This window comes from Panthera onca, chromosome B4, assembly GCF_046562875.1.
Source record: "Panthera onca isolate mPanOnc1 chromosome B4, mPanOnc1 haplotype 2, whole genome shotgun sequence".
NCBI lineage: Eukaryota > Metazoa > Chordata > Mammalia > Carnivora > Felidae > Panthera > Panthera onca.
The window spans coordinates 27739690-27986163 of record NC_138345.1 but is presented as its reverse complement, the minus strand read 5'-3'; the positions used below and the strand labels follow the sequence as shown (position 1 = coordinate 27986163).

The following is a 246474-nucleotide window of genomic DNA, read 5'->3' as shown; positions in this document are numbered from 1 at the left end:
CAGTGGAGTTTGCTTTAACTATGAAAGTAGCTTGCTTGAGTTACAGGAGGAAGCAGGACACGATTTTTCTGAATTCTTACCTTGTCCTTTTAACGGGGGACATTATCTTTTCTGTTCCCATATATCATTTGCCTTTAAGGATCTCTGGGGAATAACTGCTAAAGCTGGAACTGGGTCCTTCCTGAAGCAATGAGGGAAGTGGGGAGTTTCTCCTTTGGGGTCACTGTTTCCAAGATAGTTGTGTTCAGCAAGATGGAAATTTTCTCCAAAATTATGTATATGCCGGACCTCTGGGAAAATAGGTGTAGGCATGATTTGCTTTTATTCAACCCTAGTGGCCAGCACAATAGATACCCAGCCCTCAGGATAGCTTTTATTTTATAGGTAGGTATTCTGAGCTGGATGAGTAGAAAGTGTTTAATTGCCTTAATTTCAGCATTTGACAGAAACTTCTTTTAGAGTTTGTGTCATGAGCACTGGTTGCCTGTTCAGTGTCTATTCTTGCTTATTACCAGCAACGTGCCCAAAGAAAGATTTCATTTGCCAGACTCTCTTGTAGATGGGGAGGGCAGGGGGCCACTGAGGGGGAGGCCTATGTTGTTGGGTGGAACTTTTTCCATTAGACTGGCTGTCAGCTCCCTTATGGGAGAAGTTTCTCCTTTCATCCTCTCTCAGTGGATTGCTGAGTCCTTAAAACTGGTCTTAGCTCATGTTTGTGCAATTGTGAGGCTTGCCCTTCCAGTGAGTATTTTGATAAAAGTTATTAAGTAATAGAGAAGGAAACATTCTGATCATGTTAATGCAAGCAGGATATAAAACAAAAATGGAAAGACACCGGTGAGGATCTTACCAATTTAGGTCTAATTACAAACACAATGCCTTGGAAAAAATTAGGTATGATAAATCCAAATGGGAAGGTTATATGCATTAACAAGGATAGATTTGTTATTTTAATTAGAAAACATTAAGTACTGGGGCACGTGGGTGGCTCAGTCAGTTGAGCATCAGACTCTTGGTTTTGGCTCAGGTCATGATCCCACGGTCGTGGGATTGAACTGTATCTGGCTTTGTGCTGAGCGTGGAGCCTGCTTAAGATTCTCCCTCTCCTTCTCTCTCTCTCTCTCTCTCTCTCTCTCTCTCTCAAATAAATAAATAAATAAGGGCTCCTGAGTGGCTCAGTTGGTTAAGCATGTGACTCTTGATTTCGGCTCAGGTCATGATCTCACAGTTCATGGGATCAAGCCCTTCATCAAGATGTGCGCTGACAGTGTGGAGCCTGCTTGGGTTTCTCTCTCTTCCTCTTTCTCTCTTCCCCTCTTCTCTCCCCCCTCAAAATAAAGAAAGAAAGAAAAAAGAAAAAAAAAAAAGAAAACTTTAAGTACTAATAGTTACTAGCTGGGGGTGGGGGGGCAGGGAATAAAATCACGAGCAAGAAGACATGGTCCAGGACTTTCCGGAGTTGACAATCTAATGGGGAAGACTTATAGTAAAATAAGCAATCAGGGCAGACACGTACAGCCACACAGAGTGTGCACTGGACAACTTCAGGGGACATTTGTCACATAGAGTACAGTATAAAGGGTGCCCCACTGCAAGGCATGACCTGTCCAACTACAGAGGTGGCAGCCCTCGAGGCGAGTTTTCTAAAGTGTGCTATGTAAACAGTGATAGAGGTCATACTGTGCCAAGGGAGACATAGTACCAGCCCCTGGCCTAGCCTAGGAGGTTGTTTCTTGGAGTAAATGGCGTTATACCTGAGACTTCAAGATCAGCCTGAGTTAGCCAGACCAAGAGGAAGAAGCGTTGCCCAAGTAAGAAGAACAGTGTAGACAGAGGCAGGGACAAGAGGTGGTAGGGCCAAGTTAACCAAGGAGTACATATAAGGAGTGCCATGGCGGCTCAGTCCTGCGTGCCATCTGGAAGTCTTCTTTTTCGAGCTTTCCAAATCCAGATCAGCTGCACTCAAACGTGATGGATTGTGAAAGAGAAGGAGCTCCTCACCTCCCACCTCTGTTTTCTGAAGTTCTCAGCAACATTTCCCCATATAGTACAGTTGGTTCAAAAGCTCCAGGAAGATTCCCTGCCTTCAGACAGATGGGTCCCAATGGTGGGCTCCCGTTCCTGCCACCTGTTCAACTATATCAAATGTCAAGCATTTTGATTCAGAGAAACTAAATCAATCTGATTGTGACATTTCTCTTCCTCAAGTCTTTTAAGGATTTGGGGATTCAAAACAAATGAACAAACAAAATACTTTGGAGGATCAAATTCAAAGTTCTTAGCATGGCTTACACAGTATAGTCATCTCTCACAGGGCAGGGACCATTTCTGTCTCGTCACTTAGCATTTGTCACAATAGCTGGCACAGAGTAGCAATGAATGAATGGCCAGGCAGTTTTTTCCTGCCTGCAGTTTCCCCCTCTAGTCTGCTCCAAAAAGAAGCGGACTGGCTTCCAGGCAGGGCAAGCCCTGGTCCACATTCTGGGTTTCCACAAGCGATAACCGCCCCCTGCCACAGCTCGCTGACTCTTCAGGTTCTGGGTCTGCTCTTCCCTGGCACCTCAGGCACAACCAGTCAGGGTGTATCATTTTAATATCCCTGCTACTTGACGCTTATCAAAATTTTGGTTTATTGCCCTAAAGAGAAAATCATGCAAGTGTAAAAGATGTATGCACAAGAATATTTGCTGCAGCATTGTTTATCACGGTGAAAAATTGGAGTGACCCAAATGTCCATTAATAGAGGGCTGGTCCCATCAATTATGGAATATAACACCCAGCGGAATAGGAAACAAGCTTAAAATGGAAGAAGGAGAGTCTACTGTATTTCATCAAATCTGAGATACCATCATTTTCAAAACGCATCATTATTTTATGATACTAAGAAAAATAAGTGCTGTCAATTAAAAGACAGTGCTCTCCTGTTATCTAGAATTTTTACTTTATACTTATTAGCTCCTTTACATTTTGGCATATTTTTATACATTACTCTTAATGCATTCCTGAAAAAAATATATAAGCATGATAAATTAATATGTTTCTGGAACATCTTCGTATTTAGAGTCCAACTCTTCTGAATGCTTATTAACTCAGACGTGTCAATGTCCAGGTATTTTTTGAAGCCATCAAGAGTGTCTGGATGCTGAGTTTCTTAAGAATGCACAAAAGAGAGAAAGGCATTGGGGTCCTCAGTTGGCTTTGCAGTTACGTAGAATTGGCCAATTTTGGACTTGTGCTTGAGGAATATTGATAAACCACTTCATATTTACCTCCAACAAAACTCCCACACTCCTCCCTCAATGATGTTGCTCCCAACAGTTAAAAGAAAACTCACCTCTTGCTCATGAATTTTCTCCTAATCCATTAACACCCATTCTGAATGTTTTGACGGTTTTGTGAATGTGTCTACAACGGCTGCCTGGTCAGGCATCACGATTTGTTCAGATGCAGCCTCATTCCAGGGGTGCAAATTGTTTTTTAAAAAGAGCGTTTAAGAGGGGTGCCTGGGTGGCTCAGTTGGTTAAGTGTCTGACTTCGGCTCAGGTCATGATCTCACAGTTTGTGAAGTTGAGCCCCTTGTTGGGCTGTGTGCTGACAGCTCAGAACCTGGAGCCTGCTTCAGATTCTATGTCTCCCTCTCTCTCTACCCTTCTCCCACTTGCACTCTGTCTCTCTCTCTGTCTCTCAAAAATAAATAAACATTAAAAAGAATTAATAAAAATAAGGCGTTTTAGAATCAATTAAATATCTTATATGTCCAAAACATGTTGAGGAGTGACAAAATGTCTAGTGATAAATGTATGTAGTATATATACAAGTATACACGTACATGTATTTATATTAATATGAAATTAACTTGAGGGATGTTAAATAATAACATGAGGATGTTTATCCAATATTATCAATAGTCACTTCTATGTAGTGCAATTTAAGATGATTTTACCTTCTTTGTATTTTTCTGTATATTTAACACTTTTATTTACAGTAAAGATGTAGCATGTTTTCAAAAGTGGTAAACTTTATTTGTTAAAAAGAGAGATGATATTTATGGAAAATTGCCTAACACATAGGCATTTCCATTTAAAATTTGATTTTATATCCTATGTATATGTTTTAGGAGGTCTGTAAGGCCCCTAAAATTAGAAATAGTCCTTTAATTTACCTGTCACACTTAGCATAAAATCTGAGCTCCTTCCCAGAAACCCCTGCCTCACCCCTGCCTACAGTGCTGATGTGAGCCTTTCCAACTGTTCTGAGCTCTCTCCAGTAGGCACACACGAACCCGTTCAGTCCTTGAACACCCAACCCCTTGTCCCCCATGACTCCGTCACACAGGCCTCCAACATTTAGCTACATGCTTAATAAATGAGGCCACCCCTGACTGCTTGATCTAAAGTAGTCTTCCCTCATTCTTTTTCATCACCTCGCTCTGTTTTGTTTCCTTCAGAGTATTAATTACCATAGGAAAACCACTTCAGTTACATGTTTGTCCTCTTGTTTATAGACTGCCTTTTGCCACTAGAATGGAAACTCCATGCGAGCAGGATCCCTGGCTATCACAGTAACTCCCCTCTCTGCTGTGCTCAGTCACTGACTGGCATTGGTAGCAGCTCAAGGGATGACAGTCTTGGTGTGAACGTGGTTGTGGGACCAGAAGGGTGGATGCAGCCCTCTTGACAGCTGATAGAGGAAACATCTTCACAACACTCATTGCCTTTTTCACTTTCAAAGGCAGTGGGAGACTTATCACATATTACTCAGGGCCTTCTTTTTGAAGACCCATGGGGAAAAAAATTCCCTCAAGTATCAATCCCGGGAGGAGTTGTGCTTTACTTGGGCAATTGGTTTGTGTATTTAACTAATTAAATAATTAAGAAAATTAATTAAGTAATTAAGTAATTGACAATGTGATCTGAGTTCTCTGTTTTTGTAAATGTGTGCCTGAAACTTGGAACTGGACTTGTAGTCTATTTTTTGGCAAATGCATAGGAACGCCTATAAATATTTATGTATATTACTTGAATACATATTGATTTTGGATCAACGTTACTCATGGGTTAATCTTATTTTTCCTACCTACCCTAATCCTTTTGTCCCATGTTCACAACTTACTCATTTTTACATTCTCTTCTTGTACTGCACACATTTTAATAGATCACATTATATGTTTTGAAATACAGTGTGGGTATAAGTGAATTAGTTGTTGTTTTGTTGTTTAATGCTAAGGCTGGTAACATGGAGCCATGATTTAGCCTCAACCTTCAGCTTTACACCCACCCCACTCTCTTCTGTCACTCTGCCCTGATGCTCACCGCTTTCTTCTTGATCTTCCACTGGAGTCTACCACATTTTATTACCAATATTTGCTTGGGAATCTTGCCTGCCTTAGAGAAGAGTATTTTGATGTAGCCCTATCAATTTAGCCATTGCAAAAAAATAAAATCACTATGAGTTACCAAGTGTCATGCTCAGCCAAACCTTCTCCCTTATTCCCTCTCCCACACCCTCTACTGCTAATGGTGGGAAAACTTCACCATCCACTTCATTCATTTCCATATGGCTTGTAATTTTTATGGGTATGATTTCTTTATCATTGGAGGGAAAAATAATAAAGAGAGATGAAATTCTGTATATGGGTTATCCTCTAAGAAGTTTTAGCTTTTCCCTCTCAACCATCATTATAATGGAGTTTTTGAGTATTAGCTAAGATGTATGCATACAACAGAGAGTACAAAAAAAAAAAGCTAGTAATTTTTTAGTCTAGAGCTGAGAATAGAGGATCATAGTATGGACAAAATATCCCCCTACTCTGATGTTCTATGTACACTAAATCAACAAGGACAACCAAATCAGAAAGAAAACCAAAAAGGCAAGAATGTCCTTATTGAAAGTGGAGTGAGTCCCATTACTAAACAGCAAAATCTGTTAATTATTGGAGAGTAAATGCATTTGACCACTGCAACTTTAAGGGAGAATTAAGAGAATCTGATATGTGGACCACTCAAGATTCATGTGAAATCAAGAGAATGAGCAGACATCTTATTTAGAATGATTGATGGCCCCTGCTGTGATGAGCAAGTGTGAAAAACATATGCTGCCTGGTTTTATGTGTTTTGCCTGCCAGATGGTGCCTAACCCTACCCCACCCCTGAACCTTCCCTTACTCCCACCCATGCCAATCTCTGCCGTATCCCAACCGCTCTCCCTAGTCATCCCCAGTCCCTGTAACCTAATCCCCCCTGCAGAAGTGGGGGTGGGGGAAAGGGCTGCGTGAGGCTCAGGTATGAAGTACAGATGTCTGTTTTGCATATTATTGGACAAAATTAAAAGCTTAAATTAGACTGATTTGTTTCCTAGGCTATATGTCAACAGCATTTAAATGTCACATACCTGTCTGTCTCTCTAGCAGGTAATCGTTCTCTCTTCATTGCCAAGACAGTTCCTAGAACATAGTAGGTATGTAATAAATGTTTACAAATGAATGAATAGCTAAATAAATAAATATAGGATCAACAAAGAAGGGAATGAAGTGAATTTGGCATCATCTGATCTCTATAAATCCAGGCTTCCTCCCAGTGTTGAGTCCTCTGTGTAGTAGGCTGCTGTAGAATTTGCTAGAGAGTCACATCAACCTTCTCGTTTTGTTATTTAGGAATTATATACCATTGTCCCTTCTCAGACAGCTGTGATATCACTGACTTCACTCTAGTCTTCCTGTACTGCTCCTCTTTTTCAAAAGATACCCCAGTGGAATCGGGGTCACATTTGCAATCACTTTCCATTACTCAGATTATAATTCATCTGGTTTTATAGGCCAAGCTCTCTTCAGGCTACGTACTCTTTCACTGGGAATCAAATCCTCTTTTACATATAAATGTATACTTTTACTATGAAAGTAATGTAACTACATTACCAAGAAATCCAGAAAACAGGGATGAAGGGAGAAAAAGAAAATCACTCCTAAGACTAACTCTCTAATACAACCACCGTTAGGATTTTGGTAAATTTCCAATAATGTTCCCTATATGTTTGTTTTTACATAATTTCATATGGTTTCATTCAGTATACATACAACTATATTTCATGACTTTTCTAACCGGTCAGGAAAGTCGAAACAACACTAATGACTTAGCCCAAAGGATTAATATAAGAAACTAGGTAAACAGGTATTGGAGCACTGAAGACACATAAAGGAGACTCTGAAATAAAACAGACATGGTCAGTGCAGGAAGCAGCTACTACCCCTAGGGCTGGAGGAACAAAGAGAAACGGTCAAGGTAATCAGAACCTAGAAGCTTGGGGGAGGGGCAGCAAAATTGGGACACAAACCTCAGGGATGGCACCCCACCAGGGCTCCACTCATAGTTCTGAAAGGAGGGGTGATGGGGCGTGGGCAAACAGAAACTAGAGCCAACTACTGGTGAAATCAACTGCCACTGTCCAGAGTTCAGGGCCACTGGCGGGGTAACTGATGAGACAGGAAGCACTAGGGAAGCCTCCTGCCCTTCTCCCCACTCTTGCCTTCATGCTCCCTCCAGGGCACCCTATTGGGATCCAATAGGGAGCCAGCAGGCATAGCAGAAATGAGTTTGCAAAGTTCCGTCTCCCAGCACCACGGAGCAAAGTGGGTTCCCAGATGGGGGACAGTAGCTTAGTAAGGAACCCATACCTTCAAAGCTTTATTTTGGATGTGACTACACAGCCTATATCTTAAATGGTTGCACCGTCTTTCACACGGTGGTTGTACCTCATTTACTTAATCATTTCCTTATTCCTGAACATTCCAGTTTATGGCCAAGATTTTGCTTTCGAAAGTAAAGATGCAATGGAAATCGTGCATTTGGTTTTCCTTTCTCTTAGGATAAGTTCTCAAAAGACTAATACTCTCTGTGTCAAAGAATAGGATAAAAGCGTTATGACTCTAAGGCACATTGGCAAAATGCTTTTCAAGCTCGTCGTCTCAGTTTGTGCTGCTACGTCCAGAACGTAAAAATACAACTAGCGGTACAAATGGCTATCGCCTACCACATCCACAGACGGTGCCCTCATTCCATTCAAGACATTGCCTTCGCTCCTGATTTTATGAACAAATAAACAAATGCTTTCTCGTGTAGCTTATAGCAATTAAGATCCATGTTAACCCTTTTGCTAACATTCTAAGCTAGAATATATAGTGATTTGATATGCAAACTTTTCGGTATGGCTCAAAGGCTACGTTTTTGGTTTAGGCAACTCGGTTGAAGAAGCTCCTTTCTTCCTTCTCTCTTCACCTTTAATTGTTTTTTTGAGCTCCTGCACCCCAAGAGCTTAGCCCTCTATAAGAGCAGAAACTATTAGGAGGAGTCCTACCCACGTCTTGGCCCCATCTCTCTGAAAGCCGTGGGAGTAAGCAGTGAAAGCCGGGATCCATTCAGTTGGTGAGTCCTGAAGATAAAAAATAAAGAGCTTGATGCAAATACAAAACTCATGACAGACTATACGCAAAAGCCACTTTACCTTTTCCAAAGCATTTTGAGTCTTTACAATAATAGTATACATTGACCACACAATGATGTGTTGTTTGATTCTATACCTTTATAATATTCTTGGAATAAATTAACAAGTCAAAAAAAAATGTTTTTGGGTCTCATTGTTTTGAATCAGAAGACCCAAAACATTTATATACAAATGTAAATACAGACACACGCTGTATATCTACACACATATTGTAGTGTACCTACAACCAAATCTGTACATTCATTTGTAAATTTGTATTCACAAGCTCTTCCTCAGAGAGCTAGATTCTGGTAATAGATGACCATTTCCACTTCCTTTAATTAACTTTAATAAGACAGATTTCATGTAGCAGTTTGTGCTATTAAATCTAAGTCATCTCCTTTCAGCGCCCAAATTTATGACCCCTAATTTCAGCGCACCTCCTACTTATCAAAACCAGGAAAATGATGGCACGTATCTCACAGTGACTTACGGTGTGCGGTAAAGGTATTTTCTTTGTTTCATCCCTTGGCCCTGCAAGGTCCGTGGAAGTCTGTTGGGTGCTTTTCTTTTCTCTCAAAGGTGTGGAAGGGAAGTGGAGAAGACAGGCTGCAGCCTCAATGTGGTCCGTGGACCTTCCTCCGTGTGAGGTGTTGCAGGGTGTGGGGTACAACTGTGACTGCTTTATGGTTCTTCCCAATTTACATGTTAGACAACAGCAGAGCCAGAGAGTGGGGAGAGGAGACCATGTTTGTGGCCAGCATCAGGTTTCAGGGCTGCTGACCTTATCCCTTAAAGATAAATAAATAGGAGGAGCCACATTTGGAGCTAATTTTGAAGGACGGTCCCAATACTGCAAATACGTGGTTGAGAGGAAAAACAGGTAGTGGGGGAAAATAGAAGCTAATTCACAGGCAAGCACCTGGAAAGCCCTGGAAAATGTGACACATGTAAAAGCAGGGTGCCTGAGAGGTGAGTGGGAGGGCGGAGGGGCAAAGCAGGGGTGACAGAAGAACTTGGGAGAGAGGTTAACACCGTTCCTCTGTTGACAAAGGACTCATTCTAGTGACATGCTTTGTTGTCAAAAACATTGTCATCAGAAGTAAGAAATGACATAAGGAACCTAAGAATGCACTTTGGGATGACAGCAAAGAGAGGATTATTAAGGGAAAAAAAAATCTACAACGCTTAGGAAAATAGAATCGAAGGAGTTGAGATGTGTTGAGTGTTTGGATAGTAAATGTAATGGAAGTGTTTGCTGTTATTGTTAGCAGCAGCGTCACATGGGCCAGTTGAGGAAAAGGCCGGAGGAAGGGGAAGGGTTCAGAGGGAGGACAGAGGATGGACAGCGGGAGGAAAAGCGTCCAAGTACGCATCTGTCTTAGGTCTCATGGGGTTCCAGGCCACAGGGTAAGTTGATAAGAAAGTTGGCCAAATATGTGCAAGTTCTGAAAATAGTTTTGGCAGTGGGCCCGGGCAGCCCTGAGCTGGTCCTCTGCCCGGATCTCTGGAAGAAGTGGGTCAGAGCCTACGGATCTTTTCAGATCACCTACTCCAGTCAATGCTAAAAAGATAATCGATTCAACTGGCCTTCTACAGTTCCATCCATTCTATCACCCAGCCCCTCCTTCCTGCCGCCTCCCTCCTTTTAACTTGGGACACAAACTTTTGTTCTACAGTTGAAGATAAAACATCTTCACATGTGAATCCTGAGAGTAGTAGCATCTTGCCTGAAACTTATGTTCACTGGGTGTAATGAATCCATCAGTAGCTGTAATCCATTCCTTTTTTTTTTTTTTTAATGTTTATTTATTTTTGAGAGACAGAGAGAGCACAAGCAGAGGAGAGGCACAGAGAGGGGGACAGAGGATTCAAAGCAGGCTCCCCAACATGGGGCTCAAATTCACAAACCATGAAATCATGAACTGAGCCAAAGTTGGACAGTCAATTGACTGAATCACCCAGGTGCCCTTAGCTGTAATCCATTCTTATTGGAACCTGAGAAGAGTGGTAAAAAGCTTGGGCTTTGGTGTCAGACTTGCAGGAGTGCCTGGGTGGCTCAGTTGGTTAAGCAGCCGACCCTTGATTTTGGCTCAGGTCATGATCTCACAGTTCATGAGATGGAGCCCGAGAGTGGGCTCCGCACGGACAGTGTGGAGCCTGCTTGGGATTCTCTCTCTCTTTCTCTCTCTACCCTCACCTCATTTTCTCTCTCTCTCTCTCAAAATATACAAATAAACTTAAAAAAAAAAACAGACTTGGATTTAATTCCCATAACTGCCAATTGCCTGTTAAGTGACCTTGTGCATGTTGCTTAATCTTCATGAGTCTCAGTTTCCTCATCCATAAGATGGGGACAACAATAACACTTACTCTTGGGATTGCTGCAAGGATTAAATCATCTATTATGTGTAAAGGAGCCAGCACAGGCTACAATTCCATACATACATAGGTGCAGCTGTTGCTATTATTATTCATACGGTGAGTGGTTTGGAAGGCAGGATGGCGCTGGCCACAAGAAGGGGAAAGGGGGAAGGAAAGGAATAAAGGCCCTGGATTGGCATGAGGTTGGCCTGTGCAACTTCAGCTTTGTACAACTGCATTCTTGGATATAAACTCAACTTTGGTCATTCAGCTCTGTGATGCCCACCGATGTTGCTCATGTATCTCCTGAACATAATTTCATTTCATTTATTTTTTTTAAGTTTATTTATTTATGTTGAGAGGGGTGGAGGGGTGGAGAGAAGGAGAGAACCCCAACCAGGCTCCAAGCTGTCAGTGCAGAGCCTGACGCAGGGCTCGAACCCACAGACCGTGATGCCGTGACCTGAGCCGAAACCGAGTTGGACACTTAACCAAATGAGCCACCCAGGTGCTCCGAACATAATTTCACTTTAAAAGAGTTTTGCCCCAGAGGCATCCTCAACTAAGGCATGAGGCCTGGAGAAGGTAAGGTGTCAGAGTTTAACTCCTGGGCCTGCTCACTTCAGTCTCAAACTTCAAAAGGTCTGTGAGGTTTCTGAAGAAATGGAATTTTAGACTATTCATGGCGTAAATACTGCACCTCAGAGGACCTTCAAGTCATTTGCAAACTTTTAAGCTAGCAGGCCCATTCCCACATCACAGGTTGGCACCGATTCCCAAGGCACCCGGCATCTCCTATGTGCTCCCGGACTGCATCCTAAAGGTTCTGCCTCAGTCCATCTTGCTGGCCACTTCCCCTCCCCAGATGGTCCTGATTGTCCCAGGTCACGGCCCTAGACCTGTTTCCTGCTCCTTTGACCTGTGGTCCCATACTGTTTCCATCAGGCTGACCCCTGGCTTCCTTCCTTCGATCCATTTTTCTTTTGTCCCTTTCTCACAGGGCTTCACGGCTGCTCTGAGCCGGGCTTCACCCTCTCTCTGGTAGGTGCTCTCATGCCAGAGTGCCTGGCCCCCAGGGTCACTCTGCCTTCAGCAACAGACCCCAGACCCACATCTCCTCTTATCCTGTGAGAAATTAGTTTTGAGCCACTTGAAAGAACGGGCTGACATGAAGACTTTAGAATTTGGTCATCACTGAAAAGCTAAATGTGCATCATGTAGCTAGAAAGGCCACGTGTGCTTGAGAATTGATTTTCTCTAGGTGTGCACATGGTGAGCACCAGACCTCACTCGTGTAATTAGAGAACAGCAATACATAGTAGAGCTTTGCATGTACGGGAGTCAACCCAATATTCAGAAAGAAAATAATTGTAATTGATTGATTAGAAAAGGGCAACATAAAGATGATTTTAATGACTTTCTATCAGGTGACATGGTGTTCCAGCCAGGCCTTGTAATTACTTTCCAGACACCCTGTCCACATCCCAGCATATGTGGTCTTTTCTGAACCTGTCCGCTTTTACAGATGAGAATGGTGAAGCACAGAGGTTCAATGCTTGCCCAAGGTCATGGTTTGTAAATGTTGGAGTTGGAATTTGAACCTAGATAATCTGGCTCCAGATTTCATGCTTCCAACCCCTACATTATGTTACCTCTCAAAAAAAATTTTTCATTCAAACATTTTGTAATAGTAATTATTTTTATTGATTTGCTTGCTTTATGTGATTCTACAAGGTGGGTGTGAGTTTGCTGGACAGGTGGTGCTGCCTTATTCAAAGCGGTGACTGACTGTTTTCAAATGCTAGAAGAATGAAACATTAAGGAGCCAGAAATGCAAGGGAGTGAATTAAGGCAGGCTGAGTATCTGCAAGCTAAGGACATTATGCCAAATATTTGATGGTTCAGAGTTCTAACCTCTTACCCATGTTTGGGCAGCTAGATATAGAAAAACCTAGAATTATCTGTCCCTGGCTTACCAGAACCTTCAATTACTGGATTTTTTTTTCTTTACCTGGTCTTTTCACAAAGACGTCACTATCAACAAAATACTCTGAGCAGGCTGTTTACTTGTTTGTTTGTTTCCTTATTTATTTTTAGAGCAACTTCTAGTGGCTGCCTTGAGTTTATATAATTTGGCCCCAGTCTCCTCCATCCAAATGATCTTTAGCATGAGGACCATGAGATGCTGCCCCAGCTTCCATTTCCATGGTCCTTTGGACCATGTTTACCAAGTCAATAAAGCAGACATGAAGGCTTGATGGTTCTGAAAAAGCATTGGTTCTGAAAAAGAGTTGATAATGTGTTCCCTGAATTTCTGGTTGAATACAATCTTTAGTATTGGCCACAATTTATTTTATTTTATCAATACAATTGAAGAGAAAAATATTCTGTGTACTTTATATTGAGGGTTATACGGACACAGGTGCATGTGTGTCACCTTTGTGAAGCTGCTTAATAACACAGGTTAGGGGCACTCAGCTAAATGGTGTATAAGGTCAACTGAATTCTAACAGCATCTTGAGTCCCCAGTAGTGTAAGACCTGGCTGAGCTGGATGATATGAGTGAATCAAAACTATGTAAGATGTAACCGTAGACATGATGACAACATAGGTGACCACAACATAAGGCAAATTAATCAATTGCAACACCATGGGGTTCAGAGAAATATTCTCACTCAGAAATGGCAATTCCCTGCCAATGTCCTGCTGCACCCTTTTCCCAGATCCACAGCTGACAACATCAGTCAGTCACAGTACTCTTTCCACTGAGCCCAGAATTAGCCTTAAGAAATAATAATGCCTAGGGGGCACCTGGGTGGCTCGGTTGGTTAAACTTTCACCTCTTGATCTCTGCTCAGGTCATGATCTCATGGTTCATGGGATCAAGCCCCAAGGTCGGCTCTGTGCTGACAGTGCGGAGCCTGCTTGGGATTCTCTCTGTCTCTCTCTCTCTGCCCCTCCCCACCCTCTCTCTCTCTCTCTCTCTTTCAGAATATTTTTTTAAAAAAGAAACAATAATGCCTATAATAATATCTCTCTCCTTTCCTTGTATTTCCTTCTTGAATGGGAAAGAAAGGAGTAGAGTCCAGCTACCAAGTGGGGCACACGCATAGGTCATGCCTGTAAAAACAAACATAAACTGTCACATGTGTCACAGCAATGGAGAAGATTGAGAGTTTTGGTGGGGTGGGGCTGTTTTTAAGTATGCAAGTTTTCATAATATTCACTTAAAAAATTCTCGTGGCTTCCTTTGCATACTTTTGGAACTTTATTAGTAGTAAGAAATTATTGCACCTCTCACAACTCATTCCAACATACCAGGCTGTCGGGGCACCTCCATTGAGAACAGCTGCTGTGGAGGTTTAAACTCCAAAGTCTGCTCCAGACCAAGGTGAAAGAACAAGCGAACCACCTTAACACATTGCAACGTGACTATAACCCAATCCAAGGCAAATTATCCCTTCCCTCCACGTTCCTGAATAGCTGTGCGTGTTCCTCCTACACTTAGATGCTTACAATTCTTGGTTCCCAAGGCGGTTATGACAAGTAAGAGAGAACTCATTGGCTTTTTCCTTTTTGGACACCCTTCCTCCACCCCCCAAAAATATGAGTAAGGCTGGTGTGGCAGTCCTCGCTAGCAGCTTCCCATGGTCTTATGCTGAGCCAGTCTTGGCGACGTCTCAAAGCACTTCCCTACCTCCCCCAGGGGAAAAGTTCTCTCCATAAGGGATCAGTGAAAAGTGAGATACTTCACTGAAGCTTCCCGAGGGTCGGGTCTGCTTCATCTCCACCATGTAGCATAAAGCCTGGCCCACAGCAAGTGCTCGGGAAAGATGTTGGAACAAGTGAATTCACTGATGAATGAAAAATCACTGAAGTTCCCATTGCACGTCTCTGTTCCCCTCCCAGCTCTTCTCTTCAGCCACAGGGGACCTCAGCCTGCTCTCCTTTCTTCCCCTTCAAAGATTGGAGCCAGCCTTTCCTGCTTCTAGGAGTCCCCTCTATTCCCCTCTTCTCCCCACCATCCAACACAGCTCTTTCCTGCTCCTCCACCCCCACACCCAACACTTCGTTCTGCAAAGGGCCCCCTCGAAGGGGCCTCCATCTTTCAAAAGCAGCCAGAAAATTGTAAAGGACAAAACACTCCCCGCGCAACAACTAACATTTTCCTGTTGTGTATTTGTCATGTTTCTGTTCCCCCAGAGGAGTAATCTCTTTACAGGCAAGGGACAGTGCCTTTTACTTGTAATTCTAGTGGTCCATGGGGGGAGGGTGTTAGGGGAGGGTGACGATTACTGTCATACTCTGCACATGGAGGGTTCTTTCATGAGAGCTTTGTGGCTCTCAGAACACCACCACCGCCACCTTAGGGATATTGATACTGTGTAAAAACATGAGCGTGTTGGCAATTAGAGGGAATTAAGTTCCTACCTTATTTTCCAGTACACAGAAGGCCTCTTAAGAGAAGTGGGGTGTTATGGACTTAGTGTAAAGAGAACATGAGTTTCCTTTTCGTAAGACCTTAATCTAATGAGTATAAACACATTAATTTAGGCAGGCTTTGTCAAAGTTCCCCAATTCTGTCCAGTCACATGCAAAGAGGAATACAAAATTCCTATTTTGTTAGCTCTTTTATCCTTTTCTCTGACCTCTTCCCAGCCTCCCCTGCCCCTGTGTCCTCCTTCCCTGCCCCCCCCCCATATACACGCACATGCAGAAACAGAGGAAAGGTGTGTTAAAGTTGTCAGAGAATTTAACGCAGTCAAAATTGTAAGATTTATGGTTGAAAAATCTATTTTCCTGTAACAATTTTCTACTTAAAAAGCCAGTTCCAATAGCTCAGCTTCTTTTCAAATGCACTTTGTGTGGTAATATCGCATATCTCCATTCCATTCCTTGGAACTTAATTTTTATTTGATTTTATTGACGCTGCTCAATTGGAATGTGTATCGCTTGAGCCCCCACGGAGAACTGAGCAGGTGTGAGTAAAGCAAAACATCTTTTGTTAATAGAAGTACACCCTGGGAGTTCATGGAGACGCTGTAATTTCGATTGCTTTTATGAAAATTCTGTAAATTCCCATGTTGTGAATTTCAAACAGAGCTTGGGAGACCAACAGTCTTTAATACGAGCCAAAGATACGGTTATTTCTATGACTGAAATAAATGTTCTGCTTTCTTTTTGCCAAAAAAGAAATTCAGGTATTTAATTAGAATGTTTTAAACTGTAGAAAATCATATTAACTTTTGAGTTTGGCTCTCATAGCTAGAAAATGGAGATTTTGCTGTGATCGCCCTACCGAAAGGTGACTTTGGGTTTCCTGAGTAACTTCTGAAGCATGAAGGATCACTCATCCCACCTTCATTCGAGTCCAGAATGACTTTGCAACAGCATTGCCCATTTCCAGCCTAAGTCGTATCTAATTTAGAGACCGAGGGAATGGGAACCGGTCCCTCAAACCTCTCAGCTTAAGAGGGTGATGTATTAACTCTCTGCATCTAGCCCTCCTGGATCAGCTGCTACAGGGAATCTAAGGGTGAGGCCAAGCCCAACTTTCTTCCTGGTTTAGGGCCAGACACATATGGTGTTGCACTCTCCCAAGCTGGAAGGAAAGACGTAAGCTTGGTATATTACAAAATTGCATGTGTCATTAGAAAAAGATGTCAGAACGCTTTATTTAAAACTTTGTTTTCTCAGGTTGTATTGCCCAAGTGTATCTTGGCATAGACAGCTTAGCTTCAAAAATTCCAAGATGTATAAAGAGTTTCACCTAGCTGAAGCTATTATATTTGGTTATTTGCCACTAACACCTTTTCCCCCCTTCATTCTTGCAGAGGAGTGAAGTGATGACTGAATTTCTACTAAAAATTTTGTTCTCTTCTCCTTGCAGCCATGGGGTCGATTCTTGACAGGATCATTTATCTGCTCCAAAAAGAGGAATGTGGAGTTCACAATGGTGTGGGACTTCTGGGGATTTCTTGGATAAGGCCATTAGAGTCAAAGCTGTCACCATTCCAGGACAACTTTCAGAAGAATTATCTAGCAGCCTGCCCCGGTAAACTTGCCAAATTGCTCGTACTTGGCTAGAAACCACGGGTACTTGAAGGCCTTTCTTTTCCCCTGTAGAGCAATAGAGTATCACTCGACAGGAGCTAAGCATACTCATGTGATGTCTCTGGGAGTTTTTCAGGCTGTGCGTAAACTCCTGCAAAGGACCTGCTTCAAATGACATCTTCACGTCCACTTAGTCCCACTAAAACAAAGGCCACCTACAGAGAAACAGGTGTGCCTTTTGAAAGCATATGCCCTCCTGGTCTCCTATGCTCCTTGACAACTGGGTGGAGAAGTAACAAGGACTTAGATTATTTTTTTTCTCCAAACTTCTCCACCAGGCGTTTAGGGGGCATGGCTCTTCTTAAGTATAAAGATTTTGAGAGATTTGAGGATGCTCCCCTACGGCCTACAGACTTCTCTGAAAAACACGGTCTTTATGGGCAGGGGTGGAGTCTAATGTCCCAGGAAGTTCCCAGGCCTTGCCAATTACCTCAGCGCAAAGAAATTGAACTGGGCTGGATTGAGTGTTGTCACGTCTGTCCCCAGAAACCTGCTTCACTTCCAAGCTACATTACCTCAGCCTTTCAAAGTTACCACAGGCAATGTTGGAATTTAATTTTGCTCCCCTTGGCCACGGTGCATAAGAACATTTGCTAGTTCCTGCCCATATCTTCTCTCATGTACTCCCCGTGATGGCTGCCCCACTACCTTTCCCAGTCCAGACAAGCCACGGAAAGGAAAAATCAGGGCCCTGGGAAGTTCAGTGACGGGTGTTCTGAGCCTCTGGGAAGGAATCAGGGAGCAGGGACGTTAAGGGGACATTCACATGGAACAGGAAAGTCAAGATTGTGACCTGTGCTGCCTTCTATCCAGGAAAGGAAGAGATTAGTTATGACTTCTCATTTCTCTGGTACCTCAACTGTAGGAAAGAGCCCACCTAACCACCCAGATCCCATTCTAGTAGGAGTTGGTGTTCTTCTGCTGTGTAGCACCCTTCCAGCTCATGCCTGTCTCCCACTGACTGCAGAAATGCTGCGCTGAAATGTTTTTAAATTTTTATTTTTTTATTTTTTATTTTTAGAGAAAGAGACCGCAAGTGGGAGAGGGTCAGAGAGGGAGAGAGAGGATCCCAAGCAGGCTCCATGCTCAGCACGAAGCCTGACATGAGGCTCTGTCCCATGAATGGTGAGATCATGACCTGAGCTGAAATCAATAGTTAGATGCTTCACTGACTGAGCCACCCAGGCACTCCTGAGTTGAAATGTTTTAAAGTAACATGGTAAACAGTTTCACATTTATGCCTAATCATCCTGCAGTAAAGTAATGATTATGTATGTTAGGGACATTGCATGTGAGGGTTTTTTTTTTGTTGTTTTGTTTTTTTCAATTACAACACTATGGCCTGTTCATGGAGGCTCAGACTTCATAGTTCTGGAAAACAATTGGATCCTTGTTCTCATTTACCATCCGGGTGCCTGAATTTCTAGATAATAAAACCTAAACCAGTAGTTCTCCAATATTGACATGCAGAAGAATATTAAAGTTTTATAGTGTTTGCTAAAATGCAGATTCCTGGGCCTCACCACCAGAAGCTCAGACTTTCTGGGCACCAATCCTGGGTCACAGCCAAACATCATCCCTGGTGACTCAAGAATCACCTCCAATAAATCTGAGTCCCAGTCTTTCCTGTTACATCCTTTGTCTTTTTCATTTGCCTCATCATTTAACTGTATTGAGCCGAAATTGGCAACCTCCATGTTCCTACTTTGTTACATTATTTGTGTTTTTACACCCTAATATTTCTTCAGGAAAGTGCCCTTCAGCTCTGAGCAAAGGCTCTAGGGGCTCCTTTAGTCTTCCCCCACTTCCTACATGATGGGGACAGGGATCTCTCACTCCTAGTACCTAGTGAGTGGTTCTAGGAGAAGGGACTTCCCAGGGATGGGAATGGGGTTGCTTGTAGGGGCTCAGCTTCCAGATGGCTATTCCCTGGGCTGTTTCTTTGCCTTGGGTCAATTAATTCTTTTTTCCCCAAGAATTCTTGGGTTTGTCCTATGGCTTTGATTTCCACTGTACCCACCTGTTTCTTGGGATCAAGGTTTCCTTCCTCCTCTGGCTCCTAAGCCTTGGGATCAGCCATAAATACCCTCCTACTCTCCAACTCCTGAAGTAAGCCACAATCCTTTAATCCTTTTGAAGTTGGAAACAGCTGGAAACAGGCTGAGGGTAAAAAGGGCAAACAGAGACCCACGGATATTAAGTCCAAAGCGTCCCAGGGCACTTTTCTCCATCAGGCTTCTCGGCACGTCACTGGAGCTGAGGCCCTGATGTTAACCTGCACGTTCCTCGTTCACTGGGGGAGGGAGGCCCTCCCCACCCCCTTCGGCTCCAGTCCCAGGGCTGATGGTCCTCAGCACTGCTGGTCTCTCTGTTCAACGGTCCCTCTTCCTATTCCACTTTATTTATTCATTTCATGCCCCGCCCCTGTCCCACCTCTCCAGGAGAGAAGGACATTGGGACAATGCCTATGATAGATTTCAGGATTCCCAAAGAACCTCAGAAAGATCCTTCATGTTTTAGAAAAACTGTCAGACTGTTCTTCCAGGATCTACTAAAAAAATAAAAATAAAATAATAATAATAATAAGGCTATACTCTCTTCCTCTCAGGAGCCAAGGCTGGTATGAAAGCAGGAAAAACACAGGAGTTTTGGGGCTGGCATCTGTAAGGGGCAAGAAGTGGCCGGAATGACAGCGTTTGAGTGTAGGGGGCTGGGAAGCTTTGGTGTTTGTCCAGCGTGCTCCTCCTTCCTTCATACTTCACGTAACAAAAACTTCCTCACAGCTGCTCCTGCTAGATTCGTGCCCACGCCTGAGAGAGTTCGGCCTGCCTGATTCAGGGTTCACCACAAGCCCTCAGGCAGAAGCCCCAGCTCCAGAGGTAGCCATAGCAGAAGCAAGGGCAGCCTTTGGAAAGGCTGTGCAGGTTCCAGAGGGGAAGGCCTGGGTTCAAATCCCAATTTACCACTTACGTGACGGTAGGCAGGTATTTTAACGTTTCTGTGCCTTGGTTTCCTCATCTGTAGAAGTGAGGTAGTAAAAACTGTGGATTAGGTGGCTTAATCCACAAAAAGCGTTTAGCACATGCCAGAATATGTTAGACATTGTCTAAGCAGAAAGCCTTACTATTATCATTTTGCCACTATCTACCTCGCTGCTGTGCTTATGTCTCAGTCCTCCAAAGGATCCCCAACACTTGAATTCAAACTCATCCCCAGGCTCTTTCAGATGGTCAAAAGCAACATATTTCTTAGTAATTGCTTTGTAATTTTTCTAAAACTGAATACAATTTCTTTTTTTACTTAAGTTTATTTATTTATTTTGAGGGAGAGACAAAGACAGAGAGGCAGAAGGAGAGGGAGAGAGAGAGAGAGAGAAAGAGAGAGAGAGAATCCCAAGCAGGTTCTGCACTGTGAGCACAGAGCCTGATGTGGGGCTCAAACTCATGGAAATGTGGGTTCATGTCCTGAGCCGAAATCAAGAGTCAGGCGTTTAACCAACTGAGCCACCCAGGAGTCTGGAAATGCATAAAATTTCCTTCTTTCTTTTTTTTTTTTTTAATGTTTATTTTTGAGAGAGAGAGAGGGAGAGAGACAGAGAGTGTGAGTGGGGGAGGGGCAGAGTGAGAGGGGGACACAAATCCGAAGCAGGCTCCAGGCTCTGAGCTGTCAGCACAGAGCCCCACGCGGGGCTCGAACTCACAGACTGCAAGATCATGACCTGAGCCGAAGCCGGACGGTCAACCGACTGAGCCACCCAGGCGCCCTGCCCTCCATGCTTTTTAAAGTATTTTTTATTTTTTTTAAGTTTATTTATTTTGGGGAGGGAGAGAGAGGGAGAGAGAGAGAGAGAGAGACAGAGTGCAAGCAGGGTAGGGGTAGAGACAGAGGGAGACACAGAATCCAAAGCAGGCTCCAGGCTCCGAGCTGTCAGCACAGAGCCTGATGCGGGGCTCGAACCCACGGACTACGGCAAGATCATGACCTGAGCTGAAGTTGGACGCTTAACCGTCTGAGCCACCCAGGTGCCCCGCGTAAGATTTCTTAACACCATTTTGGTCACATTGGATAAGCTACCACGCAAATTGACTTCCGTGCAACTGACCAATAGGAAATAGCAGGACCAGGAAATTGCGTTGGTTCATGATCTTTGTCTGGGCAAGGGGTACTGCCCAGACAACGGCAGCAACAGAATGATAACCTTCACCAGAAGAGGAAAAACAAAACAGCTTGATTGCCACACCAGCACTAGGAACCTGTAAACTGTATTTTTAGGAAGATAAACATGGCTGGTCTCCGGGGCACCCTTCCCAGAGAAGTGAAGACCCACCCGTGTGGCTATCACTTTGGGGGAGGTAGAAGTGCCTTGCATACCCCTTTTGGCGGCCCACAACCCCGCCCACCTGCTCTGTGGCTGCCCAGCCAGCTCTGTTCTAATGGAAATGTTCCCAGCACTGGCTCTCTTGCTCCATGTGGCATTTTCTAGACTCCCCCAGAGCTGCCCAACTGGGCTCCAGGGGCTATTGTTCCAAGTACCAATTTTTGTTTTTATTCTGCTCTGGTTACAAAATTGCATAGTTTGGAGTGGCCTGCTCCAGCCTGATTTCTTCAGGAACTCAGTTACTTCAGTACACCATTTTGCACAGCATAGTTTTGTAAGGAAACACATAACACATTAGAGCAGAAACCACTGTATTGTTATCATTACCTTGAAGACACATTTCAACACTGACTTTCAATGTGTCTATATTATCTTTGTAAATGGATTGCAAGTTCTTACTTTATTTCTTGAAATTATCAAAAGGAAAACTTAGATGGTCATTTGCCTGGAAATGAGATGGTGTTCTAAAATACCTTTTATCCGAGGCAGCACTGATTCTATGTTGACTCGTTTCTAAGTTCAATTGGCATACCATCTAGACTTCAGTGTCTGAGCTACATAGTGATCATATTTTTATGAAATTGTTTTTATTTTATTTTTATGTCCTATTTGTTCGCTGTCATTCTTTCTCTCTCTCTCCTTTCTTTCCTTGTTGTTCTTGGAGAGGAGGGCTCACTTTACTAAAGCCTGTTTCTTAGTGACTATTTTGTTTTTGGTGTTGTCAGTGTGATCCATCATGCTAAGGGGTTATTTTATATTCCTTGAAAAAGAAATGATATGAACTTAGATGGACATCTGTCTGTCAATATTTCACATATAAGGCCTTAGTTACCTTGTCATGTGATGTGAGTCATTTGCCCTTAATGATGATATCAAATCAGAAAAGTTTAGCTGGTGTTCATGTAGAATATACCTCTTGCTACAAAACATATTCAGATTAAATCCCTTCTATCACATTTACTGAACACTTATTTTCTTTATACACATTAATTTAAAGATCATGATAATATTGAACAAATGAGTAGCCAGTGTTGGTTTAATGCTACGTGCCAAGTATTCTTCTAAGCATTTCAGTGATATTAACTCGTTCGACCCTCAATTCACCCCCTTAAAAATGAATACCTTTATCATGCTTATTCTGCAGGAAAAGAAACTGAGGCACAGAAAGGCCAATGTGAAGTGGTATGTGGTGAATGAAGGTCATTGTGAGGCGGTTACGTGGTGAAGCCAACATTGAAAGCTAGGCAATGAGACCCAAGAGCCTGCAGGATAAGTGTGCCTGGCCCTCACCACCACGATCCTGTCCCAGCAAGGAAAGAACTATCATCCCCATTATACAGTCAAAGAAACCAATGCTTGGAGGGACAAAATACCCCATCCAAAGTCACAGATGTTCAGTGGTAGAACAGAGATTTGAACTAAACACATAAGTACTTGGCCACTTCAGTCCTTCCTTAATTCCCATGCTTCTCTGTTATCTCAGACTCCAATACTGCATTAGATCCCTTATCTCTTGAATATTTTTGAGACTTCAGGTGGAAAGGCCTCAGTGCCTTTCATTTATGACTTTCGAATTTGCATATATACCATTTATTTCTAAAATGTAGGCAGAAATAAGAATATCTGGTTTAAACAGGAAGTCTTTAGCAAAAAGGCATCAATTCAAAAGAACTCTCCAAAAAGTTCTCAAATGTGCAAATAACTTTTTTTTCCCCTTTAAAAAGCCTTCTGAATTAACTTGGCAGAAGACTGCACGAACCTGATAGCGTTGAGATTCCTCCCAATTTCTCTTTAGAATTCCCTCAAAGATAAACATGAAGATTAGAAGTGGGAACTAAGTCTAAGAAGACCATATGCAAAAGACAAGCCTGATTCTCCACTACCACTCCAAGGGTTGTATTGAGGAGCACATTTTTGGATAGAAAGTCACACGCCCCACAGCCAGAGCCAGAATAGGACAGATGTTCCCCAAGGAGACTGGACAAGCTTCTGGCTCACCATTCTGTTGTTGTGATACACCAGCTTGGCATTAGCAAGCAAAACAGACACACTCTCCAAATTTTGAACTGGGAAAAGCCACACTTCTGCCTTCCACCTACCAGTGTCTCCTTTTTATTTTCATCAATTTTTTCGGCTGTTCATCTATGACCAGAGTGGTGGTAAAAGGTGGGGTGGAGAGAAGGGACCAAGGGGCAGGACGTATTGGAGATACAGTTTCAGCTCCCACTGGAAGAAGCCATTTTCAGATAAAGGGGCCTGGTTTTCTGAGAAGAAAAGGGAATAGGGTTAGGCTGCTAAAACCTTACTGGAGTCCGGGAGACGTACCTTAGATGAGTACTAGACTTTATAAACTGAGCTGGGTTCTACACATTAATTATATTCTCCGACCTGGGCCAGTGTCCAGGCCCCTGTTCCCGGGCCAGTACATCCTTCTCCGGGCACTGTGAGCTGAACCCTTCTCCAGAGTTGACAGGAACTGCCTCATGCCCAAGTGCAGGGGAAGATAAGCCCTTACCCCAGAGATGATGTTCAGCCAGTGACTGGCAGTACGCAAAAGGCTAGAGCCTTGTTCTAGGTGGGACAATGCTGTGTGGCAATGCTGCCCATGGGTTCAAGTTGAGACTAGACTTCAGTTGAACCCATGGATTCACCTTGCTTCTTCCTCAGCGTCGGCGTGGGTCCCTTCCCACCTTGTAGGCCATGTGTCTCCTGCAGGAGTTGTCACTAAATCACTGCACAACTGTCCCCATCTCAGTCTCTGTTTCTAAGGGACACAAAACCTCAATCTACTAAACTAATTAATAGTAGTTCTAGGTACACTGAATATCTTGTAAGTAAAGGTGATACAAAAACCCTTATATGGGTAGTTTTTTCTTGTTTTATAGAATTCAATTCAAAAAAAAAAAGTGCAGAGCCAGTATATTTTGTGGCTCTTGAAACGCATTGCCAAATTATTTTTGATGAGGTTTGTCCCAATTGTACTACCTCCAGCAATGTTTCAGAGTGGAATTAACAACAAAAGCAGCCAGCCCTGGAAACCAGGATTATTTCAAACTATAAAGGTTATCTTACTGCTGCTGTTATTTGTGTATCTCAGATTGCCAATGGGGTTGAATATCTCCCCGTATTTGTTTACTAATGGTTGATCTTCCTTAGGGGAATTTCGAATCTAAGAAGAAAATTCCATGCCAGCTTTCCACAAGTTTTGACGCTACGAGATTAATGTCATTGTGTGTGAGGGCTTTTCAGTTCCGTGTAAGACAATTCCAAGTTTAGAAACTGGGCAAAATCATCAGGACTGTTTTTCCTGTGTAGAAAGGTTAAAGTAAAGCAGATGTGAAACTGGCCTCAAATCCTTTTTCTCATGCGGTATTATTTGTCAGGGATGTTAACTCTTGAAACTACACACAAAAGAATACTGGAGAAATAATTTGATCGTCATTAAAATTACCTTTCATGTTATTTTATTAATAAAACAAACATACCTAATAGCATAAGCATAATTATAGTGAATGACCTCGTTGGCCTTACTCTCTAAGCTTCCATGGCAAACCTCCTTGTTTTCCTTGTCCTGTGTCACCCCTTTTCTTCTTTTCCAGTGCCCTGAATGTGGGTGTTCCCACACATTTCTGTTTTGGGGACTTTTGTTGTCCCCGCTTTACATTTTCCCTTGGCGGTTTATTTACAGTGCGAAACTAAACTACCTGAGGTGATTTTTTCCAGACCTTTCCATGCCACTCATGAGTGTGAAATGCCTGAGGGTTCCCCACAAATTCAGCAGTGCTCCCACACAGACAGATAACCTCACAATAAGGACACACTCTCATCAGAAAGTGCTGCTCGCTAGGAAATGCCACAGAGATGAAATGAATGTTTCTACACAATTCCCACACCACCACCTGACCACTGACCTGGTGCGTAAAGACAGCTTGTTCTGTATGGGTCCCATGCTTGTTATGGGCATAAGATGAAAGTTGTTGGACAAATTAAGCCCAAGACTGTATGTTTCTAGCCTGTGTCAGAACTGTAAATTACTACTTACCAATATCTAAAACTTGGGACATTTTATATCCAATTTCTAGCATATCTTTTTAAAAAGGCTGATTCGAAGGGGCACATGTACCCCAATGTTTATAGGAGCACTATCATCAATAGCCAAATTATGGAAAGAGCCCAAATGTCCGTTGACTGATGAATGAATAAAGAAGATGTGGTGTATATATATATATATATATATATATATATATATACACACACACACAATGGAATATTACTCGGGGATGAAAAAGAATGAAATCTTGCCATTTGCAACAACGTGGATGGAAATGGAGAGTATTATGCTAAGCAAAATCAGTCAGTCAGAGAAAGACAGATATCATATGATTTCACTCATATGTTGAATTTGAGAAATTCAACAGATGAACATAGAGGAAGGGAAGGAAAAATAAGATAAAAACAGAGAGGGAGGTGAATCATAAGAGACTCTTAAATACAGAGAACAAATGAGGGTTGATGGGGGGTGGGTTAAACGGGTGACGGGCATTATGGAGGGCACTTTTCGGGATGAGCCTTGGGTGTTACATGTAAGAGATGACTCACTGGGTTCTGCTTCTGAAGCCAAGACTACACTGTATGTTAACTAACTTGAAAAAAATAAACCAGATATAACAATATTGGCTCAAAATTCCTACATGAGAAGAGTCTATAAAAGCCTGGTAATGGTTCCCCCGCTTTAAAATTTTTTTTTATGTTTATTTATTTGAGAGAGAGAGAGAGAGAGCGCGCGCATGAGTGGGGAAGGGGCAGAGAAAGAGGGAGACACAGAATCCGAAGCAGGCTCCAGGCTCTGAGCTGTCAGCACAGAGCCCAATGTGGGGCTTGGACCCATGATCTGTGAGATCATGACCTGAGCTGAAGTCGGATGCACAACCGACTGAGCCACCCAGGCATCCCATGACTCCCCCGCTCTAAATGAAGCATGGACTTCCAGTTTACCACAGTCCCCTTGGCACCCCATTGCCTTAAACCTCTTCTTATTTCTTTGCCTCTTTTCTTGATACCCTTTTCTCCCTCCCTCCACTTCTATATATGCTCTTTCCTCGCCCGAGATTCTCTCTGCACATGCACCTATCAACTTACTCCTCTGTGTGGCACATCCTATTCGGTTTTAGAACTCTATTTGATGTCACCTCTTCTGTATACCTTTTCCTGACTGTCCACTAGCACCACTACCTAGTTAATCATTAGCTCCTGTCCATTTATTCTGTGACATGTAAAAACCCAAATGTATTTATCTATAAATACAGGGCAAGCAAGTCATATTGAGAAACCAGCATGCAACAGACACTCTGCGAGGGGCTGCATGTATACAATAAAATAAAATATATATATATATATATATATTCCCATCCCGGGAAGCATGGAGTGCAGTTTGCAGAAACTGCTTGGGTAAAGCATTGAGCAGGGTATTGTACAGAATAGAGGCAAGGCTACTCCATTTTGAAGCAAGCTTTCTAGAGTAAGTAAGTGGCTTACTTGATCTGACATTTGAAGGACAAGGAGGAATTAGCTTAGCTAATAAGTTGAGGAAAAGTGAATTTTAGGAAAGGAAGGCATAATCTGAGAAGACACAGAAGCATAAAATACACAGTGTAGACAGGGAATTGCAACCAGCTTTCTATTGCCAGAGATAAAAAAAAAAAAAAGTGCATTCCCTGACGTAGCAAAATATGAGGCAAGAATCGTTTTAACCTACTCCCTTTATTTGAGCCACAGTTTCCTTTCACTCCATTTAAAAAAAATTTTTTTTAACATTTATTTATTTTTGAGACAGAGAGAGACAGAGCATGAACGGGGGAGGGTCAGAGAGAGAGGGAGACACAGAATCTGAAACAGGCTCCAGGCTCTGAGCAGTCAGCACAGAGCCCGATGGGGGGCTCGAACCCACGGACAGTGAGATCATGACCTGAGCCGAAGTCAGAGGCTTAACCGACTGAGCCACCCAGGTGCCCCTTCACTCCATTTTAAATGGTAGAATTAATTAAATATCACAACTAAAATAAATAAAAGCAGCTGTATTTTAGGAGAAAATGTTAATTTTAACTTGAGGCCTACATTTTTATTCTTAGTTGTGTGATTTTATGTGCATATCGGGCCTGCACTTGAGCTTTCTTTGGAAACAAGAGTTTGGAAGCAAGAACGCAACATAGGCCATTTTTAACATCAAGGCTATCATGCTACTTTGTTTTCATAGCCAGAAATATAAAAATTAAAGAAATATGTTTCACAAATAGAATCAATGAAAATTGGGTAAGCATGCAAGGCCTGCTCACTTATTTTGGGTAAAATAAGAATATTTTATCTAAAAGTTTTCCAAATTATTTTCTGGAAGTTAGAGCTAGATCAAATTTGATTCCCCAAATCTCCTCCTGGGGATCGTTTGGCAAAGACAATATGTTAGTGAGTAAAAATTTCCTTTTAAACTTCCAAATGGAATTTTCTGCCACAATATCAGGAAAATATTACCTGAATTTATCTTGTAGGCAGACTAAATGACATTTTACATTTTTTTCTTTGAAATCACTTTGAAGAATTAAGTCAGAAAAGAGGAGAACATTCTTTTGACAATTTACTCTCCCTATAGCTGGATTTTGGTTATAACTGCCTAAAGTATACTTAAAACACATTAATATTGGTGTTTACCTCTTAAAATGTCAGGTTCTATATACAAAATTCCAAATATATCTGCCAAATATGCCAAGCACCAATGAAAGTTATTACTTTTGAATGTTTTAAGTAATTGGTAGTTTCCTTGATGTTCTAAAAATAAGGCCCCTACATCCTTCAGCCAAATATATTTCCTTTTGATAACTAATAAACTTCAGGATGGAACATAAGAACTTTGCCATGAGCATTCAAATAATCATAAAGTAAAACATACACTCTAGTACTTTTCATGGGGTTGACCACCTTGATAGCGATATGAATAATTCTCATAGATTGCTGGGCATAGTTTTAGGTGCTTAGCAGTGAGTAATTCTGATTTTTCCCCCCTAAGGAATTCCTCACTGTGAGTCCTGCGTTACTGGAGTAAGATCAATGCGCATTCCTATCAATTTTTTTAAAGCTCACTTGTTCAGAAGAATTTTGACAGGTCTTCAAAGATATTATTAGGTTTAGTTGTATCCCAAAAGGTTTGAGAAACAGTTTTTTCTTCCATACCACCTTGAACCATAAGTCATGCATCCACACATGGTACAGCCCAAAGTTCTTAGGGGCAGTCATAAGATCCATGAACTAATGGTAAGAAAAGGCAATGATTTGATCTTTGGCAAAGTTCAATGTGTGATATTATCAGGAAAGACATTCTAAGGCCTGACTATAGAAAGGAACATTCTGGAAAAGTTTCAAAATATCCTCTCAGATAAACATTTGGCAGCATTCAGAAGGCATAATTCTCAGAGAATTTCTCCAGCATTGTGTAGTTTGGTCCTTGAGTGATTAAAAGGGGTGATTTAGGGACACTGCATGGCTTAGTTGGTTAAGTGTCTGACTCTTGATTTTAGCTCAGGTCATGATCTCATGGTTTGTGAGATTGAGTCCTGTGTTGGGCTCTGTGCTGACAGTGTGGAGCCTGCTTGGGATTCTCTCTCTCCCTCTCTCTCTCTTTCTGCCCCTCCCCTGCTCATGCTATCTTTCTCGTTCTCAAAATAAATAAATAAATATTTTTTTTTAATAAAAGGGCTAATTTATATAAAGTCTTCATGGTTATTACAATTTGTTCTTAAAATGTTCTAGTATTACTTAATATTACATGCTGCAGAGAATTGCGCTCTAAAAAAAAAAAAAAGGCACCCATATAGAAATACGGTTTGTATGAATTTGATTTAAATGTCATTAAAGCTGAGACAGGTGCAATATGGTTCCTTTGAGTTGTGTTGTTAGACATAAAACACACTGAGGAAGTTACACGTTTATTTGCAATAAACCTAGATTTAGCCTTGATATATAAGTGAGCCTCATCAGATCTGTGTTTTGGTGGACATCTTCAGCTCCCTTATAGAAAAAATTTTTTTTTAATGAAGAGTGTTTTCAAGACTGCCAAACTGATTCAGAAAAGTAAAGTGTTGCTGATAGCAGAAGATGACTGCCTAGTCTCCCTTCATACCTGAGCCCAATAAACAAAATATTTGTTCATTCTGTGCATACATTTATGTCAACGACCTAAAACATGCCATCTTTTAATGGAGACTGAGGTAAGATTTAAAATATTTTCAGGGCACCTGGGTGGCTCAGTCGGTTAAGCGTCCGACTTTGGCTCAGGTCACGATCTCGCGCCCCGTGAGTTCGAGCCCCGCGTCAGGCTCTGGGCTGATGGCTCAGAGCCTGGAGCCTGCTTCCGATTCTGTGTCTCCTTCTCTCTCTGCCCCTCCCCCGTTCATGCTCTGTCTCAAAAATAAATAAATGTTAAAAAAAATTTTTTTAAATAAAATAAAATAAAATATTTTCATGATTCTCTGATTTCTTCTTTGCTGTTGGAATAAACTCCATTGTCAAACAATACAGAGATACATAAAGAGAAGAGTCATTCCCATAGTGTCCTTACAAACCCATCTCTCTGATGTAAATCAAGCTATATATCCACCCTATTCTTCATGCTCCCACAAACATATATATTCATATTTATATTAACACACAAACATGTAGGGTTTTTATTTTATAATAGTATTCTTTGCACATTTTCTTGCAACTTACTTTATCACTTAATGGCTGGTCCAGCCACAGACATATAATTCATTTTAAGGAACACCGAAAACAGATTCTGATTTGATTTGCATCAAGATGTATTAAAGTGGAGAAAGAATTTTTAATTATATTATGTTTTTATTTAGTAACATGGCATAAGTTTTCATTTATTGAGATTTTATGTCTTTCAAGAGAAAAAGTTCTTCATATAGTTACAATTTTTATAATTTTCATTATGATATTTGTTAACTTCATTTTTGTTTTTGTTTTTGCTATCGTGAAAAGGTGGGTTTTATTTTTCATTTGTATTTAACTGGTTATCACTAGTATGGTGAATTGTATTAATGATCATTATCTACTCCCTCTATGGTAAGAGGATTATACATCCATGCTTGTTGAATATAATTTGCAATACCTTCTTAGAGAGGAAGCATACTTCCTTTCCCAATTGGGCTGGCCATATGACTTCCTTTGGCCAATGAATATGAGTGAATATGACATAAACACACCCAAACAGGAGCTCTAAATTCAATTGTGAGATTTCACTTAGCCTTTTGAGTTTCTGCTTTTTGACATAAAAATGAGCAGGTAGGAGCTGCTCCTTCAGCCTAGCTCCTGGAATGAGAATACTTGTGAAGCAGACCTGCAACCAACCCATAGCTTAGAGAAGAATAGCAGCCAACTGTCAAGAACTTGAAAGGTCTCATATTTTACCCCACTTTGAAGCTAAGGACTTAACTTGCCAGTTTCATGGATACTGAAGGAAGAACTTACTCCTGGGTCACAGACAAAAAGTATCACAACAAAAGCAGCATCCAGAATGTCAACATGATTGTGTGGCTTTCCTGAGTTTCTGTTCCCACACTGGTGATGTGAAGGGGCTCAGATGGATACCTGAACAAAGAGTAGGTTGCATTACAGGAGAGGAACATGGAACTTGAAACCCCATCGTTTCATAGCAAGCAGTGATCAAGCTTGCTCTTTGTCCTAGAGGTAGAAATTATGTTCTCCCTCAAGGTTGCTCATTGCAAACACACCTGAGAAATGGCTGGGTAAAAAAATGATTAGGGTCTTAAAGGCTTAGCAGACCCAACAGGACATGTAGAAACATGAGACTCATGAAGCAGTGTCTACCAACACCAACCCTCAGCCCCCAGGTAATGAAATTGAGAAATAAATGTTTGCTATTGAGACATAAATGAAATTGAGAAATAAAACTGCCATATTAGGGTTGTTTTGTTACACAGCAAAGTTAACCAACACAAAAAGTACAGAGACAAGGCACTGATGTTTGTATATTTGTCTTATATCCTGCCACCTTACCTAATTCTCTTACTTAAAAAATAATTTACTAAAGTTTCTTGGATTTTCTAGGTATAATATCTTCTGCAAGTAAAGTGATTTCTCCCTTTTTTCATCCGGTGTTTATACTGATTATTATTGATTATTTTGTTTTCTTACCTTCCATATTACCCTAAATCTCCAAAATAGTTTTGAATAACAATAATAGTAAATATGCCATTTATTAAGATATTGTCTCTTAGTTCCAGACCTACCCTTTGATATTTCACTTCTGATGCCAGAACCAGAACTCTGCAAACCATGTTTTTGCTTCTCATGGTGCTCCATGGTAAATTGCTGACAGGGATACTGCTGGGAGATCCCAGGCTGCAGAAGGAAGACTTGTTCTTTCCCATTTTTTTTTCTGGGGGATTCTTATTTGTTCCCAGTTCTTATGAGTGTCATCTCACCAATGCCTCTTCATCTTGGCAGCAGCATTTCCATCAAATAGCAGTAGGAGAATTCCATAAATGGTTTTCCAATATGTACAGAAGCCATCCCATTGCACTCCCCTTCCCTTACTCAGAGATGCCAGGGGTCTGAGTTTCATTTTCACAAGGGCCCTTCTCTAAACTTCTAAGTTTTAATAAATCCAATCTCTCTTCTTGATCCCACACAATCATAGGATGGTGGCTACTTTCTGCAATTACTACCTCTGTGATTCCAAGTTCTCTCTCTTTTTTTAAACTTGTTTTACTTTGTGAATAATTTGCCACTTAGGGAATAATTCCTTATGTTAAATTCTCTCTGCTAGAATAACTGGTGTGATTTCTTCCTTCTGATTGACCCCTGATTGTTAAGTAGGTAGGTATTCCTATTTATTTTCTGATTTTAATGATGATAACTTTAACCATTCACTTTTTAGTATGTGGTTGCTGGGTTTTGGTTAACTGCTGTTGAAGTTTGTCAAATGTGTTTATTATATATTGACAAATACATTTTTTCTTTGTTGATGTACTAAGCTAGGCATTTTTCATAATGTTGAATCACCTTTACATTTATGGAATAAATAGCTAATAGTTAACACTTTTGTAGCACTACATATGCTCTAAGAACTTCATATATATTAATTCACTTAATAAACCTACTTGATTATGGCTTATAATGACATTGCCAAATCTGATTGCCAAATGTTTATTTAGAACTTATATTCATAGCTGAAATTGAGTAATAGAATTTTATATCATGTATTGCTTTACTTGTTTCCTACTATCTTATTGTCTCTATTAAACTGAAAGATCCTTGAATATCAGTGCTTTACCAATATTTTTCTCCTACTCAGTCAATATCACAGTACCTTGTAAGACCATATGATTGATAATTATTGACATAAGATATGGGCACCTGGTTTGCTCAGTCAAGCGTCCAACTTCAGGTCAGGTTGTGATCTCATGGTTTGTGGGTTTGGGTCCCACTTTGGGTTCTGTTCTGGCAGCTCAAAGCCTGGAGTCAGCTTTGGATTCTGTGTCTCCCTCTCTCTCTGCTCCTTCCCCATTCACACTCTGTCTTTCTCTCTCACAAAAATAAATAAACATTAAGAAAAATGTAATAGATCTTAAAGTAAGTCTACTTTTTGAAAAATTAGCATTTATTCTGTAATAAGTTTTAATTTTACATCTTCAATATAAGAAATTAAAATATATAACAATAGATACATTTAATATTATTTCAACTAGATCTCTCAGGGCCTATGTGTTCATTTCAGAACCCTGAAATTTTGTGAATTGTTGCTGATGCTCTCTCCTTAAACATGCTTTCATAGAGTTTTTAAATTTTCCAACACTTAATTAGTAGCAATAATTACTTTTGCATATTTTTGGGGTACTGTGTTATGTTTTGTAAGGTAGATTGTCTCAGCATTATTTCTTTTCTCAGAAGATTAAAGACAAATTAGTAAAATATATGCATCAAGGATTCTTAAAGTATGAAACCATTTTCTTTTTTTTTTTTTTTTTAACGTTTATTTATTTTTGAGACAGAGAGAGACAGAGCATGAACGGGGGAGGGTCAGAGAGAGAGGGAGACACAGAATCGGAAGCAGGCTCCAGGCTCTGAGCCATCAGCCCAGAGCCTGACGCGGGGCTCGAACTCATGGACCGCGAGATCGTGACCCGGGCTGAAGTCGGACACTTAACCGACTGAGCCACCCAGGCGCCCTTGTATGAAACCATTTTCAACAAAATACTTTTTGTTTAGGTTAAAATTGGATTTCCATGGTTTGAGGCTTCAGGGCTTCTCCCACTTTGCTCCCATTGAAGACTTGAACTAGTCATCAAAGTTTATCATGTTGCCCTTTTAAGGTACTAGCTAAAGGATTTGGCAACTATTTTCTATGATTTAGCTTTACTTGATTTTTTTCCTTCAAAGCATCTGTTAATATGTCTTTGTGATTAAGTTAAAAGACAAGCCATGCTATTTTTTTTTTAATTTTTTTTAACGTTTTATTTATTTTTGAGACAGGGAGAGACAGAGCATGAACAGGGGTGGGTCAGAGAGAGGGAGACACAGAATCTGAAACAGGCTCCAGGCTCCGAGCTGTCAGCACAGAGCCTGACACGGGGCTCGAACTCACGGACCGCGAGATCATGACCTGAGCCGAAGTCGGCTGCTTAACCGACTGAGCCACCCAGGCGCCCCGAGCCATGCTATTTTTTATTTGTGTCTTTTTTTTTACATTAAAATTTTTTTTAATGTTTATTTTTGAGAGAGAGAGAGCATGAGTGGGGGAGGAGCAGAGAGAGAGAGGGAGACATAGAATCTGAAACAGGTACCACGCTCTGAACTGTCAGCACAGAGCCCCATGTGGGGCCTGAACTCGGGAACAACGAGATCATGACCTAGGCTGAAGTCAGATGCTTAACCAACTGAGCCACCCAGGTACCCCAATTTGTGCCTTTTTTAAATTACATTTTAAGGATCTTCTATGTGCACAACACAATACTGGGAGATAGATAAGTAAAAATGTATTCTGTACCACCAAGGATCTTGAAATTTAAGGGAGTGACCAAATGCTGGCTCAAATTTTATATTCAAATAATAGTGTAGGGCAAACGTTTTTCAATCCCAATAGCAATAGGAAAAAAAACATCAAAATTAGACAAGCATGTTGCTGAGGTGGCACTCTGAGAGTCTTTTCCCTATCTGTTTTTGTTTTAATTCTAGGTTCTAATTTTATGTGATTTGGTAGGTAATGATTGGGGATTTATAATCACAGTCATAAAGGATCTTTTTCTCACGTTGTCATGTCATGTTTGGGAGCAGTAATGTAAATGATTGTAATCAGAATTTCTGCTACTACTATTTCCTTTTTCTACCTTCCCTACTATTCTAAATTTTGCGTTCTAATTTTGATTATAAGGAATGATTATTATGTATCCTTTTATTAAAATGCAGTTTTCTAAAGCTTGAGCTGGACTTATTTGAGAAAATACTCTATTTTAATGTGTTATGTAGCCTGAAAATGGCCTCAAATACTTCTTGTCAGTTTAATTCAGTTTAATTTGTTCAATTCAGTTTAATTGTTTACCTCAGCTTCTTTGGTATGTGTGTGTGTATGTGTTTATGTGGATCATATCCCTGATGATGGCAAAAACCTACACACAGTTTTGAAAACCACAGATACAGGGAACTATTTTTAATAGTTAAAATCATCTAATTTTAAAAGTAAATTATGGCAGAGAACTATAGTTTGATCATATTAAGTATAGTCTACATTACTATCCTATATTTTTATCTCAGCTTTTCATTTACTTCTAAATATGAGATCCTTCTTTTCAAAGGTTTTCTGGGATTATGATTTAAAGACAAGGAAATAAGAAATACATATAGTTTATAGGGTGTTAAGTGACAGACATAGGAATCTACTTCAGGAAATTAAAATGGCAACTTGGGGGAATTAGTTTTTCTTTTAAATTAGGTTTATTAAGATATATAAATTGTCTCATTCACATCAATTACGTGATATTTAAAAATATTAGAAAGCTTATAGTTTAAAATTTCACACTACTGACTCAGAGGTTTGTTCAAAGTTTTTCACCAACTGTCTGGAACGCCAACCAGACGATAAAGCATAAAATATACTAGCTATTTTTAATATGGTGTAGCAGCCCCTTTATTATCTTGCTTATTATACAGTTATTATGTTTTTCTGATGTTTTTGTTTTTTTAATTGATTTTTGTTGTTTGGTTCTTTAAAAAATGTTGATGCTATTTTCATAGAGAAAAAAAAAAAAAAAAGCATAGACCAAAGGAAGAAACTGATGTTGAGCAAATGTTAATGGAAAATTACTTTCTTGGTTTTAAAATTGAAGTTGACACCTCTGAGTTGTCAAGATTTTTTTGGGGGGGTGTGTATTAGTTAATTCAAAATCTCTAAGATTTTAGGAAAATAATTGAAATCAGGAGATGGTCTTGAATGTGAAAAGACAAAAGATGGGGGAAAAAGCGTAAAGAGTAGAAAGGAGAAACTTTGGCAAATGTCTTTGTTCCACAGCAACATCTTTTCTGTTTTGAAAATAAGTCTTTGCAGGTGCATTTCCTATCTTATTTTCCTGCTCAAGGAAGAATGTTGATCATTTTCTGAATTTACCAGCAATTGGTGTGTGCTGAGGGCTCATTTATTTCTTACAAAATGTCGCTAACCCATTCCTGTCCTCTTAAATTTAAAACAGCTGCTACCCACTGGCAGGATCTAAATCTTAACAGAGACAGACAGAATTCCACATTCTCTGTACGCCTGTATTACACTATTGTTAATAATAATCTCTGTCCGTCAAGGTGACAAGGGCACAATGTGCGTCTACGCACATAATTTCTTTGTACGTATATAAAAAGCTAAGGCTTTTATTTTGTTAATAAAAACTCATGATTTAATTAAAAAAGAAACCTCTGACTGTTGCTGCCATTGGAAGCACTATAATTTAGTTTGCTTAAAACACTGCATCATTCAATTGCTGTTTCCTTTCTCTACAGTTATATTTTTTTTAATATTCTCTGTGAACTAGAATAGCTGATTTACTGAGCAAAAATAGCAGAAGGGTCCAAGCTAAATGTTAAAAGGTAAAGCAAATTTGGAAAAAGGGACATATTTTTAATTTTAAATTTATAAATTTATAATTTTATTTTCAGAATACATTTCATCATTTAGAATTTACACTCTTCTCAACATTTATTTTGCACAGAAGACAGTTCCAACGTTTCCAATGAATGCTTCACTGTTTAAAATATGAATTTTGACATAATCATAAATACCTGGATTTTCAAAGATAACACTGCTTTTCCTTGTTCATTTTTTTTACTTGCTTTTACATTGTTACCTTACCAAAAAAGAAATACTTTTGTGTTTTTCTCTTAGATTTTTCCTGCAGCACAACTTCAATTTCCATAAACATAGATTCATCTGTTTTGAAAAATGCTAAAGCTTATTTTCATGCATAATATAAATCACTGAAAGAGACAGTAAAGAATTCAAAAGGTACTTCATGTTCTACCAGAGTGAAATCCAAATCATTCTTCTCCACAGTGGATTCATGGCTTCCTGCAAGATAAGATCTCGTCCTGGTAAGGACTTCATCTGTAAAGAAAAGAGAACATGATTTCTCAAGGGAACTCCAGTATCATAATTCATAAAATCAAATATATCAATAAGCACAGCTCTTCTTTTAAAATAGTCATCCAAGTCTCTGGAAACTAGAGTCTAGTGCATTGATGTTAAATTGTAATATGCTATAACAATGTAAATATGTAAAAGAGAACACATAGTTAATTATTAAAAAGTTTTCATTCTCATGAATAAAATTAAAATGCCCAGTAATCCTTAATTAATACATTTAGAATCCCTTCCTTAGTGATGAGAATTAACTTTGCAATTTAATTTGACACTTTGCAGTGTGAAAAAGAAAGATAAAAAATAAGCCTCTTGGGAAAGGGAGGAAAATTTCCAGTCTCTAACTAACCAATCCAATTTAATCAGGTCTCTCTCCCCACCTCTTTCTTTCTCTGTCTTTTTTTTCCCCTGAAATAATTGATATTTCTACCCCTAGTCTCTCCGTCCTCTCCCTCTCTCTCTCTCTCTCTCTCTCTCTCTCTCTATATATATATATATATATATATATACACAGAACTAACTTTAAAGATCTGAGGTTTGGATTTCATTTCATCTTAAAGTATTTGCCTGGATTTGTTGCCAGTCAACATGGTAGTCCAGAATCTTAAAAAGATTAAAAAAATATATAGACTATGTTAAAGGAGATACATGACACTCTAGATATACGAAACCATGAACCAAATACAGCAAAAGTTTCCAAATGTTGAATACTTTTTACAGTGCCCATCTGATCTTGGTATATATTATTCATGTATTCACCAAAAATGTATTGCAAATCTATAATCCATGATGGCACAGGGCCCAGGATTCAGTCCCTGCCTAGAGAAGTTCATAATTTAGTAAGAGAGTCAAATAGGTAAACAAACAAGTTTCAGTATTAGATGGCAAATTCTTATATAAACAGTTATATGGTACTGTGGGGAGAAACATGAAGACTTCCCAGAGGAGGTGACATCTGACCCAGGGCAGAACAGAAGGATAAGCAGAAGGTGGGAAATTTATCCTTGGCAGAGAGAAGCTCCATATGCAAAGAAGTGGGTAATGGGGAATGAGGGGATATAAATGAATAAAGTTATCTGAAGGACAGAGTCCATGGTGACAGAGGAAGTTGGGGAGAGAGAAATGAATTAGAGCCAACCTATGAAAGCCTTTGTATGCCTCACTGAGGAGATACTACTTTAGATTGTAGGCAAAGGACTGTAAGCAGAGAAATGACATAATCAGCTCTAAGATTATCAGAAGTCAGACTCCCTGAGAAATAGTCACAGAAGCCCTGAGATTTGCATGCAGCAACTCATATAGGGAATAGTTTTGGGAACAGTACTTCTAAGAGAGTAAGGAGAAGGAGGACTGGGAAGAGGGGAAGTTGGGCCTTAAAGCAGATGCATCAGAGGCTGTAGCCGATCCCTTGTAGCTCTTGAGCCACAATGGCTGTTCAGAGTTGTCCTACCTTGAAGCCAGGCCACTAGGCCTCTTACCCACACTGAGAATGACTGGATGTGGGCTGTCTCCAGAGATAAGGGGTAGCCTTGGGCATGGCTGATGCCCGCAGATGGGAGAATGCCTGGAGAGGGACACAGCTGTGAACTATCACCAACCAACACGTCCAGAAGCTGGAACAAATGTCTCCATCCAGGGATCTGAAGAGGAGGAGGGATCTGAGCAATGTGTCACAGAAGCCACTGCAGAGGTTTTACGTTTTTGTTGGTGGTGGTGGTGGTGGTGGAGGTTTATTTTTTTAGCCTAAATCTGACCATACTGAGAAGGATGATCTCAAGTGAGGAAAGATTAGTTAGAAAGAGATCAGATGGGATTTTGTGGGGAAAAAAAAAAAAAAAAGATGACAAAGATGATGCCAAAGGTACTACGGTAATTCAGTTGGGGAAAGATAATTGTAACATAAATGGTGCTTGAACAACTGGCTATTTATATGGGAAAAGAAAAAGAAACTCAACTCTTGCTTCACACTATACAACAATCTAATTCTAAATGGATCATATTCTTAAATGTGAAAGCTAAGCTACAAAACTTGTGGAAGAAATCAAAAGAGAAATTCTTTGTGACCTTGGGTGAGTCCAACCTTTCTTAGATAGAACACTAGAAAATAAACAACAAAGGAACTGAAAGATTGACAATGCCAAATGTTGGTGAGAATGTGAAGGAACTAGAACTTTCATACATTACTGATGAGAATGTAAATTTGTACAGCCACCTTGCACAGCAGTTTAAGATTTTCTTGCCAAGTTAAGGACATACTAACCACAAAATCCAGTCCCACTACAAGGTATTTGTCCAAGACAGAAGAAAACATAAGAGTTGTATTCCAAAGCTTATAGGTGTTTAATCTATAATAGACAAAACTGGAAACAACTCAAATGTGTGTCAATGGGTGAATGGATAACATAGATTATAATATATCCGGAATATTGTATACTATACAGCAATAAAAAAGGGTTTGAACTACTGATACAACAATGTGGGTAAATCTCATAGACATTTCGCTAGGTAAAAGATGCCAGACACAAAACACTATATTATTCTATTTATATGAATCTATTTATATAAAGGCAAAAGAAACACTGGTACTAGGGACCAGAGGAGGGGAAGGGACTGACCACAAAGTAGCAAAAGGGAACTTTCTGGGTGATGAGAATATTCCATAATATATGTATTTTAAAATTGTTTGGTGGGAACATGGCTTTATTTATTGGTTAAAATTCATTGAATTATGTATTTGTTATTTGTGAAATTTTTTAAGTTTATTTATTTATTTTTATTTTGAGAGAGAGTATGTGTGCGCACATACAAGTGGGGGAGGGGCAGAGAGAGAGAGAGAGAGAGAGAGAGAGAGAGAGAGAGAGAATCTCAAGAAGCTCTGCACTGTCAGCAGTGTGGAGTCCAATTCAGGGTTCGAACCCACAAACTGCAAGGTCATGAACTGAGTCAAAATCCAGAGTCAGACACTTAACTGACTGAACCGCCAGGTGCCCCCATCCTGTTTCTCCTGACATCACCTCTCTGCTTTGTATTCACTCTAAAGCATAGCTTTGTAGTTCTAATCAGATAATAATTAGAGCACGAGAACTTACATATGACAATAAACTATTGTTTAAATATAAGGTATTTTCCTGCACATATATCAGCTTTTGTCAATCCACAATTTTGTTCCCTGATATCTGAGTCAAAAGAGCTATCACATTTCTTTAATTTTTCTAAATTAAATCCAACCTTAGTTTCCACACTAGAGAGGTCAAAAATGCTATCTATCTATCTATCTATCTATCTATCTATCTATCTATCATCTATCTATCTTTCCTGGCTCCTATTCCTTCTCTTAGGGTTGTACATAAACCCAGAAATAATGGGGAAGAGCCTCAGCCCTTCAGTGCCTGGTAACTTCCAGTCCTGGTCATCCTGGCCCAAGGGTTTTCGTCATCCATTCACAGATATGAAGCCTCGTGCCTCTGGATCACATTCGGCCTCAGGACCATCTGTATAGAATCCTAGGCTGGCATCTAGTTTCCCTGGCACACATACTCCCTAGGGCCCTGTGTACACGTGAGCCTCGGACAGAACCTACAACTGGTGTGAACCCCCTCTCAACAGCCCCCTTCCCCGGCCCCCAGCTGACAGTCTTCTCTCACCTTTGCAGTTGTTCTCCAAGTATGGATCCTGGACCAGCAGCAGCACCTGAGCACTGCTTTTTCATTTCAAAGTTTGTCAGGCCACTCTAATGTGCAGCCAAGGTTGAGAATCATTGTTCTACATTTAAGAACAATGGCAATGACAGAGATATTGAGACTATGCATAATATAAATACATCTTAAGTATTTAAATGATTGAAATCTAGGAAAAGTCGGTTTTAAGTGAATTTAGAAATCAACACTTCGGTCTCTTAATTAGCTGAGAAAAGCTTCTTGGAAAAAGTGGGATTTGAGAAGTACAGGCTGCAGAATATTCTGGAGCTTCTCCTTCTTGCATGCTGGGGGATTACTGGAGCTAGGGTGCCATCTTGGACTGTGAGATGACTTTGGGAATGTAGGTCATGTATGACTGAGCAACAAGATGGAAAGAGCCTGAGTCCCTGATAGGTGACATGGGCAAACTGGACCTGAATCACCTATGTCCAGACATTTTTATACAGGAGAGAAATAAACCAATCTAGTTCAAGCCTGTTATTTTGTGGGTTTTTTTTTTTTTTTGTTTTTTGTTTTGTGATTTGCAACCAATGTCAATAGCAGTACCCACCACATGTCTAGACAAGAGAATCTCACCAAAATAACAGACTAATGAAATGCTCACATTCTATATAGCCTCAGAGTTTACTTTAAAGTGTAACGTAAAAGTGACCCTGACTACCATTTGTGGTATAGAACAACACACGAACCTGATAATTAACACTCACTTCCCTCCTCCCATGTGTCACAAGAGAACTGAGAAGCCAAGGAAAGCAAGTTGCAGGCTAAGTGCGTGTTCTGCGAATCAGTCAGTACAACAGTCGCATATGCCTGGCCGTACTGTGAACTCTATTGTCTATTTGCCCTCTATTTCTCTTAAGTATTTTTCTCTTTTGTTTAAATACCAAAAAGCAGTATCCTAATGCACAAAATACCAAAAAGCAATATCCCTAATGCACAAAAATACTTCTTCTCTAGAAGACATATATAAACATTGTGAAAAATCTATTTCTAAAGGAAAATGTGACTATTGACAATCATTTAGAGCATTACTGAATTTCTGGGCAAAGCTGTTCATTTTGCAGGTTTTATGATCTTTCTTAAGCTAGAGACTTAAATGATCAAGCCCTTCACTTTCAAGGTTCGTCATAAACTCAAGTGCCTTCAGGGGTAGGTTAAATAGTCCCCAAGGTGGGGTTATGGGAAAATGGGGAACATCTGCACCTCTGAACCAGGCAGCTTCACTCCAGTGATGAATGCCCTGGGGTAGTGGGCAGCCGACATCATCGGAGCTTCTGACTTTTTGGAAGAAGTCAAATGCCTGCTTTTAAAATATGTTATCTCCTGGGGTGCCTGGGTGGCTCAGTCGGTTGAGCGTCCGACTTTGCCTCAGGTCATGATCTCCCAGGTCGTGAGTTCGAGTCCCGTGTCCAGCTCTGTGTTGACAGCTCAGAACCTGGAGCCTGCCTTGGATTCCGTGTCTCTCTCTCTCTCTGCCCCTCCCCCACTCACACTCTGTCTCTCTCAAAAATAAATGAACGTTAAAAAAATTTTTTTAAAAAATAAAATGTGTTATCTTCTTTCTGATAGTCCACTCAAAAATGTAAAAACACAAATCAAACACCTCTGTGAGCTGAGTACCATCTCCAGTTTAATTGGATCTGAGTTTTCAAAATCAGATTTTAAAATATTACTCTGATTTGGCCTTAGTATAATTGCTTTAATTGGTTAAAAACTGCGTGACCCCAACATAAAGGGCAAATAATAAATGACAATTTGTCAAGTGGAGAAGAGACATGTTGAGTTAATTGCCCAGGGGCACTATCACGTACCTTACAGCCAGATAGGACTTAACCAGGATAAAACTCAGAGATGGTGGTGGCTTTGTTTTCCCAGGCCAATGAGGTCTTGGGGATAACCACAAATTTTGGTGTCAACAGTGATGACTTTTGTCTCCTAGGTTGCTCCTACCTGTCACTCTGCCCTGGAGACGAAATACCTTCTCCAACTGAGTTCAAGAAGTCTGTCAAATGTTTTTTTATTGTGCCAGGAACTGCATGGGGCGCTAAGGACACAAAGTGGAGTAAATCATGCTCTGTCTTCAAAGAATTCACAGCTTTGTGGGGGAGAAAGAAGCATAAAGAGTTTTAATACAACACACTATTTGTTATTAAATTGAAGATGCCATCAATTACAGGAGGCACCATTAGCTTTTGCACCTCTAAGAAAAAAATGAATTGTTGTAAAGATTAAAGGTTTTACAGAGAGTGCTGAGCCTTAGATCTAAGCAAGTGCTCAGTGAAGGTTGGCTATTATTACTAGCAGAGATAGTTAATGGTAGAACTTGAATTTGAAGAAAGAGTAGGTCTTTTCTAAGAGATAAGGGAGAAAATAGATTCCAGGGAGGAAGAACAGTATATACAAAGACCCAGAGGTCTGTTTCTGGAATATTCTGCCTGTTGTGCTGTAGTAGGTGAGGTTTTTTTTTCCCTTGAGGAATTGTAAATATTTTTGACACCCTCTCCTTTCTCCTGCATCTTTCACCCTTGCCCTCCGATCCCAACACACTCACAAAAAAAAGGCAGTTTGCTTCTTTCAACTTCATACTCAAAAGCATGCACCTGGCCCTGTACTCAATCATGAACTTGGCTCCTGGGAGCAATGACACTAGTTACTTGTCTTCCATTTCCCTCCATACTCCCCCATCCCACCCTCTTGTGGTTGGGGGAAGCCTTTGTCCAACATCTTTTGTTTAAAAGGATTAATTGCCAGCTCCCAGTGCCTGTCAGTTTCTTTTAGGGAACTTTATGCAAATAAGGCTCCAGGTGGCCTGCCCTGATTTCCCAGAGTTCCCCTGGGGCAACACTCTATTAGGACCTTCACTACAAATAACATTTATTTATTTATTTCCCCCCCCCCCCCCCACAAATAACATTTATTGAGCCCACTGAAGTCTCTTAAGAAGTTACTGGACTTGAACAAAAGTACTCAGTTAATAACAGAGTTGCTCCTGTTCAGTGTTCTGCTGTGATACGCTGCATCGTTGTTCAAAATGTTTTTCCTTTTAAAGGATTTTTCTTCTCAGTATTATTTCTATTAACACAGTGTCCCCTTTTCAATATTTATTTATTTATTTATTATTTATTATTTATTTTTTTTTGAGAAAGAGCGTGAGCGGGGGTGGGGCAGAGAGAGGGAGACACAGAATCTGAACCAGGCTCCAGGTTCTGAGCTATTAGCACAGAGCCTGACGTGGGGCTTGAACTCACGAACTGTGAGATCATGACCTGAGCTGAAGTCGGACACTTAACTGACTGAGCCACCCAGGCACTCTGACACAGTCCCCCCTTTTAAGAAAACAACTAGCATCTTGAATAAGAAAACCAGCCAGTCTTTAAATTTGAGTTCATCAATGCATTCATTCCTCCTTCCTCACATAGTTCTTGAGTGCCTACTTAGGGTGTTCAGCTACAAGTTTAGAGGATTTGAGGTTGAACAAGACCAACATTGTCCCTCCTCTCACAGAGCTTACAGTCTAGCAGAGAAGGAAAATTAAAATCATTTTCAAGGCCAAGAGCAGAGACAGCTTAGGGAAAGCCTCTCAGGGGGAGTTCCTGAGAAGAAGAGACCAAAAGGTGGGGGGAATTAGCTAAATAAAGGGATGGGGGAAGACAGCTGATAAAATGAGACACGAAATACTTTGCAAACTGTGTGACAGCAGACGTGTGAAAGACTGTGTGGTTATTAATCACACGCTCCTCCATAGCTCTCCAATCTTTGTCTCAGGTCTCCATTCCACTAAGCTCCTTATCTCTGCTCCTTGCTCTGAACAATCTCTCTTTTATTCTGTGTAACTCTTGGTTTGTGGATGTTTATTCTATTGTTAAGTTATTAGGACCCTTTTGGGCTTGCACTGGAGACAGGAGCATTTCTGGATACAAGAGTGACCTGATTATTATCTTGGCTGCCTGGAAAGAGACATCTCAGACCAGATCTTGGAGCTGAGACAGATGCAAGGGGGTGGCAGAATGAGATTTGGTGTCTCTTGATCTTAATTCTGAAGGATGAAATATGCATGGAAGTCAGGCAAGAGGTGGCTTGTAATAGTGTTTTTCAAACTTCTTTTGATTGAGACCCATAGTAGGAAATACATTGGCACAGCAACTCAGGATACACACGCATTACTGAAACAAGAGTTTCCCAAAGTTTATGCTTCGGGAAAAATTACCCTCATTATGTGTGATACAATCTGATATTTTATATTTTGGATTCTGATTAGGGTTTTGCAGGGTGGCAATCTATTAATGGTTATAAAATCAACTTACTGGGTTATGATGGGCACCTTAAACAATGAAATAGAAGCATCCATGCAAAGACAGGCTGGGGAATAATGAAGAAGATACCTATGGAATCAGTCTTTAGGAGCTAGAATTTACATTTTTGGACTTTGTGAGTCTCTGTTCCCTTTTTTTTTTTTTTTTTTAAGTTCATTTATTTATTTTTGAGAGAGAGAGTGCAAGCTGGAGAGGGGCAGAGAGAGAGAAGAAGATACAGAATCTGAAGCAGGCTCCAGGCTCCAAGCTGTCAACGTAAAGCCTGACATGGGGCTTGAAACCATGAACCATGGATGAGCCCAAGTCGGATGCTCAACCAACTGAGCCACCCAGGCACCACCCCCTGAGTTTCTGTTTCTTGTATTGTTACATGAAACTTCATACGGATCAATGGTTATGGCTGTGGATTCTGGCGAATGGATTCAAATCTTGACTTTGCTACTTAGGGGCTGTGTGATGTAAGATATTTGACATAGTATCCTGTACCCTGTTTGCCTTGTGTGTAAAATGGGAATAATAACAGCATTTATCTTATCCATTTGTAAGGATTAAGTGAGATAATGCAGTGCCGGGTATATATAAACACTCAAATAGTAGCTATTATATTTCGACCTTTTATTTTCCCCTAGTATTAAAGTCCAGCTTTTCTCAGTCTGTAGTGTAGGACCAAGGGAAGTGTTATGAAGTAGAGTGTTCTGGGAGCTAGCTTGCTAGGAGCAGCAGATATCAAAGAGAAAGAGCCATCAGGGGAAATTGAAACCCCAAGGGCCAGAGCAGAGGCCCTTAGTCCCTCTGGTGCTAACCCTTGAATGTCCAGGGCTTTATTTTCTTGAAGAAATAAGTTCTTCTTACAGTTCCTCTCTCTAATATCAACACACTTTTGACCCTAGCTCCTGGCTTCTTATTTAGGTCAGATTCCAGTTTGTCACAGAAACTTGACTAAATCTGGATGTGTATTTCCTCACAAATTTTTACTTGATGTTCCCTGAGGTTCCTCTTTGTTTGGGTGCCCTTTCTGCTTGTCAGTCTTTTCTTAGCCACATTACTTCTTTCCTGCATCTAGAAATATCGGAAGTTTTTGTGTTTGCTTTTGCTTTAAATCTTGAGGTAGCAAGAGAAAAAACAAAAACAAAAACGAATAAGATGGGGAAAAAAAAGAATGCATCCTGTTAAACCATCTTACAGAAGCAAAAGTATTCTATGTTAAAAACACGGAATGAATTTGATGTACACTTCTTATCCATTTCCACTCCAAAAAATGAGAGATGACATTTACTTGTGAAACACTCCCATGGGTACATCTGGAATCTCAAAAGAGAATTCCAGCTTTTGGCATGATATACATAAAACATTTTATAAGTATGTTAACAATGAAATTTACAATTTCTTAAAATTGTTGTTTTGCAAAGAAAAATATCAGTATAATTATTTTGAAAATATGTAGCATTTTTCAAAACTGCTTATTTTTCTATAACTCTGCTCCCTGGGGGGGGGGGGTGGGGGCGGAATTTAGTGTTGTAATGATCATGTACAGACTTTACAAACTTCTTACGTTATTTGATAATACTTAAAACCCTGCATAAAAATATAGTAAGAGGTACAAATATTATCCACATCAGAAACTTTTCAAAAATTTCGATTTCTCCTGAATACACATTTTTTTTAACCAGCTCAGATATCAAGAGTTAAAGGCTAATAATATTCTCCTGTAATCTCTCCTTTCTGTGAAAATACTACAGTATTTTCAATGAGAGTGTAAACAAACCATTGTTTCAAGTTTTATTTACACTGGAGCTGCCTGGCAAAATCCCATGCCTGATCTAGCCATTTGTCTTGATTCCAAGTAAGTATTTAAGAGATCCTTGCTATCTACAATATTTCCACCTTTGGGTTTACTTCCAAGGCCTGTTTTTCCCATCCTTTATTTTTCTCCCAGGACAAATGTGTCTGAGCCACTTTTAACCATAACGTTTATTGTTTTTCCCGCTTATGAGAGCAATGCAAGAATCCTACAAGCCAGAGATAATCTGTTAATACACTGTTGTTAGTTCCTCGGGCATTTAGTTTTCCTTCTACTGAGTCCTCTTTTAAGCATAACTAGTCCTTTCTAAGAGCAGAAATAAAAGCATTGACCCGGGGCGCTGGAAGGTATGGTCACATGAGTGGGAGGCTGTGGAAAGTTTACACCCGCCAAGAAGTGTACATATTTGTTTACACGGAACCACCGTTTGTTACATTTAATAACGGTGAACGGTAATCCGTAAGTAGTTACACAGAGGCCAAACGGGTTATTCAGTAAGAAAGACAGACTAAAACCTCTAAGACCGCGCCGGGACAAGGCGGGGTAGGCGCGCGCGCGCGCGCTGGAACCGGGAGCCGGGGCCGGCGCCGGAAGGGTGGACTTGGAGGGGCGGGTCTAGCCATCGCGGGCGGGGCCTACCCAAGGCAGGTCCGGTTGGGGCGGAGCCGGGGGCGGGCCCGGGGGCGGAGCCGGGTGGGAGCAGGGCACGGCGGGAGAGCTGACTCCTCCCTCTCGAGGAGTCGCAGGCACCTGGTGAGGAGCTAACGGCTGTTTCCACACGTGGAGAACTTTTAATGAACACGTGAGGGAAGGAGGCAATGTCTGCGGAAAGTCTACCTCACAACTCTGGCGTCCGACTCCAACCCCCAGGGCGACAGCTAGTTCGATGTGTTCCTGGGGTGGGGGTGGGGTGGTCTACGCCCCTTTCCATTAGTGTCCCCGGCCCTCGGCCACAGGTTTTCTGAGAAGCTTTCTCAAGCAGTCCCCGCCCCAGGAGGCGGCCACACAGGCCACTTGCGCCTGCGCCTGCTCCGGGCGCCACACCGCGGGGGCGGAGCCGCCGAGGAAAGGGGCGTCTCTCCCGCCGTCGCGCGCAGGGCGGAGCCGTGGGGGCGGTGCGGCCGGGCGCCCAGAGACCTGACCTTCCCGAACGCCGGGTCCCGTGACGTCACCTCGCCGTGACGCGCACGCTGTAGGAAAACTGTAAGTTTCTAAGGATTCCTGCAGCTCCCTGGGCCTGCGGGGCTCGCTCTGTTGCTCGCATTCCCGGTGTCGGTGGTGGCTGTGGGCGTTTGATCATTGGGCGATCGGGGAGCCGCCGAACGTGGCGAAGGGACAGGTGCCCGCCCAGAGCGGGAGTGCACCTTCTGCGACGGGCGGGACCGAGAGTGCGGGGAGGCGAGGCCGCGCCCCGCAGGACAGGCCCTCACTTCTCCCCTGGGGCCGAGAGGGCTCAAGGAGCCTGCGACCGAGGACAGGGAAGGAGGAGGGTCCACATGGTAGCGACCCCCTTCTTTTCCTTCTCTGATGAAGGGACTTAGATTCCCCTCAGCCCTGGAGTTTGACATGTGAAGTATGGTATGGAGGGTTTCTTCAGAGACTCCACATCTGGGCTTCTTTGGGGATTCTGCAAGTGACCAAATCGCTGAGGACCGGTTATAAAGATAACCACCTGCTGCCTCAGTTTCCTTTTTGTGTAAAATGGAGGTAAAGCAGCCCCTGGCCTAATTGGCATTCGTACAGAACCGGGGACGTTGTGAGAGCACGTGAGGTAACACAAGCATGTAAACTTGGTAGGTGAAAGCTTAGAAAGGCAGTCCTTATTCTGAGAACGTGGTGGCCAATGGCCATTTAACAAAGGTCTGGTAGGTAGGGATCTTTCACAGTTTTGCCTCCTTAACCCCCTGGTGCCCACTGATCATGGGCAACACTTGAGTCTGATGGGCGATCTGAACTGTTGTCACTGAACTTAGTGGAACAGGGATCAAGAAATGACTGGTAGCCTTATCACAATGTTCTTGACAATGAACAAATGAGATCCCCTTGTCTGGGTTTTTCAGAGAAAGCTTTCAGCTTGCTTGAACTAGTGCATTATAGTCGACACAGGTATACTCAGTTTTAGAGTTTTTGTGTCCACTTGGAATATCTGATGGTCGTATTTGAATTTGAAAGTTTTGGCTTGCCAAGGGTTAGCGCGTTACTGATGAGTTAGTACTGTAATACTTCTCAAATTCAGGGGTAAGTATTTGTTAGGACCTTTGAAGGGAATACTATTGTACACATCACAGGGTGTATTTATTCCAGAGATGGAGAGATCACATTTCTGTAAATTCAGTTTAACCTCCTTTGAGAAGCCTTAGAATTAGAGAGCAGGGGTTTTAGTCTTTGTTCTACCACTTAATAACTTTGTGTCCAAGGACAGACAGCTCACCCAAACTTGGGATTTTCTTTTCCTGTCTCAAATGGGAGATGATGGTGTATTTACTGTTGCTTTCTCAAGGAACCAATGAGAGGGTAAGTGTAAGGATGACAGGGTTCCTAAGTGTGGTTATTGTTATTAAGAAACCTCTGTAGGTCCCCTAGCCTGGGTAAGAGGTGTGTTCGTTGAGAAGTCAGGTTCTGAGTCAGAACTAGAAATATAGCAGCAAGCAACTATCCTGCGAGCTGGTGGAGCTCATTTTCCAGTGGGGGAATGGGCTACAAAGAATAAGAACACAGTATTATGTCAGACAGTGATTAAGTAGAGTGAGGTGAAGGAAGATAAGAGAATGGCAGTGGGGGAACAGAGCAGGTGTAGATAGGGTCTGTCAGGGAAAGGCTTCCGAAAGAGGTGACCGTCGAATCCATGAAACCGAGCGGAAGAGGTAAGAACATTTCAGGCAGGGATCATACGAGCAGTAAACACATGGACTCAGTGTATTTGAGGTAGTCTTGTAAACACTAAATTTTTACAGCGAACTTAACGAGGTAGGTACTATTATCTCCCATTTTTGTGGATGAAGAAACTGACACCCAGAAAGGCGTGCTTGAGGTCGTACAGCTTAAACATACTGAATTTGGGCAGTTTGACGCGGAGTCCATGCTCCACGTGGCAGTCCTGTCGTGCCTCACAGCAGGGGCAGCGGAGGAACGATGCTGGGAGGTGGACGCTAGCCTGAGGTGGCCAAGGCGTGGCAAGATGAGCGTACAGATCACAGCAAGGAAAGGGGGAAAGTGGTGGCAGGCGGTGTTGGAGGACCAGGCTGGATTTTGGGGGCCCTTGTAGGCTATGGTGGTGTTACTCTAGGTGTGGTAGGAAACCACTGGGAGGTTTGTATCAAGGAAGTAGCATCTGATGTTAGTTTTCTTGGCTGGAGGACTAGCCGTAAGGTCATGGAGTGGGGCCACTTGACCATGGGGAGGTAGGAGGCTATCGTTCTGTGCTGGAGGAGAGATGCTGGTGTCTTGGCCTGGGAAAGTGGTTGTGGAGACGATAGTACGTGGTCGAATTCATGGTATGCTTTTGAGGGTAGAGCTGCTGGTGTGGGCTTACATCTGGAGTGTGAGGAAAAGGGCGAAGTCATGACCTCCTCGGTTTTAGGCTGGGAGAACAGTGGTGCTGTTGACGGAGCAGGGAGAAAGGGCTTGGCCGCGAAGGTCATGAATTCGGTCTTGGACAACTTTTAGATGCCTCGTAGACCTAGTAGTACCAGAGCTAGTAGTAACAGGAAGCACTATGTAGCCGTCAACTGTACTGGGCAGGGTTTTAAGCACTTCACGTGTATTAATCAATTTCATCCTTGTAACAGTTATATGTGCTAGAGATCATTATGATCCCCGTTTTACAAGCGAGAGGACAGAGGCACAGGTTAGTTAAAAGTGGCTGGCCTAAAATCACCCAGCCTGCAAGTGACGGAGCCAGGATTCAAAACCAAGCAGTCTCTGGCTTCGGATCCACACAATTAACGTCTGTAACCACCTGTAAGTTGACTGGTTGAGTAGGTAGTTACAGACATTAACTGTACATTTGATTTACGCATTTGGAACTTAGAGGAATGGTCAGAGCTGGATACTCAGCATTTACATTTCTGAAAAGAAAGCCTGCTTTTGTGCCTCATCTAAGCCTTGGTTGGCGATGGAGTAAAGAACGCAGGCAGTTGGGCCATGCTGACTAGACTCTCGTTACTTTGCTCGGTTCACACGGCCAATATCCAGGATCCCCTTTCCATGAGGTTCTATGAGGGTGAGGTCTGTATGTTTTTTACTTCTCTGTCTCTGGTTCCTAATCCAGTGCCTGCCATGTAGTAGCTGTTAGGGATGACTTTATATGTAAGACATTTGATTAAGTTTTGGGAGTTCAGAGATGAATAAATCATAGCACTCTCCTTGGAGGAGCAGAGTGTGAGGAAAAACCTGTGGGAATAAAACCAGAGTAGACTAAATGCATAAATACATGTTGATTATTTCATTCTGGCCTTCTGCAGCCCCCCCATCCCCCACCCCATATACTTGAGGGATGGGGCATGAAGAGGGTCAAAGGAGCAAAAGAATGCCTTAGCAATTGCATGGTGAATTTGAGGCTCCTCTTCCACAAAAGAATTACTCATAATCTTGCATATTTTACTATATTTGCATTAGTTTCATTTGGCAACGGTGTAATTTTTACCAAATGAAATAAATTCTGATATTTTAGTATCATTGTGGAGTGATGAGTTTTTCCAGTTCTATTACCTCAGTGTTGACAGGACTCACTAGTGAAATAAGGGAGTTGGCTTGAGATGTTGCAGCTTGCATAATAGAGGGTGATGCAGGGGCTGTGTGAGGTATTTAGGCAGGTTTCCACTGGTTTCAGTGTATCACGCCAAAGTTCCACATATTGGAGTAAGTTTCAGTTTCTCTGCTGATGATCTCTTTAACACTGAGATATGTACATATATACACATACATACATATATATATATTTTTTTGTCATAGAAAGGGGATCTGGTGGTGTATGTCATAGGTGGAATTATAGATTACATCTCATATCTGGAATGTGGTAGAACCTAGAAACTAGAACAATATGCACAAAAATAAGTGTCTTCTGTAGATCTCTGTAAGGGTATACTATAACTTCAATACATTTGTCACAATTTTATTACTTCCTATCAGGAGTTTTTGAAATTTGAACCATTACAAGATTATATAAAATTGCACCATGGTAGATTTTGGATTCATTTCAGAGTTTTTTTCTTACAGTATATAAAATTATATCTTGTTTAGCTTTTTTAGCTTTCCATGGGAGAGTTGATCTGGATAACCCGGTTCACCATCACTCTAAACATCTAATTTTTTTTTTTTTAATATTTATTTTTGAGAGAGACAGAGACGGAATGTGAGTGTGTTAGGGGCAGAGAGAGAGAGAGAGAGGAAGACACAGAATCCAAAGCAGTCTCCAGGCTCCGAGCTGTCAGCACAGAGCCCGACGCAGGGCTCAAACTCGTGGACCATGAGCCGAAGTCGGACGCTCAACTGCCTGGGCTACCCAGGCGCCCCTTCACTCTAAACATCTAAACAGGAACCCTCCACAAATACAGATGTGCCATCTTGTTTTGCAAATTTTAAATCTGCTATTGTTGCTTCCCTAAATTTAATGGAGTTGAAATGATTAGTATTCCTTTATACCACAATCACAGCTGGCTTCCCCAGGAATATCAGATATGCATAATGGTACAAAGTATTTTGAAGGGCCTGCTGATTGTTCAGCCTTAGTCACTTTTTAAGTTTAGACTTAGCGAGGGCAGGTTGATGGTTATTTAATTGTGCTAGATTGTGGTAAGTCTTCCTGTTTGCAGACAGAAGCCCCTCTTTCTAAATCTGACCATCCTAGATAACTTATACAATCCAGATTCTTAAAAAAAAACAAACTATATTTACATGAGCAAATTTAGAAACTACTACTTTATGTTAAGAGTACACATTTAAATATATGGAAATTGTTTCTTGTAGAAAATTATGTCTAGCCCAGTGATGTTAATGTAGTGGCCATTAAATATAATTTCTAAAATTCTACTTCTTGTAGTTTCTTTTATTCTTGCATATTACCTTCAACTTATATACGTATGTACATATGTGTATATATTTATATTTTCTGTATTTGCAGTAAAAGCTGAATATTAGTTGTGGCCTTTTACTTAGCATTGTAAATGATTGAATATATTTAAATAATATAAATAATTGTCACTTAATTTTTTTAATTTTAGTTTTATTGTTTAAAATTTTTTATTTTAGAGAGCAGGGGAGAGGGACAGAGAGAGAGAGATAGAGAGAGAGAGACAGAGACAGAGAGACAGAGAGAGAATCCCAAGTGTGCTCCATGCTGCTGCAGGGCTTGATTCCACAATTTTGGGATCATGACCTGAGCCAAAATCAAGAGTCAGAGGCTCGACCGACTCAGTCACCCAGGCACCCCAAGTGTCACTTAATTTTGATTCATTTGACACGTGGTTACTTACAGATTAATTGAGGCTTGATTTTTTTCACATAAACAATAATTATTATTAGTAAGTCTTGGTGGAGACTAAGCTTTAGTGATGGGTTAACCAAATTGCTTTTGCAAAAGAACATGCAAGGAGAAAATTTTAGAGGGGATTAAGCAAACACAGAATGTTAGTGGAAGGGATAATTTAACCATAACAACCTGCCATACCTAGAATTCTTAAGATGTTACTATCCTATAGATAGCATTTTTTTATTTGGTTCTATATTGCAAAAGTGTTAGTTTTAAGCTGCATTCTTGGCCACCAATCTATAGTGAGATAAATACTGGAATATATGCAACTATGAATTTAGCTCAGTGGATCTCAACTGGGGATGATTTTGTTCCTTCCCCCAACCTCACTCTTGGGACATTTGGCAATGTCTAGAGACATTTTTGGTTGTCACAACTGTGTGTGAGGGCATGGCACCTGTCATATAGTAATGGAGGCCAGGGATGCTCTTAAATATCCTACAAGGCACAGGACAACCCCAACAGTAAAGAATTATCCATTTCAAAATGTCAATACTGCTGCTGAGAAATCCTGCAAGATAGAACTTTTTTCTTTCTTTCTTTTTTTTTTTTTTTTTTTTTTTTTTTTGGTGTTTTAGAGATTGAGGTAATTGCAAGTGGCAAGCACCTTACTTGAACAAAAGATTGTGTTCAACTGCTTTTAGTTTGTTGGAGAACTGAGCTAATTTGGTTCATTTATTGCAAGAAAAAGAATTTTTGTAGCTGATGGCTTTGAATTTTTTTTTTTTTTTTGATTGCTAGTATGTCTAATGTTTTTGGTTTGTTTTCAGCCATGATTTTTTTCTTGATAAAATTAATTTTGGCATTATATAATCCTGGGTTGTATCAGATTTGCTAGTATGAATCTCCTTCATATTTTGAATTAACTATCTCAGTTACATGGTTGTTTATTCACTTCAAAAATCCTTTCACATTCATTTTGATTCGTGATTTTCATGAACACCCCATGAAATGTGCAGAGCATGCATTACGCTTACTATTTGCCAGATGAGGAAACAGATCAAATGATTTGCTGTATACATTACAGCAAGTTAGGGATGAAAGCAAATTTAGGACTCTCAGAGGTTTTGATGCTTAGGACATTTTTAAAGTTACTAGTTGTTGTTGTCTCATTTGATTTTCCTGGCTGTCCTTTGAAAACTGGTAACTTACTTAAGGTCACCCAACTCATAATGTAGTTTTGACTATTTCCAGTGACCTATGCTGCTTCTCCAGGTATTCTCTAATAAGTATATTTGACAGTTTCTGGATAAATTCACCAAATCCATGCTTAACCTAACTAGGTTTCTTCACACTATAAGGGAGGAAAATTTCTCCATCCTCTTTGGTTCTCATTCTGGGCCTAAGTATTAAACTGATATGACAGATTGATAGTCGAAAAACATACAAACTTTATTAAACTTACTTGTACATGGGAACCTTAGATGAAGACCTACAGTAGTAGCCGGAACAGGAAGCTTTTATACATTTTAGACAAAGAAACAATAAATTTGTGAAGAATTGACAAGACCAGAGGAGTTTGGGCCAGGGGTAGTAAATGGTGAAGAAGTAACTAGGAAGATAAGGATTAGTTTAATAGGATTTCTTTGTATAGGTTTCTCCACCTCTAGTTCTCCCCCAACCCTCCCACCACCATCTCTGCTGATAAGAATACTTTTCACATGGGAGTTTTATCTTTTGCTTTCAGGAGGGAAAAACGGAGAGTCATAACGTCCTTGCACCTGCTGTTTCTTAAATATCTTTGATTCAAAATAATCAGAATATCAAAATGGCGTATGGGGGGGGGGCATTCTGGTGTCCTGCAACACCTGTCAGATGTTCATGTTGTCACTTGAATGAATAGGTAATTCAGTGTTTGTAATCCTGTGATTGGACCTGAGTGGAAACTTCGCTGAATTTTGATAAACCATAAGGTAGTGCTACTTGCTATTTAGAATTTATTGTTCGAGCAGTCTAAGTCCAAAAGCAGACTGAAGGGATGGCTCTCAGCTGTATTTGAGTATATTTGGGTGAGGCAACCTACTTGGCATGATTCATTTTGCCTTTCTGATGAGGGATGTATATTTGGGATAGTACCTCCATTGGTTCTGATTTTTAAATTAGAAACCTATTATTCTCTTCAGCCAGTGCCATCTTCTATGTCACATTTGAGGCTGTTTCTCTTAACTTTTTCAAAAAGACTATATACTCAAATATTTGATGAGTTTTCATGTTTGAAGATTATTTGATGATATTCAATTCTTGATGTAAGTTTCAGTAATCAGAAAAAATTTTTTTTTAATATTCAGAAGTGGAATTGGTGGGGCATACGGTAGTTTTATTTTTATGTTTTCTTGAGGAATCTCCATACTGTTTTCTATAGTGGCTGCACAAATTTACAGTCCCAGCAACAATGCACAAGAGTTCCCTTTTCTTCACAGCTTTGCCAATATTTATTATCTCTTGTCTTTTTGATGATAGCCATTCTAACAGGTGTGAGGTGATATCTCATTGTGGTTTTGCTTTGCATTTCTCTAACAATTAGTGAGACTGAGCACCTTTTCATGTATCTGTATGTCTTCTGTGGAAAAATGTTTGTTCAGTTACTCTGCCCATTTTTAAAATCAGATTGTGTTAATGAAGGGCAGTTGGCACACAGTGTTTAATTAGCTTCAGGTGTAACAGCATAGTGCTTCCTCAACCCTATACATCGTGCTGTGCTTACCACAGTTGTCACTATACAAAGCTACTACAATACCTTGACTATATTCCTCATGCTGTACCTTTTATCCATGGGACTTACTCATTCTATAACCAGAAGCCTGTACCTCCCATTCCTTTCCCCCAATCTCCCATCCTTCTGGCAACCACCAGTTTGTTCTCTGTATTTATGTGTCTATAATTGGAAATTTTAATGTTTCGTATAATACATCCACTGGCTGAATGTGGACAATTCATAGTGTGAAATTGTGGGTCTTGGATTAAGAAGGAAAGGAAAAAGACCTTCGTCCGTGCAATTGTGTATTGGGCAACAAGGACTATAATTATATTGAAAAGGTGAAGATTTTCAATTTTCCATAAAACTGAATTATCCTGACAAAATATTTTACTTATCTCCATGAAGAAAAATGCCATATCCAAGTGGACATAATATTGTATTACTGAGGGGAGAGACCACCACTGACGTGTAACTGAAGCCGGGCTGGATTCCATACTTGCTAAGCAAGGGAGAGCTCTATGTGCAGAATATAATCCTCCAAACAGGCAGAGATGTACTTAGATAGGGTTTTGAGGAAGCATGGAGTTGTAGGATTGGCATATTTTCAGTGAGACAGTTTAAGGATTGGCCAACTTGAAACTTGGGGTTTAGGGTCTGGCTGGTGCTGAGGAGCAAGTGTCCTGAAGCAAGGCAGTTGCCGCTCGGCTGACTTCCTCAGCTGAGTACTTAAGTGGAAATGTTGAGTAGAGTTGAAGGGTTGATACATTGGGGCATATTTACAACCGGTTCTGTGATTACTTGTTCCCAGCTTGGGACAAGAGCCAAAGAATAATCTTTTCCTTTCTCGAAGCTGGAGAATAGGTACTTTTTATTTTCCACATTTGTGTCAAACATTTGTTAGCAATCGCGCTAATATACACTTTGATTTTGCTTTCCTTCTGAAACTTGTAAAAAAAGAAATGAGTGCAGTGAATGTAATTTGTTTCCTATCTACCAGTCTCAGGATTATATGTTATTTGGGACCCAGGCTGCTTCAAGGATTATTTTGATATATAGTTAAAAAGGTAATATGTTATTTATGGAAATACTTGACTATTTTAAATACTGTGGTGATAGCTGTTACTTTTATGTCTGTTTTTCTCTCTTGTGGGAATGTGTCGTATCATATGCCTGCCACAGTAGTCTTGATGGACGCTGAATTATAGATCTACAAGTTTGTTGTTTTGCTGTTGTTAGAGATACATGTAGATGTGATTACTTTTTGAAAGTTAACTGGCAAATTCTTATCAACATTTAGGAGATTTAATGGTTATATCATGTGTCTTATATAAGGTAGGCTGAATGATTTTAGTGTCTGTGAATCATTTTACCACAATTATATCATAGTATCATTTTTATGAAGTATTTCGGTTTAATTTTTATTTAGAATATTTTAATTTTTGGAATGAAATAAAGAGCTGTTTATGACAATTGGCTGGAACTGTGATATTTTTCTAAACTGATGTTTCACAGTAGTATTTTAGCTTTAAAAATGTTTTCCTTTGAGGTTCTAAAATAAACTCAGAGGGCATTCTTTATCCTAGAAGTTAGAAAAAGCAAAAGGAGTTTTTGATATACTTTCTATTTTGTGTTGAAGTTTTATTTAAAAGAGCCTGTGTACTGTATTTACATGGAAAAACGTCATATTTTAAAAAAAAGAATGGGTACTGCCACGTTTATATGCAGCCCTTATTTCCTTTCTTAACCTGCAGCTGTATCATACCTCACTGCCTTCCAGATGAGTATTATCCAGTGATAAAGCTACATTTATGATTTAGATAAAGCATTTTTGTGTGAAAGCTCTTTGAAAATGTGAAGCCTGATTCTTGTTTTTACCGATAGCGCAAGTTTCTGACTTGCTATGATAGTTAACCTTAAGAGCTTAATCTCAACCCATTATTAAACTTAACATCATGTTGTTTATGAAGAGCTATTGTTTAATTGGTAAATGATACTCAAACATTTTTAGCCTCAGCATTTAAATTTTCTAAATCTATACTAAATAGGTAGTTAAATTTCCTAGGAAAAAAGGTGTCTTTGATGCCTAAGCATGGTTACACTTTTGTTTATATGTATGAAATAATGGATTTGAAATGTGGTTTTTCTCTGTGCATATAAGCCCACCTCTGGGAATAGGTGGGCTTATATTGCCTAGTGATATGATCAAAAATAGAGTCCTAGGTAGGTGATAGTAAAATGGAAAAAACTGATAATATAAATGGATATAAAATGGTATTTCGTAGTTTTAATTTGCATTTCTTTGATTACTGCTGAGGCTGAGCTTCTCTTCATTTACTTGTTAGCCATATAAATTTCACCTACAGTTTTCAGATTTAGCAAATAAAAATACAGGAAACCCTGTTAGATTTGAGTATTAGATTAACAACAAATACATTTTTAGTGTAAGTATATACCCTTGCATTAGTGGGGATATACCTATACCAATTTTTTTATTGCTTATCTTTAATTCAAATATGATGGGGCATTCTGTATTTTATCTGACAACTTTACTTCTCAAAATTGTCTGTTTCTGTCTCTTACAAAATTCTTAATTGCATTTCCTGTCTTTGTTGTTATCTTCAAGAGTTCTTGGCATACACTGGATATTAATCCCTTGTTGTTGTTTTTTTTTTTTTGTTAGAAGTTGCAAACATATTCTCCCATACTTTTGCCTGTTAGTTTTGTAGTGTTTTTTTTGTTGAATAACAAGTCCTTCATTTTGATGGAGTCAATTCTGTCAGTTCCATCTGAATTTTCCCATATTGTTTATATTTTTGAGATCTTAAGAAATCTTTCATCACTCCAAGGTCACAAATGTATTACCCTACTTTTCATTTCAACAGCTTCCTAGTTTTACCTTTCATATTTAGATCTTTAATACATTTGGTGTTTATTTTAAGGGAAGAGTATCAGGAGATGAAGTGAGAGAGGTAGTGGAAGGAGCAGATTGCATAAGGATGGTAGGCCATTGTGAGGACTTTGGTTTTTATACTCAGTGAAATAGGAAGCCAGTGGAGGTTTTGAACAGAGGGTGCCACTCTCTGAAATCTGAAATACGCTTCAACAAAAATTCTCTGATGACAATTGAGATTACATTGTATGAGGTATGGCAGAGACTATTGATTCTTCCTCAGTATCTAGGATAGCCTTTTCTCTGTTAGTATTGGAACCCGTCTTAGAGACTGTATCTTCCTACTTCTTCTGACTATAGGAGATATCTGTGTGTTTAGGTTGGGGCCAGTTAAATGTGAGCAAAAGTGGTATGTGCAACTTCTTCAAGGTGAGGTGCTTGTCCTGTTCATCTCCCTACGCCGCCTCCACCTTCCTGTTGACTGGAAAGCTGCATCAACTAGAATGGTAACAACCACCTTGAACCCAGAGACAGGCAGCCTGTGATGAGGATGGCAGAGCCATCCCTCATCAGCCTAGGTCCCCAGATGACCTTGTGGAACAGAACCAACTACTACTCATCCTCCCCTAAGCACTTGCCTATCTCTTTACTGTTTCCAGGAAGAGAATAAACTTTCTTGTTTCAGTTACTGTATTTGTTGTCATTTTATCACAACAGCTTTCTTCATACCCAATTTAATGCCAAAATTGGTACCTGAAGCGAGGTGTTGCCATAATAAATAGCTAAAGTACATGGCACTGGCTGAGTGGTTGGTCAGCAGATGGTTAGGCACCATGTCCTAGGCTGGAAAACTGGTGACCCTTGTTACGCAATGGCAAAAGCTTGGTGAAACTGTCACCTCTGATAACTTGGAAGGCAGTCAGTGTGTCTACCATTTTGTACCCCCAGGGAAGTGATTGGAAAGACTCCTAATGTGAGGCTGCTAACATAGGTTGACCAGCTGCTTTAGCAAGGAACTGCAAGAGGGTGTCAAGTAAGAGAACAATTAGCTAGTTTGCAATTAGAGCTGGGAGGGGGTATGATTTCACTAAAGGAAGTTCTGAATGCCCATGGCCTATGCTTTGAATTAACTGAAAGGACAGTAATATGGGGGTTGCAGGGTTGGAAAGATGGTTTCTTCTTCCCAAACAGCAAGAGGTTAGATTTGTTCTTAGGAGACTTCATTAGATTTTCTTGGCCAGAGAAAGGTGGAAGCCAGTCTAGGCAAGGATCAAATAAAGGATTTATCTTCCCACCTGAACCAGTCAATCAAGCTAGGTAAAGCTCCAGTTACAAATACAGAGTTTCAGTTCCCTAGAGCAACAAAAGTTTATTTCTTACTCATAACATGTCTGTGGCTCTGTTCCACCATCCTCTGTCACTCCAAGCCAAAGGAATAGGTTTTTGGGGACATTGCTGTTCTGTTTCCGAGGGAGAGGAGACTTGCAAAACCGCTGCTTGGAAGTAACAGGTGTTTCTTTTGTTCATATTTTATTGGCCAAAGCTAATCGGGTGGCTGAGCCTGAAATCAGTCAGGCAGGAAGAACATTTTAAGTCACATGGCTTGCACTGATGTGAATGGGGTGTGGTGGTGTAATCATCCTGTCCTGTGGATCAGATGACCTCAAATTAGCTAACCTTAAATTGAGGGACAGAGGGATGGATCTGCCTCAGAGATCAGCTAATCAAAAAGGCAGAATTGACAAACTTAGCATCTACCACCAGATTAAATCTTTACTTGTCCTTACTTTCACGTGGCACTGACTGAAGACAAGAAGACATGGGGGATTTTGAGACGATTATGTTGCCACAAGTTTAGCTTGCCAAAACTTGTGATGGTTTCACATTGTTTGACAACTAAAGCCATCTTTGACCCCCAAATATGTACCCCCTGGGAAATAGGCTATTAGCTCTTTCCTGCCTCTTTGGAGCACATACTCTCCTGTGTTCACTTCACAGATTGCCAGAAGGGATAATGGAAAAAGATATCTTCCAGAGACAAAGCCAGGCTTCAACAGACAAATGAACAAATGAGTCTCTCTCCCCACCAGGCACACAGAACCTGAGTTAAACCAAGGAACTTGGTTCCCTGGTAGAGTCGGGAGATTCGTTGCCATTCCTGTCCAGTAGTGTTTTGTCATTGGTAAGAATACCTATTTGCCATTCTTTTCAAAATGACTTAATTGCATTAATCTTACTTGTATTCCATTGTATATTGGGTGTGATGGTGGTGGTAGAGAACAAAGTTATTTCTCTATTAGTTTGTGGGTCACTGGATTGGGACAGAGACACATTGATATCTGTTGAAGAGGTTGCGTATCACCCAGAGGTCTTAGGCTTTGAGCTGAATCCAGTAACTGGTTGGGACTTCAGGTTATCCCTTTAGAAAAGGAGAGGAATGTTTCAGAGTGGGAAGAAGGATGCACTCCGACCAGCAGTATTTTGCTGGCACATAGTTCCTACACAGAAACTGTATTCCTTAGGCTTCTTGTAGCCAGATGAGACCACGTATCTAAGTTTGGGCCAGTGGATGGGAGTGGAAGTGATGTGTGCAACTTCTAAACCACATTTATATTAAACATCTGCTGTATGTCGTAGTCTTTTTTCCCCTGTCCCCATGGGTGAGGTGTAGGTGAGCCAGCTTCCATCATACAGACAAGGGCAGTGCCCCAGAGGAGTGACAGGACAGAAGAGAAGGACCCTTAGGAGGAACCCTCAGGGAGGAACCTGCCCACCTTGCTGGGACCACTTGTCTGTCTCAGGCCTACTGCACAAGACAGAAGTAAACTCTGGCTTGAGCCACTACATTCTTGGTTTTATTGTAGTAGTGTAGCCTATATCTTGGTTAATACAGATGGCAGTGATGGAAACAGGAAACAGGAAAATTAGAATCATTTTTAGTGATTTTTTTTCAGGTGAGGCTTTTCATTTATATATTCTTTCTGTGGAAGTTTATCTTTCAAACTGTCTAACAACGAGTTTAGAAATAAACTCCTTTGAACATTGTGATTTCCTTTATATTTCAGAGGTGTATTTACATATTCATGTAAAAATCCTGACATTTTCACATGATACCAATTTTCTTCGTTGCTGTAGAGTTCTTACACTTGCAAAGTTATTATTACATAACATTTGGTTTCACCATCCTATACTTTTATTACTGTTTGATGGGCAGCAGCAAGCAAGGACCTGCTGAGATGGGAGACTGCATTTGCAGCATCTCTGGTCCACTTGGGTGGGACTTTTATAGCAGCAATCTCCAGTGTGGTTGTGGGAGGGAAGAAGTAGGTTCTTAGATTGGTTTAGGAGAAGGACAAGCCAGCAAGAAAGTTAAGTTTAGGCAAGGGAGTGGGCAAAGCTGGATGATCAGATCCTAGATTTATGGTGGATACGAAGTGAAGCCTGGAGCATGGCTAATGGATCGGGGAAAAAAATAGGGCATGAGGAAAAACTGGAATCTTCAACATATTAAGATCAAGTGAGATTTATTTATTCATTGATTCAATAAATATTGAGTATTTATCTTCCAGACACTGTTCTCTGTGGCATGGCTACTAAGATCAAAGCAGTGATCAAAACGAAGCGCCTGCCCTACTAGAGCTTACTTCTACAGGGGAGATAGATAATACACATGAATATATGAAAATGTTAAAAAGAAAAATGAGGAAGGGTAAGGGGGTAGAGAGTGATTTAGATGCTATTTTAGATGATGTGAACAAGAAAAGGCTCTTGGAAGAGATGATCTCTGAGCAGAGACTGGAATGTAGTTAGGATACAGCAATGTGAAGAGCATCCCAGGGTATGCAAATAGTATGGCAGACAGAGCCCTGGCCCAGAGCTTGCCTGAGGAGTGGCCAGGTAACTGGGGAGCGTGAGTGAGGAGGAGTTATAATTACTGAGGGCCATGATACTTTAGGGCTGCGGTACGATTTGGGATTTTATTCAAGTGTCATGGGAAACCCATTAGAAAGTTGGAATCAGAGAAGTGACGTGATCTATTTTACTTTCCTGAAGGCTCATATTGGCTGCTTTGTGGAGGATTGATTGGCAATGGCGGGTAAAGAATCTAGAGAGCTGGACGGGCAAGCGACTGTAGCCTATAAGTAGCATATTGGAGTTTAAGATGTCAGCAGTCGAATGCTTCTGGGTGAAGGATCCCCTTGCCGCTCTTATAAGCAGACACACCCACTCCACAATAGGCATTATTTTCAGTGGATACAGGTCTGACCCCGACCCTTGGCTTATGCCGCACCCTTTCCTGTTTTTGACTCTGCCCCTCACCAGCTTCATTATTCATTCTTCCGTTGGGTCCTCACTTGTCTTTCAGATGTGATGCACAGTGTTATGTTGTCTGCCTAGCCAAGACTTCCTCTACATTTAGGTTCTCAGACCTTTTTTTTGGAGTCTGATTTTAGTCTTCAGAGAACTTACCTGGAAGCCTGCTGTGTAAGACAGGTGAAAGCAGTGGAAACGGAAGTTGGCGGTGTTGTGTTCTGTCCACTTAGCAGCTATTCTCTGACTCCCTGAAGCAACACTGAGCCACCTCCAGGAAACCCCAGCCTCTCAGTTCACATGGAAAGAGCCCTGCCTTGATCTGTGCTTTTGCCTGTCTTGCAGCAGGCCATCTCTGGGATCACCTCCAGTCATACTCTCCAGGCTCAGCCTGTGCCTTCTGAATCTTTAGGCACCTAGCTAACCAAACGACAGTATGCATGCCCTCCATTTAAAGTGGCGTGTTGAGGACTCTCAAAACTATGAGGTAGGCATGGTACATCGTCCCGAGTATTAGTTTTACTTGCGGTTATTTAATTTACTAAATTTGCACAGCAAAAATTAATGTAGTTCTAATCATAAACTATCTTTCTCAACAAATTCTTTTATTGACTCTAATTAAGAATGTAAACTTTTTGGGGCACCTGAGTGGCTCAGTCAGTTAAGTATCCGACTTTGGCTTAGGTCAGGATCTCAGCGTTCTTGGGTTCGAGCCCCATGTCGGCCTCTGCACTGAGCTTGGAGCCTGCTGCAGATTCTGCGTCTCCCTCTCTGTGCCCTCCCCACCCCTGCTTGCTCTCTCTCTCTCTCTCTCTCTCTCTTTTTAAAAAATAAATAAACATTAAAGAAAAAGACTGGTACTGAGGACAAACTGAGGGTTGAAGGGGGGTGGGAGGGTGGGGAGGGTTGGTGATGGGTACCGAGGAGGGGATCTTTTGGGATGAGCACTGGGTGTTGTATGGAAACCAATTTGACAATAAATTTCATATAAAAAATAAATAAATAAAAATAAAGAATTAAAAGAAAAAAAAAGAATGGTAACTTTGTAAAATAAGAAAATAGACGTATTGGGGCACCTGGGTGGCTCAGTCGGCTGAGCATCTGACTCTTGATTTCAGCTCAGGTCACCATCTCAGGGTTGTGGGATTGAGCCCTACATTGGGTTCTGTGCTGAGTTGGAACCTGCTTGGGATTCTGTCTGTCTGTCTGTCTCTCCTTCTGCCCCTTTGCCCCACTCGCTCTCTCTCTTTCTCTAAAATAAAAATGGAAAAAATAAAATAGATATATTATAGTTTAGAGTGTAACATCTGTGTGAACTCTTTAAGGGGCAAAACACAAAGCCAAGAAGTGTAAAGTTCGTGTGGGCCATTTAGTGCCATGCCTTCAGCCTCTTGAGGGCTATTTGGTCCCTCTGCTTTGCATTGAGGATACTTTGATAGGCAAGGTTAGAACTACCTTTTTAGCTGGTTGGATTTGTAATTCTATATTACTGTTTTTATGTTTAATGGAGCTATATAACATTTTTTTTCAGCACGAGTTAGGAACTGGCTATGGTATAGACTCTGAATCTTTAGGCTTTTCTTGTTAAAGGTAAAAATATGAGTATTTTCTTCCTTTACTCAGGTTTCATTTTGACAGATGTCATTAAAGTAAGCACTGCTGCATTATAAAAAGGTCATCCTGGGCCACAAAATAAGTTTGACACTTTGGATTAAAAAAAAAAAAATAGGGTATCCCTTGCATTAAAATCTGTAATGTTTCTTGAGTTGAGGGGGATTTTTAAGCAATAAGATAAATTTCTTTGTTTGGACTGTTTGCCATTAGGACATTGATTTAGCACTAGGGATTTTGTCTAACACTGCCAATTTGTAAGGTTAATGAAGGACTTGGTCATGTTCGCTGATGCATCCTGAGCATAGCACCTGCCATGTAACAGTAACTATTTTTTTAATGAATGAATGAATCATCTTTGAGATACCTGTGGAAATAATATTGTCTGGTTATTGATATGGGACAGCATCACAGTTGGATGAAGTCTCCTTCCTTGATGTGCTGTCACAATGTTGCTATGGCTCCTTCAAATTAATGAAAATAGGACATAGCTGTAAGTTGTTTTTATTTATTTATGTTTTTTGAGTCTGCCAGTTGTCAAGTCTATTTAATCATATAAAATACGAATTCTCTCAGTAAAATAGGGGTGGTAGCACAGAATTGGTTTATTGAGTGCGAGTAGCTGCATTAAGATTAGATGAGGTACATAGAGTGGGACAAAATACATACAGGCAGATGAGATATCTGACAATGGACTTATATCCAGAATTTATAAAGAACTCTTACAACTCAGTGGTAAAAAGGACACCACAGTGAAAAAATGGTCAGAGGACCTGAATAGACATCTCTCCAGAGAGGACTTATAAATTGTAAATAAGCACATGAAAAGATGCTCAGCATCATTAGTCGTAGGCTTATACACATCAAAACTACAAAAGAAAGCACTTTGTACCAACTATTTGCTTATAATCAAAGACAGATAATAACAAGTGTTGGTAAGATTGGAGTGAACATGCATACAGTGCTGGTGGGAGAAAAAGAGGCAGCCACTTTGGTAAATGGCTTGGCAGTTCTTTATAAGGTAAAAACATCGGGGCCTGGGTGGCTCAGTGGGTTAAGCGTCAGACTTCGGCTCAGGTCATGATCTTGCAGTTTGTGAGTTCGAGCTCTGCATCAGGCTCTGTGCTGGAAGCTTGGAGCCTGGAGCCTGCTTCGGATTCTGTGTCTCCATCCCTCTCTGCCCCTCCCCCGCTCATGCTCTGTCTCTCTCTCTCTCTCTCTCTCTCTCTCTCTCTGTCTCTCTCTCTCTCTCAAAAATAAATAAACATTAAAAAAAATGTAAAAGGTAAAAACAGAGTTACCATATGTTACCCAGCAATTCCATTCCTGGTCTCTACCCAGGAGAAATGAAAACACACATCCGCATAAACATTTATACACTAGTGTTCATAACTGCATTATTCCTGATAGTTAAAAAGTAGAAACAAGCCAAATAAATGTCCATCAGCTGCTGAACGGATAAGCAGAATGTGGTGTATCATTCACACGATCCAGTGGAATATCATTCAGCATGAAAAAGGAATGAAGTACTGACCATGCTACGACATGGATGAATCTCAAAACATGCCACGTGAAAGAAGCCAGACACAAAAATGCTCTATATTGTATGATTCCATTTATATGAAATGCCGAGAAGAGGCATGGGGACAGAAAGTCAGTTAGTGGCCGGGGAGGGTTGGGGAAGGGAGTTGGAGAGTGACTGGTAATGCCTAGAGAGTTTCTTTTTAGAATGAGGAAAATGGTCTAAAAAATTGTTTGTGGTGATAGTTTTACAACTCTGAATATACCAAACCAATGAATCGTCTACTGTGAAAGGGTTAATTGCATGGTATGTGAATTATATCTCTTTAGCTATTAAAAAACGAATAAGTGAGGTAATGTGTGGGAATATACTTTGAGCTACTTGAGAAGATATTATTGTAGTTTGACTGTAAGGCCTTTAAATAGTAGCAGGATGACTTAGATATTTTTCCTTGCTTGCAGGTCTGTGATTTTTATGCCATGACTCAACTTTATAAGGCTGTAACTCAGCAATATGAAATATTGAAAATGTTGAAACATTAAATGAAAACTGCTTGGCTTACTATTTTTATTTAATAGGATTTTCTGAATCTGTTAATTAGCAATAAGTAGAATGTCATTAAGGAATTAGGTTTTGAACCATAAAATTTTAGAGCTGGAAGAAACTTTAGAAGTCATGTATTCTAGGCCCCCTCATTTTGCTTTGCAAGTGAGAGAAATGAGTCTAAAGTTAACTAAGATGTCTTAGGTCAGAGAGTAAGTTCTAGAACCGAGTCAGTGCTCTTTCGCTGGACTACCATTGTTTTTGGTGCTGTAATAGTAGTAGCACTATTAATATCTTTAGCAGCTATTTGAATACTTCTATATCCTAGGCATTCTGTTAGGTACTTTATGTATATTTTCTTGGTTACACAGTTTATGAAGTGGATTCATTTTACCTGTGTATTAGTTTCCTGTTGTTCTGTAACAAATTAACAAAAACTTAATGGCTTAAAACAATGCAAATTTATTACCCTATGGAAGCCCAGAGTGGGTGTTACTGTCAGCAGGGTGGCATTCCTTTCTGGAGATTTTAGGGGGCATCAGTTTTCTTGTCTTTTCCAGCTTCTAGAGGCTGCCCACATACCGTGGCTTGTGGTCTCTTTCCGTGTACAATGCCAGCGGTGGTGGGTCAAGTCTCACATGCAGTCTTTCTGGTTCTGACTCTTTGGCTTCTCTCTTTTCCCTTTAACACCCTTGTGGTTACTGTGGGTCCACTTAGATATTCCAGGATGCTCTCCTTATTTTAAGGTCAGTTGCTTAGCAGCCTTAATTCCCGTTTCCATGTAACATAACGTATCCACACATTCCAGGGATTAGGATGGCAGATATCCTTGAAGGGGCATGGTATGCCTACTGTGCCTACCACAGTTTGTTAAGAGGTATTAGATCAGAGAGGTTAAGTCATTCAAAGTTGCAACATTAGCAAATGAAAAAGCCGGTATTTTATAAACTGTGACTGTTACTTAGCATATTTTTTATGACTGCATGGTCTTTTCCACAAATGCTGTTTGACCTGACAAAGTAAATTGGATGGTGAGCGGTGTCCAAATAGTAAATACCTCTTTCTTATTAAAGTAAATGTGATTTTACTTTAATAGTATCAAGGTATAGGCTATATTATTATGGAACAGTTACAAGCATGGTAGAGGAGTATATTTATTGATATGGAAATGTGTATGACTCATCAAGGCTTTTCAGTTCATTAACACCCTCCCCCATTTTTCTCTATTCATTAGTTCCCTTCTGTCATCAAGTTTTTCCTTATCTAGCCTAGCGGCCCCAATTCAAGCTACACTCCGGAAGATTCCCTCAATTCCTTTGCATCTCTTTGATCTCTCCTATCTGGCAAAGCCTTAGGACTGGATGAGCCCAACTACCTGCTTGTTGATTTCACGTCAGGGATATACTCAGCAGTCTCAAAACTGCTGAGCAGTCTTCCCACGTGGCTCTGTTATCTTACTCCCACAGCATACCTCCTCCATTCTTTCAAACAGCCTACCCCCTCCCAGTGCCACTTGCCATCTTAGCTGTTTTCCATGGAGTGGACTGCTGTTGAGCATCGGTCCTTTTAGGAACACTCTTCTTTTGGCCTTTGTCACACCACCTTTTCCTGGGTTTCCTTTTCCCGTTCTGGCTAACCCTTTTTAGTCTTCTGTGTTGGTTCTTTCACTTTTACCTGACCACTGAAAAAGAAGTTCCTCAAGGTTCTTTTTTTTTTTTCCTCACTTTGCACTTTTGGTTTTAAAAATGATTTATATGTCTCCCATATTTATTTCTCAGGCCCAGGTTTTATCAGCCTCAGCACTAGTGACATTTAAGGTGGGGTAAATTTTTGTTAGGGGGCTGTCTTATGCACTGCAGCATGTTTAGCAACATCTCTGGCCTCTACCCACTAGATGCCAGTAGAACCGCCTCTATCCCAGAAGTGACAACTAAAAATGTGTCACACATTGCAGAGTGTCTCCCGGGGGGTAGAATCACCCCCAGTTGAGAACCATTTGGCTAGACTAAAGTTGTCTTGAGGATCTAAGGATAACACAATATTGGCAGCTCCTTTTGAACGTCTCCTAGGCATCTCCTACTTAACATGATCAAAATGGACTCTTGTTATTTCCCCCGATATACTCTTCCCCCAGCTTTCCTCATTTCATTTATGGCCTTACAGGCCATTGGAGATACTTTGACTTTTATTCTAAGTGGACTTGGGAACTATCAGAGGGTGTGGGGCTAGGAAATGATAGGATCTCACTTAGTGCAGATCATTGTTGAGAAGAGACTATGAGTTAGAAGGGTTAATATCTGTAATACCTGAAGAGTTCTCTTAAACTTAATGAGGAAAAAAATATCAAGACTTAGTACATAAGTGGACAGAGAATTCTAACAGATGAGTAATACTGTTGTAAAAATGTAGGAATATGTTCATCATCACAGGTAATCAAAGAAATGCATTTTAAATCTGCCTTGAGTCACCCCTTCTATTCTCTTGAAAGTACTAGAAATTAAATAATGCCCAATTCTGGTGAGCTTTTAATGAAGTGGGGCCATTCACGCTTACTTGTTTCTTATAGATACTCTCGGCCACTGCCGTTCCCTGAACATGTGTGATTTCAGATTCTTATGCCTTGTCTATATTGCATTTCCCCTTCTTCCTCCTGACCTCCTATTGACTCCTCATCTTTTGAGAGCAGCAGTCAGATGGGAGAGGCATCCCACCCCACTTAACACTGCTGGTGAGCCAGCCTTGATTTGCTGCCTTCAGCACTGCACTGTATTCCTGGGTATATGTGTCAACCCTTGCCTCTTGAGTGGGGGTTCTTGTGATTAGGGGGTGGTCAGTTGTCTCCGGGACTGGCACACAGTGGTTGTTCAGTAAATGTTGAACTAAATTACTGAAATGTGATGGATGTTTTAATGAACTACAAGTATGTCAAGGTGATGTGGTCACTGAAAGTGTAATTATGAGTGTATTCTATGGCAGAATTTTATAACAATACTAAGGTATGTTTACTGTAATTTAACCACATTTGAAAAGTAATATGTAAAACATGAAATTTTAAAGATTTTAAATTATAGGTAATAAATAATTTTCTTTATTACGTAAAGATAACTTTGTAATCTTCATGCTAAAATGTATAATTTTTAAAGTCAGCGGGCAGACTTCTCTCACCCTCTCCTCATCAAAGGCTACACTCTTTGTCTTGTTGAGTTATCTGGTTTAACTATCAGGAAACAGGGTAGACCTCCCCAGACTGTGGGCTCACAGGGGTAGCTGCATTTATGTGAATGAATTAAGTCTCCAAGCATACTTGAACTTTTACTATGATTGAATGTATATAGGTTGAGAAGTATTTTCCTTTTTCGTGTTTTTTTTCCCAAATGATTCCATCTCCTAGGTATATGGTGCTTAGTATTTTGGAGTTTATAAATGCATTCACATTATCAATGATAACGTTATACAGCTTTCGATGATGTCAGATATAAATGGTAATTGACTTCTTTTACATTTTTCGAGTATCTACCATCTGTCGGTGACTGAGATACAGAATGCCTTCAGGGGAGTCCTTGTCTGGCAGGAAAGATGGGCAGCCATGATCACGTGATGAACATATGGTGGGGTGCAGGAGGAGGGAGAAGCAGTTATTTACCAAGAAAATCGGCAAGATAAGATGACTTTTTTCCCAGTAAGATGACTCTTGAGCAGGACTTCAGAAGATGAACTAGATTTTTGCCAAAAGGCGGAAAAAGGAAAGTATAAACAGAAAGGTGGAGGTGTGGAAGTATATGATGTGTTCACAAGCCACTGAAAAGCTTTAGAGAGGGAGATGACATGATTGTTTTTGTATTTTGGAAAGAAAACTGAGGTCCATATGCAGAATGATTGTTTCGAGGAGACACGTGAAGAGTGGTTCTCAGTCTTCTTCACTTTGATTTTTGCATGCTTTCCCATATGATGTTTTTGTAATCATCCCTAGATTTCGATTGCAACATAGATAAGACAAGTTATATATTATGCACAGTTCTGGCCAGCCAACCATATGGCCTTTCTCAAATTAATAGCTGTATAACAGAGTGTCTCTTAGGAAATTCTGGATGAGAACCAGTGGATTAGAGGAATGAGATCAACTAAGAGGCCACTGCAATGTTCCAGACAAGAGGTGATGGCTTAAATCAGGGCAGTGACAGAAATGGATGGGAGGGAATATATATGAGACGTTTTCCTGTATAGACTTGGTGGACTTGAAGTGTGGGGGTAGGGAGAAAAAGGAATTACAGATCAGTGTTTCTCAGATTTTAATGTGCACTTGAATTGCCTGGGGATTTTGTTAAAAGGTAGATCCTAATTCAGCATGTCTGGGGTGGGGCAGTCTTATGTTTCTAAAAAGATTCCAGGTCATGAACAACAAGCACTGTTGGTCCATGGACCAACCTTTAAATAACAACGGTGAGAGAACTTGAGTGTCAGGCTCTAGTTTCCAGCTGGTAATGTCATTATCTGAAATGGGGAACACAGGAGAAAAGAAAGGTTGGAGTGGAGTCCTTTTGGGACATTAGGTATAAAATTGTAGGCACCTGGAAATTTGTATTTTTAACTCAAGAGAGAAATCAGCCCTAGAGATACAAATTTGGGAATCAGGATTTCATCGATTGTAGTAAAAGCTGTAAGAATGAATGACATTACCTACAAGAAAGAGGTAAGGGTAATACTAGAGTATATACTTACTCCCGTTTGCCAGAATTTTAATGCTCCATTTAAGTTACTTTATAAACTAGCAATGGGGAAGAAATTGGATAGACGGCCTCCTTTCTATGAACAGTGTGTACGTACAAATTTCAGGAGTGGAGAAGTCTTTGGAAAGGTTAAATATTCCCTGGTCAGGTTAAAAATGAATTGAAGTACCTTCTGTTAGGTAAATTCATTTATACAAACAAATAGGTATTAAACAGCTTCAAAATGCCAGCTACTTATCTATGCTCTAGGGCTAAAATAGTAGCAGATAGGATGTGTCACCCAAATGTCGGATTACGGGGGAGATAAGCAAAGTGATTACAGTAGAGTGTGAGAGATACTGAGGTGGGGGAGTACAGCAAGGACACCTGTGATTCAGTGTGGGGATGAAGAACTATCTCTTGAGGAAGTATCATTTAAGCTGAGAAGAGAAGCCTGAGCCAGATGACCTAGAAAATGTGGGGGAGGGCATGACAGCAAAGGCTGGGAAGGGAAAAGGCCCTGCAGGTTGAAGAAGGGCAGTGGGGCCGACCCACAGAGCATGTGGTGTGGAGAGTAGTGAAAGATGAGGTTGGAGAGGTGAACAGAGTCCATGGCTAGGCCCTTTCTCCTGGGACTAGGTAGAGGGTGGAGGGAGAAAATGATGTATTTTCTAAAGGAAAAAGTATTATTCTGCCTGGGTGTAGTTCAAACAATAGTCTTATGCGTATGGTTTTATAAGGGTTTTATGGACTGGCCCAGGACCGGAATGACTCATAGTAACATTGTTTCTATAGGAAAAATGTTTTGGGCTTCAAAAACTGTCTTACAATTTAACTTTCAATTTTATTTTTCACCATTTGGGGACTGCTTGGATACACATACAGTTCTAGGGCTTTTTGTTATTTGTGTTCAAATTGCACTTTCTTTAGTGTTTATCTACATGGCCACAGTGTTGATTTTCCACAGATGTAGTTGAAATGTTTTCTTTTCTTGAACAGATTTAGAAAAGGTATGGAAATAAAAATAGAAACCTTTTAATACACTGTTTGCTTTTCAAAGTGTTTGTTCTTTCAAGTTAAAGGTTTCCTCTGTAAACTATATTGTGGTATGATGTTATATACCAAGAAAGTTGGAAAATTGTTACAAACAGAAAGTAAAAGACATTGGTATGATTTCACTGCTGAAGTCAAAGGGAATGCAGAAGGTAAACAAAACAAGGCTTAAATACCTAGCTTTTAAAAATACGTTAATAATCATGAGGTTATCACCATCATCTTCTTCGTGGCTAACTATTGTTATTGTGAGAAATACTAGATATTTTAAAGCAGAATAGAGCTGTTAAGGCCTGTCCCTTTATAAAATAGATCTATATGAGCTTCATTTTGTTTAATAAATGAAACTTCAGTCTGGAAGTCCCTCAAATTCCCATGTCTCCAATAGGCAAAGTTAATTTTATTCACATCCATCTGAGTGAAAATGTCTTTCAGTATCAGAATGCTTTCAGCTGGCAAGTGACAGAAGACCCAATTGAAACTGAAAATATTAAGTTAATTTTATGATCTCATATAACTAGAAATTTGGAAGAAAGATGGTGTTATAGTTGGTTCATGTAGCAGCTAACTGCTGTCATGAGGCTCTCAGGATCTTTCTGTCTTTCCTTTCTAACATCTTAGATGAGTTAGCCTTTGTCCTCAGGCTTGTCCCCTTCTGGTCTGAAGATGACAGGCAGCTTTAGTTCCAAGCTTTATGCCCTCGTATAAAAGAACCCAAGATTGTAAGAAAGGAAGGTGTCTCTTGTCTTAGTTTAGGCTGTTGTAGAAAATACCAAAGACTGGGTGGCTCAAACCACAAACATTTATTTTGCTTTGTTCTGGAGTCTGGGAAGTCCAAGATCAAGTTGCCTGAACATTCTTGGTGAGGGCCCCTTTCTGGCTTGAAGACCACCACCTTTATGCTGTTTCCTCACATGGCAGAGGGAGAGTGCTCTCTAGTCTCTTTCTCATTTTATAAGAACACTATAATACCATTAGTGTTCTTATAAACTAAGAACATCCTCATATGAGGGCTCCACCCTCATAACCTGATGTAACCCTGATTACCTCCCAAATACCATCACAGTGGGGATTAGGGCTTTAATCTGTGAATTTTGTCAGGGTGGAGGGAGGCACAAAAATTCATGCCATAGCATCTTTTTTATGTCTTTTTTAAGAGTGAAAAAACACTTTTCCAGAAACCTCTCAGCAGACTTCACTAGTTGAATTTACATCATATAGCCCATTTCTAAACTGGTACGTGGCAAGAGATATAGAAGTCCTGTGATTGGCTTAGACCAGTCAGGATTCGTGGCCCTCCTGACTTCCCAGAGAAGAACTAAATTAAGATTCTGTTGTCCAGGAAGGAGAATGGACCTGGAAGACACCCACTGGTGCCTGCCATACCTTCCAAGGCCAGTTCCTCTGCCTGGGCTCTGAATCTTTTTCTACCTTTTAGAGGACTTTATTCTGTTAATCCTTTTTTTTTTTTTTTTTTTAACATTTATTTATTTTTGAGAGAGAGAGCACGCACAAGCAGGGGAGGGGCCGAGAGAGAGGGATACACGGAATCAGAAGCAGGCTCCAGGTTCCACGATGTCAGCACAGAGCCCGATGTGGGCTCAAACCCACAGACCGTGAGATCATGACCTGGGCCGAAGTCGAAGTTGGTGGCTTAACTGATTGAGCCACCCAGGCACCCTACTGTTCATCCTTTTTTAAATCACCTGTGTCTCTTCTCATTCTTTTAAAGCTATATTGAAAGAATCTACATGTGCTGTCTCCATTTCTCTTCCTACAGTGTAGTCCTTAAATTTACTGTAACTGGATTCTGCTTAACCTTTCCTTTCCCTTCTGTCATCATCAGTGCCCACCTGATTGCCTGATTCTTCACCCGTATTACCGGTAGTGTTTGGCAAGACCATTGGTTCTGTAGGGTTAGCACACACCAGAATCATGTAGAGGGTGATTAAAAACATAGTTGACTGGGCTCCATCTCTAGAGTTTCTAATTCAGTAAGTCTGAGCTGGGGCTTGTACATTTGAGCTTACTTTTGATATTATTGATTTTACTAACTACTACCTTTTTCCCGAGTTTCAAAACTCAAAATTACCTCTCAAACCTGCCCTTCTTGTTCTTCCTGTATTCTCTGTTTTATTGATGAATACCAGCGTCTTTTTTTGTCAAGTAAGAAATCTGGAACTCATCCTGGTTTTTTATTCTTCCTTACCCCCATATATAGTCAATTCATGTGTCCTACTCTAAATGTCCTTCAAGTACATCATTTTTGTCTCCATCCCTGTTGTCTCTGCATTAGTTTGAACACTCATTTCTTTTCACTTATGCCACTGGAATGATCTCTAAAGTGCTTGTCATATATCCAATCGCATATTTTCTCTTATTTATACTTCATACTGTTGCAGAGTGGTTTTTTTTTTTTTTTAATGCAAGTCTGATCATATTATTCCTGAGCTCAGAATTCTTTGGGCTGTTAAACCTTCCAGATAAAATCCAGACTCCGCACCATGCAAGCAAAGAGCTTCAGGATTATGTCTGCCCACCTGTCTAGTGTTTGCTTTTTCTCCCCTCTTCTTTACTGTACTTCAGTATTGAGCTTGACTTAATTCTTCTCTTGGGCTTTTGAGCCTTTGCATGTTTTCTCTTTGCCTGAAACATTTCTCCTTCCCCCTTCGCTGCTTTGGTAGGTCTTGCTTATCTTCCAAGACTTAGCCCAAGGATGCCTCTGCTATTGCCTCACTTCCCTGGTCCCTTTCCTTTTCTATTCCTGGAGATTAGGCGTTCCTTTCTGTACAACCATAGAGGTATATAAATGGTACTCATTTAGTACTGAAACACTATTCAGTTCTGCAGGTTTATTGGGTACTTGCTCCCTCTAGGCTATAATTTCTATGAGGACAAAGATTGTACTTTTCATCTGTTTCCTAATATAGCACCTAACATAATAAGAAATGTTTGTCAAATGAATATTAAGGATCATTTTTACTGATAGAAACTGGTCATAAAATCAAATCTGAAAAACTTAGGACTCAGAAACAAACAGGAGGGTGACAGAAACACCTTAGACTTTATATATAGTTGGATTTGTTCAGGATGCTGGGTGGAATTTATGGTTCTTAGAGAATTTATAGGGGTTGGTGATAGGTTGTAGACACCACATGAGTGATGTTCAAATTAGGTTACCTTTTTTATTTCCTGGAGAGTTAGGGTGAAATCTGGAAATAGGACTGCTGTTAAGTTTTTGGGCTTATTAAGAACTCTGCCAAGTAGGATAAGCACAACTGATTGCAAAATTTTCTGATATATATATCTACACATATATGCATGTGTATATATGTGATATATATATATTATATATGTGTGTATGTGTGAAGGAGGGTGTGTGTGTGTGTGTGTGTATATATATATATATATATATATATATATATATACTCCCTATTTCATTGCTTGTTTAGAATTCTATGCAGATTTTAAAAAGTGATGGTTATTATAAAGCTGCCATCTCTGTTATATATAGATTTTATTTTCAATGTTTTAAAGGTTAGCTTATTTATCCACTATTTTTGAAAATATATATCTGCCAGAAATTTCATAGTAGTTGTATGCTCTAAGCTTGCATTGTCCATGTGGTAGCCATCAGCCACATATGATTATTTATATTTGAATTTAAACTAGTTAGAATTAAATTAACAATTCAATTCCTTAATCATGCTAGCCACATTTCAGGTGCTCAATAATTGGACAGTATAGACATAGCATAGAAACAGTGACTTTGAGTGGCATATTAGACCAGATGAACTTAACATATATATCCAGAACATCCCATCCCAAAATGCCAGGATACACATTCAAGTGTACACGGAACATTCTCCGGGATAGATCATTTGTTAGGCCACAGAATAAGTCTCAAGTTTAAGAAGACTGAAAGCATATCAAGCATATTTTTTTCAATCACAGCAGTGTAGAACTAGAAATTGATTACAAGAAGGAAACTGGAAAATCACACAAACACATGGAGGCTAAACAGCATGCTACTACACAACAGTGGGTCAACGAAGAATCAAAGACAAAATGAAATAATACATATGGACAAATGAAGATGGAAGCATAGCAGTTCAAAATCTTTGGGATGCACTAAAAGCAGTTCTGAGAGGAAAGTTTGTAGTGATACAGTTATAGATCAAGAAATAAGAAAAATCTCAAATAAGCAATCTAACCTTACACCTAAGGGCTTTGAAAAAAGAACAAACAAACCCAAAGTTAGTAGAAGAGGGCGATAATAAGGATCAGAACAGAAATAAATGAAATAGAGGCTAAAAAAATAGAAAAGACCCATGAAACCAAGAGTGGTTCTTTGAAAAGATAAATAAAATTGATAAACCTTTAGCCAAACTTGTCAAGAAAAAAAGAGAGGACTCAAATAAGAAATGCAGGAGGAAAAATAACAACTGACACTGTATGAAGGTCATGACATCATGGAATATAAAGGATTATAATAGACTACTATGAAGAATTTTATGCCAACAAGTTGGATAACAGAAGAAACGGGTGACTTCCTAGAAGCATATGATCTTCCAAAACTGAATCAGGAAAAAAATAGAAAAATTGAACAGACTGATTACTAGTTATTAAATTGAATTGGTAGTAAAAAATCTACCAACAAACAAGAGTCCAGGACCAGGTAGATTCACAGTTGAGTTCTACCAAACATTTAACAAGAGTTAATACTGATTCTTCCCAAGCTATTTCAAGAATAGAAGAAGGAAAACTTCCAAATTAATTTTATGAGGACAGCATTACCCTGGTACCAAAACCAGACAAAGATTCTACAAAAAAAGAAAACTATAGGCCAGTAATACCTGATGAACATAGTTGCAAAAATCCTCAACAAAATATTAGCAAACTAAGTTCAACAATATATTAAAAGAATCATTCACAGCGATCACATGGAATTTATTCTAGGGGTACAAGGAGAGTTCATTATCTGCAAGTCAGTCAACATGGTTCATCACATTAACAAGAGGAAGGGTAAAAACCACATGACCATCTCAATAGATATAGAAAAAGCATTTGACAACATTCAACATCCATTCATGATAAAAGTCTTCACAAAGTGGGTTTAGAGGAAACATACTTCACCATGATAAAGATCATATATGACAAACCCGCACCCACAGCTAACATTATCTCAGTTGCAAAAACTAAAAGCTTTTCCTGTAAGATCAGGAATAAGACAAGGATGTCTTCTGTTACCACTTTTATTCAACATATACTGGAAGTCGTAGCTGCAGCAGTCAGACAAGAAAAAAAAATAAAAGGCATCCAGATTGGTAAGGAAGAAATAAAACTTCACTACGTAAGAGTGACATGATACTCATATATAGAAAACCCCAAAAAACTATTAGAACTGATAAATGAATTCAGTAAAGTTGCATGATACAAATTAATATATAGAAATCTGTTGCATTTCTATACACTAATACCAAACTAGCAGAAAAAGATATTAAGAAAATCCCATTTACAGTTGTGCCAAAAAAATACGTAGGAATAAATTTAACATAAGAGGTGAAAGACCTATATTCTGAAAACTATAAGATGTTGAAAAAAGAAATTGAAGATGACTCAAACAAATGGAAAGATATACCATACTCATGGGTAGAATTGATATTGTTAAAATGTCCATAGTACCCAAAACAATCTACAGACTCAATGCACTTCCTTTCAAAATACCAACTATATTTTTCACAGAACTAGAACAATTATAAAATTTCCAGCTCATATAATTACAATTTTTTTCTTAGTTATGTACTACTGATATTTTTAATGATTCTTTGAGATTTTGTAAGTGCTAAGGAATACATTAGTGTGGTGGTGGGGGTATATAATAGTGATTAAAACAGATTTACTTCTTGCCTTCAGGGAAATTATACCATAATGGATGAGGTAAGACAGTGAACACATCAATAAACTATATAATTACCAAAAAAAAAAATCCCAAAATTTGTATAGAACTGCAAAAGACCTTAAATAGCCAAAAAAAATCTTGAGAAAGCACAAAGCTAGAGATACCAAGATCCTAGATTTCAAGATATACTACAAAGCTGTAGTAACCAAAACAGTATCTCTCTCACTCACACACACACACACACACACACAATGGAACAGGATAGAAAGCCTAGAAAGAAACCAAGCTTATATGGTCAATTAATCTATGACAAAAGAGGCAAGAATATGCAATGGGGAAAAAACAATCTCTTCAACAAATGGTATTGGTAAAACTGGATAGCTACATGTAAAAGAATGAAACAGGACCACTCTTAAACAATACACAAAGATAAACTCAAAATGATTAATGATTTAAATGTGAGAACTGAAACCATAAAAGTCCTAAAGGAAAGCATAGGAAGCATAGGCAGTAATCTCTTGGACTTCATGGCCTTCACAACATATTTATGGGTGTGTTGCCTGAGGCAAGGGAAACAAAAGCAAAAAAAAAAAAAAAAAGACTAAATGAGATTACACCAAAAAAGCTTTTGTACAGCAAAGAAAACTATCAAGAAAATGAAAAGGCAGCCTACTGAATGGGAGAAGATATTTGCAAACGATATTTCTAAGAGGTTAATATCCAAAATATATAAAGAACTTAGATAATTCAATGCAGAAATCACCCAAATAATCTGATTAAAAATGGGCAGAGGACCTGAATAGACATTTTCCCAGAGAAGACATACAGATGGTCAACAGACACATGAAAAGATGTTCAGCATCAGTAATCATTAGGAAAATGCAAATCAGAACCACAATGAAGTATCGCCTCACACCCGTCAGAATGGCTAGTATCAAAAAGACAAGAAATAATAAGAGTTGGCGAGGATGTGGAGAAAGGGGAGCTCTTGTGCACTTTTGGTGGGAATGTAGATTGGTACAACCACTGTGGAAAACATTATGGAGGTTCCTAAAAAAACTAAAAATAGAAATACTATCCAGTAATTCCACTACTAGGTATTTACCCAAAGACAACGAAAACACTAATTTGAAAAGATATGTGCACCCCTATGTTTATTGCAACATTATTTATAATAGCCAAGATATGGAAAACCAGTATATGAATGGTTAAAGAAGAGGTAGTGTATACACAATGGAATATTACTGATCCATAAAAATGAATGATAGATCTTGCCACTTGTAACAATATGGATAGACTTAGAGGTAGTACTATGTTAAGTGAAATAAGTCAAAGACCAATACCCTATCATTTCACTTACATGTGGAATCTAAAAAACAAAACAGACAAGCAGAAACCCAGAAACAGACTCGTAAATACAGGGAACAAAACTGGTGGTTGCCAGAGGGGAATGGATAAAATAGGCTAAAGGGATTAAAAAGTATAAAATTACATTTATAAAATAAATGTCGTAAAGATGAAAAGCACAGCATAGAGAATGTAGTCACTAACATTGTAATAATGTACAGTGACAGATGATAACTACACTTAGGCATGGGGAACACTGTATAATGCATACATTTGACAATCACTATTGTATGCCTGAAACTAATATAACATGTATGTCAATTATACTTCAATAAAAACTTTTTTTTTAATTCAGTTCCTCAGTCATGCTAGCCACATTTCAAATGCTCAATAAATGTATACAGATAGAGGATATTTTCATTATTGTCTTAGCAAATAGTTTAGTCAGATGATTAGGATATAATCTCAAATTCCTATTTTTTAAAAATCCGCAATGAGAAAAAAATGAAATCCTGCAGCAATGTGGATGGAACTGGAAAGTATTATGCTAAGTGAAACAAGTCAGAGAAAGACAGATATCATATGTTTTCACTCATATGTGGATCTTGAGAAACTTAAGGCCATGGGGGAGGGAAGGGGGAAAAAATAGTTACAAACAGAAAGGGAGGGAGGCAAACCATAAAAGACTCTTAAATACAGAGAACAAACTGGGTTGATGGGGGGTAGGGAAGAGGGGGAAATGGGTGATGGGCATTGAGGTGGGCACTTGTTGGGATGAGCAGTGGGTGTTGTATGGAAGCCAATTTGACAATAAATTATATTTTAAAAAATCCAAATATGACCCTTAAAAATGTGTTTTTATTATAAAATAAAATATATGCTATAAGAAACATATTATAAAATACATGGTTTACTGAATTATTGCAATGCTGATAACACCCAGGTCAGGAAATAGAACTTTGTCCATCATCCTTAAAACTCTTCCATGTGTCCTGTGTCAATCACAATCCTCTCTTCTCTCTTAAGTGATCATTATCTGAATATTCATAATAATCACTTAAGTTTTTAAAAAATTATTTGTGGAGTTAATTAGCTTCCTTAGACACTATAGTTTGGTTTCAACTAAAATAAGAACATTTTAATTGCGATACAATTTCCATGTCATTAAATTAACCCATTTAAAGTATACAATTAGGTGGTTTTAGTGTAGTCACAGTATTGTACAACCATTGCTACAATCTAGGTTTAAGGCATTTCCATCACCCCCTAAAAGAAGACTATACCTGTTGGCAGTCACTGCCTATCCCTATTCTTCTAATCAACCCAGCCTGACAACCATAATCTACTTTCAGTCTATACATTTGCTTATTCTGGTTTTTCATGTAAGTTGAATCTTACTGTATGTGGTCTTTCACTTAGTATAGTGTGTTGAGGTTCATTCATGATGTAACATATATTAATATTTTAATTAATATTAAATTATTATTAATAATTTAATTTTTATTGTTGGATACTATTCCATTGAATGGATATGCCACATTTTGTTTAGCCATTCATCAGTTGATAGACATTTGGGTTGTTTCCACTTGTTGGCTATTATGATTAATGCTGCTATGATATTTATGTTCAAGTTTTTGTGTGGGTGTACATTTTCATTTCCCTTGAGTACTTACTTAGTAGTGGGAATTGCAGGGTCAAATGGTACTCTATCTTTTAGACTTTTGAGGAACTGCCAAAATGTTTTCCTAATTGACTGTACCATTTTTCATTTCCACCAGCAATGGAGAGGATTCTAATTTCTCCACATCTTCATCAGTACTTGTTATTTCTATTGTTGATTATAGGCATGAAGTCGTGTCTCATTGAATATCAAATTGATTAAAAATGTATTGTGATTTTCACTTGCATTTCCCCAGTGGTTAATGATGTTGAGCATCTTCTCATATGTTTATTAGATGTTTGTAAATCTTCTTGGGAGAAATGTCTATGCCAGTACCATGCTGTGTTGATTACTGTAACTATATAGTAAGTTTTGAAATCGGGTTATGTGAGTCTTCCAACTTTCTTTTTCTTTTTTAAGATTGTTTGGCTCTTCTAGGTCCCTTGCATATCCATATGAGTTTTAGTAAAAGTTTGTCAATTTTTGGAGAAAAGACATCTTGGATTGTAATGGGAATTATGCCAAATATGTAGACCAATATGGGAGTATTGACATCCTAACAATATTGAGTCTTAACAGTTCATCAACATGGCATGTTTTTCCATTTAAGTTGTCTTTAATTTCTTTTAACAGTATTTTGTAGTTTCCACTGTGCAAGTCGTATACTATTTTCATTAAATACATTCTAAAGTGTTTTAATCTTCTCAATTAAAATTTTCTCTATTTTAATCTTCCTTCTCAATGGAATTGCTTTCTTAAGTTTATCATTTCAATTTTGGATTGGTTATTGTGGTTGTATAGAAAAAAAAGAATTTTTTGGTATATTCTTATATCCTGCAACCTTGCTGAGCATGGTTATTCTAAAAACTTTTTTTAAAGTAGATTCCTTAGGATTTTCTTCACACAAAACTCTGTCATCTACGAATAGAGATAGTTATACTTCTTTCCAATCTGGATCTTTTTTTGTTTGTTTGTTTTTGTTTTTTTCTTGCTTAATCGTATTGGTTAGAACTTGCAGTGACCTGTTAGGTAGAAATGGTAAGAAATAGGACACAATTCTCTTGTTTCTAATTTTAGGAGGGACACATTCAGTCTTTCATTATTAAGTATGATGTTGGCTGTGAGTTTTTGTAGATGTCTTTTGTCTGGTTGAGGAAGTTCCTTTCTATTCCTGGTTGTTGAATGCTTTTTGTGATAAGAGAGTGTTGGATTTTAGCAAATACTCTTTTTGTATTTATTGATATTATCATGTATTTTTTAAAAAATTCATTAATGTAGTATTAGTTAATTTAGTTAATATATTATTGATTGGGTTTCTTGGTCAGTGGGTATTGAACCAACCTAGCATTCCTAGGGTAAATCTTACTTGATTGTGGTTTTAATCATTTTTACATATTGCTGGATTTGCTTTGCTAGTATTTTGTTGAGGATTTTGCATCTATATTCATAAAGAATGTTGGTCTATAGTTTTCTTATGTCTTTGTCTAGTTTTGGTATCAAGTAATACTGGCCTTGTGGAAGTGTTCTCTCTTCATGTATGTTTGGTTGGTTTGCTTTGGAAGACTTCTTTAAAGATTGGTATTCTCATTTAAAGGTTTGGTAGAATTACCAGTGAAGCCCTCTGGTTCTGTACTTACATTTGTTGGAAGTATTTTAATTACTAACTCAATCTGTATTTGTTACAGGCCTATTCAGAGTTTGTATGTTTTCTCTGTCAGTTGTAGTTGTTTTTTTAAGAATTTGTTCTTTTTGGGGCACCTGGGTGGCTCAGTCGGTTAGGCGTCCAACTTCTGCTCAGGTCATGATCTCACGGCTCATGAGTTCAAGCCCCGCGTCGGGCTCTGTGCTGAGAGAGGTGCTGACACCTCAGAGCCTGGAACCTGCTTCAGATTCTGTGTCTCTGTCTCTCTCTCTGCCCCTCCCCTGCTCATGCTCTGTCTCTCCTGTCTGTCAAAAATAAACATTAAAAAAAAAAAAAAAAAAAGAATTTGTTCTTTTCATCCAAGTACTCAATTGGTTGATGTACAGTTGTTCATAATATTCCTTTATAATAACTTTTATTTCTGGAAGGCAATAGTAATGTTCTTTTGTTCATTCCTGATTCTGGTAATTTGTGTGTACCTTTATTTTTTCTCAGTCACTCTAGCTAAAGGTTTGTCAATTTTGTTGATCTTTTCAAAGAAACAACTTTTGTTTGCATTGATTTTCTTTTTTGTTTTTCTATTCTTTATTGCATTTTTTTTTTTTTGCACTTGAATCTTTATTATTCCCTTACTTCTGCTTGCTTTTCTGTGTACTCTTCTTTTTCTCAGTTCTTAAGATGGAAATTTAGGTTATTCATTTGAGATCTTCTTTTTTAACATAAGTATTTACAATGATAAATTTTACTTTAAGCACTGCTTTCTTTAGCTGTATCCCATAGGTTTTGGCATGTTGTGTTTTGTTTTCATTCATGTCAGGGAGTTTTCTAATTCCTTTATGATTTTTTTGACTTACTGGTTATTTAGCAGTGTATTGTTTTATTTCCACGTATTTGTCTAGAATTTCCTTCTGTTACTGATTTCTAATTGCATACTATTGTGGTCATGGAACAGTCTGCATTATTTTAATCACTTTAAATTATTGAGGCTGGTACATGGCCTTGAATACAGTCTACCTTAGAGAATGTTTCATGTGCACTTGAGGAAAATGTGTATTGTATTCTTGGGTGGAGTATCATATAGATGTCTTTTAGGTCTAGTTGACCTATAGTTTTTTTTCAAATCTTTTATTTCCTTGTGTATTTTCTTCTTGGTTGTTCCATCTAATATTGAAAGGGGATATGACATCTTCCAATTTCATTTTTGAATTGTTTATTCCTTCAGTTCTTTTGTTGTTGTTTTAAAGTTTATTTTTTCTGATTCTCATGGTTCTTCTTTGCATAGTGTGTCTTTTTTCTTCCATTTACTTTCAACCTATTTGTATCATTGAACATAAAATGTGTCTCCTGTAGACAGCATATTGTATATGCAGTTTTACCCTTGAATGACACAGGGGTTGTGGTGCTGACTCTCTGCACAGTTGATAATTCACATAAAACTTTTTAAAATAATTTTTTATTATTTATTTTGAGAGAGAGAGAGAGAGAGAGAGAGAGAGAGAGAGAGAAACCCAGGCAGACTCCATGCTGTCAGCACAGAGCCCTATGCGGGACTCGATCCTGTGGACGGTGAGGCCATGACCTGAGCTAAAATCAAGAGTCGGACCTGTAACCAACTGAGCCACCCAGGCATCCAGCACATAAAACTTTTGACTCCGAAGAACTTAACCTATTGTTGACCAAAAAGCTTTACCAGTAACATAACAGACATATTTTGTATATGTTGTGTATTATTTGGTATATATTCCAATAAAGTAAGCTAGAGAAAAGAAAATGTTGGTTGTTAAGAAAATCATAAGGAAGATTTTTACAGTACTATAGTGTATTTATTGAAAAAAAATCCACATGTTAAGTGGACTTGTTCAGTTCAAACCATGTTGTTCAAGGGTCAACTGTCATTGGATGTTTAAAAATACAATCTGATAATTTCTGCTTTTTGACTAGGTTGTTTAATCCATTCACAATTAATATTATTGATATGGTTGGATTTACATCTGCTATTTTGCTTTTTGTTTTCTGTAGGTCTCATGCCTTTGTTCTCTTGAATTCTTTCAAATTAAGTGAATTCTTTTGAAATAAGTGAATATCTTCCAGTGTGGTATTTTGAGTCTTTTAATCATTTTTAAATTATACATCTGGAGTTATTCTCTTAGTGTTTGCTCTAGGTTTTACAATATACATTTCAACTTAGAAGAATCTACTTCTCATTTTTACTTATACTCAGTAAAATAAACATTTCTCCTGTATAGCTCCATTTTTCTCTCTCTCCACTTTTTCCTACTATTATTATACATCTTCTATGTATATACTATAGAAACCCAACAATATATTGTTGTAATTTTTACTTTATATAATCCTATGTCTCTTTTAAAGAAGCTGAGAGAAGAAAGGAGAACAAATATGTATTTATAGAGTTAGCTATATCAGCCTATTTTTCATTCTCTTATATTTCTGTGGATTTGAGTTCCCATCTGGTGTTATATCCTTACTCTAATACAACTTTCTTCTCACTTGCTTCCTTTATGCTGTTATTGCAAATATATAAAATTTCTGTATGTTATTAGCCTAACAGTACATTTGTATGCATATTGTTTTATTGAATTACTCTCTAAATCAGTAAGAAAAAAAAGGGGGAATTAACTGAGTTTTCTATTTGATGTATCTCCTGACACTGATAGAAAGCTGACATCATTTAAGTGTGAATTTCTTCTGCTAATAGAGCCATCAAAATAACAGCTGTCACTTAACTTTGTGTAAAGAAGATAAATTGTAATTAGAATTGAGAGGGAGAAGTTTAAAGAGCATTCGTTTGATCTAAATGAAAAGTCATTCTTTATAGAGTAATATGTAAAACATCTCCATCTGCTTTTCTTAATATGGTCTTCGAACTAGTCATAAGCAGGGGCAGCAGTATTGAATATTTCTTCCACCTCCATTCAAGGCTGAAGGAGTTGTCTCGAGCTATTCCTGCCTGAGTGTGCTTTTTTTTTTTTTCCCCCTGAAACTGGCTTAGGTATTGTTTTTGAGAATGAGGTATGAGTTATAGCCCATCCAGAAATGCCTTTATGCTTAAAGTCTTTCAGATTTAACCACATGTTAATTGGCAGCTGGGTTCTCTGCACATGCATCTCATACTGCTCCACAAGATAATGGCAGAACCTAAAAGTGAAAACCCAGGCTTATTATACTGCTACCATTAAAAAAAAAAAAAGCACTAAAAAAATCTAAGATAAATAATACATTGAGTGGGACACTGTGAACAACAGGCATAAATTGGGACCATCTCAGGCAAACTGACACACACGGACACTTTACCAGACATGTATTTTTTCAGAAACCTCCTAACTCCAAACTCTGGATTACCATTTTCCCATCAAAAGTCTGTGTCCTCGATATGATTCACTTGTTTGTGACTGTTTAGTAATTTGCACGGCATTATGTACATGGAAAAGAATGCGAAGCATTCTTCCTAGTCAGTTTTATTCATTTGGCATTTCTTTTTTTTTTTCTGGTACATTTTCTGTTTGTCTTAAAACTTTTATTAAATTTTGCATGCTTTCATTTTTAAACTAAAGAGGTGTAATAAATTTAGTGAATTATATTCTCCCTTAAGTTAGTTATTGTGATATCTTAATAAAAATATACAGTAATTAAAAATTAAATTTGAGAATGAAAGGAAGGCAGTTTCTACATATGTTTGATAAAAATGGATTATTTGAATATGCTTATAATAATACTTTATATTCTATTACAGGATTAATTAAAAGGATTTACTGTATATCTTATGACTCTTTACTGGAGCCTTAGGAGATAGGTAAGAGACAAGCATTTTTTGAAAAGATATTTATGAAACATTAAATAATTTGATCTCATAGGTTCCTGACAAAGTGATTTATCTCTTTTTCTCCTCAGTAAAATGTTAGTAGAAATATTATGTTTACATGAATCATAGTATAACATTTCTCTTATACCCAATAAGTCATATTTTCCAGGGAGCCTGTACGTTTATTTTCTGTAGTATTTATAGTGAAGACATTTAATAAGACACATAAGCTTGGCACCTTAAAGCACTAGAAAATACTTAAAGCGCTGAAAATATAAATATTATAAAATAAAATAAATATATAATAAAATATATATGATACATATAAACATAAATATAAATATAAAATATATAAATATATAATATAAATATATATGTAACTATAAAATATTTACTATATAAATAATATAATATATAAATATAAATATATAGAAGTATAATAGAGATAAATAAAATATATATTATATAATAAAATAAGATATGTAATATATAAAAATATAATAATTATTATTAGATTAGATCTTAGAACTGGAAAAAAAAGGTATTAGTGAAAAAACAGGTGAAATCCAAATAAAACCTATAGCTTAATTAATAGCAATATATCCACACTAATTCCTTAGTCTTGACAAAACCGTGGTTATGTAAGATGTCAGCTTTAGGGGAAATTGAGTGAGGGAGATACAGGAAATCTGTTGTATCTTTGTAACTTTCCTGTAAATCTAAAATTATTCCAAAATAAAAATTCATTTAAAGCAGAAAAAAATCAAGGTTTATTTATTTGAAAATTATAGTTTAGAAGTAACTTTTCTCTGCAATAGTTTGAGGAATCAAAATTATTAGTTATCTTTTAAAAATCCAGATTCTGTGAATAGAGATATAAGGAAATATGTGACCATCGGTTTCACTTTTCAGTTTATAGGAGGTGTGGGATTTCAGTTTTTGGATATTGGCATGGTGTTTGTGACTTCCTTATACCTGATTACACACTTGCTCTTTGATTCTTTTAAGGTGCTTCTGTGGTCTTTGGTAGTTTAGTATAGCACTTTGTATTAACAGAGGTAAGACCTGCAAATGGTTCCCAGTGCACTGTCTTTTCTTTTTCTTCTCTTTTCTTTAATGTACTATTGGAGGCAAAAAGACCAGTGATGGGACTCAGTTTGGAGTTGAGACCCTTCAGTTACATCTATGTAAGCTTCTAGGTCAAGTACTAGACACAGTTGACCTATTGTTAAGGAATATGAATAAAGATGAACAGAACTCTTAAATAGCCATTTCTGTAATTGAGCTAAAATAATTGATTGCTGTCAGATAATAGAAATTCTCAGTTTCAAAAATGAACTCTAGCAGTATAGCTCTTTTAGATTTCTATAAATATTAAAAGACTACAAGAATGGAACTCTGTAGTTTGCTGAAACTATTACATAACTTTTCATTAATAAAGATAAAATAGCCATGCTGGTCTTATAAATGGTTTCCTGCTTCTGTTGCCAACTTTAATGATTTTAGTTAAACTTAAATTTAATAAAGGGAAATAGAAATATATTATACTTGAAGGATGTAGACATTTAAAACAACAAACCCAGGCCTGAGTGATCATTGCAGAATAATTATTAGGCTTGAAGATTTCTGTTTTGCTTGATGGTATTTATTTAGAATTGGTGTTATCAATCTTGTATTATTAGAATGACATCTTTACTTGTTTTTTGTGTAACATCCTTTTGCTAAATCTTGGCTAGGAAGTTCAGAAAAATGGAAGAGAGCTTTTTTGGGACAAGTTTAAATTCCATTGGTCATATGATAGTTCATACATAAAAAACAAACAAAAAAACCCTTTTATTATTCTTTTGTGCTAAAGAAGAGCATTAAAAGTAGTTTTTAGAGACCTACTTTACCATTCAGCTGCCTGACTGTTATTTTGTGGTCATCTAAAGTATAAATGTGAGTAGCTATTATGTATTGAGCACTTTCTATGTACCAGACACTTTATTTATGATCTCATTTAATCTTCCCAAACACAAAAATAGTTTGAAATTCCTTTTCTAGATGTGGTGGGGAAAGTAACAATATCTCTAGGCTGCACCTGAGAGTTTGGTGCAGAACGAAGGGGCGCTGAAGTGTGGTGTAAAGTACCTCCTGTTTGGTTCATAATGTTATCGGCTTCCAGGAAACTCTTAGTCCATGGATACATGGTAAACTTTAGAGTGCTCAACTCTTCTGGGTTAAACGATGTCTGATCACACTGGGTGACCTAGAGCAGATTCCCCTGGGGTGACTAGCCTGGAGTACAATCTCTCGGTCCCTGTTCCAGCCTTGATCTGGCTCGTTCTACAGTTCCCTAACATGTCAGTTGTTCTCTGTCACTTGATTAACTGCTGAACACTCACTCATTGTGTGCTTCATTGATCATAAGCCAAGAACTTCTGGCAGCTCTGGGAAACATGATCTCAACCTGCCTCCTGGTCAGTGCTGGGCAACTAGAAGTTGTTAGTTGGGGGTGAAAATTTGGATCCAGAAGCTAGGACAAATGCCAGAGGCCAGAGATGGGGTAATTGAGCAGCTGACATGTTGAAATGCAGCTATCCAGGTTCAGTCAATAGGTCGGGACTCAGAAAAAGAGTAGGCATGTGACTTTGAAAGGTGGTTTTTGAAGATAATGATGACTAGGTGTGGACTTGGTGGATATAAAATACAGTCAGCCCTCGAACAATGTGGGCTTTGGGGGTCCTGCCCCACCCCAAAGTCAAAAATCCACATACAGCTTTTGACTCCCTCAAAACTTAACTACTAATAGCCTCTTGTTGACAGGCAGACATGCCAGTAACTAAATAGTCGATTAACACATACACATATTTTGTATGTTATATGTGTGATATATTGTGTTCTTACAATAAAGCAAGCTGGAGAAAAGAAAATGTTATTAAGAGAATTGTAAGGAAAATACATTTACAGTATGATACTGTATGGAAAAAAAATCCACATGTAAGTGGACCCCCACAGTTCAAACCCGTGTTATTCAAGGGTTAACTGTAATTCCAGCTGCTTTATGAAGAAGAATAAGAGTTACTTAACAACTTATTCATCGTAGTGCCCATTACACTGTGCAGAAATCTATCTCTCTATAACTTCCCCCCATCAGTTTTAGCTATGTCTTTCTGTAGTTCTAAGTCTCCAGTCTTACACTGGAAAGCATAAAATACACACAAAATTACAAAGTCTCTTTTGTTATCTTCTCTTCTGTATGGTCTCCAAAAGTTGGCATTCTCTAGGGCTTAGTCCTCGGCTGCCTTCTACATTTATTCTCTGTGCAGTCTCATGTGACCCCTTGTTTTAAATGCTTTCTGTTCTCCCAGCTTTATTTTTTTACCTTGATCTCTCCTGTGAGCTCTAGGCTCATTTCTATGCCTGCCTCTTCAACATCTATTTGAAAGTCTAATAAACATTTCCAACCTAACATGTGTGAAGTAGAACTCTTGAATTCTCCTCCCCAAACCTGTTCCTGTCTCCTCCTTCTTTATCTCAGTAAATGGTACACACAGTTGCTCAGGCCAAAAACCAGAAGCCATCTTGAGTTTTCTCTTTCCTTCTTAACCCATGTCCAGCCCATCAGTAAGGTTTATACGTCCTGTCTTCTACATATATCCCAAATACCCCTGTATTGCCACCACCCCCCTACTACTACCCTAATATAATACAACCTGTCATCATCCCAAGTTACCTGGATGATAGCAACAGTCTTCTAACTGGTCTTCCTTATCTCCTCCTTGTACCACTCTGGTCAGTTCTCCATATAAGAGCAAAGGTGGGGTTTTCTTTTTAATGTTTATTTATTTTTGAGAGAGACAGAGACAGAGACAGAACGCAAGCAGGGGAGGAACAGAAAGAGAGGGAGACACAGAATCCGAAGCAGGCTCTAGGCTCTGAGCTGTCAGCACAGAGCCTGACACTGGGCTCGAAGCCACAGACTGTGAGGTCCTGACCTGACCCAAAGTCGGATGCTTAACCGACTGAGCCACCCAGGCACCCAATAAGTGGTTTTTAAAAATGTTCAACAGTCCCTGTCTGTTTCTCTGTTCAGAACCCTTGGTTGACTACCCATCACACTCAGGATGAAACCCCAAGTCTCACCATGTTCTACCAGGCCCTGTGTGTTCTGCCGGCTGACTGTATCTCCTACCATTCTCTGCCTAGCTCACTTTGCTCTAGTAAATTGCCTTTTTGCAGTTCCTTAAGTTCTCCAAGTTCATTGGACTCCACTAAATCCTTGTTACTCCCTGCCCTACACCCTCATCTCAACCGGTTCAGCCTCTAGCCTGATACCAGTGGAGGGAGATCTAGAGAAAACAAAATTACAGCGCACATAGTAAGTGAGGTTACACTAGAAGTTTTGCAGCTTTATTATTCCAAGTTTCTGTATTTGGAATTCCTTTCGAGTAGAAGAGGAACTAGAGCTTTAGAGCTATGGAAAGACCTGGCTAGAAGCAATGGGAGAAGTTACAGAGAGATTTCTGCTTAGTGTAATGAATGCTATATTGCATAAGTTGGCAACAAGTACACTTGCTTAAAAGTAACACTGAGCTGCTCCACTGGACAGTGAGTTCTCCAGCACTGGCAGTGTACAAGTTGAGGCTGATCAGACTGAGACTCTACAAGTTGTGGAGGGAAAATGGAGATGAGAATTGATTTGTAGATCTTCCCAACTCTGAGAGTATATGTGTTTTTAGAATCTTTTATTTTTTTCAGAACACTTACTCTCAGAGTATTCCTCAGATTCCTCTGCCTGCGTTTATATTGGAAGCTTTTACCAATAAAGGGTAAGCACTTCTAATGAAGTTTCCAATATTTAAGAAAAAGAGGAACTACTATCAAGGTTGATTCCACTCGGATTGGCCAGGTCTCCATCTAAGGAAATTACTTTGAGTAATAATTTAAAATTTATTTTTTATTAGTTTTTGGTCTAAAGTAAACAATAAACACAACAAATTCCCCGATAGATTTTAGTTATTAAACAAAAGTTCACTGAGTCGCAGAAGTAAAGAGCATGATACTTGGAAATAGCTTTTTTTTTTAATAGCCTTTGATCAGAGTTTGCTAGAAATGGAAAAGTCACCTCATTCTTTCCCTTACCTCAGAAACTCTGAGAATTAGTGATCGTGTGTGAATGTTTCATTGAGAGGGATATAGCCATTCCCTTACCTTCTCTTAGACAAAAATATGATTTAAGTAATAGAGAGCTTTGTTATAAGTGCTTTTAGTTAGACCTGAATAATGCTATTCATGCAAATTCCAGTTTCTTTATAACCCTTGAACCTTGGAACTTGGAATTAATGACATAAGAAAGAGTAATTTTCAGAGTCTCTGGATACTAAAGTGCTTCATGTTTGATTGCTTCTGGTAGCTAGGACCTAAATAATAGGATGGCACATCTAAAAGTTGCCTCCAGCGTGACAGTGCTTCTGGCAGCACCAGGGCCTGTCCCACCCAGCATGTGCTCGGCAGACCAGTATGAAATCAGCGCTATGATGAATACCCTGTTGTGACCAGGAAAGCCTGAACTCCTTCACATGCTTTCACCTTGAATCGCATTTTGTTTCTCTGTCTTCTCTGGGTTTCTGACTTTGCTGCCTCCTTTCCCATTTTACCTATCTCTGTCCTTTAGATGTGACTTCTTCCTCGTTACTGTATTGACCTTACCCAGACAAAACTTCTGCTCTGACTCAAAACCTACAATTTGGATTATGTCCTGTATTGAGATTCCTGCCTTGCCCTGAGCCAGGAATTCTCCTAGGAGGAGAGATAAACAGTAGTGCCGACTTGATTGTATAGGTAGTGTGACCATTGCCTATGCATCATGGTTCTTGACCTCCTGCATCTAGGCAATCAAGATTAAGTATTGCACCTGGCCTTAGCAGAAGATGCATATATCCACATTCCTTCTAAAACCAATAATGATGTAATAAAGAAAGGGAAGGAGCATTTCTTAAATGTAATACACTTTTCTCTGTCAATCTCGTCTACTTAGAACAGATCCAAGGATCAGGGATGAGAGGAAAGAGGCTTTTTATATGCTACATTTGGCTGATATTTGAAAATTCAGACCCTAAAATGGTATATCAGGTGCACTTAGAGCCTCTTTATTTGCTAGTTTTCCTCTTAATTGCAAACATATAAATAACACAATGTTTTAAGTGCTTTATCTGTTTTAACTAACTTAATCGTCATGGCAATCCTGTGAGGTATATACTGTTATAGTCCCCATTTAACAGATGAGGAAACTGTCTTGGACAGGTTACATCATCACCCATAGTTAACACGGCTGGTTTTGTCAGAGCTGGGATTCAAGTTCAAGTGCATAACCACTTTTTACATTGATCTGTGAATTCTCTGACTCCTAACTCCAACAAGCCTGGTTAACTGGTTTCTCAGACCACAGCAGGTTAGAAGTTTCGAATTTGAAAGAACACATAATAACCTAGAATTTCCCACTTAAAAAAAAATTTTTTTAACATTTATTTATTTTTGAGAGAGTGCATGAACACGAGTCAGAGAGGGTTGGAGAGAGAGAGAGGAAGACAGGATCCAAAAGCAGGCTCTGTGCTGTGAGCACAGAGCCCAGTGTGGGGTTTGAACCCACGAACCTCGAGATCATGACCTGAGCTGAAATCAAGAGTCAGCCACTTAAGCAGCTGAGCCACCCAGGTGCCACCCCTAGAATTCTCACTTTAATGTGTTCCTTCTGGTAAGATAATTACTCAAGAACACAAAGATATGTGCAGGAGAGTTCTATATAATGTTATAGAAAAATAGTTAAAGCAAAATAATTGAAAATAATATGGAAGTTCAATAATAGAAGAAATGGATAAACTAGGGTCCTGCTTTTCAAACTTTAATATATATATGAATCACCTGGATATCTTATTAAAATGAGGTTTTGATTAAATCTGTGGTGGGGCCCAAGATTCTACACTTCTAACAAGTTCCCAGGTAATGTTGATGCCGATGCATGGATCCCACTCTGAGTAGCAAGGAATTTCAGTACTCTCATGTTATGTGCTTGTTAAGAACAGATCTGGGACCATGGAGAAGTGAATGGACACCTTAGATGCCTCACTCATCTCTCCCTAGTCCCATCCCTGGGTAAGAATCTTTATTTTAAAAGACCATTCAGTGACTCTTGGTTATGCTTATAACATAATTCAAAGAAAACTCGAAAGTGATATTTGCATTATTATTTTCACTTGAATTAAAAAAAGATACCAACTTGGCTTATGACAGTCTAGCCTTAGAGGAAACATTTGCTTCCTGCTACCCACATACATGTCTTCAACCTCCCCAAAAACATCTGCTCATTTTTTTCCCCCAGTAGATATATAGGCTATTTAATGGTTTAGTGAGGGCTTCAGTTCGGGCATCTACCAACACAAGTAGTAAAGGGCTAATATTTTTAAGAACAAAGGTAATGAAATAAATACTTTTTTTGTGCATAATTATGGTTTGGATGTAGATAATCCTACTTTTTAATATTTATCAATATTATTACCTATTCAGCATAAGCTTCTTAAGAAGCAAAATCTATGTTTTTTTTGTATTAAATTCCTGGTGTGTGTGTGTGTGTGTGTGTGTGTGTGTGTGTGTATGTGTATGTATATATGTACATACATACATATATACACACACACACGTGTGTGTGTGTGTGTGTGTGTGTGTGTGTGTGTGTGTGTAAATAAAGCACCTTTTACATCACCTCCTCCTTTTTTAGTAAGGTATGCTAAGCAAGTTTTTAAAGGGAAGTCAGTTTTTAAAGGGAGTTTTTTAAAGGGAGGCCAGTTTTCCTTTCAACCTTTACAGTTCAGTAACCTGAATCTAGAAGTGAAATATCTTTCACTGTGGAGCAGGGAAGGAAGTAGTAAGGAGGCAGGATAGGGAAGTCTGATTCACTTAAAATCTCATTCTCCTGGAGAGGAGTGTGTTGGGCACAGAAAGCATTCCTGAAACCTGCATAGGGGTATTCTTGAGGATCTGGCTGAGCACCAAACTGTGCATGCAATTTGAAACCCCTAGAAGCTGGCAAGGGCAGCCTGTAAGAAATGAAAACTTACCAGCTCTTCATAAGAATGAACCCTAGAATAAAGGTTTCTCTACACAAGTCCTGAAAGAGCTTACAACCAACCCTCAAAAGAATCAGGTAACTTAACTGTCTGGCAGAAGTTTAACACTCTATAAATTAATACAACAAAATCTAGCACTCAGCAACATAAAATTAGCAGTAAATTGCATCTAGTCAATTAATAAAAAAGCAAGAGAAAATTTTCATAACCAGGAGACAATAGAAATAGACTCTGAAATAACAGAGATGGTGCAATTAGCAGACAAGTACATTAAAGCAGCTTTTATAAATATGGTCCATGGTCATAAGCATAATGAGGGGTGAAATACAAAATATAAAAAAGAAAAAATCAGAACATCCAGAGATTTAAAAATACAGTAACTAGGTGTGATTAAGTGCAGATTAGAGTTTTTGGGAGACAAGGTCAGTGAACTTGAAAACATACTGAGAATTCAACCATAGGATAGAGAGAACAAAGATTGAAAAAGATGAACAGCAACTTGGGGCCCTATAGAAGTACCATGAGTCTAACCTAAGTATAATGGATTCTCAGATTTGGGGGGAGGGCGAGAGAGGAAAAAATTTAAATAAATAATGGTTGAAAATTTCCCCAGTTTGAAGTAAACTATAAACCCACAGATCCAAAAAATTAAAAAGACCCCAGACAAGATAACACACACACACACACCAAGGCACATCATAAGAAAATTGCTGAATATCAATGATAAAGAGAAAAATCTTAAAAATGGTCAGAGGGGAGAAAATATATTGCATACAAAGGAATAAAGTCAAGAATTTTAGGCAGCAGGCTTTTCAGAAACTGTTCAAACTAGAATGCAGTTTAATAGCATGTTTTTCAGTGCTAAAAAATTGTCAACATAGTATTATATAGCTAACAAACATTTTTAGGAAATTAAGAAGGAAACAAAATAAGGGAGAAATAGCTTTTTTTTGGTCTCAAAACTTGAGACAACTTATGACCAGCAGACTTACAAGAAATATTAAAGAAATTTCTTTAAGCAAAAGGAAAATGATACCAGATGGAAATTTGGAGTATACAAAGGAATAAAGAATCCCTGAACCTGAAATGGTTCATATGTGGATAAACATAATTTTTTTTTTGCATTTTAGTTTTTTAAAAAGGTAACTGTTTGAAGCAAAAAATAAAACAGTGTCTATCTAATGGGATTTTAACCTGTAAAAATAAAATGTATGACAATAGCTCAAAGAATTGGATGGGAGAAAGGAAGCATGTTGTGGCAAGAGTTTTATATATGAACGTGTAATATTTTTTGAAGGTAGATTATAAGTTAAAGAGAGCATCCACTTAAAAGGATTAGCAAAAACAGTTTTAATTAATAAGAAACCAATGGTGGATATGAAATGAACTCCTAAAAAATAATCCAAAAGAAGATAGGGAAAAAGGGGAAAAGGAACAAAGAACAGAAGGGACAGATAGAAAACCTACAACAACATGATAGAACTACATATAACTGTATCAATAATCACATTAAATGATGTAGTCTAAATAAAAGGCAAAAGTTGTCAGATTGAATAAAAAAGAGTAAACGCTGTGTTGTTCTCAAGAAAGTCTTAAAATAGGTTAGAAAAAGGGTGGAAAAATATATACAATGTAGGTTCTAATATAAGAACACTGGAGTGGCTATGTTAATATCAAAGTGGACTTCAGAACAAGTGATGTTAATAAGATGAAAAAGGGACACTTCATAATGATAAATGGACTGATTCATCAAGAAGAAATAATAACTTTAAGTTGAAATGCAACTAATATTACGTTGTCAAAATACGTGAAGCAGAAACTGATAAGCTGAAAGAATACATTGAGAAATCTTCTATTATAGTTGGACATTTCAGCATTCGTGTAAAATTGATGGGATAAGTACAAAGAATATCAGGAAGGCTATAGATGTGTATAACAACACTGTAAATTATCGTAATTTCATTGACATTTATAAAACATTCCATTCAAGAATAGCAGAATATACATTCTTTTTAAGTGCACATGGAACATTCATCAACATAACCCAGCATATACTAATACATAAAACAAGTCTCATTAAGTTTAAAATGACGGAAATTATGCAGAGTATGTCCTTTGGTCCCAACAATTAGGTTAGAAATCAATATCAGAGAGATATCTGAAAAATCCTCATTATTTGGAATTATATCGTATGCTTCTAACGCATTGGTTAAAAAAAAAAGGAAATTAAAAGTTGTTTTGAAGTGAATCAGAATTAAAACACGTGAGAATATGTGGGGTATAGCTGAAGCAGTGTTTAGACAAATGTTTAGCTTTAAATGCATGTATTAGAAAGAAGAAAGGTGTAAAATAAATGATCTAAATGTCCACTTTAAGAAGCTAGGAAAAGAAGAACAAATTAAAACTAAAGTAAGTAGAAGGAAGAAAATGATCAAAAAGAACAGGAATCGATGAAATAGAAAGCAGTTAATCAACAGATAATCAAGGAAACCAAAAGTAAGCTCCTTGAAAAGATGAATAAACCTCTAGCTAGTCTAATCAAGAAAAATAAAGAAGGAAGAAAACACGCTAGTAAGTATAATATCAGGATTGAAAGGGGGAGGCATCATTACATATTCTATAGAAATTACAAACATATAGGGGTGCCTGGGTGGCTCAGGCAGTTGAGCGTCTAACTCTTGATTTTGACTCAGGTCATGATCCAACGTTTGTGGGATCGAGCCCCACGTCGGGGTCCACTAAGCATGGAGCCCACTTAAGATTCTCTCTCTTCCTCTGCCCTTCTTCCTCACTCATGCGCTCTTTCAAAAAAAAAAAAAACAAACATATAGAAGAAATATTCCAAACCTCTAGAAAGAAGTTTGATAACTTTGATGAAACAGATAAATTACTTGGAAGACAAACATTACTGAAATTGACTCAGGAAGAAATATAAAATTAGAATAGTACTGTATCTTTTAAAGAAGTGATATTTTAGTTAAAATCCTTTCCATGCAAACAAAGCAAACCAACACCCCAAACCAAAATAACTCTACGCCCATACATGTTTTAACTGATGAATTCTATCGAACATTTAAAAGAGGAATAATTCAGAAAATAGAGGAAGAAAGAACACTTCCTAACTCATTTTAGGACACCAACATTACATTAATACCAAATCAAGATAAAGACATTACAAGAAAACTATGAACAGATATTTCATGAATGTAGATGAAAAATTTTTAAAAATTAGCAAATCAAATCCAGCAGTGTATAAAAACAGGTTTATTGTTGGGGTTCAAGTTTGGTTTAATATTGGAAAATCCACTAGTATAAGTCATCACTTTATTTTTTTAATATATGAAATTTATTGTCAAATTGGTTTCCATACAACACCCAGTGCTCATCCCAAAAGATGCTCTCTTCAATACCCATCACCTACCCTACCCTCCCTCCCACCCCCCATCAACCCTCAGTTCTCAGTTTTTAAGAGTCTCCTATGCTTTGGCTCTCTTCCACTCTAAGTCATCACTTTAACAGGAAAAATGGGAAAAAAGCTATGTGATCCTCTCAATCCTTGCAGAGAAAGCATTGGACTAAATTCAACAGCCATTCGGACTAAATTCAACAGCCATTCAGAGAACGAACCTCTTGGGAAACTAGAAGCAGAAGGGAGCTTTCTCAACTTGACAAAAGACATCTACATATAACTTCTAACTAAAATCTATTAAAGTCACAAGTTCCAATGCTTTCCCCCTAAGATAGGAAGCAAGCCAAGGATCCCCACTCCCCTCCTTATGCCTGTCAAACACTATAATGGAAGCCCCAGTCAGTGTAATAAACGATAAAAAGAAAGAAATGGCATACAGATTGGCAAAGTAGAAATGAAACCTCTTTATTTGACAAAACATGATCATGTGTAGAGAAAATGCTGAGAAACCTCCTGAATGCCACTAGAATTTGTAATTGAATTTAACAAGATTGCAGGACACAAGGTAGATTTACAAAATCAGTTTTATGTGTATATACTAGCAGTGAAAAATTAGAAATTGGATTTTGAATTTATATGGAAATTTAAAGGACCTAGAAAAGTAAAAAAAATTAAAAAAAAAAAAAGAATTGACAAAGAAGAACTGTATTGGAAAGTTTTCACTACCTAATTTCAAGACTTCCTCTACATTTTAAAGCTTTCTCTTTAAAACTACAGTGATCAAGGCAGTGTTGGCCTAAAGTAGACATATATTCATGGAATAGACTAGAGAATCCAGAAATAGACCCACACACATATGTCGATTGATTTTTGATATTGATGCTAAGGTATTTAAATGGAGACAGAATAGTCTTTCAATATAACATGTTAGAACACCTGGATATCCAAATGTGAAAAAATTAACCTTAACCCATACCTCTTCATGTACAAAAATATCTTGAAAAGAATCATGGATCTAAATTCAAAAGACTAAAACTAGAAAAAAAAAATTCACAGGAGAAAATATTTGTGAACTTGGGATATGCAAAGAGATCTTAGGACACAAAAACCATGACCCATAGAAGAATGATTGACAAATGGGACTCTATCAAAATTTAAAACTTCTATTCTTCTAAAGACATCATTAAGAAAATGAAAAGGTAATCTTTAAACAGAACATATTCACAGTACGTATACCTGACAAATGACTTGTGCTCAGAATATATAAAGGGCTTTTACAACTCATTAATAATAAGACAACCCAGTTAAAAAATATATGCACAAGAAAATAATGAATGGCCAGTGCAGCACAGGAAAAGAGGTTCAACATCATTAGACCTCAGAAAACAGCAAATCAATACAATGAGATACCACTGTATATTCATCAGAATAGTTAAAATTTAAAAAGAGCAAGTGTTAGCTGGGGTGTCGACCAATTCCACTTTCATATATTTTGCCACAGGGAAAGTTAAATGATAAAACCATTTTTTTAAATGATAAGACCATTTTAGAAAATAGTTTGGCAGTGTTATAAAGGTAAGCATATTATTACCATAAAATGCAACAATTTTACTTGTAAATATTTACCCCAAAGAAATAAAAATGAGTTTACACACACACTTGTACATGAATTTTCATAGCAGCTTTATTAATGATAGCCTCAAGCTAGGACCAAATGTCCTTCAACTAGTGACGAGATAAACACATTGTGCTGTATCCATGCAACGGAATACTACTTGGCAATAAAAAGGGATAAAGTACTGATAGACATAACATGAATGAATCTCAGAAACATTTTGCTGAGTAATATAAGCCAGACACAAAAGAACACAAATTCCATGATTCAATTTACTGCCTTGGATTACTACATTAGAAATGTTAGAAAAGGCATATTTAATCTTTGGTGACAATAAGCAGACAAGTTATTGCCTGTAGCTGAGTTCAGTGTAATTGACCTGGATTGAGTATGAGAGAACTTTTTGGCATGATGAGTGTGTTCTGGATCCTAAGTGGTGGTGATTATATGGATATATATGTTTATAAAATACATTGAAATGTACACTAAGATATATTTTGTATATAAAATTTTGTATTTGTATTTGTATATAAACTATACTTCAGTAATGTTGTTTTAAAAAAACATTCCACAAATTTTGAAAGTTATTTAACTAGTGAAAGATTAACTTCTGTCTAACAGTAGAAGACTTCTGTGTAAGACTGAAACTGAGTCAGCCTGACAAATCCATTTAGGTAAATCAGTATACACAATATAAGCAGTAATACATGAATTGAATATCCTTAAACCAGAAAGGAAAGTAAATGAATTCTCAGTACACTTTCTAGCGTATGATTTGATGTATTGGGATGGGACCCTAGCATCCTTAGAATTCACTGATATACTTTTCTAAATTCTTAAATTGTATGTGTACAGCATGGTTTTAAGTGTATTGGTTGTTTCCCTTCGTGATCACATAGCTGACTAGGAGCTGCAGCCCTGCCCAGCATCATGAGAGTTCAGTATTATAGTTGTTCAATGTTATGACATACTATTAACCTGGGAAAAGTCAAAATTCAAAATTTGAAGTACGGTTTCTACTAGAATTATTTATTATGTTGTCAACTCTTCTATAATTATTTTTTGGTTTAGTCAGTCAAAGGTTTAAAGATGTAGATCAGTAATTTATTTTGTTAATTTTTCGTTATATCAGTTTTTATTTTTGAATGTGTGTTGATGTATTATTTGCTGTCAGTATCTCAATTAAGAGTTATACCTTGTGTCAGAATAATGAGTCTCTTCCTAATTTTTGCCATGTGCTTTGTGTTTTAGCCGACATGAATATTGCTACCTTAGTTTATATTTTCCTATATGTCTTTATACTTATTTATATTTTTTCTTTATTTTCATGTGTTTTAGATATTTACTAAAAGTAGAGCATAGATTTCATTTTTTAACCTGGTGAGAACCTTTGTCTTTTAAGGATATTTTAACTCATTTATATTTATTGCTAAAATTAATCTAATTGGCTTTACTTCATTGATCTTGTTTAAAGCTTTCTGTTTTAAATTATTTTTTGTTTCCATTGTGTTTTGGACTTTTTGCTCTGTGGTTTAACATTTATCTTTGTTTAATTTGGTTTTGATTTTTTGAATTTGTGGGAATATTCACAGTTATTTACTAGTCAGCTTGTTTTCTAAGATGTCCCTGTCATTCCTATATCAAGTTACAAAGGGCATGGCACTTAGATTCTCATTAATATTTATTCAGTGACAGAAGCTGTCCTCTTTCTGCTTTGAGTCTCTGATAGGCTATTACCGTACCTTGAATGCTCCTAGTCATGTGGTGACCTCAAGTGGGTGTCAGCTCCATTCCCTTTCTATTAATAAGGGTGCTTGTATGTGGGGCTTTCCCATTTTTTTCCCAATATACTTGAGGACTATTTAGGGGAGTAGGATCTTAGATAATACTTAGATAACACTTACACTTGTCTTAGAAACAGTGTGGAAAGAAGAAGCCTGTAGCGGTTGGTAGGGGTAATATCTTTAAGAAAACAGTGATGTTGAAGCTATTTTTAGAGATGGAAGTCTTGTCTTTCTCATATTTTGTTTTTTAGAAGATAATTATGTGGCTGGACTACCAAGATGTAGGGAGTGAGGTGAAGCTGAGAACGGCCTCTCCAGGATTGTGGGTCATGGTGAAGTTCTTGGCAAGAGTCTCATCTTAGTGTGGTATGTGGAAAGCACATGGGCTGAGGAGGCAGGAAAGCCTTTTTCCAGCTTTGGTTCTCTGTTTTTTTGTGTGACCCTGGCAAACCACTCAACTTTCCTGGGCCTCAGGCTAGGTCTGTTAAATGAGGAAGATGACTCGCTGGGATCCTTTCTAACTTTAAAACTCCATGACTGACCAGGGCACCAAGGATAGCAAAGAAGTTTCTGTTTGACAGCATTTTTATTTTTAATTTCATTAAGCAAAGAAGTCATCTTAATTTCATCTTGCAAAGTCAAGAGGAATAAATCACTTATCTTACTACTTTGAGTAGGAGAGTTAGAAGAAGGGATCCTATGTGACTTGTGTATTTATGCTCTGACCTAATATTAGGTAAGTGACACATGTTGTGGTGGGGAGTCCCAATTATAACACCTGGAAGTAGTTTGGTAATAGAATGACTCAGAGGAATGTTAAATCACTATTTTTCCCTGAGAAAGATATTTATCTAGACTCCCAGAAAGTTATTACCTTTTACATTGCGATGTGTGCTTCGGATTGAGAATGCTGGGAGGTAGGCCCACTGTGTGATAATACTCAGACATCAGGCTAAAGATCACACTGAAGGTCTGTCATTGCTGGGCTCCTGAGTGGTAAAAAGGCTGCTACTGCTGAATTTATGTTTCATGAGATCAGCAATAGGATGCTGCCCGAGCTGGCTTTTTGTCATAAGCTGAACTGGGCATGGTCATAAGCAGGGTGGGCAGATAGAATTTTGAAATAATGAACATGTCACAGCTGTGAAAGAGTGAGGAAACAGTGCTGACTGAATACAATCTATACCGCAGTCAAAGGGTGACTCTTTTTGAAGAAAGGCTTTGTTCTGGCTCAATTCTGGAGGATGAGCCACTGACAAAGGCTTCATCCAGAGCAGCATGGAAAAGATCATGCAGCAGACATTGGTTGCTTCTCTTCTCTGTGGTCATCACTGTGAGGGGTTTTATTTCCCTCTCTACCAAGAGCATCTAGGGAAAAAAAGAGAATTGTTTCATTTCAGAAATTTTGTTTTTTGTTCTAGTAAATAAAGACATGTCATGAATAAATTCAAGTAAAATTCAAAATAAACTAGAAGCTTGGATAAAAAATGCAGGTGATAGGCTTTTATAAAGTGCCATTGAATGGTAGACCCACCTAGGGATGCAGAGATCAACATTCAGTAGCCTCTGTCCTTAAGAACTAAACTTGAGTAGGTAGACAGATAAATGGCTAATACTTTTTTTTTTCTTGGTAGAGGAAGACCTTTATTACTGATAGTAACAACCTGAATTCTAGACTCTTCTGTGGGACACTGGATTCCTCTTCAGCTTGTACATAGAGGGGTACTGTATGTCTTTATCGTGTAAAAGGTTATATACCTTCTGTTTGGTGATTTGAATAAAGAGTTGCAAAACACAGCTCTGCACGAGGAAGTTGATGTCATGGCCAAGGGCTTGTGAGGTTAAATTGCTAAGGGTATGTTTCATTTAAGTTTTTATAGAGCATTTGCTCTCCGAAAGGCTCTCTGCTAGATGTTGAGACTACAAGGTAAGATAGAATCCCTGTTCTCAAGACATTTATAGTCCAGAGGGAGATGAATAAATGGATAACTAGAGCACAGGGTATGCTGAAGCATTTGGAGGGAATAAATCATCAGAATGCACAGGAGAGAATGATGTAGGGAACTTTGAATGTGTTCTAATAGAACTAAACAGTCTCAAAGAACCTATTTCTTCAATGGTTGCAGTGATCTGTGCTTAAATTTGTTTTTTTCCAAGAGCTATACATTTCTGATGGTAAGGATAATAATAACAGCCAAAAATTGTACAGTGTTTTACTCTGTGTCAGGCACCATGCTAGTATTTTATGTATAACAAGTTAAGTGATCCTTACAGTCGTCCTTTAAGGTAAGTATTTACATTAGTCTAGAAACTGAGGCATAGAGCATTCGAGTCACTTGACCAATGACAATTAGTATATAGTAGATCTAGGACTTTTTACCAAAGTTCGAAGTTCTACTGTGCAAAGTTAAGGTGTTAAAAATTAAGAGCATCAACTACTGGAGGAACCATCATATGTTTTTGTAGGTATAGCAGCTTAATATTAATGAGTCATAGCTGAGCATCCAGGAGAAGAATAAACATTGTTGATACATGTGCTTTTCATTTTCTACAAATATAGCTGTATATTATTATAATTATTATTGGAATTACCCTGTACCAGCTACAAATTATAAGTAGAATATTTTATTTGAAATTAGAGGAAGATACCTTTTGATCAAATACTCTATCCCATTAATTTACAGGAAAGGGCTTTCTTGAGTTTTGAATATATCTAAAGAGATTGCACAGCCTCCCACAATCATGGAATCCCACAGCTCTTTGAGGTGGGGATTTCCTATTCAGCCCAGTGTCTCCTGGACAAGGAAGAGGTTACTTTCTCTAACGCTCATCCGTTGAGATGTGGGTCTCTTTTTACAACCCTGGAGGCCTTTAATTTATAAACTGGATTTGTAAATTGAAGGAGCCCAGGCTGGTTGGGTCTGTGGCACATGTGGCTTACCTCCATGCCTGAACCACAGGAGGCCTGCTATTTGCTGCACTGAGGGAGTTAATAAGAGCTCTTGTGACCTGGTTTGCCCACAGTTTATAGGCTCAAATCTAGATGATCTGAAGGAAAAAAGAATGGGATGAAAAAGTCTAAGTTATGGTCATAAACTAGAGGGAAAGGTAGAATTTTGAAGCCAGCATCAGTATAGCACAGACAAGAATTAGAAGTTAGGAAGAGCCTTGGAGGAGAGATTTTTAATTAGAGCAACACTCAGGACATTTGAGATTGTTATGGTGATTTTAAATAGGCAGCCCTTTGGCTTTAAATAGAATCAAGGACTTGACTCTTTGTCTGTGGTTTATTAAATGTAAACACATAGCAAATTTAAGGGGAAAAGGTAGTCTTTTTATGTAGAAGTTCTGATTTATGGCTTCCTGGACTTTGAAAGACTCCTTGCCCCTTTATTAAATACATTGAGTTGTTCTAAAACTTAATAAAATATATTTTTCTTGCACAAGCAGGTATTTTTAATATAGCAATTAGGAATGTCACTAGGAAGATTATAGAAAGCAGTATGTAACAAAGTTTGAATGGTCTTACTAAAGAAAATGGGATTTTAGACATCATTTGAATACATTAACTAAAAATAAAAGTAAACTTTTCATGTACTACTGAAATCAACCATGGGATTGAAGAAACTTACGAAGATATTTTGTGTAAATGTATTTTCTATTTTGCTTTTCAAAAACTGAATTTTATTTACAGATGGAATACATACCCTTGTTTAAAAAGTTCCCTTTGACCACCACCCTCCAATCCTCCCAGAGGTCATCATTTTGCCATTTATTCTTCCAAACTGTTTTTTTTAATATTTATATGCATATATTTATATGCATTGAACAGCTGTTTATGTTTTGCATAAATATTTAAAAAATAATCCACAGAATGTATTGTTTGCATGTTCATTTGAAATATGGCCTTCCATTGTATGTTTTGTTTTTAAATCTTCAATAATGTTACTAATAGCAGCTGACATTTATTGACTTGTTACTATGCGCTGGATAAGATATTTAGCATTTTTCATATAATTTAGTTTAATAATCTTCAAATCTAAGTTATGGTCATAAACTAGAGGGAAACGTAGAATTTTGAAGCCAGCATCAGTGTAGCACAGCCAAGAATTAGAAGTTAGGAAGAGCCTTGGAGGAGAGATTTTTAATTAGAGCTTCAGAGGTAAGTCGAAATAGTTGGTTTTATATGAATAAATTTTCACCTTCATTATACCTCACATTTGCATTAAATTACTAATGCCAGTAGTTTATCATTCTTTTCTTTTTTTAATGTTCACTTATTTTTGAGAGAATGAATGGAGGAGATACAGAGAGAGGGGGGAATAGGATTCGAAGCGGGCTCTGCACTGACGGCAGAGAGCCCAATGTGGGGATCGAACTCACAACTGTGAGACGGTGACCTGAGCCAAAGTTGGACGCTCAACCAACTGGTGCCCCAGTAGTTTATCATTCTTTAATAAGACTTCAAAAATACACATTTAGAATGATTTTTAAAAGTTGCTAAGAGTATAACTTGTAGTTCTGTGAGTTGTGTTATTCTTATTCAGTCAGCCAAGTCCTTGGAACAGCTGTCTCTGCCACAAGGCTGGGAATGTGAGGGTGACTCCTCACCTTTTAGGAATGAAGAGGTAGTGTGTGTCATATTTGACTCATTCTAAATGAAGAACAGACAACCCCAGACGTTTCCTCAGTAGTTAAGGATTTTAAAACCTATGCCTGTGACAGTGTCCTTATTTTGGGGAACAGTTACAGGATACAACACCCAGGTGGAAGGAGGTTTGTTTTTGAAAGTTGCTTTTCACTTTTGCCCTTCATCATTCTGGTATGAGGAAATCGAGGCTGCGGCAGTGGGAGCTCTGAGAATTTTTATGGGAACTGGTAAAGGAAGTGATATTGAGTGGCTTGAGAGGGGAAAAGGGTGGTGCTTATTATGTATACCCTGATTTTGGAATTTGGAGGAAGATCTTTTCAAAATTTCATGACAAAATAAAGAGTTTTTAATGAGTGGGATAGCTTTTTGGAAGAGTTTAAATCTCCGCTCTGCTGCTTAACTAGCTGGATGACCTCAAAAAAGCCACTTTATGCTGTTTCAATCATGTTAATAGTATCCACTTTATAAAGTTGTGGGGTTGAAATTACATAAAACATTTTATACATTGGGAAGTGCTGTATAAATGTGCAAATATTAGGTGATATTCTTACTGTTTTTATGATCATAACTCTTGTCAAGGCTTGTCTATGTTTTGCCTCTTGTGTTATTGCCTCTGTATTGAAGACTTAACCTGCTTGTTGCTTCTATCCTTTATTACTTGAAAGAGAGTACTCTATTAGGGCTCTGTGATTTTTCACGCAGAAAAAGAGACCTTCTTGCTGAGTTATTTAACAAATGTTGAAGGCCTAGTATGTATCAGTCAGCATTTCTTCAGGCCCAGCATAAGAACTGAAAAGATCATGGACAGTATCTCTCAGGAAAGGAGACACGCCGAAGGTCCCAATAATTATCATGTCATTGTCATTATACATTAGTGTTCACAGACATTTTTGATCTCTTTGTCTTCAAGATAAAAGTAAACACATGTAAGTTAACATCTGTCTACCTAAAAAGTATTTGTACTAAATTCTGTCGTAGCAGGGACATTGTTTGAAAAAAAAAAAAAACATCGAATTATCTTGCTGTGGTGTCTTTTTGGTTATAATACTTAAATTATTTTGAGATTCCCAAATAACATTCAATGAGGATATGAGGTTTTTATGTTTATCAGAACTAGACATGAGTAAACAATGGTTAAGCGCTACAAGTAAGCTCTCCTTTCCAGACGGGGAGATAGTTGCACTGAGGTTCCATTTAGTGCACTTCAGGGTCCTCAGTTAATGGGGAGGTGATCTTTACTTAAAAGCCCGCTCAGAAGTCTGGTTTCTTATTCAGAATTTATTATTTTTTGCTCCCTGTCATTCCCCAAATGTTTCAACCAACATAAATGTTATAGCAACTCCAAATCCATGGAAAGGACAAGCAGCTTTAGCTTGTTGCACAGGTGTGGGACTGCCTCTCTGTGAGCCAGAAGTTAGACATCAGATGTTTAAGGGAACTTGGAAGTCTGCAGTTTAAATCTCATTTGCCATCTGACTGATGTTGCCGTTTATTGTCCAAAACCACTACTGGTATAGGCTGTTTCTTGAAGAAGATGTATACTTTGGAGGAGGCACTTTGCTGGGGGGAAAAAATCCTCTGGTTTTATTGTTCCTCTTCTGGATAGTTCTAAAAAGCTATAACCCTTTTGACTTTTGTTGGTGGTTTGCTTTGTCATCTCCGTGTTTACTTCCATTTATTTCTTAACCTACTGTTTGTGGCAAACCATCTCTGTCCTGAAGTTATACCAATGAAAAAAGTTAAATCTTACTCCAAAGTGACCTATGAAATTCCATTCCATATTTTAATCTTAGCCCATTGGAAATATCACTTTTTTCTTTATTTAGTTTGCTGCCCCACCCCAGTACCTTACAGTCTGAGGACCATGGGTGGGTTTGTTTGTTTGTTTGTTTGTTTTTAATTAATCTCTTTTAAACTCACCTGTTTATAGAAACTGAGCATTTCCTCTTTTCTGAAAGGCAGTTGTGGTAAGAGCTGCTTATTTTCTTGAGATCCCAACCCAGAGGTCTCTAGAGGAGTTTAGGATCTGCATAGTCACATTTGCTTTTTCAAATTAGAAGCAAGAAATACTTTAATTTGCCTTGACTCTAAACTGTTTTTTTAAATAGAGTTCACAATTAATTGAATTCTCTGAGCTTCTGGTTTATAATACTGAAGAACTTTTACATAGAGTAGATAAAGGATGGAGTAGGAATTTCTGATTCAGTTGCGCATTATTTATTGTGGAAAGAATGTTTTCCCTACAGACCAACTAGGAACAAGATGTTTAAACATAAGCCAGGGTGGAGACTTATTTGTTTGGTCAGCTTCAGAGGAGCCACGTTTCCCTACTTACGATGCGTCTGCCAACTATTCTGTCCCCCCACTCCTGCCTGATTCTTCATGTTTCTTTGGAATTTTTAGTTAGGACTCTGTTGGATAAGGCAGTGATACAGTGCACACGTGGCATTTAGAAAGGCTAACGGCAGTTTTCTGGAACAGCATACTTTTATCATGTCATGAATTTTTGCTGGTGTGTGTGTGTGCACGCACGCGTGTTTATATAAAATGGCTTCTTTCCTTTTTCCCAGTCCCCCTCTGCTGTTGGTTTGTGTATTCACATAGCTGGCGGCTCCAGGACTCCATTTATCACAGGCAGTGGGAGGGGGTACAGAGATATGAAAGGGTTACTGTTCACATTTCCTGTGTAATTCCCTCTGATCTTACTGAGCTGTAGTTTCTTTCTTGATGTTAAACATTCCCAGGCTCCTATAACCTTCTAGCCTGCTTGCTCTGGCCAAGTTTGTCCCAGGTGATCATGTAGGCGAACCTCCTGTTTTTAAAGCTTAGAAATCTCTCCTTCCTTCGTGAGATGGGCTAAATGCTCATTCCTTTGCAATCCCAGAAGAAATCCCTGTGATTTAACGCAAGAACAGAGCATACCATATTAGTTTGAAAAATCAAATTCAGCAGCCAAGTTTGTTGTCAGATTAACTATGTAGATTTTAAAATCTGATTCCTGATGTAGTATATTTCTAGTTAAATGAAAGCCCATGATCTATTAAAGGTTGCATTTTTCCTTCTAAAAACACACTTGAAAAATGGGTTCTGGTTCTAAAAGAGTAAATTTGACTGTTACCATGTTACTTTTAGCTTGCCCGATTGCTAGATCATTTTAAATTGTCTCCGATATAAAGATGCTTAGCTGAAACTGTACCATTTCTGTCTCAATTCAATTCAGAAGGTTGTAGGGAGGGGTGCTGGTACTTGTTATTTTCTACTTTTTCTCTGGTTTTAAAAGTATATAGCAGCTCATTTTTATTCCACAATTTTTAAAATATACATTTTTGTGGTTGGCAAAAGTTTTTCTATTTTTGCCTTTTCCCTTTAGAAGAAAGTGCCATGCTCCTGTGAAGCATAAGAATATGTCAGCAGCTGCTAAGAAATTGATAGGGGCAGGGTGTACCTGGGCCAGCACTGCCCTCATTGTAGGTAAGGAACATTTCTTTAGACACAGCTTTGGGTAAGTTTGCTTGTATTGCTTATAGCATATCTCTCTTCTTCATTCAACAGCCTGGGAATCTTGGGGCTTGGAGACAGACAGAAATGAAACAGTGTCTCTTTGAAGGAGTTTCTGGGATAATTAAAGCTTGCTGTTGTTTAGGTCAAAGTAAACTATTTGCGTTGCTTAAAACAGTGAGATAAAGTATTTTTTAAGCACCTTAACTATGTGTGATATGGTTTGACATGGAGATAGGTAGATGAAATTTTAGATTGATTCTGTTTGGATCTGCCTTAAAGAGCCAACACAAATGTTTGATATGTTTCACTCACCTTTCATTCCCCAGTGTCTGAAACAGCTCACCATGCAGTAGGCTTGCAGTAATAGTTTGTTGAATGAGAGAAATAGATTGCCAAATTACTTTTGTATATTCTTAAATGTTTTGTATGTGCATGATCACATACATGTCTAATAATGTTTCATTTACCCTTTCTATTAGTCTCTAATGATAGAGCCTGTTCGGAGTCCTTTGTTATTAAGCAGTTAATTCCCTCAAAGCATTTTGTGCCCAAGGCCATAAAAAGTGTACATCTTCTCGTCTAGCCATGACATTCCTATGTCATAGAAAAAAATGAGATTTAGTCATAAGTTACTTAAATTATAGGTAGTTTATGAACATTTCCTAAAACCAATAAGCCCATTCACTATTCTCATAATGGAAAACCGCTTATATTTTCTCCTAAAGAATATCTATTCCTAAGACCATCACAAAGCACTGAACAGTAATATTAATCATCAAGAGATACTGATAGAATGTTAATAGAAACAGCATCGTGGCTGTATTGTGGGTTCTCTAAAGATGTGCACAGCCTTGGTCCTCCTACCTAAAGTCTTTCAGACTTTTCAATGAATAGAACACATACAGTAGTCAAGTTAAACAGCAATTTAAGGTACATTAAATGTAGTTATGTGCTAAGTGAGAGTCTTGAACAAGAAGCATGCAGCTTAGTGGAAGGAGAAATCATTTTGACTTGAATTAGAGAGTGGTGAGAAGTTTCACTGAAGAAGCTTGTGTTGGATATTAGATAAATGATTGGATTTTAGATATAAAAGAAGTGAGGCTAGGGACGCCTGGGTGGCTCAGTCGGTTAAGTGACCGACTTTGGCACAGGTCATGATCTCATGGTTGGTGGGTTCGAGCCCTGTGTCAGGCTTAGTGCTCACAGCTCAGAGCCTGGAGCCTGCTTCAGATTCTGTGTCTCCCTTTCTCTCTGCCCCTTCCCCGCTCATGCTATCTCTCTCTCTGTCTCTCTCAAAAATAAATAAACATTAAAAAAAAAAAAAAAAAAGAAGTGAGGCTACTTTACATTTATAAATATCCATGATAGCTACCACACTTCTTGTCCCAACCGCAGTGAAGAAACAACAACCGAAGAGCTTAAGTATTATGATGGAGACTTTTCTCCATTGACACTTTATTAACTCATTTTTTTAGTGAAGTGAAATTTCAGAATAGCTTCCACTGAGGACATACAACTCTGTTAGTTACCATAAGGATCCCTGTCGGTAGGAAGTCCTCCCAAATTATAATTTCAGTGGTTAGACAGCATACATATTGGAAAGTTATCATTCATGATTATACTTTGGTAATAAAGGCTCCTTCCAGTCTCAATGGCAAGTTTAACAGAGTTCATTGCTGAATTATATCATGATTTGAAGTCTAACATATAAGGAGATAGATCCAAATTCACTGTTTTTTGTTGCACAGACATAGGTGGCTATAGTAACTCATAAAAATCTAACTTCACCACAATTTTTCATTAACCTCTTGAAGATTCTTCTATGATAATGCAGTTACTGTAGTAATATCACAAATGAATCCAATTTTTTGGTTTTGTAAAAGCAAATTAAAGTATGCATAGAATTTACATTGAGACCCTTTGATTAGATTTACTTGTTACTACTTACTATTAAAAGCAAACACTTTAGTGCATTTAATTTTACAGCCAAACTTCTATCTCTAGTTTTATTCTTTTATTGCATAAACAGTCAAAGGAAAAACAACACAACAAAGAAATGAAGCCAGTTTCTCTAACATAGTAAAGATAGAATCTTAAGACAGTCTGCTGACTTTACTTTTTAGTCTTTTGGCCATTAGCATATTTATGTGGTTCTGTGCATATTTCTGCATATCTCGTTTGTTGCTGCCAGTGTGATAAAGAAGGGAATGATGAAGGGAAACTATAACCAGTGCTTATTTCCTACACTATATTTTTGCCTCAATCTAGTGTCTTTCAAGATATCACTAGGTGATCCGTGATTAAAGAGTTTGGTGGTTAGCTAATGTTGTGAAAGGTGGGAGCATCTCAGTGCATATTGATATTTTATTTAACCCACTGTTTCCCAGATGTATTTGACTTTGGAAATGCCCACTGCTTGCCTGACCGCTTGCTTGTCTTTCTTTCCTCCCTCCTCCTTTCCTTTTAGCTTCCTTCATTTCTTTTCTTTTCTTTTTTAAGGATACTTATTAAAAATCTCCTATAGGACAAGTTTCAGGATCATTACTATAAAGTTTATACACACACTGTTTAGGTCTGTTGCTTATGTCCATTTTTTCTCTTCATCTCCACCTTTTCTAAAGCATAGGATGGGAGATAGAAGGAAGAAGAATAATTTTCAAGTCTTGCTAGCTGTACTGATGTCATGTGTAGTGGGGAAGAGGCTGACACTCTTTTTGAAAACAAGATTTGAGATTTGTGTGAGGATTTCAAGAGTTCTTACTGTCTGCATCTTAGGTAGCTCTGAGCAAACAGAATTTGCCCAAGCACAATAGAAGTCTCTGGGGAGAGGAGTAGGGTGGATTCAAGGTAAAATGGGGCTTTCACTTTTTACTATAAGTATTTATGTTTTGTTTGAATTTTGCCATTAATGTAAATTTCTTTTGTAATCTTAAAAACAAAGACTGAATTAAAAGATCTTACTAGTTGAGAAGAACTCTATAAAAGGATTGCTTATTGCAAGCTTTTGTAAGGACTAGCCTCTTTGGTGTTTTCAAGCTCACTTTGTTTAAAAACATACCAGAAATTGTAAGCCATTTTTTTTCAGAAACAAGATTATATGAAGTAAGGTAAATTTGATAGATAAAATTAATATACCTTGTCCTTGCCACCACTGTATCTTGTACATATTTCAATTGTTGCTGTAACTCACTGTGCCATTATTCTCTACTTACGTGTTAAGTGAGGGACTGTGCTTAATTGTTTCAGCGCCTAACTATGCACCATGCCTAGTATTTAGTAAGCATTTGATAAATGTTTGTTGATACGGGTGTGTGTTGGGGAAGACTTAATTTCACAGTTATTTCTGGGAGAATGCATTAGTGATTGTCACTTTCAAGTCTTAAGAGGACTATATTCCTTTGAAAACATTTTTAAAGTTTACTCTAGTTTTGTATTTATATCTGTCCTCTGTCAGAAAGAATTTAAGATAGTATTTATTCATTAGGACACATAATATAAAATAAAGTTTTAAATAAACAAATAAAATAACAAAGTTGGAGGGCTTTGTTACTGCCCATGTGGAAAATTCAATATCAAGTGACAATGACCAAGACAGTATGTCGTTGGCATAATGATAAACATGCAGGTTAATAAAGTGGAATTGAGAGATACTTATATTTTTGGTCCATCAATTGTTTTTTACAAAGGTGCTATTCTGCATTCATTTGCAATTGTTTATAATAGCTTTATTCATAATAGAAATGAGAAACAATCCAAATGTCCATCAACTAGTAAATGGATAAACAAAACACGGTACGTCCATACATTAGGATACTCTTCGGCAATTAAAAAAAATTGAAATGGTGATGTGTGCTATAATATGGATGAACCTCAAAAATACTATGCTAAGTGAAAGATGCCAAATTCCACTCGTATGAAATGTCTGTAATAGAGCCGATCAGAGGAGTTTGGGGGGTTGCGGCAGGGACTGACTTCACATAGACTTAAGGGGATATTGAGAAGTGAAGGAAGAAACGATTTGAAATTAGATTGTAGTGATGATCGCACACATCTGTAATTTGACTAAAACATCATTGAACTGTACACTTTCAACAGGTGAATTTCGTGATATGGCAATTGTACCTCAGTATTGTAAAAATAAGAAAGGTGATAAAATGGGACCAACGTATCTCATAAGATCCCCTATATTTCCTTGAGGTGGATCACAAATTTTGCTCTAAATTTTCTAAAGAGACCATTCTAAGATGAGATGTGTTTACTAGTGTTCACAAGATCAACATTTGTCAGCATTTTAGGAGAAACTACTAATTGTAATTCAAAGAAAACTATATGCTTTCATTCATAGAGTAGCATATTCAACTCTGACCTCAACAACATCCTTGTAGTGAATAACTGAATACTCTCTTTTCTATAATTGTTTCTTAAACCTCCCTTCAGTGTAGTCTAGTGGCTTAACATCAAAGGCGCTTTACTAAGTACAATAATACTGGGTGAATAGGATGGAGAGCGATAAAAGGACAAAGCCAAGAATGCTGCTCTTTGGTGGTATGTCTTAATCCAGACATGCAGTTTTAGAATAATGAATGGGTGAACTAGATAGATATGTAGCAGCCCTGCAGAAGCTTTTTGTAAAAAAACGGAGTAACAGTTAAGTTTAGCATTTTACTCTCAGGCAAGTACCTGGAGTGTAATTATTCTCAGGTATAGGTTAGATATGGGGCCATTTACTTTAATAGCTGGATTGGGAGTATGATTGGCATCCTCTTAGGAATGTTGGGGAGCCTGAGGAGGAAAAGTATCAGATTAGACTGTCCAGCATGTATGAATAGAGGTAGTCTGAAGAAATATGTGCTGATGGGTTATGATTCTCCCTTAGAAGTAATTTTGGCTGTTCTCCAGTGCTTAGACCAAGGGATCATTCAGGCTCTGAAGACAGTATAACATGGCCATAGGTATTAAACTTGGAATAGTGTGGTTTTCATTATAAATTTTCAAAAGTGATACATGTGTGTTATAAAAACATTCTAGCAATTCAATTCAAATATCAAGTATAGAATATGTAGAATAAAAAATTGAAGTCTTTCTTTTCTCTATACCCTTCTTTTTTAAAAAAAATTTTTTTAAGGTTTATTCATCTTTCAGAAAGAGAGAGACAGAGCATGAGGGGTTAAGGGGCAGAGAGACAGGAAGACACAGAATCCAAAGCAAGCTCCAGGCTCTGAGCTGTCAGCACAGAACCTGATGTGGGGCTCGAACCCACGAACCATGAGATCATGACCTGAGCCGAAGTCGGACGCTTAACCGACTGAGCCACCCAGGTGCCCCTTCTCTATACCCTTCTTAAATAATATTCTTATTAATGTATATTTAAATTATTTCCAGTTTTAGCTTTTATAGTGCTGTGGTAAACATGCTGGCACAGGGCACTCCTCCATTTAAATAAATATTTGAATGCACACACACACACACACACACACACACATACATACACACAATTGCGTGTACACACATGTATGTATATGTGTATATGTTCATATATATGTATATATTATCACTTTAGTAACAGCTATCACCTGTTCTATACCTCATATTTTATTTTAATACACCAGTATTTTTTACTTTATACTTTAAAATAATTTCTTTATACTACTACAAGTGTTCAATTTTATATTTGTAATTCTGGTCTTGTTCCAGTCATGTGAAAGTATCTGAACAATCATTTGTTAAATTAACTAAAGGACAGCTTGAGCCTGAGTCTTTTGGCTTTATTATGTAAGTACAATAGTTTATTTAGTAAGAAGAAAATGTTAATTGCAGTAACTTAGTTGAAGTTTCTTATGTTTGGAAAACACTTTTTTTCATTATTTTTTATTTTAGTGTTTATTTAGAGAGAGAGAGAGAGAGTGTAGGCATGTGAGTGGGGGTAGGGCAGAGAGAGAGTCCTAAGCATGTTCTGTACTGTCAGTGCAGAGATACAGGGCTTGATCTCACAAACCCGTGGGATCATGACCTGAGTGGAAATCAAGCTTAACCGAGTTGGCCACCCAGGTGCCCTGAAAAGTGTTTGTTTTATAATATCCCTGAGAATGTTAGCCTTTTTATCTTTAAGAAATAATTTTACCTTATAATTAACTTTGCAAATTACTTCTGAATAATATCTTGATTTAGGCTTTTGCTTCCAGTAGGGTTGTAGAAGGTGGTGGCAGGACATTGTGACCTCTGTAACAACTTAAATAAATTGCAAAAATCATTGTTGCAATGATCTGTTATTACATAATAAATTGCCCCAACACTTAGTGGTTTAAAACAGCAATTGTTTTATATAGCTATGATTCTGTGGATTGGCAATTAAGGCAGATCTCAGCTGGGTGATTTTTCTGTTCTTTGTTGCATTGAATGACATCACTGGATAGTATTTAGCTGGTGGATGAATTGCTTTGTAGGATCCAAGATATTTTTACAGATATATATGGTGCCTGGGCAGAGGTGGAATTCTGGACTTGCTTGACATTTCTAGCATGGTAGTCTTAAAGTAGCCAGACTTCTAATATTTTGGCTGGGCACTTGTACAGAGAATTTTCCAAGAGATAGGAAGTAGAAAGACCAGTATCTTAAGGCCTAAAACTGGACACTGGCACCACATCTCTTCTATATTCTGTTGATCAAAGCAATCCCAGTGTCCTCTCAGTTTCAGTGAGAGGGTTTATAGTCATCACCTCTCAATGGAAGAAGTATCAGAGAATTTGTGACCATTTTAAATTTATCACCATCTACCCTCTACCCACAAATTATTTACATTCCTTCTACTTTGAAAATATATTCAATCCTTTCCAAAAATGCAGAATTGTTACCCTACTGTGGCTGTAGCCTCAAGCTTAAGGTCCAGGATATTGTCATTTAAATCAGGTCCCAGATGTAGCTCCTTAGATGTAGTTCTTTGCAAGAGACAAGTTATTTACTCAACAAATAACGGAGACGCAGACATAGAGTAACTGTGGTAAGCATTCCATTCAAAAATGGGGAAACAGGAGGCATGTAACCTTCACTGGTCCATAGTAATTTTGAAATTCTGATGTTGACAGTTTCTTTAGTAGAGCCATTCTTAATCCTTGAAAATGATTATCCATGACTTCTGGCCTTACCTATAAATTCTGTCATTTTTATTTTTCTATAAGAAATGGTTCATGTTTATAATTGGTGGTCTTTCCTGCCTTGCTTCCTGTTTGTAGAAGCCTGAGAGTCTAAAAGTGTATTTTCATTTTGTATTCTCTCTCCTGCTTTCAATCCAATTTCACATAATTCCTTTAAAATCATTATGAGGCATTGATGTGTCAAATTATAATCCACACCTTTGGAAGCCACACCCACATTTGTTTTTAAGATAAGCTTTTTTTCTACTTGAGACTGAGAGTCCATGTGTTATAAAACAATACCCATAAAATTCTTAGAAGCTTATCTATTTGAAAGAGCCCAAAAGGCATACTTCCAAGATTCCTAGAGGCCTTTTATCTAGAAAAGATAGTCTAAGAAGCACATTCTTAAGAGTTTTAGAACTGAATTAGATACAACTTTAAATTATTTTCCACTTCTACTACAGTATTTTTAGAGTCATACTGTAATTGTTATCCTGAAACCATGCTTTACTAGTAGCAAACCCTAGACTTCATATTTACTCTGAAGCTATTTCTTTTCAGTCTGGAGAGAATGGGGATGATTATTCTTTTGAAAGGGCAAGTCCTGGCTCCTTTATCTTTCCTCTAAATTCTGCTTGAAAATGAAACAATTCTTTTGTTAGCTCATCTTTGTCTATGTATACGTTAGTACACACAGCTAAAAGAAACTAATACTTTGAATCTTCTGCCTAGAAATCTCCTTACCCAAATCTACCACTTTATTGGGTATATTTTCTCTTTTCTATGTTATGCAAGTAAGTGTTGCATACCACTGTGTAAGAGGGGTTGTAATTTCCTTCTGTTAACGTGTTCACTAATGTACTTCAAGCTTTTATTAACAGTCTTCTTGAGGCTCTTCCAGCTTTTGCTTCCCACCTGGTCCCAAAACCAATGCCACATGTTTTAAGATTTTTATTATGGGACCCCACTTCCCTGTACCAGAATCTGTTATGGTTCTCTGTTTCCATACCAAATTATCTAAAAATTTATAATCTTAAAACAATAACCATTTTGTTGTACCTCATGTTTGTGGGTAATGAACAGGGAAGGCTCAGCTGGTGGTTATTCTTCACTGTGTAGCATCAGCTGAGGTTAGTTGGTGGGCATTCAGCTGTAATGTGGGCTGGTTTGGAGGGTCCAAGACAGCTTTATGGTATTTTGACAAGGATCACTCAAAAGTTAGTTTTAGCTAGATCTTTGAACCAGAGTGCCTGCACTTGGATTCTCCAGTATGACAGTCTTACCCTAGTTAGACTATGATGACAATAGCACAAAAGACGGGAAGGAAGAAACAGATATATCCTGCTGTAAAATTCTTATACATGAAGTGGTATGGCATTATTATAAGTTAAATTGTGATATGTTAGGGGCACCTGGGTGGCTCAGTCGGTTGAGTGTCCAACTTCAGCTCAGGTTATGATTTCACAGTTCATGAGTTCGAGCTCTACATCAAGCTCTGTGATAATAGCTCAGAGCCTGCTTAGGATTCTGTGTCTCCTCCTCTCTCTCTACACCTTCCCCACTTGTGCGCTCACTCTCTCTCTCTCTCGCTCTCTCAAAAATAAATAAACATTTTTTAAAAATTGTGATATGTTAAAGGTCTATATTTTAAACACCAGAGCAACCATTATAATTCTAAAAGAAACAGGTATATCCAGTAAGCCAAGAGTGGAGATAAAATGAAATAGTAATGATAAATGAAATGAAATAGTAATTCCAAACAAGACAATAAAAAAATGGGAAAAGGAAACACAGAACAGTTTGGGACAAACAGAAAATAAGATGATTAATTCAAATTCAATCATATAACATAATTACATTAAGTGTAAATGATCTGAATACTGTACAGGCAGAGATCATCAGGCTAGATAAAAAAGCAAGACCTGCTAACTGCATACTTTCTACAAGAAACCCTCTTCAAATATGAACTCACAGATTAAAAGAATTGAAAAAGATATACCATGACAACACTAATATTAAGAAAACTGGACTTCCTGTATTAATATCCAACAAAATAGGCTTCAAATCAAGGAATATTACTAGTGATACTGAGAGATATTTTCTGCTGATAGAACAAACTCATCAAAAGGATATCATAATTCTAAATGTCTTTGAGCCCAATAATGGAGCTTCAAAATATTTGAAGCAAAAACTAACAGAAAAGAAAGGGTAAGTAGACGTGACTACAGTTATAGATAGTTTTGAACACTTCTCAGCAATTGATATAGGCAGAATATCAAATAAAATATATAAATCTGCAACAACACTTAATGAATTGGACTTCATTGACATTTATAGAATACTGCACTCAATAAGAGAATGCACATTCTTTTCAAGTATGTGTGGAATTTTTATCAAGGTAAATCATTTGTCAGGTCATAAAACAAGATTTTAAAGAATTAAAATCATACAGAGTATACTCTCTCACTATTACTGTATTGAATTAGAAATGAGTAAATGAGTAAGTGTGGAATATCTAGAATTCTTCCCCAAAATATTTGGAAATGAAACAACATACCTTTAAATAAACCATGGTTCGACGAGAAATCACAAGGAAAATAAGAAAATATATTTGAACTGAATGAAGATGAAAGCACATCATACCATATTCATGTAGCTTAAAGCGGTGCTTAGAGGAAAATCTATAGCTTTAAAATACTAACGTTAGAAATGAAAGGCCTAAAATTTTCTGAGTTTTCACTTTAAGAAAATGGAAAAATAAAATCCAAAGTAAGTAGAAAGTAGAAAATAAGTAGAAATTGATAAAAGAGAAGTTTACAGACAAATAATAGAGAAAATTAATGAAACCAAAAGCTGTTTTTGCTATTTTTTAACAGATCAGGATAGTTGGCTTTCTTTTGTGGCAGTTCAGTGATTTTAGAATATTCCTAGATATATGGGGTTAAATTCATCAGTGTCTTAAGGTCTAGGTCCAGAAGCTGGTGTCATGTCATAGTCACCATATTTTATTGGTCAAAGAAGTTACAGAAGTGACCCATATTCAAGGTGAGGGAAGGGCATATATGCCTATTTTTCAGTGGGGGAGTTTTAAAATATTTGTGTTACTCTTAACCACAGCCATATTTATTGAAGATCTCAGAGAGTTGTGAAAGCAAAGACGACAAAATGAACTGAGATTTCAGAAATGGAAGAGCCCGTATGAGCTAAGAATACTGACAGTCATTTTTCCTAAGTGTATTTGCCCAAAATGGACACTGGCTAAAGATCAAGCTTGCTATGGAGGTAAGACTTTACTAGGGGAAAGAGAAACCATTGGTGTTTTGATGGTCATATAGTCTGGCATGATGAACTGGAAACCAGAGTCCTCAGACATACAGCTAGCTTCCCCCATGGGTTGTTAACTGAACCTTGGGGCAGGAAGGGAGGCTAGGAAGTTGAGGTGGAAATATACAGAGAAATTTTCTGTAATCTCATAGTGCTTAGGAGAGAGTCTACATGGGATGGTGGTGGGATGCAGTTGCTGTAAACCACACAATTGATTTCATGTTTGAGACATCTTATACCAGAGTAAACTGATCAAATTGAAGAGATCATCTCCTCACCCTACCTGTCTAATATAGGAAAAGATGGGCCCTCACTGGGAAAAAATAATACCTACCACAGTTTTATGTTTCTTACATTCACGGTATTAAGAATACACCAAAAAGTTATATGACATGTGAAAAGTAAAAATCTATCAAACAGCCCAAGGAAGAAGAGAAAATAGAAGCAGATCCACCAATAGCACTGATAATAGGAGTTATCAAACAACAATTTTATCGTCATGTGAATATATTAAAGGAAATAAAAGAAACAGCTAAATAGAGGAAAAGACAAAGAATGGCAACAGAATGGTGGGATCTAGAGCTAAAAAATGTAATCTGAAATTAAGATTTGAGTTTAATAGTAAAGTAAGCACAGTTAAAAAATAAACAACTGGAATTAGTAAACTGAAGGACAGTTCAATGGAAAATGTACAAGGTGAAGCATGGGTGGGGGGAAAGAATGGAAAGAACAAAATAGGTTAAGAGACATATGGATTGAATCATTTCACCTAATCTACATATCATTGGAGTACTGGGAGGAAAGAAGAAGCAAAAACAATATTTGAAAAGATAGTGACCAAAGATTTTCCAAGCTGATGAAAGATAGCCATCCACAGATTCAAGAAATACAAAAAAAACTTAGTGAACTCCAAGCAATATTATATAAAGAAAACCATATGTAAGTATAACATAATGAAACTCAGGAAGAGCAGATATAAAGAGAAAATCTTAAAATAACCCAAGGAAAGAAACCATAGTAACTTGAAAGGAACAATGATAAGATTGATGGCAGATTGTTCTACAGAAATTATTAAAATCAGAGAACAATGGAATAACATCTTTAAAGTTTAAGTGCAGAAAGGAAAAATACTGCTAACCTGAAACTTTATGCCCAGCAAAGTGTTTTTTACAAAGTTTTAGACAAAAGTTTTAGACAAAAGGTGGGAGACTTTACCACAGGTAGAACCATAGTACAATAATACTAAAGGAAGGTATTCAGTCTGAAGAAAAATGATCCCAATTGGAACCATAGAATTTTAGGGAAAAAAATGAAAAGCATAAATATGTGAGTAAATATAAAAGATTTTTGCCTATTTAAAGCCATAATAACAATGTCTTTCAGGCTTAAAACATATGTAGAAATAAATGAAAACAGTAGAACAAATTGCAGATAGGTATAAATGGAGTTAAACCAATTATTGTCTTGTATAGGAAGTGGTAAAAGTCAAGTTTTGTAATTCAAGGAAGTATTTGTAATCTCTATGATAATTTCATGAGAAACTACAAAGATGTTTGAACAAAAAGCTAACAGAAACAATCCTAAAATTTATATGGAATCACAAAGGACCCTGAATAGCCAAAGTAATCTCGAAATAGAAAAAGCGAAGCTGAAGGTATCACAATTCCAGCCTTCAAGTTATATTATACAGCTGTAGTTATCAAAACCGTATGGTAATGGCACAAAAATAAACACATAGATAAATGGAACAGAATAGAGAACCAAGAAATAAACCCATTATCTGGTCAATTAATCTTTGATAAAGCAGGAAAGAATATCCAATGGGAAAAAGACAGTCTCTTCACCAAATTTTCAGAAAACTGGTCAGCTACATGTAAAAGGATTAAAGTGGATCATTTTCTTACACCATACAGAAAAATAAATTTGAAATAGGTTAAAGACCTAAATGTGAGAATTAAAACCATAAAAATTCTAGAAGGGGGCATAGGCAGTTATATCTCCTTTGACCGTAGAACATTTTTCTAGATATGCCTCCTAAAACAAGGGAAAGAAAAGCAAAAATAAACTATTAAGACCATAGCAAAATAAAAAGCTTCTGCACAGCAAAGGAAAGAATCGTTAAAATTAAAAGACAGCCTACAGAAGTGGAGAAGATACTTGCAAATGACATAACCAATAAAGGGTTAATATCCAAAGTCTGTAAAGAACTGATACAACTCAACACCCAGAAAACAAATAATCCAGTTAAAAAATGGGCAGAAGACATGAACAGACACTTCTCCAAAGAAGACATCCAGGTGGCCAAGAGACACATGAAAATATGCTCAATATCACTCGTTATCAGAGAAATGCAAATCAAAAGTACAGCGAGGTATCATCTCAACCCTGTCAGAATGGCTAAAATCAACAATATAGGAAATGGCATGTGTTGGCAAAGTTATGGAGAAAAAGGAACCCTCCTGTACTGTTGGTGGGAATGCAAACTGGTGCAGATTCTGTGCAAAACTATATTGTACACCTGAATCTAATATAACACTGTATGTTAACTATATTGGAATTTTAAAAAATGCTAACAAGAGATAAAATGCAGTAATAAAAATTTATTAATTAAAAGAAGAAAAAAGATTAGATGGGATGAATATAGAACCAATAAGGTATTTTAAATATCAGTATCTGATTACATATACATAGGTTTAGTCCTCCAACTAAAAGCCAAAAAGTTTTGAACTACATTTAAAAAAAAGACCCAACTATATCTAGTTTGCACAAGATATATTATATAGAAGAATATGGGAAGAAAAGGTACACTGTGCAAACACTAAAGGAAATCTGATATATTAATATCAGATAAAGTAGACTTTAAAGCAAGAAGTTTTATGGAAGATAAAGGGAGAATTTTATGATGATAAAAGGGTCAATTCAATAGGAAGACAGAATAGTTCTAAATTTGTATGTTCCTGACAGTTTAACTCCAAAATATGTAAAGCTAAAATTCACAGGACAACAAGGAGAAATCATGATTTCACCATCCTATTTGGAGAATTTAATAACCTTCTTTGAACCACTAGATATAATAAACAGATTTTTAAAAATCATAAAGGTTATAGGATGTTTAACAATACTGTTAACCAACTTGACCTATTGCTGTTATAGAATGTTATTCTCAACTCTTGCAGACTACAATACACTACAAGTATACAAGAAACTTTTTACCAAAATAGAACATATGCTGAGCTAAAAAGCAAATCTCAACAAATGTAAAAGATTGAAATCATATATGTTCTACAGTGGAATTAAACTAGAAATAAAGATTTTTTTTTTAATCCTCAGTTTGTTTGGAAAATAAACAGCATACATTTAAATAATCCAGTACCGGTCAAAGAAATACAACCACAATTAGTATCTAAGCTGTGAGAGAACGTTAAAGTGGTGCTTAGAATCTGTAGCTTTAAATGTTTATGCTTAAAAGGTTGAAAGCCAACCATCTATTTTTCATTTCAAAAACCTAGAAAAAGTTCAATTTCATTCAATAAACTGGAAGGAAGGAAATTACAAAGAAAGAAGCATTCTATAGAGAAGACTGACAAAGATTAATGAAGTCAAAGTTGTTTCTTTGAAAATATTAATAAAATGTATAAGCCCCTACTAAGTAAAAAGGAGAAAGCTCAAATTAACAATATAGATATAAAAAGGAAACATTATTAGAGATCCAAGAAGTATCTAAAGGGTAAAATATTCTGAACATTATGTCAATACATGTGACAACTTACATGAAATGGACAAATTCCTTGAAAAATACAACTCACCAAAATGACACAAAAAAGTAAAAATTGTGAATAGTGCTATATCTTTTAAAGGCATTGACCCCATAATTAGAAATCTGCATCTCTAATAATGTTCTTTAACCTCATTAAGTCTCAGTATTAGGTCTTTGTTGAATGTTTTTAGAAAATTTAAAACTTCACTTTGGCTGACAGGTTCTACACTAAACTCACTTTCCATATAATTAAGGTTGATTTCCATTCAAAGGTTTACATACCTTTTGTTGGAATTTTATACCATATATTCCTTCTTCCAACTTCTAAACCCTTTGAGAAGTAGACATGACGTAACTCAGTTTAGAATAAAAATGTCAACTTTATGTGGGTGGAAACTGGGTAAAAGAGTGTGTTTATATCTGCATGGAATCTTATCCCTATTCCAACTGGATTGACTTAACTTGCCCTGTTGAGTTTACCATGTAGATGACAGGAGAATGTATGTGGGTTTGGGCAGGCAAGTTCTAAGAGAAAGTGAGACTGGTGTCATATGTGGCCAGTCTTTTGCCCTGTCTCACCAAACAGGTAAAGCAGAGAAAAAGAGAGTCAGAATGGTGTTTTGTTACCTGTCATCCTGAGTGAAGCCCTACTCTTATGCTCTTTTTTTCCCAAGGAGTCAAACCTACCTTGTTCTCGTGGAATCGTAGTTCTACTGCCGACCTGCTTCTAGTTCCTTATGTCATCTGGGTCCTGTGCTCTATTTTGAACAAGTTTTTGTAACTTTTGTCTTCCCCAGAACTCTTCTTTCCTATCCTCCCAAGAACTTTAAACCTGCCTTTTGTGGACACTGCCAGTTTTTGCACAGCCATCTCAAAAAAAGTATTGAATTCTTCCAATTCTAGATTTTTTTCCAAATTTTAATTCTAGTACAATTAACATACAGTGTTCTATTAGTTTCTGGTTTGCACTATAATAATGTTTCAACATTTTTATCCATTACTCAGTGCTCATCAAGATAAGTGTACTTTTAATTATAGTACATCTTGTGTATTCATCTATTGATGGATCTAATTCTAGAATTTAAAGGATAGTTGATATGTTCTTTTGCTCTCCACTGTCAATTCAGTGATTAGTGTGCCACCTTTGTGTATCAGTTCTTTCTCTTCTAACTCTTAACACTGCCACCTTTCTAATTCTTGGTATTGGTTCACTTCTGTCCCTCTTGGGGCACTTATTATATCTTTCTTGATATGGAGTTGTTTGTGTTTGTCTCCTCTTGTGGTTTGTGGGTTTTTTGATGACAGAAACTCTCTCTTATGCAATTTCATCTTTCCCTGTTCTCCATGATATTAGTACTGAATAGGGCTTGATTATTGGCTATATTAAAGAATTTGGTGTCAATCAGTCTTGAATATCTAATAATATATTTTTCAGAATTTTGAGGAGATTGACTTAAAAATATATGAAGGAAATGTATTATATCTCCTATTTTAGAAGTCTTTGGGCATAGCTTGAGATTTTTATCTTAGGTTCTTAAATTATACATAGTATAAGTAATGTCAGTTTTATAGGACTTCATATAACTATTGTAGTCTTTAAGGTGTAATCATATAATTGGCTTCTATAAGCTACCTATCAATTCTTTCAATTTCATTACTTCCATCACGTTTTTTTTTTCAGATAAAGATGAATGCCATGTCTCACCCAACACTGAAAATTTGAAGTTTAGAAGACATTTACTAAGTCAAATCACCTCGAGTAAGTCTGATCTTATCCATTTTAACACAGCTTAAGATTGATTTAACATCTAAAGAATTAAGTCCAGTATCTGTGACACTTTGAACTCTCAAATTTCTCAGAATATCTTAGAGTTGCCTTGTATATTGAATTACTGGTCTTGGAAAATAGTGGAAAGATTATTTCTTTGTAAATTTCATATGCTTACTAAAATTGTAATGTTTAAACTCGTGGTATCATTTTAAAAGTGAGATTAACACCTCAAAATGTTCCTTTATTTTTCATTAAGTCTAGTCATTAGGTCTTGACTAAATGTCAAGCGTAATGTTTTTAGAAGTTTTTTTTCCCACTAAAACTATGTTTTTCAGTTTTTTTAAGGTTTTGTATGGCTTTTCTAAATGATTTATATATTCGTGATCATCGAAGGGAGATATTTAGTAATGAACTAGTGCTTAAACCTTAAATGTTTATTTATTCAAAAACTTAGCTTTAAAAGTCATCTTGACCAATGTCAGCTAATATAATTATCTCCTGATGGTCTTCTGTCTTCATTCACTCTTCCTCCATCCTGTATTCCACTGCCAGATAGATCTGCATATAGAACTCCAATACTTTTAAAACACTTTAATGGCTCCCCACTCACTGTTGGATGGAATCCATGTTCCATTGAGTGGCATTCGAAGCCCTCTACCCAGCTCCTAAAAATATCCTTCACCTTAGCCAACTGGACTCTTTTCTGTTCACTGAATTCTCACCATTCTTCATGCCTCTGTGGCTTGATGTGTACTGTGTTCGTTACTTCATGTTTCTTTCTAGGATGTTCTCTCCTTCAATCTTACCGTGTCCTCTGCTTGTTGAAATCTTGTGCAAATCCTCCAGGCTCAGCCCAGGTGCATGCTCCTCCATGAACTTTCCCTGATTGCTCTAGCTAGAAGCACTAGCTTTCACACACTCTGTCTCCGTCTCTCTCTCAGCTGACTTCATCCAATATTTTGTTTTTATCACTGCCCTAGCACATTTTACCAGGCAGCTTTATTACTTGTGTTTATGTCCGTCTTATCTCCCATCATAGGTTGTGAGGGCTATAAATAAAACCAAACTTCTTGTCTAATTTTTGTTTCTCATGGCATTCAGCATAATCTTAATAGTTCTTGGTAAATATTTGCTTAATAAATTAGTAATGTGCCTGGATTTTTCTTTTATCATCTGTCTTTCACCCTTATAGTCACATATGGTCTGTATTCATGGCAACTATTTATTCGTGTTCTGCACTCTTGGCAGACCACCCCCCCCCCACTCTGCCATCTTATCCTAGGAAAATACTGACCATAGTGTAAATAACAAGATACAGTCAGTTCCTAATCTAAGAAAAAAACTGTATTCCAAAAGTTCATATCTAATTCTGTTGTTTGGAATGCGGAAAACATTTTTTTTCCACAAAAACAATGTTATAAATAGTGGTTAGATTCTCAGCCAGGCCTCCCAAGACTATTTAACTCATATGTACCCGGGTACCCGTGTACCCGATGGTGGTGGGATTTCAGTTAGTCTTAGAGGAATGGTAAAGATTTAAATTTAAATAAAGAGCTAAGAGAGGAAATGATATTCCGAGTTGGATTAACAGCATGGTGGAGAAATAGAGGTACAAACAAACAAATCAGCATTACTGGCTGGAACAGAAGCTTTAGTTCATGTTGGGTGAAATAATAGGTGGGAAAATTATACCAGTGCTTCAACCCTGGCAGTGAATAAAAGTCATCCACGGATATTTTTAAAAACACAAGTCCCTAGATCTTTCCCCAGAACTAATAAATAAAATTTCTGGGGCACAAGATGTACGCCTGTTTATCTTTTAAAGCTCCCCGAGTGGTTGAGAACCACTGAATGAGAAGGATGGGCCAAATTTAGGAGAGCCATGAATGCCCTGCCTTGGAGTTGGGCCTTTGTGTCTCAAGCAGTGGGAAGCCCTCAGAAGTTTCTGAGACGGGTGACATGATGGAATTCATGTTTTGCCAAGATAAATGATTCATCAACCGCATGTGAATGGAAGAGAAATAAGAAACAGCTTGAATTAGAGCAGTGGTGGCGGGAAAAAAGAGAAGGTCACATTTTTAAGGGTACTTAGATGTGTGGGAGTTGGCGATGTCAGCCTTGACCTCAGCATGATTTGTTTTATAAACTGATTATACAACTTCACCCTCATTAATTTGCTCTCTTTTCTCTTACAACCTGGCAACTTAAACAGTAATTTCAGCCAGTTTGCATTTAATGGAAGGAGACCATTGTCTACTCATGTACACGTCTAACTCATAATAGTAAGTGAAGTTATGTGTATGAGGAATATAACCTTTAACATAATCATTTTAAAGCATTTAATAACCACCCACATATGCAATAACACAACCCCAGTTCTGCAGGAGTGTGCCAAGAGCTGGAGTCACAAATGTAAGACAGCTATTGGCACGTAATTCCCTAGCATTAAGTTGAAATTGGAAGAAATATTCTAAATCATGTTATGCATTTTAATATTTTTAGCATCGGATTTGCTAATTGCTTAGCTTTTGTGGTAGTAGGCCTGTGAATGCCTCTTGACATTAGCAGCTCTGAGCTTATGCTTCCCTCCTGCCCACATCTGCAGCCCCCTTAACTTCTTGCCTCTCTTTCAGGCCCATCCCCACCTAGTGTCGGTCATGCGTGCCCCTACTTCATTCTCACCCAAGTGAGCCAGAGAGAGGAGGTACAAAGGAGTTAGCATTTAAGTTCTTTTGTGGCATTGACTATCCATGTGGTCCTGAGGAATCTCTTTCCTGGGTGATGTAGGACATGATAGCTATTGGGATAACCTACTTTTAGAGTCTCAAACAGCTCCATTAAGTTGGAAGTATGTCATACCTGTTTGATATGTTTTGAATATTTTGTGTTTGGAGACAATGAGCCATATTTATTACATGGCAGAGAATGAGTTCAAGGCGTGATGTTTTGATGTGACCTGCCCCTTTAAAAACAAGACTCAAGATCATGGATTTTTTTTTTTAAACCACTCTCCTGGCCATTATATAATCATACATGACAACAACTTCTGCTATGGTCTTCTTTGTCTGTGACAATGAGCTTATCATTGTGCTTTCAGTATCTGCGTATCCCCTGAGTTACTTTTCTATAGTTATTTAGGGTTTCACCAATCATACAGATTTTGAACCAGAGAATGGACAATCTACTTAGATTTAAGGGATCTTGTAGAAGAAAGAGAGAGAAGGGAACTGGCATTTGTTCAGTGCCCACCCTGTGCTATGGTCTTCACATGTGTTTTATAATTTTAACTCCCATTTTACAAATGAGAAACTTCAGATTTACAGACATTTGAAAGATTTATCTGACATCAGAAATCAAAGGCAGTTTTGGGGCACCTGGGTGGCTCAGTCAGTTAAGTGTCTGACTTCGGCTCAGGTCATGATCTCATGGTTCTTGGGTTCAAGCCCAGTGGTGGGCTCTGTGCTAACAGCTCAGAGCCTGGAGCCTGCTTCAAGTTCTGTGTCTCCCTTTCTCACTGCCCCTCCCCTGCTCACGCTCTGTCTCTGTCTCTCTCTCTGTCTCTCTCTCTCTCTCTCTCAAAAAAATAAATATATAAATAAACATTAAAAAAAAAAAAAGGAAAAGAAATCAAGGGCAATTTTGATCACAGGTCTGGCTATCCTAATGGCTAAACAGCCTGGTCTTAGAAGTCTGCATGACATATTTGTGGGAAAGGTTACTGAACTCAGAATCAGGAGGTTTGAGTGCAGGCTTTTACCTCTGTCACTAACAACCTTGAACAAGTTATTTAACGCCCTCAGCTTCAGTTTCCTCATCTGTCAAATGTGGATAAAATTGGCTTTCCTGACTGTTTGGGGTTTTGCGAGAAATATCAGCTAGTGAATTTCAGTATGATTTTATCAGTTTGAAGTGGAAGATTGAGATTTTTTTTTTTTTTTTTTTTTTTTAAATTATTTTTCAACGTTTATTTATTTTTGGGACAGAGAGAGACAGAGCATGAACGGGGGAGGGACAGAGAGAGAGGGAGACACAGAATCGGAAACAGGCTCCAGGCTCTGAGCCATCAGCCCAGAGCCTGACGCGGGGCTCGAACTCACGGACCGTGAGATCGTGACCTGGCTGAAGTCGGACGCTTAACCGACTGCGCCACCCAGGCGCCCCGAGATATTTTTAATTCAAGCAAAAATAAACTTTAAAAGCCCAAAACATTAAATGAGATGAACTTGGGCCGATTTTGCAGTATTTCACTTCTTAACTTTGCTCTACAAATTTTCTAAGATAATGTTTGTCAATTTTCCAGGTCTCAAACACTGTATTGTGCCAAACTGCATCACTGAATTTAATATCTCAATGTAGCAGAGAGAGTCCTGGCAACATATCAAGTCCTTCCTTTCACTTACCAGCAGCAATCATTAGTTTCTATACCGTATCAAATAGGTCTGAACTCCTGTAGATACTGAAGCAATGTTTATAGCCAAGGAGGGCTCAGAAGATTTTAAGGCTACTAAATAGTAGTAGACCTATTGGGCTAGAGTTGATGTTAACATAATCAGAACAATTCTTTATATTTTAGAAGTTTTTCTAACAAGGCTGAGTAACAAAGTCACATTTTGTAGAACTGATTTCACAAAACTTGTTTTCAGAAATGTTTCCAGGTTTCAGGACAACTTTCACAGGTTATAGGATGGTGAATACTGAAGGGCAGCTCTGAGCTATTGCAATCCACTTAGGCTTCGTTCAAATACACACATAAGAGATAAGAAATTTAGGAATTATAAGTTATATGCTTATGTTATAAACACAGTGCTATGAATGAAATGGCAGTGAATCTGAGATATACCAAGATCATGTCCTGGACTTACCCAAAACCTTTACCCAGTAAAGCTCTAAGTCCCTTATATATCAGACTGACAAAAAAAAAAAAAAAAAAAGCAAGCCTTAGGAAGGCCAGCTGACAGAATAGAGGAATAGTGTTAGACTCCAGGTACGGATCCAGAGGAGTGCACGTGTTCAGTCTTGGATTCAAAAGTGTGTAGGATTCTTCTGCATCTGCTACACTCTGTATCTCAAAGAGGGTTTCCTAGTCCTACAGCGCTGACTTCCACATGGCTTCTCACATACCCACGCTGTGCCTGCTTCCTAGATCTGGTAGCTGGATGACTCCAGTTAGGGCCTGGTCAAGTGAAAGTGGTCAAGGGGAAGTGGACAAAGTAAAGAAAACAGCAGAGATTGTGGTCAGATTTGGTCCGTAGATGTGTCCTGTTTGCACAGTGTTTGTTTTAAACATGAATTAGTTATTAACTAGTGTTATTTTAACTAGTAACTAATTTAATTTGTTTTTAACTAATGTACAAATCCACTTTCTGGGTTCTTGTGAAAACTGAACTGTTCATGTGACAGTGATCAGCTAGAGCTGAGGGTAGCTTAGCTGCCCCAACTGGATGGGAGGCTGGGTTTTTCATTCTCACAGCCCCACCCCTGGCTGTTGATTTTCTTTACATAGAATTCAGAGGACAGTTAATGTTATTCCTACTGTCATCTATATGAAACTAGGAAATGACAGATTGGTAAGATGGTATATTTCAGTACAAGGGAAAGACAGTATGTTGGTTTCCCAGGGCTGTCATGACAAGGTACCATAAACTGCGTACCTTTAAACAACAGAAATGTATTCTCTCACGGTCCCTGAGGCCAGAAGTCTTAAATCAAGGTGTTGGCAAGGCCATGCTCCCTCAGAGACCTCTGGAGACACTCCTTCCTGCTTGTTGTAGCTTCTGGTAACCCCATGCTATCCTTAGCTTCTGGCAGCATAACCCCAAACTCGGCCCCATCATCTCATGGATGTCTTTCTCTGTGTCCCAGTTTTCCTGTTCTTATAAGGACAGCTATCATATTGCATTAGGACCCACCCTAATCCAGTATAATGTCATCTTAACCTAATTATATTTACAGAGACCCTTCCAAATAAGGTTACATTCACAGGTACCAGGGGTTAGGACTTTAAGTTAAAATTTGTGGGACACAATTCAAACTGTAATAGGATGGCATATTTCTTTGGGGAGTGCAGAGTAATAGTTTAAGAACAGAGATCCTTGAGGCAGAGTGCTTGTATTCATATTTACAACTTATTTTCTATGTGATCTTGCACAGGCTGCTTACCCCCCTCTCAATGTCTCCATGCCCTCATCTATAAAGTGAGGATAATGTTACCTACCTCAAGGAGTTGAAATGAGTGCAAGATCACTTAATACATATAAATGATTTAGAACAGTGAATGGCACATACTAAGTGCTCAATAAACTGAACTATTACTATCAATTATTATTAGCTCCTACTTATACACAGTTTCTTTACATGGAGTATCAGTGCCAAAAACCTATTATTTATAATTCTATGAAACAAATCATGGATGAACAAGGAGCAGTAGATAGGAATGATGCATGAAAAAGAAAAACTCCCAGGACTTGAACCAATAAAAAAAGAGAGTGAGAGAGACTGAATTTTAGTAAGATTTACTCTTTAATGCAAATAAAGTAATTCTAACACATTTAGAATGCTTAGCTTACTCATTTTTTTTAGATTACCCGCATGGCCTCTAAATGTACTCAAAATCACTAAAGACGCAGGCAACATCTTCAAACCTAGAGCCTTAGACAGTGACCATTGGATTGGTGAGCACATGGACTGCAGACAGTAATGGGGAAGTTACACCAGGGAGAACATCCAAGGAACACATGACTTCTAAGCATCCCCACCTGTCTCCTTGGAGGCATGTTATTACCACCATCTTCCTTCCCAAAAATACTTGGGTTGAAATTATCCTTGTTTCCAGTCCCTGGGTCAGAGATTGAGGCTGAATAATTATTTGAATATCTACCAAACTTTTCCTCCTAATGGAACAAATATTTTGAGATATATTATTTTGTTTTTCCACATAGCCTTTATGTAAGATAACCATGCAGCTTGAGTTTTTTTAAAAACTGATGGAGAAGGTTTAAAGAAATGACAAGACTTTTTTAAGTACCTGGAAGAAAATCATTCTGTAGGCTAGTGACTCTGGGGTTTGTAATACTACAGAGTATATATGCCTCCTTCTCAAAGATCCTTCTACTCTGGAAACATGAGAATATTCAGATAGAAGGGACATACATATATGTTACTTATGATTGTGATTTTATTTTAATAAAAGAAGTTAGGCTGTTTAATTTTTGGCGAAGAAGTGGTGTTTTATAGTTCAAGTGTTACTAATTTGGAACATTTTGATTAAATGATGAATTCATCAGGACTCCTTTGGTTGCAAGTGAAAGAAAGCCAGCCCACGCCAGCTTATGAAAATAAAAGGAACTTAATTGTTTACATAGCTATGGTTTCCAGAGGTGCATCTGGCTTCAAGCATGGTTGCAGCCAGGAACTCAAATGATCTCATCTGGACCCTTTTTCAGCTCTGCTGGTTTCTTTATTCGTCATTATTCAGACAGGCATATAACCAGTAAAATGACCACCAGCAGCTTGAGACTGTCATCTTCCTGGTTTAGCAATCTCAACAGGAAGAGAACTTGTTGAGCCGCACATCTAGCGATCGGCCACAGAGAAGATATGGATCAACTCAGTTTGGCTCCACATGTGGTGAATAATCACTGTGGCCCAGGGAACGGAGTATTCTGGTGGGCCAGCCTGGGGCGTGTTCACCAGTGCTGCCACAGACGTGCATCCAGTGACTGAAAACCCCACGGGGTCTCAGGGAGTGAGGGAGTCTTTCTCCAAATGAATTAGAAGAAGAGATTTGGGAATGTGTACTGAGAAGACCAAAACTGTGGTAAATTCAGCCATTACAAATGGTACGTGAAGTAACTCAGAAACTGTAACTTCTGATTTTACAATGACGTGTAAAGAACTTTCCACCTTCTCCTGTTAAAATGTCCATCCAAAACAAAGGAAATAAGAAACAAAAATTCCACCTTTTTTTTTTTTTTGATAAAAAGTGGGTGACATCAGTACTTCTCATAAATATGAATACAGAAAGTGTATGATACCATGACTTAGTGGAGTAGAGGAAGGCGAAACCTAAGCACCTACAGAAGAGGATAGTGTCAGGAAGCAGTTTTACCTTATAGAACCTTAGAAGGTTCTGTAACTAAAGGTTAGGCTGAAGGAGGAGGTGAGGCATGGCACTGGAAACAGATGACCAGCTGAAAGTCTGTAAAAGGACCAGCTGGACACCCAGGTCCTTGTCTAACCCCAGCCAGATGAGTACCTTCCCCCAACCCAGAAGATGGGGACACAGGAACAGTGAGCACCAGGAGCCAGACTTCTAAGTACCAAACACAGTGTTAGAGGATTTTCCAGAGAAACAGAATGATCCCAGAGAAAGTCCCCGTAGGGGTTCCCCCACAGAGAAAGCCAGCTTGCTGCCCTGGTTGCTTTTCAGTGACACTCACCTTCAACAAGCTCCCTCCCCCCCCCCCCCCACCTCCCCGACACAGACAGAGCTGCCAACTTGCTCTACTAATAATTTACACTTAAGTAGGAATAGACAGCCAGGGATCACCAGATATTTAGGTATGACTCCAATATGATAGAGATAAAATAAACCCAAAGGACACAAAGGAAGAGCTCTGATGAGACAGAAACTATAGAGACAGCAGTAAGAAAACTAAAGAAAGAAACTATAGGGGCACCTGAGCAGCTCAGCCCAGGTCATGTCATGGTCATGAGATCAAGCCTTGCTTGAGCCCTGATCAGCTCCGAGCTGTATGGAGCCTGCTTGAGATCCTCTCTCTCTCCCTCTGCCCACTCCGTCCCTGCTGCTCTTGGTTTTGCACACACACACGTGCTCTCTCTCAAAGAAAAAAGAAAGAAAAAGAAAAGAAACAGGTCTTTAAAAATGTGAGAAGGTTTTGCATAGAAAGTAAGTCTTTTTAAAAAAGGAGAATTAAAGGAAAGGAAAATTAAAGAACGGGAAATAACTCCCAAAATTAGAAATCTAAAGGCTAAAAAAAATTCACTGAGCTGTTGAAAGATAAATTTGAGGAAGAAGTCATTAGTGACATAAACCAGCAGGTCCAGTAGCAGCCCACTAATACATGAGAAAATGGGAGAGAATCATCCAAGAAATAACATAAGACAGTTTCCTAGAACAGAAGGAAAGATAAGTCTTCAAGTTTCAAGAGAAGGAAAAAATTGTCATATGTAAAGTGTTTTGAATAAAAGCAAACAAGAGACTTCTCAACATCTGTGCTGGTACGGAAACATCTAAATGTGTGAAGAATTTTCTTAAGGGGTAATTTTATCATAAAGAAAGCATTTCTTCCTTTACCTGAGACTTGTCAAATATATCTAAATAGTCTCCTTAAGTCGTTTTTAAAAAAATATTTCACTTATAAATCTTCCATCATTTAAACTTACTTAAATTTTTGTATATTCTGAGGTACACCTGCAAATTTCTGTCAGATTTGAGGCATTTTCACGGTACTTAATCTCATTTTTCTTCTTTTGCTTCACTAATCCACTCAACAGATTATTAGAATGAACTTTTCCCAAGATACAATGGAGTTGATTAGTCCAACATCTATAGTTTCATAGTTTATAATCAGTGACAATAAATGTGATTAATTTAGAAAGTCACTGATGATACTCGGGTATGTGATAGCAGGACTTGAAAAATGTTTGCCATTTTTTTTCTTTGTCCCAACATACAGTGATTTGAAGTTAACAGAATTTGGGCCTTACTCTCTTAAAATGTTTGGCTTTTATTTTATACATGAATAATATAGAATAATAATATATATAATAATAATAATATACGTGAACTAATAATATACTAATAATATAGAATAATAATATATATAATAATAATATACGTGAACTAATATAGAATATTAGTTTTTATCTTTTTTTTCTCAGTGAAGAAGGCAGAGTCCCAAATGGTATTTTCTTCCAGAAAATTAAAAAGGACCTCACAAGTTGAAATTTAGCAGATATATTTTTCAAATTTTAATTATCTGAAAAAATAATGTTTTTAGGATTCAGTGAATATTCTTGTTGACTGTATGACTGATAAAGTATTTTATTATGGTATCATTAGATTGAAAGTTACTCCAAATTGCATTTGGTTTTTAAAATATTCTCACTTTTAATCTGGAAATACTATAAAAGAATTAAAATGTTTAGGTACAATGCACTTTCTCCTTTCTTTTTGGATTAGTTTCTAAAGCCTAATGAAATGGAAGGCAAGTGTCTTTTCTCAGTTTAAAAAAAAAAGTTCTATTTTATTCCTTAATGTACTATAATGAAACCAAAATAATATAGAAAACTCAAGACATGAAAGAGTGCCAGGATGGTTCTTGCCAATATAACTTTTTAGAATTGTGCTGAGTAGCTTTTGCTATAAAACTAGACCAGCTAGTTTATTATGTATTCTCTAGGTAATGACATTTTATAGAGGATTTTTGTAGTTCTTTTGGGTCAGCAAGGTCAAGAACTTTAAATTAGAATTATTAGAACTGGAAGGCATCCTCTTATTCACTTTCTAATTGAGGGAAATTAAGTCCTGAGGAATCATGATTTACCCAGGGTCACACAGCTCATAGTGAAGGTTGGAAGAGAATCATGGCCTCCTGGCAGTCAGGTCAGTGATCTTTGTAAAAGACTTTTTGGATTTATTCTTACCACCATCATGTTATGTTTCAGCGCCCATAACTTATTGTACTGGGCCCAATTAGCAAATTAGAAGTTTATGTTTAATCTCCTAACGCTGAGGGAACATTTAGAATTAGGAATATTGACAATAACAAAAGCAGGAAATGGCAAGTAACATTTTGAAGAAATTTTTGCGTAGGTTAGAAGATATCCCTTGATTACACTCTGGTCCTGGTCTCTAGAGGGAATTCCATTGTTCATTATTCTCTAGGACCTAATTCTGCCTTCCAGAAGGTTCTTTCTTGTTTGTTTTTTTCCAAGGTCAACTCATGTCGTCATTGGGGAATATGTCCTCCTTGGAGGCTATGTAACCTTTATTTCCTACTTTCTGTCCCTGCAATTTTGGCTGCATGAGCATTGTTTTAAGGGTCAAAGGCTTATAGGCAAGGCTTGTGGGGTTTTTGTCCATGTTATTTCCTCTGAAACTTAGTTGGCTCTGATCTATCTTCTTCCAGTTAATTCCATGTGCTAGTAATAGAGTGACTACATGTCGAAGACTGGCAGAGAGTTTTAGTTTATATTTCTTGTGCATGGTGAGTAATAATGCCCTTTCACTCTGAAAACTATCCCAGTTTGGACAATAAATTAATATGGTCACTCTAACCAAAAAGTGCACCAGAAAATCCTATTTTATTCCTTTTGCTTCCTTAACCCTATTCCTCCCTCTCTCAACTTTCTGGGTGCTGTACTTCACCAGATCTGCGGCAAGGCTGACTTCCCTCTGTTTACCTGAGAAAACCTAATGGACCATTTTTGCTCAAAGCTTTTCAGCCTTCTTTCTTACTGTATGAAATCCAGAAATAGTCAGTGTTTCTAGCCCTTGGACCCCCCAAATTTCTGGATCTTCTGTTCCCTCTCATTTCCACTCTCAAATCTCTTTAGCTATTGCCTGTGCACCTTTCTTTCTTGTAAATTCTCAGTAAGAGCGGAAAGTAATATTGTTATTCTAGTATTCTGTTTTCCATCTCCTTTTCCCCCCAGCTGTACACTTGGTAGATACCACCGTGCCTTTGAAGCTATCTTAGGCATTTAAAATAATTGAGGTATACTTTACATTCAGTAAACACACAGCTCTTAAGCATTCAGTTCAGTGAGTTTTGACAATCGTGTACATCTGTTGTAAACCACTACCCCAAATAAGATCTAAAATACTTCCATTACCCCAGATGTATGTCTCTTTCCAGTTAATTGTCTGCTTTGCTCCCCTGAAGGCAACCACTTTTTTTTACTTCTATCACCATGGGTTCCTTTTGGCAGGCAATATTTTTATTAAGTGTTTTGTGACTACACGACATAACGATCTTCCCATCCTTTACTCAGTTTCTTTATTTGCTGCTGTGTGGCTGCTAAGCAGTGGCCATACATTTTAGTTTTTTTGTTTGGTCTGCTCCCCACTCAAAGATACCAGTTTTCATGTTAGTGAAAACTACTGTAATAAATGGACTCCAAAAAGTATAATAGGTTAAACCTAGTCAAAGTGTACTTATTGCTAATAACCGGTGTATTGAAGGCATTCCTAATCTGAAGGTGACTTTCTGTAACGTGGGCCTCTGAGGCCTCCAGCGGTTGGGGAAAGAGCAGGAGCACACACCTCACATGCTGCAAGGTTCAGGTTGAACCTGAGAACCGACCTTCAGCCACTTGCACTGACATCCCTCTGGGGAAGACTGTTCCTAAGACCACTATCCATAAGTTACCTGGGGTACCTGGGGGAGGGTTTAGAAATGTCGACTCTGGCTGGGCAGCCACTTCTCAGTGACAGCTGCACACTGTGACAGGGGAGAGTAAAGTCGGGACGATGTTGTCTACAGGTTAACATGGTTAATGTCACAGCTTCTGTTTTGTTTCAGTAACATAATACCATTTTGCTTTTCTTTTTTTGTCTTCATGTTACTTCCCTTGCTTTCTTTGTGATGTACTCTTTTATGCCTTTTGAGTGAACATTTTAGCATTTGAAAATAAAAACAATGGTATTGCTATCTCTGTGGTAATGTTCAAAGTAAAAGCAACTGACTTGTTTTTAGATTTTTCTGATGCAATTAAGATTATCTGTGGTCATCAACAGAGACAATGGAGTCTTTTTAAAAAATTCTTTATTTTAATTCCAGTATGGCTATCATACAGTGTTACATTAGTTTCAGGTGTAACACTGAAACAATACAGTAATTCAACAATTTTGCACATGACTCAGTGCTCATCAAGATAAGTGTACTCTTTAATTTTTTTTAACATTTATTTATTTTTGGGGCGCCTGGGTGGCTCAGTCGGCTAAGCGTCCGACTTCAGCTCAGGTAACAATCTCGCAGTTCGTGGGTTCGAGCCCCGCGACGGGCTCTGTGCTGACAGCTTAGAGCCTGGAGCCTGTTTCAGATTCTGTGTCTCCCTCTCTCTCTGACCCTCCCCCGTTCATGCTCTGTCTCTCCCTGTCTCAAAAATAAATAAACGTTAAAAAAAATTAAAAAAAAACATTTATTTATTTTTGAGAGAGAGTGAGTGGGGGAGGGAAAGCACGGGGGGGAGGGCAGTGCTAGAGGAGGGAAGAGGATCTGAAGCAGGCTCTGTGATTACAGCAGAGAGCCCGATGTGGGGCTCGAACTCATGAATGGTGAGATCATGACCTGACCTGAAGTTGGACACTCAATTGACCGAGCCACCCAGGTGCCCCAATAAGTGTACTATTTAATCCCCATCTTCTATTTCACCCATTCCCCCAACCAACCAACTCCCCTCTAGAAACCGTCAGTTTATTTTCTATAGCTAAAAGTCTGTTTCTTGGTTTGTCTCTCTTTTTTCCCCCTTTCTTTGCTTGTTTTATTTCTTAAATTACATATATGAATGAAATTACATGGTATTTGTTTTTCTCTGACTGACTTACTTCACTTAGCATTAGCATTATACTCTCTAGCTCCATCCATGTTGTTGAAGAAAATGGCAAGGGGCGCCTGGGTGGCTCAGGCAGTTAAGCGTCTGACTTTGGCTCAGGTCATGATCTCACAGCTTGGGTGACATTGGGTTCGAGCCCCGTGTCAGGCTCTGTGCTGACAGCTCAGAGCCTGGAACCTGCTTCGGATTCTGTGTCTCCTCTCTCTCTCTGCCCCTCCCCCCACTCACACTCTGTCTCTCTCTCTCTTTCTCAAAAAATAAACATTAAAAAAATTTTTTTTGATAAAAAAAGAAAATGGCAAGAGTTCATTAGTTTTTATGGCTGAATAATATTCCATTGTGTATGTGTGCATGTATATGTATACGTGTGTGTGTGTGTGTGTGTATCACTTCTTTATCCACTCATCTATCAGTGGACACTTGGGTTGCTTCCATAACTTGAGTCTTGTAAATAATGCTGTGATAAACATAGGGGTACATATATCCTTTTGAATTAGTGTTTTTGTATTTTTTTGGTAAATACCCAGTAGTGTGATTACTGGATCTTAGGGTAATTGTATTTTTTATTTCTTGAGGAACTTCCATTCTGTTTTCCACAGTGACTGTACCAGTTTGCATTCCCACCAACAGTGCACAAGAGTTCCTTTTTTTTCCACATCCTCACCAATACTTGTAACTTCTTGTGTTTTTGGTTTTAGCTACTCTGACAGGTGTGAGGCAATATCCTTATACTTCTGATTTGCGTTTCCCAAATGATGAGCGATGCCGATCATCTTTTCATGTGTCTCTTAGCCATCTGGATATCTTCTTTGGAGAGATGTCTCTTCGTGTCTTCTGCCAATTTTTAAATTGGATTATTTGTTTTTTGGATATTCAGTTGTTTAAGGTCTTTATATATTTTGGATACTAACCCTTTAACGGATATGTCATTTGCATGTATCTTCTCGCATTTAGTAGATTGTCTTTTAGTTTTCTGGGTTCTTTCCTTTGCTGTACAGAAGCTTTTAATTTTGATATAGTCTCCATAGTTTATTTTGGCTTTTATTTCCCTTCCCTCAGGAGACGTACCTAGAAAAAATGTTGCTACAGCCAATGTTAGAGGAAATAATTTAAGTCAGTAAAAGATAAGGACCCTGATATTACTTGTATTCAATATAGAATAGAATAGATATCCTACCAGAGATCCTAGCCAGCAGAATAAGGTGGGGGGTGGGGTCATAAAAGAAAAGGTGTAGGAATGGAGATGAAGAAAAACACGCTGTCATTATTGACAAATGATATGTAGAAAATTTCCAGAACTCTATAGCTAAATTCCTAGAGTTAACTAGAGAGTTTAGCAAGGTTTTTGGATGCAAAATTAGTATAGGTAAGCCAATTAAATTTCTGTAGACCAGCAACAACAACAACAACAACAACAAGACAGAGAATATAATTTTAAGAACAATTTATTGTGAAATAATTAACATCCTACATAGCCATGCTCTACTTTCTCAAAACTAAGAAGTTGACACTGGTACAATAATGTTAACTAACCTATGCCTTTATTTGGATTTTCCCAGTTTTTCTACTTACACCCTTTGTCTACTTCAGGATCAAATCCAGGTAGCTGTATCTGTTGAATCCTAATCCAATTTGCAGCTATTCCTTGGCCTTTTCTTTTTAGGGCCCTGTCACTTTTGGAGAGTAATGGTGAGGTCTTTTGGAGACTGGACCTCATGATTTTATCATACAGCATGACATTACTAGTAGTGTTAACCTCGACCAGTTGGTGAAGGTGGTATCTGCTGGATTTCTCCATGGTAGTTACTATAGTAAATGTAATTTTAAAGTTACACAGTTTACAATATAGAATGTAATATACAACACAATGTAAATAACATTTGGATAAATCTTAACAAATAATGTCTATGACCTTTATTGAGAAAACTATAAACTTCTGTTGAACATTAACTATGATCCAATTAAATAGAAACGCCCTATTCATGTATTGGGAGACTAAAGTTTGCAAAGATGTTAATTCTCTTAATGCACTTAGAATCAGATTCCTAACAGATTTGGGGGGTTTTAACATTACTACTACTCACGCTATTATTATTTTTATTGTTGTTGTTATTTTGGTGATACCTAACATTGTAATTCTGGACTTAAAAGATGCTCAACATCACTCATTATCAGGAAAATGCAAATCAAAAGTACAATAAGGTATCACCTCACACCTGTTGGAATGGCTAAAATCAAAAACACAATAAGTAACCAGTGTAAGGAGGTGGAGAAAAAGGAACCCTTGTGCACTTGTTGGTAGGAATGCAAACTAGTGCAGCCACTGTGGAAAACAGTAAGGAAGTTCCTCAAAAAGTTAAAAATAGAATTACCCTCAGATCCAGTAACCGCACTAGTAGTTATTTACCCAAAGAATACAAAAACACTAATTCGAAGGGGTACATGTACTTGTATGTTTATAGCAGCATTATTTTTCAAGAACCAAATTATGGAAGCAGCCCACATGTTCACTGATAGATGAATGGATAAAGAAGTGTGTGTGTGTGTGTGTGTGTGTGTGTGTGTGTGTGTGTGTGTGTAATGGAATATTATTCAGCCATAAAAAGGAATGAAATCTTTCCATTTACAACAACATGGATAGAGCTAGAGAGTACACTGCTAAGCGAAATAAGTCAGAGAAATACAAATACCACATGATTTCACTCATGTACAAAATTTAAGAAACAAAACAAACGAAGAAAGGGAAAAAAGAGAAGAGACAAACCAAGACATAGACTCTTAATTATAGAAAACAAACTGATGGCTACCAGAGGGGAGAGAGATGGGGCATGGGGCAAATAGTGATGGGATTAAGGAGTACCCTTGTCATGATGAGCACCAAGTGATGTATGGAGTTGTTGACTCACTATATTGTACACCCGAAACGAATAGAATACTATGCTAAATATACTGGAATTAAAAACTTAATAAACAAATAAATGAAAAGAAAGAAAAGAAAATGTTATGTGATTATGTTCACAGTTGTAAAAAAGACATTATAATTCTATAGAAAATTATATTTTAAAAGGTCAATCAATAGAATATTGGTGTAACAACTTTTTTAAAGAAGATGATCCAAAAATTACAGAGATACTCCTGAAGAACAAAGTGTTTTTCCTCCTTATTTAATGACAGTATAAAACTAATAATTAAACCAACGTGTTGTATAAGGATATAAAAGTTGGTCATTGGAAAGAATAGAAAATTCAGAAACGGATCCATCTATATATAGAACTCAGATTTCTTTTTTTTTAATTAATTTTTTTTTTACATTTATTTATTTTTGAGAAACAGAGAGACAAAGTGTGAGTGGGGGAGGGGCAGAGAGAGAAGGAGACACAGAATCCAAAGCAGGCTCCAGGCTCTGAGCAAGCAGTCAGCACAGAGCCTGATGCGGGGCTCGAACCCACGAACTGCGAGATCATGACCTGAGCCGAAGTGGGACGCTCAGCCCAGGTGCCCCTAGAACTCAGATTTCTGAGAGAACTGGTATTGTAGATCAGTGGGGAGAGATGGATAGATTTTTAAGTAGATGATGCTGAGGCAAGAGATTGCTCAGATGAAGGAGAATAATACTGGATTCCTATCTCACATCATATACAAGATGGGAAATGGTTAAACTACAACTTTTAAATTAATTATAAGTAAACTTAAAGGTAAAATTTGAAGCAGAACTCAGGAAAGAAGTTGAAGAAAAAAAACAAAACTAGCAGAGAAATGAAAACATAATTGGAAGTAGTGCAAGAAAAAAAGATGGTACGGTAAAATAGTGAGGTCATAGAGATTAGAAATGAGAGAACTGAACCAAGTCAAATACACAGTCAAAGAATGACATAACACCTTGAGATTTAAAATATTCGTGTTTGTAATAGGCCAGAACTGCATCATTTATTAACTTTTCTCATCCTGCTGAGTTATGTACCAGAAATCATAAAGTGATCTATAAATTATTGTAATGATGTATCTACTGATAACTCAATTGCTCAATCACTGGTTGAAAGCAAAGAATGGAAACCACTTGACTTGCAGAGGGATTTATTATCACTTTGTCAGTTCAGGGAAGTTTATCAAGAAAGCTTAACTAAGACTTGCCAAATGATGATTAAAACCTATTACTAGTTTACTTAGAGACACCTTGTTCGACCCAAAATAGTTAGAAAGCGTTGTTGAGAAACACTATTAATTTTAATACATATTCTCCAATATACAGTAAGATTTTAGAGAAATTTTTTGTCTTAACATATGTCTGAAATGTATTTTTAATCAAAACCTTCCAGCTATAAATGTAGATCACTCAATCTAAGTAAAATGATTGTCATTTAATCTAATTGACAAAGCTAGTCTTCAGTTTCAAGTTTATCTTTCAAATCAGACTTCCTCTGTGGGTAAAAGTCCAACTTGACTTTTCAGCTCAAATAAATATGTTAATGTATGTCTCCATGACGACGATCACACAGCTGAATTCTAATTCTAATATAGATAAATAGATAAGGCACAGAGCCTTACTATGCGTTGCCTGGATACAGTAAGATACTGCTGCCTTCAATATTTCTTTGCTTTGTGTTTGCTGAAGTCTTCCAAAGTTGCAATGATTCTTTTACAATAATAAGGATACAGAAGATGTACGGTCCTTAAGTGAAAATGCCCTCACTACTCCTTCATTCTGCTATATATCTGAACTTATAATATACTAGCACAGGCCCACATACTCCATTTCTTAATAAAATATATGTTACTTGTATATATATATATACACGATGAGGGAAGAACAAATCCTTGTTGTACTGCCTCGATTAAAGGGAGGATTTCTATGTTTGACATCCTGGAGAGTTTTTATATTCCAGGGAAATGCACTAGATAGGATTAGTGAGTAGTATGCCTTTCTTTTGTAAAGTGGGAAAAATGACTGTGAAGGAAGGGAAGAGGAAATGAGAAAGAGACTGACCTTAGCTGCAGGTACATTTCCAGAAAGATCAGTAGTAGAAAAGATGGAAGCTGAAGATCTGGAATTTGATTGCCTTAACACTGTCTGTGTGCACATATCTCTTGGGAAGTCTTCATGTAGCCCCAGTGTACCTCAGTTTGTCGACTACTGATACAGAAGACAGGCAGAGAGGATCCATTATATATATAATTGTACACACAATACCCAAGCTAATGAAGCAAAACTAATGCTTAGAGATTAAGCTTTTCTGAAATAAAAGACAACTGGAATCTGAAGATTGAAAGGGCATAGTGTGCGGCTGGGCCTTTTTTAGTAAAGTTGCTTGACTTCAGAAGTCAAGAAAGATTTTGGTGGGGAGCCAGGCAATAGGTCAAGTTATTTATAAGGCAGGAAATTATGTTGGCTTCAGATTTCATCCAGTGCAAGTTTTCATACAATGGAATATACTTAAAAGATTTTCAAGAAAAGAATAGGTAAGAAAGAACTGATCTATTTCTCAAGAAATAGGAAAGAATCGTGACTTTCCAATAGTCTCATCATTGATAGAAAGGATCTGAGACAAGATGTTTGAGAAAATCAACTGCATAAATATACTTGTTTTGCTACTGGTTTGACTTCTTAAACATAAGAATGAAGCCATAAGTTTTCATGATACCAGTCTCCAAAAGTTAGTTCATGATAAGGTAGAATCTTAGACATCAACTTTGCTGATACTATACTACGAGTGGTGTTATCAAAAATCTTCCCCAGAAAGATTTATTTTGCTTTTTTCTAGGCAAAATAAATCAAATCTGTAAAAGACCTTGTATGCTTAAGTTAGGAAAAGTCCAAATATGTTTATGTTGGTGAGGAAATAAAAAATATACCACCACTGTCAGTTTGGAACAAAACTACATAGTTTGTGAGCTGTGGTAAAAAATAAGTATCCTGCATTCCTTTTTGAAAAGCCATCTGAAGAAGTAAAACATATATATTTTTTCAGTTGTAAAGAGGTTTAGTGTCTAAACCAAGTTTTCTACTGCCTATATACTCTGGTATTTCTCTTCATGACTTCTGTGGTTGACAGCAACAGATGACTAAAGTGGAAGTCTGCAATAAGTTTATCTGCAAGAGAGCTGACGGTGCTCTTTGCTCCTGATACTACAGCCAGGGTATTGGACATTTGAGCTGTGAATTGGGTTCTTCAGTTTGATTACCCAGAGGATGGCAACTCACATTCACAGAGCAGATAGACCTGCCAAGTAGATGATGAAGGTTTATTAATTTTACTTCTCTCAGAAGTAAAAAGGATGGTGTAGCAACTTCTTGAGAATAAAGTGCCTATGAAGGAAATAAAAATCAATCCAGAAAAACTTAAGGATATCTAGAGGAAAAAATTAGTAAATAACTAGAGTCATTTTTAGCCTAAGATCAGCAATTAAGAAAGAGCTCAAAGGTATTTTGTTTTCTACCTCATTCATATATGATGAATGATGAAGAATCATTTGATTTGAGTAAGTTACCTTTACCCAAATGTGTTATGTCTTTTGGTCTTGCTGTGAAACCATGAATAAGATTTCTTCAGAAAACATAGAAAGAACTGACCAAAGAATTGCTAATGAGTTAGGGCTCTGTGTCTCACAATTGACTAGGTAGAATTCAGAGCTTATTTCAATGAGAAAATGTCCATTCTTCAGTAAGGTAGAAAGAGACCAGAAGCAAAAGAAGAGTGCAAGCTGGCCAGTGGTATTAATAATGAAGAAAGGGAAGAGGAGGAGAAAGAGTGAAACAGATGAAGGGGAAATTGGAAGAAAAAGTGGTAAAAACAAAAGGCCTCAAACTGAGTCTGCTCCTAATACTGATGAGGCACAGAAAATCAAATCACAGAAACCAAGTAATGATACATTTTAAGTGAATAAGAAAACAGTGTTTACTGATGAAGGGAAGTTGGTTCACCAGTGACCACCAATGTAGAAATGTATTGTGAAAGATACCAAGGAAGAAGATCATACCAATACCAACCTTAATAAAGCAAAAGAAAGGTTTTGGGTTGAGGATAAATTTGACTAAGAAAAGTATATGAAGAAAGCTAAGGCAAAGCATATGGAGAAAAGACTTTAAAAAAGAGAAACCAAGAAGATGGTGGAGAAGAAGGACCCTGAACTCATCCTGACCCACATTTACAACTAGATACCATCCACATCCAAGACAATAAACTGGAGGGTGATCTGAAGACTGATGGAACTGTGTGCACAGATAGGGCAGAGAAATGGGCCCTCATAACAGAGACATAAGGAACACTAATCCCCATAGTATTTGGCTTTAAAAGCCAGAGAGGCTGAATTGCAGGAGTTTGTAAAACCAGTGGGACTTGGAACCTGGAGTTTCAGTAGTCAGTGGACTCAGTAGTGGATGAGCTAAGAGAGTGAGTGGTAGTTGGGTCTCCACCCTTAAAGAGATAGCAGCCTGCATAGAGAGGCAGCATAAAAACAGTTAACACAAAGCCAGGGGCAAAGAGGAGACAGATCTGTTTATACTGATTTTAGAGCATGTTGGGGGACATCTTTGAAAATGAGGGAGCTGGCAGACACCATTTTCCTCCCTGCATAAACACAGCCATCTGTGGGAGGCAGTGCTGCCCAGACAACAGGTACCTAACCTGCTAGCAGCGGGCCACACCCGTGAATTCTCCTGAGGACTCACCCACTCCACGCCTGCTGCCTGGACCCTGGGCTCAGGGCAAATGTTGTTTAAGCCCTGTGAGTACCCTGCCCAGCCACTGATGCACAGCTGCCAGTGTGCATTTGTACCCAGCCACTGCACCATGCCCGGCCTCATCGCCTCACCCCCGCCCTGCCCAGCTGCTCTGGTGCACAGACCCCAGCTGCTACAGCACTTCAGGAGGTTCAGCATTGGACTAGTGGCCCAGTGTAAATTTTGCTAACATCACTGCTCCACTCCCAAGTTCCCTGACAGGTAGAACCCCTCAGAGCTGGCCTGCCTGGGTCCTACTAACACCACAGAGAGCAAGAACAGCCACAACTGGTAGAGAGTCAGTGCAGACGAGTGCACTGAAAGGAAAAGTGACTCAGACACAACAGCAGGGTGTAAACAACATACATAGGATACTCTTCTAAAATGCCAGGTTCTGGTGAACAGGGAACATTGCACTGCAGGGCAATCCAGGACCTCTTCTTCATAAAGTCACTACTTTCAAGAGTAGAAGGCATCGCTGACTTTCTTAACACACAGAAACAGAAGGAGAGGCAGACAGAATGAGACAGAGAAAATTATCCCAAATGAAAGAACAGGACAAGGCCACAGTCAGAGATCTAAGCAAAACAGATATGAGTAACATGTCTGACAGAATTTAAAGCAGTGATCATAAGGATAGCCACTGGACTTGAGAAAAGAGTGGAAGATATGAGTGAAACCCAGAGATAAGGAATAACATAGCAAAAATAAAGAGCTCAATAAACAAAATGAGAAACACGCTTAATGGAATGAACATCAGGATGGAAGAAGCAGAGGAACTTATTAGTGACCTAGAAGACAGAAGACAGAGTAATAGAAATAATCCAGATGAACAAAAGAGAGAAAAAAGAATTATGCAAAATGAGAATGGACTTAGGGAACTTAGTGACTCCATCAGACATAATAACATTTGTATTACAGGAGTCCCAGAAGAAGAGGATAGACAAAAGGAGGCAGAAAATTTAATTGAAGAAATAATAGCTGAAAATTTCCCTAATTTTGGGAAAGAAACAGATATCCAGATCCAGGAGGCACTGAGAATGCCCATCAAAATCAACAAAAGCAGACCCACATCAAGACATAGTGTCATTAAATTGGCAAAATACAATGTACACAAAAATATTAAAAATCAGCAAGACAAAAGAAGTCAGTAACTGGCAAGGGAAAAAGCATAAGGCTAGCAGGAGAGTTTTCAACAGAAACTTGGCAAGCCAGAAGGGAATGGCATGATGTATTCAAAGTGCTGAACGGGGGAAATCTGTAGCCAAGAATACTCCATCCAGCAAGGCTATCATTCAGAATAGAAGGAAAGGTGAAAAGTTTCCCAGACAAACAAAAACTAAAGGAGTTTGTGACCCTTAAACCAGCCCTGCAAGAAATATTAAAGGGACTCTTTGAGTGGAAAGGAAAGGCCAAAAGTGATATAAGGGTGGGATATGCAAAAGTAGTAAAAGCGAATATTTCTGTAAAAAAATGAACCAAGGAACTCACACAGAAGAAAAGGATATAATATATAATAGCATATACCTAAAGCATATACCTAAAACGGGGAAGGGAGGAGAAAAGAACAGTCCAAACTTAAACAGTCATCAACTTAATATAGATTGCTATGTGCGGAAGAGGTTATTATGTACAAACCTGATTGTAATCGTATATCAAAAGCCACTAATAACCATGCAAAGAATAAAAAAAGAAATCCAAATATATCACTAAAGAAAATCTGCAAAACATGAGAGACATGAAAATATCAGAGAAGATCTTCAGAAACAATCATAAAACAAGTAATAAAATGGCAATAAATACATACCTATCAATAATTACTTTGAATAGAAATGGACTAAACACTCCAGTCAGAAGACATAGGGGTGACAGAATGAATTAAAAAAAAAAATCTCATCTATATGTTGTTTATAAGAGACTCATTTTACACCTAAAGACACGTGCAGATTTCAAGTGAGGGGTTCGAGAAACATCTGTCATTCAAATGGATGTTAAATGAAAGCTGGAGTAGCAATACTTATGAGACCAAATAAATTTTAAAAGTAAGACTGTAACAAGAGAAAAAGACACTTATATATATAATAATAAAGGACAATCCAACAAAAAGATAGAACAATTATAAATATTTATGCACCCAACATAGAAGCACACAAATACATAAAAGACTTAATCACAGACATAAATAAATGAATTAATAATGCAATAATAGTCGGGGACTTTAACACCCCACTTACATCAATGGACAGATCATCAAAACAGAAAATCAACTAGGAGACAATGTCTCTGAATGACACACTGGAACAGATGGATTTAACAGATAATTCAGAACATCCAACCCTAAAACAGCAGACACATTCTTTCAAGTGCACATGGAACATTCTCCAGAATAGCTCACATATTAGCCCATAAAACAAGCCTAAACAAATTCAGGAAGACTTAAGTCATACATACTATGCACCTTTTCTGCCCACAATGTTATGAAACTAGAAGTCAACCACAAGAAAAAAGTCTGGAAAGACCACAAATAAATGGAGTTTAAACAACACGCTAATAATCAATGAATGGGTCAGCCAGGAGATAAAAGAAGACAAAAAAGTACATGGAAACAAATGAAAATGACCACATAATGGTCCAAAACCTTTAGGATGCAGCAAAAGCACTTCAAGAGAAAAGTTTATACCAATACAGTCCTACCTCAAGAAGCAAGAAAAATATCAAACAACCTAACCTTACACCTATAGGAGCTAGAAAGAGAACAAACAAAACCTAAAATCATCAGAAGGAAGGAAATTATACTAAATATTAGAGCAGAAATAACTGATATTAAAAACTAAAAAAAAAAAAAAAAAAAAACTAGTAGAATGGATCAATGAAATGAGCTGGTTCTTTAAAAAAATCAATAAAATCGATATACCTCTGGCCAGTCTTACCAAGAACAAAAGAGAAAGGATTCAAATAACACAAATGACAGAGGAGAAATGACCAAGACCACAGAAATACATATAATTATAAGAGAATATTATGAAAAACTACATGCCAAAAAATTGGACAACCTAGAAGAAATGGATAAATTTCTAGAAGCATATAAATTACTAAAACTGAACCAGGAAGAAATAGAAAATTTGAACAGACCAATAATCACCAAAGAAATTGAATCAGTAAATAAAAAACTCCCAACAAACAAAAGTCCAGGTGGCTTCACAGGTGAATTCTACTAAACATTTAAAGAGTTAATACCTAATTCTTCTCAAAGCTATTACAGAAAATAGAAAAGGAAGGGAAACCCACATTCATCTATGAGGCCAGCATTATCCTAATACCAAAAGTGAATAAAGACACCACTAAAAAAGAGCTACAGGCCAATATCCCTGATGAACACGATGTAAAAACCCTCAGTAAAATGCTAGCAAACTGAATCTAAAAATACACTTAAGAAAACTATCACAATCAAATGGGATTTATTTCTGGGTTGTAAGGATGGTTCAATATTCACAAATCAATCAAGGTGATATACCACATCAATAAGAATAAAGATAAAAACCCTATGATCATTTCAGTAGATGCAGAAAAAGCATTTGACAAAGTACAACATCCATTCATGGTAAAAGCCTTCAACAAAGTAGGTTTAGAGGGAACATATTTCAGCATTGTAAAGGCCATATATAAAAAACCATAGCTAACATCATCCTCAATAGGGAAAAACTGAGAGCTTTTCCCCTAAAATCAGGAACAAGATAAGGATGACCACTCTTACCACTTTTATTCAACATAGTACTGGAAGTCCTAGTCCCAGCAAGCAGAGCAAAAAGAATAAAAAGCATCCAAATTGATATGGAAGAAGTAAAACTTTCACTATTTGCAGTTGACATGATAGTATAGTATATAGAGAGAGAAAATTTAAAAGACTCTACCAATTTGTGTAGAACTGATACACAAATTCAGTAAAACTGCAGGATACAGAATCAGCTACAGAAATATGTTGCATTTCTATACACCGATAATGAAGCAGCAGAAAGAGAAATTATGAAAACAATCCTATTTACAGTTGCACTGCAAATAATAAGATACCTAGGAATATATGAATTTTCACCAAAGAGGTGAAGGACCTGTACTTTGAAAACTACAAAACACTGATGAAGGAAATTGAAGATGACACACAAAAAAACAAAAACATTCCATGCTCGTGAATTGGAAGAACAAATGTTGTTAAAATGTCTATACTACCCAAAGCAATCTACACATTTAATGCAACCCCTATCAAAATACCATCAACATTTTTAAGAATTAGAACAAACAATACTAACATTTGTATGGAACCAACCACAAAAGATCCTGAATACCTAAAGCAGTCTTGAAAAAGAAAAGCAAAGCTGAAGGCATCATAATTCCAGACTTGAAGTGGTATTAACAAGCTGTAATGATCAAAACAGTATGATACTGGCACAAAAATAAACACATAGATCAATATAACGGAGTAGAAAACCCAGAAATAAATCCACAGCTATCTGGTAATTAATCTTCAACAAAGCAAGAAAAAATATCCAGTGGGAAAAAGGACAGTCTCTTTAACAAATGGTGTTGGGAAAACTGGACCACTTTCTTATACCATACACAAAAATAAATACAAAATGGATTGAAGATATAAATGTGAGACCTGAAACCATAAAAATCCTGGAAGAGAACACAGGCATTAACTTCTTCGACATTGGCTGAAACAGCTTTTTTCCAGGTATGTCTCCTGAGACAAGGGAAATGAAAGCAAAAATAAACAATTGGACGCACCAAAATAAAAAGCTTCCACATAGTGAAGAAAACAGTCAGCAAAAGTAAAAGGCAACCTACAGAATGGGAGAAGATACTTGCATATGACATATCCAATAAAGGTTTAGTATCTAAAATATAATAAAGAACTGATATAGCTCAACACCCCGAAACCAAAGAATGCAATTAAAAAATAGGCAGAAGATGTGAACTGACATTTCTCCAAAGCAGACATCTAGATGCCCAAAAAATACATGAAAAGCTACTCATCATCACTCATCATCAGGGAAATGCAGATCAAAACTACAATAACATATCTCCTCATACCTGTCAGAATGGCTAAAATCAAAAACACAAGAAACAACAGGTGTTGGCAAGGACGTGTAGAAAAAGGAACCTTTGTGCACTGTTGGTGGGAATGCAAACTAGGGGTAGCCACTCTGGCAAATAGTATGGAAGTTCCTCAAAAAGTTAAAAATAGAACTACCCTATGATCCAGTAATTGCACTAGTATGTATTTACTCAAGAATACAAAAACACTAATTCTAAAGGTACATGCACCTGTCTGTTTATAGCAGCATTATTTACAAGAGCCAAATTATGGAAATAGCCCGCCTGTCCATGGATAGATGAATGGACAAAGAAGATGTGGTGTATATATACAATGGAATATCACTCATCCATAAAAACAAACAATATCTTGCCATTTGCAACAACAGGTATGGAGGTAGAGAGTATAATGCTAAGTGAAATAAGTCAGAGAAAGGTAAATACCACATGATTCACTCATATGTGAAATATTAGAAACAAAACAACAAAGGAAAAAAGATAAACCAAGAAACGACTCTTTTTTTTTTAATTTTAGAGAGCGTGAGTGTGGGAGAGGGGCAGAGGATTTTAGAGAGAGTGTGTGTGAGTGTGGGAGAGGGGCAGAGGAAAGAGAGAGAGAGATTGAGAATCATTAGCAGGTTCCACGCTGAGCGTGGAGCCTGATGCGGGGCTCAATCCTAGGATCACAGGATCATGACCCAAGCCAAAACCAAGAGTCGATGCTCAATCAACGGAGCCACCCAGGCACCCCGAAATAGACTCTTAATTATAGAAAACAAACTGATGGTTACCAGAGGGGAGGTGGGTGGGGAGGTGGGTTAAGTAGGTCATGGGGATTAAAGAGTGCAGTTGTCATGATGAGTACCGGCTGTTGTATGGAATTGTTGAATCATTATGTGGTATATCCGAAACTGATATAACATTATGTTAACTGACTGGGTTTAAAATAAAAACTTAAAAATAAAAGGAAAGCCAAGAGGGATACCTTTAGGGTTGGTGTGATGAGGAGGAAGAATTTGATCCATTCACCTCAAATCCTGATAAATACAAATGCCTGAAGAATCAGATAGTGAAGATACGGAAAATGAAATTATGGATACCAGAAAGAAGCAGAGAATGGGGAAAAGGAATAATTGTGAAGTGGAAGAAGTGAAACAAACAAGTTGCAATAGAAAGAAGGCCAACAGGGAAACCTAAGAGCCTCTGGATACAGGTCTGTCTTCGGCAGAGGACAAAAAACTGTTAAATCTTCTCAAAACTCAAAGCTAAATACTTCTTGCTTTACTCTTCCTGAAATCCTTTGTCATGATTATATGGGTCAGAAGTCAAAAAAGAGTTGGCTTTGGAATAGTTAGGTAACAAAGAGTCTGTGCTTAAAAAGATCTAGACTCTAGGGGCGCCTGGGTGGCGCAGTCGGTTAAGCGTCCGACTTCAGCCAGGTCACGATCTCACGGTCCGTGAGTTCGAGCCCCGCGTCAGGCTCTGGGCTGATGGCTCAGAGCCTGGAGCCTGTTTCCGATTCTGTGTCTCCCTCTCTCTCTGTCCCTCCCCCGTTCATGCTCTGTCTCTCTCTGTCCCAAAAATAAAATAAAACGTTGAAAAAAAAAAAAAATTAAAAAATAAAAAAATAAAAAAAAAAGATCTAGACTCTAGACAACCCTAGACAGAAATGATTATATATCTAACCCCCTTCTTGACCTATCACAGAATATATTCAAAATGAGAGTGGATTAAAGAAATTTCCTTATCCCATTTCCAGCATGTATGCCTTTGGACTCTATCTACTTCTTTATTTTACTGCCAAGTTGTAGAATTCTTGTCACATTTTTAGAAATTCTTATCTTAATATAAAGAATGTACTATGTACTATTAAACAGAATTGCTCAGAATTTTGATTTTTTTAATATTTCCAAATAATGGTGGAGTCCTAATAAATAATGAGTATTTTTGAATTGAGATTATTAATAATAATCCTATTTTCCATTTTTAAAAATATACAATAATTAAGAATACATTAGACAAACGACCTGCAAAATATGTACATTGGAAACAATAAAACATTACTGAAAATTAAGGAAGACTTGAATAAGTGAAGGGAGATGACATGTTCATGGATTGGACTCTCATTTAGAGGACAGTTTTCCCCAAACTGATCTATAGATTGAACATAATACCTACCATGTTCACACAGGCTTTTTAAATAAAATTGGCAAGGTGATTCTAAAAGCTATATGGAGATGTCAAAGATTGAGAATATCCAAAACAATCATAAAATCATAGCTCGAGGCCTTGACTTCATAACATAACTATGCACTACAATAGCCAAAACAGTGTGGTACTGCTATGAGGATCAACAAACAGATAAATGTAGCTGAAGAGAGAGGCCAGAATAGACCCACAGTTATTTTGTCATTTGATTTCAAAGATTTAAAGCAACCCAATGGAGAGGAAGGTTCTTCAAGAAACAGTGCTGGAACAACTGTATATCCATATGGAAATAAAAAATCTTAATTCCTACCTTTCACCATGCACAGAAATTAATTTGAGATGGATTATATTACTAAGTATAAAAGGTGCAACCATAAGGTTTTTAGCAAAAAAAATCAGACACTACCTTATGACTTTGGGGGTCATTAATACTACTTATCAATAAAATGAAACAAAGTACTAATACCTACAACCACATGGATAAATCTCATTATACTAATTGAAGTCTCATACAAAAGAATATATACAGTACAATACTACTCCACTTTTATGAAGTGCTAGAGCAAACAACTTTTATGAAGGAAAAGAATAGATTGGTTGTGTCTGGGGAGTGGGGGAGGAATTGACTGGGAAGGATTATGAAGGAACTTTCTTTGAGGTAATGGTAATGGTTTGGATTACAAGGCATATGCATTTGTAGAAACTTATGGAATGATACACTTAAGATTGGTACATTTTATTTTATGTAAATTTTTACTTCAAAAGAAAGGAAAAAGAGCTTTAAAAACATCACAGGGAGAGAGGCACCTGGGTGGCTCAGTCTGTTAAGCAACCAACTTGATTTCGGCTCAAGTCATGATCTCCCAGTTCCTGAGATGGAGTCCCACATTGGGCTCTGCACTGACAGTGCAGAGCCTGCTTGAGATGCTCTCTTTCTCTTCTCTCTGCCCCTCCCTCATGCGTGCTCTCTATCTTTCGCTCTCTCTTTCTCTCTTAAAATAAATAACCAAACACTAAAATAAAATGATCACAAGGAGATACTATTTTATATCCACCAGATAGGCAAAAGTGTTGGAAAGGAAGTAAAGCATCCTGACCTCTCTCACCCTTGCCAGTGGTAGTGTTAATTGTATCAACCATATAAAGCGGCTTGTCAGTATCTGATAACTCGAGCATATACCAACCAGACAATTCCATTATGAGGCATAGAAACTCTTGTAAATGTATACAGAGAACATATATTACAATATTCCTAGAAAACTGCAAAGAACTCAAGTATCCATTAGCAGAAGGCATAAATTGTCCTATATTCAAACATATCATCATGGATAAATCCCATGAGCATATAAGAATACTCACAATATGATTCCAACCAATATAATTTCACCCAAAATCTTTAAAAATTACATAATATGTTGATTAGGGATACATTTCTTATAGAGGAAAGGAAAGACAACAAATTCAGTATATATATAGGATGAAGACATGGCAAGGAGGATTAGAATAGGAATGAAAAAGGCCATAAAGGCGACTTCAAAGTTACTAGTAATGTGTTATTCCCTAAAGTGGCTAGTGGGAAGAGTGCTTATTTTATTATTTTTCTTTATAACTTACATGTTAACATATTATTTGCTATATATTGAATATTTAATAATTTCATGAGAAACAAAATATACATTTTAAAGTTAAATAATCTAAGAATTTTTCATTAGCAACAATATAACATGCAAGAATTAAGAAGTGAGCCATTTATTCAGATATTTATCAAATGCCTGTACACAGCCTGGTTAGGGATGTGACATTAGTTAAGTCCTCATTTGGAGGCTACCATTTTGATAGCTGTATCTTAAAAATGAATTTAAAAACCACTGAAATCTAAAGTGATTATAATCTTACACAGGACCAGCTTTAACCTCACTCCCCTAATCCTACTCCAGGGGATTTCTGAAGACATGCTTTTATGAATTGTAATGTCAGTTGAATTCATCATTGACCAGTCATAAATATACCTTATATTCAGGTCATGGAGAATCTCTCCCATAATTTATTTTCTTGAAACTTAGCTATGATAAAAGTTGTCAGGATGCTGTGGCTAACACGTAGATCTTACTGTTCTTTTGTTGAATCTTAAACATTTTTGAGGGATTTATAGATTTTTCATTTCAACATTTCCTGCAAAATCTGTGAATATTTTTTATTAAATCAACTTCCAGAAACTAAAGGTTGAACTCTGTAGCTCTAACGTGGTCCTGAGTTTGTAGCTTAAAATTAAAAGGCCTTACCCCCAACCCTTTATTCTTTATAAGTATTCAAACATTCCTTTGGATGCCAAATAATAAATTCATAGTGCTACATATCCAGCAAGATGACAGTCTGGTTGCCTATATGAAGTACTTAAATATACCCAATTGCAATTCCAAAGCCTTATTGCTTCATTTATCACAGGAAGTGCCAGAGTTCTGAAATATTTTGTAAGAAAGCTACTCTACTTGCATGAATTCTCATAGGAATGACCAAGAATATTATGCCAATTCAATCCTAAGTATTGAAGTTAGGATTCTAAGGAACGTTTAATGGTATGATTTATTTTCTTTCTTAAACTTTATAAGGCACAAAACAAGATCCTATCCTTTCATATTGCTTTTTATTTTTAAAGCATCTGAGTGATGATAAAAATCTCAGTTTAAGAACTGTCAGATGATTTATGATATTTCATTTATTTTTCAAAGGATTGGGGTGTCACCAGTAAGCCTATTAGAATTGTAGGTTTAAAGTTCTTCAATTTTGAAAAAGACCAGCTGCATAAACAAGTGTGTTAGCTTTGTAATTTAATTCTGTGTAATTTTTTTTAATACTTCAAAGTACCAAAAGGAAGCAGTTCTTCTTAGGTCATAAATACTTGTTTATGTCATTATGATCTCAAACTTTCAAGTAGATTTCAAGTTCTACTTTTTACAATATTAATATGTTTTTATTGCATTCTTTAAAACCTCAAGACATTTCTCCCTTTGTCAGCCTAAATCTGCCTTTCTTCATGGGCTGACACCAACTGAAGTGGAATGTAGATAAAGTGGACGAAGATTACTTTTAAAAAATTGGAATTCTGTAGTCATGGATAGACAATCTAATAACCGTCTTTGAGAATGCGCATCTTAAAGCTATTTTTATTAAACTTCTAATTTTGGGATAATTGTAAATTCACATTTAGTTATAAGAAATAATAGGTACCCCCATGTAATCTTTACACATTTTCCCAAAATGGTAACATCTAGAATACCATGCAGATGATACTTTTCAAATACATGATACAATTCAAATCTTACTCAGATTTCCCTAGTTTTACTTGAACTTATTTGCATAGTATACATTTAGTTTCTATGAACTTGTTATCACATGGTGTAACTTCTTGTATCTACCACAGTCAAGATATAGTCAAGGTATAGAACAGTTCCATTACAAGGATTCTTCATGTTGCCCTTTTATAACCACAGTCACCTACCCTATTTCCCCATCTCTAAACCCTGGCAACCACTAATTTGTTCTCTATTTCTACAATTTTTTTCATTTCAATGCTATATAAATGGAATATTAGAGTAAATAATCTTTTGGGATTGACTTTTTATTTAGCATCATTCCCTTGATATTCATCCAAGTTATTGCATGTATCAGTAGTTTTCTTCCTTTTTATCGTTGAGTGGTATTTCATCGAAATCATCTTTGATTTTTAGTTTTCACACACATGCACACACATAAAATGATAAGAGGTGATTAAAATAGCAGTTCAAAAGTTTTTTTTTAATGTTACAATTAACCTATTAAAGTTATAGCTAAGTTTTTAGTGTCCTTTTAGTCATTTAGATCGGCTTCATCTCTGTCTTCTCATACCAAGACCAGACGAATTGCTACCTGTATACTGCAGATATATTTCCAGTAGAAAGAAAAAAAGAAAGAGAGATAATTCTGTGTCCTGTGAATAACTTATTTTAATAGAAACTGGCAAGATAGGAGAAAATACACACACGTATACATATATGCATGTCGTATTCCTGTCATTTATGGCAACAAATGGATGGATGGATGGGTCTGGAGAACATTATGCTAAGTGAAATAAGTCAAAGAGAGGAAGACAAATATGGAATCTTTGTCTACTCGTAAACAAAGTAGAAAGTAGAAAAATGGCTGCCAGGGGTTGTAGCGGTATAGTATTGACATTTGCTGAAAGAGTAGAAAACTTAACTGTTTGCATCAGAAAAAAGGGGGTGGGGTTACATATATGAAGTAATAATGTGTTAACTGACTTGATGGGGAGATCCTTTCACAATTACATTGTATACTTTAAATGTCTTGTAATTTTATTTGCCAGTTATACCTCAGAGCTTGAAACATAACATTTGTGATGTCTTAAATGCTTTCATTGAAAGAATCTTCTGGTGGTTCACATATTATCTTACATTTTATTTATCCTAGAAGACCTTTTTTCACCAGCAAGACTTTTCAAATAGCTTTTTTTTTTAATTTTTTTTTAACGTTTATTTACTTTTGAGACAGAGAGAGACACAGCATGAACGGGGGAGGGGCAGAGAGAGAGGGAGACACAGAATCGGAAGCACGCTCCAGGCTCTGAGCCATCAGCCCAGAGCCCGACGTGGGGCTCGAACTCACGGACCGCGAGATCGTGACCTGAGCTGAAGTCGGATGCTTAACCGACTGAGCCACCCAGGTGTCCCTCAAATAGCTTTTTAAGGACAGAACATGTATCTAAGCAAGCTGTTCAGTGTGTTCACTAAATAAAAAGTGGAAAAGTGCTAGATATTGCACCTTTAATGATACTGTGAGACACATTGTATTTGATCAGGGATTTTTAATAAAATTTTATACTTTTTTTTGCAAACCTTTACTAAATAGAGAAATGTTCTTATCTGAAATAATAATGACACCCACCTTTTTGACCTGCCAAGAGAATTACTTTCTCTTACCCAGTTAAACTTTATATTGATTTAATGTAGCTGAGAAGTATGAATCATAATTGACATATTCTATTTATTTCTCAGTTCAGATTTTTTAAATTATGAAAATTCCTATTTGCTGGGGCCATGTTACTACTCTAAGATTTTGATACTTCTTGTAGTGATTCCCTTGTATGTTTTCAATTCTAGAATATATGAAATTTTAGTCTTGATTTTTGATAGGAGAGATACTTTGAATACAATAGCTTAAGTTTTAACTGTTAATTTAGAATTGGCTTAAGAAAAACAGTGTTTACACAAAAAGTCTTTAAAAGATACTTTAAAAATTATATTTTATTAAGAATCCTCTGGGTGAAAGAATAATGTGTTTCCAAAAATCTAAGTATATTTTACAGAAATACAACTGAAGATTCTGTTTAAACCAATGATTTTCAGAGGGGAGTGCTATATTACTACTAAAAGATAAAGTTCCTCTCTGCTCCCTTTGTAAGATATGATTCTCCCTCCAACATATTACCAAACCCATGCTGAGAATATTTCATACTGAATAGATTCTTTTATCAGTCTGATCAGATTTGGAAGTGCCTACCACTGTCTTCTACTGTATCTTTGTCTCTTTTCCCACCTGTGTTTATAGGAGGCTGGAAGGGGAGAAAAGGATGTTTTGATATTACCAGATTCTTCTACACATACTGGAGATACATGTACTGGAGAACTAGAGGAATCTGGGCATTTGCTGAAGCATAGTCCTCTAGTCTCTTCTTAAGCAACCATCAGCTCTTGCTTTCATTAACACTAATGTTCTTCATCTTGCTCTCTAGAGATTCCTTACTGCCTGTTATCTGTGACCACTTTAAATATGATCTTTCCTCTTTCCTGTGCCTATAGCCTCAGTTGAATCTTCTTTTCCACCCTTGTACATTGTAACTGTGCTCTAGGAAAGCCTTAAGTCTTTCTGTATCCAGTGTGTTCGCATGGGTAGACTACAGAGAGCTCCAGGACCTTGCTTCTCCAAAAGTGCTTAGTTGAACCTAGGGAGCCTCAAAAACTAATGGGAAAGAAGATCAAGCCAGGCACACTGTGACTAAGAGTAAATATGCCATTTATTCTGCCATTACCTTTATTTGGACATGAAGATGGTTTCAGAAATCTCTTTGCATCCCTATTGTTATATGTACCATAGTTGTGTGGCTATATTGTGCTGTGGCTATCAAAATTAGAGGAAGACATGTAACATATTTTTAGATTCAAGGCTGTGGTCCATGATGGTTACTATGACTGCATGTGGCCTTCATGATATACAAATACTGCTTTTTGTTTTTCTCCTAAATTTGATAATTCAATTACATTTTCTAAGAATTTGAAGAAAGTCAACAGATTTTATTTTCTTGACATTTTGAGACATCACATAATAAAAATATCAGATAATTTTTGTGCATTGATGTGGTTGTCACAGTTTCAGACTTGCTTTCTAAGGCCTACTTTAAAATAGTCTTTAATAGGGGCACCTGGGTGGCTTAGTTGGTTAAGCGTCTGACTTCAGCTCAGGTCATGATCTCATGGTTCGTGGGTTCAAGCTCCATGTCAGGCTCTGTGCTGACAGCTCAGAGGCTCGAGCCTGCTTTGGATTCTGTGTCTCCCTCTCTCTCTGCCCCTCCCCTGCTCACTCGCTGTCTCTCTCAGAAATAAACATTAAAAAATTTTTTTTTAATAATTAAGTAAATAAAATGCTTTTTAATAGATATGACTTCCCAGAGTATAAATTTCATAAATGAAGTTTCTTGGTCATAAAATTTATTTTGGGTGTATCAAGTGATAGGATCTTTCTTTTAGAAAGTGCTTGGGCAGACTAAATTTTAGTATTAGTTGTTTGAAATAACATTTTCACATTTCACTATGCACTCCATATTAATTATTTTATTTGCAGGGTGTTTGCAATTAATTAAGAAACCTAGAACAGCTACATTTTTTTTTCCTATTTTGCTGTTTCTTAGAGTTTTAGAACAGATGTGTTTAAGAGCAGATCCAAATTGAGAACTTTATTGTGCATACTTCTTACTATTAGGGTAGTATTAAATGGAACAATGTACATGTAAAAAGAAGAGCACCTTCTTGAATGCATCAGAACAGCTTGGGTTCCATTCCAACACTGTAAATTAACCAGACCTAGGAGATATGTATAGAATATTCCACTTAGCAAGAGCAGAATATACATTCTTCTCAATGCATATGAATCATTCTCCAGGGTTTCCCAAATATCCTTCTGTTACTTATTTCTAATTCTATTGTAGTCAGAGAACATACTTTGTTAGGCTATAAAACAAGGCCCAGTGAATGAATGTGAAAAGGATGGAAATCATACAAAGTATGAACACAATAGAATACAATCAGAAATAAGACTGCTTCGGATTCTGTGTCTCCCTCTCTCTCTGCCCCTCCCCCACTCACACTCTGTCTCTCTCTGTCTCTCAAAAAAATGAGTAAACATTAAAAAAAAATTAAAAAGAAATAAGGAACAGAAGGATATTTGGAAAACCCACAAACATGTGGAAATTAAACAACACATTCCTAAATAGCCAGTGGGTTAAAGAAGAAATCACAAGGGAAATTAGAAAATACCATGGTATAAATTAACCTGACATACAACATATCAAAATTTATAGGATTCAGCTAAAGAAAGCAGCGTTTAGAAATGTATAGCTATAAATGTCTACGTTTTTTAAAAAGATCACAAATCAGTAATTGAATCTTTCACCATAAGAACCTAGAAAAAGAAGAGCAAACCAAACCAAAGCAAACAGAGAAAATAAATAAAGGTTAAAGCATAAATTTAAAAACTAGAGAATAAAAAGTAGAGAAAATCAATGAAAGCAAAGGTTGGTTCTTTAAAAGATCAATAAAGCAGACAAACCTTTAGACTGACCAAAAAAAATAGAGAACATTCAAGTTACTAAGAGCAGCAATGAAAGGGAGTCCATTACTACCGATCTTACAGAAATTAAAAAAAAAAAAAAAAATTATAAAGGAACACTAGAAATGATGGTATGCCAAATGTTATCTGGTGGTTTAGATGAAATGGACAAATTCCCAAAAAGACAAAAACTACCAAAACTAACTCAAGAAGTAGAAAACCTGAACTTATAACAAGTGATTGAATTATATTTAATAAGTTCCCACAGAGAAAAAAAAAGCTCAGTCCACATGGTTTTCCTTGTGAATTCTATCAAAGATAAAGAAAAATTAGTACCAGTGCTTTACAAAGTCTTCTAAAAATTAGAAGAGGACAAAATACTTCCCAATTCATTCTGTTAGGCCAGTATATCCTGATGCCAAAACAAAGATAACACAAAAAAACTACAGACCAATATTCCTTATGAAAACAGATGCAAAAATTGTCAACAAAATACTAGCAAACCAAACCTAGTAATATATAAAGAGGATTATAAACAAATGCCTGTGGCTCAGTTGGTTAAGCCTCCAACTCTTGATTTCGACTCAGATCATGAAGCCACAGTTTGTAAGATTGGTCCCCATGTGGGGCTCTACACTGACAGCAAAAAGCGTACTTGTGATTCTCACTCTCCCTCTCTCTCTCTCCCTACCCTGCTCTCACCCTCTCTCTCAAAATAAATAAATAAACATTTTTTAAAAATAAAAAAAAAGGTCAAATGGGATATATATCAGAAATGCAAGATTGGTTTAACATATGACAATCAACCAATGTAATATATCATATTACTAAAATTAAAAAGCCACCTGATCATCATTTAATAGACACAGAAAAAGCATTTGACAAAATCCATGTTCCTTTTATGATGAAAATACTCAACAACGTAGAAATATGAGGGAACTACAAAAACTCCACAGTTAACATCACACCTACCAGTGAAAGACTGAAAGCTTTCCTCCTAAGATCAGGAAGAACATAAAGATGTGTTCTCTTGCCACTTGTATTCAACATCACATTAGAGCTTCTAACCAGGGCATTTAGGCAAAGAAAAGGGGTAAAAAAGCATCCTAAGTGGAAAAGAAGTAGTAAAACTTTCTGTATTTGAAGATGGCATAATCTTGTTTATAGAAAACCGTAAGGAATCAACTGAAAAAACTGTTAGAATTAATGAATGAGTTTAGCAAGGCTAAAAGATACACAATCAGTATAAAAATCAATTGTATTTATATACACTAGCAATGAACAGTCCAAAAGTGAAATTAAGAAAACTGCTATAATAGCATCAAAAAGAATAAATACTTAACAGTAAGTTTAACCAAAGAAATACAAGACTTACACACCAAAGTTTAAAAACATTGTTGTTAGAGGGGTGCCTGGGTGGCTCAGTCGGTTAAGTGTCCGACTTCAGCTCAGATCATGATCTCACATCTCATGAGTTCAAGCCCCATGTTGGGCTCTGTGCTGACAGCTCAGAGCCTGGAGCCTTCTTTGGATTCTGTGTCTCCCTCTCCTCTCTCTGCCCCTCCCCTGCTCGTACTCTGTCTCTCTCAAAAATAAATAAATGTTAAAAAAATTTAAAAAACGTCGTTAGAAAGTAAAGACAGAAACAAATTGAAAGACATCTTATGGTTTTTAGATTGAAGTATAGTTGATATACAGTATTACGTTAGATTCAGTTGTATAACATATGCTCACCATGATAAGTATAGTTACCATCCGTCACCATAAAAGTTACTACAGTATTATTGACTATATTCCCTATGCTGTACTTTTCATCCCCATGACTTATTTATTTACAACTGGAAGTTTGTACTTCTTAATCCCCTTGAATTGGGAGACTTAACATTATTAAGATGGCAATACCCCGAAATTAATCAACAGATTGAATGCAATCTCTATGAAATCCCAGCTGCCATTTTTTTTTTTTCTGTAGAAGTTGCCATGCTGATCCTAAAATTCATATGGAAATGCAGGGGACTCATAATAGCCAAGCCAATCTTAAAAAAGAAAACAAAGGAAGACTCACACTTCTCAATTTCAAAACTTACTATAAAGATAGAATAAACAAGATAGGGTAGTATCAACAAAAGGATAGATATATAGATCAATGGAATAGAATTGAGAGTCCAAAATAAACCCTTACATCTATGGTAAATTGATTTTCAACAAGAGTGCCAAGACAATTCAATGGGGGAAAATAGTCTTATCCACCAGTGTCCTGGAATAACTGGGTATCACAGGAAAGAGAATGAAAGAGGACTATATTCAAAACTTAACTCAAAATGGAGCAAAGATCTATGTAAGAGCTAAAACTGAAACTATATAGAACTCTGGAAGGAAAGCATCTTTAGGACCTTGATTAGGCAATAGTTTCTTAGTTTGACATGAATAGCAGGAGCAATAAAAGAAAAGTAGGTAAGTTCAAAATTAAAACTTTTATGCTTCAAAGGATACCTTCAAGATAGTGAAAAGACATCTCACAGAATGGGAGAAAGTCATATATTCTGCTAAGGGACTTTGCACTGAGAGTATATAAAGTACTCTTACAGCTCAATAACAAAAAGAAATCCCAGTGTTAAAATAAGCATAGGAGTTAAATATTTCTCCAAGAAAGATATACAAATTGCCCGTGAGCACCTGAAAAGGTGTTCAACATCATAATCATCAGAGAATAGTGACTCTAGTCACTTCTTACCCATTAGGATGGCTTATAATAAAAAAAAATGGGCAAAGGTTTAGTAAGAATATGTAGAAATTAGAAACCTCATATATTACTGATGTGTTTGTAAATGGACAGCTACTTTGGAAAAGTCTGGCTATTCCTCAAAAGATTAAGCAAAGTTGCCCTGTAACCCAGGCTATATCTATATAGAATATACCCATTCCACTCCAAGTATATACCCAAGAGAAATGAATATGTCTACACAAAAACTTGTACACAAATGTTCATAGAAGCATTATTCATAATGGCCAAAAAGTGGAGACAACCCAAATATCCATCAACCGATAACTAGTAAACAAAACGTGGCACATCTATATACTGGAACACTATTTGGGAACGAAAAGGAATGACTGGTGCGTTCTGTAACATTATGCCAAGTGAAAGAAGTCAGACACAAAAAGGCCACATATTGTATGAACCCACTTGAAAATTTCAGAATAGGTGAATCTGTAGAGACAAAAAGCAGATGAAGGATTTCCAGGGACAAGCAGGGTGACTGCTAATGGGTATGAGGTTTCTTTTTAGGGTGATGGGATGTTCTGGAGTTGGATGGTAGTGATAGTTGTATAACTTTGTGAATATACTATAAAACAACCAAATTGTACACTTTTAAAGCATGAATTTTATGGCATGTGAATTATATCACAGTAAACAAAATGTTTACATCACAAATACAGAAATTTCACAAATTTACTATATCACAAATACTACTAAACAACATGCTAGTAAACAAAATAAATGTTAACTGAGCTCCTCCTAGGCATTCTGTTACTGTGCCAGATGTTTAGGGTACCAAATGAACACAAAGGGATATGACCCCAACCTTCTAGAACTTCTTTTCCATTGAGGGTGCTTGACATTATCTGAGTAAAATTACAGTTGTTGTAAGTGCTCTGAGGGAAAAGGTACAGGGTTCACGGAGATTATTAATAGGAGTATCTGAGCCAGACTAGGTCAGACAGTTCTAAAGAGTTGATATTGCCTTCAGATCGGAAGACTGAATCCAAGCTATCAAGAAGAAAAGAAGCACCACAGGGAAGGGAACCAGCGTGTGTAAAGACTCTGCTGCCAGAGCCACACTGTGTCCAGGACACCAAAAGAAAGCTAGTGTGGCTGGGACACAGAAAGTGAGGGGGGATGGTGCAAGATGAAACTGAGAAGCAGGCTGAGACTGGACTGTGCAAAACCTCACAGACATGCTATGGCTTCTCATGGTTTCCATTCTGGGATCGTATGTTCTTATTTATGTTTTGAAAACACGACTGTGGCCATGTTGGTGAGAGAAGGAGCAGGGTTGGAAACAGCTACAAGAGTGTTCAATTCAGTGGTCTTTGAGGGAACGATACAGCCACTGGCACCTCATAGTTGGCAGGGGAGATGAGGAGAAATGGATGTATCTAAAGGCTTTTTAGGAGATAAAAGTGACACAATTTGGTGAAAGCCTCGATCTGGCAAGTGAGGGAGAGAGGTGTAAGGCAGGATTCCTAGATGTTGGACTTTTCACTGAATGGGTCGGAGGGCCTTTGCTAACCCAGAGAGATTCCTTCAGGATGTACTTTGTTACCAACAACTTCAAGTACCATGAATGGATTTTTTTTTTCTGTTAAGAAAAAGCTCTTTCTTACCAAGGCAGTCATGTAATATAGAACTATGTGTTTCACTAATAGCAAATACATTGGGAAAGTTTAAAAAATGAGAAAACTAGACAACTAATTTTTTTATATTTGCCAGATGAATTTTTCTCTGGGAGTCTCTTTTGTCCTAGTCTACATCCTCAGTGTCTTAAATGTACTTGACCTTGCTGATGATTCCCAATGCTGTAGAGATCATCTGTCACTTAGGTTTCTTCATTTTGTTGTAAGTAATGGAAATAGACTCTGAAATAATTTTTTGGCAAGTAACTACCTTCCAGTGAGGAATAATTGGAATGAATTCAGTCTTAGCAATTCTTATTTCCGTGGCCAACAAAAGTCTTAAAATGTCAAGTTCTTCAAAGATGTTTTTATTCTGCAGTTATGTAGAGCGGTAGTGTTTTACTATAATTTCTAAAAGCCACTTTGGTAATTTAAGACTACACTGAAATAAATTTTAGTCTGTGCCCTCAAATTGTTTTTCAAATGAAAAACTGAGATTTGGAATGTCAGCACACAGAACCAAAAGACGGGTAAAGGCCTGGCAAAGAAAAGAGATCATACAAATGGCTTGTGATTTAAGTTAAGTTGTATAGTAACTGTTGTAAGAAAGGCACTCCCTTTTTATTAGTGTTTTATCGCTAATGTACAAGTAATGAGAGAAACATTATAAATCTGTAAACGCCATTGTTTACAGCAAAGCTTGAGGCAAATTTAAATTAGGAGAATCAAGAGTCATTTAGAGAAAATCATAACAACCTGTCTTTTGCAACCCTCTTCTGGGGCATTTTCACTAATGTCTGTTCTCATCAGCCAGCAGACACACAGGAGGGAGTCAGAAACTATTGGTGCTAATTGTTCCATGAGAACACTGAAGCTTGAATCCATTTGAATCAAGTTTCCATTTTTCTTGCCATCAGTATAAGCTCAGCCTTAGGATTAGCTAGCTCTTTACTTATCGGCATTAACTGTATTACATTGTTTTCCATATGTGCTTATTCCATTGTGTATTTGAATTTCTGAAAATTGTCATTGAAATGGGAGCTCTAAGAAAAGAATGGGCAAATTTTTGAGGTTGGGGCATTTGTGGCTAACAACAGAACCAGACAGTGCCTGTCTTGAAACTTCAACTTCACCATTTACTAGCTGTGTGAGCTTAGATAAATTGCTTAACCACTCTGTGCCTAGTTCCTCATATATAAAATGGTGATCATAAAATATGTACGTAGTAAGTTCAAAATAAATGTTATTTGCTGCCACTGTTGTTACACCAATAAAATAGCTAAGTCCAATCTGAAAATTAAGATGTTATAATTCAGTTATGGTTGTTGTTTTTGTTGATTTCATTTGTTGTTTGGACTTTCTTGGTGGACTAAGGACAAGGTTACATGGCTAACAAGTGGTATAAACCAGGTTTATTAAAGAGTTGGTTGAGGTCAGGAGTTAGTAAACTATGGCTTCCAGGCCACATTGGGCTTCTTTTTGTATGGCTTGCAAGCTGAGGATAGTTTTTGCATTTCTAAATTATTGAAAAAAAATCAAAAGAAGACAGTGCTTTGTGACACATGAAAATTATATAAAATTCAAGTTTCAGTATCCATAAATGAAAAAAATGTTATTGGTACATGGCCACGTTTATTCATCTATATTGTCTGTGGCTGCTTTCATGCTACAGCAGCAGAAAGGAATAGTTGTGACAGAGACCATAGGGCCCACAAAACTGAAAATATTAACTATATGGCTTTTTACAAAAAAAGTTTTCTAATGGCTGGCTTGTGGGGTTATTAGTTATATTGATTAAATGAATGGAACTCCTGCCTTTTATACTGTCTTGCTTTAACAAAAGATGTAAGCTTGCATAAGAAAGCATATGACTTTAATTAGTTATCCTTGTGGCCAGAGAAGTTTTGTTTTGTTTTGTTTTGATTTAGAAAAAGTGTAACTTTCCATTTGTGTTAAAATTGTGTTGAAAGTAGATAGTTCATGAGTAGACTTAATTCAACTGTAGTAGATTACATAAGTATAGACATGCCAAAAACCATACGTATTCAGTAAAGAGTATTAAGATTTGGATTTCTCTCAAGAATTGTCGAAATGGAAGTCTGGCTGCGTGTGTGTGTGTGTGTGTGTGTGTGTGTGTGTGTGTAAGGATCGTAATTCTTTCTAAAAGATTCTTGAAATAAAATGAATTCCGAGAGAATCTGAATTCTGAGAAGTAAAGTTTTTAGTGATAACATATCGTAAGACTATAGTATTATAATCCCATTTCAGAAGTTACTTGTGGTTATTTTTTTCAAGGCTTTGGCTTTGTGACTCAGAGCCCAGTATTTACAAGATAGCCAAAACTTCTGGAGTCTTTTGGCAATTGTGCTTAGAGAACATATGCTTTGATTTTGTCAGACCAATGATTTAGGCAAATAACTTCTTCTTGTATCCTTACGCTATTTTTAACTATGATGTGGATCCTTTTCGTTTGGTTGGTTACATAATCTTTATTTAGGATCTGTGTTGCCCTTGAATATCTGTAAATCTTGCAACTCCTTTAAGTTAGGTTTATATCTTTCAAAGTCTCTTTGTCAAACACTTCTGGAAGACTTCTCCCCTGGGGCTAATGGAAACAAGAGAGACCTGGACCCTGCCCTTGAACAGTTTTGAATCTTTGAGGAAAGATAGACATTAAATCAATATATAAGTATGATCAGCGTTGGAGAATTAAATTGTGCAATGGGAAATAGACTAATTGAACCTAAACCATGGGAGAATTTTAAGAAATTACATCTAGTGTCCCTTTTATTGATGTAGGCACAATCTACTAATTGCTTTTATTATAGATATTAAATGGTTGATTGGTGAACCTTGTGCATTTGATTCTGACAGGAAATTATTTATTGATAGTAATGTTTGCTGTGAATTTGGGGTGAGAAAAATACAGAAAGTGATTAAAAGACTGTCACTTATTTTGTTAATTTACTACTTGAAAATCAAAATATCCATTTGTCTCTCTTGAACAGATTTGTGTTTTTAGAGTAGAATCTAGGGTTTCTTCCTCTCTTTTAGAACTGTTATTTATTGATTTTATTATTAAAAAGATGGTAATGTGATTATGTATGCACTGTATAAATGAATGTGTACACACGCACGCACACACAATGTACAAAGAAAAAAGGGACATTCTACTAACCCGACTCAGATAGGATGAGAGTGTACCCACTGTTCGACAGTTTGCTTCACTTAAGGTTATTTCATCGACATTTTTCCCTGTCAGTGTTTATTGAGAACTACCTGTCTCTCTAGATCGATTCATCCTTTGTTGATCTTATCGTTGATACTGTTGTTTCAAGTAGTATATCCACAAGATAAAATATTCAAAAGATTTACAAAAGAGTACACAATGGGAAGTCAGTCTCCCTCCCAAATGTGCCTGCCTCCCACTTCTCTTCTTTCCAGAGTGGCTACCCTTAGCAGTTTCTTACCCTCTACAATCGTCCTTTTATTTTTATATGCCTTTGCTTAGTCAGACTAAAATCAACTCCCTGCCCAGTCATTTATAGGGAAACTGAATGCTTAGTGAATTTACAGCAGCAACCAACTGATTCTGTAATACCAGTGTTTGAGATTTTATACTGAAAGGAGAAAAGATTTCTCACTAGTTGTGTTTCATTTTTGGATTTCATGCAGTGTGATTGTTAGAGAATATAATCTGTAGGTGTATAATCATTGCCAGCATTTTATTTAGATCCTTAAACTGTAACTGAATATTCCCAGGAGAAGGCCCTGCATGCGGGCGGAGAATACTGCCTCCCACCCACCCTCACCCCTGTCTGCTTGTCTCACTTCCATATTGTGAATACAGACCCCAGTCTTGAGGAGCCCAAGCATAAATGGGCTTGCTGCTTTAATCTCAAAGCTAATTGAGGGGTTTCTAGCTAAACTCTGAGACATCTGTGGCTATTTTAATCTAGAACCTCATGGGTTAATAACTTGATTATTTCAACTCAAGTTTGATAGTACCAGAGCCTGGGGAGTGGAAAGGGGGTGGCAGTGGATTGAAGGAGGGACAGACTTACCCCTGCCAGAACCAACTGGAGCTGAGAAGTTATTTATTGAAGTGCTTTCCCTGTAACACTAGGTCTTTTGTCAGCTGCTAATACAAAGGTAGCCTCATGAACAAATCTGACCTAGAAACCCCCTGCTCTCTGATACACTTACCAGGGAATATGGGGTGATAAGTATTTGGGGAAATAGAAATGAACCAGATCCAACCTTCAGAGTGGCTATGTTCATAGCCTATGGCCTGAGGAGCCCTAGTCTAGTACTTTCCGTTTATGGGCAGTATTTACTTTTGTACAAATTATGTTCCTCAAAAAAAAATAAATAAATAAAGAAGTGTGTGATACTATAAAGGAAGATATTCTGTCACCAGAGAACTAGTAAAACATTATATAATTCCTAATGCATCATTTCTTTGGTCGTAGATATATGTCTAGTATAAATAATGTATATTCTGTAAATATTCTTTAATTCTATTACTTTTTCTCACAACTGAACACATATATGCCTGGCTGAAATCCACTATGCTTCCAATAAAGGTTAAAGATTTGCCCACATAAAACACCCTGAATGATTGCCATTTTTGCCTACATTTATGTTGTTTATAAGACTTACTCTTCTTAATACTAGTATAACCACATTTACTTTTTTAAATGATGGTAAAAAATAAAACACAGAAAATTTATCATCTTAACCACTTCTGACTGTACAGTTCAGTGTGTTAAGTATATTCACATTGTTGTGCAACCAATCTGTAACTTTTCATCTTGCAAAACTGAAACTCTATACCCGTTAGACAACAAATCCCCATCTCCCCCGTCCCTCCAGCCCTTGGCAACCACCATTCTACTTTCTGTTTACATAAATTTGACTGCCCTAGATACATCATACAAGTAGGATCAGACAATATTTGTCTTTTGAGACTGGCTTATTTCAGTTAGCATCATGTCCTCCGGGTTCATCGTATTGTAGCAAGTGTCAAAACTTCCTTTTTTTTTTAAGGTTGGATAATATTCCATTGTAAGTGTATACAATGTTTTGCTTCTCTGTTCATCAATTAATGGATACTCATGTTGCTTCCTGGCTGTTGTGAATAGTGCTGCCAATGCACATGGGTGCACATACATCTCTTCAAGATCTTGCTTTCATACCTTTTGGATATATATCCAGAAATGGAATTGTTGGATCACATGATAATTCTGGTTTTAATTTTTTGAGAAACCACCATACTGTTTTCTAAAGCAATTGTACCATTTTTCATTCCCACCAACCATGCACAAAGGCTCCCAATTTCTCCACATCCTCATCAACACTTGTTATTTTCTTTTTTTTTTTTTAATCATATCCATTCTAATGAGTGAGGGGTGACATCTCATTGGGTTAGATTTGCATTTCCCTAACAATAAGTGATATTGAGTACCTTTTCATATACCTGTTGATCATTTATATATCACCTTTCGAGAACTGTCTTTTCAAGTCCTTCGCCCATTTTTTGATCAGGTTATTTGTTGTTGTTGTGGTTGTTGTTGTTGAGTTATAGGAGTTCTTTATATATTCTGTATATTACTCCCATACCAGATATATACTTTATGAATATTTTCTACTGTGTTGTAGGCTGCCTTTTCATTCTGCTGATTGTTTACTTTGATGCACAGTTCTTAATTTTGATGCAGTACATATTGTCCGTTTTTATTTTTGTTGCTGTGCTTTTGGTGTCATATTAATCACATTTACTTTTAATCTTTTGAGCCCCACTAATTTTAATTAGTGCAGAATATAATGAAACATTCAAATAATTACAAAATAGACATGGCTGCCTCCTCAAAGTGAACGCTTGGCTGTCAGGGAGTGCAATCATGAACTAACATGAAAATTGTTTCATCAGCTCCTGTGAAAATGTACATGTCTGGAGTACAAAGGGAAATTTAGGATGTGGATCCATATACTGTAAAGATACAAGTTAGGGGAACATGGTCAAATGCATGAAAACAAAAATGAGGGCGGCATTCCTCATCATTACCTCTGACTCGGAATCCCTGCATATCCACAATAAGCCATTGTAGAAACCCTTGCAAGAAAAAATGATTCTCTGTTAGTCTTCTGATTCCCTGTTAGCATTCTGATTTTTCTCACATCTTTCTGATGTGGTACTTCCCCAGAGTCAGTTAACACCTCTGGACAAAGAATTAGAAAATTTTATGCTAAGGTTACCTTTCAAATTTAGAGAAATAAAAAATGTTCTTAAAGTATTTAATTTTAGTGCCCTTAAGTTTTAATAAACTTGCAGCTGGTGGGCAACAAAATCATTTAACAACTAGTCAGAAGTCATTGAGACTATTGAGACTATCACGGATGCACAGAAAGTCCTGTGTCATTACTAACTGCAGTAGAGTGTATGAAGAACACTCTTAAAATGTTTTCTATATCTTCTGAGATATTTAAAGAAACTGGAATTTAAGAGATTTTTTTTCCTTCACATACCATTTCTCCTTTTAAAATAATGTTGCCATTGTTCCTTGTTCCTCCCACTTCCTTTTTCTTTCTTTTGTGATCTCTACATATTCATCTTTCCCCCAGCTCTTTAGTCTCTGGCAGATGTTGATAGCCCTTCTTCTTGCCTACTTTTCCTTCCCGCCCACCCAAAGGCATCATTCACTGTCCTTGGCCCTCCTCTCTCCTCCAGCACTGGTAGGGATTAAAAGAGCCTAACAGAGGCTGCGTGGGGAATCATTCCAGCTTCAGGGCACTTGAGGACACACACAGCGAATACTTCCCGCTTGCCAGGTCAAGCGGCTTCCTCTCCCACCAAGAGCCCAGGCCCGGTGTTGGTAAGGAGGCAGGAACCTGAACTACCAGGAAACTATTAAGCTTTGATGTTGCTTCTGGACCATGTTGTCCTCCAAACGTCTAAAGCAGTTCGAGTTGTAGAAATTTCAGCAGAAGAAGAAACTACTGAGATATCCCCCTCACACACTTCATTTTCTTTTGGGTGTAAATAAATAGTCATAGTTGCCAGCAAGTCCCCAGTTCACAAAATAGGAGACGTATTGGACCACAGAAACCACGTGGAGATAAACTGCCCATGACAGATAGGACCGTTGGCTCAGTGTTCTGCCCATGTGAAGTTTTTACTTCATAAATAAAGCTCTGTAAGAGATAGAGCATTTTATGCAAAAGATTCCATGTATGCTTATTAAACTTTTTAGTTAAGCTGTAGGTGAGTGAAAATTCAGGTTTTCGAGTGGTTACTTTGTTCGGCTAGCCCTCTGGTGCATCATTGTGCTCTATGAGAGGATGCCGTAATCTCATTTGGGAAGTTTTATTCATTAACAAAAGCTACCAAGATAAATTTAGCTTGGGTCACAGTGTTTAATTTAATAGTATTACAATAATAACTACCATAATTAGTTTCAGATTTGCCTTCCTTCCCAGAGGACGAGATTTTTTTTAGTTTTCTGATGCCTATTTAAAGCATGAGAATGACAGGAAAATTAATGTCATGACCTTTATAGCCTGTTTATGGTTTTCTATGTTGTACCCTAAAGGATTTAGGGAGTAGTATACATCTAAAATAAACCGCTTAGTACGGACAAGTAAAAATTGGGTTAATTGGGTTCACCTGATTCTCAGCTGGTAGCACCTTAGTCAAGACATCATTTCATATTAGACAAAGGAGCACCGTTTTTACACTATAAAATTATTCTTTAAAGCTATACCTGTATATTCCGTAATGTCTTGAAAAGAAAAACATTTTTAAAAGCCTAGTTTTTCAGATATGTAGGATATTTTCTCCCTGATATTTTACCTGGTTTGTCTTTTTCAATTAGGAAATCACTTTGTCATTTCATGGCAGGAACGTACGGGCGCTAACTAGTGGGCGGTGGTCCATGACATTAGTACCCACTTCCTTTGGGTGATGCTGGGCAGCATTGCTTTTTCTTACAACTAACTCTTTTTTCCTTTTCTAGTCTGTCAGAGATTTTGCACAATCACCTTTCTAAATCCTTGAGATGTGAAACTTGGTTTGCATTTTATTGTCGGTGTTTGTATATTTCAACAAAGAGCAGTGTTTTTATATTCAACTGGAGTTGAGAAAAATATCTAGGCATGCTAGAGTCTTTGAAGCTTTTGGATAGTTGACTGAAAAATTCCTGTGGTGGTTTTTGCAAATCATGGTTTAAAGGCACTTTCATACATTGTTGGGTAAATCAGTATACTGTAACTTCTTTGAGTATGATTTGATAATATCCATAAAGATTTTAAATCGACCTAAGAAATTATTTACTGTGCTTTCATCCTACAGATGGGCTTGTACATGTTAGCAAAGATATAGGTGTAAGAAGGCACACTGCAGCTTTGTTTGTGAGAGCAAAGGGCTGAGAACAATGTCATTATCAGCCAGTGGGTGGCTGGTTAATAAGCAGTGGGTCTATGCAGTGAAATACTCTACAGCCTTTAAAAAGAATGAAGAGGATCCGTAAGTGCTGATATGGAGAGCTCTTGAAAACATATGAAGTGAAAAAAGAGTAGCACGTATAATCTGCTCTGATTTGGAGAGGGGAGAAAGAGGGGTAAAATGTATTTCTACACATGTTAGCTTGTATATACACAGACTGTTTCTGAAAGGAGACCCACATAGATGCAAAGAGTTGTTGCATCTGAGGAGGGGAATTAGGGTTACAGAATGAGAGGGAGGCTTGTTCATTTTTACTCAGCTTTTTCCATGTTGGAGATAATCATTTTATGATAACCTAAGTATTAGACAAATGCCATCGGGGGCATAGAATAACAAAAATTTAGCTGATGCTGAAGAGGTAAATCTGCAAAGAGAGTGCTCCAGGGAAAAGATGAAAGTTTGAATTATTTTAAAAGAAAAATCACGAGAATCATATAAGTGGCTGCTCACACACCCACAAGAACATAAAAAATATGGATGAAGTTAGCAGGAAATCGAACAGTGATGTGTTTTCTTTTTTTATTGAAACAGTCGTTGTAAAGCTAATTGATGGGATTCTAACTTAATGCAGACACGCCATAGAGAAGGAAGAAAAAGCTAAAGATGGGAGCAGGGCTGAGACAGAAATGGACCTTACTAGCAGGGCTGCAAGGAGGTGAGACTGGAAGAGCCGTAGGAGACAGAGCTAGAGTGTGGTGACGAAACCAAAGCTCCATGGTGCTTTGCAGCCGGTGAGATTTAGGAGAGAAAAAGAATGTGAGGAATCCCAAATGATCTTGAAATTATATCAATTTTCTACCAACCTGCTTTGTTTAAGGATGATTGTATCACTGCATGTAGACAAGAGAAGAGCAAGAATGGTGGAGATGTGATTATTTCAAGGTGATGAATTAAATCTAAACTGATTGAAACACTGCCAGCCAAAATGATCCAAGAGCGTGAAATAATGAACAGTTTCACAATGCGTATCTATATCATGAATGTGTAAATGACACCGTCTTTATTTTATGTATTTATTTTACTGATGACTGTCATTTATTACCAAATGGTGTACTTTTATGCAGTGACTTCATCCTCATCATGATGGTAACCTCACTGGCTGAACAACTTCATTCTTTTAGCATTGAGAATCCAGGCAGGAAATTCCAAGGATGTTCTAGTTGATGTAGAAACACCCAAATATTTTTCTTACATCAGTATCTTTTACATTTTAATAAATAAGTAATAGAAGGATGCCTGTTTGTGAAAACTTGCCAAAACTTGGATCTTTTCAAATATACTAAAATGCACGGAGGACTTTTAACAGAAGAGCCACAGCATCAACATATTGCACGTATAGATAATGCTGGGAATCATTGTTTCCTAGGACTTGTTATCTGTAGGTGATGACACTTAAAACAGTGTTGATCTATCTGAAAAGCTCCAAGCCTTGTACTTGAGAAATTGAAAGTAGGACATTTTTTTTAATAGTTATTGAAGATAATTTTTAAGTCATTTTAGTAGTGTTTCAGTCCTTCTGAAAACAGAACCAGGCAGTCTGTCAATGATCAAAGGAAATTTACTACTGAAAAAAATAACTTAGATAATTATCTGTCACTTTAGGTTATGGAAAGTGTAATAATGGCAAAATTAAAATGACATTACCTCAGATTTTAAATTTCACTATTCATTAAAAATATTACTTAGAATTTTAGAAACTTACTATTGCAAACTAAAAGATTTAAGTGGTATGAAAAGCACTCAATGGAACCGTAGAAGTATTGTTAATTAATTCCTAGCACTGTTGTTTTTATAGGACTGCTGACATTTATTCATTCAATAAACATTTGTTAAGCCTTGTTATATACCAGTCGCTGCTAGGTTCTGGAAATACCAAGGTAAATATGCCATTGTCCCTACCATCAGGAAATTCATAAAATTAAGGGGAAAACACACAGATTTAAACAGATATTGCTGCTAATAGAGAGCCAATGTGTGTTGGAAGATAATGGATAAATCAACAAAAATGTCTTGAACTGGCCAGGTGGACACTGCAGAAGAAGTTGAGTAGGAAGTATGTAGCAAGATAGGGGAGAGAAGCATCATGGAGGCGAATGAGGGAACCTGTTTGGCCAGCTTCAGAGATGCAGCTCTTAACAGTAGTGGGATGACCACACAGTCCAGTGTGTGGAAGGCTTCATGTGCTGTGTGAAAGAGGTCAGGCTTTATCTTGTGGACAACAGGGAGCCACTGAAGGACTTGAGGTCTAGGAAAAGCACGATTAGATTTGCATCAAAAAGACCATTTATGGGAGGCGCCTGGTTGGCTCAGTAGGTGAAGCATGGGATGCTTGATCTCAGGGTTGCAAGTTTGACCCCACATCGGGTTTAGAGATTACTTAAAAAAATAATAATAAAAATTCACAGACCACTGGGTAAAGATGATGGTTGAAACTCAGTTGAAACACTGGAAGATAATATTTTTTCCAGAAAGAGCAAAAATGAGAGAGAAAACATAGGAAAAGGGGGATAAAAGGTGTAACTGTCCAGAAAGGGTAGTTCCAGGCCGGGGGCGGAGGTGGGGGGGGTGCCAAGGGGGAGGGGGTGTAGGAAACAGAGAAAAGTAAATTAGGAAATCTCAAAAAAATAATTGAATAACCCAGGGTCTGAATATAGGGGTTCCCAGGTTGAAAAGGCCCACCAAACATTTGGCATATGGATGAAAATATGCTGAGATACTTCATTGTGAAATTTCTAAACATTGTTTCCATAGAGAAAAAATGAAAACAGACTGCATCCAAAGGATCACAGATAACTTTGGATTTGTTAACACCAACATTGGAAACCAAAAGACAGTGGAACAACACCTTTAAATTTCAATCTAGAGTTCTATACTCAGAAAAATTGTGGGGAACCTGGGTGGCTTAGTTAAGCATCTGACTTCAGCTCAGGTCATGATCTCATGGTCTGTGAGTTCAAGCCCCATGTTAGTCTCTGTGCTGACAGCTCGGAGCCTGGAGCCTGCTTTGGATTCTGTGTCTCCCTCCCTCTCTGCCCCTCCCCTGCTCTCTCTCTGTCTCCCTCTCTCTCTCTCTCTTTCTGCCTCTCTCTTTCAAAAATAAACATTAAAAAAATAAAAATAAAAAATAAAAATTACTAAGCAAAGTTTTGTTGATGGAGAGATAAAAATAGGGATAAATCTTCATTTTCCACAGTGGAACATCAGTAAGTAGATACTGCCTAAAACAACAGTCAAGAAGTAGGGTTGTAAGTATGTTATCCACAGATATGGAAAAGAAATACTGGAAGAATCAGCTCTGAGAATTCAAAGTGCTCGTCTCTGGGAAATCTAATGTACAGCATGGTGACTATAGTTAGTAACACTGTATGGTTTCCTGGAAATTTGCTTAAAAGAGTAGACCTTAAGTGTTTTCAGCACACACACACACACACACACACACACACACACGGGTAGCTATGTGAGATGATGGGATATGTTCATTAACCTGATTGTGGTAACCATTTCACAAAGCATATATATGTCACATCATTGTATTGTACACTCTAAATATATACAATTTTATCTGTCAGTTCTACTTCAACAAATCTGAATAAAATAGAAATTTTTTCATTATAAAGGACAAAGAGAAAGATAGTTCTAGCTCTATCACAAAGAATAGGCTGGAAAGATGGAAGCCTGGAAGCCAGGAGGTAGGAAGACAGTTTAGGAGGCTGTTGTAATAGCAGCAAGACCTGACCTAAGGCAGTAGTGGGTATGGAGCAGAGGCGATAACTTTGAAAAACACCTTAGAGGAAACAGGAGCTACATTTCATCTGCAGGTAGCCAAGTGGAGATATGTAGTAAACAGAGAACGTTTCGCCCTGGAACCTGGGAACTAGAAATATAAATTTAGAGTTGTAGTTAGAGCCACAGGAGTTGGATGAAATTATGTAGAAAACCTGTGAAGGGAAAAGAAATGAAGGCCTCAGGCTAGAACATATTTTCCTGGACAGATTTTGATTGAGGTGGAAAAATGCCCTCCCAAACATTCTGCCTTGTTCAGTCGTACGTGTAGCACATGTGAAGGAACTCTAGTATACGAGCACTTTATGAGGGTAAATGATTAGATATTATGGTTGGAAATAATGTTGTTTGTGTTTTGAAGTATAATCTGGTATATTCCCTTTATTCTTCTTGGAAATGCCAAAGATAGCAATAACCATTTCTTAGTTTTTGGAAGAATCCTGGAGAACTTTATTAACATACAAAACACGCTGTTTTTTGAATAGTTTTTTTTTTTTTTACAATGTATTTTCAATACATAAGACCTAGTTTAATGTTTTATTCAGCCAACAAGTGAAGTATTATTATCTCTCCCTTCCTAATTTGGGGAAACTGGAACAGAAATAAGATAAAATGACTTCTCCAAGGTCACACAGTAAGAAGTTTTAGTTAAAAATGTACATCTCCTCAGTTTGCTGATCCTTTTCCACTTTTAACTCATTACATTGCATTTAATTCATTGAGATTGGGCTGGAACATGGTCCTGAAAATTAAGGGTCATTCTAGTCTTTTAGGGGTGTTTGGTTTGGGGAAGAATAGTGAGCATCTGGCAAGAACACGTTAAAAACACAGCTAAAAACTTAGGGGATGTAGGACTATGTACTTCCAAAGTTTCCCCAATTCCAAGTAGAAAAGAAGTTGCCTTGGAGGGTCTTAAACAAATTAGTTCCCCAGGATGACTCTGTAAAGCACTTGACTGTGTCAGTGGCTGACATTCAGAAATATCTGAATTTAAAGAGGGGCTTTCTTACTGAACTCATTAGCAGTATGCAGCCATTTAGGGAAGGAAGGAGATTGTCAAATATTAATACATTATATTAATGAAGCACTAAGAATTTCCTAAATGGATCCAAATATATTCTGTAGATCCTCTTTCAGCTTTTCTAATCTTTTAGTACCAATTTGAGAATTTTATTATTTGTTTCTAAAATAGGACAGAGATAAGAGCCTTTATTACAACTGAGTGAATGATGAATGCTACTATTAGTCAGAATTTACGTACTATAAGCTTATATTATTTTAACAAAATTGAACCTTAAGGTATTTGGGTCCTCTTATTTATGTAAAAATCTCAAAAAACATGAATTCCATCATTGTTTAGAAGAGGTAGCTTTTTAAATCAATGAAAACCTCTTTGGAAAACAAGCAATTAATTGCTTATAAAGTTAAGCATACATTTAATATACCACCCAGCAATTCCACTCCTAGGCTTTCACCAAAGAGATGTCTACATAAAGACTTGGACACGAATATTTATAGTGGTTTTATTCATGATAGCCCAAAACTGGCAACAACCCAGATGCCCATCAGTGGGTGCATGAATATCATTCGGCAAGAGAGGGGAATGATTTGATGCACACAACATGAGAATTCGTATTGTTTGACTGATATGAAATAATATGAAATTCTAGAACAGGCAAAGCTAATTTATAGTGACAGAAAGCATCAATGATTGCCCGGGCCCTGTAATGAGGGGTGGGGTTGACAGTAGCGAGCACAAGGGAACTTCTTCAGGTAATGAGGGAACTTTCTGAAGTGATATTAATATTTTATATTTTCTTAAAATATGTCTGGGTTTGGTTTCAAGTATGGTATGATGTGTAAAACAGAGAAAACTACCTTTGAAAGAAGAATGTATTACTTATAGTCCCTTAAGAGGAGGGGCATGCCATCCAAGGTGGCCACATTGGGAAGTTCTGGCATTGGTCAGGAGGCAGAAGGAGCTATGGGAAAGCATGGCCTGGAGCCTTTATTGTGGTTTTCCTGGGAAAGACAAGGCATTAAAAAAAAAAAGCATCAGTCAGCTTCTTCCTCAACTTTTTCAGTGACAGAGTTTAAATATGTCATGTAGCATGTTCTGGAATAGGTTCCATGGCTGAATGTCATTAATCATGAGGAAGTTCTTCTTTGTTTCACTGATTTTCCTTCAATTCTAGTGTCCAGGACAAAAGCATTCTATGTAGTATTTCCATTGACCTGGTGGACCCTATTGTGTGTGTGTGTGTGTGTGTGTGTGTGTGTGTGTGTGTGTGGGCATGAGACTATAGATGCTGGCGAGGATGTGGAGAAACAGGAACGCTCTTGCACTGTTGGTGTGAATGCAAACTGGTGCAGCCGCTCTGGAAAACAGTGTGGACGTTCCTCAAAAAATTAAAAATAGACCTACCCTATGACCCAGCAATAGCACTGCTAGGAATTTACCCAAGGGATACAGGAGTACTGATGCATAGGGGCACTTGTACCCCAATGTTTATAGCAGCACTTTCAACAATAGCCAAATTATGGAAAGAGCCTAAATGTCCATCAACTGATGAATGGATACAGAAATTGTGGTTTATATGCACAATGGAATACTACCTGGCAATGAGAAAGAATGAAATCTGGCCTTTTGTAGCAACATGGATGGAACTGGAGAGTGTTATGCTAAGTGAAATAAGCCATACAGAGAAAGACAGTACCATATGTTTTCACTCTTATGTGGATCCTGAGAAACTTAACATAAGACCATGGGGGAGGGGAAGGAAAAAAAAAAGAGGTTAGAGAGGGAGGGAGCCAAAACATAAGAGACTCTTAAAAACAGAACAAACTGAGGGTTGATGGGGGGGTGGAAGGGAGGGGGGGGTGGGTGATGGCTATTGAGGAGGGCACCTGTTGGACTGAGCACTGGGTGTTGTATGGAAACCAATTTGACAATAAATTTCATATTTAGAAGAAAAAAAGGAAGGGAGGGTGGAGAGGGAGGGAGAGTCTGCATGGAGGAGAGCATGAGCATGTCTATGAATTTAGGAATCAGACACACCTGGGGAAATTAAGTTGGATCATCCTAATGATGTTGCATGTGTTACTTAATTTCTTTGAGCCTCAGTTTCTTGACTTGAAAGATGACAACTGCTGATGCTCATGTGAGGATAAGAGAGATGTGTGAATTAACTTACCAGCATACAGTAAGCACTCAGTGCAGAAGAGTTACAGTGTAGAAAGGGTAGGTGAAGTTGTCATCTGTGGATTCACCAACTCTGGTTCTAGCCTCAAACCTAAAACCTGTGCAGTCGTCACTGTCCAGTACTTGAAAATCAAAAGTCACGGTGGAATCAGAAGTAGAGGAAGGCCTGAGAGGCAAGCAGCTACCCAATTCACATTATTTTAACATACAAAGAGGAGCCTGTTATAATTACCAATGGTGAGGTACCCAAGACTTTATTACCTTTTAAAATATTTTCATATTTCAAGTTCTCCTGGCCAAATTTATTATATTATGGCATTTATCTGAATGACACTGTATCAGGCAGGTGATGTATGACATGTTTATTCTCTGGGAAATAGCTCCCTAGAAATAATTATCTAGATGAACATCCACATTGCAGCTCTGTTTGGTGCCCATATACACACAAAGGAGAATGCACTGAAACACACATTCACACCATGCGTTAATGTTAATAAGCTTGTTGAGCATGGAGTAAATGATTTTTACTTTTTCTGTAAGTTTCTTTGTCTAAATTTATTTTTAAGACAAGGTAGCATAACAAAGACCAGGTGCTATCTGCCTTAGGTTCCCTCAACTAGGAATAAATGGGAGATTTCCATTTCCAGAACCATCAAGCTGTCACTTCTCAAGTAACCAATTCACCTAATTTTCATTTTTAATCAACTCTTTAAATATGACGTATTAACTAAAATTAAAAGTAATCATGTGAGTGATTTATAGGGCATATTGTATTAAGTCATGCTATAATTTATGGCATTCACTGTTTGCATTCATTTTTTTCCCTTTCAGATAGATTTTTCTGCTTAATATGTTTTTTGGCATTCAAATAAGAAAAGTCAGCTTATTGCTTTGGATTCTGCGTCTTCCTCTCTCTCTGCCCCTCTCCTGCTCACGCTCTGTCTCTGTCTCTCTCTCTCTCTCACACACACACACAAATAAATAAGCAGTAAAAAAAAAGTATTAAAAAGAAAAGCTAGGTTATAATTACATACATATATATGTACATCATATATATATATATATACATCAGAGAGTGTATATACTGTGAAGGACACACTGCCTGCTAGTGCTGTATCAGGGTACCTGGAGTAAAGATGCATATTGACTTTGCTTGTATGGTATTTGAAAAATACTGTTAGGTCCTGTGTATTTTTAATGCAACTTTTCCTCTAGCACATTTTTGTAATGCACTTTTATTTCTAATCAGAAGATGCAAGATTATGATTATTCATAAGTTTTCTTCACTTAGCATTAGGCATATTTATTACATAATTTATTCATTTACTATAATTAAAGTAGAGAATTAAAGACAGCAGTACTTTATGTTTATGTGGCAGAGGAAGGCATTAGACTCCATTTGAGCAAATTTTCGACTTCAACTGCCAAAATATTGGGGGTACAGGTAAAATTATTTTAATGGCATTCCATATATAGCATTCCAGAGCAATAATATAAAGACTTTTTTTTTCTTTTTTTCTTTTTTTTTCTGATAGCAAAGATACTATTTATTCACTAGGGAAACTTAGATATCCATAAACATAAAAAGGAAAGTAAATAGCAATTAATCCCCACTCAGAAATAACCCCTTTTAATATTTAGTAGCTTTCTCATGCATATATGGGGGAGAAATATTGAACCATACCTCTCTGCAACCAACCCCTTTCATACAAAAATGTATGATAAGCATTTTTCATATTTTTAGTATTTTAAGAAGCATTGTTTGTAATAGTTTTATTGTAAAAATGTATCCTAATTTACTTAGAGGTTTTACATTTGGTGTGTATGGCACCCTAAAGAATTCTAAAAAGGTAATAAAAATGATGATAATGAAGATGGATGGCAATATAGCTTTGCACATTATCATGATGACTTTGTGAAGTGGAGGAAAGGTCAGAATCAAAAGGAATGCCGAGCTTTAAGGCTTAGTATGCATATTGCAAAAATACCCCTTAGAGTCTCCATGTGAATATCACTCCCCATTAAGTAGGTTGCCTTGTTTTGTTGGTTTCTTTTGCTGTGCAAAAAGCACAATTTTGGTGTAGTCCCAATTGTTCATTTTTGCCTTTGTTTCCCTTGCCTGAGGAAAAAAATGTTGCTAAGGCTGATGTCAAAGAATTATTACCCATGTTTTCTTCTAGGAGTTTTATGGTTTCACATTTAGGTCTTTAATCCATTTTGAGTTTTGTTGGTTTTTTTTGTTTGTTTGTTTGTTTTTTGTATGGTGTAAGAACCCGACCCAGTTTCAGTCTTTTGCATGTAGCTGTCCAGTTTTTCCAACATTATTAATTGAAAAAACAGTCTTTTCTCCATTGTATTTTCCTGCCTCCTTTGTCATAGAGTAAATGACCATATAATTGTGGGGGTTTTTCTGGGCCTCTGTTCTATTCTGCTGATCTGTGTGTCTGTTTTTGTGATGCTGCCATACTGTTTTGATTACCACAGCTTTGTAGTATAGTTTGAAATCTGGAATTGTGATGCCTCTACCTTTGTTCTTTCTCAAGATTGCTTTGGCTCTTTGGAATATTTTGTGGTTCCATACAAACTTTAGCATTATTTGTTCTAATTGTGTGAAAAATGCTGTTGGTATTTTGATGGGGATTGCATTGAATCTGTAATTACTTTGAGTATTATGAAGATTTCAGTAATATTAATTCTTCCAGTTCATGAGCATGGAATATCTTCTCATTTGTTTGTGTTGTCTTTAATATCTTTCATCAGTTAAGTTTTATAGTGTTCAGGTAAGTTTTATAGGTCTTTCAACTCCTTGGTTAAATTTATTCCTAGGTGTTTTGTTCTTTTTGGTGCAATTGTAAATAGATTGTTTTCTCAAGTTCTCTTTCTTCTACTTCATTATTAGTGTATAGAAATACAACAGATTTCTGTATATTGATTTTGTATCCTGCAACTTTCCTGAATTCATTTATTAGTTGTAATAGTGGAGTCTTTAGGATTTTCTATACATCGTATTATGTCATCTGCAAATAAGGAAAGTTTGACTTATTCCTTACCAATTTGGATGTCTGCTATTTCTTTTTCTTATCTAACAGCTGCAGCTAGGACTTCCAGTACTATGTTGAATAAACATGTTAAGAGTGGACATCCTTGACTTGATCCTGATGTTTGTGGAAAAGCTCTCAGGTTTTCACCATTGAGTATGATGTGTAGGTGTGGGTTTTTCATATATGGCCTTTGTTATGTTGAAGTACATTCCCTCTAAATTGACTTTGTTGAGGGTTTTTTATCATGAATGGATGTGGTATCTTGTCAAATGCTTTTTGTGCATCTATTGAGATATTAATGTGGTTTTTATCCTATCTCTTGTTAATGTGAGGAATTATATTGATTGGTTTGCAAATATTGAATGACCCTTGCATCCCTGGAATACATCTTACATGATTGTGGTGAATAATTTTTTAATGTATTGTTGAATTTGGTTTGCTAGTATTTTGTTGAGAATTATTGAATCTGTGTTCATCAGGGATATTGGCCTGTAGTTTTCTCTTTTTGTAGTGCCTTTGGTCTAAAATTTTGCTTATACTTTTTGCTTTTATGTTATTGGGGGTGTTGGTCTGGAGGTTTCTTTCCTTCTATTGGCTTTTTATCTGGTTTTAGTATCTGTATAATACTGGCCTCATAGAATTACATTGTTAGAATTCCCTCATTTTCAATTTTCTGAGAATATTTGTATATAATTGGTGTTATTGCTTCTTTATTCAGTAGATTTCATCAAAGCAACTATTTGGGACTGGTATTTTCTTTGAGGAAACATTTTTAACTAAAAATTCAATTCTTTGAAAATATAATAAGTCTCACTTCTTTTTTTTATTTCTTTTATTTTTATTTATTTATTTTTTATTCTCAAGTTAGTTAACACACAATATAGTCTTGGCAACAGGAGTAGAACCCAATGACTCATCACTTACATATAACACCCAGTACTCATCCCAACAAGTGCCCTCCTTAATGTCCATCACCCATTTAACCCACCTCCCTACCCCAACCCCATCAACCCTCAGTTTGTTCTCTGTATTTAAGAGTCTCTTATGATTTTAAGGCTCACTTCTTGAGTGAGCTTTGATAGTTTGTGTCTTTCAGGGAATTTGTTCATTTTATTTAAATTTATCAAATTTATTGCCAAAATGTTGTTTGTAATGATCCCTATTTTTAATAGCATTAGTGTCTGTAGTGATGTCACCTCTCATTCCTGATATTGGTCATTTGTGTCTTCTTTCTTCTGATGAATTAAGCTAAAGGTTTATCAAATTTATTGATATTGTCAAAAAAATCTGCTTTTTATTTAATTATTTTTATCTATTTTTCTGTTGTTCATTTCACTTATTTCCTCTCCTTTTTTCCTCTCCAATCTCTTACTTCTTTTTTTACACTTTGGGTTAAATTTGTTTTTTCTGGTTTTTAAGGTAGAAACTGAGGCCATTGACTTGAGATCTACTTTATTTACTCAAAGAGATGCTTAGTAGTCTCAATTTCTCCCTATGTATTGCTTTTTGATATGTTGTATTTGCATTTCACTCAGTTCAAAAGACTATAATTTTCATTTTGATTTCTTCTTTGAACCCATAGGTTATTTATAAGTATGTGATTTAATGAACAAATATTTGGAAATTTTTCAGGTAGTATTTGTGGGTTTTCTTTATTTGTTTTGCTTTCTACTTTAATTCCATTGTGGTCAGAGAGCATATTATACATACATTATATGACTTGAATCCTCTTAAGTATATTGAGACTTGTTTTTATGGCCCAGAATATATAGTGTGTCTTGATAAATATTTCATGTGCTTTGAAAACAATGTGTATTCTGTTATGTTGGGTGAAATATTTTATAAATGTCAGGTCAAATTGACCTCTAATATCTTTAGTGATTTTCTGTCTCTTATTATTGATTATAAATTATTGTATATTTCTCCTTGAAGCTCTGTCAGTTTTTGCTTTATGTATTTTGAAACTCAGTTATTTGGGATATAAACATTTGACATTATTGTCTCTTTTTGATGAGTTGACCTTTTATAATTATGAAATGATCTTCCTTACGCCTGGTAACATTCATTGCTCTGTAATCTACTTTTTCTGATACTAATATAGCCATTCTACCTTTCTTTTGTCTTGTACTAGCATGATATATCTTTTTACATTCTTTTAATTATAATCTATTTGTATCCCCATATTTAAAGTGCCTTTCTTACAGGCAACATATAGTTGAACCTTGCATATTTATCCAAGCATTATCTTTTATTATGATATTTAGATCATTTGTATTTAATATTATTATTGATATGATTAGATTTTAATCTATCATCTTGCTCATTTTTTTGTGTTTTTCCCATCTGTTTTATTCTTTTTTCATTTTCCCTTGAAAAACTGAATATTTTTATGATTCCATTTTTGTATTGTTGGCTTTGTCTCTAAAATTCTTTGTTTAGCGACTTTAGGTATTGCTTTCAGATGTATAATATATATGTTTAATTTACCATAATCTACCTCCCAGTGATATTATACCACTTCACTGATAATATAAGAAACTTAAAATTATATACTTATATTACTCCCCTCTCAATTTTGGTCAAATTGTTACCATATATCATTTTTACATACGTTATAAACCCCACATTGCATTCTTAATTATTTTTATTTAAATAGTTATATTTTTAGGAGATTTAAATATTAAGGAAAAAAAGCCTTGTATGCTTACCATGTAGTTCCCATTTCTAGTATTTTTCCTTCCTATATATAAACCCATACCCTAATCTAGTGTTTTATTCTTTCTGCCTAAAAGATATTGTTTAGCATTTTTATAGTGTAGTGGACTTGTAATGAATTCTTTCAGCTTTTGTATTTACAAAAAAATCCTTCATTTCTTCTTTATTTTTTTAAAGATACTGTCTCTGAACATAGAATTCTAGATTACAGGTTTTTTTTCTTACAGTATTTAAAGATGCTGCTCCACTGTCTTCTCACTTGCATTGTTTCCAACAAGAAGTCCTCTATACGTAAGATATGTTGGGAATGCCTTTAAAAAACTTTTTTTTTCCCACTATTTTTGAGCAACTTGGTCATAATATTCTTTGGTATAGTTTTCATGGGTTTTTGTGCTCCAGGTTTTTGAGCTTTTTAGATCTGTGTGTTTATAGCTTTACTCAAATTTGGAAAATTTTCTGCCATTATTTCTAAAATGATTTTTTTTTTTTTTTTGTCTTTCCATCTTTCACCTCTCCAATTACTGATATATTTAGGCTGCTTGAAGTTGTCCTGTTGCTGGCTAACCATTTCTCCTTTTTTCTCTCTTCTTTTTTTACTCTCGCCTTCTGAGTTTCATTTTAGAAAATCTCTATTACTGTGCCTTCAAGTTTGCTAACTTTTTTTTTTTTTGACATGGCTAATGTGCTATTAATCCCATCCGGTCGGTGTATTTTCATTTTGTATATTATAGTTTTCATCTCTGGAAATTTTATGTGGGTCTTTTTAATATCTTTCCTGTCTATATTTAACTTTTTGAACATGTGAAATAGTTATTACTTAATTACAGTTTGAACTTTGACCACTAATTCTAATAGCTGTGTCAGTTCAGGGTCAGTTTGATTATTTTCTGCATTATGGCTCATGTTTTCCTGCCTCTTTGCATGCTTAATTTTTAATTAGATGTTAGATATTATGAATTTTACCTTGTTGCGTGATGGATATTTTTGTAGGTCTGTAAATAATTCTTGAGTTTTGTTCTAAATGCACAGTTAAGACACTTGGAAATAGCGTGTTCCTTTTCACTCTTGCTTTAAGATTTGTTATATGAAACCAGAGAGGGGTGCATGGGTGGCTCAGTTGGTTAAGCATCCAACTCTTGATTTCAGTTCAGGTCATGTTCTCACAGTCGTGAGATTGAGCTCCATGGTGGGCTCCACGTGGGTCTCAGCACTGGGCATGGAGCCTGCTTAAGGTTCCTCTCTCTCCCTCTCCTTCTGTCCCCACCCCCCTTGCATATGCTCACACATATGAGCTCTCTCTCTCCCCCCTCTCTCTCAAACAAACAAAAGAAACCAGAGAAATGCTTGGTGTAGGGCTTAATTAAACTATTTCCCTTTACTAAGGCAAGACCCTTCTTTGTGCTCTACTTGATGTCCTGTGAATTAGGGGTGTTTTCAGTCTGGCTGGTGGGAATAGGCAATATTCCTGCCCCACTGTGAGTGTTGAGCAGCTTGGATCTTCTCATGATGAAAGGTAGTTTCTTCACTTGCATGTGCTGAGCAGTACATGAGCAAATACTTGATGGAGACCCTCTTTATTGCTGTTTCTCTTTTTCTTTCTAGAGCTTTTTCCCCACTACTCTGGGACTCTCCACAGGGTTCTCCCTTCCTACAACATTGCTCGTCTCATTTGTTTCCTGTTTCCCAGGACATCAGTCTTTCGTGATCTGGTGTCCAGTGTTTTGAAATACTGTTTCGTATATTTTGTCTATATTTTTGGTTGTTTCAGGCAGGAGGACAAATCTGGTCTCTGTTACTCAGTCTTGGCTATAGCAAATGTCATGCCTTTTAATTTTGGCTGATTTTCTATTTAAAAGCATTTAACATTCTGAATAGAAAAATTCGTGTCTTTACCTTCATGGCTTCTGTCTTTGGTGTCATGCTAGAAACACTTTTGTGTTTGATGGCTTATAAGATATTTACCTATGTTTTTTTCAATGTACTTAATTGCCTTATTTTTATATTCAAATAGTGCGAGTATATATTGTAGACTATTTGGAAATATCTTGCATTATAGACAGGTTGGAAAATAGCTCAGTTAAGGGCAAAAACAATGTAATGCCTCAACAAACACCTTGCCAAAACATATCTTAACATATTGCCTGCCATGCATTTTGCAATACCTTTGTTTTTTATATAGTTGTAATCCTACAGTATATGTCATTTAGGGTGTTCACTCAGTGCATTTTCCATTGTGCTACATAATCTTCATAATTGTATCTTAGTGTCTGAATTATATGTCATCAAATGAGTATATTACAACTATACTACCTTTACCTATATTGTTAAACATTTTAGTTATTTCTTCTTAAGTAGAGTATACGAAACATAATTATCTGACAGAGCATTTTCAGGGAATCTTAATTTTGCCAACTTTCACATTTCCCTGGCCTTCATTGGGCAGAGATGCTGATATAATTCCTCTCTCGTGGTGTCATTGCTTCCCTCTCTAAGCCCATACTAGTACATTCAGTAAAATCCTGCCCGTATAAAAATGAGAAGGAAATAAAAGCATTAGTTTCTTAATAGTTCAGTCCATTTCTTATTACTCTTAGAATTATAAATTGGAAGAATTTTTAAAGAGCTTATAATTTATATTTTTCATGTGTATGAACAAGGCATCTGAATTGTTTTCTAATTATTATTTGTGTTTGGTTATTTTTTAGGGACATTGTTATTCAAGTCAAAAACATCATAATGCAGAATTTTTTATCAATACCACCAAAAGATCAACAAGGTAAGATGAACCATGCTGAGGAAAATGGTCATGTGTATGTTATAAACAGTTTTAATTGATACATTCAATGCCACTGTCCTCTGACCAGAGGTAATTTATTTCCAGGAACTAAGAACAAAATCCTAATTATATAGGAAAGTTGATTTCCTTTGTTAAATTACTTAAGTGTATAAAAGGACATGTATCCTTGACTGAGAACTTGAGAGCGGGTCATCTCAACCCACACAAAACTCAGAACCCAGCCTATTAGCTGGCACATAGCTGGTACCAGTAGATGTCAAATGAAACTATGGAGTATTGGCTTTGGTGAAGCTGAATCACATGTGTCTTAGAAGACTATATATATATTCTTATACACATGCACATACAACAGATATGTAGAGGGAGGGGATATTTGACTTGTTTTTTCCCATAGTCATTTCAAAAGAAACATACGAAAAACCATTCCCCAGCCCCATATGATTTATAAAAAAGAAAATCGTGGTTTTTTAAGAAGAGCTCCTGGACTTTTCAGAAAAGCAGTTTACAGGTGGAGATAGAGTCTTTTCTGAATGAAGAGCAATTAAATTTTCTGCACTGTAAAGGGCAAATTCCAACCTTTAGGAAGAATTCAAGTCTTTCACCTGCCCCTACATGCTCTCTTCTACACAGAAGAGAAGTTTTGATATGTTTGTGAGAAAAATAATGTCTTCAATGATACAAAATTAGGCTTCCTTCATGGAAGAGAAATAACTTAGCCAATGGAGGGAATTTGCTGTAAAGAACCCTTAACAGAAGCAGACACTCCTTGATCTCTCTACCCAAAGGAAAGACAGTGTCATAACTGTTAAGAGCACTGAGTCTGGTTTTGACACTCAGGTCTACCACTGATTTGCATGTCTTAGGTGCATCACTTGACCTCAGCTTTCTCATCTATGAATCTTTAAAGTGAACATAGTAAGTACTACCTTATAGGTCATATAGAGATTAAAGGAGAAATATATATAAATCACCCAGCATATTCCAAATTACATAGTGGGCTCTTCATCGTTGTTTTTGATACCTGGTCTCCCTGTATGTGTGGAGGCTGATGCATGCAGTGAGATGAACATGGCTGCCTCCTGCTTCTGGTGCCTACTGGCCGTAAAAGGCCACGCATGATCCAAGGTGACCCAAGGGACGTAAACATGGGGCAGACTTCTGGCTTAGTTCTCATCCAGACATTTGGCCAAAGGGATGGTAAGATTGTCTGAAACTCACACAAGATCCGTCCACAAACATGAGGGTACGAAAGGACATGGGATGAGAGAGACGAGAGCAATCCTAACCAGAAATAAAATGTGTGCATTTCCTGTGAATGTTTTCTGGTTTATATCCTTTGGAAGATTTCTGCAGTGGTAGGTAGCTGATCAAGGGTTTGGAAATTTAGTGTCCTAGTTGGTATCACCTTCTTCATCTCAGCAAGATGTGTGACTGCTTATGAGGAAGAACGCTGGGCCAAATGTCAAAACAGCTGCCCTCCTTTCCCTCATCTGCTGCCAACCAACTGTGGAAATTCAGACTGGTTATTTTATCCCTAAACCTCGGTTTCCCTGTTAGTAAATCCAGGATTACTAGACATTCTTTTCCATCTCTAAAAGGTTGTAAGTGTGTGTGAATATCTAAGCAACAAGCTGCTTGGTTTCTGGCTGATACAGGGCAGTAAAACATGTCACCACGCACACCTCCTGCCTACTTTGTTTCTCATCAAGGCTTGTTTTGTTTGTTTTGTTTTGTCTACCTCTCGAGCTGTTGCCTAAGCATAGTTATACCGCCATGGACTTGGCCAGAAAATAAGACCCTTCAAGCCTAGCTAGGAGTTCAGTAGCTCTAGTAAGTACTTGGTCAGTCTTTTCTGGGACCAAAGATGCTTAAGCCTCCAACCCAGAATTTAACAGAAAAAAAGAATAATGAAAAGAGCTCAATTAATCAAGTGCCTCCAGGGTAATAGTCACTCTACCCACAACTTTACATCCTTTGTTTTATCTAATCCTACCCTAAACTAGGTATAATCTTTAATCTAAAGGTTCAGGGAGATTGGTTACTTTTACCAAGATCACCAGTCAGTTAAGTGACTGAGCTAAGATTTGAACCCAGATCTATCAAAATCCAAAACTCACTATTTGTCCCCTGTGTCACACTGTAAATCTATAAAGAATATTTCTAATTCTGTTTTTAGATGATCCCTCTTTTTCTTCTCTGATCAAACATGCTAGTTTTTATTTCTGTCATCAAGTATAATCCATTATGTGACATGAGGAATGTGTTGGGCACATGTCATTAATTAAATGCTGAGTACTTTATTTAACACACCATGGATGGCTACCTATAAGGTATGATACTTTTAAATTTCAGACTTGTAAACACACATGCACTTATACATACTAATGTATGAAGTTCGGGGTAGAATGTTACCAGCAGAGTTGTGGGGCTTAAGAAAATCCAACGTATCACGTACTATCTCCTATTATTTCAGTGGTGGAAGCAGCTTTAATGATCACCAGTGTAATACTTAACGAGGAGCTATGTCAGATCCTAAAGATCGGAGAGATCCAAAATAAATCAGACATCCTGTGCTTTTACAAAACACAAAATCCTATTAGAAGAGCAGACATGTATATAATTAACTAGAATAACGCGTGACAGATGATGTACTGGAAGTGAGTATGACATACTTGAGAACATGGAGGAAGGGATACTTGGGTAGGCCAGAAGTTTTGAGGCTGACATTTTGGTCAGGAAACACAACAGAAGGGTTGATATTTGTGCAGGACATTAACACATGTGTAGAAGACAACCACGTGGAATTTAGGAGTCAAAGGATATAGGTTTAAAGTTGGGAAAAACTAGAGGAAACTAATTAGAAATTCTAGTGCCTTCTATTTAAATGTTTTCTAATTTTGGATAAAGAGATTTAATATTGTAGTATTACTCTAATGATAATTTGTACTGTATTAAAAGCTTTTCCATTATAATTTAGTGTCATCATTATTCCTGTGTGAAGTTATTATAGAATCTCCAGAAGTTCATTAGACTTATTTCATTACAATTTTCTATCTTTTCATACTTTCAGGATTTGGGGATAAGATTTATGATTTTCCCATAACTTTCTGGTTTTTTGTTTGATATTTTCAAGTGATAAAATAATAGAAATATCTTTTTGATATTTTCCACAATAAGATAATAGAAATATAAGGGCAGGTATTTTGTGTAGAAAATAGCAAATTGTAGCAAATAATAAACCATGTCTTTGAAAAAAAAAGGCACAAAAACAACAGGAAAAGGCCATCTACGGTTGTTGGTAACTTCTACTTTAAATCTGTTGACAGACAAAACCACTACAGTGACTGAAAATTCACAGGAATTTACTTACTTGCCAGATAAGGAACCTCACACAGATGTGCAGCTTTGCCAAATGGTTCTGTCACAGGGACAGTCTATGTTTGCTACGTACTATAAAGAAGTTCACTGTGGTGATGCCAATTAAGGATTGAAGTTTGCACCTTGGAGAAGGCAGGATGAATTTTAAGTCTCCATATAGTTTAGTTAAAACAAGTCCTGCTGTTCATTGGACAGGGAAGAGTCTTCATTTAAGCCCAGGGAGGGTCAGTTTTACTGGAGTCATTCAAAATTCTTAGTTATCTGCCAGCTTCACAATTCGGTTTTGCCATTTACTAGGCAAGTCTGCTGCAAGTAGAAAGGTCTTCTTATACGGGTCTTCTAACACTTTTCTCAGCTCTGTCTTAACACATTTGCATTGTTTAAAGATAATTTTCAAATTGTGAGTGCTATTTTTATTCAATGAGACTATTAGTAAAGGGGGGTGAGAACACAGCAGATGTTTTAGGCAAGAGGGTCTTAATGACCCCCTTTGGAACTACTACAGTTAGTTAAATATACACACTGTCAACCCCTACTAATTTTCAAAATCTGTACAGTATTTAACTGCAATCATAGCCATTACTATGTATCATGTGAATTGAGATTTGGATCTGAAAATAAAAAACAACCCTGGATTTTCTGAGTTTAATAAAATACTTTTAAAATAATTATAAAAATATAAAGACTTAAAAATATATATGTGCACCCAGACATAAACATTCTGGTATTAGTGAATGTAGCATGTTAGAACTCAAGGAACACTTGGGGAAACTAGTGAATATTCATATTTCTTTTAAGTTTAGAAAAATGATCTTATTTTAAGCTCCTAGTACTTCATAAACTTCTTGATGAATTTTTTGTCTTTGGCAGCCTTGAAAGCACTTTGGCATGTAGTGGCTTCTCATATATACATTAAATTTTGTGGAAAATGCTTTAAACTCAATTTCATCTATGACTTAGATGCTGTGAAAACATTTTAATCTTTGCTTCTTGATGAGACACCAGGGTGGAGTTTCCAAGTCTGTGTGTTCATTTAACAAATATTTATTGCCTTTGGAGAGGCCATGAGCAAAGAGCACAGGGGGAGAAAGGAAACCCAAACTAAACTCTACTGTTACGGCTCCATTTCAGTAAAGCTTACAGCCTATCAGAACAGTTTTCTTTTTATGAGGGTTTAGCCTAAAAATGGTTTATTATCTTATTATCTAACTAAAGTTTGACTCATTCCAACATGGTATTAAAGCTGCTTCTTAAGCTCCTGTCCCATTTTTGTCTTTTCTTTCCTTCTCCCCCGTCTTTCTCCCCTCCCAATCTGGTGAAAGACCGAATTCTCAACTAAGAGCTGGAGCATTGAGGTCTTTTTTACCCTTCCCCCCTTCTTTTTAGGCTCTGTGATCTTGGCTAATACAGTGAGCCTCAGTCCCTTCATCTTTCAAATGGGGATATTAATTCTTGCTCTAGAATAGCCAAATGAGATAAGGTACAGTTGATTCCCATCATTCACAATTGGCACGTTCTATAACGTCACCACAAACACTGAATTGGCTAATACTGAATTTTTGCTCCACAGCATTGAGGTTCCTGTGAGCTTCTGGTCACAACACATTTTCATTAACTATTGATACAGAACATAGTTTTATGTTGAGTCCTTAACCTTGAACTCACAGACACAATATTATAACTCTTGCCTGAACAAAGCTTATGTAACACATGTATTTTTTTCTGCGAGGCACGTCTTCTTCTTACACTTAGGAACACTGGACAGCACAGCAGTACTATGCTTAAGGACTATTTTAAACAGTGAAATCACCAACCAAAAAGAAAAAAAAAAATAAGAAAAACGTGACACTGTAGACCACAAAAATGATACTTGTCATTCATTGTAAGGGGAGAGCTGAAACAAGACAGATCATCAGCCACTGCTGAGAATGTGCACTTGAAGTGATTCAATTTTTTCCTGCCTGTGCATGTCCACAAATGGCCATGGAAACGTCATCAGTATGGATTTGAGGGCTGCAAATAAATTGCAGCGAGCTGGCAAATTTGCACATACAGAATCTGTAAATGATCGACTGTATATGACCACTTTCACCTTTTAAACTCTTAAAGCACAACCTATGTCTCAGAATAATTTGCAGAATAAGTTACATTTAACTCAATAACATTAAACTCAAATATAAGAATTTTGTGCAAAGTTGATATTATCAGTGTCAAGTTAATAAAGTAATAAATATATTATTTGCAAGAGACCCCAAGTTCTTAGCTCAGTAAAGCTATGAGTACAACTATTATCGCAAATTGTTTAGCTCTTCAGCCCTCACATTTAATGCACAGTAGCAAGGAGAACCACTATAATTTGATGCTTTGCATTTAGTGGTTAACATGCTTTGTGACCTCATTATTGGGGTGGGGGAGACATTCCCTACATATTACCAAAATGTTTTATTTCCAAATATGTGACATTCGTATGGAAACATTTCGATCTTAGCCAGCGGTGTAAATGCTGTTCTTGGATTTTTGGTACCATTTTATGTTGCAGACCAAGTACAGATTGACATTTTCAAGCTGGTTTTGGTTAACTACTTAATGTTGGCAATTGGAACTTTCCAATGTAATAACCTCTACAAAATATCACTATGGATTAATAGTATGTTATGCTGTTGACAGAAGTACAAATGGAAAACACACACACATACACACACCTATAGAAATTTCCTCATAGAACAAAATGGAAATGACCTGAGTGGCCTAAAACTTACCAGGTAGATGTTGTAATGGAAGTTACTTTCCTATTTTGAGATAAAATGCTAGAGTTTGGAATATCCTTATTAGTAAATGAGGTTATGAATACTTTTATTGTTTGAAATAGCCATATTTCCACCTGCTTAAAAAGCAGGCTACTAATCAGATAGTCTGCTCGGGCATGTATCAATGTCAGTGTGGCCATTTGGCAGCAGAGTCTCTCAGAAACTCCCAATTAACCATGCAAATATATTTCATAGCATCACATTCCACTTTGTCAGAACCCCTGCTGCCTTTATATTATTAACATAAATGCAGGTGCAAATAGCATTTATGTTCTTTGATAGAAAGCAGTTGGAGACATTTCACTGAGGGACATAACACTTTCAGATTGTGTACATCTGTTCAAATAATGTATCCAGCCCCAGTGACATGAACACAAGGATGGAAACATCTGCCCCTGAGACCATTTGCCATATAGCAGATGCTTACATCTTTATTTATGCAGATGGCTGGTGTGATGAGTTAGGCTGGGATAAAAGCAGAGTTTGACACAGGTATTTAGGATGCTGTGCAAGCCAGAAATATAGGCTAGGCATTTCATGTTTGTAAAGGTCTAATACTATTAAGAGAAATGCATAACTGTTTTAATGCTTTAATAGAATGAACATACTGTTCATCCATAAATTACTTGGCATCAAAATCCTAAAAGTGTTTACAGAAATTCCAACATCCAACTTACACTGGAAACAAAAACTTATTAGTTTCCTTTCGATAAAATAATTTAAAATGATTTTATACTACCAAGAAAATCTCATGATGACATTTCTTAAAACTGGGGGGAAATACAAATGCAATTAGTTTAAATATAATTTATGACCTATTCCATGAATATAAATTCAAATTAGGAAAAATAAATTTCTGAATTGTTACACCTTTACAAGATTTTTGTCAAGCATTTTATTATTTAATCTGTATTCTAGCATTTCCAACTACTGATATTTAAATTATAACTGATATTTTTATTAGGATAAATTACTTTTAAATGCTTTTTTTCAAAACTCTGTCCTATAGATCTACCATATTACATTCTCATTGGAAACAACAATGAAGGAAGTAAAAACTGCCGGAAGTAAGACATTTCCAGATTTTATCTTCTGTTCTCATTCACACACACAACAAAAATATCACAGAATCTCAAAAGAGCTGGGGTATTAGATATCATCTAGTTCAGCAGTTCTCAAACTTTTTACTTTTAAGACCTCTTTATACTCATAAAACTTTGAGGACTCTAAAGAACGTTTGTTTATGTCCGTTACATTATCCATTGGCATTTATCATATTTGAGATTATAAACTGAAAATATATATATATTTGTGAATTCATTTTAAAATAATCATTACAACTTAACATAAATGACATATTTTATGTACTTAGAAACTGTTGGAAGACTGGCCTTGACTTTTGTTTAAATATGTTTAAAGTCTGACTTCATTAAAAATGTCCGAGTCTCAGCACTGGGTGTTGTATGGAAACCAATTTGACAATAAATTTCATATATTGAAAAAAAAAATGTCCGAGTCTCATATCCAGTTCTACATTCAGTATGTTGTGATAATGTCCTTTATGTTGAAGTGTTTGTAAAAAATCTAGCTTTACAGTGGCTGGAAACAGAAGGAGAATATTAATAGCCTTTTCAGATAATTGTGTATATTTTTCTTCGCTACAACACCAAAATGTGTCCAATAACTATAACTGACTTTAAACCAGTCAGGAAACCCCTTAAACTTTAGTTGAGGTATGAAATTTGAAACCATGGCAAGGTACTCCTTGTATTCTGTTACTCTTTGGCCTTACACTTGAGTGAGTCATTTACCCATCCATGTAACATCATCTACTGGGTATTTGGGAGGTCGGGAGGCATTTACTGAGTTTGCAAATCTTCTATACATCCTTTTATCCAGTATTCTAAAAGTCCTATTTGTTAATGGAACCACCATCCTCCTCTGAAAAATCTTAAAGCATTTGGAAGCTTCAACCTCCTGGTGATGGATTCAAGTTTTCCAAAATTCTAACTGCCACTTGAAAGAATGATTTTTATCACTGGCAACGGTTACCGTCAGATGTTTTTTCTTATAGTGACAGGTTGTGTCCGTTCACTTTTGAGAAAATGTCTGTCAGATACCTAAGTTTGACCATGACCTTTGAACATGTGTCTGTCAGGTGTTCTTTCAAGTAAAAATGGTCTTCCATGACAAAAGCCACTAGTTCAGCTTCACAACTCAGTGGCACAGATGCTTTTCCTCGAGGCAACCATCTTCCTTCTGTGTGCAGCATAAGTGCTGTATGAGCGTGAACCATTTCATCACACAGAATTGTAAAACACGTAAGGATCATGGTTTTTATAAAACTAAAATTTCAGACTGCTTCCGTGTTGTCCTGAGTGTGTTGGCAAAGAACATGGCTAAGTGGACAGTTTGCTCCCACTGCCTGAATTCAGGCTAAGGTGCCAGAGTGGTTTGACCTAATTATCCCCTTTGCCCTATCACTGACTGCAACGTGTGCAGAGGTCAGCACACTGGAAAACACAGATGACATCTTACTATTAGTATGAGAAGAGAGTGTTGGGACCCTTCCCAGGGTTTGCAGGCCACACTTTGAGAACTGATGGTCCAATATAATCCTTTCTTGTTAAAGGGAGCAACTAAAGGGCAATAAAGATTATCTTGCTCAGACATTTTCTGGTAGCAAAAGGAAAAACCAAAGCCAGACCTCTGCTCTCCTTCTTACATGTAATTGGTTTGCTTTTCCCTGAGGAGTTCCCTCTCCCTCCACTCCACCAAAAAAAGGAATATTCCCCAGACCAAACTATAGGCCACGACACTGATGTTTAATCAAGTTTATTAAAGAGGTAGGACTTGCCACATAAGAAATTCAGAAATTCAACATTTTTTAGACTTTTTCATTCGTCCCAATGTTCGTCAGTTACTTCAGTTTTAGAAGCAGGTGGTATGGGATTAGAAAATGTATATTATTTCTAAAATTGTAAAAGACCTTTGTAATGACCTTTTTCTTCATTTTTGCACATCACAAAAAAGTGTCATTAAATTTATTGTGTAATTGTTCAGCTTTAAAAAAGTTATTTTGGTGTGAGCCTGCTTTGCTCACCAGAAGTTCTGTAAAAGAAGGCCACCCATGCAAAAGCCTAGCTTTTAACATCCAGGACATTGTGAAGGGAATCACTTTGTACTAACTGCCTCTCAAACAACCACGCTATGGATTCCTGTTAAAAATAGAAAGCTCACTGAGGTGCCTGAGTGGCTCAGTCGGTTAAGTGTCTGACTTTGGCTCAAGTCATGATCTCACGGTTCATGGATTCCAGCCCCATGTCAGGCTCTGTGCTGACAGCTCAGAGCCTGGAGCCTGCTTCAGATTCTGTGCCTCCCTCTCACTGCCCCTCTCCTGCTCATTCTCTCTCTCTCTCTCTCTCTCTGCCTCTCAAAAATGAATAAACATTAAAAGAAGAAGAAGAAAGAAGGCTCACTCTCTCTCTTGAGGGTTGCACTCTCTGATTAGAAAAGGTTAGTCAATGGGGCGCCTGGGTGGCGCAGTCGGTTAAGCGTCCGACTTCACCCAGGTCACGATCTCGCGGTCCGTGAGTTCGAGCCCCGCATCAGGCTCTGGGCTGATGGCTCGGAGCCTGGAGCCTGTTTCCGATTCTGTGTCTCCCTCTCTCTCTGCCCCTCCCCCGTTCATGCTCTGTCTCTCTCTGTCCAAAAAAAAAAAAAAAAAAGAAAAGGTTAGTCAAAAAACACCTTTATTTTCTCAACATAGATATGGATTATGTGGCACTCACCAGCCACTGGGGGAGACTGACAGATAAGTGGATAAATTGCAAAACACCTTAGTAATAAGTTCAGTGTGATGGAATGGAAGGGGAACAGTTTTGGTGTCAGACAGACCTGGGTTCAAATCTAACTTTCACTTACCAGCTTTGCGCCCTTAAAAGAAATATTCAGTTTCCATGTCTGTGGATTGGAAATGTTAATATTAAGAGTTGGTGGTGGATTAAGTGAGATATAATAGATTAAGCACCCAATCTGACTCCTGACAGAAGGACATTTTAGTACTTCACAATGGAATTTGGGGTGTAGGGGATTGAAGGATGGATAGAAGTTGATGAGTAGAGACAAGGACTATACATACTAACTATTAAGTTTTCTCATGAAGAAAAAAAAGAAGATAGGGCAGTATCTTGAAGACAAGATAGAGCCCAAATAATCTTTATTGGCATTTTGGATTTTATATTTTTGTGTTCAGCAAAAGCAAAAGAGAAAGCAAGACAATACGGTTGAGAGTTATAGTTCACTCGTTTAGTAAATAACATTTTGTGTGACTACCGTGTACCAGATACTGATCTCTAGGGACTGAGGTCCTGGCAGTGAACAAAATAAACTCCTGCTTTCTTGGAGTTTATATTCTAGCAGGAGGAGACAGATAATAGAATCACAGTATAATGAAGGACAGTTAAAACAGAGAAAGAGACAGCGGTGACTTTATGGGACTGAGCAGGTACTTCTAGAAAGGAGTCAGGGAAGAATGGAAGCTCACTGATGGTAGAGGATCCCTGAGCCAGCATGAAGGGTATGGAGAGAAGCATGGGACACAGAACAGGGTTGGGAATACTCCCATTTCCTTATTCTGAAGTGCACATTTTTTTCACATTTTAGTGTCTCAGGACTTGAGGTGGATGAGTTGTATATTTAGAGTGATAGTGCTTCTCCCTCCTTTCCCCTTATTCCAGAAGAAGTAAATTTATTTGTGTTATAGAATTGACATATGAGAGTTTAGAAAGAGAAAGAAGGAACAGTAAATGAGTTCCTACCTGATGACTTCTCTTTTCTCCATGAGGTCTTAGTCACTCCAGGCTGCTATAGCAAAGTACCATAGAATAAGTGTCTTATTATGAACCACAGAAATTTATATCTCACAGTTCTGGAGGCTGAAAGTACAAGATCAAGGTGCCAGCATGGTCAGATTCTGGTGACAGCTGTTGGGGAGGAAAAATTTTTCCTCTACCCTTTTTGATTCTTTGGCTGATCCAATAATCAAATTAACTTAGGACAGGAGAAAAACAAATTTAGTTATGTATGAATGGAGGCCCCACAAAGACAATAAGACCCCAAAACAAGTCCCATAATTGAGGCTTATAGGCCACCCTGAGCTAAGGAACAGGATGGGGCCTGGGGCTCCAAAGGGGAGGACGGTAATTCATAGGATAATAAATAGAGCAGATATTTGATAATTAGATATGTGCCATGCCATACAGATAAGGCATTCGGATAAAAGTTCTGTCTAGTAATAGCTCTCTCTCTAAGCCAGGCCCCCTAGCAGAATTCTTTTAGGTAGTTAGGAAGAGGTAAAAGTTTTTCTGGAGTCTTCTGGATCTCGATTATGTTCAGCTCAAAATAATTCATTTACCAAAGTAGCATATTTTGGGGTCACGTATTCTGTTCCCCTTTATAGCTCCCTTCTGGGTTGCAAACTGCCATCTTATCATTGTATCCTCACATGGCCAAAAGAAGGCAAGAGAATTCTGTGGGGTCTCTTTTATAAAAACATTAATCCTATTCATAAGGGTTTCACTCTTATGACCTATTTACCTCCCAAAGGCCCCACCTTTTAATACCATTACACTGGGGCATTAAGATTTCAACATATGAATTTTGGGGGAACACAGACATTCAGTCCATTGCAAGATCAGTGCCAAAAATCATTGGTGAGAGAGACGGGAATAAGGTGGGGGTTGGGTAGAGGAAGAGTGCCTCGGAAAAGCAATGGGAGAAACCTGAGCTAGCCCCAGTGAGGAACTGAAGGGAGTCTATTAGGGATTAAAAAAATAATAATAATAAGATTGTGGACTAGGTCTGCAATTCAACACTGGAAACTTTAAATTTGTAATGTTTCGCAGTGTTCACAGTGGTTGGATTTCTCAGCATTAATCAGTTAGCAGTGGGAGTGGAGAGTACAATGTCAAGCCAGGTGGGGTAGGTGCCATAGGAAGACAGTCATGTGCAAAACCCACCATATACTAGGAATGTCCACGGATGGTCAGCCACTACACCAGCTCCAGAACCGGGGCAACCTGCGTGCGCACACATACAAATGTGCAGTGCCTTGAGGAAAAGGGAACACAGGTGGACCACATAATCACTGAATCTCTTCAGGGAAGATGGAGAGTTAACTCTTACGTGTTTCTGAGGCATAGATGAGAGTATGCATTCCTTCAACCACACTTTGTCATTGCCATCCGTGTAGTAATAAAGGTGTTGATGGAGGAGAAGCCAGGCAGAATTCAAAAGGAAAGGATTCCAAAGTGGTCCCACAGCTTTCCAACTCTGATGATTTCACTCTCTGTAGTAGCTCACGTCAGCATCTGATTACCTACCTTAGATGTATCTCAGAATCTGTATTTGCTGGTTAGCTCACATACAACCTATCTGGTCGGCTCCACAAAGGTAACCACTGCTGACCCAGTTACCTCAGTACCTGTGGGTACCCGGTGCTTCGTTTCCTCTTTTTTAATTTTCTTCAGTGTGTCAGTATTAGACGTAGTGTCTCTATGTTATTCAAGGTGCATCTTGACTAAGAAATAAGTGACAGTCAAGATTTACAAGCAGGAGTTTTAGGGAATAATTATGCACATGATAAAGGAATATGTAGTCCTGTGTATTTGCACTTTCAAGTCATGAGCTATTTGACATAAAGGCTGAGGTATAGAGGAACTTGCAGCAGAAAGTGTTATAAGTCACTGTGAGTTGAAGATAAATCAGAAGTGAAAATAAAACATCTGTAAAACTGTGCCATAAAGCAGTGGAACAATTATTTCATTTTTTAAAGAGGCGGTTTGCATACTCCTTAAAAATGTCCATTCTATAAAATAAATCTACTTTTGAAATCACAGTATAAAAATAAGAGTATCTTCGTGATTCCAGTCCCTTGCTTTTAACCATACTGGTGTTGAAACATCATGATCCTTATTACCACTTTGGTTTCATAATCCTGGTATTTTGACCAAAGGCAAGAACCTTCTGCCTGTGTCCTCGTTTAATTGTTCCAACTGACTGCACATTTGCATGGTGAAACCTTATCTTTCTGTTTATTCCACGAAGGAAAAGGTTTTCGTCACCAACTGTCATCTTGTTACTCATCCTGGATACTTAACTGTTCCAACTGATATTAAAATATAAGATTAAAAAGAAGGGGCCCATTTTTAATTTGTTCATGGAAGAGTTCTTGCCATGAGATATCTTAGCAGCTTCCTAAAGCTCTTTCACAGGAGATGTTTCCTCGCTCACCCATTGTGTTGAAAAACAACTGACTCGGAAAATGTCGGAATCTCCTGGAAAGACAGTGTGCACAGGTATTTGCTCTGAGTGGTAGAACATCAAATGAAATAATTTGCTGCTTTTACCTTGATGAAGTTCAGTTATCAAGGTCTTCTGAATTTTAACTATGTGACCCAACTGAATCTTAATAATTCTAATAATATTAACAACAAGATGAAGAATGAGAGAATGGGGTTAATAAGGCATTTCAAAAATTTCCACTTGTCTTGCTTTGTGTCCCCCCATAGGTCATTAGCTTTTAGTTAAATTTTCATGCTACTTAGTCATTCTTAGATTTGGGTAAAGATACAAAATTGACTGTTTTCTAATAATGAATAAGACCTAGGGCATGTTATCATTTTTTGGCCAAAAAGATTAATAACTTTGTATTCCTAAATGTATTAAAAATTAAAAGATTTCATATAGTTTTCAACTGCTTTTCATCAGAAGTACTGGAAATCAAAAAGTCCTCCCAGAAATAAGGACTGATAAAAGGACTGATAATTAAGATGGAGAAATTCATTGAAATTGAGGATAATTAAAATATATTTTAAATGATAATGCATTTTAAATTTTCATTTCATTTGGGACACGAATTATATGGCTCAAAAAGAATAATAAGTTACTTGAACTTAACAAACCATGTTGTATTATTTTTCCTTGTATTGCCATTAACATTTTAGTTAATTAGCTTTTAAGTTCTTCCATAAAGAATGCTTGTTTCCTCTCGCTTCCTGATACATTTACATGTCTAATTAATTCAGTTTTGTGGGCTCCTCTTTCAGTGCCCAACTTTTCTTCCTGTATTCGAGCTATCTTAAATTTCTTTCTTAATGATTTCCTCAACAAAATACTGAAATCTACAAGAACGTGCTTTCAAAATTGTGGTTGACTTGCCCGTACGCTCTGTGAGAGTCCACTTATTTTTCCTCCTGAATCAAACAATCACATGGCCATTGCTCTCACAGTCCTGCAGACCTGTGGCCAGTGTCCCCAGTTCTCCCCTGGGCCCCTTCCCTTCCAGGGCCATGGAGACCTGGACTCACCCCCACCCCTGAAAGGTCTACTAGGGGAGCTATTATTTTCTTCCCAGGCAGTGTTGAGAACAACAGCAATTAGCATCAATACTCAGTATAAACAAAAGCAGGGAGGAGTGTCCCCACAAAACAGCTCTTTAAAATGCACATATGTTAACTCCTATTCACTGTAACTGTTCATCTGATTATCACTTTGTCAATGGGATGTGTAAAACTTAGGGGCAGGGGTAAGAGAGGGTGATAGGATTGATCAGATGTAGGAAGATTGAGCTGTGGTAATAGGTGGCTGGAGAAAGGGAGGAAAAAATGCTTTACAGTTCTAGTAGGACCATGATTCACAAGTTATAGCCATTTCTTCCCTCTTTCCTTCATTTACCTCTCAACAAAGAAACATCAGTTTAAGGATTCAGTACTATTTCCATATGATTAGCATTCAACATTTGTGGTTTTTTTTTTTTCTACCCACCAAAAATAACTCAGGAACCTCAGGCTTTTTGTCAAGAGAAAGTGCAAGGCTAATGTCTGCTGAGTACCTAACTGGTAGGCGCTATCCTGGCACTTTTCCTGGGTCCTTTTTTCTTTTAATCCTGTCCATGACCTTTGCAGCGAGATACTCTTATGCCATTTTTGTAAATGAGAACAGTTAGGCTCACTGGGAATGACTTTCCCAGCCCACAAGACAGAGCCAGGAGTTGAAACCACATCTGACCCCCAAAACCATGTTTGCACTAGAGACCGTGATAGTGGCCATAACCGTGCATTATAGCTCAGGCAGCATGTAAAGGTGGAAAGAGACCTTGGAGGCAGCTGGGCCAAGGCTTGAGTTCCAGCACTGCTACTTACCAGCTTCGAAACCTTTATCTATAAAACGTACATACCAGTAATTTCTAACTCGGTTTTTTTTTGTGGAGATTAAATGAGATAGTGCATGTAAAGAATTCGATAAGTGCCAGGAAATAAAGAAACTCTGGTGCTCCAAAAACAAGAATTCCCTTTCTTGCAGAGCTAGGTAGTGAATTCACGGTTTGTCAAGACAGCTCTCAAAGGTGTGTCCTGAAGGGAGGATGCCTGGATATCACTAGTGGTGTTACAGGAGGGAAGGAGAAGGCCTTAGCTATCTTAGCTGCATAACTCTGCACAGCAGGGAAGTGTGCAAAGAGAATGGACAAAAATGGGCTCCGGATACAAGATCTGTGATTAGGAAGTGCTTATTTCCTTTGTATAGTATCAGATTGCTAGAGATCTGGGTCCTAGATGTACTGACTCAAGGAGGTCTTAGTGCTACAGATAAGTGAACTAGAAATGGCACCCTGAGTCTGTAGACACAAAATACACTGGTGCCTGTTGCCAGCGCATGTTACAGGACGCTCTGTAGTCACTGCTCCATAAATTCCTGTGGACTCTTGCTGCAGTGCCTGGACAGCGCCCTGGGGAGAAGGTGGGCGGTAGCTAAACGTGCTTATAGGTTTTTCAACAAAATAAGCTGAGCTCCCTTGGGTTATGAGGCATTTCTTTTATCTCCTGCTTCTCCAGGCTTTTACCATATTTGTTTTAACCAGAGACCATCTTGGGAAACAGTTTGAACCCCAACTGGAATTTCTCATTAGAAAGCCAAGTGAGAGGGAGAACAGGGATGCCAACAAATAAAATTAAAAATAGGGTCTTTCAGTTTAATGAAATTAAAACCTAAACAATGTCTAAAAGTTTTGGCACTTCTGTGGCTAAGACTTTGGCAGGACTTCCGTTCTGAGCCTCGGTCCAGGGAGCCCGTTTCAAGAGCAGGGGCTCTCGTCTCTGTGCCCAATCACTACTCCATGCTGAGCAGCAGGCCGGTGGGTCAAACAGATGGGATGATGGAACCGGGCCCAAACTAATGAAGGGACGAGTGGGAACAACTTTTGAGAAGCCACAGAGCAGGCTGTGGTTCTGCCAGTGGAAAGGAGGGGGTGAGTTGTGGGCAGGCTTGTAGAAAACTGCCTGCCCTCGTACGTATTCCTTAGTAGCATCTCTGCCAGCCTTGTCGTGAGGCAGTGCGATTGGGCTAGCTTGCCTGCTGACACTGAGTACCATTAGCCCTCATTCTGCCCTCTGGGTCTCTGCCTGTCAGACCAGTCCTCTGGTGGTGACAGAGGAGGACGCACATTGATTGCACTTTCTCCAAACAACTATTATCTGGCAACTCTACTGGACTTGTCAGAGGCCTATGGATGTTAAGGGCAAATTCGCCTTAAAAAAAAAAAAAAATCTGCCTTTACCTTCAAATGACTATTAATTGTTCATGAATTCTCTCCTAACAAGTGGGCTTTCAGAAAGTGTCGTTTAATTGTAATCGAAATTTTGGGATATGTATGACAAGCCATTTCTATTTCAAATTTCCCCTTTTGTCTCTGCAAAATTCAGAGATACCACTGTATTTTGGAGTTAATTAGGAAAACTTGGTATATAATTTAGCCCCTTTGAGGAGAGAATGAAAGAGAGGAAGGTCATTGCTTCAGATCGGAATGGAGATCTGCATGGCGTGGACTTTAGCACATTACTTAAGTCCTCAAGTCTTATTTTTCTTAATCTGTAAAAAGGGGACAATAATATTTATTTGCAAAGCTTGTGTGAGGGTTCAATTAAAAGACCTAGCACAGATTCTAGTCCTAATAAGGACTCAATGCCTCCGTGTTTCCCTTTAATCCACAGTTCTATCGGTTTTTCACCAACTGTAAATGTCACTTTTCAAAATAGTTTTTTTTTTATACACTTAACGTAGTAAAAACAGCCCATGCTTAAAATCCTAATATTAAGTTTCACGTTGTATAATTGCACAGAATTAATTTTACTGAGTGCGCCTTTTATGTTTTCAGTTAATAAAAGTCCATGTTTAGTGCCTGAGAGTCCTGTGAGTCTCTTTAACAGTGTTATGGGAAATTTTGCAGGATTTCCAGAAATTATGAATGTCACTGGAAATTTCTACCTCTCATTATTTAGTGCACACTTCTTTGAGATCTATAATTCAGTAGGTGACGGGGAGGGTTTGTAGATCACACCATCTGGGGAGGCCTTGTAAATGTGTGTGGACCAAACCACTGTAGTAACTGCATTGCCAAGAAAGACTTCCTACAAGCACACATCCTAGTATTTTGGAGCTTTAAAAACTTAACAGCATTTTCAGCTTCTCTAAGGACTCCTATTGTTCAAACTACTTTAAAAAGAAAAAAAAAAAAATTCAAGCCTGTGGTTATTGTAGCATAACTGACCTTTATTGCAGATTGCCTCGTTTTCTCCTGAAGAGCCTAGCGTTTGCAGGAACAATTCTCAGGACTCCCATTGTCCTTGGGAAGTAATGAGCTCTAATACTTCTCAGTGCTTAACTTTGGGGGGTAGTTATGCACAGCCTGTCGGATTATTAGATTACTTCCCTTATCATTAGCAATTCTTGTCCTTAAATAGGCAAGGAAAATAAAAACAGAAGACACCGTGTGTAATGTAGACACAGTCATTTATGCAAAGACACACACTTACCCACCGTGACTGTCCCCAAAGGTACCCCTTTTAATAACAGATTCAAAAGGGAAACTTCATTTTCCTTGCATTCATTCAGCAGATAGGTGTGAACCTCCTGTGTCAGGTGCAGAGAGTATTCGGTGGGAAATAAGCACGTGTCCTATCCTGACCTCTTAGTTTCCTTTCCCCCCAACCCAAAGGCCACTACCGATGCTAGTTTCTTTTGTTTACTTTTAGAGATATTCTGTGCCTGTAAGGAATATATTTGTGTGTGTACCCCACTGTTTTTTTAATCTAACACAATAATAATAATCTATACATCTCATATCTTGGAGAGTGTTCCAGATCAGTCTACCCCGCCTTTCTTTTTTACTGTTGCATAATATTACATTGTATGGTTGGATATTTACTTTATGAGTACCCTGTTGCTGAACATATTTAAGTAATTCCTAGGGGTTGTTCTTCCGTTTTCGGGCCTTGCCCTCGTTCTCCTGCCTTATACATTTCTTCTAATGCATCACTCCATTCCCTGTTGTTCCATCATTAATGGTTCTGGTGGTGCAACACCACCTTCACAGACACCCTCACCCTTGTCTATACTTCCTGATAGATCCAGGCCAACATGAATAGGTTACATTTATCTAATAAGGCCTTATCTTTCACCCCAAAGATTTCTTATGATTATCTTATAATTGTTGATCATAAAGGCAATTGATTAACTTTTCTACTCCAGGATCCACTTGGTTGAATTGCAGCAAACTTGAGAGTTGACTCTTTTGGCAGTCATCATACCTGTCACTTATGACTCTCATTTCCGGTCGCCCAGGTTGCTCACTGCTCAGTGTTCTCCCTTGCTGGCACAACCAGTTACCCTGAGGGGTTTCCTTCGCTCCCACATCAGAGTTGGCCTCCTTTTCCTTTGAATGGCACTGCTCTTCCTGTGTGATTTTATTTCCACCGTAACGTAGAAACTTTTGAAGATCGATCAAAGCACATTAACTTTAAATGCATCATAATTAGCTCGCTCCCTTTTGGATGGCTCTGTAAAATATATCTAGTTTCACTTCTGGAAACCTTAACTGTCAGAAGGTTGCTTTCTTAGATTTGGTCATAAAAATAGGAAGCCCCTTCCCAACTTAAATCTTCAGAGACTTCGAAGTGACCTTGACCACTGGTTGTTGCTTCAGCTGTACCTTCTGGTCTTTGTTATTTCTGCTCTTCTTCATGTTGACATCACCGTCCTCTGCTTCTGTGGTTCAGTTTTTCCATTTCCAGTTGTCTCTTCTCTCTTCACTCCAATCCCTGCTGTGCCCCTCTATGGATGTCTGTTTTCTTTAAAGCAGTTTCTTTTTCAGAACTTGCTTGTTTCTCTATTTTATCTTGTACCCGAGCAGCATAATTTATCATTCCCTTACTCCCTCAGATGGCCAGTCAGTGGGCCTCACCTATTCTCTTTATATTAAAGGGTTTTAGGGGCACTCAGGGTTGCTCAACTGGCTGGACATCCGACTTCAGCTCATGTCATGATCTCATGTCCATGAGTTTGAGCCCCACATCAGGCTCTAGGCTGACAGCTTGAAGTCTGGAGCCTGCTTCAGATTCTTTGTCTCTGTCTCTCTGTCTCTGTCTCTGTCTCTCTCTCTCTCTGCCCCTCCCCTCTTGCACTCTGTCTCTCTCTCTCAAAAATAACGAAACATTAAAAAAAATTTTTTTAAATGAATAAAGGGTTTTATTATGGTGCTAACCAATTTTCTTATTTTTTAATTTTAGAAATTTGGAGATGTTAAAGGTCGCTTTTAAATTGTGGCCCTCTTTTCTTCTTTTTTTTTTTTTTTAAGATGATTTTCTAAGCTCAGTCTATGAATTCTTTATTTCAGCCATTAATCACATAATTACCACTTACAAATTCAATAGATAACTGTGACATTTCTGCCACATGCCTAACACTGTTCTGGACCCTGGAGACATGGACAAAATCTCTGCCCTCCACGTCAGCGACGAAAGGCAGTGGCCCATGATGTAATCTGTAAGATGGAGTAAATGCGCTACAGAAAATTATGACTGGAAAGGAGGGAAGTTCAGAACGGGGGTAGTTTTAACTAAGGTAGTCAGAGAGGAGCTCCCCAGGAAGAAACCATTTGACCAAACTTGAAGGAAACACTGCAGCAAGTACTGGGCATTTATCTGGAAGGCGGAAGCTCATCCTGGCAGTGAACACGGCAAGTACAGACACTGAGAAAGCGGGTGTGTGCACGTGGAAGGAACAGTGAAGAAGCCACTGCGGCTGGAGCATAGCTTAGCTAACAAAGGAAGTCAGTCAGAGAGGTTCCCAGGAGCTGAGGGCATGAGGCTTTTCAGGCCATTGCAAGGACTCTGACTCCGGCTCGGAGATGAAGAGCCCTTGGACAGTTTTGAGCAGATGAGTGAGGTGATGGGTCTTGTGCTGTGATGTATTTTTGTCACATATTATTTCAAGAGGATTTACAACTGATTAAGGACAAAGCAGCTTTTCTTCCTGTTCTTTTGTACTCAGTCCGCTGGGAGTATGCAGTAGACATTTTCTCTTCTCTTCCTTCCTCAGCCTCGATTTGTTGTGTAGATTCCAAGACCATTACTATTGTTAATGTAATTATTTAATAAGCCTTGTCTTTAAGCAACCAAAAGCTATCAATAATGTTAAGCTTTCTGTAAACTCAATCCCAATTTAACATTTATTTACAACTGACTTCAGCACTTCTTCCGCCAAGATGAGAAGACAAGGCTAAAAATGGAAGGCATTTACATTTAAAGTCTATAGATAGAGAACCAAAAGATAAATAAAAGTATGTGGGAAGAAGAAGCAATCTGTAACAGACTGTTGTGAGATGATGGACCAGTTCATTCACCCATGAGCTTTGGGGTAACAAAGCTAAAGAGGGTAAGAACAGATCCCACGGTTCTCCTGACCTGAGTTTTCCCATAGCGCTAGTCTTTTTCCTTCTTACCCCAATGCAGGCCACCATGTGAAACATGTTTTTAACATACTTTTTCTTCACCGAAGAGGGATTACTTTCTAGAACAAGCTGATCGGTATACATTTCAACCTTATTCCTACGCTGCTTACTCATGCGAGGAGTGTCATTTTTGCCAAAAGAAACAACCTTCTGCTAAAATTGTTAGTTCAGTAACTGTAGACGTTAAAATTTAGGCTGATTTAAAATTTTTGTCTGTTTCAGTAGATGGAAGTAGATTGCCAGCTTCCTAAGGTAGAACTTGTGTCTGTTCATCTTTGTATCGTTGGTATCCCTAGAAGAGTTCTTCAGTCCTTCATCCACAGCTCCAGACTCTCAAAAGCCCAGAAAACAGAAAATGTGATCAAAAGTTGGAAACCAAAACTCATTCAGAGGCAAAACCTGAACAGAGCAAGACTATTTTAAAAACCCTCCGTTTGTCCCACTTTTTGCGAATACTCCTATATTTTACTACAGAAGTGGTGGTAGGTTTAAATTGGATGCTCTGCAGACCCTGCTGGGTGTTACTTAACATTTGGCTTATGCATCTCGTTACTTTTCTAAAATTTGAAAGTGTGAATTGCAAAATACATCTGCCCCCAAAGGCTTTAGAAAGGGGATGTGAGCCTGTCATAGCCAATCCCTCGAATAGTGTAGGTACCTAGCAAGCGTGAATGGGAGTAAAGTTTGGCTGAAATGAGGAACTTAGAAAAGGGGAACTTTACTGCAGCCAGGCCTTGGGCCTTGAGGTCTCAGGGAATAAGAGATGATTCAGTTCTTAGAAGCAGTGCATTGAAATGTTGCCTTAATTATTCTCTGAGAATAGTTGTACTTGGTCTTCAGTTAACCTAGTAAATAAGGAATTGGAAGTGTTATTGTATCAGTTAAAATTGTACCTATTAGTGTCCTAGCAGGTGCTTTTTACGTGATTCATGCCTTTTTTATGTTATCTCTGTATCTTATCATTTTCTATCATTTTGTTTTTATTCAACATTTTTTAAGGTGTCACATCAGCTTTTTTAATGCTGGTGATTTAATTGCAAAAGCACACATAAACAGTTTGAAAGGTGTGAGAAGAAATTCACAAGTCACACGGGAAACAGCAACAAAGCTAGCATTCACTGTGGAAATTCCTCCACTGTGCAAAACAAACTGCACCGGCCAGTGGGTCAAATGGTGCGTCCTGGAAGGGAGTGAGAAAGGAGCTTGATACAAGAAACATTTGTTTCCCACTGAAGATACACTGGGAAATATGGATCTGAATTAAATAGAGGCTTTATGCTCACAAAGCTTAAGTTTAATAGGGAAAACAAGATATGTCTATAAAATAAATGAAATACACAGCGGAACATACCAGAGGACAGTCTCTGCAGCTCGGGAGGGCGGGAAAGGAGACCAGGAATCGGAAGTAGGTACGTGGAGAGGATGGACGTGGAATATGGAATGGGAAAGACAGAGTCCAACTTTCAAGAATCTCTGTGTTGAGTAGGAAAGACACACAGATAAACTACTGTGGAAAGTGGTAAATGTTATCCTGGGGGCTTTGGAACCATAGAGGAGAATAATCCTCTTGGTCCTTGGGAAGGTGAATGGGAGTTGACTTTAAGGCTGGGTGTTGAGGAACACAGGCATTTGCCCAGAAGGCCAAGGGTGAGCCTTGGAACGCATCACAGGCAGAGGAAATGATGCTTATTTGCACTCCTCACAATAGGACAGTTACACCAGAGTGACTTTTTATACTGCCATTGTCATTGCAGGTGAGTCCAACGTCTCTTCTGGAACGATTCAGAGCGGGAAAGGTTTGCAGAATAAGAGTCAGTTTAGGACCATTGCACCAAAAATCATGCCCAAAGTCCTGACATCCAGAGTGCTGCCTTGCCCTTCATCATCACTCTCTGATCAGGTGAATCCAGGACCCTCCATCAACGCCAAGCCTCTGGGGGTGCCCACCCAAAATTACGCTCTGATGCAGGTTGCTGGACAGGAGGGGACGTTTTCTCTCGTCGCTCTGCCACATGTCGCCTCCGCTCAGCCAATCCAGAAACCCAGACTGGCGCTGCCTGAAAATCTGAAGCTCCCTATTCCTCGATACCAACCCCCAAGAAATAACAAAGGATCGAGAAAGAAACCCACTCGGAGTTCCTCTGAGAGTGGTGCTGGCATACCTCCTGCCCAAACCCAAACGTCCCCCTCCCCACCTGACCGTCCCAAACCCCCACACAGACCTGGTCAATCAGAGCAAGTGCCGTCACTAGACCCAGGCCCGTCCAGCATCAGCATGGCGGCACTGACCAACCATGGTGGCCCCGGAGACTCTCCACCCCCAGGGACCAACGACCATGGAGATCTGAACCCTTCTGCCACCCCGATGGTATCCACACCAGAAGAGCCCTCAGCCAAGCCGGGCCTCGCAGTGACTCCAGGGAGAGCAACCTTGGTGAGTGAGGAAACCTGCAGTAAACCTTCTCCCGTTGCCAGTGGGAAACGGAGAGAACAAGCTGATCTTACAAAAGCCATGACCATTTTATCACCAGCTGTTTTCAGCAGTGCAGTTCAGCTGATCTCTCCAGTCCCCAGAGGTAAACTGCCCATCCTGCCCTATGCCAGAGGGAGAACAGCGGAGGTGTGTGGAGGCCAGTCAGACGTGAGCCTCACAGATGGCTCTGTGCCCGGGCTCAGGGCAGCCTGTGGTAAGGCATCCTCCATCCCAGAGGGCTTTACTGCAGCCACCAAGGTGCTCGGCAAGACACCTGCTCCACAGAGCCCCTGTGAAAGTACCTTTTGTGCAGCCACCAGACCAGATCTCAGCCACAAAGCAAAACTCAGTGGTGGGGCAGCAAAGAGAAGAGTAAGAAAACGAAAGGTACCAGATGAAATTTTGGCATTTCAGGGAAAAAGGAGGAAATGTGTCCTTAATAAGTGTAAAGATAGTAAAGAAAGAGTAAAAGCTGATCCGCAAGAATCCAGTGACCAAAAACCAGGGTCTCTGAAGAAATACCGCAGCATTATGCCCAAGCCTGTGATTGTCGTGTCTGCTTTGGCTCCCCTGGCTTCTCCTGCAGGCGTGTTCCAGCCCCAGACACCAGGCAGCCTCGGGCAGGACATGTTGTTAAACAGTCCCCTCAGCCCTAAGTATCCCGGCTGTAGGCAGGATAGCGGCACCTCCCCGAAGCCCGGCTCTGCGCTGAGAAACGGACTCTCGGGCATTAAGAAACCGTGGCACAGGTGTCACGTCTGTAACCACCACTTCCAGTTCAAACAGCACCTTCGTGACCACATGAACACACACACTAACAGACGGCCTTACAGCTGTCGAGTCTGCCGCAAGGCCTATGTACGTCCCGGCAGCCTGAGCGCACACATGAAACTCCATCACGCGGAGAACCGTCTGAAGAAACTCGTGTGCTGTGAGTTTTGTGCAAAAGTGTTTGGCCACGTCAGGGTCTACTTCGGCCACCTAAAAGAAGTGCACCGGGTTGTCATCAGCACGGAGCCGTCCCCCAGCGAAAGACAGCCAGGGGACGTGTCAAAGAACAGAGGCCTGACCGCTCGAGGGCCCGAGGGACCCGTGGAGAGGTGAGTGCTAAGGGGACGGAGGCCTGGCAGCAAGGGGTGCTTGGATTTGGAGAACAGGGCGGTATTTCCTCTTCAGAAAGATAGGTCTGTAAAAACATTCCTCAGATCAACATTCCGGAAGGTCGTTACCTCGTCCTCCATGTCTGTGAAGAGTGATCTCATTTCTCGTCGCTTTCTGAGCAGTGATGATTCTTTAATTCCTCTAATCCCAGTTAGCCGGGGCACAGACACCAGTTTGCGGTATGCTGGGGTCACAAAGAGAGGATTTTTGCATCTGAAATAGGAAATAGGAAATCACTGTATATAGTTCCTGGTACCCTCTACAAGTAATGTTCCCAAACTTGTGGCCACAGAATTTATATCTAAGTGTCATTGTTTGCCCCAGAATATAGTCTGACCCATGGTAGGGACTCCGCGTCCCCCATATTGACCATACTTTCAGGTCCCAGACCCAGCCCTCTACATTTGCACTAGTTTTCCTGTCAGGCCAGATTAACATTTCCCGTGTCATCATTGCCTTGTGCGGGTACTGATTTCTGGTGTTACGAACAAGCAGGCTCTGTAGTTTGAAAGCTTGGCAGGCTGGGCTTAGAGCAATGGGTCTGCCAGAAACCCCAGCAGTCCACCTGCTTTCCACTGGATGATGGAGGGAGAGTCACTGAAATGAACTGTCATCAGCACCATGAAGATTAAACAATTCTAAGTTTAGGTTCTCTGTCCCTCATAGTTCTTAATCGTCCTAATTGTTCTCAATACTTTCTATTCAGTTTTGGCTTCTGCTCCCACCTTCATTTTAAAATCAGGGGTGCCTGCCTTTTGTCTTCCTGGCTTTTCTAGAGTTTCTCTGCCTTTCTTCAGACGTTACTATCCACTGAGATATGTCTGTGCCTTTTATTTTATTTTATTTTATTTTATTTTATTTTATTTTTAATGTTTAGTTTTGAAAGAGAGAGAGAGACAGAGTGTGAGCGGGGGAGGGACAGAGAGAGGGGGAGACACAGAATCCAAAGCAGGCTTCAGGCTCTGAGCTGTCAGCACAGGGCCCGACTTGGGGCTCGATCTCGTGAACCACTAGATGATGACCTAAGCCGAAGTCAACACTCAACCGACTGAGCCACCCAGGCGCCCCTGTCTATGCCTTTTATTAACACATCTAGCAGCCACTGTAAAGAAACCTCTCTTCTGAATTGTTTTCTGTAGTACATTTTGATGTTTAGGTTAACTGTCCAAGCTGCATTCAGTGCTCAAGGTTAGGAAGGGCAGCAGTGAGTGGGTGGTGTGGCTGAACAAAGTGGGTCCCTATGGTGCCTCACTTGGTACTACCTGACTCTGGAGTAGATAACACCTAGCTGGTAACCAAAGAATAGTTAGCTCCCCTGGGGGAGAGATAGAAAGGGAAACACTCTTTCACTGGAGGCTGGTAGCTTGAGAATGGTGTGACCCCAACCGGGAGTGACGGTCGGTGTCCACGGTGGTCTGCGCTTCCCATGTGCCGTTTCCCCCGTTCCCCGTCCTTCGCCTCACTGGGCGTGTTCTGGATCCCTGAACAAGAAGTTCCAGTTATGTTTTGCGTGAAATCTTACACACAGTTTTTTCCCCCTTTTCAGGGAAAACAAGTCAAGCCTAGAAGAAGACCTCCTCCTAACCCAGGCGGACGAAGTCAAATTACAAATCAAATGTGGCCGTTGTCAGATCACTGCCCAGTCTTTTGCTGAAATCAAGTTTCATTTACTTTACGTTCACGGAGAGGAAATTCAGGGCCGGCTGCAAGAGGAGATCTTACCGGGAAGCACAGGAGCTCAGGAAGAACTGGTGAAACACACTGCTCCTTTCAGGAAACAACATCCTGAGAGAAGGAGGCTACTCAAGCGTGCTCCCCCTGATGAGGACTTAAATGCATTTCCTAAGCTGAAAAGGCAGCTGTGCCTTCATCATCACACTGATGTGGACAGGTTCAGGAAAATGGAGGGAGCCCAAGCGGGACCCAGGGAGCCGCTGCCGGGGGCGGTCCCCCGGGGCTCTGCGAGTCCCAGCCCCCACACCCTCCTCTTTGGGGCCCGTTCAGGCTTTAACTGTGTCCTCTGTGCACAGACGCTGGCCAGGAAGGAAGAAGTCCTCCAGCACTGGGAACAAGAGCACAACTGTGAGGACCCTCCCAAGCTGTGGACGATTTTAAATGCATTCTCTAGCCAGGGGGTGACCGGACCTCCCGGGGAGACTGAGAAATGAAATCTTGGGGGTGGGGGTAAAGAGAATGCTGCTTGCTTGCTCTCTGTTTCTCTCAAAGCCCTGCATTTTTATGGTGGTGCTTAATTATAAAAGTCAGACAAATTAGGATCAGCATTAATGAGCACAAGTGATTTTTGTACATAGTTTTATTTTCTTACAAAATATACATATATATATATATATATATATATGCCTTTCGTGTATATTTTTCTAACCATATGCAGTTTTACTTTAAAAGTCTGTGTACTAACCATTAATGTCTTAGACTTTGAGAATAAAGAAAAAGACCAAAATTTGGCAATTGAAATGTAAAAAATTATATAGGCTGTTCTTCAAGTACAGTGTTCAGCGTGTTTGAGCATGCGCATATAGCATTTTGTTCAGCTGTTTGCTGTTTAAGTAGACGGACAAATGTGAGCCAGGCCAGTCTCAGCCACACGTATGGTGTTGATATTTATCAGATTCTCTGGTGTATTTGAATAGGCTGTAGAGCAGTACATTTAATAAGGTTCTCATCTACCATAATTTAAAATTCCATGTTTCCTGGATTTTTTCCAATATTTTTGCTATTTTCTTAAATGTACGTTGCCTTGAAGATTAGATGTTGGTAAGTCTTACAGCTGTAGTGTTCCATATCAAAGTAATCAAGCATTTTTTAGTACTTCAGCTAATAAAAAACCACTTTTTGGTTAAAAGTTCTTCTCAAATAGTCTTTCGGGCCAGGAAATTTACAACCTGGAAAGTGTGCTAGACAGTTCAGCCCAGATGGCTAGGTGTCTGAACCGCTCGCCCTCCCTCCCAAGGAGCTTCACAGGGTCATCGCTAGCTGATCAATTTTCGATGTAACTGTGCCTTTCAAGCCCAGGGTTCTCTTCGAAAGCCAAGAGTAAATGATTGCCTCTTAAATTCCTGGGAACCAGAAAAGTTGCCACTTGGAGCTCCTGGACATCCTGGCTGCAAAATCATTTTCTTAGAATGGGGGAGTTTAAGCAGTCGTCCAGCTGAGGTTCCAGCCTCCGGGTGAAAGTACTGTGCATGTGGCCGTCTGCCTGAAGCACGGCCCAGGCGTCGTCACAACATGTTTCTGTGCTACAGGAAGTTGCCGAACCAGGAAGAACTGAATTCGACTTGATAAGCTAGTGGTTTTTAAGTCATCTTTTTTTTTTTTTTAATGTCTTATTTTAAAAAAAAGTGTTCATTAGCACGATTTGGCTCAAATTTTCCAGAACGTCAATTCTTGACTTTTTGCAAATAGTTTTATAAATTTGAGACTATGAGGGTAGGCATGGAAATCTCTGAAAGATTTTGCTGCCGTGGTGTGTCAATCATCGTGCTTTACCCAGTTTGAAAGAGATCATATCAGACCTTCACTGTTTGATATTTTTAGAACCAGGTTAGTAATGAAACCACTTTACCATTCAGTGCCGCACCTTTTGGGAAGATTGGTCTGAAGGCCTAAAAGTGAGATCAACCAAGAACACTACTTGAATTCAAACCATGAAACTTGAATTCAAACTATAAAATAATTCGTAGACTACTCAGTCCTCAGATACTAAGCAGTATTTCTGAAATACTAGCCAGTCGGCCAAGGCAGAGGAGGGGGTCTGGAGTATGTACAGAGGCAGAGTTGTGGGGGAGATTGCCCCCACACAGCAAGTAAAGGAAACTCTGAAGTCCACCAGGTTGTGGAGACACCTGCCTACAGCCAGTGTTTTGCCTACAGCAAAACACGGAGGGTATAGACAGCCTGTAAAAAGTAGAGACTTATGAATGGGGCACGGGCCCAGGTAGGAGGGTGTGACTGGCTCATGATTAGGTGCCCTGACTGGATCCCCTTCTCATCAGGGCCCTATACCATAGGTTTGGGGCAGGGGGCAGGGGGGTCAGCACTCATCTTTAAGAAAGCTCTTATTATGAGAAAAGGAGATGTGCAGTGCAGAGGGCCTCACTGGATGCCTATGTGTGTGGGTTCATTCGGAATAGAATGTTCTAGTTCTCAGCTTCTAGAAGCACTCCCCTGCATTACAGTGGGAAGGGTCCTGCTGCCACCCAAGATAAGGGGCTTCTGGCCCTTTAAGAGTGCCTCTTCAGCTGGAGTGGCACGGAGAGGGACTCCTACTGGGGAGCAGGAAGGAAAGAGAGGGTCATTCAGCTAAAGAGGCTCTGGGAACAGCTCAGATTGATAAGCCAGTGGGTCTTCATTGATGAGCCTTCCTTGGACACAGACATGTTGTTGGTGTGGTCCCAACCTACATCCTTGACCCACAGGCAGTGAGGTGTAGAAACGTGCTGCTCCGTGTGACCCTCAGAGCGTTACCTGTCCAGGACTCCATTCCCTCGTGTGTGCACAGTGAGTGATGCTCCTGCCTTGGGCCTCGCAGTAACCGGGGGCTGATATTTATCATGTTTCTGGCCAGCCTTGGAGAAGAGGTGTATTAGACCATAGAAAGACCATTTAAAACGGCTCAGGTAGGCTCTTCCTGTAAGCGGCCTCAGGTGATCTCTGAAAATGGTCCGCCATTCACTGGACCCAGAAAACCCTACAAAATCATGCAAATGAAGAGATTCAGGGGCGCCTGGATGGCGCAGTCGGTTAAGCGTCCGACTTCAGCCAGGTCACGATCTCGCGGTCCGTGAGTTCGAGCCCCGCATCAGGCTCTGGGCTGATGGCTCGGAGCCTGGAGCCTGTTTCCGATTCTGTGTCTCCCTCTCTCTCTGCCCCTCCCCCGTTCATGGTCTGTCTCTCTCTGTCCCAAAAATAAATAAAAAACGTTGAAAAAAAAAAATTTAAAAAAAAAATAAAAAAAAAAAAAAAATGAAGAGATTCAAATCTTCATGTTCACTTTATACGCATGTATCCAAGGTCACATGACAGTACCTGAAAGTACCTGTGAAAGATGTCACTTTGCAGAAGCAATGTGTGCCATTCCGTCGCTACCATGGTGTATTTGGTAGTTGTGCCCAGGGCAAACAGTGGGGCTGGACACCGGGTCAGTGGCCCAAAACGTGCTGAGTTTTTACTGCAGATGCTTTAAAACCGCAGAGTAATGCTGAACTTAAGGGTTTAGATGTAGAGTCTCTGGTCATTGAGCTCATCCAGGTGAACAAAGCCCCCCCCAAGATGTAGTGGAGAATTTACAGGGTTTATGGTGGGATTAACTCATACATGAGCTCTCCCTGCCACGCTGAGACGATCCTTACTGAAAAAGAACAGAGTATTCCTAAACCAGAAGAGGAGGTTGCAAAAAAAAAAAAAAAAAAAGGTTTTGCTCAGAAGAAAAAGACTTCCTGGAAGAAACTGAAGAAACAAAAACCTATGGCCTGGGAGTAAATTCTGCATAAAATAAATGCAAATAAAAGTAAAAAAAAAAATAATACAATTTTAAAAATAAAGCAGCTCACGTAGGTCTCAAGTCCAGAATTCAAAAATGAAAACTCTACTGAGAACCATAGAAATTTTCATCTTTGCATAAAAAGTGTATTTTAATTTTTCAGTTATCAAAGTAGGATCTGGAGTACATGGAGGCTGCCAAGTGTTTCTTTATACAGAAAGTGGCATTCAGTTATTTCCATTCTGGGCTCTACTTTGGCCCTCATGTTCCTCCCTGAGGCTGCCCCTTCCTGGCCTGGATCTGGCCAGCACCGCAGTGCTCACCCCCGGGTCTTGAACTTGACAGTGGACTTGTCCACTTCCCACACTAGACCATAAGCCTCTGGAGGGCAGGGATTGTGTCTTTGTTCAGCACGCAGCCCCAGAGGGTCCAGTACCTGATATGGAATAATGTACAATAAACATTTGTTGAAAAAATGGATATATTAGCTAAATACAAATGGAATTGGCACTTCCCTTTTTACGAATAAAGCCAGCTTCAGGAGTAACCAAACTTACAGCTAGGAAGGCATAGAGGCAAATTTGGTCTTAAATTCAGCATACTCATTTTGCTTAATGTCTTTTGCTTCTTGGAAAATTGTCCCAGAGCCAGCAAAACGGGACTTTTTTCTTTTCTCTTGGCCCTAAATTATTTCTGAAAGTTACAGCATTTTAGATTTGTATTGTTTTATTAGCTGTCATTTTTATTCATGTCCCCTTTTGTTACTCTCTCTTTCTCTGGACCTCTTCCTGGTTTAGCTTGACTATTCCTCCGTTAAGCTGTTCCTCATATGGAAAGTTGTCTCTTCATCAGCACGCCATAAATAATCAAACCTGGGCGCGTTCCATTACCTTCTCTGGCTCCACACTCCTGCCTCCCAGCTGCACGGCTCCAGTTTTCCGTGGCCCCAGTGACATGATTGTTGGCAATAAATGCTCAACTTCATTTATTTATTAGAATTCTCGGATCTGGACTGGTTTGCTCCATTCAAGCTGCTGACATGCTTTGTTAGATACATATTTTATGGAGTCTCCTCCTTTCACTGAGCTCCTGAGAAACAATGCCCCGGTAGAGATGAACTGGGATTTAACAGAACAGGCTTTTAGCTTCAACTTTATACAGACTTCCCTGACATTAGACAATCAGCAGCTTATCTAGGCTTGTGGTGCAATCCAATATATATTTTAACTATATCCATCTCTTCGAGAATGTTCCTTTTGAGGTGAAATGTTTATTGTATCTCCTGTTTGGTCATGGTCATGGTTATCACCATAATAAAACTATAGCCACAGTTTTGCAAGCATATTTTAAAGTTGTGTTCAGCGTGCAGACGTTAGCTTAGTGGTACATCACATTTTCCACACTCTGAAGTGTGAAAATGTTTCAATGTGTTGCCTAACCCTAGGAAAAATCGCTATCTATTGAAGGAAACCAAATATGACAACTCAAGAGAAACAAAGATTATTTGTTCTAATTTTGATATGAAGCTAATCAGGATTTTATTTGTATGAAACTTGCCCCCACCTTCAGAATTGCTCTCCTGCTCCTCCCGCTTTGTTACCTTAGCAGCAAAGAATTCGCCTATAATAGGACAGCTATATTACCTCTTTAGGTATGTTCTAAAAACAAAGTCGCAAGCAGTTAACATGATAGATCATTTCTGACAAGTCAAACAGCCACTAAGCACTACTCAAGTAACAGATTTCACCTTGTATTATTAAATATGATTTTAATCTCCAACTAGGAGCCTCAGGTAGAGACCACCAGATCTTCTATAGGCTTTTGCAGAAACAGCAGTGAGCGGGATCTGACTACTTCCTGAGTTGCAACGCAGATCCTAGCACAAGAATTTGGCCATGGGAAGAGGCCCAGGTAGCTCAAACATAGGACCTTCGTAACTATCCCAAAGCTGTGTCTGTATCTGGAAGTAATATTTAGGAATATGTTCGTAGGAAACTAAAACACTGCCTTTTCCTAGTGTAATACAAATTAAAGCACAGTTCAGTTTTTCATAAGATATTCATGGAGCCAAGCCTTTTGGACAATGGTTACACCCAAGGAAAGCTAAAATATCCAAGAAGATGAAGTCTTTTGAATGGGGTTTATTCTTTCTTGAAGTAAAGGGTGGGGATGGGGGAAGCAAGAGGGCAGTCCTATTGTGTCAGGATGTGGTACGAGGAGGTTTTTGATGATGAAAAGCCCCCACGGGGCACTATGAGGGTAGCATGCCTCCTGGATCCAGTGCCCACAGAGCAAAATGACAGTGATATTTTGGTACAATCACAGTGGAGCAAATGAAATGTGACAAATCAAAATCTAAAATGCACAGACCTCTTGATCCAGATACTCTGCTTCTGGGAATGTGTCCTACAGATATCAACGCACAAGTGCACAGACGGGTGGATGAGGATGTTCACTGCAGCACTGTTGATAATCAGTAGAAAACGTACACAACTGTCCACAGATCTGGTATAGCAAAACTGCAGCGCACCATATGATGGAATACCATCTAGAGTGTAAAAGATTGATGTAGCACTTTATGAGCTCAACTATGTGAGGTGTGAAGGAAACAAGGTATGGAACAGTGTACGGCACACTCTTGTTTGCTATTTATTTATTTATTTATTTATTTATATTTTATTTTTTAAAGGAGGAAGTGGGGCACCGGGGTGGCTCCATCAGTTAAGCATCTGACTCTTGGTTTTGGCTCAGATCATGATCTTGCAGTTTGTGGGTGTGAGCCCTGCGTCGGGCTCTGTGCTGACAGCATGGAGCCTGCTTGGGATTCTCTCTCTCCCTCCCTCTCTCTGCCCCTCCCCTGCTCGCTCTCTCTATTTCTCAAAATAAACTTAAAAAAGGGTTTTTTAAAGAAAGAAAGAAAGAAAGAAAGAAAGAAAGAAAGAAAGAAAGAAAAAGAAAAAGAAAGAAAGAAAGAAAAAGAAAGAAAGGGAGGAAGAAAGAGACGAGATAGATGTATTATTATAGATGCTTGTGTGTGCATAGAGAATTTCTGGAAGGTCAGGTCAGGAAAGGGGTACCAAGAGATGGGAAAGAGGGACACACTTTTGCATTACTGAAATATTTTGCTACATTTTATTTTTTCCAATTGAAAAAAATGGCTTTACCAGATTAAGCTGTAGCTCTCCTCTTCTCTTTCCGGAATGCCTCAGCCAAACTGTGAAGGAAGAAAAGTTTGTCTTACCCCTCAGCTTTGGGGCCCACACAGATGTCCTCAACTTTGCCCTGCTGCCTAACTACCACAAAGATAGTGATCCACGGTGAGAAAGACAGCTTTTTAACCTAGTGTGCATGTGGATCCACATATAGATGCAGATACCTATAATCCAGATGAAAATTTGACTTCATAAAAATACAGTGTATGCAATAATGCACATTGCATTTCAATATGTTCTAACATTGTTTAAAGGCTGGCTACTTGATGAGGTTCCAATAGTTCAGTTTTGCTTTTATTTCCCTTGCCTTCAGAGACAGGTCAAGTAAAGAAGTTGCAGCAGCCGAGATCAAAGAGGTTGTTGCCTGTTTTCTCCTGCAGGATTTTGATGGTTTCCTGACTCACATTTAGGTTTTCATCCATCTTGAATTTATTTTTGTGTGTGGTGTAAGGAAGTGGTCCAGTTTCATTTTTCTGCATGTTGCTGTCCAGTTCTCCCAGCACCATTTGCTAAAGAGACTGTCTTTTTTTCGTTGGATACTTTTCCCTGCTTTATCAAAGAGTAGTTGGCCACACACTTGTGGGTCCAATTTTGGGTTCTCTATTCTATTCCATTGGTCTCTGTGTCTGTTTTTGTGCCAATACCATACTGTCTTGATGACTACAGCTTTGTATTGTAGTAGAGGCTAAAGTCTGGGATTGTGATGCTTCCAGCTTTGATTTTCTTTTTCAACATTACTTTGGCTATCCGGGGTCTTTTGTGGTTCCATACAAATTTTAGGATTATTTGTTCTAGCTCTGAGAAGAATGCTGATGCTATTTTGATTGGGACTGCATTGAATGTGTACATTGCTTTGGGTAGTATCGACATTTCAACAATATTTGTTCTTCCAGTCCATGAGCATGGAATGTTTTTCCATGTCTTTGTGTCTTCTTCAATTTATTTCATAAGTTTTCTATAGTTTTCAGAGTATAGATCTTTTACTCTTTAGTTAGATTTATTCCCGGATATTTTATGGTGCGTGGTATAATTGTAAATGGGACCAATTCCTTGATATCTCTTTCTGTTGCTTCATTATTGGTATATAGCAACAGAATGCAACCGATTTCTGTACACATTGATTTTATATCCTGCAACTTTGCTGAATTCATGTATCAGTTCTAGCAGTTTTTTGGTGGAGTCTTTCAGGTTCTCCATGTAGAGTATCATGTCATCTGCGAAAAGTGAGAGTTTGACTTCTTCTTTGCCAATTTGGATGCATTTTATTTCATTTTGTTGTCTGATTGCTGAGGCTAGGACTTCCAACACTGTGTTAAACAAAGGTAGTCAGAGTGGACATCCCCTTCATGTTCCTAATCTCGGGGGGAAGGCTCTCAATTTTTCCCAAGGATGATATTAGCTGTGGGCCTTTCATAAGTGGCTTTTATGATGTTAAGGTATGTTCCTTCTATCCCGACTTTCTTGAGGGTTTTTATTAACAGAGAATACTATATTTTGTCAAATGCTTTTTCTGCATCTGTTGACAGGATCATATGGTTCTTATCGTTTCTTCTATTAATGTGATATATCACGTTGATTGATTTGCAAATACTGAACCAGCCCTGCAGCCCAGGAATGAATACCATTTGATCATGGCGAATAATTCTTCTAATATACTATTGAATTCGATTTGCTAATATCTTGAGAATTTTTGCATCCATGTTCATCAGGGATATTGGTCTGTAATTCTCCTCTTTAGTGGGGTCTTTGGTTTGGGAATCAAGGTAATGCTCGCTTCATAGAATGAGTCTGGAAGCTTTCCTTTCATTTCTATTTTTTGGAACAGCTTGAGAAGAATAGGTATTAACTCTGCTTTAAATGTCTGGTAGAATTATCCTGGGAAGCCATCTGGCCCAGGACTCTTATTTGTTGGGAGATTTTTGATAACCAATTCAATTTTTCACTGGTTATGGGTCTATTTAAATTTTCTACTTCTTCTATTTTGAGTTTTGGTAGTGTGTGGGTGTTTAGGAATTTGTCCATTTCTTCCAGATTGTCCAGTTTGTTGGCATATAATTTTTCATAGTATTCTGTAATAATTGTTTGTATTTCTGTGGTGTTGGTTGTGATCTTTCCTCTTTCATTCATGCTTTTCTTTATTTGGGTCCTCTCTTTTCTTTTTGAGAAGTCTGGTTAGGGGGTTATCAATTTTGTTGATTCTTTCAAAAAACCAGATTCATTGATCTGTTCTACAAAATCCCAAAAAATGGATTCTATTTTGTTTATTTCTGCTCTAATCTTTATTATTTCTCTTCTTCTGCTAGTCTTGGGCTTTGTTGCTGCTGCCTTTCCAGTTCTCTGAAGGCAAGGGAAAGAAAAGCAAAAATGAACTATTGGGACCTCATCAATATAAAAAGTTTCTGCACAGCAAAGGAAACAATCAGCAAAACTAAAAGGCAACTGACAGAATGGGAGAAGATATTTGCAAATGACATATCGTATAAAGGGTTTGTATCAAATATCTATAAAGAATTTACCAAAATCAACACCCGAAAAGCAAATAATCCAGTGAAGAAATGAGCAGAAGACATGAATAGATACTTTTCCAAAGAGGACATCCAGATGGCAAGCAGACACACGAAAAAATGCTCAATATCACTCATCATTGGGGAAATACAAATCAAAACCACAATGAGATACCACCTCACACTGGTCAGAGTGGCTAAAATTAACAACTCAGGAGACAACAGATGTTGGCAAGGATGTGGAGAAACGGGAACCCTCTTGCACTGTTGGTGGGAATGCAAACTGATGTAGCCACTCTGGAAAACAGTCTGGAGGTTCCTCAAAAAATTAAAAACAGAATTACCCATTGACCCAGCAATAGCACTACTAAGCATTTATCCAAAAGATACAGGAGTGCTGATTTGTAGGAGAACATGTACCCCAATGTTTATCACAGCACTATCAACAATTGCTAAGTTACGTAAAGAGCCCAAATGTCCATCAACGGACAAATGGTTAAAGAAGATGTGGCATATCTACTATGGAACATAACTTGGCAATAAAAAAGAATGAAATCTTGCCATTTGTGACAACATGGATGGAACTGGAGGGTATTATGCTAAATGAAATAAGTCAGTCAGAGGAAGACAGTTATCATATATTTTCACTCATATGTGGAATTTGAGAAACCTAACAGAAGACCATAGGGAAAAGGAAGGAAAAATAAGTTACAGAGAGGGACACAAACCATAAGAGATTCTCACATGCAGAGAACAAACTGAGAGTTGATGGGAGTGGGTAAAATGGGTGATGGGCATTAAGGAGGGCACTTGTTGAGGTGAGCACTGAGTGTTGTATGTACGTGATGAATCATAGGAGTCTACTGAAGCCAAGACTACACTGTATGTTAGCTAACTTGACAATAAATTATTAAACAATAAATGAATAAAAGAAAATTTACACTCAACCAGAAATAAATGAATAAGTGAATGAATGAATGAATGAACAAATAAATAAATAAATAATTTGCTTCACACTAAATTGATTTCATGACCCACTAAAGAGAAAATACAATCTGCAATACACTGCTGTAGACCTCAGATTTTCTGTCCCCACCCCTATGCCATCTTGGCCTTTCTGGGCTGTCACCCAGTTGCTCAGGTCTGTGCTGCCAGAGGCGTGATGGGTGACTCTCCTCTCTCTTCACGAATATGCATCTGATAGGCCTTTGAAGGGTGACCTCAAGCTAAATGGATGACTAACTAGGGATTTTGGACACCCTGTGGCGAATACAAAGGCCTTTGGTGCCTCTCCAGCAATGCCCTGGTGGCTCTTGAATACCCCTTTGGAAATGGACAAGGACATCATTTAGGAATGAAGAGACACTGCTGCCTAGCTGGGATTCACCCCAGAAAGGCACTGGGGTTGCAACCCGTTTATAAAGCTTCACTTGACTAGAGCTGCTGACTCGGGGTTTGGGTTGGTTTTGCAACTGTCTCTCATTTCTTACCCTCAGTCACATAAAACGATGTGGCAGAAATCTAGTCCACTGAAGAAGATACAAAGTCTGATAGCTTTCAAACCAACAGCCTTCCTCCATGCTCCGCCTGCTCCCCCTTTCCTGTCCTAGGCTAAGAAGCCCACACTCGCTAGTTTTCTGAAGATATAAACATGACTACTCCCTCTCCTCCTCCCAGACTCACTTCCTAGAGAACCTTCTGCCGTTTGCTAGGCCTGCAGTATAACTGAGTCACAGTGGTAGAACATGGCCAAAGAAAGGGCTTCTTGGGGTTCAAAGTGATCTTTATCCTTCCATTGTCTCTTCAAGGAGATGTTCTGACATTAGGCCGAGGCTCTAACTGATGCAAACAAACGCTAGTGCCCCCCACCCTGTCTCAGACATGCAGCGCCACTGTGATGAGGAAAATTCTGCTTTTCGCTTGGCTGTCACTTGGTCCAAACCATTCAGAGGTAACACCTAGTTAATTCATCCCCCCGTGTGTATTCCTCAGAGGTCCCTCTTTTTCAGTTTCTGTGTTGGCTTGAAGAAAATAGGTCTGGTTCCCCTTTTTATAGCAGCTTAAATGGGTCCCAGGTTGCCAAAAAAGTGTTTATGGAACTACTCACAGGTCCTCTGGGGATATTCCAAATCAACACACAGCTCCTGAGTGCGCAGGCTCACATGAAGAAACACGCACCCAGCATGCCCTCTCTGGGGGTCACTGGCCTGCACAGTCAGATGGGTTTACCTAGGAGGGGCTGCAGCTACACTGTACTTTTCCATATGCACATGGACAGAAGAGAGTTTGGCTCTCTCATTGATAATAAAAAGGCCGTAGGAGAGAAGAAAATTGGCCGGTATTAGCCACTGATTGGATGTTTTCATTTGGCTTTGGTTTTCATCAGTGCACTGAAATACTACTTCAAGCATGTGCTCCATCTAACATGGAAAATAACAATTACAGCAAGAACTGTTGTTAACTCCAAGGGCCTTATTGTTGAAGAGGGGATTCTTATACCAGTTTCACAAAAGCCTCATGCTCTTCCGGGTCCTGCGGGATTAATTGGGGATTTCAGTCCAGGTACAATTGGGAAAATTTCCACATCACAAAATCCATTGCCATAATGGACACTAATTGGCCTCGTTGTGGCCAGTCCCAGAAGAGAAAGCTCTGGACCCCAATACTGAGCAATGCGCTAGAAAGTTGAGACTGTAGGTAGAAAGGAAATCATGCTGTTTTGACCCACAGTTTGCTTTCTGTGGAAAGGAAGTGTTTGGGTCTGCAGGGTCACTGGCAATCCATTCAGAAACAGCAAAAGGCCTTCTAGTACAACAAGGAACTTAAAATAGGTTCAGTAAGACGTCCAGCACAGGCCAGCATTAATAGTCTTTCAGGGAAGAAGCCACTGAATTTCAGTTGCTGGCAGAGCAGATTGAGGGGGTAGATGAAAGAGCTAATTCTCCTGAAGTGACCATATGTGACCATGTTGCAGAAAAACAGGCTAACTGCTGTCTTTTGAGGCGTTGTGGCTGGGAGGTGCTATTTGCAGGGACCCCGTGAGTCAGGTGACATGAGTAGTTGTGAGGTCGGAGTTAAGCCTTTTGCACTGATCGGAATGGCACCCAACTGTTAGCTAACACCTGCCAATTTCCCACTAGGTGCGATCAGACGCTGGTGCCAGTACAGCCAGCCACGAGCCCTTAAGTCGTCCTGGTATTTTCTGTCAGATTCATCGCCGACATCTTTGAGAAAACGTCTTAAGTGGACAATTCTTTCAGAAGACCATTAAAATAAGACAGAAAAGATCAACAAACACTAAAAAGTCTGTTGGCTCTATAGCATGAAGAAGCTTCACCCCTCCCCACACTGTATGGGCTGCCGTATCTCTCCCCTTTCAGGCCAATATTGACGGTGCAACCCTGGTTTTACAGGCCTGGACACGTACCTGCTGTCCAGGGACTATGGACGCAACTAGCTCATCTCTGGCTCTGAGATGCCGCCGGACCTGACCTGCTTCCCCACTAGCAGCCCTCCCTGCCTGCCTTCTGCTCTGGTGGTGGGGCCCCGCTCTGCTCTGCCGGGCTCGCCCTCGGTCTGCCCACCTGTTCACTTGACCCCTCGTATGTGATCACTAACGAGGGAGCCATTTCGTCGGAGGTCCCTTCTGTGCTTCCACTCCACCCACAAGGAGGGCTGTGCCCTCCTCCTCCAACAGCGACACGGTGTTTTAAGGCCCCAAAGTGGGAGGGAGGCCTCAATTTCTTGCAATGACCTTTGATCCCTTGCTTACCCTCTGTTTCTGCTCACCCTTGAGCAGGCCAGGTTGGAGGTGGCCAGGGAGGCTCTGTGGGCCGCTCAGTGCCTTGTGCGGCCTGAAGCTCTGGGCTCTCCCTCTCACCCGGTTGCCCAGCCCCTCTTGCTCTCAGAGCACAGGTCAGTTCTCATAAACCTCTAGACGCCTTGTCCAAATCATCCCGCTATGAAGGTTGAGAAAACCCGCTAAGGATCTTGGTTTCCTAATTAAGTTGTGCTCCTCAATCTCCAGGGCCCTGTGCGGTTTCTTCCAGAGCTTGATTAGCAACTAGTTCAACAGAGGAAGGACCGACCGGTAGGCGGTAGACCGCCAGGGCTCCCGCTCCTGACCAGCTGAAGCAATGAAAGGTATGCATTTCCAGGGCAGTGGAAGTACTGACCCCGCTAAGCAACTAAAAATGCATCCCTCGAACGCTGAGGCGAAGGCTTCTAGAAAATAAACGGATGTTCCCTTCTCCAAAGTAGAAACCAGCACCAATTCGCAAAGTCAGCCCAGGATGGGTTTCTCCAGCCACTAACAAACGCTTCCAAGGTGGTGAGCGGGGCACAGGCCCACCAACAATGGCTGATTTGATTTATTAGTGGAGGGAAATTTGGAATTGAACTTTACCGTGGGGATTCGCTTGCATTTGAAAACATTGCAGTTAGTAGTTCATCTTTCAACACTGAATGTATTTTCTCCGCTTTTATATCTTTCTGATGAATTAAGGGCTTATGTAAGGTGAGGGCTTGAAAACATTAACAGCTGAATCTCTTAGTGGCTCGGCTTGCCAGATATGGCTGGATGGAAAAACACAGGGACCAATTTTACATTGTTTCTTCACCGATTCATATCAGCCGTGAACTGTGAGGCTTTCCCAGTTCTACAATGGGTGGATAATTGGAGTTCCTTGCCCTCCAGTTCTCCAGGCCATTTTGAACAAGGTCTGCTAATTGAATTCAGTTGTTTGCAGTTTTAAATGCTCCGTGTTTTCCACAGAGCAAGAATATATTAAACTCATTTCATCTGTCATCCAAGAAGAATTGGAGCCTGAATTTTATTACCAACTGACTTGTGTTCACCTTTATCCTAGATTTTTTTTTTGAAATGTTTACAATGTAATTAAAAACAATCAAGTCAAATTATCTATTTGAATGGGTCCCTTTTGGGAAAGATTAAAGACAAGAAAAGGTGCCTACAATTACTTCATTTTTGCTGAGCATTTCTGCTTTCCCACACAGAAAGACATCCTGCATCTGGCCACCAAGAGCATTTTGTAACGTTGCTGGTCATATAACAATGACAAAATATTGTAATTAAATGTTCGAATGCTCTCTTTCATTTCTCCCATTACCAACGATCCTGGAACTTGATCAACTTCAGCCTTGTAGAAAGAACCTGGCTCTGGTAATATTGTTTCTTGCAACGCACACCTCCAGGGGAAACTATGATCTGCATTCTGAAGTCAGAACCAATTAAACTCTTGCATTTTTCCCACTGCAGCCGTAAGATGAGCCACATTTTTCAGGCATGGCTCAAGCAGGCATGTCAGCTCTCCGGGGCTCAGTGCCTTTTGCCAGCTGTGAAAAAGCATTCCCCAGGAACAGTTGCAAAACAGGGAAGAAAAATGATCAAATCCACAAAGGCAGGGGCCATGGGGCCAGTTGTGCATGCTTCCCCAGCACCGGGCGGCCCAGGCCTGGTAAGGAAGCCAGTTTGACACTTTGATGTTCACAACGGGGTGGGGAGCTAAGACGTGGTGGAGCAGAAAATGAAACCTCAGTTTTAAACGTCAGAAGGGGGAGAAAGGCTTCCTCAGAACTGGGTCTGGGCTGATTGAATGCAGGAGCCAATCCTTAGATAAGCTGTCAGATCAGAAATTGGCAAACAGGGGCCATTGATCAAGTCTCCTTAGTTTTAAAGTTAGTTTTAATGATTCCCCAGACAGTTTACAGAAACGACTTCAATGTCCTGAGTTTCTCCTCTAGAGAGTAGAACGTTGTGTAATTTTACTCCATCTGACTTTCCCCCTGACTTTGGTATTACATAAACAAACAACAACAACCGAAACCTCCAGGATAATTAAGGTGGAGCAAATGAGTTGTCAGAAGAAAACTGCCTTCTCTTCCCAGGAGGATTGTTGCCAGTCTGTTTGCTTTGGAGGATTGAAACAGCTCTGCCCCATGAAGCAATAAATGCAAGCCCCAGATTTTCTACACAGAATGTTTGTTTTACAAAGGAGCTTGTTTCTTGCATCTTCCTCTGGGACCTAAAGAACAGGGCTTTGACATGTGAGGTAGAGGCCAACCTCTTTTATCACAATTAATTTACAAAGTAGTCAGACATCAGCTTTACAGCATCAGAGATACCACAAAGGGCAAAGCCACTGTGATGAAGTCTGAAGGAGCCCACCAGCCCCTCACCAGTTTCCCGACATCCCGGATTCCGGGCCTGCTTGGAGGTTCCTTACCAATATCCGCTCTGCTCAGTCTGCTCCTCTCTTTTCGCCTTTTGCTCCTCACATATGTCCATGAATTCATAAATCTTTAACATGGGCTTCTTCTAGACATTTCCCCAAAGTTCAGCAAAACGTGGTGGGTTTTTAAAAAATGTGACGTAAGCAGGGCACCTGGATGGGTCAAAGCCTACTTGGGATTCTCTCGCTCTCTCTCGGTCTCTCTCTCTCTCTCTCTCTCTCTGTCCCTCCCTCCCTCTGCCCCTCCCCTGCTCACTCTGTCTCAAAAATAAATAACCTTAAAAAAATGTGACATGAACAATAATTAGCTCATTCTTTCTCATTAATGCTGTCTCACTCGTAGCCACGCAGAACATGGCAGCACATCCTTTGTATTTACAAAGAGATGTTACATGTGGTTTCAGGATCCTTCTCAAGGTAATCAACTTCCAGCTGTGTGCCAGCACCACCCTGGGGTCAGAAGGGAGGTCGTTGCCTCCTGAGCTAAGTGAAGACAGCCTGAGGGTCTGGACAGAACTTGCCGTCCTCCCCCATATCTGAGTTGTGGTCTGGGAAGGTTCCAGACTGGCAGCCTCAGTAATGCGGTCCCCGCATGCGCCTGAACAAAGACGGAAATACCACCTGATAGCCTGGTGCAGGAGGAAGATAGACCATGACCTGTCAGCCAGGAGGGCTCCTGCTGGGGACCCTGGAAGGGAAGTGAGGGAGGCCAGGTTGCCCCAGGGCACACAGAGAGTGCTGGGTCTTGGTGACCGTGTTCCCAGGCTGTCACATCTGCAAACGGGGACGCACCCCAGCTGTCCCGCAGCTGGAGAGCCAGACCCACCCAAGACCTGAGGCTCTTGCTAGGCCAGCGCCCTTCAGCTCCAAACTGGCCACCTGCAGGCATCACTGGGCAAGGGCTCTGGGGCTTAAGAGCACCATGAGGAATTAAAGCATGCAGAGCACTGTGGGTGAGGGGGGAGTTCAATCAAGGGGTCAGAGAATGTGTCAGAGGAGGAAAAGTGAGTGGACAAGTTGGGGGGGGGGGTCTCTGGAGGGGGTCGTGGTGGCCTAACAGGAGAGGCCAGTTGGAAGGAAGCCAGCCCAGGCAGGGCCCTTCACCGGCTTGGCTGCGGGCTCAGTCCAAGGGGCCAGTCCGGGGGCAGGGGGCTGGGGGAGGGGGTCCAGGACCAGAGGTAGAGCCTCGGGGGCCGGGAACGCCACCTCCCGCCGCTGCTGGGCCCACAGGGAACCACAAAGGCAAACTCTGCTGGGCTCAGCACTGTTTTCTAAAATGAGGGATGTTTACACTAAATCAGATTCTCCATCTTGGTGCTTCGGGTAAAAATCCTGTTATAACTTCTAAAACCCAGTCGGATTTATGACTGGAGAGGTCTGGCTGTGTGGGAATTGAGCTGTTTGTGACACCCGCCCTGCCTCCCTCCCGCAGCCATTAACCAGCAAGGGGCCAGTTTCTGCTCAACCCCCCCACCCCAACCCCCCCCACGAGCCTGGCTGAAATGCTCCTCTCTCCAGACGGCAGAGATAAAACAGGATTTAAAGGCAATGCATTTTCTACCTGGCAACCTTATCTGGATTGACTGCTCGGGGTTTTCAGCTAAGTGCGAACGTGACGGATAATTACCGTCGTGTGTTACCTGAGATTACAGGCTTGTGTTCCAACTAATGACGCCGCGAGAACCAAGCACTTGTTAATATTTAATCTGTCTCTTGGCTTAACAATTGGATAAATGAGGTGTGTAATTACACAATTATAAAAGACATTTCGGATAGGAATGGTGCTGGTATCAGTACCGAAGGGGAGAGCTGCTAGAAATCCACCACCAGCTCATTCCAGAGAGATGAGCAGAGAAGACCGTTCGAAGGGGGGAGATCTCCCTTACGAAATTGTAAGCACGGATCTCAAATGCGGTTTGCCCATACGGACTCTCGTTCTGCCTTTGGGGCTGTCAATACTGAACATCAGGCCAGAGGTTGGTTGACGTCCCAGACGACCGTCCCTCCCTGGAGTGTTTAATGGGCCCCAAGAGGCAAGCTCCAGAAGTCCCTCAATTGCATCCTAAAGGTGAGTCCTGTGTAGGGGCCGTATGTGCTGGCGGATTTGGGCTTGTTGATTTCTTATTTTTGGTTGACGTTTGGGAGAGACTGAGCCAAAACCCAGGACGGTGAACCTTCTTGGGGCTGTTTCTCCAGCCCCTGCCCAGCCCCCACCCCGCGTGGCACCTTTCTACCAAGGAAGCAGCCCCGTCCTGCCCACGAGACGATCTACTGGCAACTGCCCTGTGGTCTCACTGGACATCTCAGGTGCTCACAGCTCCTCAGCGGAAATGAGGGGCCCGGGCAACCAATTAGCTGAGCATTCTTCCCCGGCCAACACCTGGAAAACACAGCCAGGAGCCCCTTCATAGTGCCGGGCACATTTTAGCACCCAAACTCAGAGCTATTATCCACCAGGACGATGGCAGTCCCGTGACATGAGTCCCAGTGCAGTGTGTGGGATTTATGAAGATTCTCATCCCTCAAGGGTCATTTGTCAAGGCTGCAAAGAAGCCTTTTAAGAATCACCTGTATTCACGGTGGCCAGTGACCCACAGCACATAATTAGCAGCTAGGAATGCCCGTCCCCAGCTCCCCTGTCTGGCAGCCCAGCCTCCGTCTCCTTCCTCCAGGGCCTGGGTCCCCAGGCTTCATGGCCTTCATTTCTTTCTGGGCTGCAGGGAAGGATTACGTCAGAAGCCCCTTTTGCGCCTCACCTACCTTGAAATATCCAAGAGGCTCTCCGAGATGAATGACGGAGGGAAAGGAGCCTCAGCTCATTCTATGGTTCAAATGTCACCCCCTCTCGGAAGCCTTCCTCAGCTTCTCTAGACAGAGCCCACCTCCCCTTGCTCTGGAACCCTAGGAGCCTTGCTCTTAATACCTTCTGAGCTTACAGTAAGTACTCAACGAGCACTAGTAATAATTCTCAGCCAGTTAGCTTTCTACGGTGGTTCCTATATCGTTCCTAAAAATCAAAGCTTCACACTTTACCGTCCCTTCTCAAAAGCTGAGAGAAAATTCAAAAACACCCAACATGAACTCCTGTACCTAACAGTTTGGTGAATGAACTGAATGCACGGTAAAGTTGTGCACCTCTCACTGTGACAACATCGAGGATGTCCCATCAGTACTCCCTGCAGGCACGTGACATATGCCAGCATTACTGACATGTCCCTGTTAAAGCAGGTCCCATGACCAAGTCCCTTGGCCTGGCTCACCACAGACACGTCATAAGCAAGTCCACCCAGAACAGGCAGATCATCAGAAGTTTACATGTAGAACCATCTAGTTCTGTAGGTTTGGGCGAAACCTACAGAAAAGAAGCACATTAGGTAGAAACTCGGGGATCTGGCATGGGAGCATCTCTTAACACCTTGCACTGAAATTGTTGGGGATACTAGAGAAGTATTTATTCTATTTATTGGGGTTTTTGTTTGTTTTTGAGAGAGAGAGAGTGAGCGAGCAGGGGAGGGACAGAGAGGAAGAGAGAGAATTCCAAACGGGCTCAATCCCCCAAACCAGGAGATCGTGACCTGAGCGAAAAATCAAAAGTCAGATGCTTAACTGACTGAGCCACCCAGGCATCCCAAGAGGAGAAGTATTTAAATCATAATACAGTGGTGCCCCCTTATCCACAGGTTCACTTCCTGCAGCTTCAGTTACCCACGGTCACCTGGGCTCTGGAAGCAGGTAGAGTTCTGGCTTATCATCAAAGGTCAATAGTAGCCTGACACCATGTCAAGATGCTTATGTCATTCACATCACTTCGTCTCGTCACATAGGCATTTTATCTCACATAATCACAAGAAGAAGGGTAAGCACAGTACCATAATATTTTGGAAGCGAGACCACCTTCACGTAGATCTTATTACAGTGTCTTTTTATAATTGTTCTATTTTATTGTTGTTAATCTTACCATGTTCATTTATAAATTAATCACAGGCATGTGTGTATAAGAGAAAATATAGCATATGCAGGGTTCCGTATTATCCGTGGTTTCAGGCATCCACCAGGGGTCTTGGGACATGTCCCCCATGGATAAAGGGGGACCACCATAATCACTATTAACTACTTGGAAAAAAGCGAGCAGGTGAAAGCGACCAGTCCCCAGCGGAGACTTCAGGGGCTGATTATAAGCCTGATCATGCAGCCCTTTCTTAAACACAAAAGCGAAACCCTCCAGTGTCTCTGTGCCTCAATTAGGTGTCTGGCCAAGTAAGAAACCCAGCAGAGAATGGTGCCAATGTCTTTGTAACGTGTCCGCGTCATCCCCTCTCCTCTCGTCATGCCTCCCCCAGTGCTCAGACTTCCTGGTCTTTCTCACCAGCCTGGTGTTGAAAGGCAGTTCTCAGCTAAGTGAATAATGTTGGGATGAAGCCAAGGCACTTGAAAGTGAGTTAATCCTTTCCCCATCAAAATCCCCAGCAACAATCTGGGTTTGTTTAGTCATTTGGTACTGGCATTTCATGGCTTTTTAATAAACACTAAGGGAATCGCTCACTTTGGCAGTGGCCAGTGTGACCGTCATACCCAGCCGCGTAGTCACTCTTGCTCATAAGGGACAGCTCGTACCCTTCATATTAGAAGATGGTCTTAACTCTGCTCGGTTGTCCAGAAACCTGGATATAATTCTAGCAATATGTTTAGCAGCTAACGTGTGCCAAGCACTGGGGTAAGCTCTTTACATATATTAGCTCCTTTAAATTTCACTATGTCCCTCTGAGGTATTTTTATTATGCCCCCTTTACAGATGAGGGACTGAGTCACTGAGAGGTTAAGTAACTTGCTGTCAGGTAGTTGTTACTGGATTCAAACCCAAGAGCCTATTGTACTCAAGCCCCCTCAAGACCACCCTCTCTCCTGAAGCCGCAGGTGTTTCCAGAGTCTTGGTCTCTGAGCAGGCAGAGGCCCGGATTGGGGATCAGGGAGGAAAGAGCTGTGAGGTTTCTGTCACTCTGTGTCCCCAACCCCTGTCATCTGACCTGAGGTAACCCAACATTACAGACACACTGCTCTAGACTGGCCTTCACCTCTGCCCCAGGTGGTTGTGCATTCTTGCACCTGCCTGCAGGAAGACTCCAGTTCTGGGGCATGCACCGTGCTGGGAGGAAGAGGAGGGATAAGGGCGAGGGAGGAGGAGGGAAAGAGGGAAGAGTAGAGAGGTGGTTTATAGACCAACCTACAAGCTTTCCCTTCCAATCTTGAGAGGACAGGGATGATAGGAATGGTTTCTCACTTGTATCATGGAGCTTTGTAATTTTTCTCTTCCTGCTGATCCTGGAGAATAAACTCCCTGGGCTTTCCTGAGTAATTTTCTGCAGTAATTTGCATTTTTGATGATGGTACTTTGAAGTAAATATCCTGTGGGGTTTTCTTGTGTGTATTTATTTAAACATTAAACCTTGCTCACTTGGGTCATTTGTTATGTTTGCTATTATGTTTGTTAGAGTTGCTATTTCTAGGTCTCTCTCTTTCTCCGAGACCATGCGCTTCTTGAGGATGTATCTTCTGCATCTCCGTGGCCTAGTTTTAACTTGGCACATAGGAGGTGCCCAAAAAGTGTCCGTTGGCCAGGTGACTGGATTCATGGGAGGTCTCAGACTGAAGGGGCAGAATGGGAGAAGAGAGTGCAGGGGTCTCTGGCAGGCATGTCGAAGAGGCTGTGGCCTCTCCTGTAATCATCCCAGACCTAAGCGCTCAACCCCAGAACCGCTGGTGATGCACAGTCAGGCTGAGCTGGTATCTCTTTACCCCCTCTCCTTCAGGGCCCCCTTTCCTTGCCCACACCTTCATCCCCATTTCAATTTCCAGCCATTCTTCCCTTCCAGCCTTGCCCTCCGGGCACTGATCCTACCCTAGAATGCTACACTGGTCAATGTCACGTACAGGTGTTTATCTCAGCTCTTCCAAATTGTCCATCTGCACCTTTTAAAGGTCTGGCGTTATTTGCCAAGGTCTCGAAGTAAAGCCATTTTGCAATGAGCTTCCTAGTGATCGTGTAGTAGTCAGGATAGGTTGCCAATGACAGAAACTCAGCTCAAACTGCCTCAAACCAAAAGCCAAGGGGAGGGTGGGCCAGGTGCTGAAAAGTTAAGACAGACAACTACTTCCAGGTGCCCAGACGATGTTATCAAGGCTCCATGGCTTGTTCTACTCTTGGTTTTGTGGGGTTTATTCTCTGAATAGACTCTGCACGCAGAGACAAGACGGACACTGGCAGACGCAAACCTCCCAAGCCTTGTATCTCACAAGAGATATGAGAAGGGGAAACAGCTTTCCCAGTTGGCCAGCAGAAGTCCTGGAGAAAACCTGGGGGACCTGGCCATGGGTTTGGGTCATGTAACCGTTGCTGCCGAAGCTTGGGTCTCATGCCCACTCTGGGTCTGGGGTGACGGGAGGGGGCGGGGAGAATAGAAAGAGCCCCACCCAAAGCCAACACGAGTGCATGCACCCTGGAGAAATGGCTCCCCCGAGGAAGGCATGCTGGACAGACAAAATCAGATGATCCCATAACGTGGTCCCCTGAGTTTACATCTAGAACAAATTTTCTGCAAGAGGATTTCATCTCGCCCAACTGAAGACAATCCCAAAGAGTCCTGTTGGAAGGCCCCGAGAGGGCCTCTCCACGTGTTCAGTGGGCAGTAAGCAGAGGCACTGAATGCATGAATCTTCCCTTATGGGTGGTACAGCTTTGGTGTCTGGTTCTCCCAGTGACATGTGGCTGGAATGACACACTCCACTGAGAGAAAAGGCTGGGCTTGGGGGAAGGGTCTGAGGTGACACCGCTTCCAAGGCCCAGCTCCGGCCTGGCCAAAGTTTATCAGCAAAATCCAGTTCCTCTCTGGAGTATTGATTAGGTTTTTTCAAAGGCCCCTAGGACTTTGGAAATCTTCCCCAGCACTGTGATAGGGACCCGAAGTTGCTCGTTCAGGGAGCCTTGCCCTGGCGCGGGGCTGCTGTGGGCTTGGCGCCGCCTCCCCGGGCAGAGCTTATACCAGGCACCTTGTCTGGCACGGAGGTGCCGCCTCTGAGGAAGCAGAGGCTTTGCAAGCCCCCCGGGGCCCGCGTGTACCGTGGGCCATGCCCTGAACCAGCCACGCCGCGCACTTCCTCTCCCCTGCGTCTCACGCAGCCTGCTCAGGTGAGTGTCACGGCCACCCTGCCCACACGTGAGGGACGCACAAAAGTTGTGGAACTTCCCTAAGAGCACGCAGCTGGTAAGTGAGGAGGGAGCCCGGGTCTGTGTTACTCAGAGCATGGCTTCCTACTGGCTTTCTTCTTGCGACACTTCTTCAGCTGTGGGCGCAGACAGTCCTCCGAATTCAGGCCCTCGGTTCTCCCGCAAAGTCCCCACGGCCCGCCCTCCCCTCAGAATCCAATCCAGGTCTTAAGGTTTGACCTCACGTTGCGGTGGGATCATGATTCACCAGCGGCAGAGGATGACGGGCCGGGGCCCCCTGGGCCCTGGGTGAGTGTCTGCTGCCTCACTTACCTTCTCTCTAGTTCCCGACGTTTGCGTACACACACTCACACATACACGCTCATGCGCACTCATACGTGTGTCTGTATGCACATCCACATCCACACACATGTGCCACGTGCATATCCACAGCCACTCACACACACGTGTGCACGCCCACAAATGTACACCTTACACGTACACGCACTCACACAGACACACATACAGGCATACACACAAACACGCACACACTCATACATGAGTGTATACTCATACTCTCACAGTACACACATCTGCACCCACACGTGCACACGTATGCATGTGCCCACTCACATGCACAAACATGTGCACACTCATGCGTGCGTGTGCATTCACGCACGCACGTGTTCACACATGCATACACATAACACTGACTCACACGTGCATGCACACGCATGTCATTTCTGTCCCACGCCTGGGAGGCACCAGGGCCATCCAGGTCCGTATGGCCCCAGTGCACATCCTGTCCCATCACCGTCCCTGTCTCTAACAACTTCCAGCGGTACAGTGACGCTCCCAGCCCTTGACTCTTTAGGGTAAGAAGGAAATGTAGAGATAACGTGCACAACCTGGGGACGTGATTTGTCCTCAGTCACACAGCCAGGGGTGGAATCTAGGTCCTCGGCTTCCATTTTGCAGTTCTCCCTTCTCTGTCCCACACCCCCTCGTGCATAATGACCTAAATGCACCGTGTGTATTCCTCATAGACCTCTGGCCACAAGGCAGCCGTGCAGCAGCTGAACTCGGCAGACGGTTGGGGGCTTGGAAAGCAAGCAGGCCTTGCTTCCTGCCCGCAGCAGGAGGCTCCCCACTCTGGTGGCGCCAGAAATCTCCGAGGGAACTTTCAAGTCACCCGGGTGGATCACACCCTGACCCTCACGCCCACCTGGCCTGCTGGTGATCCGGAAGTGCAGCCAGGGCTGATGACCTCGGCCACAGGCCTATGGAAATGAGAACCCCAGTCAAGGGGGACTTGGTGTTCCCCATCTGTGCCTGCATCCTGTCCCTCCCTCGTGATCGGCCCTCTACCTACAGCTCCTGAATGTTGCCACGCGCCAGGCAGGGCTCACAGCCAGAAGGGAGGGAAACCAAAATGTGGTTTCTCCTGCACCAAATAAATAATGGGCTTCGGGAGAGCAAAGGAAAAGAGGAGTGACAGTCTGGTGACAGCGTGGCCAAAGAGGGGGCGACACTGAGTGGCGCCTGGACGAATGAGCTCGGGAGGAAATAGTCCTGCAGGGCTTGAAGGCAGAGCGCTCAGACCCGAAGTGTGCTATGGGGATACTCATGTGGGGGGCAGGCTAACCTCGGGGTTCAAGATGAAGTGTCTAGGACGCTATGACATTAGTCCAGGCCAGAAATGACAGAGGCCTGGCCTGAGGGAAGCACTCACTTGCTCCAGCAACAACGCCTGGATGCAGGGGGAGAACCTTAGACAAGTCAGTGGGCTTCCTGCCAACAGAGTGCACCCTGGAACATCACTGTCCAGTAGAATCTGCCACAAGGCGCAAGGCCTCTCAGTCTGCACAGCCCCATCCGGTAGCCACCAGCCGCACGGGGCTCTTGAGCGCTTGAGATGATGTAAATGTCACTGAGGCACTTAACCTCAGATTTTATTTAATTTTTTAATAATTTAAATAGCCGCACGTGGCTTGTGGCTACCATATTGGACAGCACAGGTTGGAAGGGTTGAAGGTGGGTTTGGCAGGGATCGGAGGAGCTGTACGGATGGGGACACCATTAACAAAGCTGAGCCGTTTCAGAGGCTGAGGGCAGAGGAGGAGGCTGACGGGATGAGGATGAGGGAGGTGACTGTGGGTCACCCACGTGGCAAGGTCATCCTTTTCCTTGGCATTCTCTTTCCTACCTGTACGCATCCCTCACGCCTCAGTCGATGCCCTCATGGAAGAATTCAAAAAGTCTGGTAGATGTTCAGAGTGAGGAGGACCCCTCTCTCTGGCTTGGCGGAGTCCCAGGACCTTCCCAATGTGAGGCCACATAGCTGTCTTTCTCCTCCCCGTGGCCTGCCCCTCTCTGCTTCTGGGAAGCCAAGCCAGTCAGCAGTGGGTTAACCAGAGCCATCAAATATGTGCTCAGCTAAAAATGTAAAATGTTCCAAGGAAGCAGTTCAATACATTTCAGCAGCTAGGACCCTGGACTAATCGGTGTGCTGTCTGGTTTTGCATGGCCTCCATATTTACCTCCACTGAAAAATGCACCATGACAACCCCTGCATTATTTATGCTCCTTCGGACACAGGGCTCTTCCTGCCACAGCCTGCCCCTTAACAGGCCAGGGACAGAGGGAAGAGCTTAGGAAGAGAGAGAGAAATAACCCACATCACTGAAGAGCCGACTGAAATAACCCACATCAACCCTGAAACTCGCCACGAAGAAGCCAGATGTGTCTCATTGATTGAAGAGGGTGGAAGCCAGCTCTGCCCCTCCCAGTTAACCAGCAGGATTTGGTTCCATGCCTGAGGTCCCTCCCAAGCTGCTCCCCCCTGCTCCTCCCTCTTTCTTTTCCTCCCCTCCCATCCCCTCCCTCCTTTACTATGTTACTGTCCCCATCTTCCTTCCCTGTCTTCTTTAGAGAATGTTAGACAACAAACATTGGTGGTGGAACCTCCCACACACCATTACTGCAAGCCTCTCCTTCTTCAGTGAAGTCCTTGGACTAGATTCTCTCTAGACTGTTCCCCATTGCCATCCAACCCCTCTGCTAGAGCCACCACGCCATTCACTGGCCCCAACGCTGGCTGCTAGCTATTAGAATATGTTTCACAGGGAAAATTTTCCAAGAATTCCTGAAAAACTATAAATCACTAGTCCCCAAAGAATCTAGAAAATTTTCTTCAGCTCTTCAATAAGAAAAATGTCACTGCCATAGTCAAATCATTTATTGGCTTATCGTTTTCCTCCCCATGCTAGACTATAAGCACTTTTGTTCTGCTTCACGACTATGTTCCTAGAGCCGACAAAGTGCTCAGCATACAACAGAGGTTAATACATATTTACTGAGGGGCGCCTGGGTGGATCAGTTGGTTAAGTGTCCGACTTTTGATTTCAGCTCAGGTCAAGATCTCATGGTTCATGGGATCGAGCCCTGCATTGGGCTCTGTGCTGAGAGTGGGGAACCTGCTTGAGATTCTGTCTCCCTCTCTCTCTGCCAATCTCTCTCTCTCTCTCTCTCTCAAAATAAGCAAATAAACATTAAATGTTTATATATATAATATATATATTTATATTTAATGTTTATTTGCTTATTTTGGTTATATATATATTTGGTTATATATATTATTTGCATATATATATATATATATATATATATATATATATACCTACTGGGGAATGGAGGAACCTTATCTTCACTTGGGTCAAGTTCATCAGCTTCATGCATTTGAGACAATGTTGTATGTTTGAGACATGGTTCTCCACACAAAATGCTGTGTTGTGATCCTACTTCTGAACTTGGGTAAACTTGAAAGAGTCAAAGAGAAGCCAGGCCCTTAATCTCCTGTAACAAACAAAAGGAGTTTGCTTTGTTAACTCTGGCCATCCATGATGGGCATTGCTGTCCCATTCTCCTGGGTGGGAGCGAATAAAATGCACTTGGCAGAAAAGGATGTGCGTCTGCAGAATATTTGCACAACGTCCAGCAGGAGTTAATAAGTCACACTAACAAACTTACTTCTGGGACTTTTGCTTTAAAGCTTCATCAGGCTTTCATTATAGAAGACCCCCAACAGGAGGCAAATACTCATACGGAGATTGCTTTTGAAATTGACCAGGACTTGGTTAATGATAAACGCAGCTCTAGTGAGTGAGTGTTCAAGGGACGCTTTGGATGGAACATTTCTGCTCGTCTCTTGGAGTTTGTTCCTAAAAAGAATCCCAAGATATGTTAATGGAAGCAAGTCTGTGAATAAAAAGGTCAATCCAAATTGCACTTAATCCAGTGCAGTCACTTTCTAGGCTGGAGATCGAGGGCATACCCAGAGAGGGGGAAATGGGAAAAGTGAACTAAGTTGGCAGGAACAAACCATTACCAACCCCAATTCACTTCAGGAAAAACCGGCAGGAGAGTGAGAGCAACTTTTAAAACTGAATTCTCTCAACATGACTCAAGGATCGTCTTTCCTATGCCAATTTCCAGTCTGTTTTTATAGATGGATGAATGGGGGCTCAACAACACAACCTCATGCTGAAATGAAGGATGAACACATCTCCCATATCATGTGAGCCCAAAGTCGAAAGGGGCTCTTCACCAAAACCTAGACAAATATTGAATGCATGTCTTGGAAAGGGAGATAATGTCCAATTGGTCTCTTTTATAATACGCGTGTGTATGGGCAGGGCGGGGGGAGGAAGTGGGATTTAAAAATAAAACCGTCTACGTCAGAGACTTGGATTATAAAAGCATAGGTTTTTCTTTCAGGACTCTCTGAAGTTGGAAAGTATGAATTACATACGCTCATTAAAACTTTTTATGTTAAATTCAAAGAGTAAAATTAGAAGCCATGTTAATGATCCAGCCATGCAACAACTGGCCAACAGATGTTGGAGCCTTCTGGTTAAGAGATTACATGGTTTGAGCTGACGGTTTACTGTATGTGTCCCTGGCACCGAGGAGGTGTAACAAACATATTATCAGACACAGAAAATATGCAGCCGCGGAAAAAAGGGAATGCGCAAATCTGACTGCCTGAGACACTTTCAAAGCTGCACATTTTCCCACTGAACCGCTATTTCAGAGAGGTGGAGTTTGGGTTTTTTTGGGTGTTTTTGTTTTTGTTTTTGTCTTTCCTTCAGAACGAAGAGTTAATCTTGTCCAAGTTCGGAGCCAGAAATCTGTCATATTAAATCCCAGTGAAGCCCAACATTCTTTCCGACTTCCTTACTCACAATGTAGCTGAGTTTTCCAGGGGTCCACAAGCTGTCATGCAAAATGGAGCCGTTTGTCATCGCTTCGGAGGGCTCTGGGATTCCAAGCTGGGGACAGGTCTCTTGGTGGTAAAACTGCTTGGAGAATTCAAGGAAAGGAAATCTGAACAACTGGGAGGGACTTGGGGGTTGTTCTGGTTTACACAATACAGGTAGGTCACAGTTTTGGTCCCCTGCAAAGGCGACCGCCCACTGGTGGGAAATGTCCCAGGCTTCCAGCCTCGGATTTGATGCCTACCCCATCAAAGCTGTAAACTATCAGGAAGAGGGAAAGCTGCAAGTGAGCCGTGAAAGGGGAGAGTGTTTCCCCAGAAGGGAGAGAAGATGCACTGGGGATCCCCCCACTGGGGGATGAGTGTAGGGAGATCTGGCGAATGCACCCCTTTTCCTCGTGTCCTCTGCTTGGTCTGAGTTTCCAAGCTCCTTTCTCCTTTCCGAATTGCTTGCAGCAATGTAATTCTTTCTTCTGGGGACAGGCGGGGCTCTGCTGTTTTCCCGCTTTCCAGGGTGTGCCCCGTGGGTTACCCAGGGTGGGCGGAGAAGTAAGGCCACTCTGAAAGATCCTGTAGCAGACACAGCTGCCTTACCTCAAAGGGAACTGGTGGATCCCAAGAAACCAGCCACGAGGTAAAATTCGGGGCATCACAGCTTCCACACACACACCCCTACAGAGGTTGTGCCCATGCTAGGAATGTGCAAACAAACAGAATGTACCCAGACACCATTTGGTGAATGCTTAGCTCCCCTAACAAGCATGTAAGGATTATCTACTGTGTACCAAGTTCGGAGCTAGCCACTGGACAGAGACGGTGCGCCAAGGCCAGGCCTTGC

General features: G+C 38.9%; 1 protein-coding gene across 8 annotated transcripts; it reads left to right on the top strand.

Annotated features, from left to right (window-relative positions):
- The first annotated feature begins 47227 nt into the window (after nucleotides 1-47227).
- Nucleotides 47228-218556, top strand: ZNF438 (zinc finger protein 438). 8 transcript variants are annotated; one of them, XM_060659036.3, is made up of 8 exons: nucleotides 47228-48037; nucleotides 87000-87059; nucleotides 110003-110103; nucleotides 120384-120548; nucleotides 126029-126106; nucleotides 190938-191008; nucleotides 213814-215632; nucleotides 217240-218556. In XM_060659036.3, exons 6-8 carry the CDS (start codon nucleotides 190969-190971, stop codon nucleotides 217859-217861), a joined length of 2481 nt encoding a protein of 826 aa, XP_060515019.3. In that variant the 5' UTR covers nucleotides 47228-48037; nucleotides 87000-87059; nucleotides 110003-110103; nucleotides 120384-120548; nucleotides 126029-126106; nucleotides 190938-190968; the 3' UTR covers nucleotides 217862-218556. The 8 variants fall into 8 exon arrangements, with proteins under 8 accessions (XP_060515019.3, XP_060515027.3, XP_060515020.3 ...); XM_060659044.3 differs by lacking the exon at nucleotides 110003-110103 and adding an exon at nucleotides 102233-102347; XM_060659037.3 differs by lacking the exon at nucleotides 110003-110103.
- Nucleotides 218557-246474: the final 27918 nt, after the last annotated feature.

What these genes read in the sequence shown, in the direction of transcription:
- ZNF438 (XM_060659054.3), top strand. Translation starts at nt 190,969, where the DNA reads ATGCAGAATTTTTTATCAATACCACCAAAAGATCAACAAG. An exon ending in ACCACCAAAAGATCAACAAG is followed by an intron (nt 191,009 to 213,813) that starts GTAAGATGAACC and finishes TTGTCATTGCAG; the next exon opens with GTGAGTCCAACGTCTCTTCT. An exon ending in CCCGAGGGACCCGTGGAGAG is followed by an intron (nt 215,633 to 217,239) that starts GTGAGTGCTAAG and finishes CCCCCTTTTCAG; the next exon opens with GGAAAACAAGTCAAGCCTAG.